The sequence below is a fragment of the Boleophthalmus pectinirostris genome, unplaced genomic scaffold (assembly GCF_026225935.1).
Source record: "Boleophthalmus pectinirostris isolate CB_2022bp ecotype Guang Dong unplaced genomic scaffold, ASM2622593v1 HiC_scaffold_3, whole genome shotgun sequence".
NCBI classification, from domain to species: Eukaryota; Metazoa; Chordata; class Actinopteri; order Gobiiformes; family Gobiidae; genus Boleophthalmus; species Boleophthalmus pectinirostris.
The window spans coordinates 16864880-17126140 of record NW_026571299.1 but is presented as its reverse complement, the minus strand read 5'-3'; the positions used below and the strand labels follow the sequence as shown (position 1 = coordinate 17126140).

At 37.9% G+C, this 261261-nt stretch overlaps 6 protein-coding genes and 1 pseudogene across 6 annotated transcripts; 5 read left to right on the top strand and 2 right to left on the bottom strand.

Annotated features, from left to right (window-relative positions):
- Positions 1-42393: 42393 nt before the first annotated feature.
- On the top strand, positions 42394-82892 carry cbfa2t2 (CBFA2/RUNX1 partner transcriptional co-repressor 2). Its single transcript, XM_020939754.2, is given in 12 exon segments — positions 42394-42754; positions 60352-60510; positions 61840-62081; positions 63037-63126; positions 67920-68104; positions 69248-69398; positions 69400-69505; positions 75637-75722; positions 75996-76185; positions 78146-78217; positions 79550-79740; positions 81196-82892. Coding segments are annotated over 11 exon segments (1785 nt in total). The 5' UTR covers positions 42394-42754; positions 60352-60377; the 3' UTR covers positions 81535-82892.
- Positions 82893-96173: 13281 nt separating this feature from the next.
- necab3 (N-terminal EF-hand calcium binding protein 3) lies at positions 96174-180633 on the bottom strand. Its single transcript, XM_055160656.1, has 13 exons — positions 180450-180633; positions 170694-170718; positions 147998-148106; positions 142863-142888; positions 138181-138278; positions 133503-133639; positions 122768-122886; positions 119075-119154; positions 116388-116441; positions 110198-110310; positions 108097-108174; positions 104844-104935; positions 96174-96706 (listed from the first exon to the last, which is right to left on the bottom strand). Exons 1-13 carry the CDS (start codon positions 180585-180587, stop codon positions 96666-96668), a joined length of 1110 nt encoding a protein of 369 aa, XP_055016631.1. The 5' UTR covers positions 180588-180633; the 3' UTR covers positions 96174-96665.
- Positions 180634-181485: 852 nt separating this feature from the next.
- Positions 181486-194103, top strand: rbck1 (RanBP-type and C3HC4-type zinc finger containing 1). Its single transcript, XM_020939746.2, has 12 exons — positions 181486-181807; positions 182035-182179; positions 182892-182988; positions 183441-183639; positions 184931-185079; positions 186393-186566; positions 187327-187487; positions 187567-187666; positions 189069-189248; positions 190457-190555; positions 190631-190774; positions 192177-194103. Exons 1-12 carry the CDS (start codon positions 181774-181776, stop codon positions 192255-192257), a joined length of 1563 nt encoding a protein of 520 aa, XP_020795405.2. The 5' UTR covers positions 181486-181773; the 3' UTR covers positions 192258-194103.
- A 1-nt stretch (position 194104) lies between these two features.
- Positions 194105-205715, bottom strand: tbc1d20 (TBC1 domain family, member 20). Its single transcript, XM_020939767.2, has 8 exons — positions 205327-205715; positions 204965-205150; positions 203586-203666; positions 201929-202115; positions 201479-201580; positions 200769-200910; positions 199816-199994; positions 194105-197212 (listed from the first exon to the last, which is right to left on the bottom strand). Exons 1-8 carry the CDS (start codon positions 205382-205384, stop codon positions 196948-196950), a joined length of 1200 nt encoding a protein of 399 aa, XP_020795426.1. The 5' UTR covers positions 205385-205715; the 3' UTR covers positions 194105-196947.
- Positions 205716-206242: 527 nt separating this feature from the next.
- Positions 206243-216548, top strand: znfx1 (zinc finger, NFX1-type containing 1). The gene is given in 21 exon segments (XM_055160425.1): positions 206243-206389; positions 207024-207091; positions 207179-207750; positions 207752-207979; positions 208202-208436; positions 208500-208858; positions 208952-209131; positions 209196-209302; positions 209542-209780; positions 209884-210006; positions 210178-210326; positions 210440-210583; positions 210730-210820; positions 211014-211291; positions 211870-212009; positions 212158-212290; positions 212386-212553; positions 212888-212998; positions 213099-213194; positions 213302-214662; positions 214664-216548. Coding segments are annotated over 20 exon segments (5820 nt in total). The 5' UTR covers positions 206243-206389; positions 207024-207042; the 3' UTR covers positions 215721-216548.
- A 433-nt stretch (positions 216549-216981) lies between these two features.
- On the top strand, positions 216982-232289 carry LOC110173762 (NFX1-type zinc finger-containing protein 1-like). The gene is given in 20 exon segments (XM_020939772.2): positions 216982-217246; positions 218619-218697; positions 219304-220058; positions 220618-220840; positions 221588-221931; positions 222012-222191; positions 222273-222379; positions 222602-222840; positions 222913-223044; positions 223159-223298; positions 223793-223930; positions 224017-224131; positions 224785-225029; positions 226187-226326; positions 226422-226554; positions 227300-227467; positions 227721-227831; positions 227933-228028; positions 228538-228853; positions 228856-232289. Coding segments are annotated over 19 exon segments (5721 nt in total). The 5' UTR covers positions 216982-217246; positions 218619-218660; the 3' UTR covers positions 230958-232289.
- A 22790-nt stretch (positions 232290-255079) lies between these two features.
- LOC129411115 (5S ribosomal RNA) lies at positions 255080-255197 on the top strand (annotated as a pseudogene).
- The last annotated feature ends 6064 nt before the right edge of the window (positions 255198-261261 follow it).

The following is a 261261-nucleotide window of genomic DNA, read 5'->3' as shown; positions in this document are numbered from 1 at the left end:
TTTTGGACAAAGGACCTTATTTCCTAGTGAGCCAGAGTGCTGGAGACATGTGGAGACACTTTTTTACATATTCCATCCAGTCCTTGTATTTGCAGAGGTCACTGGTGCTAGGCTAGTGCATGTCAATGGCCATAGTTAGCCTGCCACTAAAAACAGTCTTACCCACTCCACAAAGCACCCAAAGTAAATCTATTATTACGCCAGATTGTCAATTTATATGTCTGTGTTGACAGAATAATGTTTGAAATAAAACTAACCTTGCATCGCTTGAATTGTTGCATGTTGCGGGACTATTTTCTCATATCAGTCCACCGCTGCCAAGCTTTCTATCAGTAAGTACAACTCGCTGCTGCTGCTGCTCAGACATAAATCCCTCAAATACAAGGCTGGTTTTACTTCTAAAATTATTCTATCAACACAGACATTTACATCGACAGTCTGGCATAATAATAGATTTGCCTCGGGTACTTTGTGAAGTGGGTAAGACTGTTTTTAGTGGCAGGCTATCTATGGCGATTGGCATGCTCTAGCCTAGCACCAGCGACCTCTGCAAATACAAGGACTGGATGGAATATTTTTAAAAAGCATCTCCACAGGTCTCCAACCCTCTGGCTAAATAGGAAATGAGGTGCTATGTCCAAAACTCCAGAGTGTCCCTTTAAAGTTAAAGTCTAATCAGTGGATTAGGGTTTGTCACTTTAATTTAAAGGTACGCCAAGTAATTTTTCTTGTATCCTGCTTGTCTCTATGGAGATGTTAATGCTTTTAACACACTAAAAAATTCTAATATATATGCACTTTTTTCAGGTGTTTTTTTATTTTATTTTTGCTTTATAATTCCTTATAAAATCTAGTTCTTACTGTGAGCAGACTTGTCACAGATCTAACTAGTAACTTTGCCTTGTGCTGTCAGCTGTTTTCTCCATGACAACAAAATAGTTAGATAGTGCACCTTTAAGTTAATACTATAACCTCCTGTGCTTTTTTGTGTGTGTATGCTACTTTTAAAACAATTAATAAATACATAAATAAATAAAATACACACTGTTGCCCACGGTGATTCTGCTATACTGCGCCATATGACAGGAGCTTATGTAACGCAGGTCTGCTGTATAAGTAACTTAATCCAGTCTGTTGTTTTGTCTGCTCCTGCCTGTTTATGGCTGTGTGCACCTGCCAGGCCACCCTCAGCATGTGGGTGGCTCAAGAGAAACAACTACAGGTCCTGCTTTTATGTTCTGGTAAAGGGAAGATATCTCGTTACAGTTATAGGGCCGTAAATGTAAGTGAAAACAAACATGCCTATTTTTTACTGTATCAAATATGGAACATGTTGGGAAATACGTGAAAATTGTAGATTTGAACCATGACAGTGTTCCCTCACCAATGCCTTATTCAAAATTGTATTTCTAATGATTCATGCATGTTTGAGTAATCCAGTATTATCTTACAACTGAGTATGGAGAACTCATAAAATTTCTGTTATTACTTACCCCATATCTCTGCCCACTGTGCTGTTTTTAGTTGCAACTATTTTAAAAATGAGTAACACATCTGGGCTCAAAAATGTCGCATGTTCACATAATCACACCATGTCTCCATTTTTATAGCAAATTAAAACAATGCTACCTGCTACTGTGAAGCGGAGCTCTGCAGTTTTGTAGTTTTGAACAGAAAGTCAAAGGACCTGTTTATTTTTTTAAAGGGACAGTCTGGAATTTTGGACATAGGACCTCATTTCCTAGTGAGCCAGAGTTTTGGAGATGTGTGGAGACATTTTTTAAAAATATTCAATCCGGTCCTTGCATTTGCAGATGTCGCTGGTGCTAGGCTAGTGCATGTCAATGGCCATAGTTAGCCTGCCACTAAAAATAGTCTTACAAAGCACACCCAAAACTGTCGATGTGAATTTTTGCGTCAATAAATTTTTTTTTTAAGTAATAAAACCAACCTTGCATTTGAAGGGTTTATGTCTGAGCAGCAGCGACTTGTACTTCCTGATAGAAAGCTTGGCGGTGGCGGACTGATATATGAGAAAATAGTTCTTCAACCTGCAACGATTCATGTGATGCAAGGTTTGTTTTATTTCAAACATTATTCTATCAACACAGACATTCACATCGACAATCTGGCATAATAATAGATTTGCTTCGGGTGCTTTGTGGAGAGGGTAAGACTGTTTTTAGTGGCAGGCTAACTATGGCCATTGACATGCACTAGCCTAGCACCAGCAACCTCTGCAAATACTGGATGGAATATGTAAAAAAGTGTCTCCACACGTCTCCAACACTCTGGCTCACTAGGAAATTAGGTCCTATGTCCAAAATTCTGGACTGTCCCTTTAAGCCGTTTCAGATCAATACTAAGCTTTACAATGCACTGTCTGCTATCGTTAATAATAAATACCTGATAAAATAATATGTATACCGTTTGAGCCTGTGTGATTGTATTTTATCCAGTTCTACGTGTTTTCTTTTAGTTTTTTGTTATGTCATGTCTGTATGTTATGATCCTTGCTCTGAGACAAATTTCCCTGTGAGGAGATGAAATAAATGAAACCTAATCTTTAATGGAAAAGTCTTTTAGTCACTCTGGCCACAGTGTCCCTGGACAAAAGTAAATGTCATTTCTTTACAACATCTGATGGAGAAAACAGCTCTGATATTGATTGTAAAACCAAAACAGCCCAGTCATAATAGTGTCACTCTCCTTCAACAGCCCCGGCTTTAGTGTTTAGAAAATCAGTTCCCCCTCCCTTTACACAACAATTAGTGGCCCTTGCCCCCACTTTACACTAAGGAGCACCCTGCCTCCCTCACAGCACCCTGACGTGTCCGCGCCCGGGTGCTGGGGCCCTGGGTAATGTGCCTGCCTGCCATGGTGGACCTTAATTTGTTATTGTAGCAGAGCAGCTGTGGAGCATGCTGCAGTGAGCAGGTGGCAGCCTGGCAGGAGAGGGGGGAGGGGCCGGGGGCTGTTGGGGGGGGGGTATTAGGGGGTGAGGGGGGCGTGTGGCATATGCGGGGGGCTGCAGGGGGTGGATGGAGAGCACGGTGTTTTTGTGTGCGTGTCCTGTTGTCATTGTACAGGCGTAGCATTCAAGAGCAGCTTCGAAGGTGCACTGCCCAACTTTTCTGGTGGAGGGTCCCGCTACATGACCACGGAGATGTTATTGCTTTGTATAGAATGTTCCACAGTATAGATTAAACCTATCTATCACGAGGGTAACAAGCAGGTCACAGCACTGGGCTACATTACAGTTCAGATCTGTGGAGAGTCGTAATGAATAAATATACCATGGAATATTCCAGGCAATAACATTTCCATGGAGTCAAGCAGGTAATGGAGCCCTCACCTCAAAAATAGGGGTGTGCAAAAATATTGAAATATCGATATATAGCATTGTTTAATGTGATGATACAATATTGATATATGGGCTGCTGTATCGATATATCGCCAAGAGTATATTTTGGTATATTTTGCTAAATTATTTTGTTACAGTGCTACAGTTTTGTTGCTTATTTAGAGGAAGGAAACACACCTTTTTTTTTTTTTGACATTTTCACTGTTTTCACTGAGGATTAAAAATGTTTGTGTTTCATATGAACTTTGCACAAGAAGTGGTTTAACAAAGACTTTTAGTATCACAGCTATGATTTAGCCTTTATTTTTTTATTGAACTGCATCGAATTGATTTGAAATATATCGCACTGAATATCAAATCGAAAGCTCACTGTATCGAGATATGGATCGTATCGTGGCCTATGTATCCAGGTATGTATCGTATCGGGAACTTCTGAATAATACCCAGCCTTACACAAAAAGTTACACAGTGCGCCTTTAACATAACAGTGTTAGACCTATAGGTTATTTTGAATACAGCTGTCTCCTATTTCAGCGTGTGATAGCCAACAGATGACACCCTAAACATAGAATGCCCTAGTTGTAGTATGAATACACGGATACTTTTACTGTTATTAGACCTAAAGGCTTTACAGTATTTTAAGCTCTAGTGTGTATACATGTATGTGTAGTGTCCTATAGCATGTCTTGTTGAACATTACAATAAGTGGTGGAACATAGCAAAGTAAAAGTAGTAAAGTACTGTACTTGAGAATACATTTTAGGCATCTGTACTTTACTTGAGCACATTTTACAGTGGATACTTTTTACCTCATTACATTTGAGAGCAGGTATCTGTGCTTCCTATTCCACTAAATGTTTCAACTGGACTGAAAAGCACAAGTATTTTTTTTATTATAGTTTGAGACCTCTTGAAAAGTCAGAGAGGTTTATTTTTAACACGTTCATAGTTACAAAAATGTGTCAAAATCAGTACCTTTGACATCTTATAAAACCTCTAAATCTGTGTGAAATACTTTTACTTTTTACAGTTTTAAACAGGTACTTTAATACTTTTATTTAAGATTTTTTCATGTGATACTATTACTTTTACTTGAGTATTTTTTTGCTCTGGTATCTGCACTTTTAGTTAAGAAACAAAATTGCATACTTCTTCCGCCACTGATTACAATAGGCTACTACAATCCATCATTTTCATCAGATCTGAAGTGCCCTTCCTGATTCAATGACAATGTGAGGCCCCCAACTACACGCGGAACAACCAAAATCAATACAGCAGTCTGTGGGGCCATAACGACTTTGCTCTAGGGGCTGGAAGTGTGTCTGCGCTGAGGATTATGGGAAATGGGGTACATTAAAAAACAACAGTCAACACCTGCGGATAGGCCCAAGCTAAGTGATACAGCGGCTTCATGAGACAATGTAATGTGCGTTTATTTAAAGGTGCACTGTGTAAATTTTCTGGTGGAGGGTCGGCTACCTGCTTGTCTCCATGGAGATGTTATTGCTCTTTCTGTAATGTTCCATGGTATGGCATTAGACCTATCTAGCATTTATTCATTATGTGTGTTTCTATTGTTTATTGTTTTAATCCAAGAGTGGGCAATTATTTTTGAGAAACAGAAAATATTGTGGAGGGCAGGACCAAAATCCTTAACTCAATTCTGCATAATATTAATTGTATTTCTTTATATAAAAAAGAAAAAAGCAGTAAATAGCATTGTTTTGATGAGCTGGTAAAATTAGTAAGTAGTGGTGTGCAAAAATACTGAAATATCGATATATCGTATAGTTTAATGTGATGATACAGTATCGATATTGTGGGCTGCTGTATGGTTAAATCGCTAAGAGTATTTTTTGGTATATTTTACTAAATTATTTTGTAACAGTGCTACAGTTTTGTTGCTTATTTAGAGGAAGGAAACTTTTTATCATAGTTTATGCGACACATTTGACATTTTTACTGTTTTGATGATTAAAATGTTTGTGTTTTATATGCTCTTTGCACAAGAAGTTTTACAAAGGTTGGTTTAACAAAGACTTTTAATATCACAGCCATGATTTAGCCTTTATTTACTAAACTGTATCGAATCAATTTGAAAAATATCGTATTGAACTGTATCGAATCGTAAGATCACTGTATAGAGATATGTATCGCATTGTGGCTTATGTATTGAGGTATGTATTGTATCGGGAACTTCTGAAAGATATGAATAAGCAATGAAAGTGACGTTCCTTACAAAAAATGTCCTAAAAAAAAATTAATAAAAAAATAAGGTAAAATTATAACATGTTTATTTTGTAATTCCAAATTAGCTTATCTTAAACAGGATGGTCAGAGTCAACCAAAGGGCTGTACTGTGGAACATTCTAGACAAAGCTATAACATCTCCATGGAGAGAAGTAGGTAGCGGACCCCCCACCAGAAAAAATTGCACAGCGCACCTTTAAACATTATCTGTGTTCAATGCAAAACAAACCCTGAAACAGCAAATTACAAAAACCCTTTGGACACATCAGGAGTTAAAAGTGTAAGATCACATGCCCATGGTCCTAAAGGGAAACTGAGCTGAGACAAAGTGGCAGAGTGGCAGGTGCGTGCTTTGTTGACAGGGACATTACCCTGTCAGGGTGCCAGGGCCCAGGCTGCATGTTGTGTGCTGCAGCTTCTATGAGTATGTGACCGCCTATTCTCCGTGCCACATTCAAATTATTCCATCTTTTTTTTTTTGTCAATATACATACCCATTTTTCATACATTCAAAAACAATAAAGAAAAGTCACAAAAGGAGGGAGCATTTGCGGCTGTAAATAACTCCTTATTATCAGAGCTCATAATATATTCACATCATCTGTCTCTGGTGAATGGGCCACTTGTTCTTCCCTCTGATACAAGTTAAACCTGATTAGCTGGAGACACTGTCATGAAAATAGGGGCGAAATTTGTCCATAGTTAAAGTGAACAAAAGTTTTCCAGTCCATTATACCCTGATCCATCCTTCACGCAGATAATAGGACTCCTCTATAGTCATTCAAATGTGTTACTTGGATCATATCAAGTTGCTTTAATGACTAAACAGAGCTTTTGTCCTGCTTTTGTATTGGGACTGCTTACGCCCTTTACAGCCAGTTAAAGTGTGGATAAACTATGCATAACACATAGTCTATTGGGTGCATTATCCTTCATATAGCCCCCACTAGACAGCCATTATGTCCCCATTTGATTGAATAGCAGCTTTGGCTCTGTGTCTTTTCAGTGGAGGATTTGGAAGCCCTTAATCTGCAGGCAAAGTTTCCCCCTGCCTTACACCATCTGGAGTTTACAGCGTTTCAAGACAAAAACAGCAGGCCGTGTAAAAAGTGCGATATGCCACGAGGCGATGGAGCTCTGTGTTCTGTGCGGCTGAGGTCAATGGTACAGTGGTGGAAATCAGGAGGGGTCAGCAGGGCCTGAGAGTCTGGCAGGGCCCTCTGGCACTGGGAGTTTATGTCTTTTGTAAGAACACCGTAGAACAAGTGTATGATTGTTACAGATTTAATAGTGGTAGCTGTAAAATGGTTTTCTGGAAACTCAGTTTTACTGGAAAATCCAGAAAAAGCTTTAATCAACTGTACTATCATTCAGTTATAATGTAATTGTGATCAAGAATGTTAATTAAAGTTAGTTAAAGCCACATTATGGAACTTCCAGACAAAGAATTTACTAAAATAAAAGCTGTTTATGTTTCAATTTGGTTGTGTTTACTACTGAACAGCTTGAAACATATGTGTCCTTACTCTGAGCCGGCTTGCATTTCCAACTTCTGCTTGTTTCCATGGAAATGTTGTACCTTTGGCTCTACAGTATGGCATAAGAGGTATCTATTTCCATGGAGAATGTTCCAAAGTATGGTTTTAACTTTCTGTGTCCATGAAATCATACAGAATATGAGCCACCTCTAGAAAGAATACTGTTCTTTTAAATGCATAATACTTTAGTTATACTGTACTTAACAATACGCAGATATGTCTTCTGTTTTGGAGTGTGTCCACTGGTGTTGGCATCAAGGGAAGGTTAAATGCAATTTGAATTAAACAAAAACCCAAATGACTCCTTATATATATTATTTCTTAATTTTCATGGTTCAAATCATAATCGAGAATTTCAAATGGAAAATACAAGTGCCAAAACTGTGTAAAAATCTTAACTGGAATAAAATGTATAACTCCATTTGGACTGCAGTAGACATCATTTTATAGTCATGGAAGTATAATTATATCACTAACTGTTGCCAAGTGACCAGCTAGCTAGCTAGTGAAAAGTTAATTCGTCTAGGCACTGTCAGTGAAAGAAGTACAGTACGCAATTTTGTTACTAGTGCAGAAATCGGAGCAAAGAATTACTCAAGTGAAAGTTACAGTATCACATGAACAATCTACTTAAGAAAAAGTAACAATGTACCTGTTTAAAAATGCATTTAAAGGGTACAGAATAAAAGTATTTTGCACAGATTTTGAGAACCTTCAAATGCAGAAATTTTATTATAATTTTTTTTAATCAGCAATTTTTATTTGTATATTATGAACGTGTTAAAAATAAACCTTAAGCCTTTTCAGCAGGTCTCAAACTATAATAAATCGTTATCAGTATGGTTAAAAAATGTAGTGGAGTAGAAAGTACAGATACCTGCTCTCAAATGTAGAGAAGTAAAACTAAAAAAGTTAAGTTCAAATGTCTAAAATGTTCAGTACTTTAATACTTTTATTTCATTATGCTCCACCAGTGGTCATTGTTTCTAAACATACAGCGTAGTTACAGTGTCCACCAGGGAGCAGCAAACCATGAACTTTACCTCCTTCCAAAAATTTATTTATCAAAACATGATGAGAAACCGATTGTTTTACTGCAATCATTGTTAAATACCATTACTCTGACGATTTACAGAAAAGGACTTGCTTGCACCAGTCAATCACCTCTAGTTTACTCTCACTTCAAACCACATGCTCCTTGGAAGCACTGATCACTTCCTCTCTAGCTGCTTTCTTTGGGGTGGAAGAGAGGAGAGAGGGGAGTCAGATTCCAATGCGCTGACATTAAAGGGGAAATAAACGACAAAAGGGCCCTGCAGGTTTGCATTAGAGCCCTAATTGGTGTTGGCTGGAGTGGACTGTTAGCGCTGCCAGACCTGAGCGCTTTGGGGTTATGGGAGAATTTGTCTAGCTGGAGGTGCATAAAAGGTCCCTTGTATCTGTCCTGTCTTGGGGGCTTTCTGCTGTCAATGTTGCTCCAGAATACACACTTCTTCAATACATGAAAAAATGTGGTCATCGGTGGATCTGCCAGAGTTCAGATGGGTGTGATTGACAGGTGGATTGGCCAATTAGGGACATGCGTGGTTTGTCCATATCAAAACAAATATGGCTGCTTAAGAGGGAAAAAGAGAGCAATGATGTGTAACCAATGAGCTCCCTTATTTCACATGCATCACTGAAATAAACAAATCTGATTGCTCGAACATGTGTGGTTCAAGCTCGAGACGCAAAGGAGTGCGCAGAGACAGGACTGATCTCCCTCTATGTAAATAATACAGACACATATCATTCTGGCCAACTACTTGAGAAGTTATGTAGCGTACCTTTTATGTGTGATAAGGTGTACACTCCCTCGTCACTATTTATGCTCCTTGGACCTTGTTTGTGGATCTCGATGGCCTCTTTGATCCAGCTGTGTTTTTGCATAGTTCTGGCATAGTTTCAGTCTATAATGAGGTTTGTCTCTTGCAGTAGTCTGATATTAGCCAGGCCGGCGCTACCTAGTGCCTCTGCTTAAGTACATTTCTCTCCAGCGACTAGATCACGAATCGGAAAAAACTAGATGGCTTGCAAGTACCCCAGAAGTGCGAGTTCGGGCACCAGCCAATCAGCGAAGAGCCATACATTCTGTGTTGGCAACGATTCCCGAGATCGAGGATTTAAAGCCGGAACAAAGAGAATGTTCTGTGAATTTTATCAAGGGGAAAGACATTATTGCCCTTCTTCCTATGGGATTTGGGAAAAGCTTAGTATACCAGTTGGCCCCGTTAGAGGCGCATTACATACGTCACGACCAAATAACAGCAATTGGTTAAATGAGAAAAGTACCCGCCTACCGTCGAGCTAACAAATCCTAATGCTGCGACGTCAGACAGTTTCCACAAAGTGAAACCAGCTGATGAATCAGGCTAGTCTGATGTAGATCTAAGAAAATCTGAAATCACCTTATCACACATGTGGGATGCAGTCCTGGAGAAGGTGCCAGAAAATAGGGGGCATAATCTTCCCTAACTGTCTGGCAAAGCAGCCTACAAGACACTACACCAAGGAAAGCTATAAGAAGTAGTCGAAACATGTAAATCAGGTAAACATATTCCTGTTTGACAAAGTAATTGCTAATTCTAAGCTATGCTGTATGTTCAGTGCAATTCTGTGGAACATTCCAAACAAGGCAGTAACATCACCTTAGAGTTAAAAGGGTCACTGATCCTCCACCAGGAAATGTACGCAATGTGCCTTTACAATTATAATAAACTTATCAAAAACAGCTTAACATGTAAAACCTGGCTATATTCCCTGTTTTCCCCCTTCCCATGACATTATAACCATATCCATAAGTCCCATTACAATTTCAAACAAATTACATCCATATCTCTGAAAAGCATAGGACCAAATACAAGCTGTACATTATATATAGGGTAGTCCTGTTCTTTCACATATAGTTGGCTGTGTTGCATTAAATGCGTGTGTGTTTGTGCATATCAGGCAGCGGGCCCAGGCTCCTTCTCACTCCCTCTGCTCTCTGCGTGGGTCTTTTCCACCAGCGCTGCCACCTGTTAGTGTTTTACTCGGGCCTCAAGGCTACAATGACTGCACAACCTTCCACATTTACTCATCAAGTCCCTCAGAAGAGCTCCCTTACACCAAATCTGGCTCCCATTTCCCATTGAAGGCTCCAGTTGAAAGTTGGAGACTGTTGTCGTTTAGCTGAGTCAAGATGGTGCAGAACTGAGCCTATAGCGAGATTTGATTGATAGCTTCTGAGCGATGACATTCTGGACTATGGTTAAGTTTTTTTGTGGCTTTTGGGTGGAAATCAATGTTTTAAGTTTATGCAGTACGTTGTTTGCTTCAATTCTAGCCACAATAAAGCGACTAGCGTGGTTTTAGTACATACAGACTTTGGGTTTGATTACAGCATGCGCTTGACTTGGCGGTGATGAAATGTCAATGTTACATTTGGAGTTGTGTTCTTCATTGCTACACTGGACCAGAAAGTCTGTGCTTTGAGTCCAGGTCTGAGAACTGAAGTTTCATGTAATGTGCCAGTAGTTCTCTGTAACCTTGTTTACACCAGTCCTTTTGAGGGGTTCCAAGTGGCTCTTAGCGGCCCTCCCAAGGTGGTACCTTCCAAAGGAGTCTAGTAGTCCTCTTTGGCTGTGGGTCCGTTTTTTCTAAGTACGACGAGACACCTGGATGAGAGTGAATGCAGACAGATGAAAACATGGATCTATAATAAGACCTAGTTAAGACATTTCCCCTTTGTCCTGATGAAAAATCAGTTAGTGGGCGCTCCACAGGTCCTGCAGCTTTCGTGAGTATTGCTCATGTTCAAATGACAGGGCGCCTAGCTTTCATGAAGTAGCACCAGCAGGCGATGGGTGCCAATGGACAAGTATTCAGGGGGACGAAAAAAATAAATAAAACTGGCCTTGTACACCAATGAGAGTGGATCTTCCAGATCTTATAATACTTGAATGAAAACAAAACAACAGATATAAACAGATTTGATCTTAATATAAATTAACATATTTACACTGATGGCAGTTGACATGATTATCAAAACAAAGCTAGTGCATGTTAGCTTCATTCACAGTGTATAATGTATCTAACATTTGCCAAACTCAGTGCATAAAGAGATTAAAACATGGCAGGTTTATTCTAGTTTTAGCCACATCTCCATGCGCCACAGACTTGGAATAACTAAATGTCACTTTGTGAATTGAATTGCTGCGATCATCCCTATGATTAAAGGGACCATTTTCTGATCTATGTTATAATGTTGTTTCCTCATCACAAACATATCCGGAGTTTTGTTTTGCTTCATGTACACATGTTTAACACACACAAACCCTGCATATTTTGACTGTGTTATTCTCTCAAATGGAAAACACTCTGCTTCAACTTGTGATATTATGTCAGAATACAGGAAATGCTCTACTGTGTCCATACACCTTTAGTAGAATCATATGGATGATTTCAACCTTGGAATTGCCAATCTCTACTGAACAAAATGTAAAGGTAGCTATTAACTTGCAGAGCATTTTGAGTTTTAAAAATGTAAACAGACTAATAATAAAGGATTACTCAAATATGTGTGAATGAAACAAAGCACAACTCCACCAGATATGTTTTTGCGGAGGTAACAACATTCTAACATGGCTTAAAGTTCACAAGAGTCAATTTTGCGTAACATACGACCTTTAAATAAATCATTCAGAGATTTGGAGTAATTGGAATACATGCTAATAACATATTTCACTTATTCCTTGTAATGCAATAAGGTTTAAACATTGACATCTCCTCAACAGCCACAGGATATAACTTGTGACACACCGCTTTAAGGAATAAGAAGCTACTCAGTTTAACAGTTTGGCTTAAATAACTCATTGCCATACGAAACACATTCATCACTGCAGTAATTATCCGATGGAAACCTCTTAGCCATGTGCTTAGTTAAAACCAGGTGCCGACCGTTTTCAGTCTTGGCAATGTACAATTAAAACTATTGCTTGTGTCGTATATAAATTAACCTGACGTCGAGCGAAAATAACCCAAGATTTAGACAAATTCTTACGGCAACGCGACGCTCGGAAATGAAAATAATTCTCGTCTGCTAACGGTTATCAGGTTTCTTTAAGTCTTGAGTCCGATTCCAAAACCACTGCTTCATCAAACAACGCCATGTCATTTCTACAGTTCGTGCAAGCTCTCTGCCCTTCTGTCTGCTTCCAATTGGGCATCGCGTTCCCAAGCCGATTACTTCAGACATCGTGGCAACCTTAAACAAAGCTGAAAAAAGAAAGGAAAAAAATTACAAGTACAAGTTCTGACCGAGCAGTTGAAGGGGAAAACAGAAAGGGATTAGCTGTCAGGGAGAATGTGAGGCTAATTGAAGCCAGCCGTGCACAGCTGTTCCTTGTTTTGGTGCGGCGCTGCATGGAGCGGCCACAGGGATGGGATCCAGATGTGAGCGTACGCTGAGAACCACTAACACTCTGCTAGCTCAAATGCTACGCAGGCATACAGGAGAGGGCAGGAGAGGAGGGAGGCTGGTACTGTCCGCACATGGGTCAAACAGCACTTGTAAACTAGCTTTGAGTAGAGGTAGGCCGATATTTTGGTTGGCCGATATTTGGATCGGCTATGGGCCTTAAATCTCGAGCCCAGGCAGATATTTAGCTTTGGTCAATCTGCTAAAAAATACACAGAAAGCTTTAATTAACACTGAGAGCTGCACAAAACATGACTGCATAGCTTTCTTATAAGTTTCTGGTAAAGGGCTGTGGGTGAGTTTTTCATTTAAATTACATAATTTGGGGAAAATAATCATGTCTGCCTTAAAATACCGGCAGAGCTTATCAGCCATCGGTTTCTCTGGATTCTGAACAATAGGCTTCATTCACACTTGTGTCACAAACCGGGAAGACGTTTGGAAACATGCGATGACAACTTTCAGTGTAGTTACAGACACTGGACTCATCGACCGATGTGATAAAACCCACTGAAGTAACTGTGATCAGCAGTAAAATGAAGACTGCATACTAGTGTCGTAGTACTCGAGACCGGTCTTGGTTTTTGAGACCGGCCTCGAGACAGTTTTTTTGTGGTCTTGGTCTCGTCTCGTCTTTTCTCAACCTCGTTTTGACTTGGTCTTGTCTCGGTCTTGAAGATGCTTAGACTCCGTCTTGTCTGACTCTTAAGGTCTGACACTCGATGAGAGATAAAATGGAGATAGATTTATAAAAAACATTGATATATATTTTCCAAAACAACTCTAAAATACAAATAAATGTCAAAAATTACAAAGATGGTCTTGATTTGGTCTCGATGGGCCTTGGTCTTGTCTTGGTCTCGACCCTCAGAGATCTTGGTCTTGTCTTGGTCGTGGTCTCGATTAGTGCGGTCTTGACTATAACACTACTGCATACGTATGTGCTGTTTGGAGTTTGGTGCCCTCTTCTCTTCAAGTCGCATGTACGCAGTGCACTCGGAGCTGTGTGTCAGTGAGACATGGTTGTACCTGTTAATTAGCCAAACAGAACAGAACGCTACAATGACATTTAGATGAAGAAAACTGGGCCATTTTCAAATTTTTCCAAGATTTTGTCAGACTGAACCCCCCGGAAGTTGTAATCGCATGTAATCTTGCTGCTTTGTGATAGAAGCATGCATAGAGCCTATTAGTATCAGCTTTGGCTATGGCAACAACCCATATCGGTCGATCTCTACTGTAGTTTTGAGTGTCTTATGCATTTAGTCTTTTTTAATAGAAATGTTTACAAAGGATATATATATATATATATATATATATATATATATATATATATATATATATATATATATATATATATTATATATATATATATATATATATATATATAGATAGATAGATAGATAGATAGATAGATAGATATAGATATATAGATATATAGATATATAGATATAGATATATATAGATATATATATATGATATATAATATGTAGCTAATTGAAGTTCTCAATTCAACAGTTTTGTACAAACTATTGCAAAAAACATGTAATATGGTGACATATTTTATAATAAATACGTAAATATTTCCATTTTAACTCACTAGACTGACACTAAAAACAATAGCTATATGCTGAAAACACAGAGAAGCGCTTCCTGCATGACCATCTAATGGCATCATAATGTAAACAGTATTTAACTTTATAGAGGGTACATGCCTAATTATGTTTGAATACTCATGAATAAATCAAAACACATGCGACTCCATATATATGTTTTTTTAATGAGGAAACAATGTTACGGGCTCATAAAAGTTGATTTAGCATTATATGTAGCTATTAACCGCTATTCTCTGTGTTTGTAAACAGTATGGTTCATGTGCAAACCACAGTAAAAGCAATCTACGCATTTTATTGGCGAAGTAGCAATAGCCGGGATGTCATCATCTGATTACTTATTTGTGTATTGTCTTGTAGCTATGGCAACACACTTTGCTGTGGCTCTTTTTAAAAGTACTTGTCATTAAACATACTAGTTGCTTAACAACATTCCATAAATAAGGCTCCAGTGCTTCCAGCTCCAGTTTCTAAAATTCATTTGTGGTACTTGATGAAATTAAAGTTAAATTTCATCGTCAGACTGTCATGACGTGTTATTTTTGGTCCATTATCATCTTGAAATGTTCAGTGTAAGAAATGTTTATTACTGTAAATGATTGTTGGCATACATGCAAATTTTAATGCTAATCACTAGCCAGGGGACTTTCTTAGTAGTTTGCAATGTTTGGCGGCTTACATTGGCAACATTGCCATTGAAAAAGTATTGAAGCTAATGTAAGAAACAATTAGCCTGATTCATCAGCCAATTTCATTTCACTTTGTAGAAACCGTCTGACCTCGCAGCCTTAGAATTCAATCATGCAACGGTAGGTGGGTAATTCTGTATTTTAACCAATCGCTGCTATTTGGTCGTGATGTATGTACTGCGCTGCTAACAGGGTTAACTGGTATCTTAAGCTTTTCCCAAATCACATAGGAAGAAGGGCAATAACGTCTTTCCCCTTGATGAAATTCACCAAACATTCTCTTTATTCCAGCTTTAAATCCTCGATCTCAGGAATTGTTGACAACAGTGAATATTTGGCTCTTCGCTGATTGGCTGGTGCCCGAACTTGCACTTCCAGGGTTTTTGCAAACCGTCTAATGTATTTTGATTCCTGACCCAGTTGCTGGAGAGAAATGAAATTGAGCAGAGGCACTAGGTGGCGCCAGCCTGGCTAAGAAAGAATACCACCCCATTAAAATCCAGACATTCTATTTGCAAACATATTTAGAATGTTTTAAAGTTTTACAAAGTGAACTACAAGCTTAGTGACAGTTTTGGTTAACAGCACTGGCCTTAATGCGAAAACTGCATCTCTGAGAACTCATTTTGTTGGCCAGCTGCTGCTTCTCCTGTGCCCTTTGCTTTCACGTATCATTGAAACCATAAACATCGAGTTGACACATTTGACTAGTCCTAAAGGAGTCTAGCTGCGTTCCGGACTGTTTTTGCATATTTGTCACATGGCTTTTCAAACACTCAACTAAAGGGGATTAAAGTTTCTATTGTCCCACCCTGTTTAAAGTGCTTTATTTAAATCATCACGCACAAAAGATAGGATTCTTTATCAGTACAGGTCTATGACTGTGCCTTGAGTATTTATACGCCCCTTCTGCGCTAAGTGGAGAATAGTGGGTGCTAACAAAGCGTCTATACTTCACACAGGAGTTAAGGTAAAAGAAAGCAACTCAAAAGGACTTATCATTACAATATGCTTCTTTAATGTTCTCACTGCTAAATGGTTTATTATTTAGAACGTATGTGAGTTTGTGAGCGTTACTGAAGTTCCAGCATTTTCTGTATTGTTTAGCCCATTTCCATATTAACTTTTGAAGCCAAGACCTGCACAATAGGCTAATCCTCCAGATAGGTTTTTGATCTGGAACTTTTACTTTACTTACTTATTTATTGAATTTGCTGTTGAGGTTCTATTGCACGTTCAGAGATGTAGGCTCGTACTTGATTTGGGACTTGACTCGGACTATTTAACAACATATTTTTAAATGATGGGTTGAAATGATAAAGACTCCATTTGAACTTCCTGAGATTATAAAGACTCGATTTGGATTTGGTGTGATTATAAAGACTCGACTTGGATTTGGTTATCTGATAAGGACTCGACTTGGTTAGATGATAATGACTTTATGCTGTTATATAATAAAGACTGGACTTGGACTTGGACTCAAACCTTATTTCAGTGACTCAAACCTGGAGATTGATAGAAATTTGACTCAGACTTTTCAACAACATGTTTTTAAATGATGGGTTTCAGTTTAAAATTACCTTAAAGCTTTGATAATGTACAGAAGAGTCAACTGAGCGAGCAAAGATTGTAAAATAAGAAATATCATCTTAAATGGGCTGGACTTGTCACCTGGACTTGGGTCACAAGATCTCAACTAGGATTTTTAAAAGATTATATGATATTTTAACGACTCAATTTGGATTTATTATAAAGACTGGATTTTGAGTCAGCAGGATTATAAGGACTTGACTTGGATTTCAATGACTCAGACTTGCACTGAGGGATCTTTAGGAAATTGACTTGGACTATTTAACATGTTGTTTTTAAATAATGGGCTTAAGCTTAAAGCTCAAAGCTTTGATAATGTACAGGAGGGTCAAATGATTGAGCACAGACTGTAAAATAATACAAATTCTCTTCTTAAATGGGATGGATTTATGACCTGGGTTTGGTTAGATGGTAAGAATTCACTTTGGACTTGGATAAGGATTTGACTTGGATTCGCTGATAAGGACTCGACTCAGACTCTGTTTTATAATAAGGACTCGAGATGGACTCTGTTTTATAATAAGGACTTGTACATGGTTATATAATAAGGACTTGACTTGGACTCTGTTAGATGATAAGGACTTGACTTGACTCTGTTAGATGATAAGGACTCGACTTGACTCTGTTAGATGATAAGGACTTGACTTGACTCTGTTAGATGATAAGGACTCGACTTGGACTTGGTTATATAATAAGAACTCAACTTGGCCTCTGTTAGATGATAAGGACTCGACTTGGACTCTGTTAGATGATAAGGACTCGACTTGGACTCTGTTAGATGATAAGGACTTGACTTGACTCTGTTAGATGATAAGGACTCGACTTGGACTCTGTTAGATGATAAGGACTCGACTTGGACTCTGTTAGATGATAAGGACTCGACTTGGACTCTGTTAGATAATAAGGACTCGACTTGGACTCTGTTAGATGATAAGGACTTGACTTGACTCTGTTAGATGATAAGGACTCGACTTGGACTTGGTTATATAATAAGAAATCAACTTGGCCTCTGTTAGATGATAAGGACTTGACTTGACTCTGTTAGATGATAAGGACTCGACTTGGACTTGGTTATATAATAAGAACTCAACTTGGCCTCTGTTAGATGATAAGGACTCGACTTGGACTCTGTTAGATGATAAGGACTTGACTTGACTCTGTTAGATGATAAGGACTCGACTTGACTCTGTTAGATGATAAGGACTCGACTTGGACTTGGTTATATAATAAGAACTCACCTTGGCCTCTGTTAGATGATAAGGACTTGACTTGACTCTGTTAGATGATAAGGACTCGACTTGGACTTGGTTATATAATAAGAACTCAACTTGGCCTCTGTTAGATGATAAGGACTTGACTTGACTCTGTTAGATGATAAGGACTCGACTTGACTCTGTTAGATGATAAGGACTCGACTTGGACTTGGTTATATAATAAGAACTCAACTTGGCCTCTGTTAGATGATAAGGACTCGACTTGGACTCTGTTAGATGATAAGGACTTGACTTGACTCTGTTAGATGATAAGGACTCGACTTGACTCTGTTAGATGATAAGGACTCGACTTGGACTTGGTTATATAATAAGAACTCACCTTGGCCTCTGTTAGATGATAAGGACTTGACTTGACTCTGTTAGATGATAAGGACTCGACTTGGACTTGGTTATATAATAAGAACTCAACTTGGCCTCTGTTAGATGATAAGGACTTGACTTGACTCTGTTAGATGATAAGGACTCGACTTGGACTCTGTTAGATAATAAGGATTCGACTTGAACTCTGTTAGATGATAAGGACTCAACTTGGACTCCGCTTTATAATAAGGACTGGACTCAGACTCTGTTTTATAATAAGGACCCGAGTTGAACTTGGTTAAATAATAAGGACTCGACTTGGACTCTGTTAGATGATAAGGACTCGACTTGAACTCTGTTAGATGATAAGGACTCGACTTGGACTCCGCTTTATAGTAAGGACTGGACTCAGACTCTGTTTTATAATAAGGACCCGAGTTGAACTTGGTTAAATAATAAGGACTCGACTTGGACTGTGTTAGATGATAAAGACTGAAGACTCTTGAACACTTGAACTTAGCCTCAAACTTGGACTTGCACTTAGAAACCTATAAAAATTGACTTGGACCTGACTCAGACTTGGACTTGGACTCGAAAAACCATGACCTTCTATAACCCTGTAACCAAAATGTGGACACGGGTTCCGCAGGCCTGCACTCTGGTTACAGCTCACATGTTGTCCACAGGCACTACTTGAAGGATGGGTCAAATGCAGAGGACAGATCTATCTACATGAAAACTAAAGTCAACAATAAAGAAATCTGTCCGTGGTAACTCTAAAGTACATCTATCTACGCTCACTCCGTTTTGGCCCGGGCTAGACTCCATGCTGCTCGTGCATCTGCTCTGTCAACACCTGACACCCAGCTGCATGGTTTCTATTGTGAATATCAAACTGAGGTCAGAACAACACAGTGTAGCTTTATTAGAATCAAATGAACTTGTTTCAATTTTTCCATCTACCTTGACTGTTTTATAACACCCTACTTCATAAGAAAAATGTTGAAAATAAATAAAATGCATCTTGATTCAATCTACTTTTAGCTATAATATTATGGCTTTGTATAACTTTTCTGGTGCAAGGTCTGTGAAATGCTTTTCTCCCTGGGGATGTTATTGTTTTTTCTGGAATGTGTCACAGTCTGGTATTAAACTTGTCTATCTTGATAAATGGTCACATTTTTATATAGCGCTTTTCCACCTTCAAGTCACTCAAAACGCTTTACAACAAGGAAACACTCACCCATTCACACTCCTACACCAGTGTACGAAGATTAAGTGTCTTGCCCAAGGACAGAACGACAGAACAATTTATCTGTGGGAGCTAGAATCACACTATCAAACCTGTGGGTCAGTGGATCTGACCACTCAACCGAGAGTGGGATTTAAGATAAGATAAGATAAGATAATCCTTTATTGTCTCCCATGGGAGAAATTTGTCTTGGGACAGGGGGTAACATGTTTTATCAAAAAAAACAGGACAACACAACACAAAGCAGCACATAAACAAACACCATAAAACAAAGTAAATATGAGACCAGTATGACCACGAGTGATGCACCAACACGACCCTTAAATTATCCTTAACAGGCCCTTGCATTCTTCTGTTCTATTAATTATTGCACATTCCCTAAGCCTATGTGCAGTTTTGGTTGCACATTCCCTAAGCCTATGTGCAGTTTTAGTTATAATTATTGCACATTCCCTAAGCCTATGTGCAGTTTTGATTGCACATTCCCTAAGCCTATGTGCAGTTTTAGTTATAATTATTGCACATTCCCTAAGCCTATGTGCAGTTTTGATTGCACATTCCCTAAGCCTATGTGCAGTTTTAGTTATAATTATTGCACATTCCCTTAGCCTATGTGCAGATTTAATTATTGCACATTCCTTAAGCCTATGTGTAGCTTTAATTGCACATTCCCTACACCTATGTGCAGTTTTAGATATAATTATTGCACATTCCCTACACCTATGTGCAGTTTTGATTGCACAATCCCTAAGCCTTTTATAATTATTTTTTGACTGCATTATCTGAGTTAAGCAGTTTAACAGCTAGTGGTACAAAAGAATGTTTGAATCTGTTCAGTTTACAGTTTGGGACCCTGAACCTTCTGCCTGATGGCATCAACTTGAACCGCCGACCTTTAGATTACTCGACAAACTCTCTACCAACTGAGCTACTGTCGCCCGTCTTCACAGAGACAAAGTCACAGGTCAGATCTGTGGAGAGGCAACCCTGCTCACTGTCAGAATCCCTTTTTTCTAGGTAATTTCTAGGTAATAAAGCCACCTGTATTTTTATAAATATTGTGCTGTTTAATGTTATACTGTGGAACATTCCAGGCAGAGCAATGACATATCTACAGAAACAGAAAAAGTTACATAATGCACTTTTCCTGGTGTCTTCCAACTGCTTGTCTCCGTGGAAATGTCTTACTTTGCTACGACTGTTCCACATTATGGCACCTCCATCATGCGGCACCACAAAACCAAGTTACAGGTTAGATCTGTGGAGAGACGAGCCCACTCCCAGGAAGCATGTGTTTTTCCTGAGTCAAAAAAACACCTGCAATTGAATAAATATAAGACAGATAAGTTTAACTGTGGAACATTTTCGACATCATCTCCATAGCAAAAAAAAGTGACATAGTTTAAATTAAACCAGAACTATAATTATTTCAAACTGAACACCAAATCATTACAACTACCACATTTATACTGTAGCTAAAACCCAAAAGGATTACTAACTTGAAAAAGACTCCCTGGCTCAACAATCTTCTTGTATCCATACATGACTAAACAGAAATAGTTTATATACCCTGTCATCTTTCCTGTATATATTGCAAATAACTATCCTTTTCTTTCTTTTCTTTTTTTGTAAAGTTTGTTGCCAGGAAACAAGACCTCCTCGGCGACACACACATTATTAGACACGAATAAACTGTATAAAAACATGAAAATTGTTGCACTTTCGCTGTCCGCTGCACTCCGGGGAGGGCGATGTTTGTGTGTGGAGTTCACAGCTGGTGTCTCTGTGTGCTGTCTTTGCTGTTTGTCCAATGGGGATGAATTAAAAGATGTCAGTGACGTTATGGGTCAGTTGGGAATCAAACTCCCATTCCCCCGATGTGAAAAATCCATACAAAATAATGAAGACAATCAGTGGGAGATGAAGAATAAATTTGGCAATTACTCAAAATAAAAGCATGCTGTAGTGGCAGTGTGTTTTGTTTCAATCACACAGGTTTAACACACAAATCCAGCTTTAGACTGAGTTCAAAAAACAAGCTGTTCCACCTTGTGATGTCATGTGGTAATACAGGAAGTGCTCCATTGTGTTTTTAATACAGGGAGTGCTCCACTGTGTTTTTAAACTCATTCCACCATCATTGGATTATTGGATACTTTTAGCCTTGAATTGCCAGTTTCTATTGAACAAAAGGTTCAAGATGGAGCAGAGCATTTTGAGATGAGTTTTTTAGGTAATAATAAAGGGTTACTCAGCGTTATACCATGACTTAAAGCTCATAAGATTCAATTTTGTGTAATATAGGACCTTAAATTGCTATGAGTTGGAGTTATGGGGCCAGCCAGAAATCAAACTCCCAATCCCCCAATGTTAGAGTGAGAAAAATCCACACAAAATAATGAAAAGAAACAGTGGGAAATGAAGAATAAGTTTGGCAATTACTCAAAATAAAAGCAAGATGTAATTTTTTTTTGTTTTATAAAAATACTGTTTCAGGAAGTAATCAATACACCAAAAACACCCCTTTGAGATCCATTCAAATCTTTGGTAATTAATCAATGGCATATGGCAACTTGGAGAATAGGTTATTCTTGGTTCCAAATCTTGTTATTTCGAGGTAACTGAATCACCATCTTGGCAGTTTTTTGTGTTTCATTTTCCCCAATTGCTTTTCCAAGTAATCAGTACATTTTGGGCAGTTCTAGCTTACCTCTGTCCCATGGCAACCAGTCTGTGTTTGCTTGTACTTCTTTGTGTTGATGATGTAATTTCTGTTTAATTTGTTTGTGGTCCTTTAATTATATATCTGCTCATACTATAACCTGGCACCAGCATGATTCTTCTGACATTTGTTTATATTAATGTACGGTTGTGCACTGTACAAATAAAAACACCATAACATGCCATGATTGTATATGGGGCTGGGTATCATTAAGAAACTGCTGATACAATACATACCTCGATACACAGATCACGATACGATACATATCTCTATACAGTGCACTTTCGATTCAGTACGATATATTTCAAATCGATTCAATACAGTTCAGTAAAAAAGCAATTGCTAAATCATGGCTGTGATACTAAAAGTCTTTGTTAAACCACTTCTTGTGCAAAGTTAATATGAAACATGCACATTTTAATCCTCAAAACAGTGAAAATGTCAAATGTGTTGCGTAAACGAGTTCCCTTCCTCTGAACAAGCAACAAAACTGTAGCACTGTAACAAAATAATTTATTAACATACACCAAAAAATACTCTAGGCGATATATCGATACAGCAGCCCATGATAACAATACTGGATCATCACATTAAACGAATTCCCATTTAGATTTTTTTTTTTTGCACACCCCTAATTGTATACGCATTGGTTTTAGACAGAAAAATCCTTCATGTTTTAAAGGTCTTCCCATGCAAAAGTGGAAATACGGGAAGTGCTCCACTGTGTTTTTAAACTCCATACATTTTCAATGGATAATTTGGATCCTTTTAGCTCTGGAATATCAATCTCTACTGAACAAAAGGTTCAAGGTTCAATAGAGCATTTTGATATTTTTAGATGTAGATAGGCTAATAATGCAGGCTTACTCCATCATGTGTGAATGAACCAAAATACAACTCCAGGTATGATTTTGAGAAGCAATATAACATGGCTTAAAGCTCAAAAGAGTCAATTTTTAATAACAAAACAAAACGAAACACAACTCTGGCTATATTTTTCTATTACATAGATCACATAAAACATAAAAAGCACACTACAGACCCTTTAAAATATTGTACTCTTTGAATTGCCCTGTGCCATATAGTTGACATTTTTCCATGCTCAAAATACCTTCACTCACTCCACTTCCCTCAAGCACTTAATAAAGACTGCTGCGCTTCACAGTGACAAGTCCAAACATCCCCCGGGCCTAACTTAACCATGCCTCTGTCTCTTCTGTATCCACTATCAGCTTCCCTCCTCTTTAATTGACCCTTTCAGAAATCCCAAATACACCCCCTCCCCCTCTACACACACATACACACATATGCAAACCACATTCCTGCAGGCTATCTCTCTCTGTGTGCAGTAGTAGGCCAGGTGTTCCGGGCTCGACTCCAGACCCAGCCACCTGCCCCGCACAGGTGTGGCCGTCGACGGGGAAATGCACAACACAGCTGCGGAGGGGCGCCTAAGGGGGCGAGGGGGGTAGTAGACAGAATCACACCTTACGCACACACACACGTTGTAAGAAACACACAGATGTTCATGAAGTGGATATGTGTGTAAAAGAAAGAGGAAGAAAAGTTACCAACCTACTGGCAATGTGTATTTTAAAGTGGTCATTTTGCACTGTTTTCAGATCTACTGTTAGGATAAATAACTAGGCTTAGCTATTTTGTATAAACACTTCTATAGTTCATTATTGTACCGAGGTCATTTGAAGATAAGAGCTCTGATCACAGCTGTGAGACTCATAGATATATGTCAAGACAAATGCATGATATTCCAATCTATCGAGTAGCAAGCTAACTAAGGCTATGTCCACACGACAAAGCTCCTGGATTTTTTTCTTTGCAGGTTGAAAAAAATTTGCGTCCACACACGTGCCGGATCAGTAAATATTCATGTCCACACGACAATGGAGCACTGAGTGAAAATGATGTAATACATATGCCACACCTGTATGTGGTGCTGTTAACAATGATAATATTTAATAATGCATATATCATCACCCTTTTTTTAAACTTAAAGGTAATTTAGCCCATTTTAGATGTATCCCTGAAATATAGCCGTTTCGTTTTGCAAAAGTTAAACATAAGTCACAGAAAGAACACATATATTCCACTGAGTCGTGTCCTTTAGTCCGACAGAAGCTGAACCGCATCAGCACACAATAGCGAGCTGTTTTTTGAGCACTTACTTCATGCAAATTAGCCATGCGGAGGCGAGTCAGGGGGTTGCGGGATTCGCTGCATCAGAGGACCCCGGCGATGACGGGATCATGATGTCATTGTTTTCCAAAAGCTGCGGTTTGCTCGTCCATACGAAAACGCGACGCCGGTGTTCTCAGATTTCTCCACTCTGGAACCTGTTTTCAAAAAACTCATTTTTCGCCCACCCAAAATGCCGGCTCTGTGTGGATGAAAGGCAAAAACTAATATAAACCTCTCCGTTTTGACCAAAAAATGTTGTTGTGTGGACGGCCCCTAAATAGGACAAGAATTACTGATAGGGATGACGTCATGACTTGTAAGCCAAATAAGACCCTGGATGGAGTCTGATTGGACTGGGCAACGTGCCGTGCAGAGGCCTGGCTGACCTGTGCACCAGCGAAGAGGCGCTAAGTCTAAACCATGGCAGCCTCCCACTATAGTATAAAAGTATAAAAGTCATTGTATAGGCGTAAACATTGAGTGTCTGCATGGGAATGTCGGCACAGACTCCTTGTACAAGTATGGCTTCCTATTATTGGAATAAGTGAATTATCTAGACCAGGGGTGTCCAAACTTTTTTCATCAAGGGCCACATATCTAAGCACAGACAAAGCAGAGGGCCAATCGAGGGCCGTAGATTGATGCTCAGTACAGTGAATAATTGAAATATGTGTATGTTTAACACCTTAGAATGAGCCGTCAGTTTTTATTCATGCTAAGATCCTTAAAATCGATTTTCAAAAAACTTGCAGTAAAAAAATTTTTTTTTTTTATTGATACAAGGTGATTTGGGCCAATTCAACTGGAAGTTTGAGGGCCAAGAAAAATTTGTCTGAGGGCCGTATTTGGCCCTCAGGCCATAGTTTGGACATGCCTGATCTAGACTTAATTTCTGCTTAAATAAAAATTACACTTGAAACAGAAATAAACGAACACAAGAGGAAAAGATTATTTTCCTCAACACTACATTATTATAATGTCGCCACATCAGAAACATAGCTGGAGTTGTGTTTTGTTTCAATCACACAAATACAAATCCTGTGTATTTAGACTGAGTTCTTCTGTCTTTTCTGCCTTGTTATTGCTCCACTGTGTTTTTAAACTCCATACACCTTCACTGGAATAATTTGGATTATTTAAGATCTGGAATTACTACAACTAAAAGGCAGCTGTTTACTTGAAAACTACCATTTCATGACATGGCATCACAAGTAACAGAATTTTGAGCTTTGGAGATGGACACAGACTAATAAACCAGGATTTCTCAAACATGTGTGAATGAAACAAAACAACAAAACAACTCCAGATATGTTTCTGAGGAGGTAACAACATCTTAACAAGGCTAAAATCTCTCAAGAGCCAATTTTGGATAATATATGACCTTTTAAACAGAACTGTTAAACCTAAAGCCAGTGTGATAATATTATATAATTTGTTAAGAACTGCAGTGAATAAAATGTGATTTAACGAGACTTGGGAACCGCATTATGAGTAATTACTGTTTTGACACCTCTACTATGTGCTTAGGGCAAGAACTAAATTAGCTTTGAGGTGCTTACATTTCTACATGCCATGTGAGTCCATAAATAACTCCAAGTGTAAACATTAAAACTATGACACATTCACTGCTCCCAGGGAAATAAGCAGTTATCATTAGACAGTTTAGCTTGACTTGACATATTCCACAGATTTATCAAATAATTCGCGTATCAATAAACACGTGGAAATGTTAGAGCTATTTATAGAGAGAATCAGAGTAGGAAAAATGTAAACTATTTGGAAGGATTCAAGTTCAACCCAGATATCTGCTGCACATGCCTCACTGTGTGCCCTTGACCTAGAGGGGCTTTATCGGTTCGTTTTAGAGTTATCTTAAGGCCGTCTCTTCTTTGTTTTGTTGTGTCTGCCAGTCTTGTTTGCACAATAAATCATTATGGATACAGTAGATTTTAAAGGTCCTATATTAAATAAAATGGACTGTTTTGAGTTTTAAACCATGTTATAATGTTGTTACCTCCTCAAAATCATACCCATATGTTTTGTTTCATTCATGCATGTTTGAGAAATCCTTTAATATTACTGTGTCTGCATCTCCAAAGCTCAAAATGCTCTGTTCCACCTTGCGATGTCAAGCAGTAGTTTTCAAGTTAACCATTATCTTTTCGTCAGTAGAGATCTGCAATTCCAGGTCTAAAATCATCCAAATGCGTGTTTTCCGTTTGAGAGAAGAAGTTCTAAAATCTATATGCAGAGTCTGTGTGTTAAACATGTGTGAATGAAACAAAACACAACTCCAGGTGTGTTTGTGATGAGGAAACCTTATAACATAGATCAGAATCTAGCTTAATATGGGCCTTTTTAGTAGAAATACTGTAAGTAGAATGACAAATACTACACAATACCGTCAAGGTTGTTCATCTAAGGGTTTCAGTGTGATTTTAAAATGTGATGTACTGATGTAGTCATCAATTCTTAACAATAGTCTACCTTATGAGTTGTAACACGTCTTCAATATGGCATCTATACCAGGAGCCCGTCTTCCATGAACAGTAATAATAGGCTTTAATCTAAACTATTTATAGCACTTCCTTGAAATATTAGCTCTTATTAGCGCTTATTCAAACTGATATTCATAGATGAACAAATGGAGTCTTGACACCAACCACTGATATGTTTTATGAGAAAGGGAGAAGCTACACAAGTGAAGTGTCGTGCCCAGGGACACAACAACAGCATGATGTTAGATAAGGATTGAACCAGTCACTAGGGACAGTCCAGAATTTGGGACATATGACCTCATTTCCTAGTGAGCCAGAGTGTTGGGGACGTGTGGAGACACTTTTTTAAATATTCCATCCAGTCCTTGTATTTGTAGAGGTTGTTGGTGCTAGGCTAGTGAATGTCAATGGCCATAGTTATCCTGCCACTAAAAACAGTCTTACCCACTCCACAAAGCACCAGACGCAAATCTATTACTACACCAGACTGTTGATGTAAATGTCTGTGTTGATAGAATAATGTTTGAAATAAAATTAACCTTGCATCACATGAATCGACGCATGTTGAGGGACTACTTTCTCAGCAGCAGCGGAATTTTACTTTGCCGGCAAGATAGGTGCTAGGTGATATCAGTCCGCCACTGCCAAGCTTTCTATCAGGAAGTACAACTCACTGCTGCTGCTCAGACATAAATCCTTCAAATGCAAGGTTGGTTTTACTTCTAAAATTATTCTATTGATCTATTGACAGCCTGACATAATAACAGGTTTTCTTCGGGTGCTTTGTGGAGTGGGTAAGACTGTTTTTAGTGGCAGGCTAACTATGGCCATTGACATGCACTAGCCTAGCACCAGCGACGTCTGCAAATACAAGGACTGGATGGAATATTTTAAAAAGTGTCTCCACACGTCTCCAACACTCTGGTTCTATGTCCAAAATTCCAAATCTATATATATATTTCTTAAATTTAGCAATGCATAATTTTTGTTTATCTGCAACAAAACAATGCAATACTTACCATCATATAACTTGGTATAAGATTAAAACAAATAGCCCATCATCTAATAGCATACAGCACAAATTCCCCATAGCATAACAGTATCTCTTTTCTGTACTATTACATCTGCGTGTGGGCCCCGGTTGTTCACCGTTTAGCTAGCTCACACCCTCACGCACCACTTTTACACACAACTTCCCCTGAACGCCGACTTGTTTATTAGAATTATGCATTTTATGTGCGGCCAAAGCTGAGTCCCCCAGCACGCACAGACGCCTGATTTGTGGTGTCATTTTCTAATTAGCAAATTGCTGCGTTTACTGACTTAACGCCATGAAGTGCATAGTAGACAGCTTTGCCCATTACACTATATCTGGTACTTAAGTTAAACGATAGCTCTTAAAGTGAGTAGAGAGAGTAGTGGTTGTTTGGGAGTGTAAGAGGAGTTATTGGCGAGGGGGTTTTGGCATCTGGCTTTGGACTTGGCTTCTGTCTGACTCTGGAAATCTTTGGAGAAGATGCAGCCAGGAGAGCGTGCGACCAGTTGCTCGTAAACTCCAAGTTGCTATGCCATTAGTCTCACTTTTCCTTTCACCTAGTCTAACCTTGTAAACGTGCAACTTCATTCATATACTATTTTCACTGTACTACTACTACTAGCAGGCCTACTAACTACAGTACTCCACTCACTACTCTATCTACTAGTCTAGTACCTGCCTCTAATTATCACTACTATAGTCTAACCTTGTAAACATGCAGCTTAATTTGTATACTATTACTGCTACTAGTGTAACCTAGTAAGCTTGCAATTTCATGTTACCTTACTCCTGCTACTACTAACTACTACTACACAAGCTATGACTACCTACCACTAGTACTAATCTAAACTCGTTAACATACAACTTTATTCATATACTTTTACGGCTATTACTATCACTACTATAGTCTAAAATGGTAAATGTATTAGCTACAACTACCTATCATAATACTAACTATTACTACAGCTAACATACTAGTAGTATCCAAACAAATTAATACTTTTCTACTATGACTATGACTACTACCATCTAATATTACCATAATCTAACCCTGTAAACCTGCAAATTCATATTTCGACTATTACCATTTTTAAACTACAAAGCCTACTACTACTACTACTACTACTACTACTACTACTACTACTACTACTACTACTACTACTACTACTACTACTACTACCACTACCACTACTACTACTACTACTTCAACCACCACTACTCTAGACTAAGGTGGTGTCCACACAACAACGTTTTTTGGTCAAAATGGTGAAGTTTTTATTTGTTTTTGGCCTTTTGTCCACATGAGTGGGCGTATCTGGGTTTTTTAAAACGAGTTCCAGAGTGGAGAAAACTGAACACCAGTATTGCCTTGTCGTGTGGACAAGCAAACCTCAACTTTTGTAAAACAATGACGTCACGACCCCGTCATCGCCATGTGACCAGAAGAGCACCCTGCGCAGGTAGGACTTTATGCACATGCGTTCTTTATAGTATTGTGTGTCCAGTGGATCTGGCTGTATCCTGCTTACAGCACCACATAGAGGTGTGGCATATTACACCATTTTCACTCAGTGCTCTGTTGTCATCTGGACGTGAATATTTATTGATCCGACATGTGTTTTTCAACCCACAAAAAATAAAATAAAATAAAATTTTAAAAATCCAGGAGCATTGTCATGTGGACGTAGCCAGAGCTTGTAAACACAAATTGATACTAGTACAATATTTTGACTACTTCTACTACCACTGTTAGTTTAGCAAGTACCAACCACTGATAGACTTACCAATTTTATTGATCCACAACTTGGACATATGCTAGTTATCACTTCTTATACCATTCCTACCTACTACTGCTATCACTAGTGTATTCTTATAAAGATGCAACTTCATACTAATACTACCAACTATTACTTCTACTACCAACTACCTCTACCAAGCTCTACCAAGCATGATGCACTAAAACACCAATACCAAGAGATTAAGCACAAGACATTGTCCCTTAAAAATGAAATAAAAACTATATGTAATCTAGACTAAAGACTAAACCAGGATTATCCCATGAAACAATCTAACAACATGAAAGTTACTGTCACTATTGAAATCTTACCTGGGACTTTTTCACTAAACCTAAACAAAACTGAATTGAACACCACCATTCGTACGCACACCCCAGTTTGCAAACACGTCGCCGCCACATACACAAAAAGCCACCAAAGACCTTATGTTTTCCCTCCCTCCTTCTGTAACAGGAGATCTGAGGGTTTTCCAGTGGGCGAGGAAAGAGGGAGAGAGAGAGAGATGGAGGGAGGGAGGGAGAGAGGAGGAGGCGGAGAGGGCCTTACTTAAACTAATGGCTCCCAGCAGTGTTGAATAGCCAGACACTGTGGAGCCGTGGCCTGAGGTTTTGGAATGCCACTGAAGACTCAATGCCTGCCTTTCATCGAGAGAGAGAGAGAAGGAGAGAAGGAGAGAAGGAGAAGGAGGGAGGGAAAATGAGAGGAAAAAGACTTGGGGGAGGAGGGGCAGAAAATACTCATTTGTTATGGGTGATATGAGGTGCCTGAAAAGACTTGCTTACAATACAAATGTAAAGGAATGACAGGGTAGAGGAGGGAGTGGGTGAGGGCTGGGGTTGCCAGATTTGCAGAGACCAAAAAAAGAAAAAAAAAAAAAAGAAGCAACTAGTAAAACAGGTATGAATGAGATGCAGACATTTGTATTCACATATTCGCATTTCTGTGTGATCTCAGTCTTTATTGAGTCCATTCATGTGAAACAAAACTGAAAAAAAAAGATAAAAATCACCTCTTTTTTTGACCCACTAACCTGCATGCTGATGATTGATACTGAGATATGTGCCTTGCTCGGAGACACAACAACAGCTTATAGTCAGATAAGGTGTGACCTGGCCACAGTTCAGTCATAGGGAGAATACTTAACCCTCCCAAAAAGTTATGAAAGTTGTTTAACCTTCTTGACTGTTCAGTTGTTGATTTTCTAATTTTTATATATTTTTTAATATTTAACATCAAAAACTGCTTTGAATGTTAATCTATTCTATCTATTCTATTCTTTACGGGCTATTATTGTCAAACAGGACTGAAAAAAAGATCAAAATAACTTCTTTTATGACTTCATGACATGCCCAAAAATACCCAACCCGCAGCTCTCAAACTCTGCTACCAACTTTCCAAAATTAGAAGCCCAAAGTCACTATAAAGAAGCAGACTTGGCAACAGTTTGAGAGGCGTGTGGTTGGGATTGGGAGCCCAGGAGGGGGTAAAGTGCCTGGGTCGAGTGATTGTTTTGAATGGGAGCACCACGGGGACCCCTCTGACCAATCGTCCCATTTGTAGCTAATGTGTCTGGGATGAGATGCGAATGAGACGTGGGGGAATACAATGGGTTTAAAGGAGCAGGGCCATGTCTGGGCGACGGCAGGTAGATGTAAATGGGCTCCCGCTGAGAAAGCAAATAATCGGTAACAAATTTGGCACATGGGTGATTGTAAACACAGAAGGACTTGAACGAATTTACTGCACTATTTTCAGATCTGTTATAATGTTGTTTCCTCATCAAAAACAGACTTGGAGCTGCGTTTTGTTTCATTCACAAATGTTTAACACACAAACCCTGCATATTTAGTTCTTTCATTCTGTTCCACCTTGTGATCTTACATGATAATACAAGTAGTAGTAGTAGTAGTAGTAGTAGTAGTAGTTTTTTTATTCAGTCATTTGCAGCACTATAAAACAAAACAAAACAAAACATAGACTACAACCCCATGATTTAGGCTGAAGTAAAAAGTACTTATAATGCCAAACCCTTTTAAACAATGACAGAATTCCAAGAAAGAAAAGCAGCGTATGAACAACAAGTTTGCTTTTACAATTTCACTTACGACTTACTGTATATATAAGAGACAAAATATAAATTAAAACAAACAAAACTTAATGTATAATTCATTAATTGCAGAGCTCTAAATCTTTCAAAACCTAACGCTTTATACTATTTTTTTAAAGGCTTCTACGGTGTTAGACCTTTTTTAAAATCATCACTCAAATTGTTCCATATACTAAACCCTCTAACAGAAATACGGTCACTTTTTTTTGTTTTTTTGTAGTTCTTTTCTTCGTTTTTTAAAGTTGCCAGTTTTGTTTCCATTTATGGTCACACAAACCAACAACAATAACAAATAAGGCACAAAATTCCACGGTCGCACCAAAACAAAACAAAATGTCAAACGAAAAGCATGTGCCCAGCCAATAGTTGCAGTGATAAGAAGGGCTCCACTGTGTTTTTAAACTCCATACACCTTCACTAGGTAAAAGGTGGCTACGGTTTCATGAAACTGATCATTGGAGATGTAGACAGACTCATAGCGTTACTCAAACATCTGAATGAACCAAAACACAACTCCAGGTCTGTTTCTGAAGAGGTAACAACATTAGAACATTAAAGCTCACAAGAGTCAATTTTTGCATAATATAGCACCTTTAAACAAGATCTAAACTGGGTACTACACCACTGACCTAACAGACACATAACAGAGTGTACATTGGCCATCAGGGATCCTCGTATACTTCAGTCTGAGAAGCACTGATCTAAATGTGGCCCTTAAGATGCTGTTTGCGATCATTCAGAAAGCTGTTTCAATTGGATTTGTCTGTTAGAACTTCCTCAGTCGCTCAGAGGAAACTGTCTAATCGACTCTCATTCACGAGTTCCCATAAAATCCAGTGTAACTTTCCAGAAACACCCCATTAAACGCACAATGGTCATGTGATCCATCATATACAGTATCTCCCAATGATACAGTCTCTCATTTTAGCCAGTGGTGCAAGAAGTATTCAGTGTGATTGCGTAAGTAAAAGTACAGATACTGGAGCAAAAAAAAATACTCAAGTAAAAGTAAAAGTATCACATCAAAGTATCACAAAATCTACTAAAAGTATTAAAGAACCTGTTTAAAAATGTACTTAAAGATTAAAAAGTAAAAGTATTTCTCACAGATTCTGAGGTCTTAAGAAGCTTCAAAAGTAGTGATTTTGATAAAGATTTGTGCTTAATTTTGTTCAACAGAAACAACTGGATCAATAATTTTTTCAGTCCATTTTTATTTGTATATTTTTTGTTTGCTCATATTACAAATGTGTTAAAAATAAACCCCTCAGCCTTTTCAGCAGTTCTCACACAATAATAAAAAAATACTTTTACTTTTCAGTCCTGTTTAAAAATAAAGTGGACTAGAAAGTACAGATACCTGCTCTCAAATGTAGTGAAGTAAAATGGATACACTTTAAAATGTGTTAAATTTAAGCTTAATTATGTTACTACTTTTACTTTATTACGTTCCACCACTGATTTTAGCCAAATATCAGCTACCAAGAAATATCAGAATTGAATCCTTCTTTTTTTCTTGTTTTTTTCCCCCCTTTTTTCACAGTGAGCAGACTTCCAGACAGACAGTGACCTGCTGGATGACGTGTCCCCATTACACAGAAGCGCATGTGGCCATCACAGATCAGACAGACTGGATCAGATTAGCCAGCATCAGGAGTCAGACGCAGGCTTGATAAGGGGGCGACTGGTGAGGGGGAGGGAGAGGGGGAGGGGGGCTTCTGGTAACGCTGTTGTGATAGTAAAGATTGGTGGGAAAAGTAGATTCAATATAAAAGGCTGTATACTATAGCAGTACCTATATATATATATTGTAATAAAGTAGTTGGTCATTTTGGTATCACTTTTTTACGGTGCACTGCGTAACTTTTCTAGTGGAGGGTCTGCCACCTGCTTGTCTTCATGGAGATGTTATTGCTTTGTCTAGAATGTTCCATGGTAGATATTAAACCCAACTATCTCAAGGGAAGACAACTATAGGCTACATTACAGGGCAGCTCTGTGGAGAGGCAAATTATTGTATTTTTGAGCAATAGAAAAACTCGTAATAAATAAATATCTCCATGGAGACCAGAAAAATTGTACAATGCACCTTTAAAACTGAAAATTTGATATATCTTAGTACTTCATTCTTTGAACCCGTATCATTGATGTGCTAATCACTGATTGTGAGAGACCCTTTTTCTACGCTACGTCCACATGACAACGCTCCAGTATTTTTATTTATTTTTTATTTTATTTTTTGGCGGGTTGAAAAAAATTCACATCCACATGACAACGGAGCACTGAGTGAAAACGATGTAATACATATGCCACACCTATATGTGGTGCTGTGAACAGAATACAGCCAGAGCCACTGGACACACAATACTACAAAGAGTGCATGTGCATAAAGTCCTTCTTGTGCAGGGTTCTCTTCTCGTCATGTGGCGATGACAGGGTTGCGACGTCATCGTTTTCCAAAAGCTGCAGTTTACTTGTCCACATGACAAATAAAAACTTCACTGTTTCATGTGGACACCACTTTAGGCCTATCCATTATTTGTTGTTGTATGGCCCATGTAACCCACTGTATCAGAACTGTTTAAACATAAGTCAAAAACTAGTTCCTACTCTATCTATTATTATCTAATTGTTTAATATACAGTACCAGACAAAAGCTCAGATGCTCCTATATTTGCCATTTTTCATATGTACATAAAATGTATAAAGTAAAACAAAAAGAAAAGAAACAACATTGACCAGTTAAAGGAGAATTGTGTAACTGTTCTGCTGGATGGTCGTCACCTGCTTTTTTTCACTGAGATGCTATTGCTTTGTCTGAAATTTTTCACAGTTTGGCATTAAACCTTTCTATCTTTATGGAGACCAAACCAGGCCACCAGGTCACAGTCAGAATGTTTGTTTTTCTAGGTATTTTTGAGCAATAAAACCACTTGTATTTGAATACATAGTGCACCTTTAAACTTTTAACTGGTAGTGTATTTTTCCTATTATAGTTTCATATCTGACTTATTATTTACTCCTTGTTCAAAATAAAGAGATGTAATCGATCAATACACAGATACTGCCAACTATGACTATATTAGTTATTATCCAAAACAATATGACTACATGTTGGAGGAAGATGACTGGAAATTATGAAGCTACACGCATTTCACTTGGACAGTAACAAATCAGACCAGTTTGGACCATTTCCTTAGTAACTCAACCTTCTATGCTGACATCTCGCACAGAATGAAGGCCATTTACACGGAAATGTCTGTTCTCGTCTATAGATGATTTGGCAACATAAGCAGTTTACAGTTTGGACTTACTGTAGCTTTGAGAACATAATATTCTCAACACAAGCTGTATTCTGCACTTAATAAAAAAGATGTGCCTTCCTGTTTGCTCCCCAGAGTCCAGTCTACAGGATACGACTCTCCCCTTTGGATTATCTGTGATTATAGTACACAACTGAGCCAAGGAAATTAATAGCATATGATAACACTGCAATTTCCAATGTTCCATGAAGAAGCGATATATAAAAGGAGCGATTTAATTTTTTCTTGTGATAAAAATAATAATCATATTTTCAGGTTTAAAGGTAATTTTCTCAAAACAGGAACCATGTACAACCTTAATATATGTTATTCTCCACAATAAGACCTGAGTCAGACAACCTTCCGCACTAAGTTTCTGAGACCCTCTAAATGTCGATAGTTGATAGTTTATCTATATCTATTAATATAATCTCTGATTAACCATTAACCCAACATACACCATAAGTATATGCTCCAGCTAAGGAAATGTTTGTAATGCAATAATTGCTAAAGAGACCTGAACTCAACCAGAACTTTGGGTGAAATGGTACCTTTGTCTTATCAGAAGGCAGTCACTGGAGGCATGGTCTCTGTTGGCCACTAGGAGTTCTTGAACAACTCTGTAGCACACAAGGTGGGCACATTCTGGAAATCTGTTCTCCTCTGTTCTCTCCAAACTGAAATGTCTCTCGTTAATCCCCTAAAAAGAGATTAAATTGTGTTGTTTTAATTATTCATTCTGGAAATGACAAATAACATAAATCTTCTTTGCCATCCTCTGATGTGCAGTGATAAAAAGTCACAATAGGCTGGAGCCCTATAGCTTTGCACGACTTACAAAGTGTTGGGCTAGATTGATCTATTTTTAATAGTTAATTATATTGATTTTGGATACATGCTTTCCATTTTCCTGCTGCACTTACTTGCAGCACTAGAATTTTCCCATTATGGGTCAAATATAGTTTTATCTTATCATCCTTATGATAGAAGAGTATTTCACTGAGGCTGGGGAAACCACTGAGCATTAACTCAACATATGAATTGGTGTTTTGGCACCATTGTCTCTTCACTAGCTTTAAGAAATACTGTGGCCCCGGGCATTTAGCTACAATAGTTTATGAAGAAGACAAGAAACACGTTACAAATATAGAATGGTACGTACTTACTCGTGCACCTTTCTGTCAGTGTGTTGGCAGTAAGGGGCATTTCCCTTTTTTCATTTCCCTGATAAATTCATGTTTGGATAGATCTATGGATATTCCCCACTCTGTGTTTCGTCCCATGCGTGTGTTGTTGTTTTTGCGCCACTGAAAAGTGTCCCTTTCTGCCGGGAAGTTCTTATCTACTACTCCCCCCCACCCCCCACCCCCACCCAAAAAAAAAAAAAAAAAAGGAATCATCCATAAAATAGAAATTTTGATTACTAAGGTCACCAGAAAATTTAAAGTCACGTGATTCTTATAGAAATGAATGGCACAAATAAACTGTGACAATGTCACAATTTAAGAGGCCAGATTGTGAAATACATACATTTTTCAGGTGGACCAATGTTTATGTACCTCGTATGTTTGGAGTGGAATTTATTCATTGTTTTCCTCATATGAGCATACAAGTAACCAAACCATGACTTTGTTAGATCCCCAAAACACGCAGAAAAAGTCTACTCAATGGCATTAGAAGAGCAGCCCAACACCTCACTTTTGACCGCTGTGGGATTTTTCATTAGAATGAATGAAAAACACTCCATCATTTATGGACGCAAATGGGCACTATTTTCGTTTCGTATTGACGCCAAAGGGCACTGACCAAATGTCACATATTGACTCTAGACTGTGTTGATTAAACAAGTGCACGATTAGCATGCTAACTGTTGTTAGTTTTACTTTAATGGCAAAGTGTGAATAATTAGGATGCTCAGAATACATAAGCTAAGAGGGGAATACATTTGGACCCTGCAGAGTTTAAAATGGATTTGTTATGTTTTTCATGTTTTTAAAACATTAAAATAGGCTTGTTATTGTAGTCATGGGTTTTGTTTTTTAAACATGGGAAATCCCTTCTGTGGACTGTGTTAGTGACATGACAGTGATGTTAATTAGCTCTGTGGACATGTCTGGGCATAGCTCTGACCTCAAGCTCCCCTATTCAAGGTTCTTCCTACTGTAAATACACATACATTATGCATATGCCTTTTAGCATAGACCTTGATACTACAAAAAAAAACTACACCTGCAATCAAATTATTCCATTTATTATTCAATTTATAGCTATCAAATTGACTTTTGTCCCCTTCTCATTTCCCCTCCCATAGTTGTATTCAAAGTGATCTGTGCATGTTTGAGCAATTTTAATCACTTTTTTCAAGATGCTATTTTGCAGATCAAGCCCCATTTTCACTCCCATCAGCATACACCCACTGCTCTTTCATCTCCAATTCTATTTTCTTTTGGTACACGTAGGATTCGGCTGTCATTTTGGAACAAATGAAAAAAATATCCGGTACTGGCTTACGTGATCTGCAGCTATCTACTGGAGGTGCTGACTCGTTGTTGTGATGACATTTACAGCGTTGTCAGTTCCCATTGGGCATCACAGTTTTTTAACACAGAAATCAGCTGACTTGTTTCTTTTTTTAAGATGTTTAAGATGTATATAAGTGGAAATTAGAACATAATGATCTCTGGGTGTCGTACATTATAACTATATAGCAGTCTCAAGCACAGTATGTCTATATAATAATGTATTCACTGGTTTGCTGCAACATTTCATTATATTTACCAGTTGACTATTGAAATCAGTAAAGCGACAGACCTTGAGACCACGTGCGTTGCTTTGCCTTGTTAGCCTGTATATATGGTTCTATTGTCATGCTAATCTCACCTCTTCATTGTTCAGTAAAGAAAGCACTAACTCACAAAGAGACTAGGCTGAGTTGGTAAATGTGAATGCGCCAGGCTTATGTGTGCAAATGACATCCAACGGCACAGGTATGATTACAGAGGAGCCGTTTTCGTTTTAGATGGAAACATGGAGTAAGATTTTTCAGTGTAGCTATAGCCTGTAGGAAGATTAGGTAATGTGCCTTTAAAGGTGCATAGTGTAACTTTTCTGGTCCAGGGTTCGCCATCTACTTGTCTCCATGGCGATGTTATTGCAGTATATGGCAATAAACAGATATATTATGCATGTACAATGTTCAATTATAGGAGTTTTTATATCAGAAAGACCACAAAAACACATGCATTATTACTGGGAGCAGACCCGCCTCTCTACAGATCTGACCTGTAACTTGGTCTGGCGATGTGGCTGCTTGTTTCCATGGAGATAGTTAAATTTAATGCCATACTGTAGAACAAACAGCAAAAACCATAACATCTACATGACGTCAAGTAGGTGACAGACCCTCCATTAGAAAAGTTACACAGTGCACCTTTAATATAAATGATTAGATAAACACATTAGGGGGTGAAGATGTTATTGATGTCACACTGATACACTGATTTGGAAAAGCAGCTTTTAAAGAATACAATTCAGCTGGCGAATCTTTAATTCCTAATGTATTAATTTAATCATCCACTGACCAACTGATATATTTTTAGAACTCCAGTGACCTATAGATCAACATATATGATACCAAAAAGTCTATTCTCTGTATCCACCATGGTCCTGTCCTATGATCCCATGTTCCTGGTCCCTCCCCTAAACATGCTGTTTACTTTTGCTAAAAGTGGAAGTTTGGCGGGGAGCGTGTGAACAGAAACAGATGCTGTACACTGGGGCTCTGTGCTGTCTCTGCCTCTCTGTATCTCTCACACATGCAGTACAATGGCAAACAGCTGTGAGGGGCTTATGCTGTAAACGCACAGCGACACACATATGTGCAATGCTCCCTTCTTCTCAAAACTTTTATGTTTTCATCCTGGAAACACACTGAAACGATTGAAATCACAGCACACCAGAACGTTTCTTTGTAAAATATGTTTTTGTAAAATGCAAGACTTCAAATAACAATGTTCAAATAAAATGTGTCACATAACTGCCAACTCCAATTAATTAAAGTATTTTCAGTGTCATTTCATTTTGAGATGAAATAATTCTGTTTATTGTTAAAGCTTATTTGGTACACACAATATACTAACATTCTGTGCTGCAGTTATATTTCAGATGTGTGAAATATGTTATTTTTTACTAGTTTTATTTTTAATTTTTATTTTTTCAAGCTCAATTTAGAAAGCAAAACATTATCCTGAATTATTAAATGTGCGCCTTGTAACTTTTGTGGGGGAGGGTCTGCCATTGGCTTGTAACCATGGGGATGTTATCGATTTGCCTGGAATATTCCACAGTATGGCATTACACTTATCTATCTCCATGGAGATTATGTTACCAGGCCAGATCCTGATGTGGTAAGGTATTTTTGAGCAATAATGCACTTGTAATTGAACAAATGCAAGTTGGATATGTTCAGTATCATCTCCATGGAGACAAGCCTGTGGCAGACCCCCCACTTGGAAAGTTACACAGAGAACCTTTAATGCATAAAAATACTTATAATCATGCATTTTATTGATACAAAATGCACCTTCAACTGAGAATTCAGTTCAAAATGTATCAAGGAAAACAATACACAAATGAGTTAAAATTGCATACACTATTTGGAGTCCCCAGACCCACCACTATAACCATTACAGTGACCTCCAGGACTTTATTTTTACCCCCTATACCGGGAAGGGGGACTTAAACAGGAATGCTACGACTGCTACCACTGCTCTACTCTGCTCTTGGTTTAAATCAGCGCCCGCCTGGCTTTTGTCCAACTCCGGTGTCACTTTCAGAGCACGTCTCAATAGCGTGTGAATAACAGTAGCCCCGTACACAACATCGGATACAACAAGCCCTGAATCGCTCGTGTCTCCAGTACCCCCCTCCGCCCTCCCAACCCCCCTTCCCCTCCCCACAGCTCTCCGCCACCTGGCCTTCCTCTGAGCCTGCTGCCCGACCAGATGCACACTGAATAGGGCAAGCCGACGAGCAGAGAGAGAGAACCAGGGAGGGATAGATGGAGATAGAGAGAGTAGAGGATATTAAAGATGATTATTTAGTCAGATCTGATCTTTGGCAAGGCATAGTGACCTAGAAAGGTATTTGGGAAAGCAAGGTGGTAAAACATAAGAAATTGTGCAATAGTTTAGCAGTTATATTTGTGTGCAGATTTGTACTTGTTTGAAAGAAATGCATGGGGATAGAAATTATGAGGGTAGAAACTGGAAAACTGAACCAATCATTGTTATGATGCATTAAGGAATTCTGTGAAAAAGTATCCTCAACTCCTCCTTTTAGTTTGAAAAGTCAAATACAGAAAGGCAAGGAGGGACAGCTGGAGAGACTACATGATATTAAAGATGATTATTTTGCCAAATCTGATTTTTGGCAAAGAATAGTGACCTAGAAATGTACTGTATTTTGGAAAGCAAGATGATAATCCATAATACTGTATGTAGCAATGAGAAATTGTGTAATAGAAATGTTTATGTGTTGTCTTGTTTAGTGCAAATTTCTACATTTTAAAAAGAAAATTATTTGGAAATTGACTTAATAACAGAAACAATCTCTATTAAGAAATTGTGTGAAAGTAGTAGAAGTAAATCTAATCAACTTCTCAATTTTATTAATCCAAAAACGTTAATTTAGACTTCTTTTGTTCACTTACTTCTTGGATTCTTTTTAAAGACAGTATTATAGGAATTTATTTACCTTGTTGACATGTTTTGGCTGCTTGCTACAAGAAGTTAATTCTCAATTTTAGATTATAAAGTCAAATAAGAAATTTGAGTTTTGAAAGTCAGATAATAATGCAACAACTTCAAGCTTTTATTCATGACAATTTGGACACAGTAGTACACACCGTTTAAGTGAATCTATTCAAAATTATACTGATATATTTACTATGTTATATGATATGTGGGCTTCTGTCTATTGCCACATATAGCTAATACATGTAGCTATATATAAAACGTAATGGTGCACAGCTCAAACATTGCATCTATAAAGAAGACCAGAGTATTTAATGTGAATAAAATACATTTGTTAATATGATGATTGCTTAACAGGCCTATGAATTACACCGGTTTGGCTCTATCACTGCTGTTACCACTTGGTCCCATAAATTCAATCTCCCTGGCTGGCTGAGGAGTAGTCTGCGCTGAGGTGTTTAGTACTTGACTTCAATATTAGCAATGAGTTAATTAGAGGAACTCCAAATAGTGTCAGTAAACAAGAGGGGTCTTCCCGAGTGTGTCTGGGGTTTAATGAATTTGACAGCAGAGGCTTGTTTGTTTACAAAGCCAAGTGGCTGTCGAATCTCACACTTCCTCGCTCTTTACATTGCTACTTGCCTAATTAAAATCTGATTAACGTCTTAATTACTCCTAGCTTTGCAACAAACGCTAACTTCCTATTCAAGAACGTCAATACAGTTATTTCAGAGTTTTCCCACGTGGTTTTCTACAAAGAGTAAAAAATAGACTTAGACAAACTTTATTAATCCACAAGGGAAATTATCTGGAAACAGTAGCTCATACATCACAATATAATATAAAAACAAAGAGTATATGTACATAAGGGTGAGTTATTGTACAGTTGTAGGGAGTATTATCTGTTACATAAGGGTGAGCTGTTGTACAGTTGTGGGAAGCATTATCTGTTACATAAGGATGAGTTGTTGTATAGTTGTAGGGAGTATTATCCGCCACATAAGGATAAATTGTTGTATAGTTGTAGGGAGTATTATCCGCTACATAAGGATGAGTTGCTGTACAGTTGTAGGGAGTATGGTATAATCTAATAATCTAATCCTGTCGTAGCCTGTTGGAGAACAAACTCCTCTACGTTTTGCAGTGCACAAACATTTTTCACGTTATTTTCTACGCGTGAAAAGCAAATTTAAATTTTTTTTTCAGATAATAAGACAAAAAACAACATTTTAAAAAAGGCATAAGAAAGAAAAAGAGGTGTAGCTAGTATGAAAACATTTAAAACAGATCCCTTTTTCTCCAGAGGGGGTTGGGGTGGGGCCTTGCATGCGCGCACACGCTTTTGTCCCCCTTGGCACGGCCTCTTGTTTAGCCTTTAGGTGCCAAGGCAATTAGTTATGTTAATTGCAGGGTCCATGCCGGTGAATGCAGGTCTGAAAAGAAGTAGCGAGCGCCGCGTCACGATTGGCCGGGACTCACGTAGGGGCCGGCGCTACGGGGGGCTGTGTACGTCACGCGAACAGCCGGCCCATCAAAACAGTGAGTGGGAAAAGGGGCGGAGCATAAGCCGCACGAGTGGGATCGAGTGCGGTGCGGGCGCGGAGAGATACGCACGGCAAGCGACGAGAGAGGATGCGAGTCTAGAGAGAGAGAGAGATAAGAAAGCGAAGAAAGAAGCAGTGGAAAAGCAAGCAAGAAGTCGTTTTTTTTTGGTCAAGGACTGTCAGAAATCGAAACGAGATTGTGTGGTGCGTAGACGTAGCGCGGATCGGGTTATCTGTCCTCCTCCATCTGGGTGCCATCTGCGTCTCTGGCTCGGGCTCTAGCCGCACTGGAGCGCGCATATGTGGGAATGCAAACACATGCCTGACATATGAAGGCGTGGAGTCACAAAAAGGAACAGGATAAGAAAGCACAAGCCGACCACCGCAGCTGTTTTTCACCCAGGACTAAAGAGTGGACTCTACTAGAGAGAAGGTAAGCGCACATGCTAGAGTTTGCGAGTTACATTGAACTAGAAATTTTGATTTGTCTACTTTTAAAATGGGTGTTTTGTTAGGGTTGTGTGTTTGTCTTATCTCCCAAGGCTTCAGTTATGTGCAGATGGTGCCTCATCCTGTTCATTTTATCTTATCAACTCATATCAACGCAAGTAGAATGGTTATGCTTACTCAAACTTCTTAAGAATCTACATGGACTTAACATTTTTACATCACATAGCCTAATTTCTTGTCAAAGTTGCAGTTATTTCTATTGGTTTGCTGTTTGCTTTAGTACAATTTGATATTTTTAATAGATTCATTTAACATGTTTGACTTGGTGTAGTTTCTTACAGTGGCAATTATAAATGTTGTTGTTGTATTTGCATTAACTCAACTTAATATTTCCAGTAGGTTCATTTAGCCTGTGTTTAACTTGGTGTAGTTCCTTACAGTTGCAATTACACAATTTTTTGGAGCTTCCATGTGCGTTTTGGTGTCCATATCTGATTTGACTTTAGTTTGCATGCTGGTTGAAAGCTATGGCTCCCAAACCTATTACCACAAGCCAAAGACAACAAAGTGAAAATGCCTCTGCCTTCTGCTGTCATTATTGGAGTCTCAGTTTCACTCTTGGCAAACGTTAGATCTCCCAACACCTGGATTTGATGATTATAATGGCGGAAACTTTTTTTTCTTCCTTTTTGTCAAGATCAAAAAGGCGCTACCTCCAGCAGATAAATAAACCTCAGGAGTGTGATTGACTCCATATGTGAACTTCCTCATCTGTCATTTACCCCGATAGTAATCAGTTTTTCCACATGGCAAGCAGAGCAGAAGAAACTAGGTAAGGAAGACGTGCATCTGTTGTATTCTAGACATATGGGGAGAGGAGGAGGAGGAACTGCTGTGTCTGTCGTTCACGCCGGGGATATGTTACAAAACACTTGACATTGGTGGGAAAGAGGAGCCTGGCACAACTCGAATTCTCACTATTTGAAATGAAATGATGCAATTGTAACAGTGTAGTCTAATGTTTTGTTCCATCTGTCTTAGGGATGTCAAAATTGGTCAGCTGAGCCATAATCACGAATGTACAGGTGGCTTACGGTTTCACAAGACTAAAATTACATGCTTGATTTCAACGCCAATTTCAATATTGCAATGATGATATAAAAACACTCTTTGTTAAGCAATAGAATGCAATTCTCAACACAAATAGTCTTAACAATCTTTAATACAAGCATTCTACTACTGCCAATTTTGACACAAGTTTGTATTGATTAGTATATAGCTTTTGATACTTTAAGCAAGCCCATTCAGGCCACAAAATAAATACAGAAATAATAGTAATTTGTGACAATTTTGAAGCAAAGTTTATACATTTCAATTCTATAGTTCAAAAGAGTAAACATAAATTTGGTGTACTTTTTATGTGGCTGTTCATGTCAGGATAAATTGACTTTACAAAGCTAGAAAACGTGAAAAACTTGACTGTATAAAGCTGGTCACATAATAGAGTGTCAGTAATTGTGCCTAATCACTTAATTGGTCATTTTCTTCGTAACACTAAAATGTGATCTCGTGACAGCCCCAGTATGGCTCTGTTTTCTCGGTTGTGCCTCTTTGTGTATGCATGAGGCCAGAGAATAGACAGAAGTACCTGGCTAGGATCACAGTGGACCAGACCAGACCATAGGAGAGATATGGAGCGACTAAGTGGAGCTGGACAGTCTCAAAAGCAGAGCCCCCTGTCTGGTCGGCTGGACACTGTCATGTCTGACAACCAGCTCTGCTCTGCTCCCTGCATTATGTTTATATCTATGGCCACTTCCAATTTGTTCAGGACTTAGAGGGAAAGCTCGCTCCTTGTCCAACATCAACACTTTAGTAGCTCCATCTGCTGTGATTCTAACCCTGGTTGTGTATTACATTACTTTATTTATTCTAGCTTGGGACCACCGCAAGACGTTCACCCCTCCAGCTATATTTCTATCTCTTATACAATTGTAAATGTTAATCACAGTAGTAATTACTCTATAATTACTCTACACTTACAATGGATGCTTGTGCCAGTGCTGCAAGAAAGTCCAAGGTTCCACTGGTTCCTGACAAATGAAGAGTAAAGTAAACTAAACTAAACAGACCAGGTTAAAGGTATGTGGAGTTTGCATGTTCTCCCAGTGTCTGGGGGGTTATATCAGCTGCCTGTGTCACTCCAGGAAGTCTGTCATTTGTACTTTAAGCCTTTGAGCATTACTTCTATATGTATGTAATATCTGCTACCAGGAAGTGAAATTGTAGTATAACCTGCCATATATGAGTGTGCATGTTCTGCCTGTGTCTAGTAACGATGTGTATCATTAAGAAGTTGCCGATACGATACATACCTCGATACATAGACCACAATACGATACATGTCTTGATTTGATACAATATATTTCAAATCGATTCAGTACAGTTCAATAAAGCTAAATCATTGCTGTGATACTAAAAGTCTTTGTTAAACCTCTTATTATGCAAAATTCATATGAAACACACACAATTTAACCATCAAAACAGTGAAAATGTCAAATGTGTCGCAAAAACGAGTTTCCTTTTTCTAAACAATCAACAAAACTGTAGCGCTGTAACAAAATTATATAGTAAAATATACCAAAAAATACTCTTGGTGATATATCGATACTGTATCATCACATTAAATGACACAATATATTGATATTTTGATATTTTTGCACATCCCTAGTGTCTAGACAGGTTAGTTCCATCCAATTTCCACATCAACCCCAAACACATGTAGCCTACTTACAGACATGGCTTCTCAATTGCAAGTACAACTATTATACACTATTAGCATTGTGTATACCTCTCTGTCCACTATTGTAAACCACTAGTGCTTTTCCCTTATTAATTTGGCTACATTCAACAGCCCATTTGTACAGCTTTGAAGTGTTGGAAGCCATAACCGCCACGCTTTGTGCTCATGTGTAAACCAGGTGTCCGCGAGACACACTGTCTGCTCCGATCATTCTTTAGTCTTGTAGCGCTTTCCCTTCCTTACAAGCCCCACTCCCAGCTGTGAACTTCTCCTGCCCGTAGAGTGTAGTACTGTGTAGTAATAAATAGCGAAACAGACAGCCATGACCCTCGTTCACTCATGCTTTTATATGTGAAGAATCCATCCGTAGACTGGCTCCCCTTGTTCCGACGTACACAAACACTTGCAGCTGCCTTTGGAGATGCTTTCAGGAAGAGGTCTATTAGTTCCACTGGCGAGCCTTGTGATATGTTGCCCCTGGGGTTCAATGAGAGGTTATATGTCTGCATTTGTTTCTCTAGAAAGCGCTTTTCGGCCAAGGTCAACAGCGGTTTTATCAGGAAAAATGGAGTTTTGCGTGACGTATTGTAATCGGATTGTAATTGCAATTTGAGTTGGAGCAGTTATCTATTTGTAAAGGCTGCAAATGGTTAAATGAAGATATAAGATAGAATGTCCTCTGCAAAGAACTATCCTGAAATCTTTTTATAGAATAGTATTTAATATAGAATCTTCTTGTACCTGTAGTTTGGATCTCAGCACTCAGAACAGAATCCTACACTGCAAATATCAATATCTAGATAAGTTAAAATGACTTAAATTAAGAACATTTTTCTTTATTTAAGGAGATTCAACTTGACAAGTAAAATTATACTCTAATGGACTAAGTGTGTATTTCTTAATTCAGACAACGTTAGATTTCTTATTTTAAGTGTGAAGAGTTGTTGTTTTTCTTATCTTAACTGTAGCAAGATATAATTTCATAATTTAAGTACAAAAAGTCTTGTTCCATCGGTAGATAATTGTACTGTAAGTGAAATTTACTCAAATCATGATGAAACTTTCTTAATTCAAGTAATTTTAACGTGGCTAGATTTTAGTTTTTGCATTTATGTTTTAAACGTGTCATTGTCAGGTTAAAAAAAATACAACGAACTCCCAAATGAACCAGCAAAATGTTAGATTGATATAGATATTCGTGGTGCTTTCCCTAAACAGTCTGAATCTATATCAAATTGCAATCTCCATACTTCACTACTTCATATGTTAAAAACTGCAATTAGATTTTGTTTTCCAAAATTGTGTCGTTGTACAAATGTGTCAGAAGATTGAATCGCTTATGGAGTTTCTTTCTTGTGCATAACTTTGCTGTTTCTGTGTGGGAGCTTCCTCTTGTTTCTTGTGTTGTTGGTGGTCAGTGCTTTTGTGGAGGGGTGTGAGGACCTCATAGCAGACCTCCAGGCATGTTCACTAACCCGTGCAAGAGCTCTTATTTATGGAGGCAGAGAGGCTGAGTGTGTGGGTGTGTGGTTAAGAGCTGAACGATGACCTCTGGAAGTTGTCAAGCTGTATTTCAATTAGCCTGGGGATGGAATGTGTAAGCACCCTTTGATTGGTCATCACAGTTTGGCAATGTAATGTGCAAGATCAAACCCCTGAGCATGATTAATGGGACAACACACAATGCAAAAAATATTGTAATAAGCATTTGTGGTTTTGGGCTTCTCTGCAATTTTTCAAGTTGCTTCCAAGATTTAAAGGGCCTATGATGATCTATGTTATATTGTTTCCTCTTCGCAAACATACCTGGAGTTGTTTTGTTTCATTCACACATCTTTAACACGCAAACCATATATTTAGGCTGAGTTATTTAGGCTCTGTTCCACTTTGTGATGTCATGTGATAATACAGGAAGTTCTCCACTGTGTTTTTAAATTCCATACATTTTCACTAGAATCATTTGGACGATTTCAGCTCTGGAATTTTCAGTCTCTACAGAACTGAAGGTAAAATGTAGCTGTTAACTTGAAAACTACCGCTACATGACAACACAAGGTTGAATTGCGAATCGTGAGCTTTGGATCACTCAAACATGTGTGAATGACAAATACAAGGTGGAGGAGGTAACAGCATTCTAACAGGGCTTAAAGCTCACAAGAGTCACCTTTAAGGACCTTTAAAACGTTGAAAGGAAACACATTGCATTGTAAATTGAAAATACTAACTGCAGTCAGGGGCATGCATTGCGTCATGTATTTAAACCATGCATTTTACTTGACCAAATGTTAAACTCTGGAAACTTTCTGTGGGTGTTATAGCGAACACAATATGACCATGTTTCTTTGAGAACAACTGTTACTTTCCAATGTAAAACCCAAAGGGCAAGCTGCTAACATTTGTGTCTCTGCACTGTGTAGGCGGATAAGAAATGGGTGGTGCTGCGTCTGTCTAGCAAATTGTCTGTTGTAGTCATTACATTCATTTTTCTCATTAGTTTTCTTTGTGATTCGTGAGCGTAGACAAGATCAAGTGAACTCATTTGCGTAGCCGTGGAGAGAATTTGCAGAGATTTTCACTTAAAATCAAAAATGGCAGCTTGCTGTTGGACATATGCGATGACAACCACTTACTCAGTCTTCTCTGCTTCATTGTTTTAGCACACAGCTGGTCTCTTTGTTTTACTTATCTCCTCTCCTCAGCAGATGTTGTTCTACAGTCTCTCATACAACTGGCTTAAAGCTTTGTTTGTTGAATATGCGGCTGGTACCTACTGCTTCGCCGCAATCCCCCGAAACCCGAGAATGGGAGATTAGCACAAGAATTTACACTATATTCCAATGAAAGTCCAAAACAAATCACTTTCCCAGCATGCCCTGTGAGAAGTTGGCCCATATGTCTCCAGTATGGTCTGAGCGGGTGATGATAGCCACATCTGGTTGGACCCAAGCCAGAGCCATTCGTCTGTTAAGGCCCTTGACACCTGGTTTGAAGCAAGGCAGTCCGAGTGGCTTTTTCATTGTTTTCTCATGTCTACAGTTTGTATTATGTTTTATAGACTACGGCTGTACAAGGCCAGCCTGGTTCTGCATATTTATGTGTCCTGGAGTACTTTGGCAGATTGGATGAAGTAATGCATAGGAGAAACGCATTCCTAACCCATATTTCACATAACATAAGATACAACTTTTATTGTTATCAAAGGGGCTGTAAGTCAGATGTCAGTTTAAGATACACATATCTCTGCTGAATGTTGATTTAAGATTTGTTTTAATAGAGAAGTGAGTTTCATCGCAACATTTCTTTTGAAAATGGAAATATCTTTCTCAGCTGGTCTGATTGTAACTGCAACTAGCAATTATTTTAGTAGTCTTATGTTGGAAATAATTCTTGGATTGGCCAACTAGTCAAATTATTACTACTGTACGAGATTTTAAAAAGTGTATATACTACAAATGAAAAGATTTCTGTCTTTTTGACTGTGCTTGAGTCTCCATTCTCCAAATATCTGTTAATTATGATTAGTTTGACCCCTGCAGCCCTGGTCATAACACAACAGTAAAAAATATTAGGTTTCAAAGTTCTCTAGTTTTGCACTGAGATTTCTTTGACAATGAAACATGATTAATTTTACAATGTGGTGCATAATGCTTTCACTCATTTGAATCTACTACTGTAATGGCAAGCTGTCTGTGTAGTCAGAACTGCCGCAGGGTTGACTAGCAGAAACATGGCTCTCAGTCTGTGTCTTCTGTCCTTCTGGTCATCGTCAGTCACCACCACACTAATGCTATATACAAGGTGGAGAGGCACTTGAACTCAGAATAAATGACAGTCACAAATGGCACAGTTCGTGATATCGTATCGTCAAAAGTCTTAAAATAATATCGTTGGCCATCACAATAAATCAAATTACAAGTTTCCATGCTTAAATTCATTGTAATGGTGCAGCAAAACAGAGAGAACTACATGTACCATGATCCTTTGCTCCTGTTAAACCTTCCATCTCCATGGAGACCAAATCAAACCGAGCTACAGGTCAGATCTGTGGAGAGACAACAGTCAGAATACCTGTTGTTCTAGGTATGTTTGAGCTATAAAACCACCTGTAATTGAATAAATGTAAGATAGATCTGTTTAATGTCATACTGCGGAACATCCCAGACAGAGCAGTAGCATATAGATACAAGCAGGTAACAGACCCCCAACCAAAAAGCTACATAGTTCACCTTAAGATCCATATCGTGAAAATACTGTATTGAGAGATTTAGATATAATTAAGTCCATTCTCACTATTCACAATCTGAAAAATGTGCATATCTTCGTAAAAAAAACCAGGTCTTCTTCTGATTGATGGGCAAGCAAACCAATTAGTCACGCGGAGGTGCGAAAGTCTGTAACAGGATAGGCAGATAATCTCCTGGCCAGAGCTGCTGTGAGAGTCTGTGAATGTGGTCGTATGTTGTTTTCGTGGCTGGTGATTGACAGGTCCAAATAGTCTTTGTTACGCAGTGGTGGATGAAGTACTCAATTTTGTTGTTTAAGCAAAAGTGCAGATACAAAGGGAAAAGATTACTCAAGTAAAAGTATCACACGAACTCTTGAAGTACCTGTTTAAAAATGCACTTTAAAGGTGCAAATTTTCAGGTGAAGGGTCTATCAAATGCTTTTCTTCATGGAAATATTATTGCTTTGTCTGGAATGATTCACAGTATGACATTAAGCCTTTTAATCTTTATGAAGACCAAACCAGACCAAGTTACAGGTCAGATCTCTGGAGAGGCAACCCTGCTCACAGTCAGAATGCCCGTTTTTCTATGTATTTTTGAGCTATAAAATCATCTGTAATTGAATAAATGAAAGGTAGAGCTGTTTAATGTCATACTGTGGAACATTCCAGGCAGAGTAAGGACATATCCATAGAAACATCCAAATATCCATGAAGATTGAAAAGGTTTAACGCCACACTGTGAAACATTTCAGACAAAGCAATAATATCTCCATCTATCTCTTCTGATGGATCCCCCACCAGAAAATGTACACGGTGCACCTTTAAGCACAGTACAGATTCCTAAAGATACCTTTGTATTGTATTGTACTTTTACTTTTGTACTTCATTACCTTCCACCACTGCAGTTACGTCACAGTTGCTCATTGTCTTTTGTCCCTCACAGGTGCACGTACTTGCTCTTGTGTGTTCCCTCTGGGATAAAAGTGTCCCCTCTCTCCCTAAATCACCGACACCTGGTAAATAGGGCCAATACGGACTCCATGACACACATCCACTTTGCTTTGTTCTCAGCTGTGGGTGACGCAAGCGAAAAAATCTGCTTCAAGTTTATGCCACTTGAAATAACAAACATTTTTGACCTATTCGCGGGGAAGCCTGAAACAAAACCCACGTGCAATTATGCGACGCTTTGTGTTTATTTTGTTCTGGTACAGAGCCAAAATTGGAATGACCCAGGGGTGCTGGAACAAGCTAAGCTCAATATTGACAGAGCATGGTCAGAATGCTAACTTGCTAATTGCTACGTTCTGGGAGCTCTGAAACAGTTCTGCGAATAATCAAAAGGAATGACATACTTTTAAGTGTCTGCGTCGTGCTTTTGTCCATTATGTCAGTGTCAGATACCTAAACCTATGTAGACCCATGGATTGTTGGCCACATTCAATATCATATCTCTCCATTTTACAGCTCATTCATGATTTTTATTGGAAGCCTGTCTGTCCAACTTTCTTTTTCCCTTTCTCCGCTTCTCCTGCTAAGTGCATTTCCATAACCGAGTCACTTCTGTTCGTACAGTGTTTGTAATCATCTCGATGCGCGACAAGGTTATTTGAGGGCTAGTCTTGCAGTCTTTCTCCGTCTAAAGTTCATACCGGTGATCCTAAAATGTGTATTTCGGTAGTGCCCTCAATTGTACTCTTTACCGATTACCTCTTGACCAGCCCCCAACTTTCACTTGACTACACATAGACGTCCTTTCTCTTGCCTTTTACTGTCCAACCACGCCACCTCCCCAATTCGTTCCATAGCCGAGCGAGCGAGGAACCCACTGTTGATATTGGGTTGTGTCCAAATATGTAGTCTACGGGGCTGGAAGGTAGTAATGGGAGCCAAGAAAAACAGCTTGGCTCAGTGTCTGACAACCAGGCTAGCCTTTCTGATGAAACCTAATGAAAACAGTATTTTCTTCCCTTGTTAGTCCCTCCCTCTGGCTCTTTGGCTGCTTGTTTGTGTCCCCTTCATTTCGGGCCCGATCTGGCGCCACTCATTTCCACTGGCGAATTCCTGTTGGGGCTTGTCAAGAACTCCTGGTTGATCCATAAATTCGGCGTTGTAAAAATATTTGGAGAATATTTTAGCCTATTACTTGTAATAAGAGGTGTGAAGTGAAATGGTAAAATAAAAATGGGGTACTTGTACTGGTGTTGTCATGATGCTAACGTCTCAAAATGTATTTCAGTACTACGGAAGAGACTGGATAACCACAATGAGAATACAAAAACACATTTTATTTAGACATTAGAATGTTATTTTCAACATTAACTCGTGGTACTTTCTTTTATTTTTCCATCTTGTCTTATAACGGTGTAATCCCTCAGTCGTCAAAGTAGGTTAATATCGATTCTTTCTCAAACAAGTATCTCGTTTCAAGAGTTGACTTTAATTTGTTGTTGAGAAATGCATATATATTGACAATGTGAATTCATTATTGGTAGCATTAAAAAAGATATCGCTTAGATGGTTTATTCAGTTCTTTTTTACACAAGTGGGGTACCATAAATTCTAGAAAAAGTATCCAATGTCTTAAGTACAAATGATTAAGTGAACAGCCCTCACCAAAACCAATAGTGGGGTAAGTGTCTGTCCCAAGGGAGCAATACAAATTAAGTTTAGTGCAAAAAGCCAATGGGGCATGCTTCTTTATACTTGCTTTAATTTGTCACCGAAAATGCCTTAACAACTCGAACCTGTTATCTATGCCATTAAAAGTAGTTAGACTTTCAGATGAGAGATGTGTTTTATAAGTGAACGTTGTTGCATTTTGTGAGTCCATGTGCGCCCATGTGTGTGTGTGTTTATGTGCTTGCGTGTGTGTGTGTGTGCGTGTGTGTGTGTGTGCGTGTGTGTGTGGGGTCAGGACAGGGGAACAGATGTGTGCTGTATTGTGGACGAACTGGGACCAGGTGCAGCCTTTGTCTCCGCGGCATTTAAGTCCACTCGCTCGCATTCAGTCGCCTCGTGCCTGGCCCCCCTCCCTCCCCGCTCCCTCCTCGGCTCGTCTTGGAGGAAAGGGGGGCAGTTGGGGGGTGTATAGCATTAGCTTATATCCCTTCTCCCCCCTCCCCTCCCCTCCTCCTGCCTTCAGTCCCCCCCCCCCACAGGTGACTGTTGGAGGTCCCAGCTGGCCAGCTCTTGGCCGATTAGATCCATATGGTACAGGAGGAGAGGAGGAGGAGCAGCCGTGCCCATCGGTTGTTGGGCAAGTGGAGTAAAAGTGTATGTCTCGCATCTGATTTGCCCAGAGATCATAGATTCTTGTTTTAGTCACAGCTCTTTAAGCAGTTTTATTATCATGTTTTATCAGCTTGGTTCCTTAATATTTGGTTTTCCTTTATGTTGGGATGTATTTTGATCAAAGTTTGCTGTTGGGCAAGTGGAGATAAAGGGGCGCAATTACTTGACTTGTTTTCTTGAAATGCTTACGCCATGTAGAAAATACTGCAACTTATAGATTTGTTTCAAACTCAGTATTGATTTCTATTGACCAATATTTTACTCTACTTTTTTTTTTCTTAAAATTTGTAGTGATAGATGAATGAGTAATAAGTGCCTCAAACAGTAAAACCCTTGAGAAACAAGGGCCTTTTTATACAATCTGGCAGGCTTTTATTGATTATTTTAATAAATATTGAGACAGTCCTTCTTTATATTTTTTTTTTATATTTGTACAGGTGTTTTGATGTTTTATGTATTATTTTTTATTAGTTTTAATGTATGTTTAATGTATGTATGTTGATTCAAACATGCAAAACGGTGAAGGATGTTATTGCTTTTTTACATTTTATATCGCAAAACTTTAATAAAAAGAGCTTTGATTTAAATAATAATAATAACCGTAGAACACTGTTAAGTTATAAGCTGATGGTGTGAATTATCCAAACCAAACAAACTTTAAATTAAATTTAAACATGTCAAGATATTGTGAAAATCAATCTCTTTTCTTGTCTCTGCAAGAATGATAGTGCAGATTGTGAGCTCGGACACATACTTCTAACATTGCACATACCAGCATTAATCTTTTTGCCCCCTGATAAATTAGCATGGGCTGCTTTCTGTCTCTCTCACTTCATCTGCTTTGACAGTGTAGAGATAACAGCGCAAAGCCTCTTCACTGACAGCTACCAACCTTCACACAACCCCTAAGTGAAACCATGAACTTACTAAACCCTGCAGCTTGTATTTATTTAAAGGCCCCATGCTATGAGCTTTAAGTCATGCTATAATGTTGTTACCTCCATCAAAAACGTACCTCGAGTGCTCTGTTCCACCTTGTGATGTCATGTAGTGATAGTTTTCAAGTTAACAGCTACCTTGTACCTTTTGTACTGTCGAGATTGGCATTTCCCGGGCTGAAATCGTCCAGATGATTCTAGTGAACACATTGGAGCACCACATGACATCACAAGGTGTAACAGACTGTTTTCTGTTTGAGAGAAGAACTTAGCTATATGTATTAACCATGTGCAAATGAAACAAAAGTCAACTTTAGGTATGTTTTTGATGAGGAAACATTATTATATAAATCAGAAAATAGTGTAATATGAGCTCTTTTAAAGGTGCATTATGTAACTTTTCTGGTGGAGGGTCCATCACCTGCTTGTTTCCATGAGTATGCCATTGTTACACAGTATGACATTAAACAGCTCTACCTTACATAAACATTTATTAAATTACAGGTGGTTTTATTGCTCAAAAATACATTGAAACAGGCATTCTGACTGTGAGTGGGGTTGCCTCTTCACAGATCTGACCTGTAACTTGGTCTGGTTTGGTCTCCATGATGATAGAAAGGTTTAATGCCATAACATCTCCATGGAGAAAAGCATGTCTAATTATATACACTAGCGACACTACCCACACGTGACTCTTGTGTCTAGTGCGTGATTTCATTGGAAGTTGGAAATCCCCAGTTCTTTCGGTTCCTAAGCCCGCTCACCTGCCCGGACCAAAGCAATTAAAGCCGATTGAATGTTTAAATGCAAATGAGTGTTACCCGAAGCTGAACAAACAAGGAGCACCTGGATAGCAACAACAACAGCAGCAGCAGCCGCCTCCTGCTCACAGCACCTCCATCCACCTGTTGGAGGAAATCACCAGGGTCAAGAACAAGCAGGCTTATATGGAGAAAGTGGAAGGACGTGCTGAGAAAGAAGTTTAAGATAAAAAAGCGAATTACTGTTGCTTGGCTTATTTATCGATACTAAAATGGATTTTGAATAGATACTGATTATAGAAGGTATCAGTGCCGAAAAATATTACATAAAAAGGAGCAAATTAAACTGGAGCTTTCCTGAATAGGTTTTGAATGGTCTGGGTCTAGTGTATTAAAAAAAACAAAAACTAGTAGAGATAGATTAGTTGTTTGATATATTGGACTGATATTAACTGCTGAAAACATGACTACAGAGCTGTCTTATAGATTTGTGGGGAAGCTGTTTTTTTTTTATTATTTATTGTCTATCGGCTGCTCTGGATTTCATAAAGTCGGCGTTGGCCATGAAAGAGAGAGAGATACTTTATTGATCCCAAGGGAAATTCTAGTATCTACTCCTATTTTGGGTTGAAAATACTGTTTTATTGCCTAAAATTGTGTTTTCAATACTAGAAATCAATATTGAGCCTTGTCCTTTTAATTTAATTAAATTTTAGTATTGTTACAGCACTACTTTGGAGTAAATCAATACAAGCTTTTAATTAAAAGTCTTTGCAGATAAATCAGAATCACCTCCAGCTATTACTGGTCTGATCATATGTAGTCATTTTTGTGCACTTTTGGAAATTTGCAAACTTCTATCCTCCAGACATTCCGATCAAGTTAATCCTTTTCTTGTGCAATTAATCGTACACGTGGAAGTCTGGACTTTGACGCAAACCCCCTTTTTCCTTCCTAATCTTTTTCTTTCATTACAATGTTCCAATAATCATTATACTATCTACCTCGCATCTCCTCATACTTTCCATTACACATGTTTCTAGGTAAGCCCCAGATTTACAGCTCTTCGCGTACATCCTCTTTGTTCCATTAGCTTGCCGAGGACGACAGGTGGCTTCTAGACCGGACAAACAGCTCCCATCATTCTCCTAGCCAACGCTCACCTGAGTTCACGCTCGCTGGGCCGCTTTAGTGTGCCAGCAGCTGTCTCCCCCGTCGCCGCGGTGACACTGGACCCAGGTGCTCGTAAGCCAGATGAAGTCATCCAGCAGTGTTCGCAGTCTAATTGACAAGCAATTCTCTGTAGGCTTTCAGCGCTCCAAACCCGCACCTGATGTCCCCAGCCCCTACATTACTTCTGGAGTGGTTAACAACAGACCTTCTCCACATCTTAAAGGACCTACATTATGCAAAATTGACTCCCGTGAGCTTTAAGCCATGTTAGAGCGATTTTACTTCCTCAAAAACGTACTTGGAATTGTATTTTGTTTCATTCACACATGTTTGAATCACTCTACGTTATTAGTCTGTCTACATCTCCCAAGTTCAAAATGCTCTGTTTGATTTTTCAAGTTTTCAACAGCTACCTTCTGCCTATAGTTCAGTAGAGATGGGTAATTCTGGGACTGAAATCATCCAAATTATTCTAGTGAAGGTGTATGGAGTTTAAAACAGAGTACTACCACATGAAATAATAAGCTTGAACAGTGTTTTATGTGTTGAGAGAAGAAGTCAAAGCCTAAAAACCTAAATATGCAAGGCATGTGTGTTAAAACTTAGAAAAAAAAAAAAAAAACACAAACAAATCCAGGTATGTTTTTGATGAGGAAACAACATTATTAGCCAGCCTGGCGCCACCTAGTGCCTCCACTCATTTTCATTTCTCTCCAGCGACTAGGTCAGGAATCGGAATACACTAGACAGTTTTGCAAGAACCCCGGAAGTTGTAGACCGCGCACCGGCCAATCAGCAAAGAGCTGTGAAGCCATGATGTCAAACTCAAGCGCTTGTCTGGGTCCCTTTGTGGTAAAGCACAACAGTAAACAAAGTGATCTAGATGGATGTAGACGAAGCTATACATTCTGTGTTGGCAACGATTCCTGAGATCAAAGATTTAAAGTCGGAACAAAGGGAATGTTTGGTGAATTTTGTCAAGGGGAAAGATGTTATTGCCCTTCTTCCTCCTGGATACTGGATTTGGTGCGTTACATACGTCACGTCCAAATAGCAGCAATTGGTTAAATAAAAAAAGTACCAGCCTACTGTCGAGCGAACAAATCCTAATGCTACAAGGTCAGATAGTTTTCATGAAGTTAAACCAGCAGGCTACAACATTATAACGTAGATCAGAAAATGGCATAGTATGGGCCCTTTAAGATTGCACAGCTGTAACTCTCTCCATCTCCACCCTGTGCAAAATGGGACGCTGTTGGCTTGATGCATATGCTTGGGTTTAATTTGTGTGTTTAAAGGCTTGCCACGGATGGTGCCAGTCGGGCGAGCACAATAGCTTTTTTCTTTTTTTTTTTTTTTTTTTTTTTTTTTTACGATGGTGACACTCCATTTGGATCGGAACGAGCTGCTCGCTGCCAGTGGAGATCTGTTGATGATGTGTTACCAAATAAAACAAGGACTACTCTCAAATCCGTGGCGCATTATAAAGTTGTTTATATGCTAACAGTGTTGACACCCAAGGCCATATGCCCTGTTGATTGTGTTATTGAGATGTCACTCTAATTTCCTGGCCATACGGGTGCAGCGAGTGGGCTTTGTGCTTTCAGGCCGGATCCTGTGGAGAACTGGCGTGACATGTAGCGCAGTGGAACTATGGTCCAAATTTGTGGTGAGGTCTTCTTCCGACCCCATGGGTTTCTGAACAGGTGGAGTGAAGCATGAAAGAAAGCAAGATGAGGGTGAACAATACTGAAAATGTGATAATGAAGAGGAGTTAAGACAGTTTAGCATGGTATAGAATGATTGGATTATTTGGTGAGGAGTAGTGAATAATTGCGGATTCGTTCAAGCAACTATTTGTCTGGTTTTCCATGGCTGAAGTTCAAAAGAATATGAGTACTGGTTATGTTCATTCTGTAGTGTTCTCTGCTTCTCAGCTTCATTGCAAATTTATCCAGCTCTCTTGGGTGATTTGCCAAAAAATACCGAGCCACATCACTTTTTTTTTCTTTTTAAATCATGATCAGTGTAGACTTGTACTTTAATATTGCCTGTAGGAGCGAGCAGATGTCAGATTGCTCAACCCTACATACTTGGTCTCTTCTTTTTCTTATTGTTCACAGTAGGTAATTTGTACTTTTTCCAATGTATGTCCAATAATTGTCAAAGAAATACATATGTATTGCATTATTGATACATCTCTCCTGTGAGAGTTATACAAGAGACAAGACCAAGGTCCTTCCTTAAACCAAAATCAGTACCAATCAGTATAATTAACATGGCGCTGAACTTTCCATATTCAAATATCAAAGGCCTACTCCACGTTTTTTCACCCCCCCTTCGGAGCTTAACCCTTCAAAACATCATTCATTATTAACTGGGACCCTGTGACTCAAGGCCAGGCAGAGTTCATCGCTATGAAAAAGACATAAAGACCGCCATTGATGCCAAAGCTCTAAAACCATGAAACCATATTTAAAAAGCTGCTCCAGTCTGACCCTTCACCCCCGCGCTGCCATACTTGTCTATTAATCGTCCATTCTTGACGCGGTTTGAAAAGTCTGATCCACTTTAAATGGAGACGGGACCCGGCCCACGAGGATCTGGCAGGGACAAAGACCACTTCTGAAACCCCTGATCTGGTGGTCCCATTCAATGACAGAAGCATATTGAGAAGTTTTAACATTTAAAAGCAGTGGCCATCTTGTTAGCAAACCGTGAAATAGCGCCCTCCCCTTTCCCCATTATGTCTGCGGACCCCCCCCTTTCCCATTTGTTAGGGAGCTCAATGAAGGGGCATTCTTCTCCCACACAAAAGCAGTCTTCAGGATTTCTTCTGTTATTGATCTGAATAGTTTGGGAGTGAGGGGCTAAACTTTCGACATCTGGCTCTTTGATGGGAGCGGGGTGCAGGGTGCTGGTGGGTGCTGGTGGGTGCCCCGGGTGCTATGTGTCTGGTGATGTGAAGTGGGGAGTTTTCGGGGGGAACTTTTGTTTCTCTTTGTAAGTGCTGGCTTCGTATTTACTGGGTTGCAACAATGGTGGCGCAACAAGTAATTTTTCTTCAGTCTTTAACAATGTGTTCAATAAAAGGCTGTGTTGTGAACGTGCGGACTGCTGCCAAGTTAAATGTAACCAACTGAATCTAGTGTAAACAGTGCAAGCAAATGATTAAAAACTGCTGTTTATATTGCATATTTAACTATATTGATATATTCATTGCCTCTATAGCTGTTTGACCTCAATTTGACTTCCACCATTTTCCCACACTTGAATGAAAACAGCAGTACTCCTACTTTTTTACTTAAGTAAATAGTAAATGCTCCTAAATACACAGAAAAAATATATATTGTAGGTAAACATTATTGATGAGAAAGACGTGCTACCGTAACTGTTAATACTGCCATTACTACAATTACTTCTACGACCGAAATATCGTGATATCGTATCATCAAAGTTCTCACAATAATATCGTGGACCGTCACAATATATCAAATTACAAGTCTCTTTGCTTAAATTAAGAGTTATGGTGCAGTAATAGCTAAAAAAAAAGACGGAGGGAACTACATAGACCATGATCCTTTGCTCCATTTCAGTGCAGACTACATGAAGAAATAACAGTTCTAAGCACTTTGAAGTCTTAGTTCTTTGGATTAAGTCTTGTCAGGGCATTTTAAGAGGAAAAAGTAGCATATTAACAGTTTGTTAGCCTCCATAAAATATCGCAATAAATATGGTAACATGAATTGTATATCATAAAAATATCGTACCGAGAGATTTGGATATCGTTACATCCCTAACTGTGAGCCTTCCCACCATATCGTGAGCTTTCCCACGATATCACAATAAATATCGTACCGTGACAATATCATATTGTGAGACTTGGATATGGTTACAGCCCAACTACCTCTACTACTATAACAGCTTCTACTACTGCTTAATGCTATTACTACTATTACTTATACTATTACTACTACTGCTTTTACTGCTATTACTACAACTTTTATTTAACGGAAGCCCTATTGAGATTCAGAGATTCAGGTAGCAGCCAATGCAATGAACTACTGCTACTGTTAGTGCTTCTGCTACTGCTATTACTACGATGAGGCCTACTGTTAGCTTTATATTCCATCTCACTTTGCCATCAAGTGGAAAATTAACTTTTTTATTGAAATAGTGAACTCATTTTTAACTTAAACACAAAAGCGTACTGTGTTCACCTCTGGCTTTCCACACTGTACAATGTTGCTCTTGGTAGTTATTGTACGTTTCACTGCTTTGAAATAAACCAGCTCGTCCTGTTTTGAATTTGCGTCCATCCGTCGCATTGGCTCTGGTTTTTCCGCCCTCCGTCTGACCTCCTCCCTCCTTCTCTCCCCGCAGACCTCCGAGAGACGAAGAGCCCTGCCATGCCCGGTTCGCCTGTGGATGCTAAGACTCATTCCAGATCAGCCCCCAGCCTCAGTGCCAGCTCCAGCATGCCCCCCCTGCCCTCCGTCAACCCCAGTGGCCCCCGCCCGGCCTCCTTCTCCACCACAGCGTGTAAGTGCCAGTCTCGTTCTTTTACTACTGTTTCACTTAGTCAGTCATTTTGGGCTGTTAACCAGAGCGGTAATGGGCAACAGTAGAAGTATTACCAGAAGTGTGGTGTTGACATATCTATCCAAGTTCAGTGGGCATGTTTTAATAGAATTGGTTTGTTTGGTCTGTTCTCTTGGTTTTCAAAGCCTATTCATCAAAATTATATAGTAAGAACCTGTCATGTACTCTGTTTTGATTTTAAATTACATTGGACTACTCTGAATGAAATGAGTCTAATAAATATTATGTCAACTCTTTCCACCCATTAATTTGTGTTGATTCAAAGCACTTCTTTTAAAGCCAAGTGCCACCTGCTTGTTTCTATGGAGATGTTATTGCTTTGCCTCAAGTGTTCCATAGTACATCTTTAACCTTGCATATCTCCATGGACTCAAGGAGTAATCCAGGTCAAATCTGAAGAGAGGCGACCCCGATCACACTAAAAATGCCTGTTTTTCAAGGTATTATTTTAGCAGTAAAAGCCCTGTAATTGATTAAATTGATTAAATACAAAATAGTTTAGTGTAAGGACATATGGTGGAACATTACAGGCAGAGGCGGTGCAATCATTAGGCAAAAGTGGGGGGGCTGCCTAGGGCCCCAAACCTGGAGGGGCCCCCAACCAATTGTCCTCAGTGCTACTAATGGCAGAGGCCTCAGAGCAATTTAATTTTGATTTTGAGAGTAGTTTACTTTTAACCAATAATCATAAGAAATATAATAATAATCACGTGTAACGGATATAAACAAAGATGTAATTGTACTAACTTTCAGCTCTGGTTATCTAGTAGGCTGCCAAACTAATAAGACAAGTTTCCAATCCACCATAATTCAAATAAATAAAAATGTGCATGTCCCAAGAACAGTGGGGAAAAAACAATAACTATATTTAAAACAACAGTGCATTATAGTGAGGGCCCCAAACTCAAGTTCGCATAGGGCCCCCAAATTGCTAACTCTGCCACTGATTACAGATAAAGCAGTAAACATCTCTTAGGAGGTGGTGTGTCCCATGAGATAAGTTACATAGTGCAATTTACTTTAGAAATTAAGCAACAACAAAAAAAAAATAGATAAGAACAAAAACCCTCCCACACCTCTCTCCACATTCAACACATACACTAAACTACACAAAAAATACTGGGTACACAAACGAATGTCAGTCCAAAGCAAATATTCTTATCTGTCCATATCTGTTTGAAGTCCACAACATTCCTGTTCTTGAGTGTAGTTTTTATATCAAAAAACTATTAAAAAGCACATTTCTGAACCTACTCCTTACTCCTCCAGTGACTAATGGAAACCACCACTCCCCGCCAACCCTGAACGCGGTGCCGTCTCCACCTCAGCGCTATAGCAACGGTCCATCCTCTTCCTCTTCCTCGTCACTGGCCAACCAGCAGCTGCCTGCCACCTGCGGGGCGCGCCAGCTGAGCAAACTTAAGCGCTTCCTGACCACGCTGCAGCAGTTTGGCAACGACATCTCCCCCGAGATCGGAGACAGTGTCCGCAGCCTCGTCCTGGCCCTCGTGGTAAACCTAAGATCATTATATATGTTTTTATGGTTATTTATTTAGGCAACAGGATTACTGCAACAACAAAAAAAAAAATCTATATGAGCAGCACTGTTGAGAAACATGATCTGCAATAATGGCCATGTTTGTAGTTTTATGGTTATTTATTTAGGCTGATAATATTGAAACCAAATTATTCTTCTGACACAATAACCCACAATAGCAGGATTATTGAAAAAAAATAAATAAATAAAAAATCTATATGAGCAACATTATTAAAACAAACAAAAAAAACATGACCTGCAATCAGTGGTAGACTGTAATAAAGTCAAAATAATAAAGCACTGTACTTAAGTAAAAATTGTCTGTTCTTTACTTAAGTACATTTTTAATGCATACTTTTACTTCACTCCATTTGAAAGAAGGATATCTTATATCTTATATGTCTGTACTATCTACCTCACTAAAATTTTCAATTGGACTGAAAAGTAATAAGAGGGTTTATTTGTAACTTGTAAATAGATTGAGCAAACAAAAACATAAAAAAAAATTATAAAAGCTCATTCAGTTTAGCTTTATTAGATCACAAAAACTGTGCGAAATACTTTTACGTTTTACTATTTGAGTACATTTTTGAACAGATTTTTTCATGTATTTTTTGCTCCTGTCTCTGTACTTTTACTTAAGTAACAAAATTGTGTACTCCCTTCACCACTGCCTGCAATGAATTAAACACTTTAGTAGTTAGTTTGCATCCACATAGTGAGTCATAGATGTTATCAACCCTCTACAGCTCAAATCTTATCATAGTACTGGAACATCCTGTTACTAAAACTTGTACCACAGTTGTACAAAGAAAAAGTGCTCAAAAACTCCCCAAAATATTCTTCCAGGTATCATATATTGAATGATAAGTCAATTTGGTAATTATCATGACCAGCCTGTATTAATTTATTTTATTTCTTTCACCTAGAATTCAACAGTGACCATTGAAGAGTTCCATTCGAGACTCCAGGAGGCCACAAACTTCCCCTTAAGACCATTCGTTATCCCTTTTCTCAAGGTAAGGCTCCAGGGCTGGGCAGTATACCAAAACTGTATCATGATATTGGAACAATCTTGAATTTGATTTTATTTGATCTTCCTGAAGAAATTTCCCAAACATAAACAATTTGCAATTTATTACAATTTAACGCAAACACAAGGATCAAATTTCTAACTCACAATACAGTATGACCTCTGCTCCAAATTACATGCTTTTACTGACAGGAGCTGGCCGTAGATTCAAAACAATATTATTATATCAACTGGATTGTTATGACCTAATCATATTGTATTGCACTTTCTTACCCCAGTGAGTAAAAAATGAACTGTAGATGTTAAGATAAAAAAGACCAACGCTTATCTTTGACAATTAGAAATGACTCAATCTTGGTTAAAGATGCACTATGTAACTTGTTGGTTTCTTGTTTCTATGGATATGTCCACAGTATGACATTAAACTGCTCTACCTTACATTTAAAAAGTTGCAGGTGGTTTTATAGCTTAAAAAAAAACAGGCATTATGACAAAGCAATGAGTCTAAACGGAGAAAAGCATATGATGGACGCTCCACCATAAAAGTTACACAATGCACCTTTAAATCATGATTAATTGCAAATCCCCAGTTTCCTATATTCATCAGGCTAACATCATCTCACCATATAAATCTTCAAACCGTATACTTACTGTTTATCCAGCGGTCTTTCTAAATGCTGCTCCAATGAGGTCAGCTGATGTCAGCACTGTGGCATCCATTGGGTGCCGTGTAGAATCATAAACCATAAAGCCTTATTAACCACATAATCACTGTTGGTTTGGATGGGCTAACATTGCCTCTTCTTTTTCCCCATAGTCATAAATTTAAATATGAAGGTATGTTTTTGAGATGAGCCCTTGAAAAACAATTCTCCATCTTGAAAAGTTGATGATTTGAATGGTTACTAAAAAAAAAAAAAGTTTAAAATAGTTAAAAATATATATTGTGGGTTACCTTTGAGCTGGACTATGACAAAAAGGAACACTTTTTTTTTTTCTTTCATTATGAACTTCTAGCCAGGCTGGTGCCACCTAGTGCCTCTGCTCAATTTCATTTCTCTTCAGCAACTAGGTCAGAAATCACAATACACTAGACAGTTCACAAAAACCCCAGATGTGCGAGTTAGTGCACCAGCCAATCAGCAAAGAGCCATACATTCTGTGTTGGCAACGATTAACGAGATCGAGGATTTAAAGCTGAAACAAGGAGAATGTTTGGTGAATTTTATCAAGGGGAAAGACGTTATTGCCCTTTTGCCTACGGGATTTGGGAAAAGCTTAATATACCAGATAGTTAGCGGCGCATTACATACATCACGATCAAATAGCAGCGATTTGTTAAATAAAAAGTACCCTCCTACCGTTGAGCGAACAAATTCTAATCCTGCGAGGTCAGACAGTTTCTATAAAGTGAAACCGGCTCATGAATCAGGCTAATGAACTTCCGATTTCCATTTAAATTTTCTTTTGTATTATCAAAAGTAAAAATAAATATGGCTTTCAATATTCATTTCATAAACAGTACAGACTTAATCATTGCTATTTAACAAGACAAAATGTCACGTTTCTTCCTTCGAAATGGCTGTAAATCATTCCATTAAACATACCCAATCGCATCATCATTGACAACAATAAATGCCTCAATATTAATTAAAATTTTAGTAACTGCACAGCTCTAGATTATTTTAGTGCAACTTTAACCATCGACCATTAAGTGCCTATTAGTTTCAAAAGCCTGTTAACCTCTTTACCTCGCCAGTAGCTTTTTAGCAGCTTCCCTTATTAAAGAGGAGTGTAAATCTTTGACTAAGTTGAATGGCCATAAATTTAAGGGGGTTTTTTGTTGTTTTTTTTTTTCTTTTTTTTTCCACATTTACCTCTTTCTCACCTTTGGCGCGCCTCCATGTGTCTGTCTAGTGCGAGACAAACAACCCCTGTTCCCCTGCTTTGGGCTAATTTATTACCAAGGGGAGGGGCGCACCAAACTTAATGCCAACTCTGTAAGAATAGCCCGTCTTAAGGCAAAGAAAGGGGGCGGAGTCGAGCGGGGTATAGACAGATGGGATGGAGACAGGGGGTGAGGAAGTGGAAAACAGGAGAGGGAGAGAGGAGGGGGAAGAAGGAGCTAGGAAGTGTGAAACATGCCTATAAACTGTCCCTTCCATGTTTTTAAGTGCCACGGTGTACGCCATATGGTGCTTCTGTCCTGTTAACAGAGCGTTCAGCTGCCAACGCAACGCCATTTAACATCCACCCCGCCGAACGCCAACGGCGCACGTGCCCGGTTTTAGTTTTGTTGACAAATATGCTTCAGCAAATTGTCTTTTCAATTATTTTAATCAGACAGGTTTTAGTTATATAGTTTTGTTAGTGTCACGTTTTTGCTGGCGGAAAATTTAATAACAAAAATGCAGTTAGGTATGAGTTCAAATTTATTTTTAATCGACATTGGTTTAAAGTTTCGCTGTGTAACTTTTCTAGAAGAGCGGATGCCACCTGCTTGTATTATTGCTTTGCGTGTCATTTTAAACGTTATATTAATCTTATCGATCTCCATGGAGACGAGCAAGTGACGCCACCAAGCCACATTGCGAGTCAGATCTGCGGAAATGAGAGCCCTCTCGCAGTATAGATGCATGTTTTTCGAGGTATTTTTCGAGCAATAAAAATACCTGCACCTGACTGAATAGATGCAAGCTAAATTAATTTAATGCCAGACTGTAGAACATTAGGCAAGGCTTTGATATCTCCATGGAGACAAATAGGTGACTCCAGAAAAGTCACTTGGTGCATCTTTAAATGTATTTTTTTTTAAGAGAAAGAGCATTATTTGAGAGCCTACACAGACTCCCTAAGGTGCATTGTGTGTTTTGTGGTGGAGGGTATGCCATGTTTTTGTCTTTAGGGAGATGTTATTGTTTTGACTGTATGTTCCACAGTATGGCATTAAAAGTCTATTCAGCCTTTTTCATTAGAGATGATTTCATTGTTCAGAAATCCCGTTAAGAACTTGCATTCTTAGGTGAATGAACTTGGCCTGCTTGTTTATTTAGATAAGTTTAATGCCTTACTGTGAAACATCCCAGGCTTAAAAGTTAAGCATGTGGCGCACCGTCCCCAAGAAATGTTACGCAGTGCACCTTTATCTAAAACTAGACTAAAGCATGTTATTTCACTAAATATTTCCTAAAACTTAATTAGGTTGTGAAACTTAACACTGGCGCATCCACGGGGCCCCAGGGAAGAGACGGGAGACGAGCCCAATAAACCAAAGAGGTGCTACCCAAGTCCATACCCTTACCACACGTTCATCACGAATGGTATAAGACCAGTTTTGATTTAACGCAGGCGTCTGATTGCGTTGCCAGATTATGATGAGTTACAGCCTCGGTTACATTTGGAATCGTTGTGGAGAAAAAACAAAGTCAGATTTACTGGAAAGGGGAGTGTTGCGTGCACGTTTACACAATCTTCTGGTCGGGATGCTTGTAAAGAAATGGAGATCACATGGAGCACAGGACGCGTATCTAGCCAGCAGAGGAAAGCAAGGAGCGAGGAAGTCTGTAATTGCAAACACACTGTGCTTCTGCTCCTAATTATGGAAATGCGGGAAGCGATGGAGGAGATAGGACAGAGACAGCCAGATCTAAATATTCACAAACGACTACGTGAAGTGTTGTTTAGATACACTTTGTTCTATCAGGTTTTGTGCTTTGCGCGGTTAGAGCTGGACATTGTCGATCGGTAATGGTTTTGGAGCTGTTCGAGAAGATGTTGGCTGTTTTGGCTAAGTAACAGTCCTCTTTTGTAAACTTACAGATTTGAAGTAAATTTGATTATTGAATGATCTCATAGTTGAAACTTGAAATAACTGACCTCCCCGAAGTGGCTTGTTTTGGTTGTGTATTTAAATTGCAGTATCATGACATTGTAACATTAACAGCCTGTGGTGTATTTGGCTAGAAGATTACATGGTGGGGCTTTAATGTTTTTATTGAAATGAAAACATAGAAAAACATGTCCTTACTGTGACATGCATCTCCACAAACGTGACTTGGCCAAAAGGAGGCCTCATCCTACTGAATTCCATGGAAATGTTCATTTGGCTGTAGTAGTCACATAAAACATTTATTTCATTTTTTATTGGAGATTATTCCAAATTACAGTTTACAATTTTGATGATTACTAGACCTGTCAAATTGAGACAAAAACTGGAACAAATTTGAGAAATGACCTATTCTGTCTATTTGTAATAATTACGTTTTATAACTCTTAGTGATATAACAATAACCGAAGTATCATGATATCGTATCGTCAAAGTTCTCACAAGAATATCGTGGACCATCACAATATATTGAATTACAAGCCTCTTTGCTTAAATTAAGAGTTATGGTGCAGCATTAGCTGGGGAACTACATATACCATGATCCTTTGCTCCATTTCAGTGTAGACTATAATAGATAATAGAAATAACAATTCTAGGCACTTTTAAGTTTTAGTTCTAGCGTATTCACAGTTTTTTTTGCCTCCACAAAATATCGCAATGAATATCATATCGTGAGAGATATATCATGAAAATATTGTATGACAGATTTGGATATTGTTACATCGTGAACCTCCCCACCATATCGTGAGCTTTCCCACGATATCGCAGTAAATATCGTACCGTGAGGTTCATACTGTGACGATATTGTGAGACTTGAATATCGTTACACCCCTAATAACTCTAGATTACAGTGATTACAGCTTAACCAATCCAGTCTTTCTTTATTTTTGTAGGCCAATCTCCCATTGCTTCAGAGAGAGCTGCTCCACTGTGCACGTGCAGCCAAACAAACCCCAGCCCAGTACCTGTCCCAGCATGAGCACATCCTCCTCAGCACCACCCTGGCCTCCTCTCCAGACTCCTCCGAGCTGCTGATGGAGCCGCCAGAGCCTGCGCCCAAAAGACCCAGCCCCAGCAGGTCTGAACGGTTTATATAAGTGATAAAGTGATGTCAGTATCTTGTTGAAATAGGCCAAGTGTAGAGTACTTTGTCAAATCTAGATTGAATGAAAGAGTTTAATCATGGACTACTATTACTACTCTTACTGATACTACTACTACAAATTTAACTGCTACTACCAATATTCTATATATCTACAATTACATGCTATTTCTACTCTCACTTCTACTGCTACTACGATTAATACTACTACTACTACTGCTACTACTACTACTACTACTACTACTGCTACTGCTACTGCCACTATTATTACTGCTATTACTACTACTGCTACTACTGCTGCTACTACTACTACTGCTGCTATTACTACTCTACTGCTGCTGCTGCTGCTACTACTACTACTACTACTCCTACTACTGCTCCTACTACTACTACTACTACTACTACTACTACTACTACTACTACTACTACTACTACTACTACTACTACCTACTCCTGCTACTACTACTGCTACTGCTCTACTACTACTACTACTACTACTACTACTACTACTACTGCTACTACTACTACTACTACTACTACTACTACTACTACTACTACTACTACTACTACTACTACTACTACTACTACTACTACTACTACTACTACTACTACTACTACTACTACTACTACTACTACTACTACTACTACTACTACTACTACTACTACTGCTACTACTACTACTACTACTACTGCTACTACTACTACTGCTACTACTGCTGCTGCTACTACTACTACTACTGCTGCTACTACTACACTACTGCTGCTGCTGCTACTACTACTGCTACTGCTGCTGCTTCTGCTACTACTACGACTACTGCTACTACTACTACTCCCACTTCTACTACTACTACTACTACTACTACTACTACTACTACTACTACTACTACTACTACTACTACTACTACTACTACTGCTGCTGCTGCTATTACTGCTCCTACTAAGTCTACTACTATTACTGCTATGCTACTACTATTTCTAGTACTGCTTTTACTACCGGTGGTACCACTACTACCTACCTTATGACTTCTGCTATCACTGTTACTGCTACCACAACAACAACTACTGCAACCATACCCTCAGCATCTGCAACAACTCACTGTATTTCCCCCTCCCATGTAGAGTCAAAGAAAACGGTTTCCACGAGCGACCGCCCCCGTCCTCGCTGGAGCCCGCCGCCAAGCGCATCTGCACCATCAGCCCCGCTCCCCGGCACAGCCCTGCCCACCCACTGCCCCTCAGCTCCCAGCTCCACCCCACCCCCCCCACCCCTGCAGCACTACGCCCTGGACGACATCGCAGCTCCACACATCCTCCACCGCGAGCACAGCCAGCGCATGCTCGAGACCAGGGACCTCAAGGATCGACCCAGACTGCCTGGTATGTCATGTGGCACGCAGCCAAACCACACATGGGTAAACCTGGCACAAACACACTGCTATCTTATTTAGGGAGATTCGGGGAGGTCTGGGGAAATGGCTACGATATTGGTTTTAGATTTCTGGAGTGTTCTGAACGGTTGTACTGTCCAAGCTTTGGTTGGTTGGTGAGGTTGGTTAGTGTTTGGTCGGAGGAGGAAGGGGGCATCACCTACATCAGGGATTCCCAAACTTTTGAGGTTGGATTTCCAAAATAACTGTGCTGAAAACTGGGAATCCCACAGCAAACTAAGTGTTGCTAGTAATAGTTTCAGCTTGGGAAAAAAATATCTATAAAAATCTGGTTTAATATAGTTTATTTGAATAGTTTACTGTGTTGTTGGACCAAATTTGGACCAAATTATACACTTATATTTACATACAGTGTCAAATTATATCTCAAGAACATCACATAACTCTGAGCTCATGTATGTCAACTCCACTTTGGGAACCATTATCCTACTAGACAATACTGAAAAAGTAGTTTTAAAGGCATGCACCATTGTCACAAAGTAAAAATGGACATAGGAAGTGAGAATGGGGGTACTTTGGGCTCCAATTAACTTTGTAGAAATGTTACTCGTCCCTCTTTAACTGCTGCTGTCAGGCTCTTCATTTTTGTCTTAAAATCTCATATTAACTTGCTCTACATGATCCTGATGATTTTTATTTCACCATTTTGTCTGTAGATCACTTGCTATTCCTAATATGGAACTCAGCGCCAAATTCGCCCTATAACTGCCAGCTTTGTGAGCTTCATTTGACTTCACACTCTCTTAGTCGCCTTTTATGAGAGTAATATTTTAAACTCTGGTATTGGGTAATTAACCGAATTAATCCACAGCCAAAGCTAAACTGCATGAGGTCAACCATTTTTAATTGGAAAAATATACTTAATTTACAGTGTAATTTGGGCTCATTTTGGATTAATTGCAAAAACATGATCCAGTAGTTGTTCATATTTTCAACCCTTACTCCTTATCACATCCATTTTATAGGAAAAAATATCCTTATAAGTGCACTATGTAGCTTTGCTTGTAATGTCGTATTAAACTTAACTATCTCCACATAAATAAGCAGGAGATGCCACCAAATCTAAAGATACCGGTCAGATCTGTGCAAAAATCACATGTTTGTGCAGATCTAAGCTACAGGGTTAGCAGTTTTTTGAAGCAGAATAAGACAGGATATTTTGTTGTTGTGGAGGAAATTATGGTACTTCAAAAATGTCTGTGTAATTTGGACTCATTTCTGCAAAAAATATCATCCAATAGTCATTCATATTTTCAAACTCTACTCAGGCCTGTGTCTAGCCTCTACTTAGGTCTTGTTGTCAGCACACATGAGGTCAACCATCCAATAGGAAAAATATGTTTAATTTACAGTGCAATTTGTGCACATTTCAGATTGCTTGTAAAAATGATCCAATAGTCATTCATAGGGATATAACAATAACCGAAATATCGTGATATTGACAGAGTTCTCGCAATAATAGCATGGACCATCACAATATATCGAATTACGAGTCTCTTTGCTTAACTTAAGAGTTATGGTGCAGCAATAGCTAAAAAAGACAGAAGGAACTACATAGACCATGATCCTTTGCTCTTTTCAGTGTAGACTATAAGAAGAAGTAACAGTTCTAAGCACTTTTAAGTTTTAGTTCTTTGGATAAAGTTTTTCAAGGCATTTTAAGAGGAAAAAGTAACATATTAACATTTTTTTTAGCCTCCACAAAATATTGAAATAAATATATCGTGAGATGTATATTGTGAAAATATCGTACCGAGAGATTTGGATATTGTTACATCCCTAGTTATTCATATTTTCAACCTCTACTCAGGCCTGTGTCTAGCCTCTACTCAGGTCTTGTCTTGTGTGCACACGGTGGGAACAGCAGTAGCCCTCTCCCGCTAACACACAGCTCCACACCTTGATATGTTCCTGCTGGAGGTGGTGTGTTTACGAGGCTGCAGTCCCTGGTCCGACAGCCTCCCGACTGCCTGCCGCCACTTAACTCATAGGAGCACACACACGCACATAAACACTTCACTTTGAACTGATCAACACTGATGAGAACCAGAAGTCCAGCGCCGCCAACGGAGAGCTAGCTACTTTGTGTTTAGCGCCGTTATTCTCTTCAGATGGTCGCTCACATGCCTCGTGTTAGCATTTTAAGACGGCGGTTTGGACCATGGCAACGTGCGTGCTTTCGTCTTCGAACAAGAAGCTTTGAGGTCACTGGCACCAGACATGGCCTGTCATGGGAAGAAATGTATCTGTAATTGTAGCAAAATCAGTAATAACTAGAAAACTCAATCTCCACGTGAAATTACATGTGCTGTACCTCATTTTTTACGGTCTTAATAAGCAGAGTAGCTCATTTTAAACCATTTGGAATTGCACAAACTTACTCTTCGCTTTCCTAGCACATTCCTAGCATCCTAATTATTCACCGCATTGAGTTTATAAGCACTTTTCACAACTTTCAGAGGCCAGAGAATAGTTTTATTCTCACGCCATTGCTAACAACAACAACTCTAGACTTAGACAAACTTCCAAAATAATTTCCTTTGTGGACCCAGTAGCTCACACATCACAATATATTATAATAACAATAAGTCAAAATATAAATGGTAATAAAAAAGTAGCAAAAATAGCAAGAAACTGGTGTCTAATAATTATGTGTATATGTACAAGTAAAAATAAAAGATAGAAATATATTAATACAAGTATATCTCAGCTTCATACAAAAGGTCGTAAGGAGAAACAGTCCAAAGATAGGTTGACCAGACGTCCCTATTTACCCGGGACTGTCCCAGTTCTGAGGCCTGTGTCCTCTGTCCCAGCAGATTTATCCAAAACCAGTGATTTGTCCCAGTTTTATAGAAGAAATGTCCCAGATGTCCCTATTTTTGACCAATCTGATTCCTGCCAACAGTAAAGAGAGGCATTTGTTTATGTAAAATACAGAAAAACTGCTTAAAAATGATCAAAACACAAAGAAAATGTGACTGTACTGACTCACATTAGTGCCGAATGCATAACAATTTTCCTTAATTACGCAATCGTTTTACAATTTTATTATTACCAACCAGCCCAACCCAGAGATGTCCAGGTTTTTTTTATTTTGAAAATCTGGTCACCCTATCCAATAATGAAATAATGGTTGAAGGAACAGAGGGTTATTTATTACGTAAGGGTATGAATGTGGTCCTAGCATGCTAACAGTTCACTAGCCTAACTTCCTGGTTCACGGAGGATAAATATGCTTTATAACTGGACAAAGACAGCACACAGTGGTCATGTTTTGACCTTAATCGCTTGCTTTTAGAATAAATCTGTACTTAAGTAAAACAAATGTTACTTTATCACATAAAAAAAATCAAGTACAGTGAGGTTTTGGAGTTTACTTCCATACATTAGCTTTAGCTCCAGTGTAGTTCTCTTAGTATGCTACCGTGTGCTAGTTAATATATTCAATGTGCTGGCTAATATCTGTGTTTTTGATTTATTTTTTATGTATTTTTATTGGTTTTATTTGTTTATTGCTATTCTATGATTTTGCTCTTATTTTATTTTACTGGTTTTATTATTTTAAGACTAGTATGATTATTTTAGTAGTTTATTTTATTATTTTATTATTGTTGTTATTATTATGTATTTGTGCAGCACTTTGGAAACTGTTAGAAATAAAGTGGATTGGATAATATATTAAGCTATCATAACTGGACAAAGATGCCACACAACTGTCTCGTTTTGACCTTAATAACTGCTTTTACAATAAATCTATACTTAAGCAAGACAAATTTTACTTTATTACATAAAAAAAAAATAAATAAATCAAGTACAGCCAAGTTTAGGAGTTCACTTGCATACATTAGCTTTAGCTCCAATGTAGTTCTCTTTGTATGCTACTGTGTGTGAGCTAATATATTCACTGATGACATGCACTGCTGACAGCCTAGCTCCGTGCGCGATCCAAAATAGACCTCATTCTTAACTGGATTTGGTAAGCCAAAAAAGCCTGATGCATTTTGATGACACTTTGAAGTCTATGTTAACTTATATTACAACACAAAATACTTGCTGATTACACGGTTTCCCATGCAACAGAGGACAAAAACGCACGCCCTGCATTTAACTGGCTCTCGTTAAATGTACATGGTAGCGATGGCCCCAGCAGTGAGATTTCTTGAACGCCTGGTTGTGTTTAGGAGTAGAGCCGCACCACTCAGTCTCAGTGTCTCCCAACTGGAATGCTGTGAGCTACAGGAGGGAGGGAGGAGAAGACCATAGGGACCCTGTATACTGCAAATGTGTGTGTGTGTGTGTGTGTGGGGCGGACAGCTGACTTCCAGATGTGCTAGAGCTCTCTGGGTGCTGCGAATCTGGTTTGCATCATAGGTCCCTCTCTCATTTCTGTTTTTTGCGAGCCACCTTTGTTGCTCGCTAACCCCCAGCCCATCCATCCTTTTTCCACTAGGACCGCACGATTTTGGAATGTATTTAATTGCAATTTTTCAGTATTTGAGATTAGATTAGATTTAAATAATAGGATTCTGGTCAAAGTTCACATTTAAAGATGACAAATGAATACAAGAATCACATCACAGAACATATTTTTACAGATCTACACTACAGGGTTAGCAGTTTTTTAAGCAGATTGAGATGATAACATATCCATTTTATAGGGGAAAAATCCTTAAAGGTGCACTATGTAACTTTTCTCCTACATGGAAACAAGCAGGAGATGCCACCAGACCAAATACCTGTCAAATCTAAACTACAGGGTTAGAGTTTTTTCTTTTTTTTTAACAGAATAAGATTGGATATTTTTATTGCTGTGGAGGAAGTTATGGTAGTTTAAAAACTGCTGCCATTGCCATTTGCAAATTGCATCCATTCAAAATTAATTTCAATTCAGTTGCGATTGCCGTCCAATTTTCCACTCTTACTTTGTCACAAGGTTGTAATATACTCACAACAGGACACATAAGTAGAGTTTTGGACATTGCATTATATATAAAATGATCTACTGAGTCAATTGGTGCTTGTTCCTGTTTTTCATGAGTGTTGCGTTCATGGGAAATTGGTTAATTGCGCAATTTACACTATTTACAAGTTGGTGGGAGGTACATGTGCGTGATTCAGTGACCGCAGTATTGGCTACTACTTCTTGTTGATGTAATTTGGATTGAATTCCTTCCACAAAACAGTTCCTACAGTCCGGTTGTGCAATTAATCAAATTTAAATTAGGATTTACAACTAGCTCAAGACTATTAAAACTATAGTAACAGTTTTATAGCCATATAGCTTTACTCTACTGACAGAGTTGGATTAGATTTTCTGTATACTGTTAAGTATTTTAATAGTTATTTACCTTGATTTCTTATTCTCCTGCTGTTCTTGGACTTTGCATTGCAATTTTGTAACTGTAAATTCCTCCACTGAGAGACAAATAAAGGTTTATTTTATCTAAAAAATGTTTATAATTTAACTACTCTAAATGCTATGGGTACTTACACTGCTTCACAAAATTGTATCTGCGATTTAAAACACAAATATATTCATTCTCTACATAATAATTATTTGAAACTAGGATTTTTTTTCAGTTATGACTTATGAAATTATTGTGGTTATGTTTTATTTGCACTGTGTAATTTGGAGAGTTCGTCACTTGCTTGTCTCCATGGCGATGTGCTAAAATGTTCCACAGTATTGCCATAAACTTAAGAATTTCTATGGAGACTTGCAAGCCAAATTACAGGATAGGTTTGTGGAGACTCGACCCCACAATGTTTTCTGGCAATAAATAAAACCTGTATTTGAATAAATGCAAGACATATTGTGGACAATTTGGAAACAAACACATTGCGGACCCACTCCAGAAAAGTTACACAGTGCACCTTTAATCAAGCAATATTACCCGACACATTACAACCATATGAAAACAAAACATCAGCACGCCCTAAAGTCCTGAGCTGATAAGACAAGATAACATTTCAATTGTCACTTGTGGACTGAGCTGCAGTTTGGAGGAATGTTAATGACACTGGCCTGGGCTTTGTCTGTGTGTGTTTTTTAATCAGGCACAAACGGAGCCTACCGCGAGGAGCCAGTGGACCACCGGCTGACAGACCGCGAGTGGGCAGACGAGTGGAGACATCTGGATCATGTACGTCAGCAGACAAGTGCCGATGCCCAGGTCTAATTTGTACAAAGCTAGGCCTGTTATAATGATGTTACTATAGCGATGCATTGTTCAGTGTGTGAAAGATGGATTAGCTTTGGTTCTGTATTTATCGCATTTACCATAGCTTTATTGTGGATTTAGTGGGGAGATTTTTGTTTACGAAGGAGGACTTAGAATATATCACATTTTCATTACAGTCCTACTCAAATCACATGACAGAATATAACACTATAACCTAATTTTTGTGTTTTGCAGGTGTTGAACTGCATAGTAGACATGGTGGAGAAGACGAGACGGTCAGTAGCTGTTCTGAGGAGGTGTCAGGAGTCAGACCGCGAGGAGCTGAACTACTGGAGGAGGAGGTCCAGCGAGCAGGAAGATCCCCGGAAAGGTGGCTCAGGATCGGCCCCCTTCTCCAAAGCACACAGCCCCCACACAGACTCTGGTAAGTGGAGTTCTAAATGGATTTTTTTAAGTACAGCTACAAAAGTATTGCAGCAGAAAAACAAATAAAATCACATAGGGTCAAAAGTATAGAAAATCTGATTCTAATCAACTAAAATTAGTCTCATTTGAGCAGGTATCGATACTAAAAAAAGTCACATTCAGGACAAAAATGAACCTTTTAATAGCTTTAGAATGATCTTGAGCTGTATCAAAATCAGGATTACACAGCAGTATAAAAGAAAGTGCTGTTATTTATTGTTGCAAATCACATTCTATTGTCTAAAGAAAGAATGTTTTTATTATTATTCATTATCATCACTCCAAATTTTAGTATCGTGACAACACTAGCCAATACATGCCATTCCAAAATGACACTGGATAACATAATCCCCCAGAGGAGCAAAACTGTTTAAAAATAGTCTAGCAAAAGTATGATTCCAGCCAAGACTAGAGCTCAATGCCCCGTCTAGTGGCCAGACTCGGTACTGCATACATGCGACAGCCTGCGCAGTGCGTCCCTGGGTCTGTTGTGTACTGGCAGTGTTCTCGGTGAGTGCCAGCCCTGCCATCTCCTGCTGGTCGCTCCACAGACAGGTGCCAGTTCGGGCCCGGGCCATATCGGCCGCAGAAGGGCTGTGGAGCTGCGGGCGGCGGGCACCCAGACCCAGAGCTGGCTCACTGTGTGCAGCACCATCTGGACTCACAGCCGGGGAGCCTGCCTGCTGCTGCCCCATCCACGCCGCACACACAGGCACAGTATAGGAGAACAGGCAGGGGTGTATTGGAGGAGAGGATGTACAGTGCAAACATGGAGAGCTACAGTTGAAATGGATTGAGTCTGAAACTTGAAATTGGTGGTAGTGTAGTCAGGATGATGAAATTTCAAACTTCATTTAGATTCTGCTTGATCCTTGATACCAGTTTTGACAAAATGATGATGAAAACCACATTTTTATATACAACAGAATATAATTTACAACACAGAATTTAATATTACCACGTGGTCTTACACTTTGAATATACAGTAGATGAAGACAATTCTAAAGCTGCAACTTCTTCAGTATTGGTACTTGCTTAAATACATAGTTTTGATCAATAGTATCTGGGTGTTAACTCTGGTTAGTAGGTCTAGGTTGTTAGAAATATAATGCAAACTCCACTCCACAAATGGACACTTTAGCTTGAACCAAGAGACAAATATACTGAAATCACTCAAAAGCCCATATGTTCAAACAGCCCCAGAAAATAGACCTACTGACTAAACACACCAAGACGAGACAAAACCATCATGTACTTGAATTTACACCATCTCTTCTTATATACAGACAATCATCTGAATTTTCTGAGCCACTGAATTTTGGTTTTCATTTTCTTTTAGCCATAATCATCAACATTTCAAGAAATAAAAGCTTGAATGTATAATGAGTCTGTAATATGTTTGATTTTTTAAATGAGTGACAAAAAATATTGAACTTTGGTTGTCTGTATGTATACAGTCTTTATATATACACCCGTTTTTTACCATCTAAACTACTAGCACAAGAAACAGTTTGGCACAAGTTACTTCAAATAAAAGTAGACGCGGGAGTGAGATAGTGCCGTGGATGAAGTCTGTTATTTGAGGAAGAGCGCAGACTGTTGACACAGCCTGTTTGTCTGTTGTTACCTCCCAGCCAAACTCTCTCCTTTCAAAAGCTGTCACATCCCCAGATCGCCCAAAACTCACTCCATAAAACAACAATTACTTCGCTTGTGCGTGGCCCATTTGGCAACTTTTTTTCACATATACTTTGTTTCAGAGTTAAGACAAAACATACTTTATATTCTTCTCCTCCTTTGTCGGTGGCACCTGTTTTTCTGATTGGGCTGTCACTCACGGAGCGTTATTTGGATCTTTAATTATCTTTGTGTCACTATAGATTTGGCAGGTGCTCAAGCCTTCTGTTATTCTCTTGCAGATTCGCAGCGTGATTTGCTCACTCCGCGTCAAGGCTCGGCGTACGTCACCGATGAGATATGGCGGAAAGCTGGTGAGATTTTTATTTTATTTTATTTGTTAAAGGTTCTGTATTGCGTAGAATTGGCTCTTGTGAGTTTTGAGTCATGATAAAATCATGCCTCGAGTTGTGTTTTGTTTCATTTGCACATGTTTGAGTAACTCTTTATTGTCATGCTGTCTGTATCTCCGAATCTCAAAATGCTCTGTTCCACTTTGAGATGTCATGAAGCGGTAGTTTTTAAGTTAACAGCTACCTTTTACCTTTTTGTTTTGTAGAGACTGACTCAAATCACCCAAAATGATTCTAGTGAGGGTGTGTTTTCTGTTTGAGAGAAGAACTCAGCTTAAACATGCAGGATTTGTGTGTTAATTAAATGCACCTGAATGAAACAAAACACAACTCCAGGTATGTTTTTGATGAGAAAACAACATTATAATTTACATCACAAAATAAAGTAATATGGCAGGGCAGCCACGGGGTCTTAAAAGTCTTAAAAACGTCTTAAATGTCATGTTCCTAAATTAAGTCTTAAATTATGTTGTCCAAGTCTTATTTTGTCACAAAGGTCTTAAATTTAATGCAATGTTAAACAGAGGGAGGAAAAAAAAAAAAAAAACGTGAATGAACGTCTAATTTGGAGTATGAGCAATCAATCAATCAATCAAACTTTATTTGTATAGCACTTTTCATACATTTGAAATGTAGCTCAAAGTGCTTCACATGCAACAGAAAAATTACAATACAATAATTAAAAACAACAGCAACCCCCCACCCCACCCCATTGTTTCATCCATATATACAACAATTTAAACATAAAAACAAAAACATAAAGCTCCTAAAGGTTATAATAAAAAATCAAAATGGAGAGCTAAAATCAAATGGAGACAAACAATACTTTGGTTTGTCTCTGTTGTTGTTGTTGTTGAAAATGTTAAATGGTTGAAGCACTTTGAAAGACAATGTGAGACAAGTCAAGGTTGAAGGGTGAAGTGTTAGTTTGTCTTGTTAGAGATTTTTTCGCCATTTTACAAGCAATGCATACTACTATAAATGAGTTCTAAATGAGATTTTATAATGAAAGTATTTTTTGTTATTTAAAGCAATGAGTAACGGTCATTTTTAGAATTGGATCTGGTGTTTTTTGCCTGCATAATGGGTGTGATCTTGGTCTTAATTTTCATTTAAGTGGTCTTAAAAAGGTCTTAAATTTGGGGTAGTCAAACCTGGGGATACCCTGTACGGGCCTTTACTGTGGAAATATGGACCCAATCCCTGACGAAGAAGTATACAAGAATTGACAATTGTCCATATGTGTTTTATTATTACAGCAAGTAACTCTTTATTTCTTCATTTTTTTTACAGAAGAGGCAGTCAATGAGGTGAAACGCCAGGCTATGGATGAGGTGCAGAAGGCGGTAGCAGAGGCCGAACAGAAAGCTTTTGAGATGATTGCATCCGAACGGGCAAAGATGGAGAAGACCCTAGCCGAGGCCAAGAGGAAAGCCCAAGAGGATGCCATTTTGGTCATCAACGAACAAGAAGACTCCAGCGAGGTGAGGAGGAAATTGCCGTACTAAGGAATAGACTTGATACTCAATGCCGATGATAATAGAAAACACTCTTTATTTAGTCAATAGAATGTGATTTTCAACATTAAATCATAGTAATAATACCCTCGGGGCCTTATTTCTGTGTAATACCTCAGTCATCCAGGTACGTTACATACTGATCCAGGGGCATATACTAGTCTGTGTGGGCTTTTACTTGTTCTCATAAAGCTCAAGATCATTCTAAAGCTATTTAGCATTATGTCATGTGAATGTGACTGTTTTAATATCAGTACTTGCTCAAATCATTATCTAGTTTCAATTCTAGTTTTAGTATCGATTAGTATCTGATTTTTGTTAAGCAGTAAGGGAGATATTGACTTTGCAATGCTGACTGACAAATATACACGAGGGAAATCACAGCAGCTGTATACCGAATACTGTCATTTAGATAATTAACTTTTCGGTCTCCTAGGAACAGGCAGGGGAACTTTTAATTGTGTTTGCGTATGGAAGAAAAGATAATACATTTTGTCAAGAGTTTAATTTAAAAGTGAAATTAGAACAGCCGTTTATTTTGTTGTTGGTTGATTTCATCCTACTCAAGGTTGCCAATTATTCATAGCACAAATGTTTTACCTTCTTTTTGTATTTGGTGACAATAAGTGTTTGTGGATCACATGTGGATTTAAGCAACAGGCTTAATAAGTAGAAACTGAATATCTTCTTACTTTTAACTATTTGCATTTAAGTTAATGTTAATGTTAATGGCATAATATGTAATAGTGGCAACTCCGAATCAAGGCTAAGATTAAAAGAGCAATGCAATCATATCTATGCCTTTCACTGTCAAAAGAATTAGAAGTACATCAGTTAAAATTATGTGATTAAAATGGTTCATCTTAATATGGGTTGTTTTTTTTGTTAAAGTTAAAATGGATTTACCCAATAGACCCAGATTATTTGAGATTATTTCAAGTGTTTTTCAATAAGATTCAATATGTACTGCTTGATATAAACTTGAAAAATGCTAATGTATGTATTATTTCTGTTTTGAAATCGGTAAGAAATGTCTGTGAATTCTAAAATCTAAACTAAACTCAAATGAACATAAGCATTTTGATTTCAAGTCATTTCAATCTATGCTATATGATGAGATATGTTATGTTGGAATTGTAAAACAGTGAATTCTTTTATAATTTTTGGTGGAAAGATATTATTTATTTTTTTATTTAGAATGCCCTACAGTAAGGCATTAAACCTAGAGTATCTCTCTAAATGGAGACCAGGAGGTGACACTACCACTTTATCTATGACTAAGCCCAAAATTACTCATATCAAGATAAATATTTTGATTTATTTTGATGTCATTTTCATCTGTACTAGATTCATTCAATGCTTATTTTTATTTATTTGCTTTCTTTGAGCGCCTAAACTTACATCTGTGCTCCATTTCTTCAGTGTTGCTGGAACTGTGGAAGGAAAGCCAGCGAGACGTGCAGCGGGTGCAACGCGGCGAGGTACTGTGGCTCCTTCTGCCAGCACAAGGACTGGGAGAGACACCACCTCATCTGCAGCCCGGGCCTCCAAGCTCAGCCCAAAACCCTCTCCGCCATCTCCACCACCACCAGCAGCAGCAGGGCGGCGTCGGTCTGCACCTCCGCCCCCCTCAGCATCTCCGCGGTCAAAACTCTCGACAGCGCCCCCGCCGCATCGCCAGTGGCAGAGAAGTCATCTGTCACTTCCAGATCTTCCACCCCCTCCACCCCAGCGTCCAACACCGAGACGAACGGACACTAAAAATGACAGATGAGCGCCCGTTTTTTAATTTTTTTTCAAACGTGGAAGCTATGAATCAGCAAGGACATGGAAGAATTTGCGGGTGAAGTTGGGATACCAGATAAGTTTCCGCAAACTCCTTGGCAGATTTTAAAAGAGACGCTTTTGAGGACTGTTTGAGTGATATGTCAACTGGGACTACTCCGGGATTTTGGCATCGATTTCATCCATTGGACGAGCAGATCTCAGTAGCAGATGGAAACGTGCTTGTTATCGTCCCCCAAAAAATAACTTTGAAAAATACCAGGAGGGTGGAAAATTCGGATCTATCTTTTTGACTGTGAAAGGATGGCATATTGAAAAAGACATTTCGAAAGACCAATATTTTTAATTGTGCATAATTTTAAGCTAAAGAGGTGACAATGGTTCATTTAAAGGTGCAATATGTAGCTTTTCTGATGGAGGGTCTGCTACTTCCTTGTCTCTATGGTGAATGTTCCACAGTATGGTATTAAACATATCTATATTGCATTTTTCCCAGGCCCGTCAACAGAAATTTGGGGGCCTGGGGCAAAAAAATCCTCAAAATCTAATATAATTCTTAGCCCCTGATATGTTTTATTACAGATTTTTTTTTTTATTGCAAAAAAAAATCTTGAAAAACATACATTCTTACTATGAGTGGGCTCACCTCTCCACAGATTTGCCTTGTAATTTGGCTGTAGATGAAAATGAAGTTAATGTCATATTTTAGAACATTAAAATAACAAGAACATGGCAGACCTCCCAACCAGAAAAGACCCATAGTGCGTCTTTAAAAAGTGTAATTATACCAGACATAAGCATCTGTCCTTGTATGTATATTTGCTTGCCATTACTTCCATTATTGTGTGTCCGTGGATATTGTTAAGTATATGATTACTTATGTCGAAGCAATATTACGACTAGAAAAAATTTCAGGTTCATGACGATATTTTGACAATTTTCTTTTTTTTTTTTTCCTGCATCACCAAAGTTTGAATTGTAATTTCCAAAATGTATAGTTGTGTTCTGTCACCAAAAACATAGTAATCGAATAGACACATTTACAAAGATGCAGTTTTACAAGGGTTTATAACAGGGTTTCTCCCAATACAAAATCTCAGGAGCAAGATAATGTATTTGTACAGCTCATTTTTATCCTCATTGGATCTATGTTGAAATGTTTAGTGATTTTTCTGCTGTTCCACTGTTCTCGTTTTTCCATTGTTGTATTGTATATTGACTTTGTACAAATTCTATGAGAGAATGCCTTTATTTTGTGAGCCACAGTCCCCCTTTCTTGTTCATTCAATACACTCTTTTGTTATGAGGCGTAACTTCATATTAAAAGATGTCTTGACAATAAATATAAAACAAAAATACAACTTGGTGCTTGGGTTTTTACTGTGGGCAAAAAGACAATGCATTATGAATCATGTTTGGGGCAGAGTCAAAGCAGGACATACTGTAGCTTTTAGTCTGGCATTTAAATAATTAACTTGTGAAGGTGCTTGGAAACTTCAAAATAATATTACTAGAAGTACAAAGTAGTGGCCTAAGAAATAATATTTTTACTCCTACTTGGGTATTTGGGAAAAGTACTTCTCATGTAAGAGTTACTTAAAGAGTAGATGTCAGGAGTAACATCTGATTTATAATTTGAAGTTCATGTATTTGGGAGGACAAAACACTCAATAATGCACAACATCTGGTATTTTCAGAGGGTAGACACAACAATGAGACAAACTAAATCATCTCTGAAGGAGTGGCGCAAGAAACACAAATGTTCAAATTATTTCATATTGTTAACATATTTAAGCTTTTTGTCATTTGTCCTCACAGTGGGAGTAATCTTACTTCAATAAAATAATATTACTCAAATAGGAGTAAAAGTATTCTCTTAGAAAAGTAGTCTGAAAAGTACAATTTCATAAAAAAAAAGTTGATAAAGTAAATGTAACTGAGTAGTATCCTTCTACTAACATAACAAAATTGTGCTAGTGTCAGTGTTTTTAAGTACTTTTTACTTTAGTGTTTTTTAAGAAATCATTTCTGATACTTAGTGTTTATAGACAGTCCATTTTTAAAGACATTTATATCTTTGATGCATTCACATACAAACAATGAATATTATTACCTCACCCGACTTTTGTGGATATCCCAGGGTTCTGTATCAATGAGTATGACTGAATGAAAAATAAAGGCATAATTTTAATATGCACAAAAGCAAAAGACAATTTAATTCTGTAAACTGGACAAATGTTTTGGAGTGAAAATTTCTCATCAGTGTGGCTTCTTCAGTTCTGACTGGAAGTTCTCTTTATGCAATAATGTGTTTTACATTAAGATCAGAGAACATATGACTAACTGTTAAGGTTGGGGAAGTCTTTCTTAAAATACAGCGTCTAATTACTATGTTGCCACTAGATGGCGCCATAACACAATGATCCATGCCAGTCAGTCAATGACATGAGCCTGGTTTTAGAGAGTTTAGGGAATTTACACAATTAATAATTTGGCTTCATTATGCAAAACATCTCACATTTATTTCAACTAACGTTAGAATGTTGTAATATTTAATACACACAAATTCTAACATGTTAAAATGTAGCTGAATTCTCTTCTCTGTTTATTTTGTTTCTAAAAATTATATAGCAATATATATAGTAATTATATAGCGAACATAATAATAATAATAATAATAATAATCACAATAATAATAATCATCATCATCATCACCATCATCATCATCATTATCATCACCATCATCATCATCATTATCATCATATTTATTGGCTGTAGACCTTCATTTAAAAAAAGATCCATGCCATTTATTTGCAATTTGCAACAACTAAATCTTAATTCTGTGAAAAATGTATTCAAACCATCTGTTTTACCCAAATAGCACAAAAAATGACCTAAAACAAAACAGTAAATACATATAGTTTCACTAATGCGAGAAGAAGATGAGTGGGATCAAGAGTGACTCATGATGTTTTCCTGAAATAACATGTCATATTTGTGAAGCCTTGTGTGTTTTGTTTTAGAGCTCATATTTAATTGCTTGGATTTCATGATTCATCTGCGCTGGTCTCTCCCCCACACTGCCACTGCACTACCCTACGTGATTTTCTAACCACATAAGAAAATGTTAATTATGTCAAGTCACTCTCTCTGACCCGCTAATGAGTTAAACAAACCTGTTTGTCCAAGCATCTGTGCAAGATTTCAGAACAGTTGACAGTTTTTCTTTGTTTATTTTCTTTGATTATTTTATGTGCCAAGGACATGACAGTATACACACAACAACTGCTAGTAAAAGAATGCTATAGAAAGACTACTTTATAGCAAGAAAATCTCCAAGGAAACGAGCAGGAATGTTACACAGTGCAGGTTTAAATAAAAAAATAGTACACAAGCCAGCAACTAAGAGAATATTTGACAGTAGAATTCATAACATGTTATTGTCGTCTTGAATACAGCACACATTGAAACATACATTTAAAGCCACATGGAGGAACATTCGTAGTAGGAACATCTCTGTGGAGACAAGCAGGAATGTTAAACAGTGCATGTTTAAATAAAAATATTATGCAAGGTAACAAGTAAGAGCATTTTTCACTATAGCAGATTTGAGTTCATAACATTTTTATTGTAGTCTTTAATACATGATTATAGGCTAAAATAATCCAGCTATAGGAACATACATTTAATGCCAGAAAATCTCCATGGAGACAAGATTAAATAAAAAGATTATCCAAACCAACAACTAAGAGAATATTTCACTGTAGCATGTTTATTGTAGTCCTGAATACAGTATACAGAATAGTGCAAGCAAAAGAATGTAAACAGGGACATAGTGTTGCTGGACCTTGAAACAATCCGATCCACTTTATGTATATAGCACATTTTAAAAACATGACAGTTTCCAAAGTGTTGCACAGACATATGAATACAATAAAAGACAGTAAATCATAAATAAAAACAATAAATAAAAAGTGTTAAAATGCATAAAGCTAAAAATGATTTAAAAATGACTAAACAAATAAATAAAACACATAGAGGAGCACACAACTCACGTAGTGTTAAAAGCGAGAGAGTAAAAGTGGGTCTTAAAATGAGACTTAACAGGCAACACTGTGGGGGCTGTTTGGACATGAGGGGGCAGAATGTTTCAGAGTTTGGGGCCAACCACAGAGAAGGCCCTGTCCCTCTTAGTTTTAAGTCTCGTCTTAGGCACCACGAGCTGGAGCTCGCCCTCAGACCTCAGAGCGTGTGCGGGGGTGTAAATCTGGATGAGGTCCAAGATGTACTGTGGGATCAGTCAGTTCAAAGCTTTAAAAACAAACAATAAAATCTTAAAATCAACTCTAAATCAAACAGGAAGCCAGTGCAAAGACACAAGGTTTTATGTGATAGGTAGAAGCTTTTTAGCCAGGCTGGCAGCACCTATTGTCTCCACTCAATTTCATTTCTCTCCAGCGACTAGGTCAGGAATACACTAGACGATTTGCAAGAACCCCGGGAGTTGTAGACCACACACTGGTCAATCAGCAAAGAGCTGTGAAGTCATGATGTCAAACTCAAGTGCCTGTCTGGGTCCCTTTTGTGGTACAGCACAACAGTAAACAAAGCAGTCGAGATGGATGTAAATGAAGCCATACATTCTGTGTTGGCAACAATTCCCAAGATTTTAAGCCAGAACAAAGAGAATGTTTGGTGATTTTTATCAAGGGTAAAGAGGTTATTGTCCTTCTTCTTGGCGCATTACATACATCACAAGCAAATAGCAGCGAGTGGTTAAATAAAAAAAATTACCTGCCTACAGTCGAGTGAACAAATTCTAATGCTGCAAAGTTAGACGGTTTCCACGAAGTGAAACCGGTTGATGAATAGAAGGTTTTAGGTTCAGTGTGGGAATGGTAGCATTGATGTAGCACTGTTATTGCTGTTATAGTGAGTTGAAACCTGTCCAACCACATAATATCTTTGTGTCTCTGACCAAAGCACTTCCCAATCATATTCTAGTCCAGGCTAAATGTATGCATTGTATTAAAAGAATATGATAGGATGGACATCTGAGATAAAACCTGTGTCCCAATGCCTAGTGAAATAAAAACACCATGATCATGTAGAGTGGGTTAATACAAACATTTTAAGACCAAAATGACAAGTCTCACTGCAGCAGTTGCAAAGAAAGAGCTGACAATTTTCCAATGTAAAGCCAATTGGAGCCAGAGTCGATGGAGCCGGAAGTGCCCCCATGAACACATCCTATATGGAGCGGGTTAATATACAAGCCAACGTCACTGTAGCAGACTTGAATTCATAACAAGTCTGTTGTAATAGGAAACGGTTTTTATTATAAAGCCAACCTTGCAGAGAAATGCAATAACTCCAGGTATTGTGCTGTGATAATAAAGGGAGACACCACTGAATACAATAGAATGAACTGATTTAGGGCAGTAATATCAAATATATGCCAACTGATGTATAAATGCATATTGATGTTCTTTTCTTGGTCCTTCACAGTCTCAGTGCTCCCTACACACTGATCTGATGCAGCTCGCCATCTACAAGCAGCAGAGGGAATTACCTCAGGGGAAACAATTAAACTGCAATAGAAATGAACGTGATTTGAAGGGGAAAAGGCTTAGAAAGAACGATGATTAATGGGCAGAGACAGTATTTATAAATGGACATAGCTAACCAGCTAGCCTCTGTGTCTGAATAGGAAGTGAGCATGGGGGTGCTTCTCTCTCCATCAACTCTGTTTCCAATTGACTTTACATTGAAAAATTTTCTCCCCTCTCTCTGTAACTGTTGCAGTGAGCTTCTTCATTTTGGTCTTAATATGTTCGTATTACCCGTTGTGCATCATCCTCTACATAGTGTTTTTATTTAGCTATTTTGTACGTAAATAAATTCCAATTTCTATTATGGATCTGCATTGTGAGCTTCATTTGACTGGAGCCGAACGCCATGGGTGATGTCATACTCACTTAGTTCACTTCTTTATACAGTGTATATGTTTATGCACATAAAAACTGCACAGGGTTTTCTATCTGTGACATCACAAACCAGGGAAATTTCAAACACATAAAAACATTACTCCAGGAACAATATTGTAACATTAAAATCAAATCAAATATTTTGCATAATATGTGTCCTTTGAATATTATTCATTTTTAATAACTCTAATTCAGGGGTTTCCAACCTTTTTCCTCTGGTGAGCAACCTTTATAAAATGAAAATGCCAGAGAGCTACTCATTTCAGCGGTCGCAAGAAACTGAGAAAGTACAAAGAAGGGATATGTCAAGCTTTAGACGGGGTACAGTTAGATGCCCTTTAAACATAAGCCATTACTCATTCATTAGAGCACAAGTTAGGCATCAAAATGACACATTTACAGTGGCAATTATTAATTAGATTTTAGTTATTAAGCGCAATACATATAATTCAGAAATCCCTTGGCGAGCTACTTGGAAGGGGGTGGAGAGCTACTGGTAGCTCCCGAGCTCCAGGTTGGAGACCCTGCTTTAATTGCTATCCATGTTGATCACATTGCATACTGACTACTTGGTTGTCATAGCAATTCAATTCAAATAAAAAAATAATAATTTCCATATAAACATATCTCAATCTCTTAAATTAAATAATAATAAAAGAAAAGAAAAAGTCCGAAGTTCTTCTTTAGGGAGACACAGATTCTTAGCTTCCTGACCGTTTGGTGATTAGAGATGGGAGAGAGTTCAGCATCCTAACAGCCTGGTGGATGAAGCTGTTAGTGAGTCTGGTGGTGCAGGAACGGAGGTTCCTGTAGCTCCTCCTGGAGGGCAGGAGGCTGAACAGAGTGTATGCAGGGTGACTTGCATCACTCAAAGTTGTGATGGATTTGTGGGTGAGGCGGGTGATGTATATGTGGGTGAGGCTGGCGGTGTATTTGCCTTGCAGGGAGAGGCTCAATGATCTTCCTGGCTGTGTTCACTTTGCGCTGCAGGACTCTCTTGTCATGGTCAGTGCAGCTTCCGCCCCACACAGTGATGCAGCTGAAAAGATGCTCTCAGTGGTTCCTCTGTAGAATGTGGTCATGGTGGTGGTGAGGCACTTGCCCGCTTAAGTTTCCACATGAAGGAGAGGGGCTGCGGGTCTTTCTTCACCAGTGATGCAGCGTTGTTGGTCCAGGAGAGGTCCTCACTGATGTGTACCCCCAGAAATTTAACATTGCTCACTCTCTCTACAACACTACCATCGATAGTCAGAGGCGAATGTTGGGTGTGGCTTCTCTGGAAGTTGACAACAGTCTCTTTAGTCTTACTGACTTTCAGCTGGAGGTTATTGTCTCTTCACCACGTGGTCAGAAGGTCGACCTCTTTCTGGCGTGTGCTTCAGCGCAATTCAACTAAGTCTATTTGTTTTTATATACCTTACAGACTCCACCATCTCTCCACAGCAAGTAATTGTGTTCAGGCAGCTTGGAGCTACATTTTATGCTAGACAAATGAAAAAAATGTGTTACATTTTAAGTATTTATTGATGTATTAAATCAATATTAGAGTCATTATTGTAGGCATCCTTAACATTTGTCACTACACAGAGGATGAATCAGTCCTTCTATGTTATTTGCCTGGTATGTTGTCACCTCCCACACACAGTTCAAGGCAATGGAGAGACAGATACAAGATAACAGCAGCTGGTCTGTCGCTACTCCAATGGCACCAATGATAGAAATGACATGATGAGTTTAGATTATACTGTCAAAACATAAAAGACAAGATAAAAGGTTAAGAAAGAAAACAAAAACAAAACTGAAGTAATGTTAAAGTAATGTAAATGATGTTTTTCAGACTTTGAAAAGGTCTAAAGGTGTACACATGTTGTCTCTTTACTTTTTGAATTATAATGTATTTTCTTTTTTCTACTTTGCTCCTTTGTTGTGCAGCAATTACAACTTGCTACTTTTGACTGTCATATTTGTTTAGCAATATTATAACTGTAATTGCTTTGATTGGTGACATAGGCTATTCTTAAAATTATTAGCAATTCTCAGCATATTCAAAGAACATTTAGCCTATCTGTAGACTTTATTGTCTCTATGTTGTCTGTATAAGTTACTGGGTACTGTGCAAGTCCAAACTGTGCAATCCACTGCTTTTTCTTCTCCCTCTAAACCAGGGGTCTCCAACCTTTTTCCTCCTGTGAACTACTTTTACTAAATGAAAATGCCAAAGAGCCAAAGAGGTAATGCCTATAAAACAAACTATTATCTATTTATTAGTGCACAAAGCTAGAATTCAAAATGATACATGTACAATAGTAATAGACATTTAATTAATCAAATTTTACTTATTCAGCACAATACTTGTAATTCAGAAATCCTTTGGCGAGCTACTTGGAAGGGGGTGGAGAGCTACAGGCAGCTCCCGAAATAGAGGTTGGAGACACCTACTCTAAACCAACAAATGCATCTCCTGCTCTGATTGACCAGAACTCAGACACAGACTGTTTACTAGAACTAAATTCAAGTTTTGTATGAAAGTGTTATTTAAAATGCTTCCAAAATTGCTTTAAAAAGTAAGTACCACTTTGAATATTTTTCATGCATACTTTTCACTTTTACTTCAGTGAAATTTTGGCAAAAGTACATTAACTTCTAATCAAATACATCATCAGCCAAGTAACCACACTTTTACTTTTCAGTACTTTTTTCACTATTACTAGTTTTGTACAAATACTGTGGTTTACTATGAACTTACTGTAATATAAGGAGGTGATAGTTTATTACTACTATTAAGTACCATAAAAAATCTTCCTTAAATATACTTTTCATTTGAAATCTCATGGTGCGACAGTCTAAACACAACACATTTCTTAAAGGTTCTATATCAATCAAACCTGACTTGTGACCTTTAAGCCATGTTAGAATGCTGTTATCTCCTCAAAAACAAACCCAGAGTTGTGTTTTATTTCATTCACATATGTTTGAGTAATCCTGCATTTTGTCAATCTGTTAGTCTGTTTACATCTCCAAAGATGAAAATGGGCAATTCCAGGGCTGAAATTATCAAAATCATTTGAGTGAAGGTGCATGGAGTTTAAAAATAATGAGCTTCCTGTATTACCACATGACATGACAAGGTGGAAAAGAATATTTTCAGTCGGAGAGAAGAACATAGTTTGCAGGGTTTGTGTGTTAAACGTGTGAACGAAACAAAACACAACTCCAGGTCTGTTTTTGACAAGGAAACCACATTAAAACACACATAAAAATAGTGTAAAATGAGCCTTTTAAAACAAAAATACAATCAAACTTTAACTGACTGCACCTTCCAACCTCATATTGCTCACAATTAAAAACTTTATGCCAGACCTATCATTTGGAATCGTTTCTTAATGGCTCTTAATGGTGTTTTCTTTGTCCACTGGCTGCTTTTGTATTCACCTGTTCACCACATGCACTTTAATATTCCAGCCCCAGCACCCGAAGGTGTCAGGACTTTAGATGTGGATGTCCTCTGTGCTTGTTCCCTCTGCAGTGAAGCGCAGTGAGAAAAAGAGTGGGACAATGAACAGATGTTGAAGTGAACTTTGAACTCAATCTCAACCTGTTCAAATGGTGAGTCATAGTTGTGGCCTATATAACACTGTTGTCATAGAAAAAAAGTAATATCAGAAGGAGCAGCACACATTCTGAAACCATTTATTTTGTCAACATAAATCTTTACTCAGTTTTAGATTTACTCACAGTGGGAAAAGTAACCAAAACATTCACTCAAGTACTTGAAAATAAAGAGTTACTTCCAACTAAATTAACTAAATATAGCTCAAGGAGGAGTAGAAGTGTAGCCTGATTCATGAGCCGGTTTCAGTTCGTGGAAACCGTCTGACCTCGAAGCATTAGGATTTGTTCACTCAATGGTAGGCGGGTACTTTTTTTAATTTAACCAATTGTTGCTGTTTGCTCGTGATGTATGTAATGCACCAAATCCCGTAGGAAGAAGGGCAATAATGTCACTCCCCTTGATAAAATTCACTTAACATTCTCTTTGTTCCGGATTTAAATCCTTGATCTCGGGAATCGCTGCCAATACAGAATGTATGGCTTCGTCTACATCCATCTCGACTGCTTTGTTTACTGTTGTGCTGTACCACAAAAGGGACCCAGACAGGTGCTTGAGTTTGACGTTATGGCTTCACAGCTCTTCGCTGATTGGCCGGTGCGTGGTCTACAACTTCCGTGGTTCTTGCAAATCGTCTAGTGTATTCCGATTCGTGACCTAGTCGCTGGAGAGAAATGAAATTGAGCAGAGGCACTAGATGGCGCCAGCCTGGCTAATAGAAGTATACAGTGTTCAAAAACTACACTGAGAAGGGAAAGAAGCTCCTTGGATCAATAGTAAACATAAAACATATTACACACACTTAAAGAGTGGATATTTTACATCTTTGGGGTATGTCATTCCCCCTTCAGAGTGCTATCACAACACAATCTACTGCATATCGCTTCAGGTTTGTGAAGTTGTTGTATTTCTAATCATGCTTTTGTATATTTATGATCGATTGTCACATGGGAGCATGGACTATGTACCTTGTGGGATGAGAACTGGAAATAATCTTAAAGCTAAGCATAAGGCTGAGAGAGAGAGAGGGGTAAATTACTCAAACATGAATGGATGACATCTAAAATCTCTTTAGGCATGTTTTTAATGAAGGAACATGCTAGAAAGCTAAGAAAATGTATAACTTTTGCAATACCTTTTAAAAAAGAGTTTTACCATTATTTTAAGAATTGCTGGAGTGAAAATGAATATAGGGGATTTGTATATGTCAAATCCAGCCACTTTACCTGTGATTCAGACTCCATTCTGAATAAATATGAGCCTTCTCTGGTCCTACAGCAGCACATACCCTGAAAATGCAGCAGGAGATAATTGGTGAACCCCCCACATCTTATCTCTATGTCTGGACCTGGGTCACACAAACACGCAATGAAACTGCAGAGTAATGCAATGTTCAAAACACAATGGGAGAATATAGTAATTTAATATATATTTATTTATTTTTATATAAATCAAACATCTAAACCCAGTGAGAGCCACATAAGACTTCTCAGGACACTATTATGCCAAGTTATTTTCTGACATCCTATGATTTTTTTCACACTCTGAATATTGTATTACCACCTGGTCACTTGCTGCCGGCACAATACTGAAACTAAATCAAATCTCTTTTTAAAAACCATGCATGTTTTATTTTCAGTGTTCTGCACAGACTCATTTCCCCCTCCATTGAAAGACTCGATTAACCCAGTGTGCTCAAAGCGACTCATATCCTTCCTCCGACAATAAAAGAAAGTCCATCACCTTCAAATCACACTTTAAACTGCGACTGAACCGATATTTCATAATTAAAATAATAAAATGTAATGCGCATGTCTTGGTGCAGTGACTAAACAACATTTTAAAGTTTCAAGTGTCCTCTGTCTGAACCCATGCATAATTTAATATAAGCAGCTGATTGGTTGTTGAGGGACTTGACTTGTTTCTGAATTTTACAAAATCACAAAGAAAAGCTAATTTTTGTTTGATTACGTCTAATTATGCCACTTTCATCCATCAAAAAAGTAATTAGTAACTTTCTTTTCTATTCTTTTTATGACAGTCATGTTCAAACTGATGGTAAGCCATGAAAATTACGGTACTTCAAATTGCGGTACATGTGTCACTAAATCACTTTTGGAGTAAGTGCAGTATTTGTGAGACAGCTACGGTACAAAGACTTTTAAAATAACTCATCTGTGCCAACACCTGCCCAGGTGAGAATCAGAGAGTCAGATTACTCACATCAGATGTAACTGCTCATATGACATTGTTAGTCCAGAAATCAGATTATGATCAGATTTTTGATGTGCATCATAGATTGTATAAATAAATGGACATTGGTAAACAGCTAGTGATCGCGTCTCAAATGGAAAGTGTTCATGGAGGTGCGCCCGGCTCAAATTAACTTTACATTAATGCATAAATTGTCACCCCTCTCTGTAACTGCTGCAGTGAGCCTTGTTATTTTGGTCTTAAAATGTTTGCATTAACCCGCTCTTCATGATCCTGGTGTTTTTATTTTGATATTTTTTGCGTTTTTCTAATTTTTAATAAGAACCTGGCTCCAAAATCGCTCCGATATCTGCTAGCATCATGAGCTTCATTTGACTGGAGCCGAATGCTATAGGCACTCTCTTAATCCATTTATTTATAGTCTATTTTTCCATGGGGCCAGAAAATATTGTGGAGGTCCGGGCCAAAATGCTTAATTCAATTCTGCATAATATTAATTGTATTTCTTTATAAAAAGCAGTAAATAGCATTGTTTAGATGAGCTGGTAAGACTGGAACGAGTTTATGTTACGAATAAGAAATGAAAAAGTGAGGATCCCTTACAAAAAATGTCACTTAAAAAACACCTCTAAAATAAAAGCAATGCAGTCAACCAAAAGTCCGTATGTGGACCAGGAGCTGTACAATGCCCAGGTCTGGTCTATGATGTGCAGATATTGTTGTCGTTATAAACCCATGTGTACTTTAAAATAAACATTTCATTTTTCTTCAGTTTGCCTCGAATGACTTGTTTCTGAATTTAAAAAAATCACAAATAAAAGCTTTGATTATAAAACATCTAAACCACTTCTTTCATCAACACACAAAATTAGCAACTTTGATTTCTATTATTTTTATTACAGTCATTTTCAAATTCATTACAAGCTGTGATTACAATTACCTTACCAAAGCAGGTTGACTTGTTGTACAATATATACAGATGATTATTCGAGTATTGTATAGTTACTGTAGCATGTAATAACTAATATACTTTATAATAAATATTTGAGCACAATTTACCCCATTGTCATGACAGGCAAAGTAATTACAGCATTCAGTGCACAGAACAGGGAGCCACATAGAACATTGCATTAGTATTATACATTAAATAGATTACACAGGACATGACAGCTCTTATCATAAGCATGCATGTTCATATCCGCTTTCTCTTATAGGAAAACAACTCATTAAAAGCTCAAAAAACACTATTGGTTTTAAAGTACATATGACAGGTTATGCAACAGTTTTCATTAAAATGTTAACACAATCATATATAAATATTTTACAAGTATAGTTTTCCCTGTTTCCATATTTTTGGCCAAGTGTTGTCTAAGTTTACTTACTGGTAAGAGATGGGCAGAAGATGTGACAGTTGTAGCCTAGCAACCAAACTGTAAACAAAGGTCACAATACTAATCTAATTTACACAATATAATAATATAATTAATTAAAATACAGGTGTATGTTGCTGTTTTGTTAAATAGATGTTTAAATTGCCATTGATCAAGGCCACATATAGAAATAGATTTGTAACAGCCGCAGACCAATACAGCAGGTCTTTCATATGTTATATTATAAGAGTCACAGTACCCACAAAAACACTCAGGACACTAATTTATTAGATATTATTGCAAATATATTTCATTATAGGGATCTAAAAATAACCAAAATATCATGCTATTGTATCATCAAAAGTCTCTCAATAATATCATGGACCATCACGATATATTGAATTAAAGTCTCCTTGCTTAAATTCATAGTTATGGTGCAGCAAAGGGAACTACATAGACCATAATTCTTTGCTCTATTTCTCTCCAGTTTACAGGATGAAATAACTTATTAATCACTTTTAAATCTTAACTCTGTAGTTTATGACAGAACCAAAGTCTTGTTAAGGTATTTTTCAAGGGAAAAGCAGCAGCATATTCTCAATTTTGTTAGCCTCTATAACAGTGGTGTCAAACTCAAATTCACAGAGGGCCAAAATTTAAAACTGAGACCAAGTCGTGGGCCAAGATAAATATTGAAAAATTTCAACAACAGCTGCATGTTTTATCTTCTTTCGAGATATGTAATGTTAATGTTAATGTGTTCTTATTAAAATAAATGTTTAATAATAGTTTTGCTTAAACATTGAATCCTGAACAAACATAATATAAAAAAAAATAATAACAATAATTTTAAATAAATAATGTAAACAATTTTAAATAAATAATGTCTCTATAGCTATCTCTAGCCAACATATTTTAATACATATTTAATGATGATGATCTCACAGGCCAAATATAATTATACTGCGGGCCAAATTTGAGTTTGACATGTCTGCTCTAGAAAATATCCCAATAAATATCGTACAGTGAAATGCATATCGCGAAAATATCATACAGAGAAATTTGGGTATCGTTACACCCCTAGTTAATTATAATGTTTTTTATTAAATAGTCATTGGATTTATACAGCGCCTTTCTAGACACCCAAAGCGCTGTACAATGCATTATTCATTCACTCCACACTTGGTAATGGTAAGCCACTATTGTAGCCACAGCTGCCCTGGGACAAATTGACAGACATGAGCCTGCTAATCTGCGCCATCTGCCCCTCCAACACTCATGCACACACCACATTCACACCATATTTAGAACTAGTTGTAGAAATAAAATTGCAGCAGAAAGTACTGATCATTTGGAGCAGGAGGCTTAAGGGTTATCAGAAATAGTTTGGACACCCGTGACATAAACAGAAGGATTTCTATTTCGAACTCAGCTCTACTTCTTGTATTTTTCAACTACTGTTCTTAAACTTCACAAACTGCCACTTGACTGGAGTAAAACTATTAAAAAATACATATTTACCACAAGTACTATCCCACCAAACAAAGTAATAACTAGATAAACATGAAAACCTGTCATATGCACTTTAAATATTCCATTGGCTCTACGGGCGTCGTGCTGAGTTGGATTGTACTTCTGGTTATATAAGACAAACAATACAACAAAAAATACATGAGCAAAGTACAATTTAGATTAAGATGGGAAAAAGTGGTTTTGCATTGCAGAGAGCTGGTTCAATTTCAAGTCTATGGACAGGCAGGGTGCACAGAATAATTTCCTTATTAGCGGTGGGAGGAGGAGCGCTTCAGAGAGATGGTGCTAGGGGGCGCTGTGGTATCCAGGTGTTGTAAGTGTGAGGGCAGATTGGGGGCGCTGGCATCTCTTTGTTGGTGAAAGTGCAGGCAGAAGAAGAAGGATACGAGGAGATCAGTTGTTGTTGTTGTTGTTGGACATGATCCACCAGGAAGCTGCAAAAATAACCACAGTCAGTCAATCTACAGGAACTCTTATATTTTTCTGTCAGACAGGTGATCAGCGTCCAGAAAAGTGACGTCCTGTTCTACTTCAACAACTCCTCCATCCCCAAAGATCTCTGTTTCCTTATTCAGACTCTCATCATGTTGGCCAAGAATCATATATGTACACAAAACAAAATGGACCCAAAACATACCAAATGGTCTTCATTATAATAACGAAATACAGCAATACTTCAGATCCAACAGTCCAAAACAAAAAAGCTATTAAAACATATAATATCTATAGGAAATATTTATAACAATATCACTCTCCTACATTTTGCTAGGTGGTGGATACCTCTGCCACCACTCCATAATGTCAGTATTATTTAATTTAATTTCATTTAAATTGCGATAATTGCATTACACACTTTAATTCCTTTATTTAGACTTATATTCTAATTTGAGTGCACACATTTTAGTTAATATAAGTCTGATTTACTTACACTTGTTCTTTTTGTTTTTTTGAGCACCAGACGGAGGACCCTCGGGAGAGACCATCATGACTCAACAAGGGGGGAGGAAGCACTATTTAGTTTGTTTAGTTTGTGTTAAGGTCACTTTATTATCAGTTATTATTTTCTGTATTATAATGATTTGCCTTCTTGTTACTTTGATTAAGTGAGTAGTTTAGTTAATTATTTAGTGTAATTCCTCCCTCTGGTGTTCAGCTTTAGCAGCTTTAATTTTTAAATTTTTTTTTTTAAACAGATGTATTCATGGGGGCGATTTTGGCTCCATCGACTCTGGCTCCAATTGACTTTACATTGCGAGCCTCATCATTTTGGTCTTAAAATGTTCGCATTAACCTGCTCTACATGAACCTGGTGTTTTTATTTTACACGTAAATAAACTCCTGTTTCTAATATGGCCGAGGCTCCAATTTGCTCCTGTAACCGTTAGCCTCAGTGAGCTTCATTTGACTGGAGTTGAACGCTATGGGTGACGTCACACTCAGTCCACTTCTTTAAACAGTTTATGATATGTATAGACCATTTAAAATACCACAACTCACCCTTATGTAACAGATAATACTCCCTACAACTGTACAACTCACCCTGATGTAACAGATAACCCTATGTCCCTTCAATCATCATATCATTCTTGCACTGTCTTCCTCTTGTATAAAGCTGTGATTTTATATTTTATTACTTATCTTTCTTTTTTTTTTGACTTGTACATTTACATTTATATAAATATGTCTTATTTGAAACCTGTCTCTTGCTATCTTTTTTGCTACTTATTTAGAATTTATTATTACCATTTATATGTTTGCTCTTTGTTATTATATTATATTGTGATGTGTGAGCTACTCCAAATAATTTCCCTTGTGGATCAATAAAGTTTCTCTATAAGTCTAAGTTTATTCTTTAATTTTATTTGACCTTTATTTAATCAGGAGGTATCACTGAGATTCAGAATCAATTTTTCAAGAGAGCTGGCCAAGGGAGAAGCCAACCTAATCAATACATGTAAATACAGTAGAGGAAAATCACAAAATATCACATTATAAAAACATTTGCATCTCTCAAGAAAAGCACACGCATCTCAAATCTTTTACATTTTTTTTTTAAGCTTATCAAGTGACATCATGGAAAACAATTTAAGATTTGTTGGTAAATGACTCCAAGACCATGGTGCTGTGTAGGAAAAGGCAGATTTTCCCAGCTCAGTGAGTTTCCCGAGTGTGGCTTTGTAAATAAATGTGAAAAAATGCTGTTTTGTGTGAATTGCCAGTGATGTCCAGCCAACTAAACCATAAAGACTGCAGTGATGAGACACACACACACACACACACACACACACTAACTATCACTGTCACTCTGATTCCATTGTCTGATGTACAGAAAAGAAAAAGCAGACTGTGCAAAAGCAGAGGATCTTTTCAGGATTGTACAGTTTTGGTTCACACTGGACCGAGTACATAAGCTCTATGATCATGATGAAGGCTTGAAGTTTTGCTAAAAAAAACAAACAAAAATCCCATTACAAAGCATGGAAAATAAACTATATTCTAGCCTCAACATTGTATATTCTGCAGATAAAATGAAAAACAATAGTGGGGTCAACATTTATGTGAGTATATGTCGAGTACATATAAGTAAACTTCATAAACCTAGTCTACTGTTGTGTGACCAGGGTAAAACACAAAAAATTCAACAGAGGAAGGGCCAGGTCTCCATAGAAACCAAGAGATTCAGGCGTAGACAATTACGCAAGAGGAAATGCTGCAGAGACCCTGCTCACACATAACTGTACAGATATTGTACAGTATAGTATAGTATAGTTGTAGCTCATTTCAAAGCTACTTTTTCATCAAGATTCTGTCATTTTTAGTTGTCAGTAATCAGCTTGGGACTTAAATCAAAATGAGATTGTTAAATGTCACTCAGTAATGTTTATGTTCAGAGAAGGTATATTGTAAGTCTTTTTTATTTGTTTTTACTGGGACAAAATAAAATCGAAATAAAATGGCAGAATGGTGGCTGGGTGGCTAGCACTCACGCTTCACAGCAAGAAGGTTCTGGATTAAATTCTTGGATCGACTGGGCTTTCTGTGTGGAGTTTGCATGTTCTCCCTGTGTCTGGGTGGGTTTTTTCTGGGCACTACAATTTACGCCATCAACCTAAAACATGCACCATCCCATTACCACACAGAGACAATAAAGGGTGTACCTTAACCTTAAAGGGACAGTCTGGAATTTTGGACATAGGACCTCATTTCCTAGTGAGCCAGAGTATTGGAGACGTGTGGAGACACTTTTTAAAATATTCCATCCAGTCCTTGTATTTGCACAGGTCGCTGGTGCTAGGCTAGTGCATGTCAATGGCCATAGTTAGCCTGCCACTAAAAACCTTACCCACCCTCTTACCCACAGCATAAAGCACCGAAGACAAAAAAATTATAATGCCAGACTGTCCATGTAAATGTCTGTGTTGATAGAATCATTTTAGAAGTAAAACCAACCTTGCATTTGAAGGATTTATGTCTGAGCAACAGCAGCAGTGAGTTGTACTTCCTGATAGAAAGCTCAGCAGCGGCGGACTGATATATGAGAAAATAGTCCCTCAACATGTGACAATTCATGCAATGCAAGGTTAGTATTCTATCAAAACATACATTCACACCGACAGTCTATCGTAATAACAGATTTGCTTCGGGTACACTGTGGAGTGGGTAAGACTGTTTTTAGTGGCAGGCTAACTATGGCCATTGACATGTACTAGCCTAGCACCAGCGACAGAAATGACGTCCTATGTCCATGATTCCAGACTGTCCCTTTAAAATTGTGATTGTATATATATATATATATATATATATAGAAAAAAAGCTCCCAGGCCTGGGAGCTTGAGAGTTCTGCGCAGTATCTTTGCTGTTCCAGTACTGCACTTTTCTGGACTGAGATGTCCATTGTTTTTCCCCAGTATCTGTTTAGCCACTCTTTCCAGTTTGGGGGTTACAGCCCCGAGTGCTCCGATCACCACAGGCACCACTGATGCCTTTACTTTCCAGGCTCTCTCCAGCTCTTCCTTGAGCCCCTGGTATTTCTCTAGCTTCTCGTGTTCCTTTTCCTGATATATCTATATATATATATATATATATATATATATATATATATATATATATAAACAAATCATACACATTTACCACACAATATTGCTTTCTCTACTAACTATTCGATTCCCTGCAGTAAACAAGAATTTCAGATGCTTGCAGGTGCAGCAATCTCGTCAACAGCCCTGTCCACTGCCAAGTGTGCCACCATGTTTCATTTATTTTGGTTTTATCGACTGAGCAGAGCCTGTCCTGCCCTGACACAGTGCTCCATCCATCCTCCTAATCAGAGCCTAGTGCCTGTATCGAATCTACAGCAGCTGACCTCATCTCCAGACCTCTTAATGATCCAATCTGAGGAGCGGCCGCAGGAGCAAAGGGACACCATCATAACTATGTCACTAACAGAGGCAGCACAAGTAAACACAAAGAAACTGTAATCACATCCCGGCAAGGCATCCATCTTTATGTGTAGAAAAAAAAAAAAAAAAAAAAATATTTCGAGCAAGAAAAAGTGCAATGCTGGTTCACTAAACAACATACACAATAAGACTGCAGAGTTAAGGGAAACAAATATTTATGATTGCAATTTTCTTGATTTTACATTTTTGTTAAAGGTACTCGTGTAACTGTGTTTAAGTTTATTTATATAGCACATTTAAAACAACTTCAGCTGACCAAAGTGCTTCACGTACAAATCAACAAAACAGAAGAAACAGTTACATATACAGATATACAGATAACATGTGAAAAAAACATTAAAAACACCAAGATAAACTAACTAGCTAGTACTAAAAGCCAGGGAGAAGAGCTGAGCTTTCAGTCTAGTCTTAAACTCTGTTACAGACTGAGAGGATCTGACAGGAAGAGGAAGGTTGTTCCACAGTCCGGGCGCTGCCTCAGAAAAGCCTCTGTCACCTCTTGTCTTGAGCCAAGTTTTGGGCACGACCAACAGGAGCTGGTCGGATGATCTCAGGGCTCTGCCCGGAGTACAGAGCTGCAGTAATTCCCTCAAATAGACTGGACCCATAGAGTGCAAACATTTGAAAACAATTAATGAGACAGGGAGCCAGTGCAGGTCACACAGCACAGGTGTGATCTGTTCATGAATTGCAATAGTCCAGGCGTGATGTTACAAAAGCATGGATAGCTCTTTCGAACTCCGCCTGTGGGAGCTAGGGCTTTACTTTAGTGAGGAGCCTCAACTGAAAGAAGCTGGACTTTATCACAGCGCTAATGTGCTTGTCCAGTTTAATCATGGAATCCACAGTCACCCCAAGGTTCCTCAATGCAGGGAGACAATAGGAGGACAGAGGACCAATCCCACTGTCCTGCCCAAGCAATGTGTTAGTTTGCCCAAACACCACCATCTCGTTTTTTTATGATTTAGGTTCAGGAAGTTTGTGCTCAACCAGGTCTGTACATCCCCGAGAGAGTCCTGCAGAGCTTTGATTGTGCTCTGGCTTTTAATTGCGGTCACTGGCAGATAAATTTGAATGTCATCTGCAAAAGAGTGAAAAGTGACATTGTGCTTTCTAAAAACATCACCCAGGGGAAGCACGTACAGAGCAAAGAGGGTCGGTGTTAATGTAGAACCCTGTCAAATCATTTCTCCATGGAGATATTTTTGCTTTGTTATAGCAAGAAACAGATCCAAGCATTTTTGAGCCATAAAACCACCTATAATTTAATCAATGTAAGGTAGAGCTAGTTAATGTCACATTGTGGAACATTCTAAGCAGAGCAATGACATATCCATAGAAGCAAGCAGATAGTGAACCCCTGACTAAAAAGTTACACAATGCACAACGTAATTTGCTATATCATGTAATAAAAATGGACCAAACTTACCTCTATATACATTTCTATACAGTGGAGCTATACATGCAAGAACCAGATGTGTAAGCAACCGGGGATGTACCGTAACCCGGCAACAGCACAGTCATACCACACAGTAACTGCACTATCTTTAACAAGCACATTCAAGGATCCTCATTACACTTGTACTACTTAGACAGTTGTAGTTAATTGCTTGTGAAAAGTGATATAAACTTGACGTAACAGGGGAGAGCGTCTTGGGTGTGATGGTGACAGCGGTGATTCAGAGTATAGATCCTGAGGAGGTGTCATTGACGTGCTGACAGCGAAATTTAATAAGTGCGTCAGAGGAGATAGAAACGTACTGAGAACTGGACTTATTTCAGGCTCACCTCTGTGCCCTGTGTGCTGGTCATGTTCCGTGTAATTCTCACATTGAATAGGTTCTGTGCTCTGTGTCGCTGGTGTTAAAACATAAATTACGTAATAGACAGCAAATTCATATGTAAAGTAAACACTACACTATCTAATTGTTTTTATATTTGCGCTGTTATTTGAATATTTTATGCCTTCACATTAGCATTATCAACATCTGTCTTTATCAACACACAAGTTTAGTTTCTATGGAAGTTTTCACCTCAAGTTTTTAACATGATTCTTCAAGGCACTAATAAAAGTAGTTATTAATTGTAGCGTAATTCAGGAAACACTGTGCAAACTCGGAGGATTAATAGTACAATTTGTATGTCCTGTATCATGATACAAGATGGTAGTTTTAGAAATACTAATATATTTATTCTAGGCTTTATGACAACATCTGTAGCTCCTCTTGAGTCAGTTGAGTGAGGTGATTAGAGTTGGGCAGATGTTCAGAGTACTGTTGTTTCAAATTATGCAGTATTTGAATAAAAGTACACAACCAGGCACACCATCTCATTCATCCCATCATCCCATTTTTACTACTTTCTACATTTTGTATATACAGATGACCAGTGTTGCCATAGTTACTTTCAAATAGTAATCTGACTACTGACTACTGATTACTTCTTTAAAAAGTAACTTAGTTAAATTACTGACTACTTGCTTTTAAAAGTAACTAATTTAGATTACAAGTTACTTTACTCGCTACTTTCAGCAGCGGCTGATCCCCCACCCCCTTCTTGAAGGCAGACAACACTTTGTCGCCAGCACAGAGTGTACAACAAACCTTTATGTTGCCATCCTTAGCTGAAAAAAATCAAAATAATGTTTGTATTTCCAGCTGTAAAAGGCATACCTCTCTCCCTCCATTGTTTAAACCTGACTCGAGGTGGAGCGGAGATGACGTAACATCATAGAAAACCTGTCACCAGAGACGATTTATACGATCTTTGGGGTTACATAACCCACGTCGCCAAACAATAAAAATAAATAAATAAATAACCCATGTTGCCCTGAAACGCAAAAATAGTAACGCACAGTAAGTAACTTATATCTGACTACTGGTTTGGAAATAGCACTGCGTTAGACTACTCATTACTGAAAAAACCAGTCGGACTACAGTAACGAGTTACTAAGTAGCACCTTAGTGGCATCACTGCAGACAACATCAAATATATAATATGTTGGATAATTCCATATGCTTTACTTCATATTTCTTTTTCTGTATGTATTCAAAATGTAGAAATGGTGCATCCAAACTTTTGACTGTGTACTAGTACATCTTTTATAATAAAGGCTTTAAAAATATAAAAGAACAAAAAAATCACTTACAAAAAAAGATAAGGTAATTTTCCTGCAGCTTACAGTCATTTCACATTTGTCTGATACCCGAAGCTCAAATTTCAGTAGGAGTGATATAACACTGTCTGAATATAATGATCAGAAATATACTGTGCTTTGTTAGCTGTGATGTCTGGTGCTGGTGAGTCCTGAGGTCGTACTATAGAACAGTGTCAGAATGATATTTTTGTCTAAGAAGTAAATAACCCAAAGTATCATTTACCTTTGTTAAAAGCCTGTCTGTCTGATGTATTATTATTATTATTATTTTTAAAAACATCTTTTGACATTTTTATTTTTATATTGCAGTCTGTTTTCTGTTGTTAACCATTAACATCCACTTTTACGTTTAGAGCTTTTATTTTGAAGGGTCTATTTCGGGTTAGTGTAAAAACATTTAATTACCTTAACATTGAAAACAGCAAAAGACGTTAAACGAAGCAAATGTATATATTTTCAGATACTTTCTATGCCTTTGTTTAGCTACCCCTGAAGGTATGTTGTTGATTTAAATATGTGTTTTGGATAAATTTGTGTCTCCAGCTGTTATCTTAGTTGATTTGTGTTGTCAAAGTGAATGTAAATGATAAGCTAAACTTAACCTTGAATTTTGTGTACTGTATGCGTATTTACACACTGTATTTTGTATTCTTTTTAGCTCTTACAATAGATTGGAGGATTTATTGCCATTATAATCTAAAAAACATCTTCATTCAGAGGGATATGCTACAAATTGTATTTAATATAATTATTCATAATGTAGTTTGTGGTTCTATAAAATGATGAATACATGAATAGGTACCAAAAAAGTAAAAAAAAAAAGTTTGCTATGTTTTCCTTAAGATCTGAAATTAATGCAGTATACCATTTGACAAAACTATGAGCATTCAGAAGAAACACAAAATGATCTATACTAAAATTATATTCATTTATGAGCGAGTAAAAGACACTAACCAGGGAGCAGCATAGTGGACACGACCTCAGCATCCTCCAGTATATCAATGACACAGCGCTGGAAGTCTTTACTGCTGTTGGACTGGAGGTAACTGCAAAACACAAAGAGACAAATGACACATTGAATTAGAAACATATACTCATACTGGATTGTAATCTTCAGTTTGGGTGTGAGAAAGATTCAATGTGAAGTATGGGAGAAAATATCAAAATATAATTAATAAATAAATCAATCAAGCTTTATTTCAGACTCCAGGGGATCCACAGAGAGCATTTAAAAAACACACAGAAGACAAACACGACAATAACAATATTCTCCAATAAAATAAGTAACACAATACACCTTTAACTCTGATTGTGCCTCAAATATAATGCACTCAGGGTTACCAAAACTCCAAATACATTTTCATGACTTTCCTAGCACATTTTAATTACAGTACATAATAAAGGTGTCTACAAATAGATTACCCTTTTTTCTTTTTACTAAATATGTAGTATAATTACACCCACAAGGTAAAAACACTAATCAAATGTATATCTGCATATTATATCCTGTTCACTTTGCATTGTGGTATACTGGTACTGAGGTATAAAAGTCAAATTAGATGGAGGACATGGAAGTATTTAGTACTGACATCACATTCTTCTCATACTTTACCCTCTTGCTTGAACTTACAGAGCTGAAAATTAGGAATGCCTGAGTAACAGCAAGACCCTAAACAATGTTATGGGGGTTTTGGAGGTCATCTCCCAAGAAATTTTTTAAGAAAGAGGTGTAATTTAGTTATCTAATATCTAATACAAATATTAACGAGGGAATATTTTACTTCTATGGGGTATTAATTGCTAACAGAACACATATTTAGATCCCCCATGTTACCTTTTATTGTTTTGAGGTGTTTGTTTTTGATGCTCTGAGTCTCCCCTCCCTTTACTCTCTGTGCTAAGTCACTCCCCCTGCATGTATCTCGGTAATCAAACTACTCCACATCACATTAGATTTGTCAAGGTGTTCTGTGCTGTTTTGTATCATGCTTTTTTTGTATATTTATGGAGATTTGTCGTGTGGGAGCATGGATGACGCAGGCTTGTGGGCTGAACATTGGACAAAATCTTACAGCTAACCGTAAGGAGAATTCCAACAGGGCCAGGGAGAGATCACTGAAATTACTGAAACATGCATGGATTACATCTAGTGACATCTTCAGGCATGTTTTTTGATGAGTGAACAAGGCTGTAACATGGTAAAGAGCTAAAAAAAAAAAAAAAGATTTTGCATAATACCCACTTGTAATCTTAATTCATACAGTTTTTATTAAAATTGTCGAAGCCAAATCAGTCCACAAAGAGAATTCATGAGCTTGTCATTTAGGGCCAATTTTCTGTGCGGGAAATCCACACGAGGCCTTCTTTCTAAATTAAATGATTATGTATTCCTTTCCTTTTGTTCAGAAATCACAGTGCTGATGTTATTGCTAGCCTGACATAATTATTTAATATTGCTGAGAGACTCATGGTAGAAACTAGGGCTGGGCCAATATGGATTTTTTTGAGCTGATACCGATATCTGATCTTTGACCTGCTGCTCTGAACACAGACTGTATAAAAAAGTGGACTAAGTAAGTTTGACTTCACCCATAGAGTTTGGCTCAAATGAAAGGAAAATAATTTTTTGACGGACAAAAGAGCGGAAAAAAACCCCCACCAGGATCATGTAGAGCGACTTAATACGAACATTTTAAGACCAAAATGACGATGGTCACAGCAGAGAGGGATGACAATATTCCAGTGTAAGCCAATGGGAGCCAGAGACAGAAGGAGCCGGAAGATCCACATGAGAACCTCCTATTTGGAAGCTAGCACGGTAGATATGTCCATTTAAATATACAACCTATGGCTGTGACTGATAAATATTTGCAAAATCCATAATGAGGCTCACAAATTTACATTTATTCACAAATTAACTTCTCACTTGTGTATACATAATAAAATGTATTTCACTGGGATATAAAATAATTTGTTACATGTTAATAATAATGCTAATCTCTTTCCATTTTGACTTATTAGTCTGTTCAAAAAGTGCAATCAGAGACTGGGGCAGTGGAAAAAATATTGGAATCCATATCGGCCAATACTGATACTTGAACTGATATTGCCCATCCCTAGTAGAACTGTTAGTAATTCGCAAATAATGCCCTGATGAAACCTTTATGCAATTCAAATTCACATTTTTAAAGCATCATAAGTGAAGATAACAGACAATGGTTCATTGTCATTGCTTTCATTTTTTTCAGTGTAACAAAGCAATGCATTTCGCACCTAGTTTACAATTATATAATGTATTGTAAAAATCAACATTAACTTTTCACATTACAATATCACATTATTGTTCCCATCAAACCTTCACCTGATGACCAGTCTAATTAAGATGTTACAGAAAATAATCTTTATAATTATCTTAAAGGAGTAATATGACATGGCAGATCTCCATCACCAATTTATCGCTCTAGTTTGGACCATCCTACACTTTGTCCCACATTTTGAATATGCCAGTTCCTAAATCTGTTTGTTTATTTCAATTAAGATTCAACTCAATTCAGGCAAAAAATATTGCCCGCTCTTGATTTTCAATTTTAATGTATATTTTTTTCTTTTCAAATACAAATGAACTACGGTAAGTATTGACTTCATGGACATAAACAATATAAACTAGTGTTGTCCCAATACTAAAATTTCAAACTTGATACTCAATACAAATTCCGATACCATGATGATAGACAATAGAATGTAATTTTCAACCTAAAATAGTACTTTCTTTTATGTGGTCTTACAGTAGTTCTGATACAGCTCAAAGTTATTCAGCAAAGGTTCATTTCTGTCCTATTTTCTAATCATGTTTATGCCAAAATCTCTAAGAAAACCTTCTTAAGAAATTTACAACACATTTACTTTACTTAACATATTATTTAATTTCACCTTCAATTTTACCTTCTTTTTGAATCTGAAATGATAAAGTATTCCCTGGTAACTTCTTGGGTCCCCATGCTGCAAAAAAGTTTGGTATTTCTTTCTTTTCTTTCTTTTTTTTCATCGCCCAGATTAGGTGGTGTCAGATAGCAGCAGACTGTTAGGCTCTGTGTCCTCTGTGATGAAAACGTTCCTCACCAGTGAAGACGAGCAGATGGCAACGTGCACATCACACTTTTACACACAAACACACACACACACACACAGGCATACACACTATACTGACCTCATCCAGGAGAGACGATCCTGCCAGAACTCATACATTATGTAACAGGACTTTCCAGGGAGCTTCTGAACGGACACGCTGATCGACAGGAGCAAAATAAAGAATAAAGAAAAAAATATATATATTAGCTATAGGAGAATCAAAGTTAATCGACTGCTGAGAGTAGAGAGGGGAATTAATATGTAGAACCATGTTTTAAGGACATCATGGAGGAATTTAAAGGTGCACTGTGTAACTTTTTGATTGGATATGCCACTGCTCTGCTAAGAATTCTCCACAGCTCTACCTTACATTTATTCTATTGCAGGTGGTTTTACTGCTCAAAAATACCTAGAAATACAGACATTCTGAGTAGGAGGGTGAGTGGGACTGCCTCTCAATGGATCTGACCTGTAACTTAAGTCTGGTTTGGTCTCCATGATGATAGAAAGTTTTAATGCTATACTGTGAAAAATTCCAGACAAAGCATTAACATCTCCATGGAGAAAAGCATCTGATGGACCCTACATCAGAAAAGTTACACAGTGAACCTTTAACTCTAACTATGTGCTGAAAATATCATGCGCTCAGGGTTCCCAAACTTCAAATCATTTTTCAGGACTTTTCCAGGTCATCGTCAATTTAATTATGTATCACTGCATTTACAAATACATTACCTTTTTTTTTTTTTTTTTTAAACTAAAGATGTAGTCCAATTACACTCAAAGGGCAAAAAAACACAAAAAAATTCCACTAATCAAATTAACGTATTTGCATATTATATACATGCTTAAACTTATAAAGCAGAAAATTAGGGATGCGTAGGAGTGACAGCAAGATCATGCTTACAGCGCATAATCCAAAAAGGTTAAGGGGTGTGGTGAGGTGTAATTTAATTTTTTTTGTATGTTTTGTTTTTGTATTTAAAGGTGCACTGTGTAAGGGGGCCCACTACAATTTTTCTCCATGGAACTTTTAATGCTTATAAACTGTCCACACTATGGCATTAAACTAATATGTCTAGCTTATGTTCAACTGCAAGTGTTATTGCTCTAAAGTATCGAAAAAAAACCCCAAAACAAACCAAAAAAAAAAACAAAACATCCATTCATACTGTGGGGCGAGGTCGTCTCTCCACAAATCATATTGTGGAGCATTCTGGGAATACATTTCCATGGAGACAAGCAGGTGACAGATCCTCCAACATACAAGTTACACAGTGCACCTTTAAAGCTTATTTTAGGCTCCATAATGAGATTGACAGTGATGGATAAAGAATTCAATTTTGTTACTTAAATAAAAGTAAAGATACAAAAAGGCAAAAAGTGACTCAAGTAAAAGTAAAAGTATCACATGAGAAAATCTACTCAAGAAAAAATATTAAAGTCACTGTTTGAAATGAGATTTGTAGAACAATTTAAGGATGAAATGTAGTGATTTTTATCTGTTTAATTTGGTTGATTTTAAGTGATTCAATTGATTTCTTATTTTTTTTAAGTCATTTTTGTGTATCTAGTTTGCTCAAAGTTGGGACGTTAACTGAAATTAAATGTGCTAAAAATAAGTCGTAGGCATTTCAACGGGTCTCACATGTAACAAAATGTACTTGTTACTTTTCTGTCCAGATCTGAAATGTAGTGGAGTAGAAAGTACAGATATATGCTCTCAAATGTAGTGGAGTAAAAGGAAAATATCCACTGTAAAATTTACTTAAATGAAGTACAGTACTTTGTTACCTTCTGCCGCTAGAGCCTTTTTCAGCAGTGAATTAGTCATATATTTACAGGAAACTGGATGCTCTGATCAGTAAATTATCAGCATTATAATTAGCTCTTATGGATGTTGAAGAAGTTGTTGAAACTTAAACAGATAGTTCAGACAGTTCAGCTCTGAATATTACGACTTGAGGCCATTAACTAATACATTGCTCACAGTTCACAGTTACATAAAGCTGCTAAGACATCACAGCGCTGACAAACTTGTGTTTTAAAGTCATTCTGAGTCATTCTCGCTGTGCACCAAAGGGGGCGTCACTTAATAATCACATCGCAGTTGCCACGGGAACTGATATTTGTGACGTCGTGTTTCCGTTACACAGGGCTAATGAGCAAGGCACACTCACTGCAGGTTGTCGGTCTGAGCGGCTGTGGCTCCGAGGTAGCTCTTCAAAACCATCTGAAATTTGTCCACATCGGCTTCAATTACGGACATCTGCCTCTGAACCAGCAGGATGTTCTGTGGGCAAGAGAAAGGCAATTTAGATCAAACCTGATTATTTTGGTGGAGAAGGGAGGGAGTGTAACTAGGTAGCTTGTTATATTTATAAATGAGCTGCAATTTCTTGTGTCTTTTTCTCATGTACTGTCAAAGAGTAATGAAAATGTACCCAAGTAAAGGTAGAAACGTGGCTCCAAAGGTACCAATTAAAAGCAGGTCAAGTACTTTACGGTGCACTATGTAACTTTTCTATCTATATCATAGCTTTACATTTATATTTATTACAGCTGTTTGAATTGCTTAAAAATATCTGCATGCAGTCTCGTCTCCACAGATCTGACTTGCAATTTGGCTTGCTTGTGATCCCTGCTTGTATACAAAGAGGTAGATAATGTCATACTGTGGGAATAAGGCAAGGCAAGGCAAGTTTATTTGTATAGCACAATTCGTACACAAAGTAATTCAAAGTGCTTTACAGAAATACATTAAAATCATAATAAAAACAAATCAAAACATAAATAATTATGAAGATTAAAATTAAAAAAGAGAGACATAAATTGGAGAGAAGAGTGCGGAATGAAAACCTTTCAGTTATATGCACAGTTAAACAGAAATGTTTTGAGCCTGGATTTAAACAGCGTCACAGAAGAGTCTGTCTCACATGTTCAGGAAGACTGTTCCAGGTTTTAGCTGCATGAACCTGAAACGCTGACTCCCCTTGTTTAGTTCTGACTCTGGGTACCAGCAGGAGGCCGGTCCCTGAGGTCCTCAGAGTGCGAGATGGTTCATATGACACTAACATGTCACAGATGTACTTTGGTGCTCGGCCATGGAGAGACTTGTACACAAGTAGAGCTGCTTTAAAGTCTATTCTCTGAGGCACAGGAAGCCAGTGCAGAGACCTGAGCACAGGACTTATGTGCTCGTACTTCCTAGTTCGAGTAAGGACCCGAGCTGCAGCGTTCTGGATGTTCTGCAGCTGTCTCACAGCTCGTTTGGAGAGACCAGTGAGCAGAACATTACAGTAGTCTAACCTACTGGAGACAAACGCATGGATAAGTTTCTCCAAGTCTGCTTTAGACAGTAAACCTTTGATTTTTGCTATGTTTTTTAGATGGTAAAAGGCTGCAGATGTTATTGATTTTATGTGACTGTTAAAGTTCAAGTCTGAGTCCATTATTACCCCTAGATTTCTTGCCTGATTTGAAGGTTTTAGAGAGAGAGACTCTAGGTGACTGCTGACACTGTCCCTTTGTTTCTGTGGACCAAACACTATGACTTCAGTCTTGTCAGAGTTTAGCTGGAGAAAGTTGTTTTGCATCCACACACTGATCTGTTGGATGCAGTGACCGAGTGAGTCCACTGTCCATAGTCTCCTGCTGCCAGAGAGACGTAGATCTGAGTGTCATCTGCATAATTGTGGTACGACACGTTATTGCTGCTTATTAACTGGCCTAATGGCAGCATGTAGAGATGAACAACAGGGGGCCCAGGATTGACCCCTGAGGCACCCCACAGGTCAGGGCCATGTCATCTGAGACACAGTTTCCAATTTCAACAAAATACTTCCTGTCTTCTAGATAGGACTTGAACCAGTTTAGTACAGTACCAGAGATGCCCACCCAGTCCTCTAGTCTCTGTAAGAGGATCCCATGATCGACAGTGTCAAAAGCAGCACTCAGATCTAACAGGATCAAGACTGAGACTTTGCCTGCATCAGTGTTCAGGCGGATGTCATTTGTCACCTTGATAAGAGCAGTCTCAGTGCTGTGGAGGCTCTAAAACCTGACTGGAAAACATCAAAGGAGTTGTTCATTTGGAGAAAGTTCGTAAGCTGTTGGTAAACAGCTTTTTCAAGGACTTTGCCAAAAAACGGCAGATTTGAGATGGGTCGGAAATTGTTCAGTACTGTGGCATCAAGACTGCTCTTCTTTAGGAGAGGCTTAATGACCGCAGTTTTCAATGCGTTTGGGAATGTTCCAGATTGAAGTGACATGTTAACTATGTGAATAACATAACATTTTCATCTAGAGAAAAGTTAAATAGTGCACTGTTAAGTATAATAATAAAGTAAACATGTAAAATACTAGTACCAGTTACTAGTTGCACAGTTTTGTAACATTTTAGATATATTCGAGATATCAGAAGCTTTAAGGCCATATAACTCCTTATAACTCCAATCCCTATACCGGTTACTTGCATTTCAGAATTGATTTTAAATTCTTGTATTGGTTTTTAAAAGTCTAGCTGGCTCCACAGTCGTCTCAGAAACTAAAAGAAATCCTTTTCTTTCAATGGCTGCTCCAAGACTCTGGAAATAGCTCCCACTGAACATCAGACAGTCTGACTCCCTTCCTGTTTTTAAATGTCTTCTTAAAACATATTTTCTTTCTTTGGCTTTTAACTCAGTTTGAAGTTTTTTTTTTTTTTTCATTACTGCTGTCTCGTCTAATGTTCTAAAATGCTCTGTAGCTCCATTGAATTTGTGTAAATTGGTCATCTGTGTTGTTTTATACAGTTTTTATTATGCTATGTTCTGATCTATATTATGTTATGTTGTTTTCTCATCAAAAACGGTTGTGTTTTGTTTAATTCACACATGTTTAACCTGCATATTTAGTTCTTCTCTCAAACAGAAAACGTACTATTCCACCTTCTGATGTCATGTGGTAATACAGAAAGTTCTCCCCTGAGCTTTTAAATGCCACACACTTTCACTAGAATCATCTGAATAATTTTAGCCCTGGGATCTCCAGTCTCTACTGAACTAAAGATTAAAGGTAGCTGTTAACTTGAAAACTACCACTTCATAACATCACAAATTGGAACAGAGCATTTTGATCTTTGGAGGAGTACACAGATCAGTAATAAAAAGGTTAATTAATAAAACAAAACACAACTCCAGGTATGTTTTTGATGAGGTTACAGCATTCTAATATGGCATAAAGCTCACAAGAGTCAATTTTGCGTAATATAGGACCTGTAAAGCGCTCTACAGATGAAGTTGGATTGGATCAGTTTATACAAAACAGTGTAAATATGATTTAAGTTGTTTTAAACCACAATCAGCACATTCTCTGAGCTTTAGCCAATCAGAGCAGGTGTTGAAGTGTTATGTGTGTTTGTGGGTATACAGGGAGCAGAGACAGCACTGAAACAGGTTGTGGTGGATTAGGACGACTGGGACCTGTACTGTTCTCACTCGATTTTAAATGAAGCTTATTACAATTACATAGCAGGAAATATAGTCAAGTAAAAGTACATGTTTAAAGGTGTATTGTGTAACTTTTCTGGTGGAGGGTCTATCAAATACTTTTCTTAATGGTGATGTTATTGCTTTATCTGGATTGTTTATGGCATTAAACCTTTCTATCTTTATTGAGACCAAACCAGACCATGTTACAGGTCAGATCTGTGGAAAGGCAAACCTGCTCACAATCAGAATGCCTGTCTTTCTATGTATTTTTGAGCGGTAAAACCACCTATAATTTTATAAATGTAAGATAGAACTGTTTAATGTCATATTGTGGAACATTCTAAGCAGAGCAACGATGTATCACAAGAAAGTAATGGACCCCCATGAAATGTTACACAGTGCATCTTTAAAAATATACTAAAAAAGTAGAAGAACTTCAAAAATGTACTCAGTTATAGTAAATTGAGGGATTGGAAACAGTTCCTTTCCACTTTTGTCTGTCAAAATGTTTCGTGTTTAGTTCTGAAGTGAACAGCTGCATGAGATAAGATTCAAATGAAATGGACCAACCACAGAGAAAATAACATGATGAAATGAAAAATCTGGGTTGCCATGATATTAATAATTAAGTTTGCTTTATTGGGCAAAACCAAATTAGAAATTAGAAATTAGAAAATGCTATTTTTTTATAGTGGAATTTCCACTTTTATCAAATGAGTAAAATACAAAAATGCAAATTAATGAATGAATGCATGAATACAAACACCAGTATCTCTACAGCTGTAACCATAAGTGTGAGTCTGTTGCATAATATAATTTTTTTCTGTTATGACTAAAATATTTACTTCTATTTTTACACATTTTATAAAATAATTAGTATTTGCACAATGCTAAAACTGGACAGTGTTCCTTTAAAATACGTAATTACTACTGAGATCGGAAAAATAGCCCTATTCTCAAACAATAAAAACATTATAATTGAGTTTTGACAGCATCAGTAATAAGGCCGAGCAGGTAGTTCAGCTCCACAACACACAGAGACTGTATTCTCTGGTCTGTGGCTCCACTTGAGGAGGGAGAGCAGTAAATTAGCTGTCTGCACATTCACAACATTCACACAAAGGTGGAGCGGGAGAAAAACAGCACCAGGAGAGCTCAACTGGACTCTACAATGGCTGTATGGATAATTAGGATAGATGGGCTTCTCCTAGTATTTCATTGGGAAAACAATAACGTCTGCTTATTTTAACGGATTTGGTTATTAACGCACAATGTAATGCTCTATTCTAACTTTAAAGAAAAATAAACAACAAGTAAGCAACTATAGACTGGAATTATAATGATTCAAGCTATTAAATAATGTGCAGTATAAGAAAAATCGTGTTTGCTTGTGCCTATGTGAAGAAGGAATTCCCAGTAGACATGTATCATTATATAAGCGCTACACTGTACACAACACTGTACACTACACTGTAAACTACACTGTACACTACACTGTAAACTACACTGTACACTACACTGTACACTACTCTGTACACCAGTGTTTCCCAAATGTTTTTTCTGGGGACCCATATTTTAAATGTCACAAACCATCGCGACCCAAGTCAATAGACATTATTCGTAAATCACAAAATAAAGGTGGATTTGAGCATTATTCAACATTAATGAGGATATTTTATTGTTGATCGTATCTCTCTGAACAATTAGTATTACTTAAGTTTTAAACAATGAAAAACTGTCATTGAACCAGCAATAAAAGGATCCATAAGTCGCCTATTTGGACATTAAATGTAGCCCGTTTCTTTTTCTCTTCAACATTCAAATTGAACCAGCAATACTGGAACAAAATAGTCAATAAAATAATAACAAAAAGATGAGAAATTATGCAAAACATGTCTTAACATTTCATAATGTCTAATGAGATAGGTGGGCCTGTCTGTGTTTTTGTAGCATGTTCTAGTCCAGGGTGCAGGAGGAGAGCGCAGCAGCAGATCAGGCGCAGCATTCAGTCTGTTTCTGTGCTTTGTCTTAATTTTGGTGAACACAGAAAATCCCAATTCACACATATATGTAGTAGTGTAAGGAATAAGCATAGAAATACTGGCACTACTGAGGACAGGATATTCTGACCATATGCTTATCCAGATTGACGAGAAGGTCACAGATCCATGTAGACAACTGTATATTGCAGACCTACACACAGATCATGACATGGCAACCCCAAAAAAATCTCTTGTGATCCACCTGAGGGTCCTGACCCAGTCTTTGGGAAACAATGCTGTACACAACACTGTCATACCCCTCTGACCACCCATCACTCATTCACACAGCACATTAATAAAAGGGCAAGGAGGATGTCTTAAGTTCAGACAAGCTTCCTGTTTCAAATAGAACAAAGTAAATCTAGACAGATCACAGTCTACTCAAGCTCTAGACATGTGGCTTTTCAATATCGGCAGAACAATCGGGGATATAAATGAAGGTAAAACCAAAATGAACTAGAAGACAAATCAATACCAGTTGGTAAATTAACACAAACTAAATTTTCTGTTATTCATTGGTTTAGCTTTCTCCCTTTTAATAAAATAACGGTAAAAGCCCCAGTGCTTACTGTCTGAATTTTTCACATCTTTCAAAATGTCAGCCTTGGGAGAATAGCAACAAATTTTTAACTGTCACAGAAATGTGTCATAAAATTCCAGATTTTTTAGCTCTAATAGAGATCCCTACAGTCACGCCACCATGAAACCTGATACACTGACAGAGGGTTAGCCCATAGATCATAGAGGGACACAGCAGCATGTCACACGTCGGACTTATATGTCATATAACTGTTGAAATACTATGTGTAACTCAAGGTTAAACTCCAGGTGAAATGTTCGTATCATTATCCACTCACAGACTTGTATGTGCTGGCCAGTGTGTCTTCGTTGAGAGGCTCCAACTTGGGACCCTGCAACAAATGAGAATAAAAATGTCAATTAGAATATTATAAAAACAGATTTCATTTAAAAGGAAATCATTTATTATTTTTATGTCTAAATGCACTGCGATGTCCCAATGTCAAATCAGATGACCAAAACTACAGCCAAACCCTAACTGTACATAACCACTGTTGAGTTTTAGAGTAAATAAAAACACGAGAATCTCTACAACAACTGTAACCATATATGGACATGTGAGAATCTATTGCCTATTATTATTTTTATGCAAAAACTCTACATATTTAAAATCTACTAAACTATTAACTAAAGAAATTACCTATGAAACATTCAAATTATCAAAAAAAAAAAAACCAAAAAAAACCCTGAATAATCTTAATTATTGATAACAAAATATTGTTATTTGAAACGCCAGAAACTGCTAATGTCTTTGGGTATGTCAAAACTGGTAAAAGTGAATACATAAAAAAGGTCCAGTATCACTTGTACGAAAATGACCTGAAGTATTCTCCATTTCTTGTATTTGAAATCCAGAGAAGAGAGGCTAAGACTGGTGTGGATGGATGTATTAAAGCACATGCCCCACGTCCTGGAGGTTATGAAATTTCTTTGATATTACATTTTTGAGTCCCGCTGGGTGAGGCAAAGCAGAGGAATGAAGAGTGGAAAATGCTCTGGGAGAGGCTGACAATGAAGGAGAGGAGAAAGGACACAATAAAAGAGAAAAAATAAGTTAATAAAAATAATAATAAAAAGCATTGGTGGTTGTAACAAGGCAGAAACACACGGAAAAGACAGGCATGGAGACTGGGTTGTACATGTGACACTGTACTGTGTGGTCAGAGGAATGTTAGCGCACTATTTTTTGTCATAAGATGTTAAAGTGACTCCATTGCCTTGGCTCCTGGGGCTGAATCCTGCTACTACAAAGCCCAGCGCAATAAAAGTGAAGCTACCTATACTGAGAATGTGCAAAAGTATGATGTTAAGCAGAGACGGAAGAAGTACTTGAAAGCTCAATACTCATATAGTTTTAGAACAGTAGTACTCAAGTAGCTTAAAATACATAAGAAAAATAGAGAAGCAAGCAAGCTGAGATCCTTTTTAAAGTATATTTGCAATACCATTTAACATCCAAAATATATACTGTATTTTTCGGACTATAAGTCACACTTTTTTTCATGGTTTGAGTGGTCCTGCAACTTATACTCTGGTGCGACTTATATGCTAAAATTTTCACACTGACAGTCATGAGAGGACGCTCTAGGCTTGTGTACTCTTGTACCATTGTCACTTCACTCTACTGCACATGTTGGCTGCAGAAGAAAGACAAAGAGCCACTGTCCTGTCTGGTATCATGTGAGTCAATTGCACCACTACTTCTGTATCACTGACAACTTTAAATTTAAACAAACATAAAGACAACAAAAAACATCCTGTCGGGATTCAGAAAAGCTGGAATAATTCTAACTGGAACTGATGCTGAGTCTGACCACCGCTACGCAGAAGAGGAAGCGGCGCTCCTTTAACCTCTGGAGGTGGCGGAGTTGCTCAAAAGTGACACCAAGGATGAAGAATTCAATGGACTTAGTGATCTGGAGTGAGATGGAGAGTTTGGTAAACTTGTTCTGTTCTGTTGTTTGTGCTATAGTTATCTGAAGAACTGTTCATATGTGACGTTAACAGCCTTTTGTTCTCTGTTCTATTGTTATTACTATAATTCGCCTTTCAAGATGAAATGTCGGTTCCTGGTCTCTGATTTTCTAAAATAAATTTCCCCCAAAAAGTGCGACTGATACATGTTTTTTTCTTCTTCATTAAGCATTTTTTGGTTGGTGCGACTTATACTCCAGAGCAACTTGTCATCCAAAAAATACGGTAATTTTAAATTATTTTTTGACAAAGGTAAACACACATAGGCAGAAGTTTGAATGAAAGACATTTAAAACAATTCATAAACACATGTTCACAGATATGAGGTAGCTAGCTGTCCACAGATTTTAAGTACGCTAGTTTTTAGTGATAAAAACTGTAATGCTGATTGGACATGATGAATAAGTTGTTTATGTTATAATTTGGCATTTTGTTTCTCAAGACAATGATCCAATCAAAAAGCAAAATGAGCCTCCCACGAGTCTCTTGGCTGCCAGTTTCAATGCAGAAATCCAAGTGGTTTAAATTTAAAATGCCTCTCTCTGATCTGAATCCTCACAAACTAAAACCCAAGCACCTGCAGCCAGTCATGAAGCAGTGCTAGTGCTAGTGCAGCCTCTGCAGCTCAGTGAGTGAATTCTGGAGGTTCCGAGCTTTCATATAAGGCCTGTCCTATATACAGAGAATGAGAAAAGCATGTATGCCTCCTCTATTTGCAGGTGAAGGCAAACCAAGTTTAGTTGTGAAGAGTGTGGGCTACATACTGTACCTTAACAAAGAATGACAGACTGTGTTCATCAGTTGCCATGGTGACACAATGCACACATTAGTAATAACTACCAAAAAAGTCTTTAGATTGTCTGAAATATAAGACAAATTCTCAAGAGTCTGTTGTAATTCCATCTAGGTCAACTCTTTCAGGTCAGATTGTGGTAAAATAAAGCTCTTAAGTCTAATTTGAGTAACAGATCTTAGGCCGGTCTAGACTCACCTGACACTCGAGCTTGTCCAGGAGCTGCTGGAGCTTGTTGATCTGGGAGCACCAGTTCTCCTCGTGGCCCAGACTCACACCTGCAATAATTCAACAGACACATGGGACGTACTGTACTGCTGTACATGAAACACCCAGCTCTCTGTCCTCTATCTCGCATCAAACCGAATCATACATGACAAAGAAACATGTACACTGTAGAAGAATATACTGAAAGAATCTACAATGTTATGCCCACTTTCCATATCCTCAGCTTTGAAAATAAGGCTTATATAGAGATGATAAATTATTTAAATTCTAAATAAATAATCAAATAATTGTATTATCTAAAGCTTAGCCAAGTTATAACATGGAATATAGTGTCCACAAAACAGTCACGATGCATGCTTTGTCTCGAAAGTTTCACAGTATGGTATTAAAACTTTCTATCTTCATGGAGACCAAACCAGACTAAGTTACAGGTCAGATCTGTGGAGAGACAATCCCACTCACAATTTCTAGGTATTTTAAGATATAACACCACCTGTAATTTAATAAATGTGAGGTAAAGCTGGATTTAATGTCATACTGTGAAACATTTCTAGCCTGATTCATCAGCCAGTTTCACTTCGTGGAAACCGTCTGACCTTGCAGCATTAGAATTCGTTTGCACTACAGTAGGTGGGTACATTTTTTTATTTAACCAATCGCTACTACACAAGACAACACAAGTATTTGCCAGCTTCACAGATTCGCTGATTGGCCTGTGTGCGGTTTACAACTTCCGTGGATCTTGCAAAGCGTCTATTGTATTCCAATTCTTGACCTAGTCGCTGGAGAGAAATGCCAGCCTGGCTAAAACATTTCAGAAAGCATAGCGACAGATCTAAGCAGGTGATGGACTCCAATAAAAAAGTTACAAAGTGCAATTTTAAACTGTTTGCACAGAAATAAAAATAGTGGTATAGATAATTAGTTTAAAATTTAAAATCAATCTCAAAACATTTTTACAATTTTTCGGTACTTTGATTCAACTAGTGTTTCTAAAAGTGTTTAAGAAAAAAATATCTGCATACTGTAAGCAAGGAAAAGTAATAATAACTGTATGCAACGCAAAATTTGTACATATAGTAATTTGTGTATTAAAATTATATTTAAATGCTGAAAAACTACTAGTCTGACCAGTTCTATACAAAAGACAACTGTCCATTTTCCCACCACTCATAGACCTCAAGGCTACCCACAGAAGCACACCATAGCAACAGTGACTACTGCAGCGAAGTTTTGCCTTGACCTGTTGTAACAATATCCTCTTTAATGTCAGTACTTAAAGACTGTGAAACTTTTTAGCTTTAGAATAACTTTACATTCATTTCCACTTATTTCTTCTGTCAAGTAACAAAAGAATGCCTTATGAAAAGCCTATACAATGAGAGGTGTTGACATTTAATACAAAACCACGCTTTATCAATCTGGCTTTGATTGCGACTCGGAAATCATGGAGCGGTGATGAATTCACTTTGTACAGTCAAATGCCTCTTGAATAATGATGAGTAATAGAAGAAGCTTTCCTGGCCAAAACCACAAGCTTTTCCAATGGTTGTTGTTATGGTCTGGAACTGTACATGCTGTGCCCCTGATTTCTGATGGGCATGACTGACGAGTAGATTAACCAATCCTCAAAATGCTCTGTTCCACCTTGTGATGTCATCTAGTGGTAGTATTCAAGTAAAAAGCTCATTTACTTCAGTAGAGATCAGTATTTCACTGCCAAAATCATCCATCTGATTCTTATAAAAGTGTACGGCAATTACAAATAGCACAGCACTGTGTTTTCTTTTTCTCTGAAAACATTTAATTTTTTGTTGCATACAAAGAGATTTGAGCTGTAGGTGGTTGAACAAACTATCTAAAAAAATGATTTGTACTTTTTTTAAAAATGTGAAAAATTAAGGTAGTTCATTTCAAACTGTTTGCAGTGCTCCAAAATTATTCCTCACTGACCTTATAATTCACTGCAATGCCTTAATCAGCACTACCCCCACTATCAGAGACTAGGGCTGGGTATCATTAAGAAGTTGCAGATACGATACATACCTCGATACATAGGCCACAATACGATACATATCTCGATGCAGAGCACTTTCAATTCAACACGATATATTTCAGACGATTCGATACAGTTCAATAAAAAATAAAGGCTAAATCATGTCTGTGATACTAAAAGTCTTTGTTAAACCACTCCTTGTGCAAAGTTCATATGTAACACAAACATTTTAATCATCAAAACAGTGAATATGTCAAATGTGTTGACATATTCAATTTCCTTCATATAAACCAGGGGTCTCCAACATTTTTTTTTCTTGCAGTGAGCTACCTTTACTAAAAGAAAATGCCAGAGAGCTACTGTTTTCAGCAATTGTAATTTCAGCAGTCGTAAAGAAACTGAGTAAATATAAGAGCCACGGCGAGTCTTAGATGGGGAACAGTCAGATGCTTATAAAACATAAACCATTATCCATTTACTGGTGCACTAAGTTAGGCATCAAAATGATACATTTACAAGGGTAATTAATCAAAATGTACTTATTATGCACAGTACGTATAATTCAAAAATCCCTTGGTGAGCTACTTGGAAGGGGATGGAGAGCTACTGGTAGCTCCCAAGCTACAGGTTGGAGACCCCTGATCTAAACAAGTAATAAAACTGTAGCACTGTAACAAAATAATTTAGTAAAATATACCAAAAAATACTCCTGGTGATATATCAATACAGCAGCCCATGATATTGATACTATATCATCACATTAAATTATATTTCGATATTTTTGCACACCCCTATTAGAGACCAGAGCACAGTTTTTGCTGTGACGGTAAAGCTAACAACAACTAGCATGTCAACACACACTTCCTGATTATCAGCATTAGAATACATGCATCACGAATTTTGGACTTCTGGTCATTGCACAATGCATTCCATTGGGAAGGGAAACAGTGTGAACGGAGGTTTGCAGTCACACAGATCTGATTCCCTTTTGCAGTTATGGAGTTCAGCCCATTTCTCAAGCTGTTTTCCGGTGTTAGGACATACAACAACCACACAATTACAATGTCCGAATCCAAAAACTAAAATATGACAATATCAGTACCAGAAACAAAAGTGATATGGTTCAAAAGACTAGAAAAGACTGGCTTTGACAACAGATGCATCCCACTGAGAAAACAAACATGACGGTTTGATGCTCACTTTTTCAGAAAATCCTTCCCAGTATGCATTGAGCAATGACTGGAAGTCTGAAATTCATGATGCATGTATTAGATGCAGCCAGAAGATATACAATATATCTGTACAGAGTCAAGAACTATTTAGCTCAGATACATGGGAAATGGTCAATGGTCACATTTTTATATAGGACTTCTCACTTTCAAGTCACTCAAAGCGCTTTACATTAAGGAACCACTCTCCCATTCACACATACATACCCCAGTCTATAAAGATACTAGGGGCAAGGTGACCACTCAACCAACAGTTATGTCGAGAGTGGGATTTGAACCGCTAACCCTCAGATCGATAGACAAACAGGCAACCTTCTTTGCTCGGAGTTGTTTACAGTATATGACAGTGTATTCCAGACTCCACGCCATTTCAGCAGAAGCTAGAAGAGACGGAGCGGCCAAAGAACCAGCAGTGCAGACTAATAAATATGTGTTTACCATTGGTCAGGACAGAGCGGGGGTCAGACGGGGACAGGCATAGATTGTTATGGATCTTCTGACCGCAGCGTCTGGTGTTTCTCGGTGCCGTTGTCAGGTCAGTGGTCTTTGCTTCTCTTCTGGCAGGGAAGAAAATGGACAAGAACGCTGTCAGGGAATAAAATAGCAACAAGAGAAGAGGATATGACAGGCAGAGTTATCCACGTGGGAATCCGATCCAGATCTGAATACGTAAGAGGGTGTATAGAAACATTATAGAATTGAGGTATACGGAGCAGTAGAATACTAAATTGAGGCGTGACGCATTAATAATTGAATTGGATCAGAATGAGATATAGGTTAATGCTTCAGAGTGGAGAGGTAGAATATCGCACTCAACAATTCAAGTGATGCAGTGAGAAGAGTGAAGTAAAAATATGCAGTCCTGTTTGTCAAAGGAGAGATGCATCGATGCACCGTTTTACTCTGTTCTGATACTGATGTAGATACAGTGGCTGTAAGTATTTGCTCGATATTAACCAATACTAGGACAGAGACTGCAGATGTAATTCACTTTTTTTAAACACAAATAGCAGAGCACTGGTCCCCAGCCTTGTTTGCGCCACGGACTGGTTTTATATCAGACAATATTTCGTGAACCATGTTTATTCCTGGTTAAATCCTGTTTTAGACCTGGTTTAGACCTGATTTAGAACTGGTTTAGTCCTGGTTTTAGTTCTGGTTTAGTCCTAGTTTTAGTTCTGGTTTAGTACTGGTTTTAGTTTTGGTTTAGTTCTGGTTTCGTCTCGTTTTAGTTCTGGTTTAGTCCTGGCTTTAGTTCTGGTTTTAGTTCTGGTTTTAGTTCTGATTTAGTCCTGTTTTAGTTCCGGTTTAGTTCTGGTTTAGTCCTGGTTTTAGTTCTGGTTTAGGTTCTGATTTAGTCCTGGTTTTAGTTCTGGTTTAGTCCTGGATTTAGACCTGGTTTAGTCCTGGTTTTAGTTCTGGTTTAGTCCTAGTTTTAGTTCTGGTTTATCCTGTTTTAGTTCTGATTTAGTTCTAGTTTAGTCCTGGTTTTAGTTCTAGTTTAGTCCTGGTTTTAGTTCTGGTTTAGTCCTGGTTTTAGTTTCCTGTTTAGTTTTAGTTCTGGTTTAGTCCTGGTTTTAGTTCTGGTTTAGTCCTGGTTTTAGTGGTTTAGTCTGGTTTAGTCCTGGTTTTAGTTCTGGTTTAGTCCTGGTTTTAGTTTAGTCTGGTTTAGTTCTGGTTTAGTCCTGGTTTTAGTTCTGGTTTAGTCTGTTTTAGTTCTGGTTTTAGTTCTGGTTTAGTCCTGTTTAGTTCTGGTTTAGTTCTGGTTTTCCTGGTTTTAGTTCTGTTTTAGTCCTGGTTTTAGTTCTGGTTTAGTCCTGGTTTTAGTTCTGGTTTAGTTTTGGTTTCATCCTGGTTTTAGTTCTGGTTTAGTCCTGGTTTTAGTTCTGGTTTAGTTCCTGGTTTTTTAGTTTAGTCCTGGTTTTAGTTCTGGTTTAGTTCTGGTTTCATCTGGTTTTAGTTCTGGTTAGTCCTGTTTTAGTTCTGGTTTAGTTCTGGTTTTCCTGGTTTTAGTTCTGGTTTAGTTCTGTTTTAGTTTCTGGTTTTAGTTCTGGTTTTCCTGGTTTTAGTTCTGGTTTAGTCTGGTTTAGTCCTGGTTTTAGTTTCTGGTTTTAGTCCTGGTTTTTAGTTCTGGTTTTAGTTCTGGTTTCATCTGGTTTTAGTTCTGGTTTAGTTCTGGTCCTGGTTTTAGTTCTGGTTTAGTCTTTTAGTCTGGGTTCTGGTTCAGAGGCGCGGGAAACACAGGAGGCCCATGGAAGGGGGTATTTGCGCTTTCGCGGCCCGGTACCAAACGACCCATGGCCCGGTACTGGTCCATGTCCCGGGTGTTGGTGACCCCTGAACTAGAGAACAGCTTTGTAAAAATATGACTTTAATATTATGAGACATTTTGGATCAACGCTGGTCCGTAAATTACTTTATTACACCACTTCATGAACCAAAATGGGAACCAATATCTTGAAAGCTGATATCCAATCCTCCAAAATGTTTAATATTGGTGCTGATATGTGATACCAGTATTGATGCATCCCTAGTCAGAAGTATAGAAAATCAGACACTAATCAATACTAAAACTAATATCGCAATACATTTAGCCACATATCAAGATGCAGAATATACTTTGACTCAAATGCCACAATTTTGTACTTATTATTAATCACAAATTACAAATATGCTTATGTAATATTCATTGCTTGAATTAAAGAAAATGTATGCAATATTTTGATTTTAAAGTCCATAAACAGGACCTGTAATGCTTTTTTAAAAACTGTACGATCACAGGCTACATTCAGTTCCTTTAAATCGATGTACACACATTTCTTCTTTTTTTAATTAAGCCAATCTATTCCATTACATGACCTCTTTATAAAATGCTTAGACATTTAGTTTGAAAGGCATCCAATATACTGTGTACATATCTGCAGTATATGTACGGATTGCTATAGCTCGCTCCATCCTTGAATAACAGTAATAGAAATTGCGCTTTGAAGTAAACGCAAAGAGTCAAGGGAACTATGCCAAGGGAAAAGTGTGTCCTTCAGTCCAAAGCCGACTAGTATATTACATGTTGACTTTCTTTAGGTCTGTCACAATAATTACTATATTGACTTACTGTTCAGTATATGAAAGATGGAATGATCATTTCTGGGGGTCAATAATTATTATGAGTTCTTTTTCTATGTACTAATCATACATTTTTAAAAAAATATGTTTCTGTATTATAAGAAATGAACTGTAGAAGGTTGAATTATAAACTTATAGACACAAGTTAATGATTTAAAGGACCCAGATTAGATTTTTATGTTTTCTGATCTATGTTATAATGTTGTTTCCTCATCAAAAACAGACAGAGGAGTTGTGTTTTGTTTCATTCACATGTTCAACACATAAACCCTGTATATTTAGTTCTTCTTTCAAGTAGAAAACATACTGCTCCACCTTGTGATGCCATGTGATAAAACAAGAAGTGCTTCATACACCTTCACTAGAATCATTTGGAGGATTTCAGATTGGAATTGCCAATCTCTACTGAACTAAGGGCAAAAGGTAGTTACTGACTTGAAAACTACCACTACATGACATCATAAGGTGGAACAGTCTGTTGAGGTTTAGAGATGTAGACAGACTAATAAACCAGGATTACTCAAACACGTGTGAATAAAACAAAACACAACTCCAGGCATGTTTTCGAGGATGATTTAAAGCTCACAAGAATCCATTTTCTGTAATATAGGACCCTTAACTGTTGTATTCTGGCATTTATTTATCGCAGCTCATGTTTTTATTTGTTTTACGAATATTGTAAATTTAGAATATTTTTGGATCTGTGTACAATCCCTCAGTCGTCCAGTAGAATCCATGGCAAAGGAGAGATTTGATTTGTCAACTGGACAAAAGTTTATTTGGTTGAATACGTTTTGTCACTCTTATTCGTAATGTATTCAACCAAGCAAACTTTAGTCCAGTTCACAAATTCAATTTCTCCTTTGCACTACTTTCTCGAGGATAATTCTGCTTTAGAGTTTGCCTTTAGCTTCCAATATAATTTCGTTTATCGTCTATATTTTCTTCAGCCATATATCGCACTTCAAAATCTGTTGTGACAGGGCTAGTTTTTTCTCCATCTCTTTTATATTGTGCCTTTGAGCATGAGCGTTGTCATATGTGTGCTGCGTCACACTGGCAGCACAGGGGGAGAGAGATGCTAGGAGCTACTCATGCTGAGAACAGCCTGCAGCCCCAAAGGCCAAAGGAAAAGCTCAAATACAATCTAGGCAAGGCAGGCAGGGAGATAAAGAAATAAATGTTTGTTCAATATGACTTTAGCCCCAGCAGCACTCACAAAGTCTGTGTATTAGTTTTGTCATGATACTGACATTTCAAGCTCGATTTTGTTACTCAGGAAAAATACTCAATACTGATGTCAATAGCACAATGACAGTTAAAGGTGCACTGTGCAGCTTTTTTGTGGTGGAGGAGGTGTCAAATGGTTGTCACAGTATGGTATTAAACCTTTCTATCTTCATAGAGACCAAACCAGACCATGTTACAATTCAGATATGTGGAGAGGCAATCCCGCTCACAGTCAGAATGTCTTGTTTTCTAGGGATATTTGAGCCATAAAACTGTGACAGACTTTTTTCACAATGGCCAGAAGTGCTGTGATGTAGAGTAAACGTAACTCCTGGATAATGCTTTTCTATGGCAAAATATCTCTCGCATGTTTTCCACCAGCTTCATAAATCCACCTCTGCATCACCAAATCTTCATCCAACAAGGTCCAGAAAGAACATATTCTGTCCATGAAGAATTTATCCACAACTATCAAGGTAAGAAAGATGAAAACGTAAAGGCGAACAACTCATGAGCAAAACTAACCTCATGGTCATGAATAAACCATAATAAATGTAATTCATTAATAGGTAACTTTAACTTTTTTAACTTTTTTTTAATTTTTAGGTTACCTCAGACTGACTCAACAATTAAAATTACAAATCTGTTTCACGATGTAGATATCAGCAGAGACAGATAGATTTGATTCGAATGCTACAGATGTTCACAGATTACATGTTTAGCATTTAAACTGCACAAATCTCTGTCTATGCCAACATCTACATCATGAAATCGATTTTTAGTTTTAATTGTAGAATCAGTCTGAGTTGACAAGTTACTTACGTTTTATTCATGACCATAATGTTACTTTTGCTCATGAGTAGTTCACTAATGTGTCATCGTTGTTCGCCTTTACGTTTTCATCTTTCGTACTTTGATAGTTGTGGATAAATTCTTCATGGACAGAATATGTCCTTTGTCAGCCTTGTTGGATGAAGATTTGGTGATGGGGCAGATTTATTAAGCTGGTGGAAAATACGCAAGACATTTCCACAAATATTTTGCCATAGAAAAGCTTTAATGTAAGTGACGTTACATTACATCGCAGCACTTCTGGCCGATGTGAAAAAGGTCTATTGAATAAATGTCTGTTTAATGTCATACTGTGTAATTCCAATAGACAATAGATAATGATTTTTAACATTAAATCGTAGTACTTTATTTTACCATCTGGTCTTATATCTGTGTAATATTTCAGTCATCCACGTAGGTTCCTTAGTGGTCCATGGGCGTACTCTTGTCTCTGTGCTCTTATACTTGTTCTGAAACAGCTCAAGATCATTCTAAAACTATTCAGAAAAGGTTCATTTCTGTCCTGTGAAAATGATTTTTTTTGTATCTATACCTGCTCAAATAAGTATCTAGTTTCAACACTAGTTTTAGTATTATTTAGTATTAGTATCTGATTTTCCATTCTTTTGACAGCTTAAACAATCAAAACACAAGTCAGGTCCCAGTGTCTCTGTTTAAAGGTTGTATTTCAGTCTTCCAAGTCTTTTTTCTAGGGCTCCACATTAAATCGCAACTGAATCGAAAGATCAAATTGAGTTGGCACAAGGATGCAATATACATAGATATTAGAATGTTCTCTGCAAAGAATAAAATAATGTATTTTTAACTGAAGAATGTTTATCCATTCATATTTCATTCTTCTCTCAATTGAGCTGTTTTAAACATACTTTTAAACAAATATTTTTTGAAAAAGTTGTGCAGCCCTAGTGATGTGTTTGCTCAAGGTTTCATTTAAGGTGCTCTCAAGCCACACTCAGGGAAAAAGAAAGAAAAGAAGGATTGCATGAATTTTACGAATAAATTGGCTATCTTTTGAACCATGTATTTTATTCAAATGAAAGTGAGAAGGAAACAGGCTGTCTGAGTCTGGCTCACAATATCTGCCAATAACACTGCAATATGATGCATATCATTTTATGGTGGGTTTGTTTTCTGTTTTGTCTACCTATAAAGCTATCATTTATTATTATCATATACTGATAAGCTATAGAGAGAAAAAAGAGAAAAATGAAAACACAACTTGCTATAAAGGCATATATAATGTTTAATTTTTTTCCCCACAATAATAAAAAAAATTACCATAGTATATTGAGCTTTAACTAAATATTATATTAGTAATTAACTTGTAGGTTTAGTTGACTAGCACAACTAACTCTACTCTATTTGTAATGTACTTCAAGATTTTGATTTGTTCGTTTACAATTTTACCAATTAAATTAACATAGAGGCTAATTGAAAGAGAATATTTACACATAACATTCATAATATTTAATTTAAAGGGCTGTTTCCTCATCAGAAACATACCTGGAGTTGTTTTTTGTTTCATTCACACATGTTAACACACAAATCCTGCATATTTACAATGAGTTCTTGTCTCAAACAGAAAACACAGAAAAAGAAAAAACTGTTCCACCTTGTGATGTCATGTGGTAATACAGGAAGTGCTGCACTGTGTTTTAAAACTCCATACACCTTCACTTAGAATCATTTGGATCATTTCATCCCTGGAAATGCCAATCTCCACTTAACAAAAGACAAAAAGGTAGCTATTAACTTGAAAACTACCACTTCATGACATCACAAGGTGGAACAAAGCATTGCAGAATTACTCAAAAATGTGAGAATGAAACAAAACAAAACTCTGGGTATGTTTTTCAGGAGGTAACAACATTAAAACATGGCTTAAATCTCACAAGAGTCAATTTTGTATAATATAGGACCTATAAAATAACAAAATCTTTGCTTTCCTGGTCTCATTTTGATTTAATAATAGCATCATCTTTATAATAAAATCTGTTTTTATGCAAAGGGCATGTGTCACAGTCTTGTTTATATGCAAAAAAAAACCCCTAGCGATTTGATATGTGGGTGTAGCAATTTTGACATTTGACCGCACTCAAACTTGTTTTAATACTCTTCCACAAACTACATGCGAAATCAAACTTGAGTGAGCTAGTACCGTTTACTTATAAAAATATTTCAAAAGTTCTTGCGTCAAATCTCTCTCTCAAACTGTGCCGTGCAGACATATGAATGAACCTTTATTTTATCCACTTCCTGGTTCTGTCTGAGTCACACACTCGCTGTGTTTCAATACCACCTCCCTCAGTCCTCCATTTCAATAATTCACCTTGGAAATAATCACTCCTTTCTTTCCGATAGCACACGAGGGAGGTACAGACAGAGGAGAGGAGAGCAGAGTCCTGACACAGCACCAGCCTGCCGGATACAAGCTAAAAATACATAGTACAAGGAAGAAAGGGGTATTTTTGTGAAGATGTATGGCAGCTCTAACTATTATCAGTGCCAAGGAGAAACTTTTAATCGTTCCCCTAACAAGTTTTCTCAAGCAACAATTAGCCAGATGACAGCGCAGATCAATTATTGTTAGCTTCATTAGCATAGTAGTTCAATTAGGAATTTTAAGCAGCCCGCCTCACTAAAATATGTCTGAAACAGGGGTGGGCGATATAGACAAAAATTTACATAATGAAATTTGGTAGGATAGTCTGATTATACATTCACAATCCATCTTTACAGTGAACACATTATGCTGTTTTCTGATCTGTGTTATAATGTTGTTTCCTCATCGAAAACATACCCTGAGTTGTGCTTTTTTTTTCTATTCACGCATGTTTAACACACAAACCCTGCAGGCTGTCTTCTTCTCTCAAACTGAAAATACTCTGTTCCTCTTTGTGATATCGTGTAGTATTACAGAAAGTGCTTCACTGTGTTTTTCAACTCCATACACCGTCAGTAGAATCATTTGGATAATTTCAGCCCTGGAATTACCAATCTCTACTCAGTAAACGGTAAATTGTCCCTGTAAACCACTGCTTCATGACATCACAAGGTGGAACAAAGCATTTTGAGCTTTGGAGATGTATCCAGACTAATAATAAACATGTGTGAATGACACAAACACAACTCCAGGTATGTTTTTAAGATCTCAAGAGTTTATTTTGTACTAGTATATGATCTTTAAAGGTCTTGGTTGAGGTTCACAAATGAAAAATATGTGAATGGACAAAAAAAACAAACTTGTTGATTGTAAGTTGATTGTTTTAGTATTATTTTTACTACCATTGTGATATCGAACTAGGTACTGTGTCAAGTCCTTTCCCAAATATTACATTTTTGGTTCAAAATCTGTGATACAAAAGGATGGCAATATGCAGAAATAGCATTTATAGTATGTTTACTTTTATCTATAGCAGATGTGGTTACAACTTTTTGATGTTTGTTGCTTTACTACGATATTCTTCATATTCTTATTTAGCATGACTGTGAAAACAAGTATACAGATATTATTTTGGTGACAATATATAGTCCACCCCTTATTTGAACTGTAATTTGACAGTGCAAAAGAGAGAGCTTGAGAAAATTGTAATAGTGTTAGCTTTAGTACATAAGAGTCTTTTTCATAACAGTTATTAGCTGAAGAAAGCACCATACTGATTATACTGATTATAGCTGTAATTTTCCATAGAGGGGCTATTGCGAGGCTTTGGTTTATGCAACAGTCTCTACACTAGTGCTGTGTTTTGTCGACATGTTTTCTTTTTGTCCAGAGAGAATGCTGCAGTTCTCGAGCTTGTTCCCTTTCAATTTTCGGATTGAAAAGAGGCTTGTTTGACAGTGTGTAGAACATCACAATTCAATAGTGGCTCACACCACTGCTGCTGTGCTGTGTGTGTCTCTTATTCTACACCTGTGTCCTTGCTGTTACCTCTCCCACTGCTGCAATGCTCCACTCGAATGTAGTCAAAATGAAAGAAAGTATACTATGTTTATTGTTGACGGCTGTAGGTAAAGAAAAATACAAATTTATCTAAAGTATCTGTCTATCTATTTAAAGAACAGCCAAAATAATCAAAAAAGTATTTTCTAAAAAGAATGAGTAAACTAGTACACTTAAATGGAAATGTTTGTGTAAAGAAGATCATAAAACATCTAACAGACTTTACACTATATTTCTAATGTTTGGAGAATATATGTTGAGGGAGGTTCTCTTTACAGTAGTTTTAATTAGAAATGTATAAAATCTTAATGTATGCACTGTATGTATTAAAATGTCAATAAAGAAAATGTGTTGTAGATAAAGAATATTCTGTATGAGAGATCTAATCAAAGAAGATACTACCTCTAAGTCTCAAAGGGTCAATAAAATCAATTATCAATAATTGCTTATAAGGTATACTTTACTTAGTTCTACAGGGAAATTTATCATCTACATTTGCAGAATGCAACACTAGTTAATTTGCATCTGTAATGAGTGATAAAAATTAATAATGCAACACTCTACTGCTCAAATCTTATGGAAGAACAGAAAAATAACCAATATTTTCCCACTAGAGCAAGAAAAAAGTACCACATTAAATATGGACCCTCAAAAAGTTTTGTTCCATTTGTCATATATTGAACAATAAATCGATATACTAATTATCGTGACAGGCTGAGCCTAAACCATCCAAAACAAACATGGTGACGTGGATGGACGTACTTCTGCCTATTTTAGTGGAAATACAAAGTATGTATCATGCAGAGGGTAAGTGTTTTCTGCTTTCTTGGACAGTAATTGAACTCGATGTTACACATATCAGTCTAGTGCCAGGTTAGGACTCCCCAACTTGAATCCAGATCTGAGTATTACAACATTTGGACAAAAGACATGGGACAATATTGAAATTTGGTGTCATGATTATCATTATCATGGCCAAAATAATTGCAAGTAACACTAACATAATTATAATCATTAAAGTTGCTGACAGTTTAAACGTTTTATTGATAGGAATAATTAGAATTTTAATATTATGAACAAGTTTCATATTTAAAGGTCCAATGTATAACTTTTTTCTGGTGGAGGGAACGCAAGCTGCTTGTTTCCATGGAGACATCTTTGCTTTGGCTGAAATTTTCTACAGCATGGCATTAAATGCATCCATTTCCAAACACGTTTCAAAACATTTTATGGCACACTTATGGCACACGGTGACGATTAGGTGGCAGACTCTCTACCTGAAAGTTTTCACATTGCACCTTTAAACAGCTGTTAATGTTTTGTACTTTGTTATAAGTGAAAACAACAATGATCTGGAAGAGACTATGAAGGCTAAGAAGTTATTTTTCTGCACATTCTGGTGATAAATAATCTTTGTTTCTGATTATCACAATTATATAAAATGTCCCAAGAAAGACGATTGTCTACCCTTTCTACAATGACTCAACAATGGCTTGAAAGGCATACACCTTTATGTAATAGATAACCCTATGTCCTGTCAGTCATCACTGTTTTACTTATGACCTCTTGTATGAAGCTGAGATGTTTTTATTACTTATTTTTCTATTTTATTTTTACTTGTACATAAACAGACACCAATCTCTTGCTACTTATTTAGAATTTAGAATTATCGTTTACATTTTTTCCCTATAATGTGTGAGCTACAGTGTTGAAGTAATTTCCCTTATGGATCAATAAAGTTTGTCTAAGTCTAAGTCTAAGTTTACACCCATGGTTCCATCTTCTTCTAACACCTCCAGATCGAGTCACTGAAGAGCTACCTTTCATGTTTACAAAGTGTCTTGAAAACAGACTACTTTTTAAATAGCGTCTCAAATCGATAACGGCGGGCAGGAGTTCAAAAAGGCCACATCTCTATTTACCTCGAGGTATTAGCGGTAATAGACTTGCTCACTCCATAAAAGCTGTGGTCTGTGTTTGTATTTGAGCTGTTGACAGTTCTGTTGTGGTGGTGGTTTTACTCACGGGGCTGGGCTGCTTTGCTCCTCCACAGCCTCCATGGCGCATTGAAGTGACCTCTGTAGAGACGACAGCTGGCTCGATGTCTCCCGGAGCATGAAGCGTGTGACGAACTGGCCCAGAACACTTGAGCCCTGGTACTCCTGCAAACAAAAAACAAGAATAGACAAGGCACCTGAAATCCACAATGCCCCTAAGCAATTTCCAACCATCTCTGTCTCATTGTCTACTGCAGATGTGACAGCTAAACAGGCTAAATGAATTCATCCCAAATTACATTACTCAATACAGATGGTTTGGAAGGCAAGGTGAAGGGAATCTAATTGTGCTGAAATTGAGGCAAGAGCCCCAAAACACAAATATGATTATGGATAGTCAGTGGAGTTTCCATCTGAAAGGAAAATACAACGCAGCAGAAGACCATGCAGACAGAGGGGGAGGAAAATCCAGTAAAAAGTTGAGTAAAAAGTAGTTAGCAAGCGAAAGTAGTGAACTCCAAACATGCACTGTGCATTGATTGGTTGATGATGATATTGTGATACTAATGGACACTAAAACTATTATTAGAAAGTAAATACTCATAAAGTGAAAAACAAACGCATCAATATGATCTCCCATCTACAATTCCATCCTCAAAAACAAAGAGGTGTGAAAACACTTATTATGGGCCTGAATGATTATGCGAATATGACCCCACACTCAGTACAGATGAACAGGCCTAGCTAAGAAACAAACTGCAAACAAGTAGGGTGTTAGTTTCAGAGGAGTTTCAGTGTAGTTAGCTCCTCCCTGCAGACAGATATAAGTAAGTGTCCTCCAGTGTCTGATCAGAACTGAAGAAGCAGCTTGGATGAGCTGCGAAACCTTTTCGACCTAAATAAATGTTTGTCCAGTTGACAAATTGAATTTCTCCTTTGCCACATCAATATGATAAAAATCAATGATCTTGTTCTATATCAGAATAGAAAATGTGTACCGTGCAAGTACAGTATGTTGTACATATTCAGCCAAAAACAGTAATCGAGCAGCAGAAAGAAAGTTTGGAGTGAGCAAGAAACTTGTGAGGGAGTGCCGTGCAATTTTCCTGGAAGTTATTGGATGGATTGACAAAGTCTGGACATCAGTGACAACCAAAACTATCCTGTCGGGATTCAGAAAGGCCGTAATAATTCTAACTGGAACTGATGCTGAGTCTGACGACAGATACACAGAAGAGGAAGCAGCGCTCCATTTACCTCCATTTACCTCCATTTAACTCCAGGTCATGGAGTTACTCAGTGACACAGGGGATGAAGAATTCAATGGATTTATTGATCTGGAGTGAAATCGAGGGTTTGGTAAACTTCTTCTGTTCTGTTGTTTATGTTATAGTTATCTGAATAACTGTTCATATGTGACGTTAACAGCCTGTTGTTCTCTGTTCTATTGTTGTTACTATAACTTGCCTTTCAAGATGAAATGTCAGTTCCTGGTCTCTGTTTTTCTAAAATAAATTTCCCCCAAAAAGTGAGACTGATAGTCCGGTGCAATTTATATATGTTTTTTTCTTCTTCATTATGCAATTTTTGGCTGGTTCAACTTATACTCCGGAGTGACTTATAGCCCGAAAAATACGGTACTATATTGTGTATGTATTGAAAATTACATTGAAGATATACTGCAGGGACATCTCCTAGGGAGCGATGTGTTCCACAGAGGAGTGCCTGGAGACCCATCCCCAGATCTTGAGCTACATTAGTCAGGACTTCCTTCGCTGGAGGAAGTGACCTTTTGTACATGTGTTGGGTTGATAGGGGAAACCCACACTGGCACAGGGAGAACATGCAAACTCTGCACCAAAAGACCCAACTGAATCTGGAAACTTCTTGTTGTGAAGCATGAGCACCAGCCAGTTTGAATGTTTCAGGTTGTTTAAACCTAAAATTCTCATTTGAATCCATCCATTCATCCACTTTATCCGCGAGGCAGCAGTCTAAGCAGGGACTCCCAGACTTCCTTCACGTTGAACACTTCCTCCAGCTCCTCCAGGGGATCCCAAGGCGCTCCCAGGCCAGCTGAGAGACATCATCTGAATCCTCACTGCTCAAACCCCAGCACCAGCATCATTAATCAGTACTAGTGCAGCCCCTGCAGCTCAGTGAGTGCATCTGTTCTCTACAGTATATGTGGGTTAAAACACCAGCCTAGGTTCAGTTTTGATTATACCTTTTGCAGACACATAAAGTTTCTTTATAAAGGGCTTCAAGTAACGCACACACTGACTCTTCTCATAATGTCATCAAAAAAGAATGGTACTTTGGGAAGAGTAAAAATAAACTCGATATGATTCATGGAGCCTATAACAAAAAAATCTGAGCATGTGCAATTAATTAAAAAAAGGTATGTGTCTGTGTAAAAGTACCTTATTATTATCTAACTCTGAATAAAGCTACTTCTGCAAATGCATCATGGGATTAGCCAAACCACAGCGCCGTGGAGCAGACGACATATGCTAACTAGACTCTGAAAGCTCCACGGGTAACGGACCACTAACCCCTCCTCTCTCTGACAGTATAAAGAGGCATACAGAGGCAAGGTGGACTCATTAAGACTATAACGCTTAAATATTCACAACACGCATTTGCTTCCCCATTTAACAAGAAAGGCTGTTACTACTCAAAGCCTCAATTTATGGACGCTTCCTCTGTTCACAAAATTAGTAGTCGGTAGCAATTAAAGCAGTGTTTTGACTTGGAAATTTCATGGTAAGTAGATGGTGCTTTAGTGGAGAATAAAACTTGACTTTGCTGCTAAATGAAGCTACATGAAAACTTTAAACAGGCAGGGTACTTTGCATAATACTGTGGCACTGTTAAAAAACACAATAAAAGAAAGTAGCTGGGAGGGCACTGACTAAGGAAAGGATGTTGTTAATTTCTTGTAGTACCAAACATAATGTACACCTTCTGTACATTTCTGTGTTTGTCTTACTTTAACCTCTGTGAAATGTCTGAATAAATAAACTCAAACTGAAACTGAACTTTAAGTGCAGAGTTTTCAGGTCAGCCAGATGAGTTCTCGAGATATTTGCGAGTTTAGAAAGTCATGAGAATCCATCTGGCCCGGCTCCCACTGCTGTGAACGGCCAGTTAACCAGTGGTACAGACCAATCACAGGGCAGCGTAGTGGTTTAGATTGGAAGCATATACCGTATAAAGTGAAAAAAGTGAAGTGTATAAAGTGAAATCACTCATAGAGAGCTCCAGTCAAATGGTTCTCACGAGGCTAGCAGTTATAAGGAGTTCCAGATTAGGAAGAGGAATTTATTTATGGACAAATGAAAGGATGAATGCTCAAACAAAAACCAAAACAAACATGGCAATGCAGACAGACGTAGTTCAGTCTATTTTAATGGAAAACAGACCAAAGCTCTTTGAGCATTTGTGTAAGGGAAAGTTTTTCTCAAAGGAAGTAACAGAAGTTTTAGTTAGTTAGTTTTTGTATTGTTCTGCTGTTCACCAAGCCAGGCTGGCACCACCTAGTACCTCCGCTCAATTTCATTTCTCTCCAGCAACTAGATCAGCAATCAGAATAGACTAGACCAGGGGTGTTGGCAGCGCATTACATATGTCACGACCAAATAGCAGCGATTGGTTAAATTAAAAAAAGAACCCACCTACTGTTGAGCGAACGAATTCTAATGCTGCGAGGTCAGATGGTTTCTACGACGTGAAACCAGCTGATGAATCTGGCTAAGCAGTTATAGGAGTGAATCTGGAGCTGAGTTCCAGATTAGGGAGAGGAATTTATTTATGGACAAATAAAAGGATGAATGCTCAAACAAAAACCAAAACAAACATGGCGACGCAGACAGACGTCCTTCAGCCTATTTTAGTGGATAAACAGACCAAAGCTCTTCGTGCATTTGTGCAGGGGAAAGATGTTTGTGCTTTTTTTCTCAAAAGGAAGTGACAAAAGTTAACTTTTCGTCTCATTCTGCTGTTGTGAAGCTTCACCCTCACCAGCTTCAAATATTCATCATGACATTCTGCCTTTTCCCAGTCACTTTCAGCGAGAGCCCTTTCCAAACTGATAATGTGTAGAACTCAATTGCTCTAAACATTTCAACTTGTTATTCTTACACTTCTAAATTGGGGCAATGTTACAACCAATATTACAGTCAACAAAAGCTTAGTTTGATCAAATAATCAGTGGTACAGAACAGAATGTCTTCAACATGTATACTTTTTAGTCGTGTTTAAACTTTGTTATGTTACGAAACAAACAAACAAACAAAAAAACTACTGAGATTTGTTTTGACTGGGAAGTTTCTTTGTAAGAAGCTATTTTTATTATTTTCTTCTGTCTCTTCCAAGTGCTCCCATAAATTAGCCCATCAACTGGCCTAAACTGGGACCACACAAGCGTTTTGTCCTAATTAGTCAACACTACTTATTGCAGTTCTTTTGTGCAGTCATCCATTTTGTAAGTCTGGCTGCAGCACTGGCACCAGCAGAGCTCCAACAGGGTTTTCTGGGAAAGACTTGAATCAGCACAACTCAGCACATTTTAGCACAAAACCCTCTGTGTTTGGACGCCTACTCAGTTTTTATTCATTTGTACAAAGGCAAGGTCATCTCCAGTTCAACAGTGGGCAATATAAAAGAATAAAAGGTTTGATGCATTGGGCTGTCTTGAAACGTACCTCTTTGGTTTTATCCATGGCCTTAAGTATAGCGATGTTCAGACTCTCCAGCGATGAAAGCACGTTGAGATATTCGCCCAGGTGTTGGGAAAAATAATCTGGTAGAGGGCAAAAACACAAACAAACAATTCCGATAAATGCAGCATGTAACTAGAGATGCACTGATGAAGCTTATTCAGGTACCGATTTCAAGACTATCTATGTATACGTATCTGTAACAAACGACTGAAAACAGCTAAGAAAGATAAAATAAATCTAAACTGATCCAAATGTGTTATGTAGCTGTTATTTATCCCACTACAAATGACAGAACAGATTTATAAGATTTTCTGGTCCAAGTACCATCAGTAAAAAGTCTTTTTACATCACTTTATATGTTTACATGTCCAACCAGGATATCGTAGAATATTGAATTGGTGCATATTGGTACACCATTGTCAAGAAACAGCCCAGAAAAGCTGTTGTCCCCATACCAGCCATCTATCCATAACAATTTGGTGCTTGTCATATTCTATGCTTGGATAATGACACACATTTGCATGTCATAATTATTCCAATTAACTGTTGCAGCCCCACCAGAAATCCACACTGACAATAAATCATTATTCATTTCTTGCCTTAAAGGTTCATTGTGTAACTTTACTGGTGGAGGATACGCTACTGGCTCCATGTAGATGCTATTCCACAGTATTGCATTAATGTTTCTTTCTAATATTTATTTCAAAAAGTTGTATTTCCTTGGATGTCATAGTGTTATGGATGTTATGGTGTACATATAAGTGCTGGAAAATTCTAAAATGCCTCATTTCTAGTTTTTGTTGGCGCACGATGACACAGCCCTATTTTAACTAAACATAGTCACAGCTAATGACAGTATTTGCTTAAAACAGTTTGCACACATTAAGAGCAGTAAAATTTTAGGCAAAACTAGAAGGATTGGCAATTTTCTATGTGTCATATCAAAACAAGATGTGCTAAGAGATGGGCTGTTTTTGTTATTTTTACTGATCTCCATTTACACTTTTTACATCTACAATAATAAAGTATATCTTATTTGTTAATCACAGTTATCTGTTTATATAGTGCTTCATTTGAATAATATTACATCTAGACAGTTTGGATGACTAATGCTGAAAAGATTCACAAGAGCTGGGGCACTGTTAAAAGATAATAATGCATTAACTTAAAGATACACTATGCAGCTTTTCTGATGGGGAATCTGCTACCTGCTTGTTTACGTGTGATAATTGCTTTGCCAGGAATGTTCCACAATGTAACTTTCTTTGGGAATCAGCTGGAAAGTCCCCCTGGCTGGAAAGTCCCTCTGAATTGTACCCTTTATGAAACTAAGTTAGTTAATCTATATACATATAGATAAAAAAAGAATATATATTTTTAATTAATTACATTATAATTATTAATTGCCAATACTCTCCTCAGTCCATCTGCAGAACATGGGCAGTGGGTCTTTAGAAAATAAAATGCTGGTTCTCTGTGGTCAGATGGCAAGTTAGGCACTGTCGCTGTTTGTTTGTTAAGATATAGATTGCTGATTTTCTAATTCAATCACAGTGCATGATGCGGCCGACGAGAATATCCCCCTTCTCCCGGGCACAGCAGTTACCCTGTGCCGTCTGAGAGAAGCCAGGGACACATTCGAGCCGATATTCCTATCTTTCATTTATTCAATTAAAGGTGTCGTTTTATTTCTAAATACAAAACATGCTTACTGTGGCTCCACCAGAGATCTGACCTGTAACTTGGCCCGCTAGTGCCCTCACCCACTTGTCTCCATGGAGATAAATAGGTTTAATGCTATACTGGAACAAACCCGTCTGCCAGGCACACATAACAGAAGACCTCACTGCTTTTCACATGGGATTCTTTCAGGCAAAGTAATAACATTTCTATGGAGACAAGCAGATAGTGAAAAGTTACACAGTGAACTTTTAAATTTACTTTTTAAATGAGACTAGTTGATCAGGGGCAAACCCATAGCAGACCTCACTGCCCTCCACATGCCTGGACAAAAGAACACTGTGCTATGAGAACTTTGACGTCAAATGGAGGAGATGGCATTCCCATTCGATAAATTATGCAGTGCAGTTTTATTCTGGGTACGACTGGTATTTACAGGTCTCTGCCCTATTTCTCCACTTTTCACAGTCCATCTGACACGCTTCACACATGCACAAGTACAGACACAAAACTAGGCCAATGGATCTGGTAGAAAGGGCTGCAGACTTTACTAGCCCACTCAGATATATTATATTTGTTATTATTGGCATGTAGTAATAGTAAAATATACTACGTGAAACAGACTTTTATGAGCTTTTAACCTTGTCAAAACAGTGTGTACAGTGTGTGTCTACCTTTTAAATTTTGCATCCTAGTGGCTTGTGTGGCATAGGGCCACACTGCCCCTACATTAGTCAAAAGACTGTTCCTCATCAATTTGCAACACCTGGCATTGCTAATTAATGGTCTTAAATAGGTCGCAAACCACAAAAACAAAGACATAGTGCCACACAGTGGCCGAAGGTGCATTTTGGCCGCTACACAGTGTTCTGTCATCTTTAGCTTGCTCAGAGTTGTATTTAGATTGACAGATGCTTTAAAATCAGATCCTCAGATATATTCTGACTATGGGGCACATATTCAGCGTTAAAAATGTCAAAGATCTTATTTTACAACAATAGAAAAATGTTTGAAAAAATGCCACTACAAAGAGGCAGAGTCTGTCAGTTTTGCAGTGTTGAACCAAAAGTCAGTGGACCCATTAATTAAAGCATTTTATATCTATAATGTGGTTTTATAATGAACACAATGTAAAATAATAATTGTCTCATGTTATAGTTAATACTAAACACCAGAAAAATAAATAAATAAATAAATAAATAAGCATTGCAATAATTGAACTGGTTTGTAATCAGGTCCCATGTAAACATAGGTGTTCCCTTTTTAAAGTATTTCAAGCTACATCCAAACATGCTCTGACAAAACTCTGTAACTCTCTTAAATAATAATTACAGTATATTGGTCAAGATATAGGTGAAGTGTCTTGCCAAAGGACACAACAACAGTGTACAGAGCTGAGCTGGAGCTGAGATCAAACCTCCAACCTTTTGATGATCCTCATCAAACAACTGTTGCCCAATATATTTTCTTATTAATAAACTGAGTCTGTTGCTAATGTACTAAAAGGCAATACAAAAGTAGCACCTTGATAATCAATTGTCAAAATAAATGACTATTTTTAATTTTGTAATAATGCAAGAGAGGCAGTTATATTTGTGGTGTGCTTACAATGTGGTAAAACTGTAACTTAAATATATGATAATCTATAGACAGTGAAGAGAACAGTACTGAATATCTGCATTAAAATATATTTTGTACATATTTTGATACACAGTCCAATCACAGAGTACTGCATTCTGAATACTTAGAATACTTTTACTTTGAGTTGCTTTATATTATAATGTAACACAGCAAAGATTCAAAAACTATATCTCTGTTGCGTCCTTGGTAATCCACTATTATGATTAATAAAAGAAGGAAAATCCAACTCTGTGAAGTTTGAAGCATAAAGGCCGCCACAGACAACAGGATTTTTTGGATGTAAGCAATTTTTAAACGTGCGATAAAAAGCACACACCACAGACACAAGGAGAATCTTATGAAACTTAAATCCTCCGATCGCAAAGACTGTTGCGGAATATGATTCGCGTACCACAAGCTATTAAGTTGTGAGTGCGATTGCATCTGCTGTTTCCTGTCTACAGTAAAACGACTCACTTTGAGACTCTTAAGTGTTCAAAAGATCAAAGCACTTCTAGTTTAGACACAAGTCAAAACTGTGTTATTATTACTTGTGAAATGTGATGCAATACTTCAAATACATGATTTTAAAGCAGGAAAGATTGGTGATAAAGTACACATGAAGTAGAGTCAGTGTCGCTCATCTGCAGCTTCACGACAATCTGTACTCTGTGTGGATGTAAACAGACACATGTGAGGAACTACTCTTGCCTTTTTACTTTCAAAGAATGAGTCAAACTGGATTAACAGCAATGTTTTGTGGACTGGATGTCATTATTTGCAGACGACAATTTCTATGGATAATGTGGATGAGATGTTGCACTTTAAACTGACCACTTTACGAGAGGTGAGCAATAAAGTCTTCTTGTAATATCCCGAGTTTGTAATTTACATCTCTGTATCCATCACTCCTCTGCCCCTGACACTCTGTTTTATTGTTACCATAGCGTTGCTGATGTTTGGTGGTTATGATCTGACAGAGCAGCTCAGAGTCACACTGACACGACACACACGAGGAGCGCGGCGACTTCAAAATCGCATATGAAGACACAAAGTCGGGTCAAGCCTCCCTGTAAGAAAACCGCAGCCAAAATCGGCTGTATTGCAAACACAACACCAAATTAAAGCGTAACTGTACCAGAATACAGCTACTCAAAATTACAATTCTTTATACTTTTCAGAATATTTTAGTTACTTCTACACTACAACATTTGAAGCTTGCATAGCTTCTGGTCTTGGCAACAACACTATTTTTTATTTTTTTTGTAGAAGTAAATAAATTCAGTGATAAAAAATAAAACCTGGAGATGTTTTCGTGCCAAATATGAATGCAACGTGTTAGAAAATAAATTACCACGACCCACCTGAGAGCTTGTCCGTGTCCAAATTGCTGCAAGGGAAAGCACAAGAGAAAACGGGACATTTAATTAGATACATAAGTTTATTTTTCCACCATGGGGACAAGAATACTCAAATATTACTCACAAGAAAGGGACAAGACATGATCCTTCTAGTTAAAGTGACTATTCTCTGATCTATGTTATAATGTTTCCTCATCGCAAACAAACCTGGAGTTGTGTTTTGTTTCATTCACACATGTTTAACACACAAAGCTTGCACATTTTGGCTGAGTTCTTCGCTCAAATGGAATGCAGGAAACGCTCCACTGTGTTTTTTAACTTCATACACCTTAATTAGAATTATTTTGGTGATTTTTAGACCTGTAATTGCTAAGCTTTACTCAACAAAAGGTAAAATCTAGCTGTTAAGTTGAAAAGTACCATTACATGAGATCACAAGGTGGAGCAGAGCAGTTTGAGCTTTAATATAGGGTTATCTAAACATGTGTGAATCAAACAAAACACAACTCCGGGTGTGTTTTTGATGTGGTAACATTATAACATGGCTTAAAACCCCACAAGAGTCAATTTCATGGCATATAATAGTATCTTTAAATGTCCTTCAGCACTTTAAGATGCACTGTTCTGGTTTAGAGTCCACTATGTGCTTGTCCCCATGGAGATGTTACATTACCTCCAATGTACCTTAAAAAAAACTCTCCACAGATCTGACCTGGAACTTGACCTGTTAGCATCACCTGCTTGTGTACATAGAGATGGATAGGATCAATGTCATACTGTGTTATGATGTTATAACACCTGCAAGGAAGCAAGAAGAAAATGGACCCTCCTCTAGAAAAGGGGCACAATGTAAATAATAATTGTTGCACGCTATAGTTAATAATAAATACTAGAAAAAAAGGCATTGCAATAATTAAACTGTTTTGTAATCAGATCCAGTGTAAACATAGGGGTTCCCTTTTTAAAGTATTTCAAGCTACAGTCAAACATCGTCTGGCAAAATTCTGTAATTCACTTAAACAATAATTACAGTATATTGATCAAGGTACAGGTGAAGTGTCTTGCCAAAGGACACAACAACAGTGTACAGTTGGAGCTGAGATCAGTGGCACAGTGCATCTTTAATTAGTTACATGTCATTTGAAAAATAAATGTGTGAAATATGTGTGTTGTGATTTTTTTTGGGTAGCTTTGAATTGTGAAGGACAGGGCCCATACTTTTAGACAGACTGGTGCCACCTAGTGTCACCGCTCAATTTCATTTCTCTCCAGCGACTAGGTCAGGAATCAGAATACACTAGACCAGCGGTGTCCAAACTTTTTTCATCAAGGGCCACATAGCTAAACACAGGTGAAGCAGAGGGCAGATTGAGGGTTGTAGACTGATGCTCACTACAGGGAATAATTGAAATATGTAAATGTTTAACATGTTAGAATGAGCCATCAGTCTTTATTCATGCTAAGATCCTTAAAACCACACACTAAATATTAAATATTTGCTTTATCAAGGTAGATTTTCAAAAAACTTGAAAAATATTTTTTCAATTGATGCAAGGTAATTTGGGCCAATTCACCTGGAAGTCTGAGGGTCAAGAAAAACTTGTCTGAGGGCCGCATTTGGCCCCAGGGCCATAGTTTGGACATGCCTGCACTAGATGGTTCGTAAAAACCTTGGAAGTGCAAGTTTGGGCACCAGCCAATCAACAAAGAGCCATACATTCTGTGTTGTCAACGATTCCTGAGATCGAGGATTTAAAGCAGGAATAAAGAGAATGTTTGGTGGATTTTATCAAGGGGGAAAGACGTTATTGCCCTTCTTCCTACGGGATTTGGGAAAAGCTTAATATAACAGTTAGCCCCGATAGCGGCGCATTACATACGTCATGACCAAATAGCAGCGATTTGTTAAATGACAAAAACTACCCGTCTACCGTTGAGCGAACGAATTCTAAATGCTGCGAGGTCAGACTTTGGTTCACTTCATAGAAACTGGCTGATGAATCAGGCTACCATACTTTATTACTCACAATGAATTCAATATTTTTTTTCTCACATACTAATCCTGAGAGAACATTTCATACTTAAAGTAGTAAAGCACATATAGTAGTTTCACCACATTTTCACATAAGCTCACTGTGGACCAGCCAGTGTCCATTTAACATTCTGTGACAGAGTGGATAAAAACTCAATTTCATATAATTTATCATAATACAAATCAGCGAAATGAAGGCTTCAGTTAACGCCAGATGGCACAGTGTCCAGTTTGCAGGGCTAATCAACAGTCTCATTAGTGTTGATATAACAGCCCAAACAACAGCCCAAATGGAAATACCATTAGAAAAATATATAAAACAAAATAAAAATAAAACAAATTGAACTTGCATAATTAATTGATCTGTGTTTCTATACATGCTCTCACAGTAATGTGTCTTTTCAGGGTAATATGATTGGATAGTGGGTACCATTTAATAATAACTACACCCTAAAGGTCCTATATTACACAAAACTGACTCTTGTGAGCTTTTAGCCATGTTATAATGTTGTAAGTTATGTCATCAAATCATTCAAATGATTCTAGTGAAGGTGTATGGAGCATTTCCTGTATTGCCACATGACATCACAAGTTGAAACAGCATGTTTTCTGTTCTTGAGAAGAATTCTGTCTAAATATGTAGGATTTGTGTGTTAAACATGTGTGAATGAAACAAAACACAACTCCAGCTATGGTTTGATGAGGAAAAAATTATATAACATAGAACTGAAAATAGCGTAATATGGGCCCATTCATTGCCTAAGGTATGATATAATGAAAGTAAATAAATCGTTTATGAAGAATGAGTCAGGCTTGGTACCTCAAGGCGTTATCGTACACAGTGTAAAATGTGCTTCTAAACTCATGAATACTAGGAATGCATAAGTGAGGCATAACTTTGAACCACTGAAAACTGTTGAAAATGAACTAGTTGTGTTTCCACATTTTTAAGACAGTAACAATCATGTTCAGCAAGTTTAATTAAAGTTTTAGGGTTAGGAGTATTAATTTAAGTAGTTTTAAGCCTGAATCATTCTTAGAAAAACTATCGTCACGGTATGAACCTCATGGTATGATATTTATTGCAATATCGTGGGAAAGCTTACGATATGACGGGGAGGCTCACGATTAGGAATGTAACAATATCCAAATCTCTTAGTATGATATTTACGCAAAATTTTCACAATATACATCTGACGATACAATATTTATTGCGAAATTTTGTGGAGGCTGTGAACAAAACTGTTAATATGCTACTTTTTCCTCTTAAAATGCCTTGACAAGACTTAATCGAAAGAGCCAAAGTGCTTAGAACTGCTATTTCTTCATGTAGTCTACACTGAAATGGAGCAAAGGATCATGGTCTATGTAGTTCTCTCTTTAAATCTTTGTTCATGCTTTGTTATGGTCATTAAAACTGTTGTTGTTCTAAAATGTTGTGTTGTCAGTATGTGATAACAGAGCCAAGGACAAAGTAGCCTTCTGGATTGAAAGACTATAAAAGTTCAAATCAAACATCAAAAATAGAGACTTTCCTTTGAGCTGACCGCTATAGCCCACCCCGAGGCGGAGCTCTTTGATTGCAGTTTCAAAGCAGTGTGTTTTCAAGTGGCTGCGTTGGCCAAGTTTCCCACACTAAAACATGAGGCTTAATTTTAGCAGCCTGATTGATTGGGAAGTCTATTTTTCCTAAGCTTGTTACATATTCGTGACATTTAAAAGGACAGTCTCTCTCTCTGTAACTGCTGCTGTGAGCCTCATGGTTTTAGCCTTAAAATGTTCGTATTAACCCACTCTACATAATCCTAGTGTTTTTATTTAGCTACTTTGTAAATAAATTCCTATTTCTAATATGGAATTGGCCCCTATAACCGCTAGCATTGTGAGCTTGCTATGGGGGATGTCACATTCCCCTTGTACACTTCTTTATATACAGTAGTCTATTGTTGCCACTAGCCTGATTCATCAGCTAGTCTGACCTCGCAGCATTAGGATTTTTTCGCTCAACAGTACACGGGTACTTTTTAATTTAACCAATCGCTGCTATTTGATTGTGACGTATGTAATGCACCGCTAACGGGGATAACTGGTATATTAAGCTCTTTCCACATCCCATAGGAAGAAGAGCAATAATCTCTTTCCCCTTGATAAAACCAAACATTCTCTTTGTTCCAGCTTTAAGTCCTCGATCTCGAGAATCGTTGCCAACACAGAATGTATGGCTTCATCTGTATCCACCTCGACCGCTTTGTTTACTGTTGTGCTGTATCACAAAAAGGGACCCAGCCATGGCTTCACACCTCTTTGCTGATTGGCCGGTGGGCGGTCTACAACTTCCGGGGTTTTTGCAAACCGTCTAGTGTATTGCAATTCCTGAACTAGTTGCTTTAGAGAAATGAAATTGAGTGGAGGCACTAGGTGGCGCCAGCCTGACTAGGTTGCCACATCCTTATCGTGCAAATGGAGGACACATACTAGTTTTTCTCAGTCTCAGTATATGGACAGGCCATGGCTCATGTGAAAGCTCAGAGCCTCCAGAATTCACTCACTGAGCTGCAGAGGCTGCACTAGCACTGATTCATGATTGGCTAGCGGTGCTTCAGGTAGATTCAGATCAGAGAGAGCCCTTTCAGGTTTAAACAAAATGGATTTCACCATTGAAACTGCTTATTCTGCTTTCTGGTTAGATGATTGTCTTGAGAACTAAATCAACAAATCATAACATAAGCAACGGACAATGGCCAATGTTTTTGTAATTAATAAAAAAAAACAAAAAACATCACAGTTGTTAACAGTAAAAGTCATATTTGAACATGTCTACCTCATGTGTGCGAATACAGATAGGCCATGTTTTGAATTTGAAATCAAAATCTTACATACTGGCCCTTTAACCTGTAATGAATGACTTAAAATGATCTTTCAGTGACTCGGAATGCAGTGTCTAAGCATTCTCTGACTTTATTAACAGACTAACCACAGAAATTCAAGACAGCAGAGGCATTTATGAAGATTTAAGTAGAGGCTTAGTGTAGATTAATATGAAATGAGCCTGCAGTCATGTTCCATTATAGCGACGAGACAGAGAGAAGAGCAGAGAGGGCCTCACTTGTTCTGACGTCCGTCGATGGAGTAAAAGAGCTCCTGCAGCTCCTCAGTGGTCAGGATGCCGTCTGCGAAGTAAGCATTGAACTCATCGAACGACAGCTTCCCATCATCTGCAAAAAAAGGAAATCATAATAAAAAATAAGACAACATGTTTATGATTTCTATGCATTTTATATCTGTGTACATCCACTTTTTCTCAATGTGGGATGATGCCATGGAATAACTAGTAACTATTAAAACTAATATGAAAACTGGATACTCATTTGAGCAGGTATAGATACTAAAGAAGTCACATCAACCGGATAGAAATGAACCTTTTCTGAATAGCTTTAGAATGATGAGCTTGAGAATGAAGTATAAGAGCACAGAGACTAGTATACATCCAAGGACCACTATAATACCTACATGGACAATTGAGGGATTACATAGATAACACCACATGGTAAAAGAAGTATAAAAGTACAATTATTTAATGTTAAAAATCACATTCTATTGTCTAAAGAATGTTCCAGTGTTGTATTATCATTGGTATTGAGTATGGACATTTGAATTTTTTGATCAACTACTTCTCTTTGATTGGTTGAATCCACATGAGTCATTGACCAATAAGAAGGATGGGTGAGGTAAAGCTGCTTAGAATAATGCACAGAATATGATGATATCAGACAAATTGTATTTTGTCATAGGGATCAGCAGGTGATTTGATTTTCACCCATTTACCCAGCACTGTACGTTCAAAAACAGAGATCAATGTTCTTCACACCCTGAAGAAGATCCAGTTCAATTTGATTTACTTTTGTAAAGTCTAGGCCTCTCAGGTCTTACCAAGATCATTGATTAAACCAACAGAAAGTTAGAAAATCCAACAGTGAAACCTTCATGGGTCAATAACAGACAAGCAGATTAACCAACATTCACACAAGCAAATGACATCCCCTAATATTGTCCTGTCCTCAACAGATAAAAGCTTAAAAATAAATCTAACCAAGTGCATGCCTGATATGTGTTTCTTTTTTTAAATGAATTTTCCAATTGTTATACCAGCAGCTCAATGCCTTTTGTTTTTGAGTTTCTCCAGTGATATCGTACTTAAAAAGAGATAAACTTTAAAAAGAGACAACATGCTAGTTTAGTCTTTCATTACTCATCTTGGACGCAAAGCCTGCACACATGTCAAAGCTGGACCAGTCTCTTCTAGCATACAGTACCAGGACTGATGACTCAGCTTGGAACGGAGACTCGATATTTCAGACCAAACAATCACAAAGACTTGGACACTTGAAAGATACACTGGTCAGCAAGTATGTCAAAAATAAATTACCAAAATCTATATTCAATGTATAGAAAGCTTCAGCGGTGCTCATCAGACACTGTTGTCAAGACGTTTTGGCTCCGTACACCATCTCGTTTCCAAAAACTATATATTCGATACTGTACACTAAATATATTGACGTGAATTCATTTTGCTGACAGACAGATATGTGCTTAAACGCTAACATTGCATTAAACTTGACTGAGATTTAAAGGTACAGTATGTCACTTTCTGGAGGTGAACATCAACTGCTAGCCAGGCTTGCGCCACCTAATGCCTCCGCTCAATTTCATTTCTCTCCAGCAACTAGGTCAGGAATAGGAATACACTAAACGGTTTGCAAGAACCCCAGAAGTTGTAGACCACACACCACTGAGATGGATGTAGACGAAGCCATACATTCTGTGTTGGCAACGATTCCCAAGATCAAGGATTTAAAGCCGGAACAAAGAGAATGTTTACTGAATTTTACCAAGGGGAAAGACGTTATTGCCCTTCTTCCTACGGGATTTGGTGCATTACATACGTCACAACCAATAGCAGCGATTGGTTAAATAAAAAAAGCACCCGCCCACTGTCGAGCAAACAAATTCTAATGCTGCAAGGTTAGATGGTTACCACGAAGTGAAACCAGCTGATGAATCAGGTTAGTATATAACAAATAGACATTTATATAAATAATGGATAGTGTTGTAATTGTTATCGGCGGTATGAACATTTAGAATATCAAATATATACTGTATGTTGTATGGTAAAACTTTTTATTTTTTTAAATAGATGGTAACACCTTGATAAAAGCTACAGACTGGGCCCTGATCAAGTGAATCAACAAAGCAACATAATTACAAAAACATTCAATGGAATAATCTAACATCCCCTCTTATTAATTTCACACAACATTGACAATTTATTATGCAAAATATCCTTGATGACATCTGCGTTAAAACCCCCATACCATTTGAGTAAACCTAACAGCTGCTCAGTTAACTTTGAGCTCCGCGTGTTGTGACAGACGTGGATGGAAAAATCAATAGCACAGGATAAATCGCCGCGTTGCCGTGTGTGAAGAAGCGTCCTAGCAACAGCCTATCATCAATCTGTCTCCTGGCATAGACTTGAGCCATCAGTCTGCATGCGCTGAGACTGCCACAACCAAACTACTCAAGACGATTTAATCCTCCTAATAGAGTCCAGAGCTGCAGAGCCATCCCTGTGTGTGCACTATAAATACAAACTCCACCGTTACTCAGTTTGAGACAAGGCATCAGATATCGGTAATGAAATAAAAAGCTCACACGGGTTATATGTGGAGCTTAAAATAGAGTAAGGAAAGGCAGAGTTTCATGGGGCTGAATGAGTCAAATATCAAAACATCTTATGTCATTGTTTTAGCCAGTGTGTCATTATTTATCAACTAATATATATCATTTGACCTGCGATTTCCAAGAGAGGTTGATATTTTGTGCCAACCAGCTGCCTAAAAGAGGGTCTGCCACCTACTTTGTTTATATAATTCGCGCTTAAAGGACTGTGGACAGTGACATGTAAACAAACAGTGTCATGTGAATGTGATGGCGTCTTTGGACCGTGGAGCGCTTTAGTTGTGCAGGCGTAAAACGGGCCACAGAACCCTAGGCAATCATACTTGAGAAAAGCACGGTTCTACAGTCCTAGTTTGAGTGCGCCCCTAGTACAGCAGGTGTTGGGGCAGACAAACACAGTCGCGGTAACTGGAGTTTACTGGACGTCCCTCAGTAGTGAGATCTACCTCGGGGTACAGCACATTATTTCACCCACAGTTGGAAATTCAGTCTCATACTTTGACTGTTATGAAGACAGAAGGGATGCACTTTGCTGCCACTGTTGCAGGGCTCTTCATGAAAGTAGCCGGTGAGTGGAACATCAAACACAAAGTCGTCTCACTGACAATTATTATGGTTTGCAATAAAAAATACATTTGCACAAAGCAGGCCTATCCATTTTTCTGTGTTGAGTATTATGAGTACTAAAATGAAGATTCAAGGAACAAAAATGTGTGATTATTTTGTGATTAATCGCAAGTTAACTATGACATTCATGAGATTAGTCACGATAAATATTTAATTGATGGACGGCACTAATTTTAACACAATTTGACCAGAGAGTGCTGACTCAGTTGGAACTACAACAGGTGAGCTGATTTGTGCTATTAAACAAGTCCCTCTCAAATAATATTACAGTCCCAAGCTAGCTAGAATTAGCCAACAATTTTTCAGTTAATCACTCTCACCTTTTTGTTGAAAATCACCTAAAACACCTAAAAGGGAATATGGACATAGACATGTTGATTACAGGCTCCTGAAAAAGTGCTGTAAATCCATTTTGCATTTTTTCTTGAGTTTTCAGACTAAGACTATCACTTATCAGACTGTGTTTGATATGCATTGTGTCACCATGGTAACTGCTGAACATTCCACCATACAGATACACGTAGAACAACCCCAGCTTGATGTTACTGCAAAGTATCAAAAAAAAAAGTCTGCAATGAAAATTTTGTTGTTCCATCCATCCATCCATTTCCTTCCACTTATCCGGGGAAGGGTCGCGGGGGCAGCAGTCTAAGCAGGGACTCCCAGACTTCCTTCAACCCAGACACGTCCTCCAGCTCCTCCGGGGGGACCCCGAGGCGTTCCCAGACCAGCTGAGACATAGTCCCTCCAGTGTGTCCTGGGTCTTCCCCGGGGCCTCCTCCCAGTGGGACATGCCCGGAACACCTCCGAGGGATGCGCCCAGGAGGCATCCGGAACAGATGCCCGAGCCACCTCAACTGGCTCCTCTCGACGTGGAGGAGCAGCGGCTCTATTCCGAGCTCCTCCCGTGTGACTGAGCTCCTCACCCTTTCTCTAAGGGAGTGCCCAGCCACCCTGCGGAAGAAACTCATTTTGAGCGCTTGTATCTGTGATCTCGTCCTTTCAGTCATTACCCAGAGCTCATGACCATAGGTGAGAGTAGGAACGAAGACTGACCGGTAAATCGAGAGCTTCGCCTTTCGACTCAGCTCCGTCTTCACCACAACAGTCCGATACAGCGACCGCATCACTGCAGACGCTGCACCGATCCGCCTGTCAATCTCACGCTCCATCCTCCCCTCACTGGTGAACAAGACCCCGAGATACTTTAACTTTGTTATTCTTTTGTTCTTACTTTATTCCTCATTCATTGCAATCTGTGCTTCATTTTTGTTGATATAAAAATTTAACACCTGAGATTCACACAGTGTAGTTTTAAAGGTGCACTACGTAACTTCTAAGCTACAGGGTCCGCTAATTGTTTGTCTCCAGATGTCATTTCTTTATCTTGAATGTTTCACATCAGGGCATTAAACATGTTTCTCTTGGATTATTTCAATTACAGATGTTTTATAGATCAAAAATACCTTAAAAACATGAAGTCTCCCCATGTGCAGGTTTCCTTCTCCATAGATATGACCATCATTCTGTCTCCATTGACATTTCCAAGTTTATTTCCATACCGTGATATAATAAAGGCAAAGCAGTAACATCTCCATGGAGACAAGCAAGTGGCAGACCCTCCAGCAGAAAAGTTACACATTGCACCTTTTCCTTATTCCTAACAATAGCCCCCATCTCTTCACAGATAAGGTACATGGGGCAGATGAATATGGCGGTTCCAGCTGGCTGATTCAGCAGAGACTGAAGGGCAGGCTGAGGACCATCTGTTTGGACTGGGCTGTTTGACATCTTATTATCTCCCACCACAAAGTGTCACGTGTGCTAAACCCACCGCAGCGTGTGTGCTTATACAGTTTAATGAAGCAGTTTAATGAGGATTCTCAACATTTACACATGCAGGATTATGTGATACAAGAAGGGCTGTACTCATTTAGTCATTTAGTCAATGAGTTTTCTGATGGTGCTTTAGTCGACCACTGTTTTTATTAGTCAAAAATAGTCAAACTGCAATTTTGTAAGTATTCTAACTGCGCTTAGATTTGTAATTAAAGTTTAAAAAGTAGGATTCTGTTCTGCACATTGTAAACAACTCCAGGAACACTAAAGGTGCATTGTGTAACTTTTCTGGTGGAGGATATGTAAAATGCTTTCCTCCGTGGAGATGTTATTGCTTAGTCTGGAATGTTTGACAGTGTAGTATTAAGCCTTTCTATCTTCAAAGAGACCAAACCAGATCACAGGTCAGATCTGTGGAGAGGCAATCTCCGCTCACAGTCAGAATTCCTGTTTCTTTAGGTATTTTTGAGCTATAAAACCACCTATAAGTTGATACATGTAAGGTACAGGTGTTAAATGTCACACTGTGTAACATTTCAGATAGAGCATTGACATATCCATAGAAACAAGCAGGTGACGGACCCCCAACCAAAAAGTTACATCGTGCATCTTTAACATGTGAAAGAAATATGAAATGACAAACCTTTTAAACAAAAAAGACATTATATTCAGTTACTTGCAATTGTGTTGTGTTGTAATTATGCTGTCAAATTTTGATTTGATTTTGGTATATAGTGCAGCCACAATTGGGATGAATAAGAATTTATTGAGACTACAGCAAATTGGCAAGACATAAAGTGAGTGAGCTTGACTTTTGAGAATACATTGTGAGTTTAAACTGATACTATACAACACAACAGAGAAACTGGAGAGATCGTTTATTCTTGGTTATTGGTCTTTTAAATAAACTGTAAAGGGAGAGCCATCGTGCTGCACTATATACTGTCCCATCCCACTTATTTAACTTATTTAACTTATTTAACTTTTTACTTACGCTGCAGCTCGGGTCCTTACTCGAACTAGGAAGTACGAGCACATAAGTCCTGTGCTCAGGTCTCTGCACTGGCTTCCTGTGCCTCAGAGAATAGACTTTAAAGCAGCTCTGCTTGTGTACAAGTCTCTCCATGGCCGAGCACCAAAGTACATCTGTGACATGTTAGTGTCATATGAACCATCTCGCACTCTGAGGACCTCAGGGACCGGCCTCCTGCTGGTGCCCAGAGTCAGGACTAAACAAGGGGAGTCAGCGTTTCAGGTTTATGCAGCTAAAACCTGGAACAGTCTGAACATGTGAGACAGACTCTTCTGTGACGCTGTTTAAATCCAGGCTCAAAACATTTCTGTTTAACTGTGCATATAACTGAAAGGTTTTCATTCTGGTCTTCTCTCCAATTTATGTCTCTCTTTTTAAATTTTAATCTTCATGATTATTTATGTTTTGATTTGTTTTTATTATGATTTTAATGTATTTCTTATTCTGTAAAGCACTTTGAATTACTTTGTGTACGAATTGTGCTATACAAATAAACTTGCCTTGCCTTGCCTTGCCTTGCCTTACTTAAAGGTGCACTGCGCAACTTTTCTGGACGCTCTGCTACCAACTTGTCTCCATGGAGATGTATTTTTTTTGCCTGGATGTTCCATGGTCTGACTTTAAACATATCCATCTAGTATTTATTCATTTCGGTGTTTCAATTGCTCAAAATTACAATAACTCCTTCTGTGAATAGGGACGACTCTCCACAGATCTGAGTTGTAATGTGGCGTAGTGCTGTATCTGTAACCGGTTTATACAATGCTGCCGAACATTCTAGACAAAGAAATAACATCTCCGTGGAGACAAGCAGGTGGCAGTAGAAATGTTACACAGTGCACCTTTAAATGATCTTTTTTTACCATGTTGTTTTTATTCTTATGCCCTTGTCCATTGCCATGAACTGTGAGGCTGTACGGGCTGTTTGTTGCCACTGACTGCAAAACAATTGCCCCTCGGGGACCTAATAAAGTTGAGTAGTTTGAGAGATTCTAGTGCCACATCTGTTCATAATAGATGCACAGGGCATGTATAGTTGACAATAAAAATATTTAGTCAACTGCAGCCATAGATACAAAGCAAGCAGGGTTTATAGATGCAAGAGATGACAGTATATTTCTCTTATTTATTTAACTGTTCGGCCAGCTCTGCGTCTTACACTACAGGGGAAATGGATAACAACAGTACCTGCATACAAATCTGGGTTGACACCGCCAGAACATACATAAAAAAAGAGGCAATGTTCTAATTAAGGACTAAACTAGGCTGATCGCTGGATTAAACTAGGTCAAAAAATAAGGTTAAAACAAAAAGAAATATATACTAGGGTCTAATTATAGTACAGTGAATGGTTAGAATTGAAAATGTGAGCCTCAACTAAAACAAGACAACAAAAATAAGAATATACTGGTTCCTGAGTGGGGCTGTATGGTTTTGGAACACAGTGACCATTTTTCGAGCTGGTTTTGCAATTGTAATTAGAAGAGCAAATTACACAAAGCTAATTTTAAACATGAATTACAATAATATTTGGGAGGTATAAAAGAGACAAATGACAGATCATAAAAACTAATCTCAGCAGATTTAAAATCCACACGGTCAGCAGTGATCTGTAGTCAGCAGCAGCATAATGAGACGCAATCTATTTTGAGTTAGATCTGATTTTGAAGGAATTATGAGGTGTATTTTTAGTACTGTCTTTCGAGGGTGAAAAGCTGAAAGGATGAAGTGTCCCAAGGTCTTTGAATGAATGTAGACTCTGCTTCACAACAGAAGAAAAAGAGGATGTTGTGCTGTACATTTGGGGACATTGGAAACACATTTGCTTTTCATTTATGTTGATTCTGGATTGGACTATGTAGTTCTCCAGTCAGAAACTCTTCAAATTGGTTGTAAAAGGCGATAAAGACAAAAGTTTTTTCTACTATTCTGGAGTGTTTCAGTATGACATGCACGAGAGTGACATTTTCAGATGACGTCGCCTCCTGCGTGTCGTGCCCATGATGCATTTCAGAACATGTTTATAAAGATGTAACCTAAACAGAGCTGCCTTTGCAATTGTGATGATTTATATTCATTATTCATCTTGTAGATCTGAGTAGAATCCAATATACAAGAATGTAACTAAAGCCTGCCTATGTGGCCCTTCACTCACCTTCTTAAACATAAATCTCCAATGCCCTTCTGTCCACCATTGTGGGAACAGTTAATTTTAATGAATGTGGTTAAATCCAGCCTCTGCAGAACATGGACTTAATTAAAAGCAGCTCACTTGGCTAAAAGTGACACTTTGAATCTTGCATGAAGTCATTTGAATAATTCAGACATTGTACCATTTCCGTGATGCACATCACATCTACTGTATCTGTGTTCAATTTTCACATGCGCAATGCTTATTTTTATTCACTCTGAACACTTACAAATGGGAAACCAATATACACACAGCTGCCCTGTTTCCAGACATGGCCGATAAGACCACATTATAACACTATATTACTATTATTTTTATGTTAATAACTGCATTCTATTGTATAAAAAGTTAAATCTTTTTAATTTTTTAAATTTGTATCAAACCTCTCCCTTAGCATCAAAATTCAGTTTTAAATTTTTGTATCACACGTAGTACGTCATCTATTAAATCCAAAACATTGCAGTCACCCTTCTCACACTCGAAAAATATATATATGTTTTGATTACATATATATGTATATTTTAGTCACTAAATTCAAAACTTGTGAGTACATCTTCCCAGACCACAGATCCCCTCCTGTCCCAAGTGTCACTCTGGATTTGGCTGATGTTCTAATGATGGCCACTGTCAGCACTCTGCCTTCCTCTGACACGTCTGGGCTTCTGGATCTATCTCAGAAACCTCTGTCCTTCTTCACATGTCAGAGCATGTGCTTTCTTCAGCTCTTCAATTATTCATGTGTACATAACTTTAAGTTTTGAAAGTCAAATTGGGTTAAGTACAATTTGTGTTTTCTTTTTTTTGAGTAAATAAAAAAGCTAAGGCTGCACAACATATTGGAATCAAAATAAAATTGCAATCTGAATTGGAACTATTATCAAACAGGAAAGGCAGATTTTTTTTAGATAATAGAGTTATTTGTGAAATAACTTGCAAGTAGGATCCGGGCTATGATAGAATGTGCTCTGCAAAGAACAAAATGTTTCTTTTTTAGGAGGATCTTGTTCTGAAAATTCATGCGATGCTCTTATATTTTCTCATTTCAGTCTTCTCTCAAATAACTCTCATGGAGTTGTTTACAATGTCCACTCTGTACAAAATTCTGCTTCGTACATACATGTTATAATATTATTTCCTTATCAAAACATATCCAGTGTGTTTTCTTCATTCACACATGTTTAATCCTGCATATTTAGGTTGAGTTCTTCAAACTGAAAACAGTACAGAGATGCAGCAAGAGGTCCATTTTGTTTTTAAACTCCAGCTGTTAACTTGAAAACTACCTTTTCATGACATCACAAGGTGGAACAGAGCATTTTGAGCTTTAGAAATGTAGACAAACTATTAAAAAAAGATGATTCAAATGTGTGAATGAAACAAAACATAACTCCAGGCATGTTTTTGAGGAGGTAACAACATTCTAACATGTCTTAAAGCTCACAAGAGTCAATGTTTCATAATATAGGCCCTTTAAACTATTGCTCTATATGCATGCTGCTTTTCATGTAAGTGAGAAGGATTTAAATGGAAGTCAATGGGCACTAAGGGTAATATAATAGGATGAGTCCACTTAAAGGCCCTTAAGTAGGCGTCAGTTTGACAGTGGGGTAGTTACTTCTCATCTCCACAGCCTTAGTAGAGCAAAGCTGTTATAAATTTTTAGTAGAAAAGTGTAATACATTTTTAGCTGATCCGTATTCAGTGTAAAGCAATATCCAAATATCAATGCAATAACTCACAGTGTGGTATCCTCTTTCTTGCATTAAGCTGCTGGAAGAGCTGTGTGGAACTTTAAAAAATATTTCTAAGAATAAAATGTGTAGTTATCCAAGAAATGTTTTCATAAATATAATTTTCACAGTTGTGTTTAATCAACAGTTCAGCAAAGTGTTAGAAAGAAAGGTAATAGAAACTTGATTTCTGTGAAAATAAAATGTCCAACTGCAAGAATATCTCAAAATAGTGTTGTTGCTGATACAAAAACTTAAATTGATTTCTATACTAGGAAAACAATTTGATACTCATTACTGACTGCCACACATGCACAAAAAAGTATATACTAGATTTTCAATACAACATATCAGTAGTTTCTAGAATGCCATGGTGGGTTGTCAAACATACTAGAAATCAGATATCATGATGGTAAAACTATTAAATTGAATATTAATACTAAAAAGCCACATTCACAGGACAGATATGAACGTTTTCTGAATATATTTTGAATAATCTTGAGCTCAGAACAAGTATAAAACCACATAGTATACACCCACAGACTACTGTGGAAGAACCTACCTGCACGATTGATAGATTACACAGATCCCACGACTGAATGTTGAAAATCACTTTTTATTGTCTAAATCAAGTATGTTTTTTATTTTATTTTTTATTGTGGCATCAAAATCAGTGTATCAAGTATGACAACATATGGAAGATAATTAGTTTCATGAGGTTTAGAATTTTAAACACTTTTGAATTTCTCACTTTGAATGTTTTAACTCTGAAAAAAACATGTTTGAATTAGTTTTATTCAAAATTTTAGTTGCTGAAATTTTAAGTGTACACTTTCAAAGTGTTTAAAATTAAAAAAATTAACTTTTAAAAATTCAACACAAATATTTTCAAGCCCTCAAATTCAGCAGTCAAAATTCAGAGTGTAAAATTCGCAGTGAAAAAAATCTGCAGCAGAGATCCAAGATGCCAAGGCAAAAGCAATCGATCCAAAGTGATCTGATCTAACTTAGTAACTGGTGCAGTGAACCAAACTGATTGGTCAGAACAAGTCTCATCAAAACCTCATATCTTTGATTTCTTAAATGTAAACACCGCCCACAGATGAGAACAGCCAATAGGAAACAGCCTCTGACCTCTTCGCTCACACATGATCGATTGCTTCTTGGCCTCTTTGGTCTTTGTTGTGAATTTTTCACTGCAAATTTTACACTCTGAATTTTAACTTCTGAATTTGAGGGCTTGAAAGAAAGGTGAAATTTTTAGTTTAAATTTGAAATATATTGAAAAAGCAACTAAAATTCAGAATACAAATAATTCAATTCTTTTTGCAGAGTAAAAAAAAAATTCAGCGGTATTTAAAATTCACAATTCGATGGAACAAATTATCTTCCATAACAACACTAATTCCAAACTCGTGCGCTTGTATTACAGTCACGCTCAATGTAAACACACCACTATAGATCAACAGCATGAAAAGTCCAACATGATTAAAAAAACAAATGAGTTTCAACTGAAATCAAATAAAGTAACACAACAATTAATCTTATTCAAGCTTGTGTGACTTAAACTCACCATCTCACACAGGGAAAAACTCATTATATGTACAGTATATATATATATATAAGTTATGTCCAGGGTCCAGCACATATCCAGAAGCTGTAACATTATGATCAAACAGCCTCAAAGCTTGCCTCATCCGCCTCATCTACGCACCTCTCTGTGGCTGTGTAGGCTTCACTGGCGATGGCACCACAGTATGGATATCTGCTTATTATGTGTTCATTAGTGGAAGACCAAACCTACTGTACACGCTCTTCTTCCAGTTTAATGTATGCATTCTCACAACCGTCATATGCACTGGTATGAAATAAGCTTATTAAAACGGGAAATGCTTTAGATCAATTATGCATAGAGTCGAGTATCATGGCTACTTCTACATATGAGGGAAGACATTATCCAAAGATCTTGTCAGGTACTAATGAACATGATTTGATACTAACCAGTAATCTGAATTTGCATGTGGAGGAGTCAGATTTCTAGTTTAGGTTTATGTGTTCTATATTAAATGTGAGCTGATTTTCTTTTCTGTGTCTCCAATGGGAAGAATAAGGGTGAAAAAGATATTAACTGTACTAGACCTGAAAGTTCCCACCGAAAAAAAAAAGCTAGCTGTAACATTATGAATGAAGGACAGGAATTATCAGGCAAAATGTCACGGCCAGTTAAAAGGAATTTTTAATGTATAGATATTATTATTACACTATAAGCCACGCAATCTGTACCATGTCTAACCAATAACTTGTTGCTAAAGATGGACTATGTAACTTTTCTAATAGGGAGTCCAGCTTCTTGTCTCCATGGAGATGTTATTGCTTTGTCTGGAGTAGGTCAATGTATGAGTATTTGATTACAGGTGTGAACAAACATGAGTTTTTACTGAATTTTTACTTTACTGAGTTTTTACTGTGAGTGACCTCGAGTGTCCACAGATCTGACCTGTAATCTCTTTAAGGCTCTAAGTATCTGCTTTCTGGAGGTTCTGACCACACATAGATCATAATGGAGTTGAGAAAAAACAAAAAACAAAAACAGAAATACCGACCCATTCATGAACAAGAATATATGAATTAATACATTTTGATAAAATGGCAAATAGAACCGTATAATTCTGGGACGCTGTAACATTGAGTGGCGTCAAATGTGTGGGGTCTGAGATTAATGCCACACTGCTGAACATGCCGAACATAAACAAAACATACAGTAAATATCACCATGGACATGCAGAAAGATCTCACAATAATCGTATCACCAACACTTGATATTGTGACAAGAAACATCACAATTTTATGCTATTATTCACAACTGACACCATAAGTAAAGTTCTTATTTACTTTCACATCTCACATGTCCAATATATCACAATTCCTCTTTTAATTCACTCACTGGCTTTATGATTTCAAACTTACAGAAAGAAAAAATTTATGATACTGTGGCATAGTGCTGTAGTCAAGACAGCACTAATCCAAGACCAGTCCGAGACCACAGGGTCCCGAGACCAGGGCAAGACCAAGACCTTTGAGGGTCAAGACTGAGACAAGACCAAGATTTTTAAAGGCCGAGACCAAAATAAGACCGAGACCACGGCCCACCAAGACCAAACTGAGACCATCTTTGTAATTTTCAAACATTTATTTGTATTTTACAATTATTTTGGCACATATATCTCAATGTTTTATAAATCTATCTCCATTTTATCTCTCGTCGAGTGTCAGCTCTCGAGATCGAGAAGAGACCGAGTCCAAACACCTTCAAGACAAATGTGGTAGAGTCCGAGACAAGCTCAAGACTGTAAAAAAAATGGTCTCAAGGCCGGTCTCAAGTATTACGGCAATAATGTGGCATAAACAGCAATATAAAAACACACACTGCATTCAGGTTTAATTTTTTTCGATCACAGATTGAACTGAAATTTCATTTTTTACTTTTCAGCATTTTTCAACTTTCAAACAATCCTCACAATTATAATATTTTGGTACTTATTATTATTGTGACTGGAATAATCACAACTATCGATTCACCAAATAATTTTGACACCCCTGTACATAATGCACCTTTAATATTCTTGTGCTAATGTATGCTTTTATCCCAGTAGTGTATAGGAGATTCTGCACAATATATCATACATACACCACTGCAGCTGCATGCTTTTTATGCACAGCCCAAATGAATTACTGAAAAGGAACATAAGTGGGTTTTCTAAACAGATTGCCTGGCCTCAAAACATTCAGAACACACAAATATACATCCAGGCCTATTTGACTAAAATAAACAGTAAAGCTATCACAGCTCCAGACAAGCCTGGTGCAGAGATAAAAGACTGTTCCTGGAATCTGCACAGAGGAGAAGAGGATAACGCAGTAATAATGTGCAAATTAATCAAAAGCATATTATTAAAATGTCCCGACCGAGATTTTCAAGGGGTTTTGTCAAATAAGGTCACAAATATGTTCAACAAAACAGACAAAATTAGAATGCATTTTGCAATAAGGAAAATAAAGAGGATCTCTGTTGCATAGTGGTGTTAGACTGCGTTCAAGTTTGCACACAAATTGGGACTTAAAGGTGCATTGCGTAACTTTTCTGGTGAAGAGACCACCATCTTCTTGTCTCCATAGATATCTAGAGTGTCTCGGTACGGCATTAAACGTATCTATTTTCCATTTACTCAATAACATGTTTTTTTTTTATTGATTTCAATTCTTGACTTCTTACTGTGAGTGGGCTCGCCTCTCCATAGATTTGACATGTAACTTGGCCCTGCAGTGTCACCTGCTGCTTCTGTAGAGATAAATAAGTGAAATGCCATACTCTGGAACATTCCGGGCAATATCTCCATGGTGAGAAGCTGGTGATTGACCCTACACCAGAAAAGTTACACAGTGCACCTTTAACCTGGACTAAAACAAGGCTAAACTGAACTGGACCAGGACTAAACCATGGCAGTAACAGGACTAAACCAAATCTACATCAAGACTTAACATAGACTGTATATAAAAATGGACATTAGTAACCCATAAGATTTCAGCTCCATGGACTTTTTCCAATTGACTTTACGTTGAAAAAAACGATCACCTCTTTCTCTGTAACTGATGCTATGAGCCTCATCAGTTTGGTCTTAAAATGTATTGATGTGTTTTTATTTTGTCCCTAAATAAATACCTATTCCTAATATGGACCTGGCTCCAAATTCGCCCCTGTGACCTCAAACATCGTGTGCTTCATTTGAGCCAAACACTATGGGTGATATCACACTCCCCAAGTTCATTTCTTTATACTGTCTATGGGACAAAACCAGAATCCAAGTGTATTAGTTGTGGTTGCGATTGGAGAGGTTGGTGAAATAGCAAGGAAAAAATTAAAAAATTATAGAGCATATTATATTGTATATATTGGCAAACTGTACATCTTCTAACTCTTGGTAAAAATTATATTTTCTTCTTATTTCTTCTTATAATTGCAGTAGTATTATGCAAAAAGGATATGAACTACTTTTTCTTTACTAAATGGCTTTTCAGACGGGCTGAAAAAAATTTAATTTAAATTTTTCTGACAAGCACTGTGATTGCGAATAGATTTGAAATTTATGTGGTAATCGTTGGATTCAATTCAAAGGACCAGGACCATTAACATTTGAGAGTAGACTGAAATATGAACTGCTAATCTACAAGAATCACATGCATGGCAGAACTGTTAATCAAAGTCTAAACTACAGAATTAGCAAGTTTTGATCATAATAAGAATGGGAAATAAATAGCAGTCTTAGCGATTTGCTAATTGTGATAATTAAAATTACAATAAAAATTGTATTGCAGTATACAACATATCTGGCAGTGCTACTGTTTAGTTGTCATTTGTTTTGCCAAAATTGCCAGAAAATACTATTGATCAATCACAACCAAGTAAAAGGCCTTTAAGCAGTTAGTTAATATAGTGGCATACAACAAAAACTTAAGCGTCCTATATTACACAAAATTGACTTATAGACATTAGGCCATGTTATAATGTAATTACTTCATCACAAACATACCTTGAGTTGTGTTTTGTTTCATTCACACCTTTGAGCAACCATTTTTTCTTAGTCTGTCTACATCTCCAAAGATGAAAATGCTCCGTTCCACCTTGAGATGTCATGAAATGGTAGTTTAAGTTAACAGCTCCTTTTACCTTTAGTTCAGTAGAGATTGGCAAATCCAGTGCTGAAACAATCAAACTGCTTCGAGTGAAAGTGTATGGAGTTTAAAAGCTCAGTGGAGCCCTTCCTGTATTACCACATGACATCACAAATTGCAACAGAGTGTTTTCAGTTTGAGAAAATAACTCAGCCTAAATATGCAGGATTTGTGTGTTAAACGTGTGAATGAAACAAAACACAAGTTATGTTTGTGATGATGTTGAAACATGATAACATAGCTCAAAAAATAGAGCAATATAGGCCCTTTAAAACCTAAAACACCTGGTTGTTACCTGAAGAATATTATGCAATTGACTAACCACATTTTCACACTGTAATTCTATCCTGTTAAGAACTATATATGTCATAATATTCTTGAATTATATGCAGGTCAGGAGGTCAGCATTTACACAGGAGATTTCACAATCTCTTAAAAACCAGAGACCAGAGGAGCAGCCAGACAAACCAGAGTCCAAAAGTAGGGCAGAAAGTAGGGCGCCCTCTCCTCTCCCCAAAGGTTGGTCCCACCGCCGCTGCTCCTAAGTGGTTTATAAATTCCCTCGAATACATCACGGACAGTTGGTTTCCATTTGATAACATCTATAGACAGCCATTACTGATATTCCTGGTTGGCCTACTTCAGATGGGGGCTCTCTACCAAGCCATCTGTGCAAGAGATAAAAGGCATATCCTAATTTAAGCTTGGGCATGCTTTCTATCAGTCTAACAGTTCTTGTGGTAATGGTGGAAAGGCCATTGGGCACACGTCAGGAGCAAGACTCATTATAACAGGCAAATTATCGCTGCAACTGCCACTACATCTTCATTACAAACGCCACTTAATGATTATAAGAGCGCTAGGAAACATAATGCGTCGGTGAAAGATATATAAATGATGATTTTGTGAGCTTTAAGTCATGTTATAATGTTGTCACCTCCACAAAAATACCTTGAGTTGTGTTTTGTTTCATTCCCAATGTTTGAGTAACCCTTTATTATTAGTCTGTCTACAACTCCAAAGCTCAAAATGCTCCGTTCAACCTTGTGATGTCATGAAGCAGTAGTTTTTAAGTTAACAGCTCCATTTTGGAAATTCCAGGGCTGAAATGATCCAGATGATTACATTGAAGGTGTACAGAGTTTAAAAACACAGTGGAGCACTTCCTGTTTGTAGGAAATGTGAAACAAAACACAACTCCAGGTATGTTTGTGATGAGGAAACAACAGTATGACATAAATCAGGGCCCTTTAACTACGCCTTAAAGGGCCCATGCTACTGTAGTTGTTAGCTTTACTGTCATGGCATCAGCTCTGGTCTGTGAGAGTTGTGAAAAGTACTTAAACTATAACACACAGAATGTATGATTTTATCAATAAGGTACAGCACCTGTAATAATTCATAATGAGCAAATTGTGAATGATTCAGGCTTTGTGGCTACTTAATTAAGTATTAGAGTAAGAAGTTTAGTATTCATTAGTATTACCCTAGCATAATAGTATTTGTTCATGCTTTATAAGGTAAGTAAGAGAGGGTACTTATTACAAAGTGTTACCAGAAGATATTTAGTTCCCTTTCCATCAGTTAACCTTGAAGAGGAGTGACCGACACAGTAAATAAAAAGCCTGGTAAAAGTAATGCTTTGAGACAGGATGACATTCAATTTATCTTTAGAACATACAAAAAACATGAGGCAGTTCTATCTGACCAGCACCACAGAGGGTAAAGAAACCTTTGTATAAGGGAAAACAAACTCTCTGCATATTCAAAATATACAAGTATCGACTATCAACTAAAACTTCAGCCAGTCATTAACCAGTGCTAGTGCAGCTTCTGCAGCTCAGTGAATGAATTCTGGAGGTTCTGAGCTTTCACATGAGGCCTGTACAAATGAGAATGAGAAATACTTGTATCCATGTGTCCTATCTGCACTAGGAATGCACCCGATGTATCTGATACTGGTACCTGAGATTGATACCGGTACTGAAAAATTTGCAGGATCGAATGTTGGCTCTCAAAATCCTATCCTAGTTGGAGATATAAATTGATGTAATAAGATATTTACTGGTCGCAGTCGGCTCAGAATGTCTCAGAATCGCTGAACTTGTATTCCTACAAAGCTGTTCTGACGTTAGCTCAGAAATAAATAACAGCTTCTGGTCCCGGTTGATATAGGGAAGGCAGACACTTCATAAAAGTCAGTATCTGAACTAAAAAAGCTGGATCTGTGCATCTCTAATCTGCATGTTAAGGCACTGACAACCCAGATTCAGTTAATTGTACGATATCCAAGTCTAACAATACAATTTTGTCATGGTATGAATATCACGGTACGATATTTATTGCGATATCGTGGGAAAGCTCACAATTAGAGATGTAACAATATCCAATAATACAACAACAACAATAATAATAATAGCCTTGACAAGACTTAATCCAAAGAACTAAGACCTGAAAGTGCTTAGAACTGTTATTTCTTCTTGTAATCTACACTGAAATGGAGCAAAGGATCATGGTCTATGTAGTTCCCTCTGTCTTTTTTTTTTTTTTAGCTATTGCTGCACCATAACTCACATAAGCAAAGAGACTTGTAATTTGATATACTGTGTGTGTGGTATTGTATATTGTGTGTACGATATTATTGTGAGAACTTTGACGATACGATATCACGATTAGGGATGGGCATTCGATGAAATTTTCTTAATCGATTGTCGGAAGAATTAACGATCGATTATCGATTAATCATTAACGTTTTTATATTAAAATGATCATCATTATTATTACTATCTGCACTACTAATCTGTATAAATAAATTTAACTTTACGACATATAAACCGTAACGACTCTAGAGCCACTTCAATCCGTTTGACATTATAATGTTTTATAATTCAGTTTTGCGCAACTCTCACAGAAACTAAACTTAAAACCACATCTCTAATTTGCATAAATTAAGCGAAGATAAAACTACAGCTCTTGTCGCGCTGATGCGGTCAATTTCTGTTGGATTAAAAGACATGACTCAGTGGAATACAGGTTAGTGTGACCATATTTGCGTTTGTCAAAACCAGGACACCGTACGGGGGGGTGGGAGGTGGGGACTCGTCATCGACATTGCGCGACTCTCACCTGGTAAAGCTTTTTCCCACTGGACACCGAAACATGTGCTGCTTTGTACACTGTGCACAAGGACTCCCACTTGTCCCGAACGCAACGGAAAGCGTGGAATTTCTTGTACAAATCATTGTTAAATACACATTTGTGCTTCGGTACATTGCAGACTGACCGAAAGTTTGTGTCTTCGCTCCTTCTGAGTGCAGAGAGACACATGTACGGACCCCTGTTTGGTCCCTACGCTACGCACAGCAACCTACATTCGGTTTGTCGATTAAAATTAACATAATCGATGAAATTCTTAATGATCAATTATCGATTAATCATGCCCATCCCTAATCACGATATTTCGGTTATTGTTACATCCCAAATTAATCCTAATCTCAAAGATGTATTCAGTTTTATTAATGCTGATGTTGCAATTCTGTGTGCCAAAATACACAAAATAATGTATTATTACCTGGTCCCCGAAGGGTTGACCAGGTTTTGTATTCACCCTGTGTGTCTGTGTGTCTGTCCAACCGCGATAATTATGCCATTTATGGATCGAATGTCACCAAATTTGGTGCGTCAAGTCAAGCCCAAGTGCCCAATGGCGCAAAAAAGGTTTGGTGATGATCTGAGGTCATTTGCGGTCACACGGGCCAATTGAAAGGTCACGCCATTATAAAGGATAGGCAATTTCAGCAATTTCTGAACCATCTGCGGGCCAAAATATTCACCCAGTCATCACACAAGTTAGCACACACATAACCGGGGTATGGGCTGGGCTCCTCATAAGCGGGCTTCCGTGGTGTTGAACTGCCCCCATCGATGCCTCATGGGAGACCAGGTAACTATCTCTCTGATTGCGCTTGTTATAGATCCAAAAATAAAAAATCTGGTACAGCGCCTTTAATCAAACTTAATAAGTCATTATCAAAAAATTGGTGATTATAAATGACTCAGGCGTAGTCACTACTTAATTAAAGGGTTAGAGTTGGGAGTTACAGTATTCTTTAGTGTTAACCTAATAGTATAACAGTATTTGCTGACGCTTTTATGAGGCAAAACACACACAATAATACTCTGTTATTCAGTATTTCATTTTAGAGCTCATCTGTGCTTCTCTATACTGCAAACCCTAGTGTTTATAATGGCCCAGTGACCCAAGGCTATTAGGCACAAGTTTACATAACACTGTCACAGCTGGTTAGGTTCTTGTTTGAAAATAGAGTCTGTAATATTTCTCTTCATCTCCTCCTCCTCGTCCTCCTCCTCCTCCCAATAAGCATGACAGCATTTCCCTGAGCTCATTCTCATAAGAAAACAATGGTGGGTATATATTAGCTATGAGCTCCAGAACAATTAATCATGTAAATATGTCATGCCAAAGGTTAAGAGGAGCAGAAAGAGGATCTGATTATACTGGGGCCCATGGGATGGTTTAATTTGCAAAGGCACCTTGCAGGGAAACAAATGAATGCTTGAATTTCAACAGTGCGCAAAAAACAGCAGGGGCCATAATAATAATTTTTAAAAAAGTTAAAAAAAATTAAATAAAAATCTCGAGTGAAAAAATTGTGGAAAAAAAAAAATCTAAAGTGAAAAATCAGCTATTCTATTTTTTCACTATCAAAAAATGAACATAAAAAACATAATGATTACACCTAGAGAAATTACTCAAAAAAGTCATCTTACAGGTACTACTATTACTACAGTAAACAGGTATTATTCTTTACCACAACATAACTGCATTTCCTTAACATTGTTGTGAATCCTTGAATAGACTTGAATTGGTATTTCTAGTACACACTTCTTCTTCCTGTTCTTCTAAACAAACGTAAATACTTCTATTACTACTCTCAGGATGACTATTATTGTATCTGCTATTACTACTTTTAAGGTTGTCAAAAGTATTGAAAATCAGAAACTAATCAATACCAAAATTACTATCAAAACTATATACTCATTTGAGCAAGTGTCCATATACTAAAAAAGACAGAAATGGATCTTTCCTGAATAGGTTTAGATGATCTAGAGCTGTATAAGAAAAGACCACACAGACTATTAAACACCTATGGAACCTACATGGACACATAATGCATTTTCTGGACTACTGAGCGCACCAGAATATAAGCCACATATGTACATATATAGTCCAAACCTGAATATAAGCCACAGGTGTCCACATCTTCAAGAACATTTTCAAATTCGGACCATCTGCTTTTATCACCTCTGAAAACTTTTGTTGTCTTTTTGCATCAATTCGTCATGCTGCTGTCGCCAACACCTCACCATCGACTCACTGATGCTGAGCTCACATGCAGCAGCTCTGTTTCCTTCTTCTACATAAATTGCCATTAACTTAAAAGCTGTATCATCTGCATTTCTTTGTGTGTTTTCCATCAGGAGGATCGAAGGTGTGTGTATGAAGCACAAAATAACTGTTCAAAGCACAATCAAAAAAGGATCATCCCCGTCTCTCCCCGTACTCTACGGCGCATGTCTCCTACAGAAAGAGCCACTGTCCTGTCTTGTCTTCATATCAGTCTCTTGTAGGATTTCAGCAGATTTCAGACTCACTCGACGGCAGGGCTAGTTCTCTCAGGTATGAGTGGATGCTCGGCTACTGAAGTTTGAGACGTTTCTTCCCATCATTTACGCATACAGGTAACACATATCCCCCTCACTAATGTTCATTTAGCATCATAAATTATTTTATCACATGGAGATAAACTACTTGAGTGCACTGACAATATTGCTAGCTAGTGTAGCAACTTCCTGTGAACCCTAGATCCATGTGTGAACCGCACAGACAGCGGCGTTTTCTGCACTCAGGCTGCGTGTATCCACAGTGTTGCCAAACCATAGAGCGTATATATGAATGGACAATGTGCCAAACAACGAATCCATCCACATATTAGCTACATCATTTTATTAACTCTAGGGTTCAAAGTGTGAGAAAAAAGTAGTGGCTTATAGTCCGGAATTTACGGTATATAGGCCATATGGTAATATAAAAGAAAGTATTGATGATTTAATGTTGAAAATCATTCTATTGTCTAAAGAAAGTTTTTTCTGGTATCAGAATCGATATTGAGTATTGAGTCTATTCCTTATACCGAAATTAAGTATGAAATGTTATGATTGTGACAACACTAACTTCTATTACTATAGCTATAACACTACAGTCCTGATAACAGTTATGGTGTATCTGCATCTACTACTACTTTTACTAAATACTACTAGTACTATCGCTTTCGCTACTTTTTTGTGTCAAAGTTTCACAAACAAAATATTCTTGGTTGACACAATATTTATGCTTTGTTTCTGTTTTTATCCCCCACACTTGTGCTAAAACAAATTTAAGCTTAATATTACAAACAGATATAACCACCAGATATAAGTACTGACTACTGTAAGGTAAAAACACTGCATGTTATGGCATAATACAAACAAAAGACCAGTAATAATATATGATAGACCTCTATAACCCCTAAATCAATAACAGAATCTTATTATCGTTGGCTGTCATGACTCAGATGTAAATTTTTTCTTGAAATGGCCGCCCACAGACAACATTACAATCCTATTTCTGACACAGAGTAGAAGACGAGCTATAATCCAAGATCTTCACTTTAACAGAGAGCGCGGAGTTAGTGAAGCGTCAAGAGTCAGCCATGCACATCTGATTTATACTGCATTGTGATTGGACGAAACAAGATAACAAGAAGCAGCAGAAAAAGAAATAAGGAAAAAAGTCATGCATACTGACGACACAGGTAGACATGTTTATGATAAAGATGTGCTGTTGACTCACCGTTCTTGTCTGCGCGTCGGAATATCTGGAAAAAAAAGGAGACAACAATTCAAGATGTTTTTTTTGTTTTTTTTTTTACAGTTACGTTTTTAGTTTGAAAATGTGTTTAGTAAATATTTGTCATTGCCAGAGTTAAAGGTGCACTGTGGAACTTTTCTGGTGGACGGTTCCGCTATGTAGCACACTACTGTAGAATTAAACATATCCATCTAGCATTTATTCATTCGGGGTGTTTCTATTGCTCAAAAATACAATAATTCCTGTGAATATGGGCGACTCTCCACAGATCTGAATTGTAATGTAGCTTAGTGCTGTGACCTGCAGACCCCCACTAGAAATGTTACGCAGTGCACCTTTAAGCCAGCATCATGTGTGCGTAAATATTTTTTTAACCAAATAACAGTTGAAATATGGTTAACATGGTAAAATGGTGATATTTATACTGCAATTTTTCTAGATTCAAGGCACTTAAAGCACTTCACATAGAATAACCACTCACCCATCCACACACAATGTACGCAGACACTGGGGGCGAGGTGTGTTAAGTGTCTTGCCCAAAGAAACAACAACAGTATTCATCTGTGAGTTCTGGGATCGCACTGCCAACTTCTGCATCAGTGGACCACCAATGATCACGCAACCAATGAACGGGATTCAAACTGCCAACCTTCAGATCAGAGGATGAGCACCAACTGGGCAACTGCTGACTGAAGACTTCTACATAGAGAATATTTACGAGTATGTAGTATGGATTATTTCTTTTTGGGCATTTTGATTTAACAATGTCATTGTCTTATAAAAGATCTTACCATGCATTTTAGATTTTGTGTAGTCCCATAACAAGGATCTACATATTTATTTTAATACTCAATTAGCTATGAAGTATGATGAATTGAAGTCATTTTAACATATTTAAAGGGCCCATATTCTTTATCTTTTTGAGTTGTGCAAGTTGTGTTGTCATGTAGAAACCTCAAGTATTACAGGGATGTAGGTGTCTGATTGTCCATCTTCTACCCTAAATTTAAGTCTGAAAAATATAGTCTACTTAAAGGGCCCATATTACAATATTTTCTGATCTACGTTATAATGTTGTTTTTCCACATCACAAACATACCTGGAGTTGTATTTTTGTTTCATTAACACAAACCCTGCATATTTAGACTGAGTTCTTCTCAAACAGAAAACACTCTGTTCCACCTTGTGATGTCATGTGGTAATACAAGAAGTGCTCCGCTGTAAAAGGTATCTATTAACCTGAAAACTACTGCTCATGACATCACAAGGTAGAACAGAACATATGGGCTTTGAATATGTAGTCAGACTAATCCTGCTGGATTACTCAAACATAGGTGTATGAAACAAAACATAACTCTGGATTAGGGATGGGCATGATTAGTCGATTAATCGATAATTGATCATTAAGAATTTCATCGATTACGTTCATTTTAATCGACAAACCGAATGTGCGTAGCGTAGCGTGCCCAAACATGAGTCCGTACATGTAGCTCTCTGCATCAGAAGGATCGAGACACAAACAGTCGGTCAGTCTGCAACTTACTGAAGTGCAAATGCGAACGATGTGCAACGATGACTTGTACAAAAAAATTCCACGCTTTCCGTTCGGGACAAGTGGGAGTCCATGTGCACAGTGTATAAAGCAGCACATGTTTCGGTGTCCAGTGGGAAAAAGCTTTGCCAGGTGAGAGTCGCGCAATGTCGATGACGAGTCCCCACCTCCCACCCCCATACAGTGTCCTGGTTTTGACAAATGCAAATATGGTCACACTAACCTGTATTCACCTGAGTTGTGTCTTTTAATCCGACAGAAATTGACCACATCTGCGCACAAGAGCTGTAGTTTTATCTTCTCTTAGTTTATGCAAATTAGCGATGCGGTTTTAAGTTTCGTTTCTGTGAGAGTTGCGCAAAACTGAATTAAACACAATATAATCTAAAACGGATTGATGTGGCTCTAGAGTCGTTACGGTTTATATGTCGTAAAGTTGAATTTATTTATGCAGATTAGTTGTGTAGATAGTAATAATAATGATGATCATTTTAATATAAAAACGTTAATGATTAATCGATAATCGATCGTTAATTCTTCCGACGATCGATTAAGAAAATTTCGTCGAATGCCCATCCCTACTCTGGATATGTTTTTGATGAGGTAACAGCAATTTAACATGACTTAACTCTTACAAACCAGTTTTGCATAATTGAACATACTTATTTGCTGTGTAAAAATGTGAACAAAATAAACCACTTTAACCACAGAAATAGCCCAACACGCAAGCACAAGGCATATTGACCTTTTAGGCAGTTTTAAATTGGGCAAAGCACAGATCAAACAATGATTTCACCACTTCAATGATGGAAAAACTACTTCAAATACAACTACTGGAACTATGAAAGTCTCTTGTGTTCAGTAAGAGATTCCATAATTACACTTGACTTTAAAAAATCATCAATACAACTCATTCACCCGCCTCCCACACAAGCGCCGCCACAGACAATTAAACACAACAAAGTATGTTTTTCCACAACACAACACTGAGTAACTACAGATCTGGCCAGTGCAGTCTGCAGTGCCTCCTTATAAGGTCACGTATATAACCAGGACTGCAAGATTAATCACCATCAAATCAAAATCGCAATTAGAATGGATGCATTTAGCAAATTGTAAAGACTACAATTTTACTACTACTATTACTAGTACTATTATTTTCTCCACAAACAACAAAATAACCAGTCTTACTCTGCAAAAAATGCAAAATCTGTAGTTGTTCTGAAATGTGATTCTTGTATTTTTCTTGTTCATATTTCAGTATTTTGCAAATTATCTATTCTTCTGCTTAAATGTGAATTTTAAACAGAATCCTAAAATCACAACTTGAATCGCAATCGTAATGGCAATCGACTCTAACACCAGTCTCGATTGTTCCACTATATGGCATTAAACCATCTACCTACTCTCCATGGAGACAAGTTGCAGGTCAGCTCTGTGGAGAGGCAAGACTAATCACAGAAGAAAGTATTTTTTTCCCCAAAGTATTTCTTTAGCTATAAAACCACCTGCAATAAAAAGCCAGATACAATATTCTGAATGTGGAACACTCCAGGGAAAGCGATATTATCTGTACACAAGCAAAATTCACTTCTATATTTATTGCAGATGTCACCAAGTCTTAGTGCACATGACTATTCTATTTGGGAACCACATATTCTCTGCTATAAGGCTTACAGAAACTCTTGGTATCATAACACAAAACAAATCCCAAAACAACTATTGGTAAGATTTATTTACACTTTAATTCAACTTAACTTACCAAACCTTAACATAAAACCCAAACATAACAGGATTCAGGAACCGCCAACCCTGCAGTGTAAATATAATATATATTACTATGTTACGAAAGGTAGGCTCGGCACGATAATTATATTGACGTTCAGTACATGAAAGCATTATGTATGTATTTTGAGACTCAATATTAATATGTATTATAAAATCCTATCTACAGTTTCTTAGCAATAATGAGCAGATTTGCAAATGTAGAAGGTAGAAAAAGTTAGCCTGTTCGTCAGCCTGTTTCGCTTCGTGGAAACCGTCTGATGCAATGTTAGAAATCATTCGCTCGACGGTAGGTGGGTACTTTTTTCATTTAACCAATTGCTGCTATTTGATCGTGATGTATGTAATGCGCCACTAACAGGACTAACTGGTGTTAAGCTTTTCCCAAAAAGAAGGGCAGTCTTTCCCCTTGATAAACTTCAACAAACATTCTCTTTGTTCTGGCTTTAAATCCTTGATCTTGAGAATCGTTGCCAACACAGAATGTCCGTCTCTTCGTTGATTGGCTAGTGCCCAAACTCGCACTTCTGGGGTTTTTGTGAACCATCTAGTGTGTTTCGATTCCTGACCTAGTCGCTGGAGAGAAATTAAAGTGAACAGAGGCACTAGGCAGTGCCGCATGGCTAAGAAAAAGTAATTTCTGTGGCTAATTATTGCATAAATCTTTCAGGTCATACTGTCTATTTTTTAAATGTTTTTCTATGGTTATTTTGCTTTATTGTCAGTGTGTCAAAAGCATAAAATACTTTCAGAATTATCATTTATGGCAGTATATCTCTGTAGAATATATATTGTGCTTTAAAATGTGCTACTGCCTAATGACATGAAGTTACACAGTATAACATTGTACTTGAAGAGATTAAGTGTAAAATACAACTTTACATTACTATTATATAATCCTGTTAGCCTCTGTAACCTATAGATAGACAGTGTTTTTCTTATGACGAGGTCTTTGGCAGCTGTCACACTGCATATTTGGGCTGTGTGTGTGAGCAGAGCATAATGCATCATTTACAGCAGGCCCACAAAGGTCAGAGCAGCTTCCCATCGTGCTGTCGTCCTGGTGTCATGGAACCAGGTGCTAAGACTCAGAGCTCCAGTCTTCAGATGTGTGTAAGATCCTACAGTAATTGGACTGCACTGACCTCCACATTTATCACCTTTGGGGAGTTCTCTGCAAGGAAAATGTTATTGGTTTTTGTCACTTATATAGGTTTTGTGTGACTATAATGTGAGAAAGTACTAGTATATGTCCTTGTTAGGGATGGTCAGTGTATGGGTTTCTGACATTACTGATATTGGAGCAGGTTTCTCAGATATCAGTAATCAGTATTACTCAGTTATTGACAATTTAGCTGATAATTTGCACATTTTTTTAAAGAACTTCCCCAGTTTCTGTGTGTCCATGCAGTATTCCTCAGTGCATCTATTGCCTTTTTGAACATTATATTGTGATGTGTGGGCTACTGTGTCCAAGTAATTTCCCTTGTGGATCCATAAAGTCTTAATCCAACTGACTAATGAGTAAAAATGGAAATGGAAGAGCAATTACACTAATAAAAATATGCATTAGTCTTCTATAGCACATTTCAGATGCACGAAGTTGCTTTATTCGTTCATTCCATAATCTGTGATGCCAGCTGCCCTGGGACAAACTGACAGAAGAGAGGCTGTCAATCTGCACCATCAGCCCTTTCAACCACCAAAAACACTGACACACACCACATGCATACTGGCCACAGAGGCGGCGCTACCATTAGGCAAAAGTAGGCACCTGCTTAGGGCCCCAAAACCTGGAGGGCCCCCAACCAATTACGCTCTGCGGCCGAGCCCTCACAGCACTTTTCTCAGAATGATTTTCTCTCAATATGACATTAAATGAGAGTAGTTTACTTTTAAACAATTATCATAAGAATAATAATAATAAACATATGTAATGGATGTAAACAAAAATAAAATTGTACTAGCAAAAAAATGTAACTACTTTCAGTTCTGGTTATCTAGTAGGCGACCGAACTAATAAGACAAGTTTCCAATCCACTGCAATTCAAATAAATAGAGATGTGCAGGTCTCAAGAAAAATGGGGACCATCAGACAATAATATATATATATATATATATAAAAAATATAAAAAAAAATAATTCAAGTTCACTTCTGGCCCCCAAATTCCTAACTCTGGCACTGACTGGGCAGTGTGGGTGAAGTGCTTTGCCTTAAGACACAACAACAGTTTTGTCACAGGCAGCCTATTATGGCACCTGATATTGGTTCGAAAATAAATAAATACATTTAAAATCCATACAGGATCATCCCTAATCATAATAATGTGCAAGTTCAAGTGCTCTGAAGTTGAACTGCCTCTTTGGCACAGTAATCACTCGCTCGTTCACGACATGTGGGCGAAATATCTTGTTGCAATTGATAAGTGGCTCTTAATTTAGTGCAATCCATCATAAACAGATTGGAAATTACTTCTGGATGGCAGTCAAAACTCAATTTGAAAAAAAAAAAAAAAAAAAAAAAACACTGTCCAGATGGCTACTTTTGAAAACTTTCCTAGCAATGATACATACTATGGTTTTCAAAGTAATATTAAATGCAATTACTACAGAATGCATCACCAATATAGGAATAGAAGCAAAACTAACTAGGCGCCTTTGTTTTCACTGACTGCATTTGACACCCCATCATGTTACATCTCACATGGCACCTATTTACAGATTTTGTTTTATTTACTAACAGCATTTCCTTTTCTTTTCATTCTTTTTATTCATTCAAATCTGCCTCCCAGCCTGTGCTCTGTTAGCAAAATCATGAACAGGAGAGCCCAGTGATGTGGCGCTCTCTTCAGGGACAGCTCGCACCAAGAGTGTGACATTTTTGCCGAAAGTGACATTTTTTTTCTTCTTCAGAGAGAAAATAAAATCCTTGAAGTTTGGACCAGAGCCAGCCTAGAGGGATCGCAAAACAATGATAACAAACCACACATAATAGGGCTGCTGATTTAGGTAACCGTGGTAGTCAGATTTTTTTTTTTTTTTAATTAGTCAAGTAGTCAAATTATTATTTCTAGTACATCGAGATGGTTAAAAATACACTTCTAAATAAGACATAGGAAATACTTACAATTGCAATATTAATACAAATCTGAAATTGTCTGAAATATCTTTTTTTGACATTCTAGTTTAAAAGCTCAGTACACGATATTTTTCAAAATTTGTCTTGCCTGAGCACAGATTTACTGTAGCTCAAAAGGTTAAAATAAGTCCACTGTGTACTATCTGCATCTAGAAAGCATTTTAGTGTTAGATCATCAGGAGTGTGTGTTAACATGCTAGTTGTCGTTAGCTTTCCTGTCACAGCAAAACTCCAAGAATTGTTAAAAAGCTTATAAACTCACTGCAGTGAATAATTACGATGCTCAGAATGTAGAAGGTGAGTGAGGAATAACTTTGGAGCACTGCAGACCTCATAATGCACTAGTTCTGTTTTTCCTGATTTTGAGACAGAGTACAGAGAGTACAGCACCTTTAACAATCCTGTCTTTGTCATAAAAGGTCTTTTGGAATGTGTTATAGAGTCGTTATAATCCAGATAACAACTGTAATTGTTAAAGGTGCTTTTTTGGTGCAGGGTTTGTCAAATGCTTTTCTTCATGGAGATGTTAATAGCGTTGTATGGAACGTTTCACAGTATGGTATAGGGATGTAACAATAACCAAAATCATGATATCGTATCATCAAGTCTCACAATAATATCGCGGAATGTCACAATTTATCGAATTACGAGTTCCTTTGCTTAAATTCCTTGTTTTAGAGTAGCAACAGCCAGTAAACATTGGGAACTACTAGGAGTGCAAGTTTCACAATACGATATTATCATGGTAAAACCTCACTGTACGATATTTATTGCGATATCTTGGGAAAGCTCATGATATGGTTGGGAGGTTCACGTTTAGGGATGTAACAATATCAAAATCTCTCGGTACGATATTTTCGCGATATACATCTCACGGTACAATATTTATTGTGATACTTTGTGGAGGCTAAACAACTAAAACTGTTAATATGCTACTTTTTCCTCTTAAAATGTCTTGACAAGACTTAATCCAAACAACTAAGACTTAAAAAAGCTTAGAACTGTTATTTCTTCTTGTAGTCTGCATTGAAATAAAAAACTGTCTTAATTTAGACTTATAATTCGATATATTGTGATGGTCCACGATATTATTGTGAGAACTTTGACAATATGATATCACAATATTTTGGTTATTGTTACATCCCTAGGAACTACATATCCCATGATTCATTTCAGTGCAGACAACATGAAGAAATGTTTTTTACTTGAATTCTTGGGATTATGATGGAAATAATTCACACCAAAAAAAGTCTCCTATCTGCAATTATATTAGCCTCTCCAAAATATTGCAATAAATGTCATACCGTGAGATGCATATCGTGATAATATAAATAAATAAATAAATAAATAAATACATGGTTCACCTTAAATGTTAAGATTTGGAGCTATTATTAGAGTTTTAAGATTAACCAATTCACTTTTAATCCGATAAACTTGTATAAAAAGGTGTTGCTTAAAAAAGTAAAATAAAAAGTAGAATAAAAAATAAATCTGAATAGAAATGTAAAGCTTTTCCATGTCTTGAAAAGCAGTAGTCTAAACAGGATGCCTCTGATCGTACCGTGAGATGCATATCGTGATAATATCGTACCGAGAGTGTTGGATATCTATCTTTCTATCTTCATGGAGATCAAATAAGATCAAGTTACAGGTCAGATCTGTGGAACATTCTAAGCAGTCCCATAAAAAAAATTGCTAAATAAAACATCAGAATCATGTAAAGCGGGTTAATATGAACATTTTATGACCAAAATGATGAGGCTCACTGCAGCAGTCACAGAGAGAGAGATGACAATATTCCAATGTTAAGTCAATTGAAGCCAGGGTCAGAAGGAACTGGAAGTGCTTTCGTGCTAACTTCCGAACATAGAGGCCATTACATATAGTCTATAAGTGCACCTTGAAAATACAACCTAGATTATTTTTTATAGTCTACTAATCACAATTATTTGATTAATCATTGCAGCACTATGAGGTATAATGAAGAAAGCATAGAGTGGTAGACTTCTGTATGCTTCCTAAGATGATAAATGTTCCCTAATTGCCGTGAAGCCTGATTTAAGAATAATGTTGGTGCTTGCATGTACAGTTTAGTGTGAGAGAAAGCAGAGGAGCAGGAGGAGGCTGCAGCTGCTGCCTCTGCATGATAAATGAAGCCCTCACAGTGGGAAGGGTTTAGGGACAGTTGGGTGCCCTCCACATGTTCAACAACCCACACTAAATACAGCTCTGTCACACATGACATGGGCTTCAAATGAGAAGACTAAGAGTGTACCAGCGTTATAGACCAGGACCATGTGTTTGGACTGACAGCAGTCTGGTTCAAAAAGATAAAGCAAAGAAATACATCATCAAACACATACCTAGAGTTGTTTCATTCACACACTGAACACACACATCTTGCAAATGTAGTTCTTCTCCCAAACTGAAACACTCTGTTCCACCTTGTGATGTCAGTGCTCCACTGTATTTTTAAACTCCATACTCCTTCAATACATGATTTCAGCCCTGGAATTGCCCATCTCTACTGAATGTAAAGCAAAATGTAGATGTAACTTGAGAACTACCACATGAGATCACAAGGTGGAACAGAGCATTTTGAGTTTTTTTTTTGTTGTTGTTGTTTTTTTGAGATGTAAACAGTTTAAAGGAGCTCTAATGGCAGGTCTGTCACCTGCTTGGATCCAGGGATATATTGTTAATTTGCCTGGAAAGTCCCACAGTATGGCATTATTTATTTTGAGACAAGCAGGTAATATCACCAGGTTTATTTACAGGTCAGAAGAATGTAATTTTTTTCTAGGTATTCATAGAAAAACATCTGATTAACACAAGAGAAATGTGTTTAGTGTTACACAATAGAACCTCCCAGGCAAAGAAAAATGCATGGAGATAAATAAATAAATAAATAAACAGATACATGGTTCTCCTTAAATGTTCATGATCTGGAACTATCATTAGAGATTTAAGATTAACCAATTCACTTTTAATAATATAGACTTGTATAAAAAGGTGTTGCTTAAAAAAGTAAGATAAAAAGTAGAATAGAAATAAATCTGAATAGAAATGTAAAGCTTTTCCATGTCTTGAAAAACAGTAGTCTACTGTTTTTGCATCCTGCCTCTGTTAACACTGGCAAACGTGCTGAATAAAGTCCTCTATGCAAAGTAACAGCGTGTGCTTTGGTACGCGCCCACGAGGACACAAACAGGACGCAGGCGACACAAACAGGAGGAGTTCACTGTAGTTAAGAGTCACTCACATCGTGGAAGATGGTGAGTCCCTGTCCGGGCATGTGCTGCTGCGGCGGCTGCTGCTGCTGCTGCTGCTGCTGCTCCCGGAGATGCTTGTGTTTGGCGGACTGCAAACACATGGTGATTATCTCTGTACAAGCCAGCATCTTTACGCAAAATGCCCCAAAACGTGAACAAAAACCGCAGAATACAAATAGACAAATAGTGACGGAGTGCCGGAGGTGCAGGTGCGAGGGCAGACGCCAAGTGAGAGCGGGAGGAACCAACCAGTGCAGTGGAGCAACTTTGCGCGCCGTGTGTGGCTCTGTGTGTGCGTCTGAGGAGATGTGCAGCGCCACCTGCTGAAGGCTCTAAGTAACTACACACTCTGTTCTTTAACATTTTTATGTCCCTATTATTACAATTGATAAAAATATTGCCTGGCTACCATACACTTTCCTACTGAAGAGAGTGCAGGGAATAGTGCTTTGAAGAATTAACTTAAAATTATTTTAAAATATTGCTAATTTAAACCAGTTTGTGGCATCACTTCATCGACTTTTTCTTCTTAAAGATTATTAGGCAAATTGACACCCAAGTTGTCTATATATTTACCTCTAAACTACCACTAAACATACAAATTATAGGCCTACTGACTATTTCTTACATACTTTTACATACTTTATATGGCCTATAACTTGTATTAGGAGTAAGTTGTAGATTTATTTTCAAAATGTCTTTACTACTTTACTACTATTAATAGTTAATTATTTAATTGCCAATTGTTTCATCCTATAACTAGTGAATAAAAAAAAAAACTACAAGACAAGCAATTTTGATTGAACATTACCATCTGGTGGATCCTGGTGGAATAACAGCTTAATACAACACACGCTTTAAACTTTCTAAAAGTATGATTTATTTTTGTTAAGTAAGAATGCTTGTTGAGATCGATTCTTTCTTCTGATTTTTTTCACACAGCGAAAAATAGAAACATTTCAACATCCAGCAGGGGGCGGGGCAATAACCAAAATCCAACCAATATCCCTTCACTGGCGCGCTCTTCCTGAAATTGGCGTGAGTTTCGTTTTCGACATAACAACCGACAGCAATGAAAGCGAGCTCCCGTCTCAGCAAAGAACCAAATAGTTTAGCACAAAGTACAACTTGATCCTAGTTATCGTGCGTTTGTACATTGCGTAAAAGTGTAAGGATCCGCAGCGACAACCAACTTGTACAGTAGGTGTGCACTTCGGACTCTTGGCATATTGTCAGGATTAATAGGCTGTCTCTACTTTATTCACATTTGTAGCCTTCACCATTGAATATAATATATGTAGTTTTATGTAAAAGATGACCTCTGAGGTTGACAAGACTTTAAAAGAAGGTAAGTAACTACTTTCGCTTTTGTTTCTGTTGATGACTTATCACTAAAGCAGCTTCATATTAGTTTATTCCCTCGTATGTAGGAATTATATCAAGTGGGGTGACAATATACGATCTATTACCCTATAACGTACTTTGTTGCATAATGACACAAACTTTAATCACGCGTAGTAATAAAGAAGTCTGTATCAGGTGAATCTTGACGCTCTTCCTGTTATGGTTGTACAGCTGAGGAGCTCGCCAAGGCTCTAAGTGACGCTCTCAGCTCTGGGAATGGAAATGAAGCGACCAGACTGTCCCAAAGACTGTGCGAGCTCTCTGTGCCAGTGTCTGTCAACATCAGCAGACAGGCGTATCCACAGGACCCCATCAGGTAATGATATGTGGCGTCTAATGGTGGTAATTATTTGTTAATTGAGATAATTAAAAGTCCTATATTAGGCTACACAAGGAGGAGGAGGTGTTGTGTTTTGTTTCACTGACACGTGTTTGAGTAAACCTTAATTATTAGCCTGTCTACATCCCCCAAAGCTCAAATGCTCTGTTCCAATTTGTGATGTCATGAAAAGGTAGATTTTAAGTTATCAGCTACCTTTTACCTTTAGGTCAGTAGAGACTGGCAATTTCAGTGCTGCATCCAAATGATTCTAGCGGGGCTGTATAGAGTTGTTGTGGATGAAGACACTGATGAATGTTGAAGCAAAGACGAAGAGTTTATTTCTTGCAAGAAATAGGTCCAACAGAACAACCAGCGGCATGTCCCCCATACGTCAGACCCCGAATGATACAAGCACTAAGTTTATATAAGTTGAGATGAGCGGAGGACATCAAAGTGAGACGGTGATGACTCGTACTGAGGTGTGGCAAGACGTGTTCCAGTTGGCCTTCCTGAGCAGGATATTACATGTGGAGTTTAAACAATACAATACATCGAAGGGACTTTCTAACACTGTCTATAAATATGTAGGGTTTGTGTGTTAAGCATGTGTGAATGAAACAAAACACAACTCAGGTATGTTTGTAATGAGGAAAAAACATTATAACATAGATCAGAAATTGGTGTAATTAAGCAGACTATTTTTCAGACTCAAAGTTGGAGTAGAAGATGGACAATCAGACACCTACATCCCTGTAATACTTGATGTTTCTACCGACATGACAATTGCACAACTCAAAGATAAGGTATGTCTGAAATCAGTAATGATCAACTTAAGTGCACTTTTACCCTAAATCTATAAATCAATATAGTATAGATGTTGGATGTTGAATGTGAATAACTTTAAAGGATTTTGGAATTTTCCACAATATGATATTAAGTAGCTTTACCTAACAATTATTAAATTACAGGTGGTTTTATAGCTCAAACATACTAACCTGTAACTTGGTCTGGTTTGGTCTCCATGAAGATAGAAAGGTTTAAGACCATACTGTGAAACATTCCAGACAAAACAATAACTAACTATTAATAATTTGACCGACCCTCCACCAGAAAACTTACACAATGCACCTTTAAGTAGCAAAATGTAGTACTTCTTTCACCACTGATCCTGGGGACCCAGGATAGAGAAATGAAATGAGTCAAATGTAGAGAGCACACACACTATTTTTGCACATGTATCTTGTTTTTATTTTAGATCAGCGCTGACTTTGGCTTCCACCCGACGCTACAGCGCTGGGTGATTGGTAAACGACTCGCTAAAGACCCAGAGACCCTGTACAGCCACGGTATCCGACAGAGCGGAGACCAGGCCTTCCTCTTTATTCAGTCAGCCAGCGCCGCCCACCTCACCAAACACCAGCACAAACAGGAGCACGAGCAGCAAGTTTTGGAAGGTCAGTATAACACAGACTTCTACCTTAAAGAATTATTCAATGTTAACAAACAGTGAAGATGACCGTGCTTGTAATATGAAAATGTACTTGTGTTAGAGTAAAAAAGAGGTCAAAAAAGGTCTGAGGTACTCTGCTAGAAATACTAGTCCAGGCCAGCGCATTTCAACACAGGTGGTGTTTTCATCAGGTCATATTTTGCCCACTTTTTTGTCTGCCACAAGTATGGTATAAGCTTTACTTTTGAGCCTTATACTTGAGGAACACCTGTTTTAGATTTTTCACTAAGAAAAAATCCCCTAAAGCTGTAGTTGTAATAACAAATTTTGTGTTATATACTACTGAAAACATATGGACAAGAAACAATAATACTCAAACCAATTTTTAACACTGATACACTAATGGTACAAATCATAGAAAAAAAACAAAAAAACAGGCATGATAAGTTAACAGCAGAATGAAACACTTAAACATACACCAGTTAGATAAGGAGTCATTGAAAATAATTGATTTGTTCTGCTAATCATATAGAAAAATATCAAATGTTCCCTACACAATCACAATCAAGTTGTAATTAGCAAATCACACTCTTTTATTATAACATTTTTTAAAGGTCCTCTATTATGCAGAATTGTTTCTTGTGAGTTTTAAGCCATGCTATAATGTTGTTACCTCCCCAAAACATACCCAGAGTCATGTTTTGTTTCAGTCACACATGTTTGAGTAACTCTTTATTAGTCTGTCTACACCTCCAAAGCTCAAATGCTCTGTTCTACCTTGTGATGTCATGTGGTGGTAGTTTTCAAGTTGGCATTTACCTTTTACCTTTAGTTCAGTAAAGATTGGAAAATCCCGGTCTGAAATTATCCAAATGATTCTAGTGAAGGTGTGTGGAATTTAAAAAACACAATGAAGTACTTAGTGTATCACAAGGTGAAATCTGTTTTCTGTTTGATAAGAACTAAATATGCAGGACTTGTGTGTTAAACATGTGTGAATGAAAGAAAACACAACTCCAGGTATGTTTTTTTACTGAGTAAAAAAAAAACATCAGAAAATAATAATAATACGGGCCCTTTAAGTAACATAAATTTCTTTCACACACAACTAAATGTCATGTCTTTTTCTGCATAAAAACTGATAGATCTGCACAAACATTTTCTGAAATGATTCTTGTGTTACTTTGTCACATTTGCCAATTTTCCTAGATGTTTTTAAAATGTGAACTTTGATGTAAAAATGCAAGAATAATTGTAACAGACCTAAATGTGATTCATATGATTTGATTTTACAGGCATAGTGGAAACAATGCAGGCCATGCAGCTTTTGCCCAGAGGCGGTTTTGGAGAAAAAACTCCTACAGAAGTGAAAAAAGGTCCCCCTCTACTTCCAAAACCTCCAAAACTTCCAAACCTGGCACGACCTCTGCCTCCAAGGCCAGAGGTTAGAACACAGGGGACTTTATAAGCAGGGGTGGGCACAATGTTAGAAATAAGGGACAGTTCTATGCAGCTATAATTTAAAACATGCTGTTACTAGGGGTGGGATGAGACACACAATAAATTTGGGTCCACGAGAATGAGACAAGATGAGATTTTTTGTTGGCTTCATGTCATTGTAGTACTGCTTTTTGGAACTACAGCTTCTCAAATTGCATAACTTACCAGCTCTTAATTCTTTTTTTTTATCCAAGCCAAAGGTAAATTCAGGGGGAAACAATCTCAAGAGATAATTTTTCTCATGTGTGCAAAATCTTGTGGCAATTTTGTCTCGTGAGATCTTGTGGCACGAGATCTTGTCTGCTCCCTACTTATTACTAATCTATGTATGCAATTAAGAAGTACTGTAAACAATTTTGAGTTAGGAAAAGAGGGAAGTGCCAGGCATGCAACCAAACTTACAAAGGTGGAACTAAATCAAAACTAAAATAATTACTGAAACTGGACAATGATATCATTATGGCAATTTCATTTATATATATCTGTAATATGGATTGACTACTGAAGATCATATGCTGTAATTGTAAGATACCTTTAGGTGTGTTTACACTTGCATAATCACCACATAAAACTGAGCATGAACTAGGACGGAAACTGGAACTAAATCTGGACTAGACCATGACTAAACCAGGACTACAGCAAGACCAAAGTAAGAATACATTTTGACTCAAACTAAACTAAATCTAGGACCAAAAAAGGGCAAGAATACATGCACCCGGTAGTTTTTTGCCATACTGAATCAAGTGGCCAATTTACATGGTGATTAAGGTGATTAACTTGTTATTTGGTTCTACATTATGCCCATTTTAGATCAGATATGGACTTGGTTTGGTCCTGTTCTAGTCCAGATTTAGTTTCGAGTTTAGTCACGCTCTAGTCCTAACTTTGATGTAATGAACGTGCAAGCATGAACACACCCTGAGTTTAAAGACTAAAATAACTGGAAGATTTTACCTGTTAACCTTTTCAGTCTAGCTTTAGTAAATTTGTTGTCCCCCCATAAAGTTGATTGTATAAGTAAAACTTTGTTGCAAAACCTTATTTGTGCTTTCTGCATTTAACTGTAAAACATTTGATCAATTGCAAACTCACAACAAGAGTTACGTGTGCCATTATGTAACATTTTGAGAGCTGATGTACCAAAGAACCAATACTGCATACTTTAATACCTACTATTAACGGTATAATATACCCTAGCTTTAAGGTGTTGATTCATGATTATGTTTACATCTATCGTAAATGTTTGTGTGTATGTAGGATGGATGGACCTGTCCTCAGTGCACCTTTGTGAACAAACCCACCCGACCAGGATGTGAGATGTGCAGTCAGGCCAGACCAGAGGATTACGAGGTGCCGAATGTGTACAACCCAGACCCAGAGGAGATCAAGAGGATGCAACAGGAGGAGATAGCTCTGCAGCTGTATCAACAGGTAACTACTGCCTACTGGCTTTATTACATACAGTACAATGTCAGCACAGTTCCTCCTTCTCTTAGCAAAAATGCTTCTTTTGTATTTTGTATTTTTTTTTGTGTTGACACGTGTTTTTTTTTCTCCAAATAATCCATTTTAAATGTAGGTAATTTAAATTAGGTTCACTATAAACTGGATAAAAGAGCAATGTAGTCACATTTTGTGTAGAGATGCACCGATCCAGCTTATTCTGTTCTGATACCGATGTCAAGACTTCGGTATTAAATATCTACCAATAACCAATGTCAACGGATACAAGGGAAGGGATTGAAAATATTAAGATTTCTTTCCTTGTAAAAATTTTCCAATTTTGTCTTTTTACATCAGTTTATAGATACCCCATTCATGAAAATGCTCAGTATCAGCATTGATATCGATACCATTATTGTATATTTTGTGCAGTACCCTCTTTGGACTAAAGTGTTCAAATAAAGATTGATGCTTTTATTCTTTAAACATATGGAAGCTGCTGATTTGTCCAATAAAATATTGGCCTCTGCAGGAGATTCTCGAGGTATAATACATACACAAAAAAGATGATGCCTTTAAGATGTTTTCTACTGTGATTGTCAAGTCAAGCTTAGTTGTCAAACCAGACCTGCCACATACACTACCAGTTACTAAGAACATCATCTCCTCATATCTTTGTAGCATTTACACAACAGACAGTGATTGTCATGTTTTACTTAAAAATATAATTATTTTCAATTGAATGAAGGCGCAGCTTGAAGAAAGGGAACAAAACTACCGTGACCTGATAGAAACTGACAATATAGACCTCATCCCCAACCAAGAGGAAGTAGACTGCCCTATCTGCTTTACCACACTAGAACCAGAAGAGGGCGTTGTGCTCCGAGAATGTCTGCACACGTTTTGCAAGTCAGTAAATCAAAAATACATATTAGATTTTAAATGTTTTTATCTGGTTTATTATTTATTGATCTGTTTTGTGTATCAGGGAGTGTCTCGTAGGAACAATCGTGAACAGTCAGGATGCAGAGGTGGCCTGTGCGGATACGACATGTGACAGTAAGCTGCTGGATAGAGAGATCAAAGCAGTAAGTACTAGGAGTGTGCTTTGCCATGATTCTGGCTTTACGCAACTTATAATGTGCCTGTGATGATTCAGTATATCAAGATATATCCCGATGTTAAAACAAAGTACAATATATTGTGATTATCAATAATTACATATAAAATTATGGTTGAGTACACTTTCACCAGAACAAAATTGGATGAAATACAATTCATTTTATTTTTAAATCATGAGAATTGGAACTGGAGCTTATGAATTTTGACCAAAAAATATTACTTAAAAAAAAATAATAAAATCCGGATGCATTTTGAATCAATATTGCGATATATCACTGAATTATTAAATTTTATTTTTTTCAGTACAGTGTTGCAATAGAAGGTAGGCCTGTCACAGTAATTACTATGTCATCTTATCGTTCAGTTTATGAAACCTGGAACAATATATTTTGGAGCTCAATATTTATCATGTGTATAATTTCTTTGCAAAAATGGGGAGATTTGGGGTATTTTTGATATGAAACCCTAAGATATCAACTGTATAAAGTTGAATAGGTGATTCTATGGCTAATTATTGCTTCATTTTGTTATTTATTTGTTGCAGCTCAGGCCTCTTAATGATACTGTCTATTTAAAAATGGTTTTCTGGGATTATTTTAGTTTATTGTGAGTGAATCAGTTGGATAAAGTAGTTTCAATATGATCGCTTATCGCAACATGTCTCTGGAAGAATATACTGTGCTTCAAAGCTTTGTTATGGGGACAGGCCTAATCAAGGGTGATGTTTTGCTTTGACATTATATTTAATTGTCATGTTGTATCGGTACTAAAGTTGGCCAATATATAAAATAATTGACAATATTGTGAATGTTGTTCTAAAAATATGCAACATTGGAATATTGGGGGTATAGCATTTATGTAAGAAATCTTAAAATGTTGCAGAAAGAGCTCATTAAAACCAAAATGAAACAAAGTTAAGTTAAGTAAGTGACATTTTACACATTTGTAAACCTCAGCTAATTTAGCAAATTACTTCTGGATTGCCAAAATATACTTTATTGTTATTGTGATATAAATATAAAGATACACATTTTTGTCAATATGCCCACATCTAATTGGACCATTTAAAAAAAAAAAAGTTACATTATTTGATGTATTATTACCTACACTTCAGATGTAAGATTAATCACAATTCAAATGGACACAATCAGATACAAGTTTTGAAGTACCATAATTTCCTACATAAACAACAAAATAGCAATAACAAATAGTCTTAATCTGCATAAATATCAAACTTATACAAGAATCACGTTTATCAGTTCATATTTTAGTCTTGTTACTTCTACATGTTTAAAATGTGAACTTTGAACAGAATCTTAAAACGCTGGATAACTCTCGAGCCTGACACGTTTCTATGCTCTGCCCCAGCTCCTCACAGAAGAGCAGCTACAGCGCTTCCTAGAGTTACGTCTGAGTATTGCAGAGAGCCGCTCTGAGCACAGCTTCCACTGCCAAACGCCCAACTGCCCCGGCTGGTGCATTTATGAAGATGAAGTCAATGAGTTTCCTTGCAACATTTGTGAAGAGACCAACTGCATCCTCTGCCGGGTATAACCTATTTTAATTATGCAATATACATCACGCTGGGGGTGTTCTACATGTATGTGCATGGTTGAATATTTCCATGATGACACAATGCAGACATAGGGCTGTCACGATAATTACTACATCAAGTTATCGTTTAATACATTTTTGGGGGTCAATATTTACAGTGGGGACTTTTTTATACTAGTTGGGGGAGTTTTAGTTTGAATTTTTATGTACTACGATTAGATTTGAGTAGCCAGGCTGGCGCCACCTAGTGCCTGCGCTCCATTTAATTTCTCTCCAGCAACTAGGTCAAGAAATTGGAATTGGAATACAATAGACGGTTTGCAAAAACCCTGGAAGTCAATCAGCGAAGAGACATACATTTTGTGTTGGCAATGATCCCTGAGATCGAGGATTTAAAGCCGGAACAAAGAGAATGTTTGGTGAATTTTATCAAGGGGAGAGACGTTATTGCCCTTATTCCTACGGGATTTGGGAAAAAGCTTAATATACCAGTTAGCCCCACTGGCGGCGCATTACATATGTCATGACCAAATAGCAGCAATTGGTTAAATTTTAAAAAGTACCTGCCTACCGTCGAGCGAACGAATTCTAACGCTGCGAGGTCTCAGAAGGGTTTCTATGCAGTGAAAGTGGCTGATGAATCAGGCTAAGATAAGTTGCAGAGGGATGAATGAATAAATAAATAAGTTCATTGTCTCATTATAGATACAAATTAATGTTTCATTCTGTTATTTATTTAATTCTGTTTGTATTTTTAACAGTATTATACATTTAGAATATTTTTTTTGGGGGGGCACACGGGCATAAAGTAGTTTCACTATTATAATTTATAGTTTTTATTTTCTTCAGCAGTGTATCATACTTCAAAATTTGTTACCGTGGCCTATGCACACATTAGCAAACACTGACAAAAAAGTTTAAGATCTGAAAATTCAAGAAAAAATACAAAATGGAGTGTTCTAATACTAGTTTCCTTGTAACTGTAATGTTACAAGGCAAGTATGTACTTCCCAGGAAGTATGTAGTTCTGGTCAGACTGTGTTAAAATAAAATTCAGATTAAAGTTTAACAAGCTTCTGACAGAGCAGTGCTTACGGTTAGCATCACACCCCCAGGGAATTTTTGATGATATCAGCTGCAAAGTATCAATAATGCAATGTTACAAATATGAAAGCATTTTGATGACATTAATTCTGTTTTAGGCAATTCACAACGACATGAACTGTAAAGACTACCAAGATGATCTCCGTATCCGAGCAGAAAATGACCAGGCGGCCCAGAAAACCAAGCAAATGGTGGATGTAGGTTGAAGGTTTTTACTTCAAAGTAAATTGCACGAAACAGTGACACATTTTTAATAAAGTTTTATGTTACAGACCATGCTGCAAAATGGAGAGGCCATGAAGTGTCCTAGATGTGATATTATTGTCCAGAAGAAAGATGGCTGTGATTGGATCTGCTGTTTGATGTGCAAGACCGAAATCTGCTGGGTCACAAAACAAGCACGCTGGGGACCAAAGGTAAGTATTACTACAGTGCTACTACTATTTCAACCTAGTTTCTGTTGAATTTTGCTAAAAAAAAAAAATCTTCATAATCATCATAGTGACTAAAAGGAAGATTGAAAGCTAGATTTGAGTGAATTTGTTCAGTCACAGAGCTCCAAACCAAACCATAAAAAGTACACCCCAGAAACAAGCCTGTACATGTCCCATGAAGTAATACTATACAATGTATTATCGTTAAGAAAATGCATATGTTCTGGTTGACTAAAACTATTATGGATTTAGCATGGCATTTCTGTTCAATGAAACAAAAAATAATGAGCTGACAAAATCTGGACTAAAACTGTAAATTAGATATAAAGACAAAGACAAAGCTAAACTAATATTTCTTGTTAAAATGAAGACTGCATTTCTGTTGTGGATTTTGATTCCATTATTGCCTGCTTTGTTGATAATAGTTAGACAATAGTTCAATAATATAATTTTATAATCTATCTGATGTCTATTTTCAGTGACTTTTCAATACAAAAAACACAGTAACATGACTTATGATAATTACATGGACAGGATTTCTGTAATTCTCCTCGTTATTTCAGTATGAAGACTATAAATGTCCCATAGTATAATTTTTTTTTTTAAATCATGCAACTAAAGGCACTGTACCTGATTTTATTGAAACCAGAATTAGTTCATTTTAAACTAGTCCAAAATTATTCTTCACTTACCTTCCCCGAGACTAGATCAGAGTTTTGCTGTCTTGGTAAAGCTAATAACAATGAGTTTCCTGATAAGTGGACAATACAATGCAATTATGCAGTACACAGCTGAGATATTTTGACTTTAAAGGTGCACTGCGCAACTTTTCTGGTGGAGGGTCTGTCTCTTGTCTGTCTCCATGGAGATGTTTTTGCTTTGTCTGGAATGCTTCACACTATGGTATTAAACATTTCTACTTTCATAGAGACCAAACCAAGCCACGTTACATGTCAGATCTGCTCACAGTCAGGATTTTCTAGATATTTTTGAGCTATAAAACCACCTGTAATTGAATAAATGTAAGGTAGAGCTCAATGTCATACTGTGGAACATTACAGGCAGAGCAATGACATCTCCACAGAAACAAGCAGGTGACAGACTCCCAACCAAAAAGTGAAAAAGTGCACCTTTAAGAACTGCTTATACATCATACTGGACTGGGGCAAGACAAATTGTGCTCAGGTACAAGAAAAAAAAAAAAAGTGTACAAGGCCTTAAATGTGCCATAAAGTAAAGTGTGACAGCAGTTATATAAGATACTTGCATATTTATGATTTGGGGTAATAATGTCTTATGTGCATGACACACATAAATAAAACATTGCTACCATATTATATTAATCATAATCTTAACCAATGTTTTTGTTTTGTTTTTATTACAGGGTCGTGGTGATACATCAGGTGGTTGTAAATGCAGAGTCAACCAGCAGCCATGTCATCCCAACTGCCAGAACTGCCACTGACACACACATGCATAAACACACACACACACACACACACACACACACATGCACACAAACGCTGTACAGAGGAAAAACGCAGCATCAGATACTTAAACTGGGAAAAATGGCTAAGTCGTCCATCCTGTGTATGTCAAAGATACACTAATAATGTGTATGTGTTACCGTATGATTCTTTCATATTTGTCACTCACAACCATCACCACTGAATCACCTTTTGACCTCTGGATGTACAGTTAAAATACAGAAAATATGGTAGCCAGAGAAGACATATTTGGGGAGATATTTTACCACGAAAAGCATTACGTTTTGTTTTTTTTTAGTTTGTGTGTTAAATAAGAAATTGCAAATCTTTCAATTCTGTAGCGGTATCTGAGTTGTAAGAAACTCTCCAGTAAAATAAAAGTGCAGTATCGTCACAACATTTTGAGCTTCACTTACTGCTCTTTTCCTTTGTATGCCTGAAATAAGAGTTAATATGCAAAAAAAACAGATAAATGCCATTTTAAATTGTGATCTGAGGCTTGCTTTTATCTTTTTGTTAAGAAATGTTTTCAAAAATCACATTTATTTTTATCTAAGTATTAGTCCTTTCCTTGATAAAATCCGCTTTACTTTATTGTCACTGATAATACCTGTAGAAGATGGTAACAAAAAGAAACTTGGCTACTTTTTGACAAATTTTCAAAACTGAATTATCTGTTTTTGCACTTGAACTCTTCATCTGTATTTACTTCAAATTTTAATGTTAAGATTTCTCAAAAACGAAGCACAGCTGAGCCATAAAACGTGATGATACCAAGGTGTTTTTTTGGTTTTAACTCAGTTTTGATAAATACAGTCAGCCTACTGCACTTTTGTTGTTTTTTATATTACAGCATAGTTTGGGGTGCGTTCACATTTGCACATAGACCACATCAAAACTAGACCAGGACTAAAATCAAACTAGGACTAAGTGGTGACAAGTGTGAATTGTGTCAAAGCACTGAAGTAATGATGGCTTCTTATGATTATGTCAGTGCAGGAGACTATACATTCCCTTTTGAATATTTCTATGCAGTCTTGGGAAATAACAGGATTTACAGGTTTAGCGTATTCTGAGCGAAGTGTTTAAGGTGTTTAAGTGCAATCTGAATCGCAACTATGGTAACATAATGTAGCATACTGTGTTTTGAGCTTTAACAGATCAGGAAAATGTAGAGGCCTGACTATTGCCTCTATGATGGAACAAAGTGTTAATGTTTTATACGATGACTATTTTTTCACGATAATCACTAAATGGTGAAGGATTCTGTATAAGATGTTTACAATGAAGCGCAATGCTTGATTAAGACTTAAAAGTGCACTGTGTAGGCTATATTTTCTGCTTGTCTCTATTGAGATGTTAATGCTTTGCCTGTGATATTCCGCAGTGTAACATTAAACTAATCTCTAAACAACTGCAGCTGCTTTTGTGGTTAGAAAAAATACCCTGAAAATGTGCATTCCTCTAGTTTGCGGGCTCACCTCTTCCTGTAACTTGGCCTGGTAGCATTACCTGCTTGTCACCATGGAGACGGGCATGTTTAAAAAGCTGCATAGTGTGTCATTAAAATGTTGTTTTAACGCCATAAAGCTACAGCATCTTAAAAAACACACATCTTGTTCTCTCAAGAGTTTATGAACTCAACTTTGAATACAGTTACCAAAAAAATTTGTAAAAGTATACTGTATATATATGGGATTTCTTGTTAGACATTAAACATACAACTTAACATACTCCTGATTAATATATTTTTTGTGCTTATGGGTTATGTAATTTGTCTTAAAATGAAATCTGAAACTTGTTGAAATAAAATGAAAGCATTAAGCAAGTTTTGAATGGTTTAATTGTTAATACCCTGTACAACTATACACCAATAAAACATATAACAAAATAAAAGGCCAATACAAGTTTAGTGCATTCAAATAATAAAATAAAAAAGTGAGATGTAACAACCTTCATTAAAGATTCTATTGACTATTATACTTACAGCTTAAACCAGTGTGAGACTAAGGCAAAACAGATGAACTTCAGCATTTCAACGTCAACAAAAATAATACACATTAACTCGCAAGTGAACTTTAAAACTATTGTATTTGCCATGGTACGGTGTATTTGATCATTTAAGGTGTTCTGAACTACTGAACTATTGTGAAAGCTGACAGGTGGATATTAAAAATCTTAAATGCAAATGAAATGCGTGAATAGTAAGAACCAAGAAACAAAGGCGTAAATGTTTCAAAATGGCCTCCCAATTTGGAATGAAAGTTAAATCTGCTGTGTGTTGTGTGGATGCGTTGTAGACTTCACAGTATGAAAGCATTTTAAGGAACTGTATACAGCCTGAGCTCTTACTGTTTCAAAAAAAGGTTTTACAAGTACAACTGAACTTGGGTTGGGTTTCTTCATTCTCAGTATGTGGACAGCAAATGGTTAAGGAGCAGGAGCACTGATTAAAGAGGTGCAGGCGCTGGGGTTTAGTAGTGAGGATTCATATGAGAAAAAGCCATTTTAGATTTTAAACAACTGGATTTTAGCATTGAAACTGGCAATGAAAGTGAGAGACTCATTCTGCTTTCTGATTATACAATTGTCCTAAGAAACAAAACACCAAATGCATGGTAAATAGTATCCAATATTTTTCTTTTTTTTTTTTTTTAATAAAGACTAAATCAGTTGACGCTATACTTGATTTGAACATGTTTTACCTCATGTGGGGACAGATTTAGGTCACGTTTATGAAATTTAACATTGAAATCTTACATATAGTTCCTTTAAGGGTTCTATAACACCATAATTTTTTACTTTGTCAAAAAAAAAAAAAGTTTGTTTGCATTCACTGACTCTCAAAGTAATGCATTTTTCCACGTGAACTGAATTCAAAAAGTCTGATAAATGGTGAATTATTGATGTGTTTCCTGTAAACAAGATGCTAAAGTGCAGAGATGGTGCTTTGAAATGCTTAGCGAGACGTATGCGGTTTAAGTCTTCAAGAATACTACAACATGTGGCATTAATGTCAAGAAAGAAAGAATGGAGAATTGTAAGTTGAAGCATAATTTTCAGTTTTCAGGTCATGAAACACAGACCCTTTTAAGCAAGTGCAATAAAATATAATTTAGCATAATATAACAGCTGTAAATATTATATATTTCAATAGTAAGACTTGAGTAAACATGAAATGACAGCTTTATGATTTTGTAGTTATTACGCATTTGCCCAATTAGTAGCTGTAGTGTCTGTGTGTCATGACCAAACTTTAAAACAAAAAGTAAACAAAAAATATAACAAAGACAGAACTCACAAAATCCTCCATTTGGCTCTTATAGTAAAACTAACAAAGTAGGACTATACAAACACAAACCATTCATACTTAAAGGTGCACTATGGGACTTTTTGGTTGAGGGTCTCTCACTTGCTTGTTACTATGGTTACGTGACTGTTCTGCCTGTAAAGTTCCACAGCATGACATCGAGGAGCTCTACTTTGCATTTATTCAATTACAGTTTTTATTGCTTAAAATACCTAGAAAAACAGGCACTCTGACCGTGAGCGGGGTTGGCTCTCCACAGATCTGACCTGTAACTTGGTCTGGTTTGGTCTCCATGAAAACCGAAAGGTTTAATGTCATAGTGTGAAACATTGTCGACAAAGCAATAACATCTCCATGAAGACAAGCATTTGACGGACCCTCCGCCAGAAAAGTTACACAATGCACCTTTCACACCTCTGAAATGGCAGCAGTTTCAAGTCTAAGCAGTCAGCATAAATCTCTATAAGCATGTGTTATACCTTACATAAATAAACTTTGATCATGATACTTAGTATAAATACAGTCTTTTTCATAAAACCCCATCTCTTTCTCCAGCAGACTTTTGCTTGGGATCCTTAGATGTCCTAAAGGGGGAAAGTCTGTTAGTGTTTAGTCTTCACAAAACTGTCAATATTTAGACAATATGAAGTCCAGAAGCTGTGTTGATGAGAGGTGGAATCAGATTTGGTCAAATTATATAAAGTACAACATGATGTTATGTGTGTATTTTTAATTCTGTTTGCTCTAACAACAAGGCTATGCAGAGAAGTTTTGGATTTGATAGGTAAAACATCATTTGCATTGTGACCGAAGTCCATCCAAGTCACCAACATTAAACAGAGGTCAGTTGGGCTGGAACATTTTTATATAGAGGGTTTTATTACAAGACAACGCCTGTCATAATACTATCGACAGAGAAATATCAGCAAGGACGGAACTGAACTGGAGTCTTTGGTACGACGGTGCACGGAATGGAAAATGTCATTTGTAAACTAGGAAGAAGCACGAGTACACGACCGTGTGAAAAAAATTAAATAAAAATTTTTGCCACAGCATTAAAGCTACCATCTAGAATTAAACTGGATGACCCCTGTTGTATTTTTACTTATCACCACTAGATGCTGTCTACATTACTGCAGTCTGATAGTGTGACAGAAGAAGACCAGAGAGAGCACAGGAGAGCATGAACAAAGGCCAGGTGAGGAGAGGGGAGAGCAGCTTTCACAGCTGACAAAAAAAAAATCTAATAAAGTTGCAGATGGTAGCTTTAAGGAGGTATAACTACTGTGGGCTGAAAATGTACATAGTTTGACACAAATCTGATTCCATTGGGGTAAAAAGATTAAGAGTGGAGAAGTTCAAGGAAACAGGTCGAGCTTGGGAGCCCACTCCAGGGCAGTGTTGACCAGAGTGAGAGCAGCTGCCCCTAAAGCCACGGTCAGTCCCATGACGGCCAATCGGACAAAGCGCCGCGCTGCTGAAGGCTGAGCCACCGTCGCCACTGCTGTTGAGGGGGCGGGGCTTTCTACTGCCGCCGCCCTCTGTCTACGACGTCGCCGAAGAACCGAGTCTGGTCTTTGAGTCGACGCAAGCTCAAAGTCTTTAAAAGTTGTGGTAGCCATGCTTGAGAAGACAGACAAAGAAAAAGAGGGAAAGGGTGCATGTTAATAAAATAGTGATAAAGACAGTATGAAATAAAATGTGAATGTTGTTTGTGAGAAGAATAATTATGCATTGTGTAAGCATTGTTAATTCAATGCTAGGACTATATATAGTATAATATAGGTACAGTACCAGTCAAACATTTGGACACACTTTTCATCCAGTGTATTTTTCTTTACATTCACAACATCACAATATATCGAATATCAAAGTCAAAGTTATAGTGCAGCAATATAATTACAAAAACAGAGGGAACTCCATAGACCATGATCCTTTTCTCTGTTTCAGTGCCAATTATATTTTGAAACAACTGTTATAACCATTTTTAAATCTTAATTATTTGGTTTATGACAGAACTAAAGTCTTGTCAATGCATTTCAACAGAAAAAGTAGCATATTCACAATGTTAGCCTCCACAAAATATAGCAATAAATATCATGCCGTGAGATGTTTATCATGAAAATATCGTACCGACAGATTTGGATATCATTACATCCCTATGGCACACGGTATCGAATTTATGAAGAAAGTTATATGGAATTAAGTAAGATTTCTAGTCGAGGGTCCGCCACCTGCTCGCCTCCATGGAAATTGTATTGCTTTGTCCAGAACGATCCACAGTATAAATTAAACCTGTCTATCACAAAGGAGACAAGCAGGCTACAGCACTTCGCTACATTACAGTTCAGATCTGTGGAGAGTTGCCCCTATTCACAGAAGGAATTACTATATTTTTGAGCAATGAAAATATCAGGTAATGAATGTAAGAGAATTTAAGTAATTTATCTTCCAAGTACATCTCAGTTTAACACTGACTCACAAAAACTATATCTACACCATCATCTTCCCTTGGCATACCATTGGCATACCATGATCTAAACTGTGGCATATTGCTGTCTAACCAGTGTCTACTGGCCTTCATAGTCTCACCACACGGGCTTTATAAACCACCTCCTTTGCAAGCATAGTAAAGGGCAGGGGTCTCAGACTCGCGGCCCGGGGGCCAACTGCGGCCCTCGGAAGGATTTTTTGCGGCCCTCCACTTAATTCCAAAGAATAATGTCAGTGCAGCCCGCGGTAGATGTAAGCACAATCCCACCCCTCTATCGTGGGCCACACTGACAGATGAAGCTGCATTCGGTGCCCATACAGATTCACAACAACAGATTATTAACGCAGTTTACATCCCAAAACTCAACTTACAGCAGTTGTGAAGCAACGTGTCTAAGTGGATCTGTTAATACGAGTACACGTGCACATAAGGTGTTTTTTTTTTTCGTGCAACTGCTTAACCTGCTTAAGACATCCAGTTGGTCTCCAGCCTTTTACTTTCACCCTTTCTTGGACAAGTTGAAAACTTCTATAACAATGAATAAATGCTACATGGATATGTTTAATATCTTACCTTCCCTAGTGCTCCATGGTATGACAAGTTTATTTGTATAGTACAATTCGTAAATAAAGTAGGGAAAGGGAAAGCAATAACATCTCCATGGAGGCCAGCAGGTGGCAGACGATCCACTAGAAATGTTGAGCAATGCACCTAATACTTGGGCACCTTAAAATACTTAAAGGTTTTATTTTTTTAGATTTTGCTTCCTCAAAGTAACCACACTTTGTTTTGTTGACAGTGCTGCAAACCCTTGGCATTCTCGTCTTCATGATTAATGGCTTTCACTTCATAGGTGTGCCATGTCAGTGTTCATTAGTGAAATGCCAAGAGTGCAACGCAGTGATCAAAGCAATGAGTGGCTATTTAGAAGAATCTAAAACATAAAACATGTTTGGTTTTTTTTGTTTTATTTTCTAAATTCCATATTTGTTCATTCATAGTTTCGATGCCTTCAGTCAAATCTACTAGTAAATAATCATCATAATATAAAAAAAAGCATTAAATGAAGTGTGTGTTATTATTATTGGCAAAGGAGAAAATCAATTTGTTTACTGGACAAACGTTTAAGTTTCTGTAAACAGTGAAACTGGTGAACCATGAAAAAAGTAGGATGTTTCAGAGTAGTTAGCTCTGCCCTTCAGACAGATATATGGCAGTGTGCTACTTACATTTATGACCATTAGATATATTTGTTTGTTAAGCTGTTTGTTTAGCACGAGGGCAGGGTAAAAGTGGGGATAAAACAAATAAAACAAAACATAAATATTGTGTCAACTGTAACGTGTCAACCAAGAGTAGGCATATATATGTTTTCTTTTGTGTGAAACTTAACATAATAAAGTATCAATAAATAAATAAAGTAAATTAAGTGTGTCCAAACTTTTGACTGGTTGTGTACATTACTGAGGTTACTCATCACATATATTTAGAAACACTCACTTTGAACTACAATGGTATTACAGTGTTTTGGGGTCAGTCCATGTGATTTTGTTATCAATTGTGATCATCAAGTCATCAAAGTTCTGGTTTAGACATGGTTCAATCCTTTTGCTTGGGTCTACTTGTTCAGAAATGGTGGTTTAGTTTGTTTTGTTAATGAATGGAAAATGGCCCCAAGTCTTGTATTTACTTGGATAAACATGCAAATAAGTAAACAAAAAGGTTCAAATACCTGTCGTGGGAGACCACCTCTTTAGCCAGTTCAGAGGGCGGGAACTGAACAAACAGGTCTCCAGCCTGACTGATGAGAGTCTCATAGGGAAGATCCTGGGGGATCTGGGACAGCAGGTGATGGACCATGGCCATGTCACACTCGCACTCCAGTACTTCCTCTTCTCTGTACAGAACAATCTAAAGAGGAACAAAACAGGTCAGCGGAGGTAGGTAGAGTAGCCAAAAATTGGGCTCAGGTAAGAGTAACGCTGCTTCAAAATAATAACACTCAAGTAGAAGTACAAAGTTGTGGCCCAATAAATTACTCAAAGAAGAGTAAAAAGTATTTGTGATTTACTACTCAAGTAAGAGTAACTTGAAGCTGTTGAGACGTAACAGCACAATATGAGAAAAAAAAGTCAGTATTCAGTAACTATTTTTTTTTATTACGATAACGATATTATTGAGATATTTTAATATACTTCTTGGCAAAATAAATTCACTTAAATTAAAAACAATAATGACAAAACAAAGACCAATCCAAGTCTAATGTTAATAAAGAAAACTATCAATAATATCTGCCTTTTTGTCCATTTTACTTTCCAAAAAGAGTCACTTCGAGTCACTTGAGAGCTTTTAGTTGTTGCAGTACGTTTACTTTCTTACAGTATCGATTACTGTGTCAGCTAGTACTGCAATATCAACATTTTCGTTATATTTTGTGCAGCCCTATTAATGAGTTTCCTTAATTTCAAAATGAGTCTTGACTTAGTCCTGATTTTGTCTCTGTTATGTTTTTATTTTGACAGTTTCATTAGTACATTAAAGCATATATTTTGTTTGTTTAATATAACTTAAATGATTGAGAGAGTATTAAAATATTGCAATAATGTCGATATTGCAGTATATATCATGCTGCTCTAGTTTATACATAAATAAAAACTACATACATCTCCACAGAGCAATACTTACTACAGCAGCAAAATAGATGGGCATTAGAGGATGGCACGCAAGGAAGAAGTCATATAACCGCACAACGTGTCTGAAGTCTGACAGGACATGGCCAAACCAGGTTATCAACCAGCTTAGGGCAAAGACTGTGCCCACCTCTGACCTGAAAGAAGAAATTAATTAGAAAGAGCCTGTATGTTTAGTTAGTATTTAGTTTAAAATGTAGTTTTTGTGTGTTAGGTAATTAGTTTCTATTTTTTGCCCCGCCCACTTAGTCATTTCTGCCACTGTGACATTGCACAACAGAAACAAGTGTCATGCAATGCTTTCCTTATGGTTTTCCAATCTCTGCCTACTGTTTGCTTTTTTGTTACTCTTTAAAAGGCACAGTGATAGAGAATCAAGTGACTGGGAGAGTGTCAGACTGTTCTTTTTCCATGATTCTTGGTAACAATGAGCCTTGGTAACAATGAAACAGAAAAAGTGACCCTGTCAGTAGCTTCTGTGTTAGTTATTGCCTGTGAAAATACTATGTAAAGCGACTAGATTATATTTTGCCGTCTCAATTTAGGAACTTTTACCATATAATGCATGATGTAAAGAGCATTTATTATGACAAGAATAAATTAAAATCAGGCACAAACCTTTATATGCCCAATTAATTTAAAAGTGGTTCTAGTGGTAATCAATTCATGTCAAATTTGTTGCAAAATGTTTTGAAGTACACTTACTGCTGCATGAAATCATGAACCTCGGGGTTGACCCTATCGATGATAGGCATCAAATAATTCAGTATATGTTTTGTATTGTCCATAGTGGGGTCCATAAAGTCCCTGGAGGAAAGAAAATGCAGTTATTATTGGTGAGATCAAACAGATTAGACTAGGGGTGGTAGATATAGAAAAAATATAATACTACAATTGTTGTTTGAGTAATCTATAATTAACACTATTTTAAAAATCCATCAAACAAGAGTATAAAGGCATATTATGTGCTTCAGTGGTTAATTATATGGTTCATTCATGTACTAGACTTGGTTGAACCAAGACATTTACAGGCACATTCAGTGCATCCCTGATGCATTGTTAGAATACTGTCTGTCTGTCTGTCTATTTTTAAAACTTCTGTCAATATTGCCCACCTCTGCTTTAGACTAAACTAAGACTGCTAACACAAGGTACCTGAGGTGATGAGTGGACAGCTTTTCCACCAAAGCTGTTGCTCGCTGCTCTCCAACAACTAATAAAAAGGTGACAACGATGTCATGGTATCCCTGGTAATAGTGCAGCTGAGGGTTTCTTTTGAGCACTCGGAGGATGATGTCAATCAGCTCTTCCTGCAAACCCTCTCTCTGCTCATCGGGCATGCCTGCAAAAAAAAAGAAACCCAGACAGACACAAAAATGAGAAAAACTAAATCATTTCTGAAGGTGCAGTGACAACACAAATGTTCTCTTTACAGTGCACTATTCATTCAATCCACACTCGATGGTGGTAAAGTACTAATGTAGCCAGAGCTGTGCTGTGGAAGACTGATGGAAGCGAGGCTACGAATCTGCTCACACACACCACATTCATCCAAAGCAACGTGGGTGAAGTCTCTTGCCTAAGGACACAATGGCATTTTTTTTTCCACTGGCTCCACACATTGACACCTGGAATTCCCACCGGTCTCCCATCCAAGTACTGCCCAGGCCCTGCTTAGCTTCTGAGATCAGATCAGAAGATCAGGTTTTAGCAAGCTGGTTTGGCCACATAGAGCTTATTATTATTTAAATTGAGTTGAGGCTATGCTATGTCAACAGATAGAATATTTGGTAGGTGCAATGTTAAGATGACAAATACAGAAAGAACAGCTTACGCCCTGTCTTTCATAAATGGATAATATTTAACAATCATGGTTATAAAACTTTATGGTCCAAATATTCTATCCATATTGACTACTGACCTGAATACTGAGACAATATTGATTTACTGTGGAATATCCAAGTTTAATACAGAATTTAAACAGAATCAATACAGCTTTGGTTGGTTGCATAGCTAAACCAAGAACATGTAAGCTCTTTGATCACATGTAAAACTGCTGGATCACAAGGAAGACAAATATTACAACTTCCAATAATGAAATAGTTGAAACATCAATGAAGCCAAGGCACTGGTAAAAAAGTGAAATAAGAATGAGAGGAAAATCACTGCAGAGGTACATTTAAAAAGCAGTTGGATAAAAGATACGACAATGATTAATGCTTCACAAAACTCTCTCTAAAAACTTTATGACCCAGTTTCTCATAACTCCAGCAAGTCAGGGCATCATCTACTGTGTGTGGATACTATGAACATACACTCAAACCCAGTAAATATTTAACACTAGTGTAGATGTGAAATTAATGAATTAATTATAACAATGAATACATAATGTAAAAGGAAGAATATTAGGATTTAGTTTATTAGCTGTTTTTAAAGGAGCACTATGTTTCTAAGTTTCCTGGTGGAGGCCCTGCCCTCTGCTTCTCTCTATGGAGACAACATGTTTTGTTTTGTTTTTTACAGTATGGCAATAAAACAAGCAGGTGACACAACCAGGTTAAGTAAGTCAGATTTGTGTAGAGACACAGCTTACAATAAGAATGCATGTTTTCCAATTAGAAATACATTATTAAAAATTAACATCTGTAATTGAGTAAATGCAGGATGGATAAGTGTAATGCCATACTGCGGGAATTTCTAAGAGGCAAGCAGGTGCCATACCCTTCTCCAGAAAAAGTACATAGTACTGCTTTAAGTGTTGTATAAAGGGAGAGACACTAAAGGAATTTTAAAATGTTAAAGTTTAACTTACCAGGGGGGAACCTCCGCAGTGAGCGCTGTACATCCAGAAGCACCTGGTTGTAATCCTTGTTGTTTTCACGATCCACAGTTTCTAGGAAGTTGTGTTCCCATTAGTCAAAATTATAAACGCACAGGTGGGAGAAGTTGCATCTGTAATATTGTATCGACTGCAGTTTGTCTCTGACATGAACTATGCATTTAGAATGGATTTATCAAAGACATTTGCCAACTTCCGATGACCGTGATTGACAGGCTGATGAGAAAATAAGAATGGCAGTTTAAGGCCGCCACACACTACAGGATTTTTCAATCTTAAATGATTTTTAAATATGCGACAAAAAGCACACACTACAGACATGAAGAGAAAGAATCTTACGAGACTTAAAATCTCCAGTCGCAAAGCCTGCAGTGGGATATGGCTGAGTACCACAGGCTACACAGTTGTGAGCACGATCGTCATTTTCTGTAGTAAAATCACTCGTTTTAAGACTCTTAAGTGTTCAAAAGATCAGAACACAGCACTTCTAGTTTAGATACAAATGTAATGGGAAGGTTTTTTTTTTAACAGTTTCTGCTACTACGTGCAGTTATTCACAGTTTTCATTGTGCGTTTCATATCCTGTTTTAATGAGAGCTGCTCTCCTCACATATGTTTTGGGAGCATCATGACCCAGCACAGGCGCAGATGTTCCCTTTCTTTTGATAATACTTGGTTGGTATGTTTTGTGAAGTCTGACGCTATTTCAGACAGAGTTACAACCCTGCATTGAACAGACTTGTCCTCTGCCTATCTTTGCAAAGATATAACTTTTATTTTTGTTGTTTCAATGGATGTCTGTTATTTAAAAAGATAATTTTCCATGACACAAGTCAAAACTGTATTATTATGTGTGAAATGTGGTAAGCATAAAAGCATAAAAAATTGGCGATAAAGTACACAAGAAGTTAAGTCACTGTTGCTAATCTGCAGCTTCACCTCGATCTATGAACTGTGTGCATGTACAGAGACACACATGAGGAAATTCTCCTGTAGTGTATGGAGGCCTTTATGTGTAAAAACGAAATGGAAAAAAATAAGACAAAAACAATGACATTTTTGAGAAGAGATTGTACACATATGAGACAAATTAACAACTGTGTTTGGCACTTCACAAAGAATGAATGCTTGACCACTTCATGGTCTGATGAAGGAACTGACTCACCATGCAAGTGAAAGTGTTGCATGTTTATTTAATCATTAATAACTGTGCTGCTAATCGGTCTATTCAAAATGTTTCACTTCATACAGTTGCCAACAGAGAGCACCAGAAACCAAATTTGAGCATTTAAAAGCAAAATGTTGACAGACATATGTTACAGTTGCCTCACTCTGAAACTTTAGCCTAGTACCTGGCTCCTGCTCCAGCACATGAGGCGGCACGTTGAGAAGCCGAGGCCAGACCTGACAGCGGATCTCATCGGTCAGCAGCCCCCCTTCGCTGATGGCCATCCTCCTCAGAGCTGCTACATCCACGGGACTGGTGCTCAGAGCCTGGGTGATGTCCGCTATCTTCCTCTTCCGCTTGCTGTCGTAATCTAACACAAAAGCAAAAGTGGGTTAGCCTTAATTAAGCATGATATGTTTAGATGACGGGTTGGCTCGTGCTGCAGATTAGATTGTAACGATGTATGTCAACTAAAAAGGCATATTTAGCATCTCAAATGTAATAAACAAAGCACTGATCTGATGTGACGTTTATCAATCCACGTACCATTGCACTGCCTCCCATTCACGGGCGACGAGGGACCAGGACTTCCAGATTTCTCCATTTTCCGCCTCTTTCACGCAGTCAAACGCATATAAATTCGCCTTCCATTATTTTCGGAGAGCCTCAATTTACCCCGTTTCTAGCGACAAGCTGTTTGATTAGCCACGCTAGCAAGACACAGCCCTTTACAGCCAATGAAAGCGACATCATCTGCCATTTCAAATGCAACTACCATTCCGATTACAACTCATTCGCCAAATATGCAACGAGTAACAGTTCGCGAGGTGCTTAATATTGGATAAAAGATGAAAAAATCTACATGTTTACTTTGATTTAAGCTACGAATGGGAATCAGCGATCACTAGCCAAAGCACAGCACAGCGGACTGAATGATGACGTAAGAACGCAAGGGGCGGGGCCACGGAGGCCGGAAAAAACGTCGCGGTGCATTTAAGAGCTCCGAGAATTCTGAAACTCAATTTTGCATTAGTTTGTCAGTTGCTATTTTTAATTGCAAAAGTGCTAAGCTACATTATGGCTCTAAGGCTACACCCCGTTTATTCCAACTGACTGAGTAGACTGAAGCCAATTTATACATTAACAGACTACTAACTCAAATAGGTGCATAATGGCCTATAAACAATCACAAAATTTGTCAAATCCTTTTAAATTATGTTAGGAAACAGGTACATATTATGCAATCCGTATAAGTAGTTCTCCTGTTTTATATTTCATTTTCATGGAACATAAATACATAAACTAACTAAATACTCTATAATAAAAAAAGGGCTATTCTCCACTGTTTTGGTGTAGTTGAACAGAATATGTAGGCAAATTGTTTAAGGTTTAAGGTTTGCTTTAGGTTTAAGGTTTAGTACACCAAGCCCGACAATTTGTCTGTAAATAGAAAGTTACGCGGTGTTTCGGATTGTCATCTTGGGTGCGGAGCCTGATGATGAAACGAAACTGAAAAGTGCCCAGGCTTTTAAAAAGTGCTTTGCCATCAGCTGACGCATTCGCCTTCCTCGTCCGGGAGACGCCGGTCAGCACGACGAGAGCTGAGGAGGTAAGGATCATAATGATTAGGATATTTGGAAATTATTTGTCTTCTCAACTGGAATTAACAGTATTAGCGTACGGCGGTCGACCCATTTTAAAATAAATGTCTAAATCTGAGAGGAATCTTAATTTCATTTGTTTGTACTCATGATTATTATGGGCCATTCCATGTGTAACCTTGGCGTATAAAGACATTACAGTAAACATTAGATACAACTAGGATAGTACTATTTTAGATCAAATGAAACTAGACTTAGTAGGTTCTTTAGGAATCCACTAGAGGTCATCCTAGAGCTGCCCAAAATTGCTGCTTTTCAGCTTCAACATTAGTCTGTATAGATGTGGGCAGTTTAAATGAATGTTGTTATAATATAGATTTGTGTTGTAATACAGTGGGTTCTTGGGTCTAGTCAATAATCAGAATGATCAGGGTTTAACAGTTGTGCATTTACCTATTGGATATTTCATGGCAAAGTACAATCATCACATTCTTTCTAGGATCTGAAAACTACCAAATGAGTAGGCCTAAATCCAACATTTAAATAATAAAACATGTAAAGAGTCTATTTATATGTTTTTGGCTAGTAAACAAAACGTTGGAGTTATTTAAACATGACTGTCTGATATACTTTATTCCACAGGTCTATATGTGGTGATGTGATGGAGAAAAAAACAGGACACCCAAGGCGAGACAGTGGAGCTAAACATGGTGACTCGCAAAGTTTGCATTCCTGTTGTTGTTGTTATTAATATCAGCTAGTCTTATCAATTTTTTTTATGTTATTATGTCTTACAGGCAATGGACATACTGGGAATGCTAATGGACCAATAGGTAGGGGAAATGGAGGGGCACGAGGAAGAGCACCCCCAAACCGCCCCAAGCCTAGTCAATGTGAAACTGAAAAGAAACCAAATCATGGGCTTGGGGGAGGAGCTACAGCAGGTGCAGGAGGACAAGGCGGGAGGGGCATGGGGAGAGGGCAAAGGACTGCTGGAGCTGAGAGGAACCAAGACAGGGGCCGAAGAGATGGAGGCAGAGGGGGGAGAGGGAGAGGAGGGAGCAGGAGTCATAGTAGACCTGGAGGAGAGAGAGGGGCTGGTGAGTTTGGTGCAAATGGAAACGAAGGATGGAGGATGCAATGGCAAGACAATGGAGACAGAAGGGGAAGTAATAGCGGGGCAAGGAGGGCAAGTAGACCAGAGATAACTGAAAATATGGGGGACAGGAGAAATGGACCCAAGTCGGATGCTCCTAAAGTAAGCGGGCTAGGTTTTAAAAAGCTTGAAGAACTTTCTACAAAAGAGCCATCAGAAGTGGCCGTCTGTGTGTCCTCCCACCCGGGTCTGAAACCTCTGCTGAGTGAGTCTTACAATGAGGAAGGACCTGGTGGAGCTGCTGTGTCAGGTGCTGAGTAAAGCCTTCAAATCCCGAGCAGACAGGGGCACCCTGCAGCACCTGGCTGGGAGAATCAAAAACTCAGGCTTTCTGCGCACTGTCCTGCCACAGTACCTGGCAGGTGTAGGCTCTGAGTCCGACAATGCCCGCAGAGAGAAATATCCACAGCACCTTGAGAACATCGTGGCCATCCTCACACAGGTAGAGAGGAGACAATACACTTATGATTACAAAAAAATCTTTTAAAAGGCCAAAATTACAGTGCAAAATGGTTAAAGTTCATCACCTGCTAATTTCTTGGAGACAACTATGTAGCAAATGCTCCACCAAAAATGTTAGTAGTGTAGTGCACTTTTAAATCAAGACCTGAAACATGTACTGTATATCCATGCCCTAATTCACTGTATTTTTATACTATATTAGGTGCTTAGCACCTTCCCTGCCAGCTCAGTCCAGCCTGTGAGTCTGCTTCTGGCGCTGCTGCCAGTGGCCATCTGCAGCCTGAGGACTTCAGGAGTGGACGTTCCAGCTCAGATAGAGGCGAATATGGAGCATCTTGAAAAACTGGTCAGACATCTCGAAATCAGGTCCAGAGAGGGCACGTTACGTTCAGACAAGGATACATATGCCCTACTGCCCACTGATGGTGACAACCAAGGTAAACCATTATCTAGATTTATATTTTGCTACCTCCATACCAAATGCATGTGCTGTTGTGCAGATGAAGACCAGCAGGACTTCAGGACTATTCCCATCTACCCAACCCCAGAGGAGCTTCGACACGAGGACAGACCCTATCTCAGACCCAACCTCACCTCCCAGCGCTACCAAAACACCCATGTGTATCTGGACACACACTTTCGGCTGCTCAGGGAGGACTTTGTGAGGCCGCTCAGAGAAGGGATCCAGGAGCTGCTGCTACTGCAAATGAACCTTGGACGAATGGACAACCTGGGGCATCAAGTAAAGGGAAAGCGACTGGACGACATCAGAATGTATCATGATACAAAAGTGATAGCCCCTAAGTGCACAATCAATGGCCTGGCATATGTCGTCCAGTTTAATGTGGAGCCACTGAAGGTTAGCCTCAAATACAAAATTTCCTGAAGCAAATTAAACATATATATACATTTTGTGTTTCTAAATACAATAATTTATATTGTTACCCCGCAGTTTGTGCGCTGGCAGAATTCCAAGAGGCTGATCTTTGGTTCATTGGTCTGTTTGTCATGTGATAACTTTGAGAGCTTCCTCTTTGCAACTGTGTCAGATCGAGACCCAAAAGATCTCCAAGAAGGAAGAGTTCAAATCACTTTTACAGAGGAAAGCAGACATAGGCTGGTCAGGATTGAGGTGAGACATAATGATTAATAAACTTTTAAAAAGCATGTCAAGCTGAAGTCCTCTTCTGTTTCAGCAAAACCAAGTGTTCTTGATGGTAGAGACCACTGCTTACTTTGAAGCTTATCGCTATGTCCTGGAGGGCCTCCAAGAGCAGGAGGAGGGAGAGCTGCCCTTTCAGAGGTACACATACAGTATGTGTCTGTATTGAGTGTGTGGGAAGACAGGAGTGCTGCTTGAGTTTGTCAAGGTCATGTCTTCTATCTAACTTGGAAAGTTTCCATGAACTAGTAGTATGTGCAAGAACAAAGCAGTCTCTCATACCAGCTGTTCATTATAACAATTTTATGCACAAAGCAAACCCACGTACAAGTCATTAAAAAATAATACATATTTTTTAAATTTGTTGTATTTTACGTTAGGTACCTTGTAGACTGCAGCCCAGATGTGGACCCTCCAGCTTATCTGCGCAGAGCTGACACTTATGACCTGTCGTCTGTGGCCCACCCTGACTTCAAGACCAGAGTCAAGCCATTTCACTGCCTGGATGCAAAGGCCTGGCCCACAATGGAGGAGCTGGGGCTGGACGAGTCTCAGTTCAAAGCCTTTCAGTTGGCCCTCACTAAAGAGCTAGCCATTATACAGGGGCCCCCAGGGACGGGTAAGACAAACATGTGACACAGCAAGAAGGGCTTATCTATGAAAAATACATACCCATTACTTTTTTTTTTTTTATTTTATTTTTTTCCTTTTTCTTTTTTTAGGAAAAACGTATGTTGGATTAAAGATTGCTCAGGCTCTGCTGACCAACCAGAAACTTTGGAGGATTAATACTCCCGTTCTGGTTGTGTGTTACACTAATCATGCTTTGGATCAGTTTCTTGAAGGTAACAAATACACCATAGTATGGCATTATACTCTTAACCATGATTTGTTGAGCTCAACTCAGTAAATGGATAATAACTAAAAGTTCTACAACTTATTCAGCTGTAGCATTGTCATACTTGCCCTGTTTGTGTTTTATATGTTGTTAATTAATATAATCTTTTACTTTTCAGGTATCCATAAATTTCTCCCTGATGGAATAGTGAGAGTTGGAGGCCGCAGCAACAGTGAGATCCTGAAGCGCTTCAATCTGAGAGAATTGGCTCACAAAGAGAAGGGCAAACGGAATGGCCGCAACGGCCTGTCAGCTGCTTATAACACAGTGAGTATTTTGAGGATGGTATCATTACTTCACTCATACTGTACAAATGCAGTATTTCATTTATAATGTAAAGCATTATTTCACATTTTAATTAGAATTTAACTATTTGACAGATTTTTCGAGAGCTTTGTGAGGCTGAACGTGAGCTGCAGGTTCAGAGTATGCAACTGGAATGTTCAGTCAAAGGAGTCCTACGAGAGAATGTCCTGCAACGACATATATCAGCGAAGCACTGGGACAGTCTACATGTGGTTTATGTACGACTGAAAAAAAAAAAATAATAATATATATATATATATATATATATATATATACACACACACACACACACGCACACACACACACAGACACACACACATATATATATATATATATATATACTTTTTTCCCCCCTTTTCTATAGATGGATGGATTTCAAAGGAAGCTTGGCAAGAAAAACCTGATCATGGAGTGGCTGGGTCTTGGCGGTCTCTCATATGGACATGCAGTCAATGGTAAGGACTGATTTTGACATTAAAGTGTCAACAAAGCTGATCAAACAGTCATGTTATTACTCTAGTTCCTCATAGTACATACAGTGTTACTGTAAGCAGAGTTGCTCCTCCACAGAACTGACCTGTAACAGGGGCTGGTGGGGTTAACTGTTTGTCCCCATGGGATAGATAATATAAAGTGACTGTGTTTCAGATATGGACGTCGAAGCTGCTTTGGAGGAGCCAGAAGATGTCCTCATTGAGCCAGAAGATCTGCTCATTGATATTGAAGAGGAGGCAGATATGTTGGCAGCTGAGCGCATTATCGATGACTTCATTGATCCCAGAGCTGGAAGAAATGGACACAAAAAAGGGGACACGGAGCAGGCCCTCAGGGAAGTGCAGGACATGATGCTGGCCATGTCTCTGGATGAACCTGAGCCACAGGCTAATCCTCAGCCAATTCCGGGAATGAGTGATGACATTTGGGAGGTACAACATTAACCAAGAATCAGTCATCACTGTTAAAGGGGCAATATGCAACACCTGTTCTTATTTTGTGCACTTTTCTACATCACCATAAAGAGGCACTGTTCTAATTTCCTTTGAAGGGAGTGTCCCTGTCTGAAATTTTTACCTATATATGCCAATTTAGGAGTTGACACCCATATTTTATGTTGAGATACCTTACACATAATATACACTTTATTTAGGTTTTTGTTTTACAAAAATAAAAATCAGATCCAAACTGCTAATGCTAATGTTATCATGTCAGGATCATTTCTACCAAATTTTGTAATCCTGTCAACCACAGTATATAGCATTGTCTCAAAATATATTTATTTATTTGTTTGTTTGCTTGCTTGTTTGTTTGTTTGTTTTATTCATTCATTTTTCAAAAAAAGTAAGCCTGCTTCTATATTGTCTGTCCCCAATGGGAACTTATTCAGAATTTTCCACTAGCCTAAAAGGTCCCATTGGAATAGAAATATTTATAGGCCAAATTATATGTGAAATTCTATGATCAAACTTACAACATAGTGAATTATTTATTACTTGTTGTGTTTCAGTTGCAAAAGAAACAAAAGAAAAACTTGAAGAAAAGAATCAAACATGAGCTGCAGAAAAATTCTACTATGACTGAGACAGAGGAGCGCCGTATTACTAATATCTGGACACTGAATGTAGCTGACAAATGGAGACTTTATCGGTAAGCCAAAAATAGCCAGTAAAGGTCATCAAATAAATATACTGACATCTGCAAATCAGTGATTATTTCCAAAAACAGTCCCAGTCTTGAATCGTTCAGCAAAGCATTTATGGTATTTGTTTTTAATTGATGTCTTACTTTTTTGCAGTTTGTGGCTTTCCCGTTATAGAATAGAACTGCGCACCAAAACCTTGGATTTAGAACAAGAATATCAAAACTCAGTGGACAGACTCGCTGAAGTCAAACGACAACAAGACTGTCATATTCTTAGAGAGGCAACGGTAAAGTATGAGTATTGTAAAAAGTATCTTAGACCATCTACTAAGAAATGTGGTATTCTCACTAAATATAAATATATTTCTGTGAAACTGTGCAGGTGATCGGCATGACAACGACAGGTGCAGCCAAGTTCCGTCACACGCTGCAGCAGGTGCGCCCGTCTCTGGTGATCGTGGAGGAGGCAGCAGAGGTTCTGGAGGCTCACACCATCACCACTTTGAGCAGCGCCTGTCAACACCTCATACTCATAGGAGATCATCAGCAGGTGAGGTTTCATAGTTTTATATTCATACACACAATATATGTAATATTGTCACAGCCCCTGATGGTTTGAGCCTTAGATGAGGCTGTTTGGTCTGATGTCTCTAATTGGATTACTATCAGTTATATTGCACACACTATGCTCTGTTGCCCTGTCTGTGTCTTTTTTGGAAATTGTATTTTTGGAGGGCTACAAAAGGACAATTGATGTGTAATAAGGGTCATGGAATTTTCTGGAGGTGAGGGTGCAATGAACTGTGGTTGACAAATGTGCCAGGGACCTATAACCCTACTTAACCCTACTACCTACTTCATAATCTTCAAAATGTTTCTTGCAGCTGCGTCCAAGTGCCACTGTGTATGAACTTGCAAAGAACTTCAACTTGGAGATGTCGATGTTTGAGAGACTAGTGAACATGAAACTTCCCTTCGTCAGACTCAATTATCAGGTAGGTACTATCGTGGCATTATTGTGCCAATCCTATTATGTATGTGTTATTTTTATTGTAATTTTGGTGTCTAATTTAAGAATTTTTTTTTGTTTTTCAGCATCGCATGAGGCCTGACATTGCCCGTCTCCTGACCCCACACATCTATTCAGAGCTGGAGAACCATCCCTCAGTGTTACAGTATGAAAACATCAAGGTGTGTGACCAGTCCCTGTTATGACTTTCTATGAATTTTCCAGAACGCTTGACATTTAAGATGATATTAGGCATTTACAACAACACATGTTTTTCCATGTTTTACAGGGTCTGAACACCAACCTGTACTTTGTGGAACACAAATACCTGGAAGAAGAAATCAAAGATGGAAGAAGTCATCAGAACAGGCACGAAGCCCAGTTTGTTGTTGCTCTGTGTCGGTACCTCCTTCTTCAGGAGTACAAACCAGAGCAGATTACCATCCTCACCACTTACACAGGCCAGCTGTTCTGTCTGCGCAAACTCATGCCTGCTAGTCAGTTCTCAGGGGTCAAAGTGCACGTGGTAGACAAATATCAAGGAGAAGAAAATGACATTGTGTTGTTGTCTTTGGTCCGGAGCAACATGCAGCGTAGGGTGGGCTTTTTGAACATCCCCAATCGAGTGTGTGTGGCTCTGTCACGTGCAAAGAAAGGCCTCTACTGCATTGGGAACAGTGAGATGCTCGGCCAAGTCAAACTGTGGAGCAACATCTTCCACACTTTGAGGGAGAAGGACCAGATTGGCACAGCTCTGACCCTCTGCTGTCAGAATCACCCCTCTCGACAGGTCAAAGCTTCTGGTGCCACCGACTTTGAACAGGCCCCTGAAGGAGGCTGCACCCAGCCCTGTGAGTACCGCTTGGACTGTGGCCATGTGTGTGCTAAAGTCTGTCATCCCTATGACCAAGAGCACAAGGAGTACCAGTGTTTGAAGAAATGCCAGAAGATTATTTGTGATTTAGGACATCGCTGCCTTAACCTGTGCTACCAGAAATGTGGTGATTGTAAAGTTTTGGTGGAGAAGACCATCCCTAAATGCCAGCACAAACAGATGGTTCCTTGCCACAAGGATCCATACAGCGTTGTGTGCCAAGAGCCATGTCAGAAAACACTTGGGTGTGGACATCCATGTGATAAAGTTTGTGGGGAACCCTGCACCTCTAGGTGCAAAGTAAAGATTAACTTTAATCTGAAGTGTGGCCACAGCCAGAAGGATTTTTGTTGGTACAAAACACTGCAAGAGGAGCCATCCTGTACAACTCCATGCGAGCAACAGTTGAAATGTGGTCATCCATGCCGTGGTAAATGCGGTCGTTGCCACCAGGGGCGCTACCACTGTGGCTGTTCCCAGAAGTGTGAGCGCCTCCTGGTCTGCTCTCACAAGTGTCAGGCTCCTTGCACAAACTGCCCTCCTTGTTCTCGTCCATGTGAGAATCGCTGTATCCACAGTCACTGCCCCAGCCGATGTGGTCAGCCCTGCCAACCCTGTGTGGAGCCCTGTGCCTGGCAGTGCCCACACCAAACCTGCACCAAGCTCTGCCACGAGCCCTGTGACCGCCCTCCATGTAATGAACCATGTGATAAGACCCTGGCCTGCAGGCACCCTTGCATCGGCCTGTGTGGAGAGAAATGTCCAGACAAGTGTCGCGTGTCATCGTGAAGAGGTCACCGAGATCTTCTTTGGCTTTGAGGACGACCCAGAGTCTCGCTTTATTCAGCTACAAGACTGCGGACACGTCATTGAACGCAGAGCAATGGACCAATACATGGAGATGGATGAGAGACAGCAAGACAACCAGGAAGAAGTGGCAATCAAACTCAAAGAGTGTCCCAAGTGTCGCACACCAATACGCAAGAACCTCCGTTACGGCTCTCACATAAACCGCTGTCTGGCTGAGATAGAGCTGGTGAAGCAGAAGATTGCAGGAAATCCAGAAGACATTCATTCACAAACTTTGGCCTTAATGGTACGATGCACAGAAATCAAACACAAGGCAGTACTACCATATGAGTTCCGCAAAATAGAAGAGGAACTGCAAAGCCCTCCCCTCTCCGCTGTCGACCTGTGGGTCATTGAGAACAAAATGGACTTCTATACACGAGTTGCCAAGCTTCAGGTGATTGAAAGAGAAAAGATGTCTTCCTCTGAAGCTGCAGCATTTAAAGAAAGGATTCAAGAGTTTATGAACTGGCTCAAAGCTCCACAGCAGAGATTTTCAGAACAGCAGGTGTACGACTTGGACCGGGAACTACGGAGACTCACGCTTTTGGCTGAACTAAATGCTCTCTCCTATATGGCACAGCTTCGAGGACAAATGAGAAACATTCAAATGGAGGCACAAACTCTAGGAGAAGTTCTAGGAAAGTGTGGTCCGTTCACTGAAGATGATGAAGCAAGAGCCAAACAAATCATAAAAGAACTGAAAAGAAAGTCCCCTGACACTGGATTGGGGATCAGTGATGAGGAGAGGACGATGATTGTCTCAGCCATCCAAATGCCCGGTCACTGGTTCAAATGCCCCAATGGTCATGTGTATCTTATATCCGATTGTGGAGGGGCCATGGAGAGCCGCAAATGCCCAGACTGCAATGCTGTTATTGGTGGGGCCAGTCATAGGGTTGCTACTGGTAACCAGCTGGCCTCCGAAATGGATGGAGCACAAAGACCAGCCTGGCCAACAGCACTCGGACCACAGTTGATTTAAACTGAACTCTCTTATTTCAGATTGCATTGGGCACATTCTAACTGGCAGAAGTACGAATATTAGAGATTTAGTCTATTAATTATCATGCACTTGCAGTTACATTCAGTACAATAAAGTAGTAGGCTATGTGAAATGGTGGAAAAACTACTGGAAATCTGTACTCAAGTCAAAGTACAGTTACTAATGTACTCAGTTATAAGTATAAGTTTAAAAATCTACTCCTCTTCATTAGACTTGACTTTATGTTTTAAGTATGTAGCTCAAAAGTTTTTTTTTTTTTGTGTGTGTTTCTACATTTTTGTCTACTTAATTGTCTACATTTTTTAAAAGATGAACCAAAAAATAAATAAAATTAAAAATTAAATGAATGAAATAAAAAATGAAATATATAGACATCTGATTGCATATTTGTAATTACAAATTGGATGAACTTTGCTTTGAAAATATGTGTTGGACTGAATAATTTGTCTTTTATCCTATTACGTGTGAAATTCTAGTTGTTAGTATTGGTGATTTTCAGATACTAGAATGTGGATACTTGTGGGGCAAGAGTCAGATTTGACTATAGATTACATTGTACTTTGCCACTGAATGACTAAAAGCTAAATGCAAAAATATTGGGCCTTTGTTGGACCTGTTCTATTATTGACCAGAGCCTACATTGTTCTGTATTGCAACAAAAATCAGATTTTTAACAATAGTAATTTTAGCTGTTCTTGCCTGTATTAAACCGTGTGGACCTTTATAACCTTGTGAAACTCAGCAATATGTGTGTAATAACTTTTTTTTTAAATGAACAAAAAATAAACATCAAAACTGAAAATGTAATGTGTTTATCTGCTTGTATGTTGGTCACTGCATGAAATTAAAACTGAATATTATTATAGCATCCGATCAGGTCATGTTTGCAAATGACAAATGGTTCTCAAACAGGCAACAATAACTGTAAATGTCACAGGCACTTTTCCAGAGTGTAAGGTCTCTTAGGGTTTGGTTCAAAATTTTCCAAATGCCTAGTCTGACTTAAAGCGTTCAACTGGAGATCTCATTATAATCACATAAATGATGGATCACAGATACTTTCACAATATCAATTTGAGATATCTCTACAATAGGGTACAGCACGAAACTAAACGCTGCCTTGCTTTAAAGTGAACGTTATTGTACATTTGCTGGATTGTCACTAGAGGGCGCCATAAGTAAAATGTAAGTTTTCCCCTAAAAGGAAACTTAAAGATCCTTCAGGCGCAGATCAGCTATGGGAAAGATTTGGGATTGATAAAATAATAGGATTAGTTTGAGTTAGGTGCACTTCAAGGCAGCATTATAGCAGCTTAAAAGCTTATGTTTCCCGGGTCTTATAGGGACTGGCCATTTTAATCTTGGCTACGTAATTTCTTGCAAAACAAAACCTAAACCCCAATAATAATAAACTGTAGGGCGTGACGGCTCAGACACTGGAGCATCAAGAAGAAAACAACACGGACTGCTGCTCGTCAAACGTAAGAGAATTGCTGCAACTTTGGGTAAGGATTTATTATTATTATTATTATTATTATTATTATTATTATTATTATTATTATTATTATTATTATTGTGTGTATTATCTATGCTCATTCAAATATTTTAAATGCCTTAGATGTAGCCTACTTTTTTCCCGACAATTCCTAATTAAATGATTGTAAATTAGTTGGATTACCACTAGAAATCATAGCGAGTTCACGTTTTCTCTTAAATTTGCACAATGAATCTATGTAATTTAGTTAAATATAATAGTGGGATATCTAGGTCTGAATCTGCAAACAGCAAAGCACAATACAAAAAGCATAAAAATAGCAGCCAATCCAATAAATAATTAAAAAGAAATAGAATAAAAATAAATAAGGAATAAAATCAAGCTAAAACTATGGGCCAACCAATAAAAATAAGTCTTAAGAAGTGATTTAAAAGATGATAATGGTACAAGCCTTATCTCCTCAGAATAAATATAGCTTATTTACAGAATATTTTGCAAATGTAAGAAAATACAACTTTTTATCAAATCAATGTGAGCTCTTCTGGTGAAATGAAAGTGACTTTAAGTGTCACTGTAAATGTTTACCACTAGAGGGCAGAGAGGGTTTCTATTTTCACCTAAAAGGAAACTTATGGTCAAATGAAACATACACTCAAATATTACTCTTATGTGTGTATGATCCAACAATGTAACATGAACAAACAGGATATTAGTCTAGTTTATAAGATTTAAGATGGAGACACTTCTTATCTGTAACTCATCTCATTATAATTTTCATAATATTACTGGAGGCTATGTATTATCATTAGTAGACTATAGCTGTTATATTTTTCAAAAATCATATACATTCTGATTTATATTGGGATATTGTAGACTTAGATATAGCCTCTTGTGCTCCAGCAACATTTACACTGCTCTTCCCAGTCGCCTTTGTGTCTTAGTCAAAGGTCTCTGCAGTTTAACAGGAGGACAGGTCAGGTGGGGTCAGCAGATCTGTGTCAGGGCAGTTTGAGGAGAGGAGGAGTCAAAAGTGTCCCTCCTCTGTGTCCTGCAGCATCACAGCAGTGTCCAGTGGGAACCAGGTGAACATAACAGGAAAGGCGTCACTCTTACTCTGCCTTGTTGTTTCTGTTGATGATAAAATGGTTCACTCCCTTCCTTCCCATAGCTAGATCCTTAGCTATCCAGTCTCCAGGGATAAGGGAAAACAAACAGCTAATTTCACACAATACAGTGTGAAACAGTGTGTGAGCCAGATAGACACAAAAGCTACAAAAGAAGGTTCATTTCTTTCCTGTGAATGTGACTTATTTAGTATTACTTGCATTATACTTGTTCAATTTGAATTTTTGATATTGTTTGACAATCCTTGTGGTATACAGGTTTTGGCACCTCTACACACCTACTGCTAAATCACTTGTGTGATGGAGGGAGAAACAGAAGGGAGTGAAGAAGAACTTGGTGAGTCTATCGTAAAGTAACAGCAGCTCTACCCACATGAATTAGGGTTAGAAGATTAATCACAATCAAAAAAAATTAGCAATTTGAATTATTTAAGTAATATATTCCTCTGCAATAGAAAATGATTGCCTATAATTTTATATTTTTTTAATATTAGTTGTTTGATATATCTGGCCGATATTTGTGTGTCGGCTGTTGGCCTTAAATCTCCAGCAGAGGCCGATGTTTGCTCAACTAGCTGCCGAAATATGCATGAAGCTTTATTCCAAAAAGAGTACTGCAAAAATTGACTACACTGCTCTTTTATCCAGTTTGTAATAAAACAAGCTCATGAATGAGTTTGTACTAAATTCAAATGAGACCATTTGTGGAAAATGACCACAATCGGCTCTACATATTGCCCCAAAAATATCATCCATCAGTTTCTCTGGATCAACATCGGCCATGAAATAACCCACATTGGCTGATCTCTAGTAGAATGTGTAAAATAGTCCTTTTGGTACTCTTTAGTACCAGTTTCAAATACAAAATAAAAACATAATTAAAAATGATTATTATTGTAGCAAGCATGTTTGAGTGCTGCAATTGACCATTTTTCTTTCACAGGCACTGGCCAAGTTAATGAAACTGGAGTGTCAGGAGGGGAAAGTTCAAAACTGACACCAAGAATCGATGACAAACATGAAAACAACAGAGGAGAGGAGGAGGACGAGGCCACAGTCTCTGATGAGGGAGAAGCACATGGGGCATCTGCGGTAGGACTGGTCCAGAGGGGCAGAAGAGGAGGAGATAGAGGCAGGGGGTGGAGGAGTAGGGAAGACAGTAGAGACAGTTGGAGAGGAGAGTGGAGTGGGAAGGAGTGGAGAGTGAGAGGAGTGAACGATGATTATGAGAGAAGAGGAGGTTTCAGAGGGTTTAGTGCAAACAGGAGGGGGAGCAGACGAGCCTCTAGACGTCCTCAACAAGACAGAAGTAGAAATCTAGTCAAGATCTTAAATTTTGGCCAAAAGGAAACTGCTAAAGAAAGTACTCTAGACTATAAAAAGCTTGAAGAACTTTCTACAAAAGAGCCATCACAAGTGGCTGTCAGCGTCTCCTCCCACCCGGGTCTGAAACCTCTGCTGAGTGAGTCTTCAATGAGGAAGGAGCTGGTGGAGCTACTGTGTCAGGTGCTGAGTAAAGCCTTCAAATCCCGAGCAGACAGGGGCACCCTGCAGCACCTGGCTGGGAGCATCAAAGACTCAGGTTTTCTGCGCATTGTCCTGCCACAGTACCTGGCGGGTGTAAGCTCCGAATCCGACAGTGCCCGCAGAGAGAAATATCCACAGCACCTTGGGAACATCCTGGCCATCCTCACACAGGTAGAGAAGGCAAAACACTTACGATTACAGTATATACACTACCAGCCAAAAGTTCAGACACACTTTTTCATTTATGTTATTGTTATTTTCATCTGTTTACATGATAGCTTCTCACAGAAGGCCTTAAAACTATGAATTAACACAAAGGGAATGTAGTAAACAGCATTAACATTTGAAAACAGCCCCCCTATGTTTTTATCAATGATTTTGACAATTAACAAGCCTTGACCTCCTGGTTTTCACTCGACAGACTTAGACTTAGACTTTGAATGTTTTCTAATTATTACCTGGGTTGTTGGGATAGCACCTGTGCTATATTTATCACAGTTTCATGTCAGTTAAATGGCAGATTGTTGAAAAAAAGTATGTATACGTATGTCTGTCTATCCTAAAATATAAACTTACCAATATTAAATAACTGCACTTTTAATATGTTAAATGTTGCTCACTACATTTTAGTGAAAGCAGTTAACTGTTCTAACCTGTCATGTGCACTTAATTAACTGTGTAATGTTCTGTTAATGTAAAAAATAAATAAATAAAAAATGTCTATGTACAGGTGCTTATCATCTTCCCTGCCAGCACAGTCGAACCTGTGAATTTGCTCTTGGTGCTGCTGTCCCCATCCATCTGCAGCCTGAGGACTTCAGGAGTGGACATCCCAGCTCAGATAGAGGAGAATATGAAACATGTTCAACACCTGGTCAGACATCTCCAAACCAGGTCCAGAGAGGCCACCCTGCGCCCACACAAGGGCACTTATGCTCTACTGCACACTGATGGTGAGTGACCTTAAATATGACATTTTGTGTTTTTGTTTTTGTTTTCATTTTTTTGTAAATCATGCTTTTTCATTTTATTTATTATGTTTTATTATTTATTGCATAGTAATAGAAATAGGTCTGTTAACATTCTGTTCAGAACTGCAGAACCGATATAGTGACATTTCACTGTAGTAAGCAGCCGATATTTATTGCGATAGATAGACACTTTCTTGATCCCAAAGGAAATTAAAATGTACATTTTTTTTATTGTTGAAAAATGGCTATGTAACATTTCTAAACCCTACATGTATGGCCCAAAGATTTCTTGAATAATCACAAGGAAGTATAGAAAAGTAGGTAAGGATGAGGGTTAGGTAAAAAGAGGGAGTTTTTGAGCACTCAAACCTCAAATGCCATACAAGATTACTCAAACATGCATGGATCTATCAAAATACAAATTTGAGTAAACTAATGACGAGGGACCACGATGGTTAAAAACTTATGAAAGCCAATTTTACAAAATCTGTCCCCTTTAGGATAAACTTTCCAATCTACTTCATTTCTATAGCACATTTCACACACACACACACACAAACTGTTTCCAAAGTGCTCCACATAGAGAAATTTAAAAAATACAGTTTAATCCAATTAAAAACATAATGAAAACAACAAAGTAAAAACAAGTAAATAGAACAGTGAGCATTTTGACTAATTTCCATTCTCCCACAATAAAATTTAAATCTAAATTCATTATGTTATGTACAGACGAAGACCAGCAGGACTTCAGGACTATTCCCATCTACCCAACCCCAGAGGAGCTTCGAGACGAGGGCAGACCCTATCTCAGACCCAACCTCACCTCCCAGTGCTACCCGAACACTCACCTGTATCTGGACACACACTTTCGGCTGCTCAGGGAGGACTTTGTGAGGCCGCTCAGAGAAGGGATCCAGGAGCTGCTCTTGAGCCAAACGGACAACCCTGGGAATCAAGAAAAAGGAAAGCGACTGGACGACATCAGAATATATCGAGATACAAAAGTGATAGCCCCTAAGTGCACTATCAATGGCCTGGCATATGTCGTCCAGTTTAATGTGGAGCCACTGAAGGTTAGCTTCAAATACAAAAGAGGCACATTCAAAACAGTTGTCATTTTTTGTTTTCTCAATTTCATACTCTCACCTTACAGTTTGTACGCTGGGAGAATTCCAAGAGGCTGATCTTTGGTTCATTGGTCTGTTTGTCATCTGATAACTTTGAGAGCTTCCTCTTTGCAACTGTGTCAGATCGAGAGCCAAAAGATCTCCAAGAAGGAAGAGTTCAGATCACTTTTACAGAAGAAAGCAGACATAGGCTGGTCAGGATTCAGGTAGACAATGTTACTGAATTTTGAACAAACAAACAAAAAAAACCTTTGCAATAGTAATTTGTTTTGTTTTCTATAACACAGCAAAACCAAGTGTTCTTGATGGTAGAGACCACTGCCTACTTTGAAGCTTATCGCTATGTCCTGGAGGGCCTCCAAGAGCAGGAGGAGGGCGAGCTGCCCTTTAAAAAGTATGAATGTGACCACATTTTTGGTATCTTTTAGCCTTTTTTGTGGTACAGTAGCCCATGATAAGGATACTGTATCACCATATTTACTATCGCGACATATGTCGATACTTCAACATTTTAGCACACCTCTTGTGTGGATGTTCAGTTTCAAAATGGCTGAATGTCTAGAGACATGAACTGCTCAGTCAGTTAAGAGTTAATGCTTTAGCTGTGTGGTTGCAGGTATCTTGTAGACTGCAGCCCAGATGTGGACCCTCCAGCTTATCTGCTCATAGATGACACTTATGACCTGTCGTCTGTGGCCCACCCAGACTTCAAGACCAAAGTTAGACCATTTCATTGCCTGGATGCAGAGGCCTGGCCCACAATGGAGGAGCTGGGGCTGGACGAGTCTCAGTTCAGAGCCTTTCAGTTGGCCCTCACTAAAGAGCTAGCCATTATACAGGGGCCCCCAGGGACGGGTAAGCCAAGCAAAATGCTAAATGGATTGTATTGGTAGCAATGTAATATAATGAGACAGTATTTTTTTTCAGGAAAAACCTATGTTGGACTGAAAATCGCTAAGGCTCTATTGACAAATAAAAATCTTTGGAAAACTGCAGCTGATAAAGCTCCCATTCTGGTTGTGTGTTATACTAACCATGCTTTGGATCAGTTTTTAGAAGGTAAGCCAATCCTGCGAGGATGTCACTGTCATAATTATGAAAAAATATTGACATGACTCCATCGATATGTTGTTATTATGATCTCTGATTTTGTTTATTATTGTCATCTTTGAGGTATCCATAAATTTCTCCCTGATGGAATAGTGAGAGTGGGGAGTCGTAGCAGCAGTGAGATCCTGAAGCGCTTCAATCTGAGAGAACTGTCCCTCAGATATGACTTCAGAGAAAATGACCTGATAGTTGCACACAGCACTGTAAGTTTTTACTGGGACAGAGGTTTATGTCAGAAGATTTGTTGTGTGAAACTCAAGTGAAAAGATTAAATTACTCATTTTAACACCTGCTGTAGAACTGGCCAATTACTGTCATTTGGATTGGCACAATGGCCTTGTTCATTATATACAGATATACATTTGTCGCATGTTTTGGATATCTGCTTGCTGGTGTGGCAGAGGGACATCATCTGAAATGTGTCCTATGGCAACGCAAACTTGGGCTGGCACTGGTGACTCTATAGTTTTTGATATAATAGTTATTAGTTATAGTTACAAAATAGTTGTTTTGTAAAGGCCTGCTTTCTTTGTCTTTACAAACTAGCAAAAACTGCAACTAGTAAAACAATAAATTAATAAACAGTAATGAACATCAACAGCTGTAGATTTAGAGGTATTGTATGATTACCACGTGTAACTGAAGAGTAACTAAATGAAGCTCCTAATCATAATAAAAAGAACTGACTTATTTCCAGATTTCCAGAGATGTTCAGGAAGCCGAGAGTGACCTGGAGGACATGACCCAGATCCTGGAGTGCACTTTTAAAAAGTTGCTGCGTGCCAGTGTCCTGCAGCGTTTTATGTCTGAGCAGCACTGGGAATGTCTCCAGGCTGTAAGTACACAGTGTCTGGAATCTAACACAATATCCTGCTATGCTAACTAAACATGAAACTAATACTACATTGAATTGTTCATCAGAAAAAGGAGGTTTTTGAACATACTGGGAAGAAATCAAGTGTGATGAATGAGTGGCTGGGCTTAGAGGGTCTGTTACAGACTGACGGCACATCAAACCAACAAGGTAACAGCAAAGGTAAGATCACGGTTTAGATAACTTGCCTATAAATCCTTAGCTTTACATCCAAAAAAATTGATTGCCATGTCTTCATCCTTATATTTTCCTATATATTCTTTAAGCTCTAATATATCAAAAAACGTATATCAGTAAATATTAATACTCATGTTTTCCCATAAAATGTCTTGCTTTTTCTGTAAATTAGAGGTTCCATAGTAGATTGTACTGATGAAATAATAACTCACCAACAGTGAACCACAGTGAAGGAGAGATCCACTCCCCTGGACGGGCCAGGCTGCAGCTGTGCTAAACCAAAACTAAACCAGGACTAAAACAGGACTAAACCAGGAGTGAACTAGAACTAAAGCAGGGTTATGCTGGAACTAAACGATTACCAAACTAGGACTGAATCCAGGACTGATACACATCCATTTGCAGATAGTTGAAATCTGCAGGGTCCACTCAAGCCTAAGGGACAGAGGGGGCTCATCCAGGTCAGGTAAAGGTTATTCAGCACATGATCAGGGCACAGGAGGGGCATGTAAGGGCATCTACAGTCTCTATAAGGACCACTGGGCAGTCAGCAGACAGGCAATGAACAGACTACAGGTGAACTGAATAATGAAACCAAAAGCATATGATATACTATTTTCAACTATTTTGTATTTCAGACATTTCAGCGGTGAAGCAGCCAGAAGAAAGCCTCATTCACGTAGACGAGCAGGCAGTTCTGCTGGAAGCTGAACGAACTCTCGATGATGAGATTTATGCCAGAGGAGAAAGAGGTTATCAGAGGAGAGAAAAAATCCAAGAGGAATTCAGGACAGAGGCAATAAAAGTTCTGGCCATGTTTTTGGATGAGCCCAAAGTAGATGAAGAACCTGAAGGAAATCAGGAGAACATAGAGAGATGGGAGGTATGTATTGTGTATGGTTAAACTTCCTCTTGGGTATTCTCATAATAGATTCATTAGGGTTGTCAGAAGTATTGAAAATCACATACTAATCAATACTAATGTTTTCTTTATAAATATGAAAGATGCTATGAAAGGGTAGGCCTAATAAGATTAATCTTAAACCTAGAGCTTTTCTGTTTACTGTGTCTGGAATAATGGGAGAATATATCTGTGACCGAAATAAACAAATCAATCAATCAATCAATCTGAATAACTTTAGAATAATCTTGAGCTGTGCTACTCCTAGATGGGACACATGGTGTTTGAACGACTGTAATGATTTTAGAGAACGTATTTGACACCACGTGCTTATTTCCCGTCTTGCTCCTGCTAAAAAGCCTGGAGACGATCCACTGACGCAAAAAAACAACAAGTCCAACCTAATTTGAGCGGTGCGTAGCGCCCATGGACCAATATGGAACCTGTCTGGATGACTGAGGGATTACACAGATAAAAATCCTTTGTTAATATAAAAGCAAGTACCATTATACAGTGTTTTTTTTTTTTAAATCATCATGGTATCAGAAACAGTACTGAGTATTGTGTCTATTCCTTAATATCACATTTTTTTTATCGCAGCAACACAAATTAATTGAGTTTATGGGTTTGAACTTCTGTTTACTCCTCACTTTGTTACTGTGTCATCTCTCTATTTGCTTCTTACTGTTGTTACATTTAAAATTTTTAATTAAATACAATAGTTTAAATTAAAAATGTTAAAATACTCTCTCTCTCTCTCTCTCTCTCTCTCTCTCTCTCTCTCTCTCTCTCTCTCTCTCTCTCTCTCTCTCTCTCTCTCTCTCTCTCTCTCTCTCTCTCTCTCTCTCTCTCTCTCTCTCTCTCTCTATATATATATATATATATATATATATATAAAATAGGCAGGATGTTGAGTTGCTAGCACTCATGCTTCAGACCAAGAAGGTTCTGGGTTCAATCCCCGGGTTGCAAAGAACAGTTTCCCTGCAGGGATAATAAAGTCTTACAGTACAATACAATTCATGAATAATAATGTTTAAATACTTCTACTGAAGGAATGTGAATGCATCGTTGGAATTTCTTATGGAAAGCCAAACAAGATGAATAAATGATTTCACCATTTATTGTTACTGTCTTAGTATCAGCGTGAACAGAAGAAAAGGTTAAAGAATAGAATAAAACAAGAGCTCAGGAAGTCTTCAACCATGACCAAAGAAGAGGAGCACCACATCACCGATATCTGGAGTCTGAGTGTACCCAACAGGTGGAGACTTTATCGGTGAGGTGTTGCCAATTTTGATTTATTGTTTAATTTGGTTGTCCAAATCTTTTCCATATTTCCATATTCCATATTATATTATTTCCTCTCTGCAGACTGTGGACGGACCGCTACAGAGCTGAACTACGTACCAAAGCCTTTCATTTAGAAGAAATATACCAAAATGCTGTTGAGAGACTTGCTGAGGTCAAAAGACAACAAAATCTTTGTCTTCTCAGGGAAGCCACGGTAAAGCACAACTTGTTTCTGAAAAGGTTTACTGCTTGATATCCATCTTATCCAGTGCTGGTTAGTATTTGGAGCTGCTGGTTAGTATTTGGAGACCACTGGGAATACCAGGTGCCACAATGGGGCAGCAGTGGCTCTAATAGATACTGCTGTTGTGTCCTTAGGCAAGACACATCACCTACTGTCTAATATGAATGTAATGTGTGAGTGTGGTGGTGGTCGGAGGGGTCAGTGCTGGTCAGTGATTGGTAACCTCACTTCAGTCAGTCTGCCCCAGGGCTACTGTTGTTGCAGTAGTAGCTTTTCACCACTGAGGGCTGATTGAATGGATAATGCAGTGTAGAGCATCCTTGTGTGCAAAACGCTCTATATGCATACACTGCACTAGTATTATTTTTACAATAAAGTCAGCCTTAGCTCTTTCCTCAAAGCTCACAGAATTTTCTGTGACTGACCAAGAAAGACCTCTTTTACAAAACCCATATAACAATAGAAAACTATAAGTAATAAGATAAGTAAGAAAAACAAAAAACAAAAAAAAAAACCAAGCAGCTTAGTCTACAGAACTTCATTCATGTTTACGTCTCCTCCTTGTGTAACTACTGCCCCATGCAAACAAACCATTTGGACCCATCCATATCCCCACTCTGTTTTCTTGTATGAAAGCACAGAAGTACAGAAGTACCTGGCTGAGTTAAAAATGAAATATATAGAGAGAGATAAAAGAGAAGTGATATGCCCCCAGGTGATCGGCATGACAACGACAGGTGCTGCCAAGTTCCGTCACATGCTGCAGCAGGTGCGCCCGTCTCTGGTGATCGTGGAGGAGGCAGCAGAGGTTCTGGAGGCTCACACCATCACCACTTTGAGCAGCGCCTGTCAACACCTCATCCTCATAGGAGATCATCAGCAGGTGAGTCACAGTCAAGGAAAGGGGAAACTTGTGCAATTCATTAACACTAAACCTATTAGCAATGTTTCAGTTTATGTGATGGAACTTTATACATCATTGTAGGTAGTTCCACTCTGTAAGCCTACTTTTGTGGAAACAGACTGATGGTTTCTTCAGTGGCAGTTTATTACATATCAAATTTTCAGATTTTTAAAAAATATTGTTTTAGTTTTAACCTGTTAATGTGAGATGTGACAACAAATATTTCTTGCAGCTACGTCCAAGTGCAACTGTGTATGAACTTGCAAAGAACTTCAACTTGGAGATGTCATTGTTTGAGAGACTACTGAAAATGGAACTTCCATACGTCAGACTTAATTATCAGGTACTATCATGCATTTCAATATTGTGCTAACTTTAGATGTATTTTTGTTGTAATTTTGGTAACTAATTTGAATATGTTTTTTTTTGTTTTTGTTTTTTCAGCATCGCATGAGGCCTGACATTGCCCGTCTCCTGACCCCACACATCTATTCAGAGCTGGAGAATCATCCCTCAGTGTTACAGTATGAAAACATCAAGGTGTGTGACCAGTCCCTGTTATGGCTTTCTATGAATTTTCCAGAATGTTCGAGAGATATTTTACTTCTATGGGGTACTGATTGCTAACACATAACATACTTAGATTACTATGTTCCCTTTTATTGTTAAATACTATATTCAGTTTTCATTTCTGAAATGAGAGTTTGCTCCGCACACACTCTCCATTCGGAGTGCTATCACAAAACAGTCACCATGCATCATGAAACTACTGCATCAGGTTTGTGAAGTTGTAGTATTTTATCTTGTATCATACTTGTTTGTAGTTATGAATTGCTGTGCAAGAGCATGTGTGACATAGTCTTGTGGGCTGAGTTGTGGAAAGGCTTGTATTGCTGTCTGTAAGGAGGTTTCGAATGTGAAGAGATTACAAGAATACTCACACATGCATAGATGACATATAAAACCCCTTCAGGCATGTATTTTTAATGAGGGAACAACAACTTTAAACAAAGCATTTATAGCAACACACGTTTCTCCATGTTTTACAGGGTCTGAACACTAACTTGTACTTTGTGGAACACACACACCTTGAGGAGGAGATCCAAGATGGAAGAAGTCATGAGAACACTCACGAAGCCCAGTTTGTTGTTGCTCTGTGTCGGTACCTCCTTCTTCAGGAGTACAAACCAGAGCAGATTACCATCCTCACCACTTACACAGGCCAGCTGTTCTGTCTGCGCAAACTCATGCCTGCTAGTCAGTTCTCAGGGGTCAAAGTGCACGTGGTAGACAAATATCAAGGAGAAGAAAATGACATTGTGTTGTTGTCTTTGGTCCGGAGCAACGTGGACCGCAGGGTGGGCTTTTGAGCATTCCCAATCGAGTGTGTGTGGCTCTGTCACGTGCAAAGAAAGGCCTCTACTGCATTGGGAACAGTGAGATGCTCGGCCAAGTAAAATTGTGGAGCAAAATCTTCCACACTTTGAGGGAGAAGGACCAGATTGGCACAGCTCTGACCCTCTGCTGTCAGAATCACCCCTCTCGACAGGTCAAAGCTTCTGGTGCCACTGACTTTGAACAGGCCCCTGAAGGAGGCTGCACCCAGCCCTGTGAGTACCGCTTGGACTGTGGCCATGTGTGTGCTAAAGTCTGTCATCCCTATGACCAAGAGCACAAGGAGTACCAGTGTTTGAAGAAATGCCAGAAGATTATTTGTAATTTAGGACATGGTTGTCCACTGTTGTGCTATGAAACTTGTAAGAAATGTAAAGTGCTGCTTGAGAAGACCATTCCTAAATGCCAGCACAAACAGATGGTTCCTTGCCACAAGGATCCACACAGCTTTGTGTGCCAAGAGCCATGTCAGAAAACACTTGGGTGTGGACATCCATGTGATAAAGTCTGTGGGGAACCCTGCACCTACGAGTGTAAAGTTTTAATCAATTTTGATTTGAAGTGTGGCCACAGCAAAGAAGATTTCTGTTATTACAAGAAATATGACAATAAGCCAGTTTGCAGAGAGCCATGCAAGCAGCAGTTGAAATGTGGTCATGCCTGCCCTGGTGACTGCAGCCTTTGCCACCAGGGGCGCTACCACTGCGGCTGTTCCCAGAAGTGTGAGCGCCTCCTGGTCTGCTCTCACAAGTGCCAGGCTCCTTGCACAAACTGCCCTCCTTGTTCTCGTCCATGTGAGAATCGCTGTATCCACAGTCACTGCCCCAGCCGATGTGGTCAGCCCTGCCAACCCTGTGTGGAGCCCTGTGCCTGGCAGTGCCCACACCAAACCTGCACCAAGCTCTGCCACGAGCCCTGTGACCGCCCTCCATGTAATGAACCATGTGATGAGACCCTGGCCTGCGGGCACCCATGCATCGGCCTGTGTGGAGAGAAATGTCCAGACAAGTGTCGTGTGTGTCATCGTGAAGAGGTCACCGAGATCTTCTTTGGCTTTGAGGAAGACCCAGAGTCTTGCTTTATTCAGCTACAAGACTGCGGACACGTCATTGAACGCAGAGCAATGGACCAATACATGGAGATGGATGAGAGACAGCAAGACAACCAGGAAGAAGTGGCAATCAAACTCAAAGAGTGTCCCAAGTGTCGCACACCAATACGCAAGAACCTCCGTTACGGCTCTCACATAAACCGCTGTCTGGCTGAGATAGAGCTGGTGAAGCAGAAGATTGCAGGAAATCCAGAAGACATTAAATTACAAATTTTGGCCTTAAAGAAACAATGCACTGAAATCAAACACATGGCAGGAGTGACAAGTGAGATAGCAGCCTTATTGGAGAAATTAACATACGTTAACCACTTATCAGTATTTCATCTGTGGATTATTGAAAACCAAATGGACTTTTACAGAAGAGTGGCCAATCTTCTAGCAATGACAAATAAACACAGTTTACTAATGTACTATTCATTTCGAAGTGAGTGTAGCAAGTTTCTGGATTGGCTCAACGGTCCGAAGCAGAGATTTTCAGAACAGCAGGTGTACGACCTGGAGAGGGAACTACGGAGACTCACATTATTGGCCGAACTGACAACTCTTCGCTATACGAAGCAGTACAAACTAACAAAGGAAAAGTCTGAAGTGGAGGAAAAAACGATACAAGATGTTCTGGAAAAATGTGGTCCGTTCACTGAAGATGATGAAGCAGGGGTTAAACCAATGTTAGAGGAGTTAAAGCAGAAGTTCCCTCAGACTGGTTTGGGGATCAGTGATGAAGAGCGTAAGATGATTGTCTCAGCCATCCAAATGCCCGGTCACTGGTTCAAATGCCCAAATGGTCATGTGTATCTCATAACAGAGTGTGGAGGGGCCATGGAGAGGTCCCAGTGTCCTGATTGCAAAGAAACTATAGGTGGGAGCAACCACAGCCTAGAAAGAGGCAACCAGCTGGCCTCTGAGATGGATGGAGCACAGGGACCTGCTTGGCCAACAGCACTCCAGCAATTGTTCGATTAAACTATTTCTCGCTGGTTTCTTACAAGGCTGTGCCCGGCAATCATATATGCTATTTTTGTATTTTATTAGTGTGCTGTGTAATCTTCAGAGCTGGGTAGAGTAGCCAGAACCTTCAGTCTGTTAAGAGTACTTCAGTGTAGCAATACTTAACTAGAAGTAAAACGAAAGGTCTACTATAAACTATATGGAGAGTACTTACTACAATATTTAACTAGAGATATATTCTGGAAACTAATTCCAATTCACTCAATTCATATGGTCAACATAAAGCTTATATTGCAAAGAAATATATGCAGTTGGAGTGCTCGCTTGGAGGGCACCGCTAAATCAGGTAACAATCAGGTGCTCTTTGGAGATCCCAAGTGGGCAAAATAATTTACTAGACGAAAGAAGAGATCCGAGGCATTCCGATATGCTTTGCTTTAATTTTATTTCATGTCAAACACCGATGCGTTTCGGCTTGCATCTTCATCAGGGCACATCTTAAAGCTTATATTATTATATTAAGTTATATTAGCAATGTCTTTACTCAAGAGTACTGTTGCTTGAGTTACTGGTTTTGTAGAGTAAGAATAAAGTATGGTTTAGAAATATCTCTATGTAGGTATTCTTATCACATTATACTCATGCATCATATAATGCAGTAATGCAAACTCTTACTCTGTTAACGGCTGCGTGTTGGCTCCAAGGGTAATAGGTTTGTATTATCAGAAAATTGCTCTTTAATTCACAGCTAGGTGCTTCATCAGCCAGACAATTTAGACATTTTCACACAGTATCTTTATTTGTTGTTGGTAGTACTAACTTAAAGGTGCATTGTGTAACTTTTCTGATGGAGGGTGTGTCAAATGATTTTCTCCATTATTGCTTTATCTGGAATGTTTCACAGTGTGGCATTAAACCTTTCTGTGTTCATGGAGACCAAACCAGACCAAGTTACAGATCCGATCTGTAGAGAGACAACCCCACTCACAATCAGAATGTCTTTTGTTTTTTTTGTTATTGTTTTTTTTTTACTTTTCATGAATTGATAATGTTGTTATGTGTGGGATGTTTTAACATTAATTATTAAATGTGAGAACTTCAGTTCCACCTACTTAAATAATCAAAAAATCCACTTTTTGTAATTTTGACTTTTAAATTTGACTTTTGCAATTTTCTTCATGACCTAATTGTGTTAAAAGCACTTTGTAAAGTTCACACACAAAAAAAGTCAAGACTTGTGTAGCGCTGCATATCAACAGCAGATGGCAGTATAGCTACACGTATAACATATAACTTCACTTTTAACATTTGTCCATGTAAAATTGAAATAAAAGTTTGCATGGTTTACATTGTTTTGGCTATTTTCTTTCACACAATTTAATAGTTATCTGGGAAGAACTCTTTAATATCTTTACAAGGCACAAGCATGGAAACTGGCTTTGTCTTCTTTCTTTAAATTTCAATATATGTAGAAGTTTTGTTTTGTTTTGTTTTTGCCAAGTATTAAAATGAGCGAACTTTAAACTGTTTTCATAGCCACAGATCTGGTCTAAAAGAAGCATTCCTATCGAGGATTGACAATATCTCGTCAATCAGTGTCTTCAAAATGTTTTATTGCTCAAAGACTTTACACATCTCAGTTTACGCTTGCTATAAGAAGTATATATCTGTTTAACACCGGCTTTGCTGTAGCGAACACATTTTTGCCACATCTACAGGAATAAAGATTGCATCATGTTAAAGTTTTGCCAACTGGTGTGTCTGTATGCAAAAAACATTTGCTAGAGGTTTAATTTGCCACAATAGGTGAGGAAAGTATTTAGCAGGTGTAGTGCAACATTTGTGTAGAATAATGTGATGTAATATTAGCCTTAAACTTAGACAAAATGCATTGTTCCAAAAGTGAAAATATCTAGACAGTGTGTGCTACAAACCACTGTAAGATGATCTTGTATCTGTCATAGTAAGAGTCAGTTACACTTGCAAGCGACAATGAAGGGCCTTTAACTCTGCTAAACCTGCTGTTTGGTCATGTACATTATCCTGGAATTATGAAATACAATGTCTACATAAATAATAGCCAGTTGAGCTAGTTGAGATAATTTTGTGAACAAAAATGCTTTAAATTACAAAGTATGAATTATTACATTAACTTTGGTGTTTTTAAAGGTGCATTGTGTAACATTTTTTTCTGAAATGTTTCACACTATGGCATTAAATCTTTCTCAAATCATGGTTATCATCTGAAATCCTCCAAAACTGCTATGAAGCTAAAACAGTAAAATCACTTGAAATTTATTGATGTTTTGCACCTTTTGGAAGATATAATTTCCTTTTTATTTATGACTCAGTTCTTTACATACAGCCAATCACAGACAAGTTTCACAAAGCTAACTGCTGCGTGTTGGCTCCAAGGGTAATAGGTTTGTATTATCAGAAAATTGCTTATTAATTCACAGCTAGGCGTTTCATCAGCTAGACAATTTACAGACTCTTTCCCCCCATATAGCCTTTTTATTTGTTGTTTGAAGTACTAACTTAAAGGTGCATTGTGTAACTTTTACAGTGGAGAGTCTGTCTGATGATTTTCTCAGTGGAGATCCTTTATCTGGAATGTTTCACAGTATGGCATTAAACCTTATGTTCATGAAGACCAAACCAGACAAAGTTACAGGTCAGATCTGTGGAGAGGCGACCACGCTCACAGTCAGAATGCCTCTTTTTCTTGGTGTTTTTGACCTATAAACAGTAATAAATATAAGGTAGAGCTATTTAATATCATACTATGGAACATTCTGAGTAGAGCAATGACATATCCATAGAAACAAGCAGGTGATGAACACACCAGGTAAAGTTACACAATGCACTTTTAAGTAATGTGTAAAGTAAGACAACTGGCGGACCCAAAAATGCAGACAAAAAGAAGGATTTATTAACAAAAATAGTCTTGGGGGGAAAGTGGGTTCCAGGGAGGGCGTCAGGACGGGTCCAGGAAAGACTCGGACTGATCAGAGGTTAAAGGAATCTGAGGCAATTGTGATGAGGCTGGCTCCACCTGAAGGTTCTGGAGAAATGACAAATGAAAACTGGTAAGTATATAGAAATCTTCAACATTCACAAGAAAAAAAAGAGAAGAGAAAGCCTGAGTATATGATCACCACTTGACGAAGGAACAATCTGGCACTCGAGAGAAGGTTAGCAAGTCTTCTTTGACAGGAGATGATTGAGTGATGAGGATCAGAAGCGGAGCTCAGAAGGTGAGTGAATTGGGATACGCCCAGGAAACTCCAAACAAGGTATGGAGAGAAGGGGAGAGGAAGCAGGAAAGGAGGGGTAGGAGGAGCAGGATGAAACCCTCACATAAAGTTTAGAAAAATGTCAGTTTACACAGTTTGGAATTTCTGATTTATTACAATACAGCTATTATCACACATAATTATAGGAAAAATAATTACTTTTGCATTTTTAAGTAATATTTCCTACATTATTATGACAAGAAAACTAAAAGAACAACCAAAACTTAAAGGTACTGTACCTGCTTTTTGGTTTGCAGTGGTCCAAATTATTCCTCACTTACCTTATGCATTCAAAGCATCCTAACTATTCACCCCTTTCACAACTCTCAGAGGCAAGAGCGGAGTTTGTCGTCATGGTAAAGTTAAAAACAGCTAGCAATCTAACAGACACTTTCTAATTCTTGGACAATATAACAACCTCAAGAGCTCTACTGGGGCAAGATGATTTTCTGTAAAAATGGTGTACTTCAACTAGGGGTGTAACAATGTAATGTGAAACGATATTCAGTACGATGACATCTCACGATATTTATTGCGATATTTTGTGGAGGCTAAACAGCTAAAACTATTAAATATGCTACTTTTTCCTCTTAAAATGCCTTGACAAGACTTAATAGGAACTTATATGTAAAAGTGCATAGAACTGTTATTTCTTCTTGTACTCGATCATGGTTTGTCTAGTTCCCTCTGTCTTTTTTAGCTATTGCTGGACCATAACTCTTAAATTAAGCAAAGAGACTTGTAATTCAATATACTGTGATGGTCCACAATATTATTTTGAGAATTTTGACGATACGATATCATGATATTTCGGTTATTGGTCAGACTGAGAAATACCTTTGCTGGAGGATTTGACCTCTTGTGCATGTTTGGGATTCCCTCGACTCTTTCATTTCCATAGCGACGGAAGATCCTATGGGCCTACTCTTCTAAAATCAAGAAAAAACAACACAAGAACGTACAGCAGAAATAATGTCATGTCTACGTGGTGGGGGCTGTAAATGATTGACTGATGTGTGAAGTGCATCAGACCTTCTCCAGGAGGAAGAAGAGAGACAGACGCGAGCAGAGTTTGATATGAAAGGAATGAAATAGCTTGACCCAGCCTCTTATACTGAGGGGAACATATGAGATACCACTATGATAGAGACACACTGCACACGGAACAGGCCTGATGGAAAAGATGGAAAAGTCTATAGGGGAAGATGGCGGAAGAAAGAGAGTTCCAAGTTCATTGGAAATAAGTGACAGTATTCGGTACGGTGAGATGATGTTACGAAAATGTGACACAGGAAGAGAAAAAAATATATATAGAAAGACCTTTTGAAAGACCTTTAAACAATAAGTTTGCTTCTATCAACCTATCTTCTTGGTCTATCAAACTTTTCAGTTTATTAAAATTTAGTTGGTTTAGATTCTTCATTATGCTAAAATAACCTTAGCATCATCAAAAACATATTTGGAGTTGTGTTTTGTTTCATTCACACATGTTTAACACACAAACTCTGCATATTTAGCCTGAGTTCTTTTCCTTCTGGTAATACAGGAAGCGCTCCACCATGTTTTTAAACTTCACCTTCGCTTGAATCATTTGGATAATTTGAGCCCTGAAATAGCCAATTTCTACTAAACAAAAGGAGCTGTTAACTTGAAAACTGCCTCTTCATGACATCACAAGGTGGTACAGAGCATTTTGAGCTTTGGACATAGAGACAAACAAACATGAGAATGAAACAAAACAGAACTCCACGTGTGTTTTGAAGAGGTAACAACAACTATAGCTTAAAATTCACAAGCTTTCACAAGAATTCATAAGAACTTTGCGTAATAGAACCTTTATGAACATACATGATATACATGACGTAAACACAGCAGACTGTATCTATGGTCTTATTTCCTTATTTCCTGCTTTCACTCCCACAAACATACACCGGCGTACAAGGACACTTGAAGAAAGCCGTTGGGCATGTCTTGCCCATGGAAACAACAACAGTATGCACCAATCTACTGCCACAAAATTGCAGCACCTGTGGTCTCCTACCTAAGTACAAACCAGACCCAACCTTGCCGAGCTAGTTAGAAGGAATTTGTCTCTGTAAAACACCAGCAGAGGGTGCTAGTACTAGCCTGATTCAACAACTGGTTTCACTTCGTGGAAACTGTCTGATCTCGCAGCATTAAGATTTGTTTGCTCGACAGTAGACAAGTACTTTTTTTATTTAACTGATCGCTGCTATTTAGTCATGATGTATATAATGCTAACTGGTATATTAAGCTTTTCCCAAATCCCCTGGGAAAAAGGGCAATAACGGCCCTTGATAAAATTCACCAAACATTTTCTTTGTTCCAGCTTTAAAGTCTTGATCTCTGGAATCATTGCCAGCACAGAATGTACGGCTCTTCGCTGATTGGCCTGTGAACGAACTCGCACTTCCGGGGTTCTTGCAAACCATCTAGTGTATTCCAATTCCTGACCTAGTTGCTGGAGTGAAATGAAAGTGAGCGGAGACACTAAGTGACGCCAGCCTGGCTACGCTAGTACTGCATCTCCTGGAAATTTGAAAAGTGCATTATGAAGGTAATGTGAAGATTTTAAAACAGTGAAGTGTATGGGCTTTAAAAACAAGAAAGAGCTTCAAAGGTGCACTATGTAACATTTCGGTTGGGGGCCCATCACTTTTTTTTCTATGGATATGTCATTGCTCTGCTTCAGTATGACATTAAACTGCTCTACCTTACATGTGTTCAATTACAGCTGGTTCTATTGCTCAAAAATACCTAGAAAAACAAACATTCTGACTGTGAACGGCGTTGCCTCTCCACAGATCTGACCGGTAACCTGGCCTGGTTTGATCTCAATGAAGATAGAAAGGTTTAATGCCATACTGTGAAACATTTCTGACAAAGCAATAACATGTGCATGGAGAAAAGCAGGTGGCGGACCCTCTACCAGAAAAGTTACACAATGCATCTCTAAGGTTTACTAGGTGAGGATACATTACAGAAGCATATATGCTCTTTAAAGATAAGAAATTATAGTTTACGGTCTTGAAATATGAATCACAACTTGCAATTTTTATATAACATCCTAATTACAGTTTGGATTGTTAATTACCTATTAGCTTAGTCTCTCCTGAGAAACTATTTGGACCACTTTTTTCCGTGGCTGTATAGATATTTTCCTTTCCAAACTTTGATTAAAGCCATGGGAAAAGCATACACTCTGATCATATTTTGCTCATCTCGCCGGTTGATTTAAATGTTAATGTATCCCCTCCCCTCTTGTTTGAGACAGTGAGGACAAGTTTTGCATGCATTTCCGCAGAGGTAAGCATTTTCAGTTTTGGGAGAGCTTGATTCTAACCTAATTTGAATAACTGTGTGAACTGCAATTTGGTTTTAATTGAGGTTTTGCGTATCTGAACACCTGCAAGTAGATTAGGGGCTAGCATTAAGTTGTTTTGCTGCATTGGACCTCGGCGTACTTCGGCAGACATCATTGCCGACTCTGGATTTACCTCAAAATTTGTAATACTCCACCATATGTGCTGTGCAGAATATGTAATAAGCTTGGCTGGGTGTTTCGGGGAGGGCTGGGGACATATGGCCAAGAAGGAGAGAATAATACAAGGCTAATCTATCCTACTTTTCAGTGCCATAGAGTACAGTGACATACAGGCTGTGTTACCATTACTACTGGTGCATGCTTATTAGTATGTATTAGCCTTTGTTGTTTTTAGTTATTTATTTTTTAAAGGTAGCTGATGTTTTAAAAATGTGAAAAACAGAACTAGTTAATTTACTGTATATGTTTTTTTAAAGGTCCTATATTACTCTTTAAGCCATGTTATCATGCTGTGACCTCATCAAAAACAGACCTGGAGTTGTTTTTGTTTCATACACGCAAGTTTGATTAATCCTGCATTATTAGTCTGTCTACATCTTCAAAGCTCAAAATGCTCTATTCCCTATTGTGATGTCATGAAGCAGTATTTTTCAAGTTACCGTCTACCTTTTAGGTTTAGTTCAGAAGAGATTTCTAATCACAGGGCTGACATTATTCAGATGATTATAGTGAAGATGTATGGAGCTTAAAGACACACCTCCTGTATGTTCATAAATAGGCCTGTAACAATAATCAATAGATCAGTTAATTGTACCATAACTTTTAATGAGCTCAATAACTTTTCCAGCCATGATAAATTCTATTTGTATGCTTGTTTGTTTTCCTTATCTCTCTCTATCTCTCTGTCTACCAAAGAAAAGGAATGTCAAAATGCTTCTATCGCTCTCTGACTTCTCTCATTTAATTCTGAATGAATGTGCCAGCATAGACTAGACGGATTATTTGTTTATCAACACAGCGGTTGCGCGCGCAGCCTGAGTGCAGAAAGAAGTTGATTACCAAAACATGTCACGATGCCGAATCAACACTAGTGATCGAGTGCGCAAACGACAAGAAGAAATCCACACAGAGAGTCTAGCCCCTGGGAGAGCCTGAAATCCACTGAAATCCCACAAGACACCGACACGATAACAGACAGGACAGCGGCTCCCTCATAGGATCCTGTGGAGTGGGTTAATACGAACACTTCAAGATCAAAATGGCGAGGCTCACACACAGAGAGGGACCACAATATGACTAAAATAACTTTTATGGGCAATTTTGTTACAGAGACTTAATAATCTATTTAGTGGTTTAGTTCAACAGTGGTTTATTCAAGTGCATTTTTTGTTAACAAGTCCTTGCTGTAAACCAAACTACATTAGGCAGTTCTTATGTTAACAAGTCTATTATATTTAGGCCGGTTGTTTTTGTTTGTCTTACAGTTCCTGTGTTAAATGTTCTTTAGAAAGTAAGGTTCATTGATCTCTGAAATGGTGTATTTGCATTTTTATTCCAAGGTCATTATAAAATGGTCTCAAAATGTCACTATTATCGTTTATCGCAATAAATTCTTGGTCAATTAATTGTCCAGCAAAATCTGTAATCGTTACAGGCCTATTTATAAGGTGAAATAGAATGTTTTCTGTTTGAGAGAAGAACTCCGAAGCCTAAATATGCAGGGTTTGTGTGTTAAACATGTGTGAATCAAACAAAACACAACCCCAGGTATGTTTTTAACAAGGTAACAGATTGGAAAACAGTGTAATATGGGCCCTTTAATGGTCTCAACACACATAGCTCTTTGCCACATCCGTTGGGAATTTCAGTTGACTTAGGTGTCTTGCTTAAGGCGACAACAACCAAATACACAGTTGGGAGTTGGAATCAAACCAGAAACCTTTTAGCCCATGGGCGAATACTTTTCCAATTCTGCTACTATTTGGTATAAAATAAACTAAAATTGTATTACTTCCTGCTACAATCTCAACAGGTCATGGCTAGCCTAAAACAATCTCCCCTGTGAAAGCTACACGCTACGTCAATGCTACACCCCCCTGTGGAGAAAGAGAGTGTGTTTGGATGAGAGAAGAGCAGAGCATGGCAGCCTGTCTGTGCATGATCTGAGCTTTGCCAAATAAATTGATCCAGTCATATCCAGAGCACTCCTGAGATGTTTTGTTTTCTATTAAAAACGTCTATGGCATAAATACAGGAATATGTACCGCTGAGAGGACACATTCCCAAAGCGGTGATAATAGGTGATAATTGAAGTGAAGGGGACCGGTCCAAAAATGAGATGAGATTGGATGAAAAGCGCTGTAATTATTGATGGTATTTTTTAAAACACTGAACATATTTGTGAAGACAGAGATACTGCAGCAACATTTAGACAGCTCTTCTCAGTCGCCGTTGTGTCTCAGTCAAAGGTCTCAGTGGAGTTTAAGAGGACGACTGGTCAGGAAAGTTTGAGGAGACTTGCACAGGAACACAACAGGAAAGGCCTCACTCTCACTTCGCTCTGCTGTTATGGTTGGTGATGAAATGGTTAATACCCACAAAGTGTTTTCTCTGGAAGGTCCTGGAGTATTTCCTCTGGACTTCTGTGACATTTGCTGCGACTCATGTAAAAAGCCTGTAGTATCTGAAATGTTCATAGTCAGCTCATTTCTCACACTCCAGCAGTACCTTACTTGTGTCCTTTGAACTGCACATGCTGAACTTAGTTGGTTAAAATCCTTTGATATGATGTTCAAAATTGAGCTCAATACAATCACACAAAAAGTTTCAAAAACTGCTCAGTGTGAAAGCCAGGTAGTCACAAAAGCAGGCACTCCAGTGCTAAGGGAGTTGAGTACTGAATGAGTACGGGGATTCCCAGTCCTCCATTTTTTTTTCAGTTTCATACCTGAATTTGTCTCAACTCTGTTTTTACATTACTAGTATGTTTTTAAGGTTGTTTTGTATTTTTGTGATCCCAGTAATTTCTTGTGTGAATGGATGCATTTGGTCTAAACTGGAGAATTTCATTTTGTTAATAAAGTTGTCAATGAGTACATTTTGTGCATTTTCCTCAGAAGATGTGCTTTGTGACACTGCTGTGTGCTGTCTGTATCTAACAAAGAAGTATTTTATCTTTCACAAAGCCAGACATAAGAACTGTTAACAGCTCTTGGATTGACTGAGCTTTGGTTCACCCTGTTTCACTTCACCATCTGGAAAAGCTGTTCAAAAGCCATGCATAAGCATGAAAATCCATGCATGTGAATACCAGCAGGACAGCAAAGGGTGAGTCAGTGCTAAGAACAAGTTAAGTTTAAAGATTTTAATTTTGAATTTTATAAACATGACATATCTGTGTCCTGATATAAATAAGAATGCAGGTTATATACAGTTTCTTAATATATATATATTTCTTCCTTAAGTGGTTTAAAAATTGGGCAGTGCAGCTTCCATGCAAAAAGCATAGAAATGATATGAAAATGTGTGTTCTTGAGCTGTGTTCATGGTCAGGAGTAGCTTACCTAGTTGGAGGATTAGTCTAATGTGCATGTAGCTTTTATAAAAAAAATACCTAACCTGAATATGCAAACTACAGCTTAAAGGTAATGATCACAGTGTGGCTACTGGTTAGGATTAAGACAAAGTGACAATTCCTCACAAACTCGCTCTATTACAATGTGGTTTTTGCAGTGAATGTTCTGTGCGGCTCCAGTCTCAAAGGCAGAAATCAGTAGAGGGGAAATATTAGAATTTGAAAATACAGCCTCCATACCTTTGTCTCGCTGTCTCTTTTCAAAAGTTTTCTCAGTTTTATCAGGAGACATGGCAAAGTTACTAAATCAGCACCACTATCTGTAGAAGAGTCTTAGTTCCCATTATAGAAGTAGTGCCTTGTTTTCATAGTAATGCTATTTGAAATATGAGTGAAGATGGTGGCTATGTTCACATGCGCACCAAAATCTGATTATTATCTGATTTCTAGACCTTTAAAATGATTTAAATGACATGCAAACTGCACACAATTATGTGAGTAAACAGAGGGACTATTGTCAATCAGAAGTGAAAATTGACTTTGCTGTTTTGCTGTCATTTTGTTAATCTTATAACTCCAAAAACCTGGTAATAATCTGATTTTACGTGTGCATGTTACCACAGCCAATGATTCAAAATGGTCAAATTTTTCCACCTTCAAGCCACTCAAAGCACTTCATCCTGGAACCACTCACCCAATCACACACATATTCATACACTATTGTACACAGACACTGGGGGCAAGATGGGTTAAATGTTTTGCCCAAGGACACAATGGAAGCTGTGGGTAACTGGAATCAGCACCGCCAACCTGTGGCCCACTGAATCTGATCACTCAACTAATTATATTTTATGTCAAAAGCAGGATTTGAACCACCAACCTTTTGGACCAGGCTCTATTTTCAAAAAGAAATAACTGTTGACTTGTGGTTTACACTTAATTTTATTGATCTTATAAATCCAAAATTTTATAATGATCTGCTTTTGAGTGCGCATGTGATCTCAACGGATGAGTCTATTGTGCGGCAAAAATTATAGCTAACAGTAAGATTAACAAGATGGAGTCTACTGTCTAAAACGTAAACAATAGTAGATAGTGTGGTATAAAAGGTTTTATTGGAACAGTGTGCTGCAAAAATACAAATACATTCACATTTACTGTTTTTAGTGAGAAACCCCAGACAAGAAGGGGGCACACTGCCATTACTTCTACTCTCACTCATCTTTATATGGCCGATCTATAAAGTTCAAAGTTCTAAGCAATATTGAACGTGCTTGAGACTTCAGTCAGTAGTGCTTGGTAGAGTTTAGCAGTTTCACGTCGTCTGTAAATACGAAACCTGAAAGGCCAGACTTCATAAGATTATTCTATACTAAAACATCGATTCAGGTACAGAGGCAAAGAAAGAAAGTCCCAGCCCACTGTCTCTCTCCTGAGTCCTCCCTTTAGTATAGAAGCTTTTTCTAGCTTCATTTCTTTATTACAGGTATTTAATGTTAAAAATACTTTGTAAAACATGTATTCAGATCTACAATTAAGCCTGTTTAGGTTCTAATGTGAACATCTAATTTGAGATAAGCAGGTTCACAAGAGTGTGTCTTTAAATTAATCGTTCTGAAATTAATCATTATGTAAAGATTATGTAGGTGAATGGACACTGAGGACAGTTTGAAAGTTTCATATATAAAAAAAGTTTTAAAAAGTTTTTTAAAAAGTATTGTCACCTGGTGAATCCATAATGAGACTTCCCTATAGATTTTGTACAGAGGAATATCATAGCAGGCTGAAAAACATGGCAGATTTAATTATTATTATTATTTTTTTTTTTCAGAATCAGTGAGGGAAGCTATAAAACTAATACATTAGATTTAATTTGATATTATATGTGACCAATGAGCTCCTTCGTTTCAACACTGAAAAAACTGTGTGATGATGGGGCAGGAGCCAATTTTCCCAACTGGTAACATTGTACTTGCCATGAAATATCCAAAGTGTAAATTCACAAATGTTGATTTCTGTTCTCTAAAAATCTGCATTTTAACCAATCGATATTTCGCTTACAGCTTCTTAGTTAGAGTCTTTGACAATGAATGAATGATACAAGGTGGAGAAAGTCTAGAGCGCACTCAGGTCAGGGACAGCTGGGAGGATGTTTACTTAACCTGCATTTTACATCATTTCAATAAACATTTGTTATCTACGGTTGGATGAGTTTATTGTTGTAGAGATTCTAGCCAATGTCTTAGTTGTAGCCCTAATTTAAGGCAACACTCTACAGCCAAAGCACTTCCTCCCCCTGATTTAAGTTTTAATTAAAAATGACTGGTGGCCCACGCTCCACCAAAAATGTTACATATAGTCCACCTACAAAACACCTTATTTATATGTGAAAACTTTACATGATTAAAACTTGTAATATGTTTTTTTCTTACAAGAAGTTTTAAATGTTTATGTTTTTTTCTCTTCATTCTCTATCTTAAAATCCTACACCTTTTTTTCTTGTATTTGAGCAAAAGTTGTCTTGCCCCAATACAGATATATTGTATAATTTATTTATGTTTATTAAGGACAACCCTAACCTGTCCATATAAAAAAAAAAAATAATGAAATAAAAAACTAAAATAAATACATGCATAAAAACAGATAGGACAAGACAGATATGTTACAAACAGATAAAATATATACAGTACATTTTCAGTGGATGCAGTTTTGATTGGAAACATATAATAATTTTAATTTATGTTTAAATTTGTTGTTATTGGTTTAAAGTTTTAAATCATCTGGTAAACAGTTCCACAGTCAGGCCCCTTTAGCAGAGAGCGAGACTGACCAAGAGTTGTGTTGTACACAGGAGTAACACAATTACCATTAGGAGCATCTCTTGTGTTTGCCCTGTGTGTACATTTTATGGTCTTGGTAAATTCTGAATACAGTGGTGTATCACAGTTAAGTCATTTAAAAAAGAATTTAAGATTATTCAACGTTAAAAAGTTTATGTTTCTTTATGCAGTGGTGCCAGTGTCTGGGCTTTTTGTCTAGGACTTTAAGAATCAGTTTTTATAATGAACAGAGAGATTTCAATGTGGTTGAAGTGATACAATAAGACAGATGTGAGAAGATCACTGCATTCATGAACTGTTATGAAGTATGGAAAGTAATATCTTTATGTATGAAATGAAAGCAATTGAGACTAGTTTTAATCTTCATCTCTAAGTATTTTGTGTGACCAATAAATTTGAGATTTTCATCCAGAATGAGGCCAAGGTATTTAACTTCACTGATTTTCTCATTGTGAATATTCACCTCAATGTCATAGTTTTTTGTTTGTGTACACACTGAAAAACAAAGACAAACTTTTTTTTTTTTTTTCACTTTCAAAGTCAAGTGTGACACAGTCATTTTGAGACCTGCTTTTAGGCATGACTCAGATGTTCACAGGCTTGAGCATGTGTTTTTGCAGATACATACAACACAGTGTCATCAGCAAACATTTGAACATTAAGAGCCTGTTTACATGAGAATGCTTGCGGGTAAAAACGACAAAATATTTTATCGGAACTGCTTTTTGAAAGGCACTTCAAAAAGCAAGGTTTAAAAATGCAAAAATCTGAAACCATCCTTCAGAGTGGAAAAGTTGAATACGCTTCGCCATAGCGTTTCTGTCTACACTGCCCAAGACGCAAAACTCTGGTCAAATCAGCTCGCTGTGTACGCGTTTACGTCACATACATCTCCACCTAACGTCACCACCTAGCCGCCTGGCATGTATACTCAATCAAATTCTACTTACTTTTGAGTCACTGTATGCACACAGATTTCCTCCCAAAAAGGCTCATCTAAACGCGGAATAAAAAGTGAAGACGCAATGCCAATTTTGCGTCTTCTGTTCAGACCATTATCATATAAACATACCCATATAAACAGTAGGGCATCACTGAGGGAGATCATTAATATATATGGAAAAAAAGTAGGGGGCCAAGTACAGATCCCTGTGGCACTCCAAAGGGATTGGCTGGTAGTTGGGATGTAGCCCATGTATAAGCAGCTGTTCAGGTCAAAATAAGTCTGTAGCACTTGAATTCTGTTTGGATCAAATTAGAAACCATTTTATTGTCTGCTAATCGTGGAGTGCATTGTTAGCATGCTAGTTAGTCTTTATTGTCATGGCAAAACTCCACGCGCTGGCCATTGAGAGGGGTGAAAAGCGAAGATAAACTCATAGTGGTGAATCATTAGGATAGTTTTGCAGTTTCCTTTGTAGAATACATTTTTGGTGAGTATAAATATTCACAACTAAAGGTGCACTGTGTAACTTGTTGGCTGTAGGGTCCGTCACTTGCTTGTCTCCGTGGAGATGTGCCTAGAATGTTCCACAGTATGACCATAAAATTAACAGTGTCCATGGAGACTTGTAAGCCAAATTGCAGGTTAGGTTTGTGGAGAGGCGACCCCACTCACAATAAGAACACCATTAGTTGAGTAAATGCAAGGCAAAGCAATAACATCTCCATGGAAACAAAACAGAAAAGTGACACAGTGCACCTTTAAAATCAGCTCCTTCTGTCACTAATGTTTAAGACAAATAAAAAGTACAGCTCCTTTAAAATTAGAAAGGAAGTGAATGGAGCACTACAGGGGTGGTTGACAAAGCTCTCTCCTGGTGGACTTGAGTGAACCTCTCCTCCTCCATCGTATTTCATGTTATTTTTCACTTCACAATTAACCCCAAGTCCAAAAGGGTCAGTGCCAAAGCAGTTCACTCATTTTCTGTAATTCCAGCAACTCTGATGATGCCACAGCCCCTAATTCTTCTTGAAAACTCGCACAGTGATTTGTTCAACCAAGATCACTATATCCCCAGGCAAGTGAATTTAATTACAAAAAATAAATAAAAAATACAAATTGTACTAATCAAATATATACTGAAGTTGTGTATCACTTAAAAGAATAGACTTGGGCGACATTTTGTTTATCATTATGTTTGTTGGTGTAGTTTTAATTGGAAACTGGGGCTTTCACGTATTTCACTTTAAGAGCGTGGTAATTGATTTTCCATCCCGTTGCTATCTGAATAAACTTTGTTTGAAGCTGCGGATGTATGTATTAATATGTGTCATTGCAAGTGTGGATTTAATTTTCACCAGTAATTTCACTTGAACGCGTTTTCTATTAGTCTTGATAGCGCGTTTAGACTTGCAAGTTGTTTTGTGCAGTGTTGAATGTAATATATTGGACTGTCTGACTGTGCCTTATACAAGAAAATCAAATACACACACAAAGTTTGCCTCAATGCTTAGCAAAGATGTGAGTCAGGACAATCTCCCTGCGTTGAGATGGGCATGATTGATTGATAGGTGGATTAACCAATCAGGGACAAGCACAGTCCGTATGTATATAAAAAAAGTGGCTGATTAAAAGAAAAAAAGAAAGGAAAAAAAATATATATATATCACAGTGGGATTTGCCTAGAAAATCCAGAATAAAAACTCCCTTTAATTTTTATACACATTTTTATCAGTCAACACTAGTGATGGGCGAATGGAGCCTCGTGAAGCACTTACACCTCAGTCGCAATATTGTCTCAAGTGGTTTGACGTGTCTGAGGCCTTGAACTAACACTGACCTCTAGTGGACAAATTTAACAAACAACAACAATAATAATGATGATTTAAAATAATATGTAAGAGCAACATAAACAGCATGCTGTAAATAAGAAAATAGGTTACTGTGTTAGGTGGAATTAGATCAAAGTGATCCCAAACCATGGATCGCTTTTATCCACTTGTAGATGCCATCGAAAATGAAACAAATGTTAAAAGTCACCAAAATCGCCACTAACATCACACAATACTCCTCACTACCCAACATTTTTAAGAAATATTGGTGCATCTTTTATACTGTAGCAGTTTAGCGCTTGTCAAGCCACGGAAGTGCGCTGAACACTCTGAACCAATCGCAGAGCGGAACATTCGCTGAGCCAATGAAACGCTTCGATACACTGAAGCGATTGACAAGCAGAGCGAAGCAGTAGGGGGAGGGACCGACACTTCGACACTTTGATCACGTGAGCGGTTGCTGCGAGACAAGCTCCGAGGCAGTGCTTCGGAGCAATTTGTTTCAGAAAGAACGAGACGTGCTCCGGAGCTCCATCACTAGTCAACACTAAATAAATTACACAAGCATGCATTAAAGTTCCTATACCCCTTTTTAACCCCATATCTTCAAGCAAAACTTGTCTTAACTCAGTTCAGATGTGTTGTATAAGCAGCTCTTGAAATCAAAATATGTCCACTGTGTCATATGTCAGCATCTAATTAGAAAGCATTTTATTATACGATAATCAGGAAGTCTGCGTTATCATACTAGTTGTTGTACGATTAACCTATACACATAAACATGCTTCAGGGCCATACAAGTTTAATTCAATCCTTGGACAAAACTTTACAAAGACAAGTGGATCTGGAACTGTATCTTGTCTCCCTGTTTTCAGTGGGCGTGACTGACAGGTGGATTAACCAATCACAGAGACACATGATTCGTTGGCGCCAAAAACATGGTAGATTAGAGGTAAAAAAAAAAGGGGGAAAACCAACATAAAGGACTGAAAAACAATGTGAATTCTTACAGACTCAACAATCGAGGCACCAAACTATTATTTATCTCAGGCAAAGGAAGTTATATACTGTATTTTGTTTCGAATGTCACTAGAATTTTGGAGATGTCTTCCACATTTGAGAGGCACGTCCTACAAATTAACGACAAACAAGTTAGAATGTAACACAATAATCTACATGGGTACACGCAGGCGTATCACCGAAAAAGTTACATATTGCACCTTTAATATTGCTTGGTGACACAGACAGTGGAATACGCCTGTAGGAGAGGGTTGGATTAAGTGAAATAAAAAGTGAAAGTTGCCATAGTTTACATTGCGCGCCCAGGGACAGCAGCTCCGATACACTTGTAAATCAGGCCAGACAGCCCCGGGCCAATTAGAGGCACGTCACAGCACATGAGAGCAGCACATGTTAGAGCTGCTTATGGCTGTCAGGGTATACCCACAGGCAAGCACATCCACACGCAGTTTGTGCAGACATAACCTTTGCAGTACCATTAATATGTATGAGACTTTTTTTTTTTTTTGGATTAAAAAGATATATGACAAATGCCAATTGCACAATGGCATGCTGAAGTGAGATATAGTAGCTCCACGGCGACAAACAGGTGACGCCTCCAGGTTACACGTCCGATCTGTGGAGAGGCGATGCAGCTCACAGTAAGAAGATATGTTTTTCAGGTGACAATAAAAATGTACAATTAAAGGAGCTGTATCTATTTTTGCATGTGATACAATAACAATGTGTCATGACCTGGTAGACTGCTTCTATTGTAAAAACACTTCTTTGGGTCAAAATGCAACCGATGTGGGCTGTCTGCACTCTAGAACATTTTTACTGTCCATGCATCAGGAAGTAACGCTGTTGCGCTGTTAGCATCGTAGCTGTTGTTAGCTCTGAAAGCTGAGAAATGCATGCATAAACTAATCTTGCATTATTGGAATACTCAAAATGAACTACCGTAATTTCCGCACTATAAAGCACACCAGAATATAAGCCGTGTCAACAAAATTTTAGCAAAATTTTAAAATTGTACATATATAGGCCTCACCTGAATATAAGCCAAAATTGTCCATGTTTTCAAGAATGTTTTCAAGCTCGGGCCATCTGCTTTTATTGTTTTTATTACAGTTGCTCTGTTTCCTTTTTCCACAGCCACATCAATTGACTTTAACTTAAAAGCTGCATCATCTGCATTTCTTCATGTGTTTTCCATGAGGAGGGTCGAGGGTGTGTACATGAAGCGCAAAATAACTGTTCAACACACAAACAAACTAACATCTTCCTTGCCGCATCACCCCCGTCTCTCTCCATGCTCTCCTGCGCATGTCTCCTGCAGAAAGAGCAGCTGTCCTGTCTATATCGTGTCAGCGTTATGCTCCAGATCCATGTGTCAATGTCTCGTAGGATTTCAGTAGATTTCAGGCTCTCCCAAGGGCGCGGTTAATTGTGTCAATCAGATATGAGCGGATGTCCTGCTACTGAAGTTTGAGCCGTTTCTTCTCTTCATTTATGCATACGGGTAAGACGTGTTACACTCACTGATGTTAATTTAGCATCATAACTTATTTTATCACACGGTAAACTAATGCTGCAACTTCATGTGAACCTGAATGTGAACCCTTGATCATCAAACTAGATCCATGCTCTAGATCCATGTGTTACCTGCACAGACAGCGGGACTTTCTGCACTCAGGTTGCACGCGGATACGCTGCGTTGCCAAATCATACATCGTATATATGAATGGATAATGTGCCAAACAAATAATCTGTCCATATACTAGCCTCATCGCTGTATATGTACTGTGCATATAACTGAAAGGTTTTCATTCCGCACTCTTCTCTCCAATTTATGTCTCTCTTTTAATTTTAATCTTCATGATTATTTATGTTTTGATTTGTTTTTATTATGATTTTAATGTATTTCTTATTCTGTAAAGCACTTTGAATTACTTTGTGTACGAATTGTGCTATACAAATAAACTTGCCTTGCCTTGCCCTGCCTATAAGACACAGGGTTCAAAGTGTGAGAAAAAAGTAGTGGCTTATAGTCTGGAAGTTACGGTAGTTCTATTTAGTCGTGTATCCGAAAGACAACTTCATTAACCTACAGGACCTTTAAACAAAAGCTAAATCTATATGTGTAATGCTATACTGTGGAACATTCATGGCAAAACAGTGACATCTTCATGGAGACAGGTGGCACCAGAGAAGTTCCTCAGTGCCCCTTTAAACAGTGGGGAAGTAATATGTAGGCAATTTCGCTGAGTCAGCCCATGCCTACTGATGCATTGAGAAAAGGGAAAAAGGTGAAGAAAGTGCAACAGATTATATATAAGAAAATCCACTGGCCAGTCACAGGGAGAGAAAGAGAGAGGGAGAGAGAAAGAGGGGGAAAGAGAGAGAGAGAGAGAGAGAGAGAGGAGAGGGGGAGAGGAAGTTTTTCATTTTATTTTCCATTTTCATTATCTGTCTGCCGAAAGTATAAATGCCAGGAGGATTAGAGAAATGACATGGCTCTCTCCTCTCCTGCCCTGCTGCTTATCCCTCTTTCTCTCTCTCTCTTTCTCTTCATCCTCTCCTCACTCATCCACTTCTCCTCTATGTCCTTTGCAGTCCATATACTCTCTGTTTCCAACCACAAAGCTGAGCCATAACGGCGGAACCACCATCTTTGCAATGCTGTTTCTGTATATACCCAAAATAAGACATTTCATAATACAGTTCTAGGCTCCAAGTATTTATCTAAGTGGCGCAGTAATCTATGGGTGCAGTTATTTGTCTGTTTTTATGCTTGATGAGTGGTTAGCGCTTTCACCTCACAACAAAAAGAGTTCAATTTCAGCACAACGTTTAATGTCAAATTTTGATTTTCTGATCCTTTAAACATAAAATAAAATATGACAACCCTGATCCAAAGAAGAGATGTTATTTATCGCTCAAGTAACTTTTGTTGTCAGTTTTGTATAAATAAAATTTCAAAGAGAATAAGGAGAGTAAGAAAGGGGGAGAGAAAGAGCTTAACAGGGCATGCTCATACAATCAGTGGTCCACATTTACAAGAACAAAGACATATAACTCAGTTTGGACAAAAATATAAGATAACACCTTATAGTTGGGGGGAATGTAGTGAAAGCGGCTCTAAAGGTCAACATGCGCTACCTGCATCTAATTATAAAGTGTAAGATCTACAACAAACCAGCTCCTTTAACATTAGATTTGACCAGTGTAACTTTTCTAGAGGGGGTCTGCAACCTGTCTTGTCTCCAGACAGATGTTAATGTTTTGGTTTAAATTGTCTTGCATTTATTCAACTACAGGTGCTATTTATTGCTCAAAAACATACTGAGAGTTGGGGTCACCTCTCCACAAATCTAACTTGTAATTTGGCTTGCAAGTCCCCTACATACCTGGAGTTGTGTTTTGTTTCAGCTTATTTGAGTAATCCTGCATTATTAGTCTACATCTCAAAATGCTCTGCTCCAACTTGTGATGTCATGAAGCAGCTCCTTTTACCTTTAGTTCAGTAGAGTAGAAATCAGATGGAGGGCAGGAAGTGAACTGACTGGAGGAAGCTAGTGAAACACTGTTGGTCTTTATCTGGAAAATGCTGTGTAATTTACGGCTGTGCCAATCGTACTAATCGAGAGAAAAAAAAGCGATTTTTTAGAGTACCGAAGGTAGTCATCCACAAAGGTCAGAAATGGGAAAAGCTGACAGAACAACGCTGTAAAAATTGGATTACAAACCTACGTTTGCGGTCGGGAGGACCAGAATCTGCAAATGCTCGTGTCTGCAGTGACCACTTTGTCAAAGGTATGTTACAAAGCTAAATTGTTTTTTGTGGTTTAACTAAACATAAACAAATCATTGACAACTAACGGCTAACGATGTTTGTTGTCATTAAATAGTTCGGATAGATAGGTTACTGCCGATACACTGCAGTTTTTTCCATAACGGTCTATACACATTAATTAAGAGAAACACTCACCCTGGCGAAGACCAAATGATAATCATCATGTAGGTGTTTTGCATCAAGGTTATGGACCCATCCACTGACAAAAAAAGTGACATGCCTCCAAACTTTTGTACGCCTTCATCTATTGTCTGGTGTAGAACATTGTCTGGAGAACTAGGTAGTTCATGATATCCACTGCGTCGATTGTCGGTAAATCTTACTTCGGTTCCCTTATTTTCATCAGATAGGGTCACGCCCAATATATTTGTCAACTAACTGCTTGTACCTTTGACTTGCTACTGGCTCTAAATCCTTACAATAAGAACTCTTCTCCATATCTGTATTCTACATAGTCCTGTTTGTCATGTTTGTCTTCACTTCCTGCCCTCCACCTGAAATTCGTGTGTCATCGTGATCACGTGACTGAAACCCTCCTATTCCAGGGGTGAAATCATCCAAATCAGTGTTTCCCAAACTTTTTTTCTGGGGACCCATATTTTAAAAGTTACAAAACTGCGCAACCCAAGTCAAAAGACATTATTCGTAAATCACAAAATAAATCTGTGACCATTATTGAACTTTAATGAGGATATTTTATTGTTGACTGAGTGAACAATCTGAACAATTAGCAATACTCAAGTTTCAACAATGTAAAACAGTAATCAGTGTTTCCCACAGAAAATTGGTTAGGCAAGGTGTTGCTGCCGAGGGGGGGTGGTGGAGTGGCGTGAGTTTACATGCAGATTGTGACGAGGCGACCCAAAAAAAAAATTCCACCCAGTCTTTGGGAAACGTCCAAATGATAGAAATGATTCTAGTGAAGGTGTATGGCATTTTAAAACACAGTGGAGTACTTTTTCTATTACCATATGACATTGTAACTTGGAACACAGTGTTTTTTTCTTCAAGAGAAGAACTTAGCCTAAATATGTAGGATTTGTGTGTTAAAATGAGTGAATGAAACAAAACACAACTTCAGGTATGTTTATGATGAGGAAACAAGATTATAACATACATAAGAAAATAGTATAATACGGTCCCTTTAACATTTTTTCCCCAAAATACACACACTGGAACACTTTGAGACATTTCAATGGCAGTAATCTACCATAAAAATCTGAAATCTCACAAACATTTATATGTCACTTTCACTCCCCAATCCTTTACACCAGTATTTCCTCTCTTTTCTATTTTCTCATTGCTCTGTGTACGTCTCATGCACCGCCCCCCCACGTCTCCCCCTGGTGTCGAGCATGACTGGACACTGCCCCCTAGGGCCCAGCGTGCTTCCAGTTCACAGCTCCTCGAAGTGTCTTAACAGGAGCTGTGTAATCCTAAAGATCTATTACAGATAGCAGGGCTGACATAGGCGACAGAGATTAGAGGGAGCAGATAGTGACTGTATTGATTGGTCTTAGCGTCCCGGGGCTAGGCCAGCAGCTTGCCAGTGTAATAGGCTGTTGTAATGAAATTCAGCCAGTGTGTTGGTGTGTAGGCCATGTAGACTGAAATGCATGAAGACTTAAAGAGGAGTGTACAGAGGTGAGGTGACTTAGCAAGGGCAAGGTGCAAAGAGGTGACTGCTGAAATGTTAGGACCCATATTTTTTTCTTTCTGATCTATGTTATAATTATTTCCTCATGTTTTGTTTCATTCACACATGTTTAAGACACAAACCCTGCATATTTAGGCTGAGTTCTCCATACGCCTTCATTAGAATAATTTGGATAATTTCAGCCCTGGAGCTGCCAATCTCTACTGAACTAAAGGTAAAAGGTAACTGTTGACTTGAAAACTACCACTACATGGCATCACAATGTGGAACAGAGCATTCTTAGCTTAGTTTATGAATCATCATGGAGACTTTCAAGCCAAATTACAGGCTAGATCTGTGGAGAGGCGACCCCACTCCTGGTAAAAATGTTTTTTTAAGATATTTTTGAGCGATAATTAAATACAATACAGATTGAGTAGTTGAGTAAATACAATACAGATTAGTTTAATACCATACTGTGGACAATTTAAACTGACGCATTAAAGGGACAGTCTGGTATTTTAGACATAGGACCTCATTTCCCAGTGAGCCAGAGTGTTGGAGATGTGTGGAGACACTTTTTAAAATATTCCATCCAGTCCTTGTTTTTGCATAAGTCGCTGGTGTTAGGCTAGTGCATGTCAATGGCCATAGTTAGCCTGCCACTAAAAACAGTCTCCAGCAGTGCAGCCGAAGCAAAACTATTATTACGCCAGACTGTCGATGTAAATGTTTGTGTCAATAGAATAATTTTAGAAGTAAAACCAACCTTGCATAAGAATGATTTATGTCTGAGCAGCAGCAGTGAATTGTACTTGTACTGATAGAAAGCTTGGTAGACTAATATATGAGAAAATAGTCCCTCACCACAATTCATGCGATGCAAGGTTAGTTTTATTTCAAACATTATTCTATCAACACAGACAGTCTGGTGTAATAATAGATTTGCTTCAAGTGCTTTGTGGAGTGAGTAAGAAAAAGTAATTGGAAGGCTAACTATGGCCATTGACATGCACTAGCCTAGCACCAGCGACCTCTGCAAATACACAGACTGGATGGAATATTTAACAAAGTGTCTCCACACATCTCCAGCACTCTGGCTCACAAGGAAATGAGGTCCTATGTCCAAAATTCCAGACTGTCCCTTTAACATCTCCATGTAGATGCAGGTTGCGGACCCTCTCCAGAAAAGTTGCACATTTAACAAATATTTCAAACCCAGGTAAGATGTATTCAACCATTGCACAAAAGCACTGAGAAAAACACTGATTTGAAAATGTTGAAGATTTTCATGTAATGTCTGAACTGCAGTTTTAGCGTGCCCCTGTTTGTTGGGGATTTGACTTTGGCACTTACACCAGCCTGAGCTCAGGAGCCAAAAACACAAAACCAGCTGGAGCATTCACCCTGATGTCCATTACTACAGTGTACCAGGCCAAGCTCCTCTGTGCTTGGCTGGAGTGCCCATTTGACAAATTAACAAACTGTGTACCTTTGGCTTATTTAAACGCTAATAAAGCATTTTGAATACACTCATTCTCAAGCAGCATATTATGGTAATTAAAGCTATAAGCAACATTCCATAACAAATTAGCGCAGATTAGTTACAATGCGCTATGGCTAATATATGCGGTCTACTTCTATATTCATTTTCCATTAACAAAACTCTGATTAAAAGTATTGTATTACACAAAACTGACTCTTGTGCGCTTTAAGCCATGTTATTATGTTGTTACTTCATAAAAAACATACCTGGAGTTGTGTTTTGTTTCATTTGCACATTTGAGTACCACTTTATTATTACTCTGACTACTTTGTGGCCGTACCGACTTGTCGAAGCCTGATCCTGTCAGATCTCAGAAGCTAAGCAGGGCTGGGCCTGGTTAGTACTTGGATGGGAGACCACTGGGAATTCCAGGTGTCACAGTGGGATGCCAGTGGCACAAACTGTTGTGTCCTTAGGCAAGACACTTCACCCACATTGCCTAGTATGAAAGTGTTGTGTGTGATCAGAGGGGCCAATTGGTAACCTCACTTCTGTCAGTCTGCCCCAGGGCAGTGTTGGTTACAGTAGTAGCTTACCAGTGTTGAGTGAGTGAATAATGAATTGTAAAGTGGTTTGAGTATCTTGAAAGGCACTATATAAATGCAATGGTTAATTAATTAACATCTCCAAAGGTCAAAATGCTCTGTTCCACCTTGTGATGTCACAAAGCAGTAGTTTTCTAGTTAAGAGCTACCTTTTACCTTTAGTTCATTAGAGATGGGCAGTAGACCTTTTTCACAATGGCCAAAAGTGCCATAGGGTAGTAGTAGTAGTAGTAGTAGTAGTAGTAGTAGTAGTAGTAGTAGTAGTAGTAGTAGTAGGGTAAACGTCACTTACTTTAAAGCTTTTCTATGACAAAATATCTGTGGAAATGTCTCTCGTATTTTCCACCAGCTTTATAAATCTGCCCCATCACCAAATCTTCATCCAACAAGGTCGACAAAGGACATATTCTGTCCATGAAGAATTTATCCACAACTACCAAGGTAAGAAAGATGAAAACGTAAAGGCAAACAAGGAGTAGCATTAGTGAACTACTCCTAAGCAAAACCAACATTATGGTCATGAATAAAATATAAGTAAGTAGCAGCTTGTTAACTCAGACTGTACTAGTCTTAGAATTAAAAATAAAAATTGATTTGATGATATAGATATTGGCATAGACAGAGAGATTTGTGCAGATCGAATGCTACAGATGTTCACAGATGACATGTTTAGCCTTTAAACTGCACATATCTCTCTGTCTATGTGAGTATCTACATCATGAAATCGATATTAAATTTTAATTGTAGAATCAGTTTGAGTAAACAAGTTATTTATGTTTTATTCATGACCATAATGTTAGTTTTGCTCAGTAGTAGTTCACTAACGCGTCGTTGTTCGCTTTTAAGTTTGCGTCTTTTCTACTTTGATAGTTGTGGATAAATTCTTCATGGACAGAATTTGTCGACCTTGTTGGATGAAGATTTGGTGATGGGGCAGATTTATGAAGCTGGTGGAAAATACGCAAGACATTTCCACAGATATTTTGCCAGAACATAGAACAGCATTAATATAAGTGACGTTTATCCTACATCGCTGCACTTCCGGCCATTGTGAAAAAGGTCTGTTCCAGGGCTGACATTGTCCAAATGATTCTAGAGAAAGTGTGTGGAGTTAAAAGGTGAATTGTGTAACTTTATACTGTAGTTGGGGGTTTGTCACCTGCTTGTTTCTATGGAGATGTCATTGCTCTGCTTGGAATGTTCCACAGTGTCTCATTAAACAGCTCTACTTAACATTTAGTCAGTTACAGGTGGTTTTATACCATTCTGGTTGTAAGTAAGTTGTGAGCGGGGTTCCCTCTCCTCAGATCTGACCTGTCATTTGGTCTGATTTGATCACCATGACGATAGAAAGCAATAACATTCCAGACAAAGCAATAACATCTCCATGGAGAAAAGCATTTGATGGATCTTCGACCAGAAAAGTTGCACCTTTAAAAACACAGTAAAGCACTTCCTGTATTACAAGACAGAGCAGCGTGTTTTAGTTTTTTGACAGAATAATAATGTCACGATGAGGAAACATTACAACAGATCAGAAAATACCGCAACATGAACCCTTTATTGTTTATTTTCTCTTACTCTCTTTCAGCCTGATTCTCATGCACCACCCCTCCTCTTCGGGACGTAGCACCATCCCCGGGGTTTAGCTTGATACAATAGATCGCCGACAACACGCTAGCGCTACAAGGCCTCTGCTAATCACGCTATCGATCCCGTAATTCTTCCCATTTGAAACTCTTTACCTCGGTGGGCGGTATCAATGGATAAAGCCCAAGTCTGCAGCTCTTCCTCAGTTTGCGGAGGCACCTGGGCTCCCGGGGGACGAGATTGAGATCCGAACAGCGAGCTACACCGCGTTTAGCATGCAGACTCCGCGCGCGCCATGGGAACAGTTGCCATACTGAGAACAAACGCAAATGGGGGATGTTTGATCGACCCCTTTTGTTCCATCTGAAAGGTTCTGCCTGGAAATGTTGTGTTGTTTTGGCTTTCTTGTACAGTTAGGGGGTGGTGTACGGAAAGGAGTGCAGGTTGAGAACACAAAATGGAGATTGGTGGGAAGGTTTTTGAAAGAAGTTTGGGGTTGATTTTGCATGAAACGTTCTGAAATGTTGTCAGAAGCAATGGGTGATCTCAGTGCAGTGTCTGAGAGTGTTTTCTGAATTTTTAGTCATGTTCATAATAGCAGTGGCAGGAGGATTAAGACTTAAAAAGGTCCCGTATTACACAAAATTGAGCTTGTCATTATACAATGAGTTTTAAGTCGTTGTATAATATTGTTACATTGTTGTTATCTTAAACTACGAGCACCACTCCATGACATCAGCTGGTGGGACTTAAGACAAATATGAATACATGAATACTCAAACACACAGAAATGCAAGAAAATAAATCAACAACGTTTTTGATGCGGTAACTACTTTATGGTTAAAGGTTTAGCATAACATGTGCTGTAAGTAAAAGGTGCATTAAGTAATTGTGTCGTTGGAGAGTTTGCCACAGGTTAGTCTCCATGGAGATGTTATTGTGTTGCCAAAAATGTTTCACAGAATAATATTTAACATTTCTATTTCCATGGAGACAAGAGTTTGGCAAGTTACAAGTCAGATCTGTGAAGAGGCAATCCCACTTACTGCATGTTTTCCCATACATAAAAAAAAAAAAAAAAAAAAAAAGCTACACGACATCTATAAATGAATAAATATAAGATGCATAAGTTTAGTGCCAACTGCAAAAAAAAAAATCCCAGGAAACCAACAGACCATAACATCTCCACGGAGACAAACAGACAGTGGACACTCCATGAGAAAAGTTACACAGTGTATTATTTAAGGTACCATATTATACAAATTTGACGATTGGGAGCTTTAAGCTGTGTTATAATGTTGCTACTAGGGATGTAACAATGACCGAAATATCGTGATATTGTATCGTCAAAAGTCTCACAATAATATCGTGGACTGTCACAATATATCGAATCACAAGTCTCTTTACATACTATTGTATCATTATTAACAGTATCAATGTTTTTTTTAAAGAAGTAAGTAGCATATTTACAGTTTTGTTAGTCTCCACAAATATCGTAATAAATATCGTGACATGCATATTGTGAAAATATCATATTGCGAGATTGGATATCGTTACATCCCTAGTTGCTCCCTCATTAAAAACACACTGGTGTATTAGTCCGTCTACATTAGAGGTCTGCGCTGGACTGAATTTTCAGTCCTGCTCCTGCCCGCAAGTCCCGCAGGATGGGGACATTTGCTTTCTTAAGCTCCATCAAACATGGAAAAATGGAAAGGAATTGTCTAAAATGTGCATGAGATTAGACCACATACGCAAATTTAGGTTGCTTAAAGTGTTTTTATTAAGGCCAAATAAAATATTATGCACAAATTATGCATGGTAGGCTTACATTAATCATTTGTATATTTACTTTACGCTCATATTTAGTTTGCGGGACTGCACTTTACCATCCCGCTCCTACCCACACCCGCAATGATCTTTCAAAAGCTTTCAACGGGGAAGCCAGTTGGAGCGTAGGGCTCTAGTCTACATCTCTAAAGCCTGAAATACTCCTTGAAATACTCCTCCACCTTGAGATGTCATGTCAGTTTTCAGCTACATTTTACTTTAAAAACATAGAGATTGCAATTTCAGGGTTGAAATCATTCAAATAATTCTAGTAAAGGTGTATGGAGTGTAAAACCACAGTGGAGCACTTCCTGTATTACCACATGACTGCAAAAGGTGGTGCTGTTTTCAGTTAGAGAGAAGAACATAAATAAGCCTAAATAAATAAGTAGGATTTGAATGTTCAACATGTGTGAGTGAAACAAAACAGAGGTCTGGGTGTTTTTTTAATGAGGAAACGCCATTATACAACATAGATCAGAAAACAGTATAATGTTGTCCCTTTAAACATCTGCAACATTTGGGTCATGTGCTTCAAAGAATCCAAGAAACATAACACAAACTACTAGAATATCACTGGGTAATGGCCTGTATTTGTACACGTTTTGGTCCATTGCATAACCATTCCCAAAGCTCCACACACTGAATAAATAAGACAAACATACAATATATAAAACTGTCCCCCAGCGCTGTGTTGTGATTACATCGTCATTCTTTGTCACTAAATTAAATAAATTATCACACATTTCCCTGACAATAATTATGCCAACAATGCGCAGACTCAGCATGGACAGAAAAAATAGAGAGGAAAATATATGGCAAGGCGCTGAGTATGCAACAGCTACTGAATCGCGCCGGAGCTAATGGAGGATTTAATTTATCCCAGCATGTGATAATTGACCTTATATTGTGTCTATGGAGAGATACGCTTCAATTCCCAAAGAGAGGCTATTATATTGTGTAGCTTTAAACTACAGACAGCAAGAATCGTTTAGCTAGTCGATTGATTCTGTTTCCTGCTGGTGGTTACAGTTAAAATAAACGGAGGAGCTTGTATTTTCAGAGCAGTTTATGATACAATACTTTGAATATGAATTGAGTGGTATTTTAATGATTTAACAGGGCTAGTTTTGATTACTCCTTCCATTGTGTAGGTCTAAAGTAATGAAAATTTCACATTGACACTATTACCTTATTTCACCATTTGTGTTTCATTGGCCATTATTTTGTTTTCTTTTTTTCTTTTCTCTGGCTTTTAACACCATGTGAGTTGTGTGGTACTCTGTGTCTTTTATTTATTTATTTATTTGTTTATTTTTTAAATGTATTTTATTGGCCTTATTTATTTATTGCTATTTTATGATTTTATGATATTTTATTTTATTTTACTTTTTTTTTTTTTTTTTTATTTTAAGACTAGTATGATTTAATCTGAGCATTTATTTGATCATTTTATTATTGTGTTGTTATTATTATGCATTTGTGTAGCGCTTGGAAACTGTTTGTGAAATGGATTTTCTCTTTTTTGAGCATCTTTGTGCAAATCTTACAAGAATCTATGCATTATTATTTTTTGTTTGTATTTACATTCACCCTATATCATTGATTAGATGTTACCTTGAAACTGTAGTACTTTTTTTTTTTTGTAATCTTACTTGAAAAGGGAATTATTTTGCAATATAATTTTAAAGGTGCACTGTGTAATTTTTCTGGAGGATCCTTTACCTACTTGTCTCCATGGAGATCGCTTAGCCTGGACTGCCCCACTGTGTCTCGACCAAGTTACATGTCAAATCTGTGGAAAGGCAAGATATTATGTCAAAGAGGTTAATTTCGGTCTTCCAGTAATATATCATATAAACAGACTGGTGAGTACTTTGCAGATACTACCTTGACATGTTTTGGGTGTCACGTCATGTTACGTTGATGTACTGCCATTTGATTCACACAGATTTTGGCACAATTCTCCTGGTTGCAATGCTAGGGGGACAGCGCCATCTGCAGTCCGATTTATCCAAGACAGCTCCCAGGTCAGGGGAAGTTAGTAGGCCCCCTCGTCCCTGTTTACTGTCCTGTGGTCTTGTTTCTGTATCGCAATAGCCTCCTTAATCCAATGCATGTGAACTAGATAGATATATTTAATGCCATACTGTGAAACATTTCAGGAAATGCAATTACTTTTGCACCTTTAAAAGAATTTGAGTGCACTTTTTGACTACTCTACCCACAACAGCCTATCCTGCATATAAGTGACGGCATAGGCTAATGTTTATTGATAAATGTAATAATATATATGTTTTGACTGTGTATTTTCTTATTATAAAATAGATCATAAAGCAAGAGTGATATGACCATGAGTCACGAGAGAGATCACAATGTAAAATGTATGTTGTGTACAAACCTGCTGACATGGCGTTTCATTTGTCACCAGCATCACCATAATGTCATCACTGCATGTGTATTGGCTCATGTACAAAAGAGGA

Excerpts from the sequence above, each read along its gene's own strand:
- rbck1 (XM_020939746.2), top strand. The coding sequence starts at position 181,774 with ATGACCTCTGAGGTTGACAAGACTTTAAAAGAAG. Across the intron at positions 181,808-182,034 it reads TGACAAGACTTTAAAAGAAG|CTGAGGAGCTCGCCAAGGCT; the intron begins GTAAGTAACTAC and ends ATGGTTGTACAG. Across the intron at positions 187,667-189,068 it reads TGGATAGAGAGATCAAAGCA|CTCCTCACAGAAGAGCAGCT; the intron begins GTAAGTACTAGG and ends GCTCTGCCCCAG.
- necab3 (XM_055160656.1), bottom strand. The coding sequence starts at position 180,587 with ATGCTGGCTTGTACAGAGATAATCACCATGTGTTTGCAGTCCGCCAAA. Across the intron at positions 122,887-133,502 it reads GAGCAAAGCAGCCCAGCCCC|AAGAGAAGCAAAGACCACTG; the intron begins GTGAGTAAAACC and ends CTTCCCTGCCAG. Across the intron at positions 96,707-104,843 it reads GTCCACTATGCTGCTCCCTG|CTTCCTGGTGGATCATGTCC; the intron begins GTTAGTGTCTTT and ends TTATTTTTGCAG.
- tbc1d20 (XM_020939767.2), bottom strand. The coding sequence starts at position 205,384 with ATGGAGAAATCTGGAAGTCCTGGTCCCTCGTCGCCCGTGAATGGGAGG. Across the intron at positions 201,581-201,928 it reads CTGTCCACTCATCACCTCAG|GGACTTTATGGACCCCACTA; the intron begins GTACCTTGTGTT and ends TCTTTCCTCCAG. Across the intron at positions 200,911-201,478 it reads GTTCATGATTTCATGCAGCA|GTCAGAGGTGGGCACAGTCT; the intron begins GTAAGTGTACTT and ends TTCTTCTTTCAG.